Source organism: Antechinus flavipes, chromosome 2 (assembly GCF_016432865.1).
Source record: "Antechinus flavipes isolate AdamAnt ecotype Samford, QLD, Australia chromosome 2, AdamAnt_v2, whole genome shotgun sequence".
Taxonomy (NCBI): Eukaryota; Metazoa; Chordata; class Mammalia; order Dasyuromorphia; family Dasyuridae; genus Antechinus; species Antechinus flavipes.
The window spans coordinates 274,865,696-275,123,088 of record NC_067399.1 but is presented as its reverse complement, the minus strand read 5'-3'; the positions used below and the strand labels follow the sequence as shown (position 1 = coordinate 275,123,088).

The following is a 257,393-nucleotide window of genomic DNA, read 5'->3' as shown; positions in this document are numbered from 1 at the left end:
CAAGAGCACCTCACATCTCTTACTTTTTCTCTGGCTTCTGATCAACACTGTGATTTACAAAATGATTAAACATAGCTCCATAAGAGCCATGCTATTAACTTTCTGTCAGATAGGGTCCAGAAAGAGGTATATTTTTTAAATGAAGTTAATTTTTTTAACGAACAAAAATTGTTTATTTTTTCTCTCCTATTTCCACATCTCGAAAATTTTGTAACAAACATGTAGAGTCAGGCAGAACAAATTCTTTCGTTGGCCTATGTCTCATTTTTTGGACATGGCCAAGATAAAGATTTAATTTGCTTGACTATGCATATTTGTTTTTTTTTTTTTAATTCTGGGGAAAAGGGAGAGGTATGAGGAAGAAATAATTGATTTTTGCTTTTTGAAAAAATTAAATTAAAAAACTTTCTCTGAGAGAGCAGCCAAAAGTGCCTGGGTCATCTCTCTAGTATGTCCTTAGCATCACTTTTAGATGTTAATGGCTCACGGCAAGGGAGAGGGTCGTCACCTATTTCCAAATATACCCAGATACATATCTGCTAATTGCTTGTTTCCTTCCTGAAATAGTGCCAGTGCAATATTGTTTTTCTTTTGGCTCCATGTCTGACAGACAACTGGCTTTGCTGCTTATCATTGCATGAGGGACATTCCTCAAGCAACTCTAACTCCAATCCCTCCTCTTCAACTCTTATCACCTCTAGGAAGCACTGCAGTGAAATATTCAGCTGAAAAAGTTTATTCAGCACTTCCTGTGTGTTATGTACTGTGCTAGGTACTGGGAAGAGATACAGCCAATCATCAATTTTTGTAAGGAGGAGAGTAGGTAACATTCCTAGAAGATGGTACAAAAATTAAAAAAAAAAAAATGAATGTTGATACATCAAATTTATGAGAAATAAGGGATTAGGTTGCCATGACCACAGAAAACTCTAATCTTTCACTAGAGAATGCTGAAAATACTTTTTTTTGCATAATTCTTTAAAGCAAAACATTAATTCTGATAACATGCACTTTTTCTAACACAGTTACTATGAAATAATCCATAAAATTCAGTAACAAAATAAAACTGGTAACATACAAAACATTTTTTCTTGCTAGCACTTCTCTAGATATTTGTGACCTTTTTGTGCTAACATTTAAATATAAAAAATTTATTTCAAACAATATTCACTTTTCATAACACATGAAATCTACAGTACTATACATATTGTATAGCAAATAAAATTCTAAAATTGTTTAAAATCTCAATCTGATCTTCCATTACGTCAAATGGCAGCGTGAGGGTATAGTACTGCTGTAAACATCTCTACCTTGGATGCCCTCTGACAACCAGGATTTTAGGTTGCTGCTATTGGAAGACACCAAGACTTGACATTATTTCTGACATTCAGTCTTTCACAACTGTGGATGACACTGGAAATCATGAAAGAAGTACCTGCTTGAAATAATATATCCTACTAAGAAATCACCCGTCCACAAACTTGTGTGCATTGCATCTCTCATTTTTTTCTCTTATTTACATATCCATGAGTGCTCATCAGGTTTACAAAAGTAAAAATAAAGTTACTAATAAAATCATATGAATGCTTAAAGCCGAGATAAACACATGAATGTTGAAGATTGTACAAAACAATGATATTTGCTTTCATAGAATTTGCATCCTACTTAACAAGATTTATATAATCTTGTGAGATTTACCAAGAAGTAGGGAGAGACCGGGACCTTCAGAAAGACAAATACTTCCCTCCATTTCTCCCTCACCTACTTATTATTATGGATAGTTTTACCATAGATGAACATCAGAAGAGAGGGGTAAACCTTTCTCTCCCAGAAAATATAAATAGCTAGCAGGTACCTTCTCACACTAAAGTTTAACAGTTAATGTATCCCTACTCAATTAAATACTGTCTTCTCTTAATAGGATAAGGAGAACATACTCTGCAAATTTCACAAAATCTCAGAAGAGAACTCAGAAACCATATAGGACATGGTACAGAAATTACTGTGAAGTTTTGAAGCTTAGCTAGAAAGAGTATTGGTTCTGAAGTCAGAGGTGATTGTTATTGTTTAGTTGCTTTCAGTGGTGTCTGACTTATTGTGACCCCTTTTGAGGTTTTCTTGGCAAAGATATTGGAGTAGCTTGCCATTTCCTTCTCTAACTCACTTTACAGACCAGGAAACTGAGGCAAACAAGGTGAAGTGACCAGCTAGTCAGTGAGTATGTCTGAGTAATGGCTGAGATCAGATTTGAATTCAAGAAAATGAATCTTCCTGACTGTAGGACTGGCATGCTCTGCACTATGGCACCACCTAGCTGTCCTAAAGTCAAAAGAACTAACCTCAAATACCATTTATTTTACTTTTTAATTAAAAAATATTATTTTAAAAGTTTTTTTTTCCTTCTCAATAGTACTTTATTTTTCCAACTACACATAAAGATAGATTTCAACATTCATTTTACATTGCAACATTTTCTCTTTCTTTTCCTTTCATTCCTTTCCCTTCCCTTTCCCAAGCAAGCAATCTGATATAGGTTAAATATGTTCAATCCTTTTAAACATGTTTCCAATTCAAATTCCATTTCTGATACTACCAGTGTAATTTTGGCAATTAGATGGTGTAGCGAATAAAGCAATGTTTGATTCCTGCCTTAGATGCTACCTGTGTAATGCTGGACAAATCACTCAACCTTGCTCAAACTCAATTTCCTCAACAGAGAGGGGAGGAAGGTGGACCCAATGGCTTATAAAGTCCCTTCCAGCTTGATCTATGATGCTATGATGTCATTTAACCTTCCTGGATCTCAGTTTACTTTCAGTAAAATGATAGGGTTGAGTTAGAAGATTTCTGAGATCCTTTCCAATGTCTTATCTGTGAGTCTATGATTATTGTTCAATTTTGCAAATCTTTAATCTCTATATAAATTCTAGCTATCCCAATTCCATTCCATTTTTTCACCTCTTTTTTCAGTGAATGCCCTGTAATATAGGCCAGCTCAACTGGGCATTCTGGTTAAATGGACTCTTTATGTAGTGAAAATAAAATGGGCAATGTTTAAACTATCACAAGCAGCTAAACCTGAGGAAGAGATGAAAAAACACTTCCTCTGCCTTCATTGGAGAAAGGGGGAGGAAGTTACAGTTGAAGAAGCTTAGATATACTATCAGATCCACCTGATGTGTTGGTTAGTTAAGCAAAAATGCTTTCTTCCTCCTTCCCTTTCCCCATTTTTCCTTTGTTACAGAAGATGATTCTCTGAACAGAGGAATGGGGAGGTCGGGAAAGGTATATTTGGGAAATAATGGTGATATATAAAGACAAACGCTATCAATGAAAAACCCTATCTAATAGCAGATATCCCCCACTCCCAGCAAGGCTTGAAACCTCACTTTCCCCTTATTTTATCTTTTGTGCCTATTTTTTCCACAGACATCCTTTCAGGATCACATTTTGGAAGTTGGGGGGAGGGGTAAGGAAGGGGAGAAGGAGTGGATTCTCTTAGTTTATCACATCCCCTTTCCATTGTCTACTATTCCCATGGTGCTTTGTTTCTTGAGTTCTTGGGTGATCCCAGATGAATCTTTAGCTCATGGGTCACCTTCTTCCGCATTCTCCTCCTTGAGAGGTGCTTTGAATCTGAGGACCATTGCTCCAACAGCAAGAGCCAAAAGCCAAAGCCAAACAAATTTCTGAGAGTGAAGTAGAACCTGATAGAGATGTGGTCTCTAGCTGTTTATATTTTCTTAGATAAAGAGCTTAAAAGCTCTTTCAAGTTAAAACTTGAACTTGTTTTATAAAACTTTTTTTTTTGATATTGATGAAAATAATGTTGATAGTTTTATTTCAGCATCATTGGTTCCCTTTGTAATCCTCTATATTTTATTTTATGAATTTATAAACATTATTCTGGGTAGGGATCCATGAACTTCACCAGACTCACAAAGGAATGTAGACTAAAATGACTAAGAACCCCTACTTTACGTAAAAACAAAGCACAAGATGCAAAGTGACTGGGTTGTCCCTTGAAAACTTCCTGAGTCCTACAATGTCTTATGTAAACTGTTTGCTCCGTTCACTCCCCAAGGTCATTCCAGTGATTATTCAGCCCCATATTTCCCATCTCTTTGAAAGCTCAAGAAACAGAGCATACGTGAACAACAGATAATATGTGACTCCTGAGGGACTTTGCAATAGAATCACCCCTCCAGCAAGAGCAAGAAAAATGATTTTACTGGCTGAGTTCTGACGACTCATTCTACAAAGAGACTTTGTAAGTGTTTGAGTCCCACTCCTTTGGGATCAGAGATTTCCACAATTGCTGGCTCTAGTCCAGACGAGATTTCAAGGATAACCATTAGGAACATCCTTTTTTTTTGTCCTCCTTTGATTAATCACTAGAGATAAGGCTCAGGACATCCCCTCCCCTTGAATCCTTAATTAGCAAAATCGTATTGTCTGCAAACAATTTGTTAAATCATTCACTTGGACTCAATCCAGTTTCCACAATAACAAGGTTTCCAAGTGTACACAATCTATTAAGAAGCATTTATTAAGAGGCTTACTTTGTGCTAGGTATCATGGTAAGTGCTAGAAATATAAATAAAAAGAAAAAAAAACAGTATTTACTTTCAAGGAGCTCAAAGTCTAACGGGGAGTCAGTCAGTCAATATGTATTTATTAAGTTAAGCACCTACTTTGTGCCAGGAATTTTGTTAGACAATAGAGATATAAAGAAAAGACAAAAAACAATTTCTTGCTCTCAAATACTTCCCAGTCTAATGGCAGAAGTAATATGTGAATGATATCTAAATAATATAGATTACAAGATAAATTCTGAGAGGGAAGAGACTAACATCAATTAAGAACAACAACAGGCTGCTTGTAGAAGGTGAGATTTTAGCTGACACTTGAGAGAAGTCAAGGAAGTGTGGAGGTCATTGTGTGGTTCAGAAATGGTGAGGGATCACCATTTTAATAAAAAAGCTGGAGAGATCTCTAGAAGCAAAGCAAAGTTTATTATTCATTCTCGAGAGAAGGGCATCCCACCTATCGAGCAAACAATTGAAGGGAAGAAGCCCCATAGGGGTCAGGGTCAACACTTTTAGTCCCTAAAGCAAATACCCCCTCCCACCACTGACCCTCATCCTTATTGGCTGAGGATCTTACATTCTAAATGCAGGAACTACTCAAGAAATTGAATTTGACCAATAAGTACATAGTTGCCCATATTTAAACGAAACAGAGAGACACTGATGTCATAGGAGGATAACAAGAAGGGGACTTAAGTATGCCCTTAGGAGGATAGCAGGGAGGGGACTTAAGTATGCCCTTAGGAGGATAGCAGGGAGGAGACACTTTAAGTCCTTGACTTAATGCTTAAAGTCCTTCAGGCCTACTCAAACTTTGAAATAGATGAAGCCTTACTTGATTTTTACAACTGTCTTGAAAGATCTCACCTCATCTTGTTCATCATGAAGGTCAAAAGGCAGGGGATGGCCAATGAAGATGCCCCATGTGAAGCTGTCAACATTAAGAATCCTAAGCTGCCAGCCCAACAAAATGGAACAAGATGACTGATCTCTTCAGCAAAATAAACTGTAGGTCAATAGATAATTTTTGACTATGCCTTCAATTGGCACATAACCAACCAGATTTAGGGTGTAGTGTATAGAGTACTAGACTTGAAATCAGAAAGACTTAACTTCAAAAGTTCATATCTAGCTGTGTCACCCTGGGCAAATCACTTATTCTAGTTTGCCTCAGTTTCTTCATCTGTAAAATGAACTACAGAAGGAAATGACAAACCAGAATCTCTGCTAAGAAGACCTCAAATGAAGAATCAGAAAAGCCTGAACCAAAACCAGATTTAGGAACTGGTATGTAGCTTTGTAGCCTTGGCAATTGCTCCATTCAATATCTCATTTGATCATCTCACTCTGCCTGAGATGCAGAGTCTATCTTTATCAAAGGCCTTCATGATCTGGCTGTCTCCTCCTCCTCCCCCTCCCTCTCTCTGTTTTCCTCCCCCTCCTCCTCTCCCTCTTCCTCTTTCCCCTCTTCCCCCTCTACCTCCTCCTTCTTCCCCCTCCTCCTCCTTCTCCTCTCCTCTTCCTGCTCCTCCTCTTCCCCTCCCCTTCTTCCTCCTCCTCACCTTCCTCCTCCTCCTTCAAAGATTTTTATTTTCAAAACAAATGCATAGTTTTCAACATTCACCTTGCAAAACCTTGTGTTTCAAATTTTTTTCTTCCTCTCTTCCCCCATCCCCTCCCCTAGAGGGTAAGTAATCCAATAAATGTTAAACATGTGCAATTCTATACATATTTCCACAATTATCATGTTGCACAAGAAAAATCAGATCAAAAAGGAAAAAAAAAAGAATGAAAACAAAATGCAAGCAAATAACAAAAAAGTGAAAATACTATGTTATGGTCTACACTCAGTCCCCAAAGTCCTCTCTCTGGTTGCAGATGGCTCTCTCTGTCACAAGAAACATTGGAACTGGCCTGAATCACTTCGCTGTTGAAAAGAGCCACATCATTCATAATTGATCATTATACAGTTTTGTTGCTGTGTACATGTTCTTTTGGTTCTACTCACTTCACTCAGCATCAGTTTATGTAAGTCTCTCCAGGCCTTTCTGAAATCATCCTCACAGAGCAATAATATTCCATAACATTCATATACCATAACTTATTCAGCCATTCTCCAACTGATGGGCATCCACTCAGTTTCCAGTTCCTTGCCACAGCACAAAGGGCTGCCACAAACATTTTTGCACTTGTGAGTTCTTTTCCCGTCTTTATGATCTCCTTGGGATACAGGCCCAGTAGAAACCCTGCTGGATGAGTCTGCACAGTTTGACAGCCCTTTCTTTGGGCATAGTTCCATATTGCCCTCCAGAATGGTTGAATCAGTCCACAACTCCATCAACAATGTACTGTCCCTAACTTCCAATCTTCTTACCCTTTACTCCCCACACGTTCTCTTCCACCCTAGGCTCTTGGTTTGTTCCATGAACAAGATCTTTCATCTCTTGGCTCTGGGCATTCTCTTTGGTTGTCTATTCCCAAGCCTGGAAGGCTCTCTTTTCTCTGTTCTGACTATTGATGTCCCTGACTTGCTTTAAGTCCCAACTAACACTTTTCCCCAAGTCTTCTTAATTCCAGTATTTTCCCTTGGTTAATTATTTCCTATTTGCACATATTTTTTTTTTAATTTTTTATTTAATAATTACTTTATATTGACACTCTTTTCTGTTCCGATTTTTTTTCCCCTCCCTCCCTCCACCCCCTCCCCTAGATGGCAAGCAGTCCTTTATATGTTGGATATGTTGCAGTATATCCTAGATACAATATATGTTTGCAGAACCGAACAGTTCTCTTGTTGCATAGGGAGAATTGGATTCAGAAGGTATAAATAACCCGGGAAGAAAAACAAAAATGCAGATAGTTCACATTCGTTTCCCAGTGTTCTTTCTTTGGGTGTAGCTGCTTTTGTCCGTCATTTATCAATTGAAACTCAGGTCTCTTTGTCAAAGAAATCCACTTCCATCAAAATATGTCCTCATACAATATCGTTGTCGAAGTGTATAATGATCTCCTGGTTCTGCTCATTTCACTTAGCATCAGTTCATGTAGGTCTCTCCAAGCCTCTCTGTATTCATCCTGCTGGTCATTTCTTACAGAACAATAATATTCCATAACATTCATATACCACAATTTACCCAGCCATTCTCCAATTGATGGGCATCCATTCATTTTCCAGTTTCTAGCCACTACAAACAGGGCTGCTACAAACATTTTGGCACATACAGGTCCCTTTCCCTTCTTTAGTATTTCTTTGGGATATAAGCCCAATAGAAACACTGCTGGATCAAAGGGTATGCACATTTTGATAATTTTTTGGGCATAATTCCAGATTGCTCTCCAGAATGGTTGGATTCGTTCACAACTCCACCAACAATGCATTAGTGTCCCAGTTTTCCCGCATCCCCTCCAACATTCATCATTATTTTTTCCTGTCATCTTAGCCAATCTGACAGGTGTGTAGTGGTATCTCAGAGTTGTCTTAATTTGCATTTCTCTGATCAATAATGATTTGGAACACTCTTTCATATGAGTGGTAATAGTTTCAATTTCATCCTCTGAAAATTGTCTGTTCATATCCTTTGACCATTTATCAATTGGAGAATGGCTTGATTTCTTATAAATTTGAGTCAGTTCTCTATATATTTTGGAAATGAGGCCTTTATCAGAACCTTTAACTGTGAAAATGTTTTCCCAGTTTGTTGCTTCCCTTCTAATCTTGTTTGCATTAGTTTTATTGCACATATTTTTGAATGTTATCTCCCCATTAGACTGTAAGCTTCTTAAGGGCAGGGATTCTCTTTTATCTCTTTCTATATTCCTAGCACTTAGCACATATGGCACATAATAGGCACTTAAATGTTTATTGAATTGAATCTTCATTTTATAGAAAAAGTCAGCAAGAAGTGATTTCCTTAGAGTTCCATAGCTAGTGTTTGATGCATAATTCAAAATGACTCCAAGAATGACACTTCATTCATTATGAAGATTGCCTCTTCTAGTACAGTCTCAAATAAAACATTACTAATCCCAACTATAGAAGACAAAAGTTGGAAATACAGTATTCAGATGAACCAATCAACTCGATTTAGAAAAATAAAAAAGACAGAAATCTCTTCAACTATGCATTTTATTTATTTGGTCTGTATCTTAGTAGATTGCTTCTGAAAGGGGAGGGCAGTGATGTTTCCTTCTTATCAAGGGTGTTGGCTTGATTAAGTGTTTAGATTTGATCCAGAATAAATTGTGCTGGCACATTCTTTAAAAGCCTTGATCTTTCTCCAATGTCTCCCTTTTGAGTCATACCTGATCTGATTACCAGTTTTTGTGAGACTCCACTGAAGAATGGAATTATTTTAGTCCTTCAAGGAAACTCTGATCCTAGAAGTCTTATAGAAGACAAAGTGAATAGAGCAACACCTCAGTGAAAGAAGTGCAAGAAAAGGTGCTAAAATTCTCTTTACTAAACAAAGGTAGACAATATCAAAAGATGCCACATAATGAAAAAGGAGCTGAGGTTTTTAGTAACACAGGCAGGCTGTTCTTTGTCTTCTAAGTGTCTCTTTGCTATTGGGCCCACAGCCATCTTGGGGTTTTCCTCTTTTTCACACCCTCCTGTGTGGGTCTGAAACCATTAATAAAAAAAAGACTGGACAGATCTCTAGAAGCAAAGCAAAGTTTATTATACATTCTCGCAAAAATCTGGCGTCCCACCCATCAAGCAGACAATCCGAAGGGAGGAAGTAGGGGGCAGGGTCAAGGCTTTTAATCCCTAATGCAAATTCCCCCTCCCACCACTGACCCTCATCCTTATTGGCTGAGGATCTTACATTCTAAAGAAATTGAACTTGACCAATAAGTACACAGTTGCCCATATTTGGCTGAAATAGGGAGGATAACAAGAAGGGGGCTTAGAGGTATAACAGGGAGGAGACTTTAAGTATGTCCTTAGGAGGATGGCAGGGAGGAGACACTTTAAGTATGCCCTTGACTTAATGCTTAAAGTCCTTCAGGCCTACTCAAACTTTGAAATAGATGTGTTATGCCACAGTTTTCTTTAACTGTCCTGACTCAGTTTCCTTGTACAAGTTTCCCTTGTCTCAGTCTCCCTAATTACTCCCCTAAGCTGTAAATCTCCCTCTGGTCTATGAAGGCTGAGGACCAATTAGTCTAAGTTATAAATTGTTAGCCCAAGCAAGATAAACAAGAGAGTAGACCTCCTGATTATCTTCTGTCCTCAAGAATTTACAACATCCCTCTAAAATATTTCAAGATATCTCTGGGTATTCACACATCCTGTCTCTGGGTTTTTTTTTTTTTTTTTTTTTTTTTTTTGGTTTATAGCCTTTTCCAGCTGGACAGGGACTTTCCCGTGCTTCTCATCCCTTCCTTTGTTCAGAGAAAAGGTATTTAAGAAGTTGGGGTTCCTCCATTCATTTGCTGGAGTATGGCGGCTGGCAGTTGTATGCTGGACTCCTCCAGCCCTGGGACCAACATGAATTCCTTGGTCCCAGTATATCTTTATCTCTGTTTGACTGGATAATTTGAGACGAGAGTCCTGTCCAGTCAATCTTACTCTCCCATTAATAAAATATTAAAAACTCTAATCTCTCTCCTGCCTCAGTTTCTCCGGCATTACAGATGAAACCTTACTCTATTTTCATAACTGTCTTGAAAGATCTCACCTTATCTCGTTCACTCCCTTAGAATGATTTCTAAAATTAACTTCCTACAAGGCTTTTTCCACCTACCAGTCAAATACAATGATCCGCAGTGATTCTTTAATAGAAGGACCCGAATTTGAGAAACCTTCAAGGATCAAGCAAATTGTTGCTCTTGATAATTTTTAAGAAAAACTTTTGAATTCTCCATTTCTTTGGGAGAAAATTAGTTCAAAGAATCCATTTGTCCTCATTCTAATACTTGACCCCTAATCAGAATGTACAAGAGTTAGAGGGTGTTGTAGATAGAGAACTGGCTCTGAAGACAGGAAGAACTGAGTTCATATCCTATCTATGGACTCTATAATATCTTGGGCATGCAATTTCTTCCCTTTAATCAAAATAAGATATGTGTGTGGGAAAGGGGTAAGCGGAGAAACCAATTGTTAAGAGATCAAAAGGAAATCTCTAAGCCTACTTCTAGTTCCACATCTATGTTGGTATTTGAAAAAAATATTATCATCAGGGTACTTTCCCAAGTTTCCCTTTTGAGAGAAACTCTTCTTGAATCTCTCTAACCAATTCTATTTCTGTTTCTACTGTCTAGGGAATGGGGAATTTCTTGATCCAAAGAGTTGTAATTAGGGCAGGATAATAGAGACTTTGTCCCAGATGCTGACAACTGGGGTGTGGATAGTGAGTTCTTCTCTTTTGCCAGTGAGACAGAAACTGTCTTTTCTGAACTTTGAGCTTCTCTGCCAGGCCCTTTCTACCCCTCACATACTTTAGAGGGAATTAGAAGGGAAGGTGGGACCCAGGAGACAGAGAGAAGGAGAGTCTGGACCAGTGTAAGATGGAGGAAGGAATGGGTGAGAACAGGCCACTCTTTCCAACCAAAGGGTATCCTCTGTATTGTTTCCCTTCCTTCCCTTCCCCCAACCCAGTGCCCTCTATATGCCTGCTGTTTTTGTCTCAGATGAAAAAAATCCCAGTTATGCTTCTGTTCCAAATTCCTCATTCCTGGTATTCCCAGCCCTCTCTGTCTCTTTCATTGAGAGCACAGAGCACATAAAGACATTTACAATGTCTAAATTATTTTTACTACAGTGAATGATAGGGCAGCTAGGTGGTACCGTGGATAGAGTGCTGCCTGGAATTAGGAAAACTCATCTTCCTGAGTTCAAATTTTGCCTCAGATACTTCTTCACTGTGTTTAAGTCATTTCACCCTGTTTGCCTCAGTTTCCTCATTTGTAAAGGGGAACGGAGAAGGGAATGGCAAATCACTCCAGTATCTTTGCCAAGAAAACCCCAAATGAGGTCACGAAGAGTTAGATGGGGCTGAACCAACTACAACAATGGTGAATATTAAATCTCTGGCACAAACTAAATGTCTATAAGACAAATTACAGGTACACAGTTCTATTACTCCTTTTGACTTGACTTAAAATATTAACACCATCTCTTCCAAACATTTCCTACTTAACTCCCTTTAAGTCAGAGGGCATATCCATTAGCCTTAACCTCCAGTAATGAATGTCTCACCAATTTTCATCTGGTGTCAAATAGAATTACTATCCTAATCCCCGTTTCTCCTTCTCTGCCCCTCCCTCACTCGCATCTCCCCAACAGTTAGAGGATGTGGGTAACAAACATTGAAAGATCTAGGTTTAGAAGTTCAATGTATTAGCTGTAAATGTTGAAGAGAGGAGAGGGGGAACTGGATTTGATCTGCCGCTAGCATAAATTAGGGCTAAATAATAACTCCAAAAAGATTAGCAGACTTTATCATCGAGGGAAAGAGGAATCAATAGAACAGTTGAAAGGTAGAATTCCAAGGGAGATTTCATGCAACTGGAAGCCCAGAGACAAAGAGGTAAAGCATATTACAATATCTTCCAGAAGCGGGAACAAAAGACTCTGATTCAATTTAAGAAACAAGACATATATTTGTCGAGAAGAACTGGAGCAGTAATTTACAAAATATGTGCTCTTTGCCTTCCTGCAGAAGGCACTAACCAATTGAAGGTGATCTTCCTCATTGTATGAGGTGAAAAGAACAGAGAAATCTCTCTCTTCCCCTCCTCAATCTTTTTCTCCATCCTTCTCTCCTTCTTCCTCTCAGTCTCTCTCAATCCTTCTCAGTCTCTCTCAATCCTTCTCTCTCTCAATTCTCTCTCTCTCTCTCTCTCTCTCTGTCTCTCTCTCTCTGTCTCTCTTTTAATCTCTCTCTTTTTCTCAGTCTCTGTCTCTGTCTCTCTTTGACTGTCTCTGTCTCTCTCTGTTTCTATCTCTGCCTCTGTCTCTCTGTCTCTTGTTTTTCTCTCTCTCCACTTGCCCAGTGCTATTTTCAATACCTTTCTTCTTGGCAAACCATTCCAGTACCTTTGCCAAGAAAACCTCTAATGGTATTATGAAGAGTCAGACATGACTAAAAAATGAATATCATCCCTTTCCTTCAAACACAATTTCCATTACTCTGGTACCACTACCTTACCTAGATGTTTTAGGAAAGTAATTAAAAAGAAGTCACACTGAAGTGTGCATGACTTATAACCCCTTAAATTGTGTAGTAGTATATATATTTTTAAAAGATAAGGTTTGCAAACTGCAATCAATTCATAATTGTTAGAATTTTAGATAGTGAAATATAATAAGAAGCAAAATGAACTAGGGAGATTAATTAGCAAACAGACCAGTCTCTGTTTCTCTAGGGTAATGTTCACTAAGTTTCATCAGATAGATCACAAGAATGGATGGTCTTGCAATGGTAGAGGTTGGCAGTTGGAAGTACAAGGGAAGACTGGTAATGATGAAGTAGAAAAAACAGACAGCAATTATTTGAGAACAGTAAAACAATAGAAGAGTGGGGCTCTTTGAAAACCTACCCGAATGTGGCTCTCTTCAACAATGAGATGAACCAAATCAGTTCCGTTTGTTCAATAATGAATAGAACCAGCTACACCCAGCGAAAGAACTCTGGGAAATGAGTGTGAACTACCACATAACATTTTCAATCCCTCTGTTTTTGTCTGCCTGTATTTTTGATTTCCTTCACAGGTTAATTATGCATTATTTCAAAGTCTGATTCGTTTTGTGCAGCAAAATAACTGTATAGATACGTATTATATTTAACATATACTTTAACATATTTAACATGTATTGGTCAACCTGCCATCTGGGGGAAGGGGTGGGAGGAAGGAGGAGAAAAATTGGAACAAAAGGTTTTGCAATTGTCAATGCTGAAAAATTACCCATGCATATATCTTGTAAATAAAAAGCGATAATAATAATAATAATAATAATAATAATAATAATAATAATAAAAGAAAACCTCCCTGAGAGAACCAATAAAAGGTCAGCTCCTTGAGGGAATATACCATTTGCATTTCTGCTTTTGTAACTAACACCTGACATAGAAACTGGCACACTTAAATAAAGATTAAATTGGATGAATGGATCACCCTAGTCTATTCCAGATTGTTTGGTTGACTTTCAAGAGCTTTATTTTATTCTGGGTAGAAGACAGCAACATTATGCTCTTAAGGAAGCAGAGACAGGATTTAAAAGGCCTGGATTTTTATCATGGGGTCAGTTTGAGAATGTCAGGAAGGGTGAAATATTATTAGTTGTCCTTGGAGTGTGGTGTGAGGCAAAGAGAACTTCTATGAAGGGACATACACAGGAATAGAAATATATACATATCCATATGCCAATTTCATACATACATATGTTATACAAGTGTATACACACACACACACACACACACACACACCAGAGTACATATGCATGTGTGTGTGAGATGATTTATTTGGGCCCCTACTCTACTGCAATCATTGTTAATCAATTTGATAGAATCATATCAAAGTTCAATAAATAAGTTCCCAAAACTGTGAACTGCAGATTCTAAGTTCACTTGCTTAATTATAGGAAGTTAACTAAAGGCCCTCCACCCTTGTTTTGCTTTGTCATAGTGACCAAGCCCAGTGGGGCAGAGGTGATTCACCTACATGGAAAGTCCCCCAAAATATTTTTGTACTTCTGGACCAATCTCTTGTCCAGTAGGAGAGGTGATCATCTTATGACTACTTAGGTCACTGATTGTGATATCTTATACCATTTCCTCTGCCCAACCTAAGGAGAAGCCTGCTCATCTTGTGTGGAGATATTCCTTGTTTCATCCAACTTGTGATCCTGCTGACATATTATTTTGCTTATTTTAGTTTATATATCACACATCAATCAATGGAATTTTTCTGTATTTGGTATAGTTGTCCTTTAATGCCTGGACTTCAAGCCTTATAAAAATATGGTCCTTGAAGGAGGAAGCATCTCAGATTGTGGGGAAGATCTACTTCCTTTGATGGGACCAAGGACCCTTCAATAAAATGCCATTGGCTCAGAGCTCTTTCTCAGTCTCCAATTGTGGGTAGGATAATTCTAATTCCCATATGTACATACACACATAAATATATACATTTATACATACATATACATAGACTTCAAGAAGATTATAAAGACAGAGGGAGAAGTCCTACATATTCAAAAGTATACAAAAATCACAACTTTTCTAGTAACATAGAACTGGGAGGAAAGTAGGTGCCCCTCGGTTGGAAAATGTCTGAACAAATTGTGATATATAAATGCAATGGAATATTATCGTACTGTAAGAGATGACAAATTTTGTTTTTTGGTCATACAGTTATATCCAACTCTTCATGATCCCATGGGCCATAACATGCCAGGCCCTTCTATCCTCCACTTCCTTTTAAAGTCTACATTCATCTTCATTGTTTCCATGACACTATCTATCCATCTCATCCTCTGCCATCCCCTTTTCCTATTGCCTTCCATCTTTCCCAGCTTCAATCTTTTCCATTTTTTTGGAGGGGGGTTTCTCAGGTGGGCTTTCAAGGAGCCCCACCTCTTTATTGTTTTATTGTTCTCAAATGATTGCCTGTTTTTACTACTTTTTTTTTTTTTACTACTTCACCACTACCAGCTTCACCTTATACCTCCAATATTGTCAGTCTCTTATCACATTACCAAAGTATGTAAGCTTTAGCATCAATATTTAACCTTTCAGTGAAACTATCTGAAGATTCAAAGAAACAAGGGAAAACTTGTATGAATTGATACAGAAGGAAATAAGCAGACCCAGGAGAATAATCTATAAAATGCCCATAATAACATAAAAAGAATATATAATACATAGTAGTATAAAGAGAAATAACACTGAATTGATTAACACAATGAGCAATCGTTAGACAATTGTCAGTGGATACCTCCCCCTTCTTGGAAGATGTGGTGAATTGTAAGTATGGAATGGGGATTTCAGACATAGCCGATATGTTGGGTGGATTTTCTTTGTCTAGATTTCCTTCTTTACTCAGGAAAGCTAGATGGTGCAGTGGATAAAGTGCTTGGCTTGGAATCAGGAAGCTTTCTTTCTGAATTCAAATCCAGTCCTATATACTTGCTAGACTGGGCAAGTCATTTAACCCTGTTTACCTCAGTTTCCTCATCTGTAAAATGAACTGGAGAAAGAAATGAAAACCACTTCAATATTTTTGCCAAAAAAACTCTAAAAAAAGTCATGCAGAATTGGGCACAACTAAATAGCAACACAGCTTTTTTTTTTAATTACAAAGGAAATTTCTATTGAGTGGAGATTACGGTGGAGAGAAATAATGGGGAAGTTATTATTGCTGCCTTGTTCTTGAAGAGCATCAATGACATCACAAAGGTAATGTCTCGACTTGCTGGTGAATAAGATTTAAATGAGGTTAGATGAATAAAATATTTGTTTAAAAAAAAAAAAAAGAAAGAGGGAACACCTAAATTTTTTTTTTTTTTTTTTTGTATTTAGTTGGGATTTTGGAAGGCTACATACATAATTGGAAGCAGAAGCATATAGCTAAGGATGAATACAAAAGAATAATACACTTAGAATCTCTTACTAAAGGGACAAAAGGGAGATAGCTAGAGAACTGCATACCTGCTGTGTAAGTCATACTTATAGGTAGGGTGAGTATGGCCCAGATGCCAAAAAGAACTTTGTCCATACTGCAGTGTTCCTGCCAATTTTTGAGAGCCTAATAGAATAAATAATAAATAAAATTCCAGAAGGACTAAACTAAAAGTCCATTAATAAATGCCTAGTCCTTGACCCACACTTAACACCGTACACCAAGATGAGGTCAAAATGGGTTCATGACCTAGGCATAAAAAATGAGATTATAAATAGAAAAAAAAATAAAAATAAATGCCTAGTCCTCTGGAATGAAAATATTCTCTACATATTCTTAGTTGCCATGGATAGTCATGTTCTTAAACAGGAATATGGTATAGCAACATCTTGTCTGCCATCACATTATATGGCCCTTAGTCTCATTCTGTTCATAACACGGTAGGGGTGTCCTTATAGGATAGGGTAACCCCAGTAGGAGTATAAATTGGGAGATGTTGCTAATTGTCTTTCTCAGATGTGAAGGATATTCAGGAATTCTCCTTCTAATCCCATGGGAGTACAATTAGCTTTGTGCTTATGTTTATTGTATTGATGGCAAACAAATTTGTAAATAAGTCCTGGCCATTTTGTCCCACCCCAACTAGGGGTATTCCTTTTCCAAGCTTAAAGGGATATGGATCCATATCCAACAGTTAGTCTCATTGAAAGTGTGGCTGGCATTTGAGATCAAGTACTGCTGGGCTAAAGTCAATCATGGCAGGTTTCAGATGGGAGTGATTGACTTCAGCCCAGCAGAGGACACAATTGCTGATGAATCCCCTGGACCCAGTCAGGCTAAAAAGACACTCCAACATCAATCCGTGGTTCTTTACTACCTATTTATTTGACCCTGATAATTAGAATCTTGTCCCTTACCTGTACTTGATCTCAAATGCCAGGCACACATTTAATGTCTTTTTCTCCCCACCTACCCTAAAGATTGCTACAATTAGAGACAGATGCATGTGTGTGTGTGTGTAGTTATTCTATACATTTATTTATAAATTTTTTCTCTGGATGCATACAGTGTCGTTTTTCATGTGTTCTTTATTTTTAATTTTAGTATTTTTAATAATCAAACAATATTGCTGTTACTGGACACAACGTTCTCTTGGTTCTGCTCACTTTGCCCTTCATTATTTTGTGCAGGTCTTTCCAAGTCTTTCTAAGATCATTAAGCATCATTTCTTTCTTTCTTTCTTTTTTTTAAATAACTTTTTATTGACAGAACCCATGCCAGGGTAATTTTTTACAGCATTATCCCTTGTACTCACTTCTGTTCCGATTTTTCCCTCCCTCCCTCCACCCCCTCCCCCAGATGGCAAGCAGTCCTTTACATGGTAAATATGTCGCAATATATCCTAGATACAATATATGTTTGCAGAACCGAACAGTTCTCTTGTTGCACAGGGAGAATTGGATTCAGAAGGTATAAATAACCTGGGAAGAAAAACAAAAATGCAAATAGTTCACATTCATTTCCCAGTGTTCTTTCTTTGGGTGTAGCTGCTTCTGTCCATTCTTGATCAATTGAAACTGAGTTAGATCTTCTCTTTGTTGAAAAAATTCACTTCCATCAGAATACATCCTCATACAGTATCGTTGTTGAGGTATATAATGATCTCCTGGTTCTGCTCATTTCACTCAGCATCAGTTCACGTAAGTCTCGCCAGTCCTCTCTGTATTCATCCTGCTGGTCATTCCTTACAGAACAATAATATTCCATAATATTCATATACCACAGTTTACTCAACCATTCTCCAACTGAGAGCATCCATTCATTTTCCATCTTCTCCCCACTACAAACAGGGCTGCCACAAACATTTTGGCACATACAGGTCCCTTTCCCTTCTTTAGTATCTCTTTGGGATATAAGCCCAGTAGAAACACTTAAGCATCATTTCTTATAGCATAGTAGTATTCTATCACAATCATACCCTAAATCTTATTCAGCTATTCCCCAATTGATGAACATTCTTGCAATTTCTAGTTCTTTGTCACTACAAAGCTAGCTTGCTCTTGGGTATGGATAGTCAGGATTCAAACTAAATGATTTCTTTTTATAGATAGAAATAAACAACTTTCAATAAAGGCAAAAATATATTTATTGATGCATTTGATCAGGAGGAGAATGAGATTAGTCCTGCCCCAGATTTTCCCTCACTCATTACAGCATTATAAGAAGTGTACCTCTGCAAGGGTATTTCTAGACCACCATTTCCTATAGATTCATCTTGTGCTCAAATTGGTTGACTCAGACTAACTTGGCACAAGTGCAACCACTTTATATTTAATTTCAATCAGCCGATCAGCAAGTATTTATTATATATCTACTTCATTTTAGACACTGTGCTAGGTGCTGGGAAATATAAGAATATAGAATTAAACAATCTATTGGCAGGAGGAATTGGATTTATCTTGCATGATAGGCACAATAATGCATTATTGGTGGGGTTGAGAATTGATCCAGCCATTCTGGTGAACATTTGGAAATAAGCCCAGAAGACTTGAAAATTGTACATATCCTTTGATCCAGCAGTACCACTTCTAGATCTATATCCTAAAGACATTTATAAAGGGAGGAGCCAAGAAGAAGACCTATTTGTGCAAAAATATTCATAGCGACTCTTTTTGTAGTGGCTAAGAATTGGAAATCAAAGGGATGCCCACTAATTGGGGAATGGCTAAACAAGTTGTAGTATATAGTTGTAAAATAATATTATTGTGCCATAAGCAGCTAAATCACTATTGATTAGGGAAATACAAATTAAGACAACTCTGATGTACCACTGTACACTTCTCAGATTTGCTAAGATTACAGGAAAAGAAAATGATCAATTTTGGAGGGGATGTGGGAAAACTGAGACACTAATGTATTGTTGGTGGAGTTGTGAACTGATTCAACCATTCTGGAGAGCAATTTGGAACTATGTTCAAAGGGCCATTAATCTATGCATACCCTTTGATTCAGCAGTGTTTCTGTTGGGCTTTGTCCAAAAAGATACTAAAGAAGGGAAAGGGACCCACATGTGCAAAAATATTTGTGGTAGCCCTTTTTGTAGTGGCCAGAAACTGGAAACTGAGTGGATGCCCATCAATTGTGGAATAGTTGAATAAGTTCTGGTATACGAATAAAATGGAATATTATTGTTCTATAAGAAATGATGAGCAGGTTAATTTCAGAAGAGCCTTACATGAACTGATGCTAAGTGAAGTGAACATAACTAAGAGAATATTGTACACAATACAAGATTATGCAATGATCAACTGTGATGAACTCAGCTCTTTTCAACAATGAGGCAATTCAAAGCAGTTCTAAGACTTGTGATGGAAAATGCCATCTGCATCCAGAGAGAGAGAACTGTGGAGAGTGAAAATGGATCAAAGTATTGTATTTTCACCTTTTTTGATTTGTTTCCTTGAGTTTTTTCTTTATTTCTCCTGTTTTTCCTCTTTGATCTGATTTTTCTTGAACAGTGTGATGAATATGGGAATGTTTAGAAGAAATGCACATGGTTAACCTATATCAGATTTCTTGCTGTCTTGGGAATGGGGAAGAGAGGAGCAGAGGGAAAAAAACTTGGAATCCTAAGTTTTGCAAAGATGAATATTGAAAATAATTGTTTGCATGTATTTGAAGAAATAAAATACTATTAAAATTTTTAAAAAAGAAGTGATAAGCAGGATGATTTCAGAAAAACCTGGTTAAGACTAACTTGAACTGATGCAAAGAGAACAGAAACATTATTCAAGGAAGAATTGTGAATGACTTAGCTATTCTCACCAATACAATGATTCAAAACAATCCTAAAAGATGCATAATGAAGCATTTCTTGAGAAAGAACTCTTTTTTTTGGCTACAAACTGAAGCATACTATTTTATTCACTTTCTCCTATTTTTTCTTTTATTTAAGCCTTGTATAAAGTGAATAATATGGAAATGTTTTACATGATTGCGTGTATATATAAAACCTATATTTGATTGCTTATTGTCTCAGGGAAAGGGATGGGGAGGGAGTAAGAGAAGATTAAAATTGGAATTTAAAACTTAAAATATGTTTAATATGTAATTGGGAGTCAAATTATATACATATAAACATATGTAAACACATATATACACAAATTTTGATGCCTGCAGAACTCAGCAGATGTCATTCTTCAGTTATGTTATTTTTTAAAAATATGAAACTGCAAACTTAAGAGACATCATAGTATGTGGGGGAGGAAAGGGAACCCACAATCCATTAGGAATATATAGGTTCACTGGAAGGAAACAGAATTATTGGGGGCAACCATTTCTCTTTAAAATCTAACAAAATTTTCCTTTAAAATGCACAATGCATGAATGGCTAACTGTATCTGTCTAGGTGGCACTGACCTTTCTTCTTCAAGGCTCCTATTTGGGGTCCAAATAGGTCTTGAGAATAAAGAAATGAATGGGAGGAAAAATGATGTAGTAGATGGAACCAGATCTCAGTCAGCAAGACCAGGATATGTAATTAGGGGTGAAATTTTATATATATAAACATAACTGTATGTATATACACATGTGTATATTGTATGTGTACATGTTTGTATGCATATGTGTATATATGTATATGTATCTGTATATATCTCTGTCTGTCTATCTTTCTATCTCTCTATCAGTCTGACCACTTGTCCTGCAAGGTTTAGGGGGTGAAAATAAAAACAATTAGTTTATTTAGCAAAGGATCAAATTTAGGCTTGTCATCCAGAAAAACTTTCTAATAATTAGAACTATTCAATGCAAAGAGCTGCCTTGAAAGGACATGGCTTCTCATTCGAGATATTCAAATAAAAGTTGGTTTATGACTTGTAGGATGAGTCAAAGGGAGGATTCTTGAATTAAGTATGAATTAAATTGAATAACCTCTGAGATATCGTCTATTTCTGGATTCTGTGATTCTGTCCAATTCATCTCTAAATCCTAAAATGTTTGGACCTTTTCACAAAGTAATCTGAATCATATTTATGCAAAAAATGTTTTGAACATAGTACATGTTTAGGAGTCCTTAAAGGCCATATAGCCTAATTCTACTTTCCAAACAAAGAAACTAAGGCTCAGAGGAAGTTTGGTGACTTGCCCACAGTCATAAGTATTAACTCGGAGGTAATGTTCAAGCCACTACACTACTCTGCTTAATACATTTTTTTTTTAAATATGTGAAACCAATGTGCCTTTATTTTATGTGTGTTTGTATATATACATATATATTGCTTTAAAAATAATTTATGAAATAAAACATTTTGATAATATAATAAAAAAGATAATTACAAATCTATTAGATACAACTTGCTATCCCTTTTAAATATATAATACAGTTATCATGTAAATTTCTTTTCCTTTTTATCTTGCTTTCCCCCTCCTCTCTCCTTTCCCCACCCTAGCAATGACTCCCACATAAATAGACATATCTATATCTATATCTATATCTATCTATCTATCTATCAATGTGTAAAATTATTTTATACATACTTCTATTTATCAATTCTTTGTCTGGATGCAAATAGCATCTCTCTTCAAATGAATTATTTTGAATTTGTGTATTTATAATAGTCAAAATGACTTAGTTACTCAAAGTCATTCTTAAAACAATATTGTTGTTACTGAATATGATGTTCTCTTGGTTCTGCTCACTTTGCTCTTTTTTTGCTTTATACATTTTGATGAATTGACTTTATTTTCAGAAAGTGACATTTGCTGGCTTTGTTCGCTGATTATTGGGGTATATTCACACTGAACCCTGCAGCCCCCTATGTACTGATTACATTTAGATTCACAATTCCAACTGAAGCTGGGCTTAAAAGAAAAGGCAGAGTCAAGTCAACAAGCATTTAAGTCCTACTATTTATCAGGCACTGTGCTCAACACTGGGGATACAAAGGCAAAAAGTAGTTCTTGATCTTAATAAGCTTCTAGTCTAACAGAGGAACATGTAAACATCTTAGTACAAATAAGATATAACCTGGATAAGTTAGAGACAGTCTCAGAGGAAAGACACTAAGCTTAGGGAGATGGGAAAAGGCATCTAGGAGAAGGTGAACTTTAGTTGAGAATATGAAGAAAGCCAGGAAATAGAGATGAGAAGGGAGGTGTTCCAGGAGTGAGGGACAGTCGATGAAAATGTCTGGAGTTGGGAGGTGCTGTGGGGTATGGGGGACCATAAGGAGGTCAGTCTCACTGGATCTCCCAGAACATGAGGGAGAGGAAGACTAGAAAGGTAGGAAGGGACTGGGAGGCTATGAAGGGCTTTAAAAACCAAAGAATCTTATATTTGATCCTGGAGGCAATAGGATGCTACGGCTGTTGATTGATTATCTTTCTTTGGGGCCTCTTGGCATCTGGACCAGATTGGTTTCTTTTTAGCTCTGAACACAAGGGTTATTTTATTTTTCTCCTCCTCAACCCTTTTTGGTCCACCCTGTGATTTTGTTGGTATAGGAATATCTCTGTGAGAAAACTTTCTCTACCATTGTAGATCAGTCCTTTCTCTATATTTTATAATCTTGGTGAAGTTTTTTTTGGCAGAGAGTTTAAGCACCTAGCCAGAAGAGACTGTTATTGTTGTTGGGCTATTATTATTTTCCTGTATCAGCCAGCACCCAGCATGATGTCTGGCACATAGTAGGTGCTTAATAAATACTTTTTGAGGTGTTTTGTCCAAAGTCTCACAGAGAGGCTGTGTCACTGGCAGGATTTGAATCCTGATCTTACTGACTGAGGCCTGATTCCATCTATTAGGATACATTTCCTCCTATCCATTTCTCTTTTCTCAAGATATATTTGGATGATCAGCAGGATGATTTCAGAAAGGCCTGGAGAGACTTATATGAACTGATGCTGAGTGACGTGAACAGAACCAAGAGAACATTGTACACAGTAACAAAATTATATGATGATCAACTGTGATGGACTTGGCTCTTTTCAAAAATGAGGTGATTCAGCCTAATTCCAATAGACTTGTGATGGAGAGAGCCATCTGCATCCAGAGAGAGGGCTGTGGAGAGCCTTGTATTTTCACCTTTTTTGTTATTGTTTGCTTGCTTTTTGTTTTCTTTCTCATTTTTTCCCTTTTTGATTTGAGTTTATACAGCATGATAAATGTGGAAATATGCATAGAAGAATTCCAAATGTTTAATATATATTGGATTACTCACTGTCTAGGGGAAGAAGTGAGGAGAAGGGAAGGAAAAAATTTTGAAACACAAGGTTTTTCAGGGGTAAATATTGAAAAGTATCTTTTTTGAAAATAAAAAGCTATTATTTTTTTTAAAAGATCAATTTGGACCCCCAAATAGGAGCCTTGGGGAAGAAGGTCAATATCCAGCTTAGGCAGATATAGCCAGCCATTCATGCAATGTGCATTTCTCTCTCTTTTTTTTTTTATTATAGCTTTTTCTTGACAGAACCCATGCCTGGGTAATTTTTCAACATTGTCCCTTACACTCACTTTTGTTCCAACTTTTCTCTTCCCTCCCTCTACCACCTCCCCTAGATGGCAAGCAGTCTCATACATGTTAAAGTATATCTTAAATACAATATATTGTGCAGATCCATATAGTTCTCTTGTTCCACAAGAAAATTTGGATTTAAAAGATAAAAATAACTTGGGAAGAAAAATAAAAATCATGCAATGTACATTTTAAAGGAAATTTTTGTGAAATTTTGAAGGGAAATGGTTGTGCCCAATAATCTTGTTTTCTTCTGGTGTGCCCAAATGTTCCTAATGCATATAGGCTGTCTTCCCCCGCACCTCCTATGATGTCTCCTAAGTCTGTGGTTTCAAACTTTTTAAAAATAGCTTATGACTGAAGAACGGCTGCTGCTGAGCTCTGCAGGCATCAGAACTGAAACATGACCTAATGATTTCTGTCAGTGCTCCTGTCTTTGGTTGTCCTGAATTATCTGGGCCTGGAAATAGAGCTTGGGCCCATGGGACTGTATGACCAAGAAGTGTCCTAGGGTGGGGGTGGGGGAGAGACCCAACCCAGCTATCTCTCACCTTCTTTAAGGCACTAAAAGAATTAAAAGGCTCCAATGCTTTAATTGGTGAAGAGACTGAGATCCCCATTGGTTGTGATTTGTTCAGCGTCATTTAGGTAATAAGCAGCAGAAGGAATTTAAAATACAAATTGTAGTGTAGCCTTTTTCCTTCAGTCTGACTTTGGTTTCTTTCTCTCTTCTTAATAATTAATCAGATTTATCTTCAGATAGTATCTTGGTGGTGTTGTTTCTCATTCTGAGCAAAGTTCCCTGGAAGCTGTCTTTGTGTCCTTCCCAAAAGCTCTTGCACCAATGTAATTGGCTCGTTTATTATTGAGGAAGGGTAATGTGCCTGAGATTTGGTCCCGTGGACCTAGGACATTTCCCGGGTCTTCTTTATTGTCATTTCTAGAGGGGCATAACTAAGCAGTGTGGAGGCAGAGCAGGCTGAAAATGAGCCAGCAGGTTCCAGGAGACAGTCCAGACCTCGGAAATAATACATCGGCCCCCCAGGGGGCTGAAGAGGCCAGCTGGATGAGAAAGGAGTTGAGCGATTCTGAGGGCATACAGGATCTGAGACCACCTGTCTGCCCATCTTCACTTTCCCCCAGTATCCCCCAGGATTCCCAGGTAGGTCACTGCAATCTTGTACTTGGAAAATGTAATTCTTTTTTTTTTTTTTTCCCCCCACGGCATTTCTTAGAGTGCTGTGATCACTGTGAAAAGAGGAAAGAAAGCTTTCTATAAGAATTTATGTCTCCTTCTGCCTTTGTGTAGTATTTTATTTTGCAATTTTATGAGGATTATTAATTTAGATATTGAAGGGACCTAAAAGGTCCTTTAGTCCTGCCCACCCCCACCCCCTACATTTCTTCTTATACTGATTAGGAAGTAGAGCCCACATGGGTTGTGACAGCCAATATAACTCAGTAAACGAAAAACCCAGGATTCAAACCCAGCTGTTGTGACATCTAATCCAACACGATTTCCTTTGTACCCCACTATCTCCCAAGGCATTATCATGAAATAGCACATTGGTTGTTAAAACTACTATGTTGGTACCCATCAGGGATGTACTAGAATCAGTTTGAGCTGGCTGGTTGAGGTTTGTTAAATTTTCAGTGTGAAACATTTATACTTCTGAAATCAGAAAATTTATAAATTAGGATTTGATGTATTTTTTCTTAGTTGTCTAGATTAAATAAAGTGATGGAGAATATATATATATATATGTATATATAATTTATTTATTTTTTTAAAATTTATTTTTGCTGAGGCAATTGGGGCAAAGTAACTTGCCCAGGGTCACACAGCTAGGAAGTATTAAGTGTCTGAGACCAGATTTGAACTCAGGTCCTCCTGACTTCAGGGCTGGTGCTCTATCCATTGTGCTACCTAGCTGCCCTGATGGAGAATAGTAACAATGCAGATTAAACTTCAAAGTGTGGACTGTGTACATATTTGGGGGTTGGGGAGGGAAAGCTAGTTTTTAAACATTTACCAGCACATCCCTGTCTCTATCCCTCAGAAAGATACATGAGAGCAGATGCTGTGTTTTTTAAATGTTTTGCTTTTCCCTTTCTTCCCATAGCATACTGCATATAGTAGATGCTTAATAACTAATGAAAAATGATCTCATCTCCTCTTGTCTGGACTATTGTTTTTGCTATTTTGTTGTATTTAAAAATACCAAGAATAAAATGTACAAAAAATTTTAAAACAGAAATTTTCTTGATGCATTATATTTTGTTTAAAAAATCACCTATGTTTCATCTCTTTATTCTTTCCCTTCCCAGAAGATCATTCTTTATTACAAAAGGTAGTTTTAGAAACATACTTCAGCAAAACTATCTACCACATTTCAAAATTCTAACTTTATTTGTAGTGCTTCATCCCCACAATTCTGTATTCTTTCAAAGAAGAGAGGGAGGTACCTTTTCAAATCTTTTCTTTGGTACTGTTCTTTTTTCACAGCATTCATTTTTAATTCTTTTGTTGTTCTTTGCATTTACATTGTTGTGGTCACTATGTATATAATTCTTCCCATGTTTCTCTTTATTGTATTAATCATTTCTTATAGTAGACTAATATTTCATTACATTTATTTATCACAACTTATTTAGCCATATCCCATTTGATAGACATCTACTTTGTTTCCAATTCTTTAGTCCTACATAGAGGGATTTGGAAGTATCTTTTTTCTAATGCTATTAGCTTTTGTAGCCACTGGTTGTGTTTTTCTGATGTTAGCCACTACTGTTAGCATCTCAGCATCTCATTTAAAATCAATTAATTTTTATAAAGGATATATGCTTCGAAGCTAAAACAAAAACAAAAAGATAAACATTTCCTATCTAATACTCAAAACTTCAGGCGTACATTCTCTCTTTTTTTGCTGAGGCAATTGTGGTTAAGTGACTTGCCAGGGTCACACAGCTAGGAAATGTTAAGTGTCTGAGACTAGATTTGAAATCAGATCCTTCTGACTTCAGAGCTGGGACTTTATCCATTGCGTCACCTAGCTGCCCCTCATTCTCTCTTATCTTATCTTCATCTCTGGGGAGAATAGGTTCTCATTTAGCTACATTTCTATGTAATATTTATCCCACTGATTTTCAGTTGCATCATGTCAGATGAGTCCTTATCTCAGCTAATGTGAGGTAGAATCTGAAGGTCACTCCTGAAAGTAATTTCTTTTTAAAAATTTTTATTTATTTAATATTTTCCCTAGTTATATTTGAAACAATTTTTTTAACATTTGTTTTTAAGTTTTTTGAATTCTAATTTCTCTCCCTTATCCCCATCCACAATTAAGAAATCACTTGTGAAATTATGCAAAACATTTCCATAAAAGTCAAGTTGTGAGAAAAATAAACAAAAGAAAAACCTTCAAGAAAAATTAAGTTTAAAAAAGAGAGAGATAGAGAAAGAGAGAATCTTCAATTTGTATTCAGACACAATCAGTTCCTTTTCTGGGTATGGATAGAATTTTACATTATAAATCCTTCAGACTAGTTGTGGATGATTGTACAACTGAGAATAGCAAATTCATTCACTGCTGGTCATCCCAAAACATTTCTTTTCTATTCCATCTATTCTGGACAGCTTTTTTTTCATGATAAGTCCTTCAGAATTGTCTTGGATCATTATATTGTTGAGAATAGCTAAATGTATTCTAGTACATTTTACTTTGCTTGCATTCATGGAGGACTTTCCAGATTTGTTTGAGTGTATGTGTGTGGGTGTGGGTGTGTGTTTTTTTTTTTTTTTTTTTTTTTACCTGAGAGCATCCTGTTCATCATTTCCCATGGAACAATAATATTCCATCATAAACACATACCACAATCTATTGAGCCATTCTCCAATTGATGGGCATCCCCTCAATTTCTATTTTTTTGTTTTTGCCCTGAGAAGAGGGCCGCTATAAAGATTTTTTGTACATATAAGTCATTTTCCTCTTTTTTAAAAAACTCTTGGTATTTATACCAAGTAGTGGTGTTGTTAGGTCAAGAGATATCTATGAATTTATAGCCTTTAGACACAGATCATATCTTCTGATCATTTATCAATTGGGATATGGTCTTATTTTTTATAAATTTGATTCAGTTTTCTCTATGTTTGAGAAATGAGAGCTTATCAGAGAAAATTGCTTGAAATTCACAGAGCAGAGTAAACTTGAACTAATTGCAGAATGATTATGTATACCCAAGAATTTCTAAGGTATTTTTGTTACATAGCATCACTCATTTTTATGGAAGTGGGTTCTCTAGTGTCTTTCATGATAGGATATACTATAAGAGAAATACTATAGAAAATATTTGTCTTGGACATTACATATCTATATGTATACTTGACAACAATAACTTTCATTTTTGTTTTTGTATGCCCAGAGCTTGACACAAGTGCTTAATTTATGTTTATTGCTTGCTTGATCTAGATAATGTAAAAGGATTTTGTGTGTGTGCATACACAGACACACACACATAGACACATATACTGCTCAATATGTTGCTGTGGTGTTGGATTTTGTAATGGTATTTATGTATTAATAGACCTGTGCAGGGGCATAGATTTGGTAGCTGCCTGCCTGTTATGTCTTGAAGAAGTCACAAATACCTATTTATCCCAATACCTTCTCTTTTATTATCACTTCAATACTTAGAATTCCCACAAAGGGCCTTCTTTTATATTATTACATTATCCCTGAAAAGACTATTATTAAAATGCAAGTCATTTGAGTAAGCAACATGTTAATACCTTATTTTCAGGTTACCAGAGAAAGTAGTGACTGCCTAGGAAAAAATTAGAGTTTATTGCCTTGGATTATTATTGATCTTTTCTCATGTATTCCTATTGGCTTCCTGACTAGATATAAGTTCCTTAAGGCTAAACAAGGTATCTCACAGGCAGGAATGTGTATATAAGCTCCCCAAATTGTTAAATTTACAGTGTGAGAATTATACCTCAAAAATTGGAAATGTTACAAATCTGGGTTTGATTTATTATTTTGCTGATTGTCTAGATCTAAGAAAGTAATGGGAAAATGATAACAATACAGATTAAACTTAAAGGTATGTTGTGGAAGAACTTAGTGTAGTAACAGAAATATTCAGCCATATTCTCCCAACATTCCCCTCCAAAAAACTTACAAATAATGCCTCCTCAAATGGAATTCTGGAGTGGCCAAGCTCACAAAAGGTTAGAGTGAGATGTCCTTGCAGTCAAAGACAACATAGGCAATCAGAAAGAAAGATTTGTGATATGGGGAAGGAGGCTTACCTGAAGTTCATATTAGAGGAAACAGTAATAGTAGTATTAGGAGGTGGTGATAAAAGTAGCAGCAGCTTTCAAAGCTTTCAAGCCAGAGATGATAAGGGATTTAGTAGCTGGTCAGAGTTCATAGTTCCAGATCAGAACTGAGTTGTTTCTTTCTTTTTTCCTTCCTCCCTTCCTTTCTTCTTTCTTTTACTTTTAGCATCTTCTTATTTTATATGTTCAATTGTGTAATTTTTAATTTAATATTTTATTTTCCCCTATTACATGATTTTCAATATTCTTTTTAAAAATTGAGTTCCAAAAGAAAATTTTAAAAAGAAAAATAAAAAAATTGAGTTCAAATCTCTCCCTCTTTCCCCACCCTTCTCATTGAGAAGGCAAACGATTTCATATAGGTTACACATGCAAACATATTTCCCTATTATGTTGTAAAAGAAAATAGAGCAAAACAAAAACTTAAGAAAAATGAAGTAAAAAAAAGTTTGCTTCTATTTGTATTTAAATTTCATCTGGGGATGGATAGCTTTTTTCATGATAAGTCCTTTAGAATTGTCTTAGATCACTATATTATTGAGAATAGCTAAGTCATTCACAATTGATCATTTTACAATATTGCTGCTACCGTGTTCAATGTTCTCCACAACTAGTGATTAATTTCAATTTGAGGTAAATGGTTAATAGCTTCAGCATTGATTGATGATGAGCTGTTGAGAACACTATGGAAGTGTTCAACCCATCTCTCTGAGATCATGTCCTTTTCACTGATCTGTGGCACCATCAGTTATGAATAGTTGAGATGTACCATAGGCCTTTGATCCATAAATGGCTTTCAGTACATTATAAAAATGCTTTGGATGGTCATTCTCCGTATAAAAATGAATTTTATCTGCCTTCTTACTAAGCCAAGAATCCTGCATCTCTCTAAGTTTCTATTGTACTTTACTTTTGATGGAACTGAGTGCTGTCTTCTTAGATATGGATGAACTATTCTGTGGAGTTCTTGTTTTTCATTTAGCAACTTCTGAATTTCCCCATCATTGTCATCACACTAAGACAAGCACTCACCAGGGGGTCAGAAAAAGTGATACAAGGACACTCTCAAGATTTCTCTTAAGAAATTTAGAATTGGTTGTATGACATAGGAAAGACTGGAATATGATTGCCCAGCAAAGCATTCCCTTGTCAGAGAAGATTTTGTGTTCTGAACAGGCAGAATTGAATTAGCTGAGAAGAAATGCTAGATGCACAAAGTTAGAGAAGCCATCCCAAAAGTTCATAGGGACTATTTGTATCTGATCTGTGGCAGAGCATTATTGATCTGATTAGCCACAGTAGAACACACTGTAATCTGACTCTAAAAGAGTAATATCATTTTGATCTTCTTCAAGAATGAAGGACAATAATTAACCAACTGACAATGTTGTCTCAGTTCTACTCATTTCACTTTGCATCAATATATGTAAGTCTCTCCGGGTTTTTTCTGAGAGCATTTAGCTCATCATTTCTTATACCATGACAATATTCCATCACAATCATATGCCACAAATCATTCAGCCATTCCCCAGCATCCCCTCAATTTCCATTTCTTTGCCATCAGAAAAGAGTAGCTATAAATATTTGGACATGGTTCCAAATTGCTCTACATAATAATTGAATTTGTTCACAATTCTACCAACAGTACATTCATGCATTCTTGTTTCATTTGAGAAGAACTTTGAGTCAAGATGGAATGGGAACCCTGGAACGCAACTGTTTGGTACCTCCTTTGTTTATATTTTCTTCTGGGTCATAGTTCAAAGGCACTTATATTCAGTTAAGAGGGAGTAGAAATCTTGAGGGGTAGTAATATTTCACTAAATGACTTAGTATCCTAAGGAACAGTATTGTTTTTGGTCCCAAGGGAGGAGTAATATTGATAGTAATCCCAAAGGATCTGGGGATTGTTGGTGCTATGAGTATGGATATGAGTTTGGAAGATGGTGCAGTATGGCAAAAATAATGGTTGAGGCAATCAGTCATGGGATCAAAGAGTCTTTTCCTCAGTCCATAAACTTAGGTGAAATCACATCAGGAGGGACAGTTTGAGCTTGGACTCTCAGACTAGTAGGTATATGGAATAGGTGGCTGAGGGAATCTGAAGGCCTGTCTGTCCAAAAATAACAGTCATTTCTGACCCAGTCCTCTCTTAACTGGTAAAATGATCATTGTTAGAATCACTAACTAGCCAATCAAGGTGGGAGAGTATTGTCTCTAAAAGACCCCTGTTATCATGTCAAGTCATCAACAAGCATTTATTAAAGATGAGAGATATGCCCCCAAATGACAGAACCATTTCCTGACTTGAAGGAGTTCACCATATAATGGAGGAAACAACACGCAAATAACCATATACAAACTATATGCAAACAACAACATACAAATAAGATGTAGAGAAGATAAATTAGAGATAATCTCTCAGGGAAAGCATTAGCATTTAGAGACTTTAAGAAAGGCTGCTTGCAGAAATTGAGATTTTTTGACTGAGACTTGAAGGAAGAAACCAGGGAAACCAGGAATCAAAGGATCAGAGAAAAAAAATTCTGGATCTAGGGGACAGTAAGAAAAACAGCCTGTGTACCCTGTACAAGTCTCGACTTTAGTTTGTGTGGAACAATAGTGACCACAAAAACAATCAGAGACTCTAGAGGTAAGAAAAAACAAAAAGGGATTTATTATGATCTTAAGAGAAAGGTCAACTCTTAACAGACAAGGTGTGGTCAGTGAAGAAGTACAAAAGCACAAACTGCAAAATACAAGATTTATGGAGCAGAAGCACCTACCCCTCGACTTTTTCTCCCATTGGCTGGCGAGTTCTAATTTATCCAGAGACTAAATATTGATCCCAGAACACACTTTACCTCTTAGATATTTAAATGCTAATGAAAAGGTGTGTGGGGGATGGAAGACCAAAGGGAAATATTTATTTATCTAAGATAATTGAACACCTGCAGCTTTTAGCTGTAGCTCAACTTGTTTTGCAAAGTCTCAAGTCACAATTAGAACATAGATCAAGGCCACATTCTTATGAGAGATTTTCACTCAGTTTATCCCATTCAAGTTTATTAGAGAAGCTTATTGTGGCCATATTTGACAGGATGAGAGATAGAGCCAGGAATTTTCACCTGGGTAGGCGGTGTAGGTAAAGGAAAAGATTGTGTGCTGGTCATGCAGGATGTAGCCATGCTTGCCGTAGGCTACACTAGGAAGATAGAGATGGATGGGACCTTGAGTCATGATGAGCTGGAGGTTACACAGAGGATATTGCACTTTTCCCTAGTTTTGGACTTTTGGAATTGATCTGGAATTGATCTGCATATATGGAGATATTACTTCCTCCTTCCTTTCTCCTCCTACCTCTTTCTTTGAGGAAGCCCCAGAAATGACTGTTATTTTTGGACAGACAGGCCTTCAGATTCCCTCAGCCACCTATTCTATATACCTACTAGTCTGAGAGTCCAAGCTCAAACCGTCCCTCCTGCTATGATTTTACCTAAGTTTATGGACTGAGGAAAAGGCTCTTTGATCCCATGATTGATTGCCTCAACCATTATTTTTGCCACACTGCATCATCTTCCAAACTCATATCCATACTCATAGCACCAACAATCCCCAGATCCTTTGGGATTACTATCAATATTACTCCTCCCTTGGGACCAAAAACAATACTGTTCCTTAGGATACTAAGTCATTTAGTGAAATATTACTACCCCTCAAATTAAGGAACTCTTAATTTTCTTGAGATAATCCTAGAGATTACCTAGGAGGTCTCTTGCACTCTTTTTCAAGAGATTGTGGCTTCTGACCTGCAAACTATGGCTATTGTTAATATTGGCCAATGAGTTTCCTAGAAATTCATGATCTTGGTGAACTGATTGGGTCCCAAACTGCCCTTAGAGTCTATTATAATCAAGCTATGATGACTTGATTTTATGGTTCCTGGAACACAACACCATTTCTCATCTCCATGCTTTGTTTCAATAACTTCCCCAATCTGTCTCTGGTTCTCTGGCCCTTCTTGGACTTCTTTCTTCAAAACTCAATTCAAACTTCTTTCTGCCCAACACATTTCTTCCCCCTCTTTCTCCTTCCCTATATTAGTCTAATCCTTTTCAAATTACCTTCATCTGTTCTGAACATGACTTGTAGGAACCTATTAATTTACATGCTATCTCTCCTGTTAGAATGTGAACTACTTTAGGGCAGGAGTTATATTTTTGCCTTTCTTTGTCTCCTCGCTGCTTAGCACAGTGCCTGCTATAGATAGTAAATGTTTAGTGAATGATTGTTGACTACCTAACTGCCTGCATCCTGGCTGGGAAGGATTGTCATGCTCACTATCTGTGACTAAAGATTACCTGGCCTGGGTGAGCAGCATTTGTATTGCTTTCTCTGTTTCCTCATTCTTAGCTCTTCTAGGAGTCTTCATGTACCATCTCTGGAACTCCACCCTATGCTTTTCCTTTTTTTCTTTATTTTTTTTTTTGCTCTTTCTATCACCTTGAAGTCTTTCTCACTTGAGAGTTTTCCCTCCTAAAGAAGACTATTGTCTCCCTCTTTATCCACACGAAGTCTGTGTTGTTTTATTTTATTGCACTTTATAGATGTTGCTTTTTTTTTTTTTTAAACTAATTGAAGATTTGTAACAACTGTGTTAAACAAGTCTATCAACTTTTAGGCATCACTTTTTAAAAAAATATTCTCTTTATTGCAATGATCTGACACAGAACTTAGAATATCTCTGAGGTATGCCTGTAGACATTAAGGCTTATGCTCTTGCAACATCCCAGTTTCCAGGGTGTTGAAAACCAGTGAAGCAGGTGCTGACCCAAAAGTCCATTTAAAGGCTTGTGGTGAGAGGCACTAGCTGATACTCTCACAAATGAGAGAGAGCTCACTTGGAATGAGAAAGCCACAAAGGCAGCAGAAGTTTGGAGCTGTATGTCTTAGCTGGAGGTCTGTGAGGTGCTTATTAATCAGTTAGCATTTATTAGGTATTTTCTAGGTATCAGGCACTGTGCTAAGTCTAGGAAGATAAAGAAAGGCCAAAACATAGTCCTTTTCTTCAAGGCATTTACATTCTAGGAGAGGAGACAACATGAAAATCCAAGTTCATACAAGATAAATAGAGTAGATGGAAGCAAACCTGAAAGAGGAAGGCATGTGTGGATGTGCTTGTGTATCTGAGGGAGAGACAGAGAGACAAAGAAACAGAGACAGAGCTGATTTTTAAAGAATTAAGTTGAACCTTAAAGGAAGGGGATGAGATAGAGATGAGGGTGCACTTGAAACAAAAAGGAAGTTGAGAAAAAGAGTTTTGCTATAAATTTGACCTTCTCCTCCTACATCTTTTCCATCCATTCCCCAACAACAGACCCTCTGGTTCTACAACTCCTTATCTGGGATTTTCTCATGGGGATTCCTGCTCAGGACAAATGACTTCTCTATGTCTATCTCTGAGAATCTGTAAATCTCCCTAAAATTCAAAATCTTATGTCCCATTTCAATTGTCAGTACCTCAAGACAGGCAGCATAAGATAGAGTGCATAGGGATTTGGAATCAGAAGAACTGGATTCAAATCCCACCCCTGTAACTACCTATCTTATCTTGGGCAAGGCACAACTTCACTGGGACTCAGTTTCCCTATCTGTAAAATGAAGAACTTGAATTACCTGACCTCTGAACTCCCTTCCAGGTTTTGATCCATGATCATATGTGATTAATATTTTTTAAATGATGTTGTGGCATAATTGTTAGAGAGCAGACCTCAGAGTCAAGGAGATCTGTGTTCAAATTCTTCCTCTGACAAATATCAACCATGAGATTTTACCTCTCAATACCCTGGGCAATTCTCCAGAAATTTTAAATGACAAAGGAGGCATTAATCTGCATAGATAGAAAAAGTCTCTCACTAGAAGATCCTTATACTGATGAAATCATGGGTTAGTAAAAAAAAAAAAATTAAACATTATGTACAAGGCAAGTGACTAAGTATTTCTGGATGAGTGCAGGAATGCAGAAATAAGGCATGAATGAGTTAAAGAGCATATATTAAGTGCTCATTATAAATCATCATTCAGCCATTTTTCAATTGTGTCTAACTCTGTAACCCCATTTGGGGTTCTCTTGGCAGAGATGCTAGCTGGCGTGGTTTGCCATTTCCTTCCTCAGCTCATTTTATGAGATGAGGTAACTGAGGCAAAGAGAATTAAGTGACTTGTTCAGGGCCACACAACTAATAAAACCCTGAAGCCACATTTGAACTCAGATCTTCCTATCTCTATCCCTGGTGCTCTAATCTACTGCTTTGGAAAGATACTGGAATGGTTTACTATTTCCTTCTTCAGCTTATGTTATAGATGCTTAGATATGTATTATCTTCTATTAGAATATCAGATCTCTGAGAACATGAGCTCTTTTTTAAGTTTCCAATCCTTAGTACATAGCATATAACATACATTTAACAAATCCTTTCCATTCATCCATTCATATTACTATAAAATGGGGATAATAACAGTAGCTTCCTGCAGAATTGTTGCAAGAACCAAATGAGATACTTGTAAAATGAAGTATCCTGAGATTATAAACTACAGTGCCTTTTGCATAGGCTTTATTCCCTTGTCTAAAAATCTTCAATGACTCCCTATAGTAGAGTCATTTGTGACATTCAAGGTCCTCTACAATCTGGTACCAATTTATCTTTTCATATTTTCCTCATTCCACTCTCCTTAATTTCCACATTCCAACCAAACTGGATTATTCTCTACTCATCTAACATGACTTGTACTTTTGCATTTTAGCTTACACAGCTCCCAATGTCAGAAATATCATCCCTGCCTTTTGTGAATCCATACCCACCTACTTTTTTGAATTTATTCTTTTTTAAAATTTTGTTACTTATTTGTAACATTACTTTCTTTTTAAATTTTGAGTTTCAAGTTTTCTTCCTGCCTCCCACCTCTCCCATACCACTGAGGAGGCAAGCAGAATGATATCATGGCAAATCATGCAAAATATATTAGTCATATCACAAAAAAATGAGAAAACTATATTTCAGTTTGCACTCAGAATTCATCAGTTCTCTTTCTAGAGGTGGATCACACAGTTGGTAATCATTGTAACATTTCATTATGCACAATGATGTCCTGGTTCTTCTCCCTTAACTTTGCTTCAGTTCATATAGGTTTTGCCATGTTTTTTTTTTTTTTTTTCTGAAACCACCCCCCTCTTATCATTTTTATAGCACAATAGTACTTCATCACAATCATATGCCACAATTTGTTCAGCCATTCCCCAATTGATGAGAATTTTCTCAATTTCTATTTCTTTGCCACCACAAAAAGAACTACTATAAATAGTTTTGTATATATAAGACTGTTTATTTTTTCTTTAATTTTTTTTTTTTTTTTTTTTTTTTTTAGGATATAACTCCAGTAGTGGTATTTCTGTGTTTAAGGCTATGAACAGTTTTATAGATCTTTGGGCATAGTTCCATATTACTCTCCAGAAGGGTTGGACCAGTTCACAACTCTACCAATAGTTTATTAGTGTGCCTAATTTCCCTCATTCCCTCCGGCATTTTTCATTTTTGATAGGTGTGAGGTAATATTTCAGAATTATTTTAATTTGCATTTCTCTAATTAATATGATTTAGAGAATTTTTATATGACTATTGATAGCTTTGATTTCTCCTTCTGAAAACTGTCCTTATCCTTTAGCCAATTGTGAAATGGAATTTATTTTTATAAATTTGACTCAGTTCCCTATATATTTAAGAAATGAGATTTTTATTAGAGAAACTTGTTATATATTTTTATATTACTTTATATTGCATAGTACTCATTATCAAAATGTAGTTTCCCTAATTATCTCTTTTAATTAGGTCTATTTTGGCTTTTGCTTTGTCTGAAATCATAATTACTACCCCTCCTTTTTTTTTTTTACTTCAACTGAAGTAATTTTTGCTTCAGTTGAAGTAAATATTTACTTCCTCTCCAACTTTTTATTTTAACTTTCTGTCCATCTGTGTTTCAAGTGTGTCTCTTGTAAATTCATATTCTTGGATTCTAGTTTCTAATCCATTCTGCTGCCCACTCTCATTTTATGAGTGAGTCCATGATATTCATATCCCTCCCCATTATCCTTTTCTTCCTCTTTTTATCACATCACTCTTTAAAATTTATTTTGCTTTTGACACTGTCTCCCTTAATTTTACCCTTCTTTTTTTTTTTTAATCACCCCCTCCCTTTTCTCTTATCTCCTTCCCTTATTGGGTAAAATAAGTTTCTATATCCAATTGATATATACATATATATGTGTGTGCGTCTATAAACTTCCCTCTTTGAACCAATTCTAATGAGACTGAGATTCAAGCATTGTCTACCAGTCTTCATTTTCCTTCTACTATTTAAAACTCTTTCTTGCAAGCCTTTTATGTGAGAAAATTTTTCCTATTCTACCTTTCTTTTCTCCTATCTCTCAAAGAATCTCTCTCACTCCTTCATTCTACTTATTTATTTTTTTTGGTGGGGGGGATTATCCCAACATGAATAGATTCACACTCATTCCCTTTGTCTAGATAGACTCTTCTGACTGCCCTAATAATGATAAAATTTTTAGGACTTATATGTATTATATTCCAATACAGGAGTGTAAATAATTTAACATTATTGAGTCTCATGAATATTCTTTTATGTTGCCTTTTTATGTTTCTCCTGAGTCTTGCATTTGAATGTCATATTTTCTATTCAGCTCTGCTTTTTGCACCAGAAATAGTTGAAAGTATTTTATTCCATTAAATACCCATTTTTTCATCTGAAGGATTATATTGAGTTTTGCTGGTTAGATTTTTCTTGATTGTAATCCTTGCTCCTTTGTCTTTCAGAATACTATATCCCAAGCCCTTGAATTCTTTAATGTAGAAGTTGCTAAATCTTGTGTGATCCTGACTGTGACTCCCAACATTGGAATTGTTTCTTTCTGATTGCTTGCAATATTTTTGCCTTGAAGTGGGAGCTCTGGAATTTGGCTAAAACAATTCTGGGATTTTCATTTTAGTAGTTCTTTCAGTATGTGATTAGTGGAGTCTTTCAACTTATGTTTTACTCTCTGAATGGAAGATATCAGGACAGTTTTCCTTAACATTTCTTGAAATATGATATACAGACTCTTTTAAAACATTTTTTTTTATCATAGCTTTCCGGCAGTCAAATAATTTTTTAATTACTTCTGCTCAACCTAATTTCCAAGTTAGTTATTTTTTTTCTGATATCTCACATTTTCTGCTATTTTTAATTAGCTTCCACTTGCCCAATTCAAATTTTAAAGGAATTATTTGCTTCAGTAAGCTTCTGTACATCTTTCCTATTTGATCAGTTCTACTTTTTAAAAAAGTTCTTTTCTTTAGTGAATTTTTGTGGTTTTTTTTACCATTACCAATTCTGAATTTTAGGTGTTATTTTTTTCAGTGAGTTTTTTTTTTGTACCTTTTAAAAAATTCTTCATTTCAAGAAGTTCTTTTCTTTGGTGAATTTTTGTGCCTCTTTTACTATTACCAATTCTGGATTTTAAGGTGTTATTTTCTCAGTATTTTTGTACTTTTTTTTAACCAAAATATTAATTCTCTTTTCATATTTTTCTGGCATCATTCTCATTCCTTTCCCTATTTTTTCCTCTACCTTTCTTACTTCTTTCTTTAACTCTTCCTGTGTTTCAAATCAGCATTTTTCTTTGAGGCTTTGTTTGTAACTGTTTTCATGTTATTGTCTTCTGAATTTATGTGTTGGTCTTCCCTGCCATCATAGTAGCTTTTTATGATCAAGTTATTTTTCAGTTGTTTGCACATTTTCCTGATCTATTTCTTGTCTTTGAACTTTACATTAAAGTTAGGTGTTGCTCACTAGAAAGTGAATCTGTTCCAAGATTCAGATATTTTTTATGCTGCTGTTTTCAGAGCTAGGTAAGGGAAATAGGCAAGTTTTCAGTGCCTCCAAGATGGTGTGATGGGTCATTGTTCTCCTGATCTGTGATCTGGTCTTCACCTTGAAAGGGATCCTGATCACCTGCAGTTTCAAATACTAGCATTCCTCTTGTCCTTGAAACTATGATCAGAGCTGCTTGCGGGCAATAGAGTTACCAATCAGGGCCAGTTGCACCCAGTGCCAACAAAAGATTTCCTGCAATCTCTTTCCAATAAATCCGACTTCTCACCTCCTCTTACAGTCTCTAAGCTAAGCTCTGAAAGCTGCTGCAGCTACAGTTGAGGTTGGGAAGGGGGACCCCAAAAGTTTCCCAGATTAGTGTCGAGCCATCTCAAAAGAATTTGCAGGCTTGAATTCATCTCCTAGTCAAAGGGCAAAGTTTTATTGAAAGTAATGGAATGACATTACAAAGCAGACTGAATTCTAAGTGAATCCAGTAAAGAAACTGAAGCAAGGAGATACATTTATATAGCATTCATTCATAGATATGCTAATTCTATGGCTTAAGGGCTAGAGAGTCTATCACTGGCATGTTAATTCTGCAGCCCAAGGGGAGGGCGAGGAAGTAGTGACCAGATTGAGGTTTGGTCTTTGAAATTTGATTATCACTGACCAGGTCATCAGTCAGCAATGAATTGAGAAATAGTCTATTCAGAACCAGACAGATTGGGCACGGGAGTTTCCTGAGTCAGACTCCAAAACCAAATTTTAGGGTTTCATATTACATCACTACTGTTTTGCCACTTGTCAGTCCCACCACTAATGCACCAGCTCTGCTCTGGACTGGCTCCTATCTCAATATCACAGACCTCTCCTGCCTACCTCCTAAGTTGTCTTAGGACAGAAAAATGTCTCACTCTGAGTTTTTTTCTAGCTCTACTGCTCCAAAATTTTATTTGAGGAGTTATTTTTTTAAATAATTATAACTCTTTATTGACAGAACCCATGCCTAGGTAATTTTTTACAACAGTATCCCTTGCACTCACTTCTGTTCCAATTTTTCCCTTCTCTCATCAGATCCTCATACAGTATCGTTGTTGCCATGTATAATGATCTCCTGGTTCTGCTCATTTCACTTAGCATCAGTTCATGTAAGTCTCACCAAACCTCTCTGTATTCATCCTGCTGGTCATTTCTTACAGAACAATAATATTCCATAACATTCATATACCACAATTTACCCAGCCATTCTCCAATTGATGGGCATCCATTCAATTTCCAGCTTCTAGCCACTACAAACAGGGCTGCCACAAACACTTTGGCACATACAGATCCCTTTCCCTGCTTTAGTATTTGAGGAGTTATTTCAAAGTTGCTTGAAGAGGAATGTTGTTATAGTTTGGCTGGGTTTCTAGCTGTACTCCACCTTCCTCATCTGAACCCAGACCTACCTTTTAATTCCCAATTTAAATGCCACCTCCAAGTTGCCTTCCCTGACATCCATCTTTTTCCTCCTTGATTTCACAAATTCCTTAGTCCTATAAAACCTATTGGCAATTATTTTGAATCAGATATTTTAAATTCCCTACTGGACTGAAAGTTCTATGAGGACAGAGGTCCTGCCATTTAAATTTTGGATTTCTTCCAAGTTTCCAGTTTCTAAAACAACAGTATATGAGGAGTAGGAGTTTAATAAATATTTGTTGAATGAGATTAAACCTAAGTATCTAAATAAAAAGTCTATTACTAGTCTAGGTGAGAGTTAATGAAGATACCTGACTAGGGTGGTGGCTATAGGAATGCAAATACAGAATAGCTAGGGCATTATCAGTGACTATTATTGGCAGTTCTGTTTCACCACCCTATATGATTATGTCCCAAAGTAAAATCTGTCAATCCTAGTCATAGACTATCAGAGTAGGAAGAGACTTCAGAGATCATCCAGTCTAATTTCCTTATTTCAGAGATGACGAAAACTGAGATCAAGAGAGAGATTCATAGTGCTGGAGATGAAAGAAACCTAGAAGATTGGACTAGATGGCCTATAAGATTAAAGTAAGAAAGACCTGAGTTTAAATCTGTCCTCAGTTTCTTACTAGTTGTATGACTCTGGGCAAGTGACTTAACCCTGTTTGCCACAGTTACCTCATCTGTAAAATGAGTTGAAGAAGGAAATGGCAAACCACTCTAGTATCTTTGTTAAGAAAAACCTAGATGGGGTTACAAAGAGTTGGACATGACTGACAGAGGACCAAAAACAGAAATAACTGAATACTAAATTCTGCAATTCAGACATCAAATATCATAGCAACATCCTGATTAATGTGGCCAGAGGGGTCAGCTGACAGACTTGAGCTGCAACTTGGGAATGAATGGAATATTCATGAGAGAGGAGTGGACTTCAGTGGAAAGGGGTAAAGGAAATAAAAGGAACAATAGGGACAAAAATATACAGAACCTCAGAGTTGGAAGGAAACTCAGATATCATATATCAGAAGGATGAGTCCTTCTGTTTGACTAGAGCTGATTGTTACATTTTTCAATGTGAACATTTACACCTCAGAAATCTGCAAATATTACAAATCAGAATTTGATTTAGTATTTTCTTGACTGTCTAGACTTAAAGTAATGGAGAAAATATTAATTAATAATTAATTAATAATGCAGATTAATTCTACACTATTAACATTTTCTCCCTCACTGCTTTTTGGGGAGCAGATTGTTAAAACACCAGCACATCTTTATATCAAATCATGCAGTTGCAAAAATTACCTCTATAACAACAATAATAAATATTGCAATACCTTAAATATGTATTTTATAATGGATTAAATGTATATTTTACTTTATTAATATAACATAAATTCTTTCATGACAATCCCTAGAAATAGCCATTCAGACTATACTTGACGATCTTCACTGATGATGAACTCACTACCTCCCAAGGCAGTCCATTCCACTTTTTGACTATCCTAATTGTTAAGATTTTCCAAACATCAATCCTCGATTCTTTGGCTTATACCAATTCTAATTCAGCTGTCTGGGAAACAAGAAAAGTAGACCTAATTTTTTCTAATTGATAATCTTCCAAATAATTGAAGAGCTATCATATCCATTCTTAATCCTTGTCTTGTTCAGTTGTTCAGTCATGTCTGAGACTTCGATCTGTTGATTTGGAGACTTATTTTAAAATTGTTTAGAGGGGGATGTGGTTGTAGTTTGACAGGGTTGCCAGCCTGTACTCCCTCATCTTGATCTGAACCCATGCCTGTTTGGGGTTTTCTTGGCAAAAATGTTGGAGTGGTTTGTTATTTCCTTCTCCAGTGAGTTAAAGAAAAGGGAGGTCACTGTCTAGGAATGTTTGAGACTGGATTTGAATCCAGGACTTTTTCACTCCAGCATTGCCTACTCCAAGCTAAACATGTCCAGTTCCTTTAGTTTATCTCCATATGGCATAATCTCCAGTCCTTTCCCAATCTGAGATGTACCATCACAGATCTCCAAGTTACCTGATGAAGTACTCATTCTGGGAGAGCTCCCTAGTCTAGCACTGGCTTAATAATCATATGGTCATCAGGGCAAGGTTGTGGAGGTTTGGGAAGTCAAAGAGATGAGCAGTAGGAAGATGAGTTAGGAAATTCATTCAATTCAGGCCTAGGCACGTCCCTCCCTTATTCAGAAATCTTCAGCAGCTCCTTGTCATATACCAAGCAAAGTTCAACTCCTTTGTATTAAATGACTTCTTGAAAAGTAGCCATGCAACATATCTCTGATTGTTTCAAGTGGTGGATCCTTTCTTCCCGGATGGATTGTGAATTCTTTGGATTCTGGGATAATTCTACTTCTCTTGTATTCACCAAAGTACATGATACAAGCCCTTTGAAGAGTTAGACCTGGAAGGGCCCTTAGAGAGCACTGAGTCCAGCTCCCCCATTGTAGAGATGATTAAACTGAGGCATATAAAAGTTATGTGATTTGTCCAAAGTCACACAGTCTGGAAAAGAGCCAAAGCAGGATTAGGTCTCTCTGATTCCAAGGCCAGTGCTTTGTTCGTAACTGTACCTTGCTGCTGACAAACTCAGGGGAAATTAGTACATTCTTGTTTAATTTCCTAGATTTAAGGTGGGAAAAAAAGTACAGACAACTTTGTGAGAAGCATCTTGGAACAGTAGAAAACATAGAACATAAAATCAGATCATCCAGGTTCTAAATTTTTCCGAGTTTCAGTTTCCCCATCTGTAAAATAAGGGGGTTGGACTAGATCAGAGGTGGGGTATGTCTGGACCTCCGCCCATATGCGGCCCACAAAATCATTGCTAAGGCAAGCTACAGACAATGGTGAGCTGAAAGCTAACAAGGACCTCTCACGACTTGAGTTTTTTAAATTGATAATTTTGTATAGCCCACAAATAAAGTTACAAATATCCAAATATCAGAAAAAAAGTTTCCTGGATATTCAGTTCTACTTTCTCTTATGTCATTTCATTCAATGTTATTATTAGTCCTGTCCTTATATATAAAACGTCTCCAGTCCTGGGACTGTGCCTTTTGTCTCTTTTTATTGAATAATAATTGTTAGTATTTATGCAGTTCTTTAGGGTTGCAAGGTATGGTATACATATTATCATTTGATTCTTATAATAATACTGGGAAGTAGATGCTCTTATTATCTGTTTTATAGATAAGGAAACTAAACTAGATAGAGACCAGGTGACTTGCCCTGGGTCACACACTTCAGAAATATTTAAAAGTGATTTGAACTCGAGTCTTCCTGGCTTCAGCTTCAGCACTCTATCTACTGCAACAATTACCTGCTATTTCTATTACAAATTTTCTGATATCCAGTGCAGTGCTTAGCTATGGTACACACTCAGTAAATCTTGCTTGGTCAGTTTTACAGTTTCAAACACTTGAGTAAAATAAAATGTCCAGGAAAGAGAACAGTCTTGAAGTTAGGAAAAATCTGGGTTCAGGTCTTGTGTAATACATTGAGTATTTAAGCTTGGCGTGGTAAATTTCTTAATGCCACATTCCCAGGTTTGAGGGATAGAAAATCCTATCCAAAAATGACTATTCAGAGACCTCTCGAAGTAAAAAGCAGAAAAATTGCTTATTTAATTAATTCTCATGAGAATGAGCAATTCCACTGCGAGGAGGGAAAGAGAAAGAACTAAAGAAAGGGATAAGATATACAGTTTTTATAGGTTTTAGTTACAAAGGATTACATCATGAGTTGGAGAACATTAAGAGATAGGTTGTCCCCCGCTTCCCTCCTCTTCCCCCCTCCCCCCATTGGATTTATTCGTGCCAAAAACAGCAGATTCCCTAGTTCCGGGAGGAACCATACATCAGACAACTAGTTGTCTAAACATTGATAACTTGAACAGCGATAAATGTCATCATTCTAGGTTAAATACATATATCTAAAATCTAAGTACATATTGGCTACTACTCAACATACTTATGAAAGTCACAGAGACCTAGAGAAACTAAAATATAGAAGAGAAAATTAAACATTCTTGGAAGTTCTTCACTTTATCTCTACTCCACTCCACACACAGGCAACAAACCATAAATTGTTCATCTATATTAGGAGAGGAAATTTCTCGACTGGGATTTCCCTTGATTAATGAAATCACAGGTCCAGTTTAAAAAAACCACCTCTTAAAGAGTATTTATCCTTTCATCAGCATTGAATGAGTACACTTTGTGTGCAGGGTCTTGAAATGACTAGGGCACAGTAAAATACTTAATTGATCGACTAAGACAAAAAAAAAAGTTTTTTTTTTTTTTTTAAAGACTAGATCCCCAGAAAAAGTGATAAAATGAAGTAAGAGATTGCATACATAGAGTTTTTGAAGGTGAAGACTAAATCTTCCCCCATTGTACCATTTGAAATTGTTCAATTTTAGATTAATACAAACAGAATCGTAGTAAGTAATCTTGGGATCCAAGGCAAGCACCACAAAACATGTCCTTATAATGTGTAATTAAGCAAAATTTGATTGGCAGGAGAGGAGTTTCTGGGACATTGGACCCCATTGTGAGATCTCAGTACCAATGTACGGCAGGGAGAGATTTGTTGTTTTCTGAACTGGACTTGTTATTTCATTACTATAGCAAAATCTCTGGAAATTTTCCTCTTCCAGGGCAGATTAAGGAAACTGATGTGATTTCTGGTAAGGTCACATCCTCAGGGAGCTTGGAGCAGAGTTAGAGAGATCCTCACAGAGCTGTGCTTGTGGGGAGAGGGAATACCCCCTATCTGGTATCTTCCTATTTTAATTCATCATCCTTCCTAACTAAGGGGAGTTGTGTTTCTATACTCAGAAGGAAGATACCACCTATTTTAAAATTGTATAATTATTGAAAACTCTTAAGGGAAATATTTGTGTCTTCTAAATTTTGGTGCCTTAGTACAAATACCCAGTTGCCTTGATATACTTTCAGCTGATGATTTGAGTTCACTATTAAAATGCAAGTTCTCCTCCTTAGAGAAAAAAAGAGGGAGGGAGGGAGGGAGGAGGAGAGGTGAAAAAGAGGAGGAGAATGATGAGAAGAGAGAGAGAGAGAGAAAGAGAGAGAGAGAGAGAAAGAGAGAGAGAGAGAGAATGAATGAGTGTGTGTGTGTGTGTGTGTGTGTGTGTGTGTGTCTGTGTGTGTGTGTAGTAAGGACACTTTTAGTCACTCACACTTTAGCATGAATTAATTTAACCAGCTTACTTTCCTCCTGATGCTTAGCAAGACTGAAGGGGTTAGGTCTTTAGGCACATTACTAGGTCATTCCTGTGTTGTCTCCAGGATTCACACAAAGGAAGAGTCCCCAATCCTCAGTCAGCTTCTCTATCTTGTTTGCTGAGACTACAATTTCAGCCTAGATTATGGCAACACTCTGGCGTCAGTCGGGATTTTGTGTGGCCCAAATCCTCTTCTGGCAAAGCATCCGAGTGCTATTGCTGTTATCAGTTCTATCTGACACCCGAATCCTTCGCCATTGGGAAATAGCAGGTTAAGGCTGTGGAAAGCTCAGCCAGCTGTCAGTATCTGGGCCATAGGACCGACACAATAAGCATGGTAGGCAGGATGGTCCCCTAGGAGGGGGAGCACCTGAAAGTGGAGGGAGTGTGGAATGAATGAAACAAGCACGGACTAAGGGCACACTGTGTGCTGAATGCTGGGACGAGCGCTGGGAGGTGCAAATAGAAAATGAAGATGGTCCCTATTTAAAAAATGACAAGAAGAGGTCAGCTTCAGGCCTGTAGAAATGCCCAGAATCCTGTAAGACCACTGTGTGAATAAAAAAGACCCAAGAGTTGTTAGGATGTATGAAGTGTTTGCCTTGCAAAGACATCCCACTGTCATTGGTAAGGGGGTGAGATAGGCCCAAGGGTTAGAGTGGAGAGGAGATTTGCTCCCACACGGATGAGTGCAGGTAGAGATTCTGCCAGGAAGAGAAAAGGGGCAGGGGAACAGTGATAGGAAGAAGGTCAGGAGCTGATTCTGGGATAGAGAAAGGGAGAAAAGTGAAAACGTGGTCAGTCTTAGAGCCAGCTCAGAGCGGGCCCTTGAGGAACCCTTAATGGCATCTGACATGGTCTAGAGTAGGGGAAAGAGAGTGGGGTTGTAGCTCTTTTATCCTAAGAACAATTCAAACATATGACAGATATTAATTCAGCCTGGGTAATTTAGGGGTTTGTTCCCTGCATTCTGATAGAAGAACCATTTATCTAAGTCCTTGAACTGTAAGGAAAAAAAGAAATAAGCCTTCTTCCTCCTGTTCTGCCACAAAGTGGGAGGATTTGGGACTCTACCAGTGAGTGGTCCTTCTGCTTTTTCCCCCAGACTATTCATTTTTTTTTTATTTTTTAAATAGTATTTTATTTTTCCAAATACATGCAAAGATAGTTTTCAACACGTGCCTTTGCAAAACCTTGAGTTCCAAATTTTCTCCCTCTCTCCCACTCTCTTCCTTTCCCCAAACAGCAAGCAATCCAATATAGCTTAAAGATTTGTAATTCTACTAATTGGATTTCCATATTTGTCATGATGCACAGGCACACACACACAAATCAGATCAAAAAGGAAAAAAAACACAAGAAAGAAAAAAAATAAGCAAACAAACAACATAAAGATGAAAATACTATGCTTTGATCCATATTCAGACTCCATAGTTCTCTCTTTGATTGTGGATGGCACTTTCCATCACAAATCTATTGGAATTATCTTGAATCACCTCATTGTTGAAAAAAGCCAAGTTTATCACAGTTGATTATCTCATAATCTTGTTGTTACTGTGTGCAGCATTCTCTTGGTTCTGTTCATTTTGCCTAGCATCAATTCATATAAGTCTTTCCAGGCTTTTCTGAAATCAACCTACTCTTTATTTCTTATGCAACAATAATATTCCATTTCTTATAAAAATAATATTCCATTGATCTTCTGCTTTATAAAACAGAAGGATTTATTTCTTGTGGTTCAGGAGCTTATTTTTTCATACAGCCATCTGATTCCCTTCCATGTCACACACACCTCTTTCCCCTCCTCTCTGAAAATAATCTGTCCTTAATTATTGTTACCTTCTGCCAGCATTAGTTTCTATCTTCTCTGGTTTTGCACAATGAATTTGGGACATCAGAATCCTTGTTAGTTTCTGTTATCTTTATTATATCTGATAATTACACATCTTAACCACACCCATGAATCAGAAATCATTCAGAGTTTCAGAGTCTTAAAATATTATCCTCATCTTAGAGAGTCAGTGTTGCGTAAGGTATATAGAGCTCTGGAAATGAATGACAGGAAGACCTGGATCTGAATCCTAGCTAGGATCCTTACTGGCTGTTTTGGGCAAGATTTAGGGTCATAGATTTACACTAGGTGGGGATCTTAGAGTTCATCTTGTCCAGATTCCCCATTACAAGGAGAGGGAAACTGAGGCTGAGGGAAGCATTAAGGAACTTGACCACGGTCGCAGAACCAAGCTTCAAATGTTCTCATTCTAAATCTAGCTCTCTTCTTTATAATATGCTGCCTCTCTTAGCCTGTAAGTTATGTCATGAAAACAGCACCTATGTCACAAAGTTATTTTGAGCATCGAGTGAATAAATATAAATGAGAGTTATCTTGGAAATGATGCCATGGTATTCCCAATTGTCCATGTCTTGGAATGAGATTTAAACTATTTACAGTAATTTTGTGGGAGGTGTGGGCTCAAGGAAGTCAGCAATATGGAAATATCAATCAATCAATCAATCACCAAATATTTATCAAATGCTTATGTTCCTGGCACTGTGCTAGACATTGGCAATACAAAGACAAAAATGAAATAGTTCTAGCCTTCAAAGACTTTACAATCTAGCCAGGGAAGACATGATGTACATGTACAGGTTATTTCAAACAGAGGATGCATCATTTGTTAAATTGAGAATAGATACTATACTTGATTAAAACGATACATAAGATATATGGATGTTCAAGGAAGAATAGCACCTCTGGTAGGAGAGCTTGACAAGCCTTTTTCAGGGCTACTCATCCACATCTGGTGTCCATCTGGCATTCAACTCTTTATTTTTATTTGTTTGTTTATTTACTTATTTGTGTGCCATGTTCCTTTAAAAAACAAAAAAAAAAAAACATTTAATAGCTTTTTATTTTTCCAAATACATGCAAAAAAAGTTTTCAACATTCACCTTTGCAAAACCTTGTGTTCCAAAATTTTTTCCCTCCTTCCCTCTCCCCCTCCCCAAGATAACAAGCAATCCAATATAGCTTAGACGAGCAATTCTTTTAAACATATTTCCATATTTGTCATGCTGCACAAGAAAAATCACATCAAAAAGGAAAAAAGCACAAGGAAAAAAAATAAGCAAACAAACAACAAAAAAAGATGAAAATACTATGATGTGATTCACAATCAGTCTTCATAGTTCTTTCTCTGGATGCAGATGGCTCTTTCCACAACAAATCTATTGGAATTGGCATTCACTTCTTACCTGTGGCTCAAAGAAGCTATAACACACTCCAGGTTGGGGGGAGGTCCTACTCCAAGTATGTAAATACTTCCCTCAGCAAAATAGGCAGATAAGAACAATTTGTTCCAAAGGTTGTGTAGATGATTTGGAACAGGAACCAGGGAGCACATAAAGCTTAGTTGCACATTGAAGACTCCATGGTAACCCACTGCTTGCCAAGCTATCATCAATATTCTAGGCTTTTGTCTTGTCACAGGAATTCAGTGATTCCAGAAATATATGTCTTTGTATCCCCTGTCTCATTTAACTCCAAATGAAGAGTAAGTCAAGATATCATCCATGATGTCATTGGTTCTCTTTGAAAATGAAGGACAAACAAACAATAGGATAAATGGATAGCTAGGTAGTCCAGTAGAGTGCCGGGCCTGGAGTCAGGAATATTCATCTTCTTGAGATCAAATCTCGTCTCAGATACTTATTGTGTGTCCCCAGATAAGTGACTTCCCTTAACTCTGCTTGCCTCAGTTTCTTCTTCTACAAAATTATCTGGAAAAAGAAATAGTAAACTACTCCAGTATCTTTTCCAATAAAACCCCAAATGGGGTCATGAAGAGTTAGACAGAAATGAAAAGACTGAACATCCTTGGAAGGCCTCTGAGGATGGGCTGTAATGTATATGGAGAAGAGTAATAGGTAATAAATCTGGAAAGGCAGGCGAGGCCTGGATTATAAAAGGCATTACATGCCCAAAAAAGAACTTATGCTTTATTATAGAAGTAATATAAGTTCCCTGGAGTTTATTGAGAAGATAAGTAACATGGTCATCCATTGCTTTAAGAAAATAAGTTAGGCAGTTGTATAAACAGAGCTCTTGGGCACCCTTAGGAATCTCAGAATAGCAAGAACTCCCATTTGTTTATTTATTAGAGCTTTATGGTTTACAAAGCTTTTTTTTTAAAAATCAATACCTTTGGCTTTGACAACACATATTTCTGGATATATTTCTCCTTGCCCCTCTATCCTGAGAGTCTTTTCTTGAAAGAAAGAGTAAAAAGGAAAAAATAAGATCATCCAACTATATCTGCTTGAGACTAATATGCATTATTTCACACTCAAACCAATCACTTTTAATCCAACTTTTAATCACTTTTAAAACTGAGAAATCTGTTTTCTCCCACTTCTCCTAAATAACTGGTTAATTCTTCTCAGTCTCCTTTATCAGATCATCATCCATATCCCATCCACTATGATCAGGACTATGTATACCAACCCCGAACCACTCTCCTTGGGCTCTCTCAGGTCCCAGAGATTACCTCTCTGATGATGATCCCCAGAATTACATATCTAGGCTTCATTTGTTTCCTGAGCTTCAGTTTCACATCCCTGATTATGGGCTAGAATCTACACCTAGACATCCCATATACATATAAAATTTGATATGGCTAAAATAGAACTTATCTCTTCCCTTAACCCTACCTCCCATCCTCTACATGTAGCAGAAGTGAGTTCTGGGCTCACAATTGGCACTCAGACTACCAAGTCACATCCCCAAGCATGGCTAGCTACTCGTCCCTTCAGAATTGTGGAAGAACTTGCAGAATCCTTTCAACAGCACATCTATGTTGTCTTGGCTCTGGATGCAGACACCATCATGGATGCCACTTCTAGGACAGTCCAAAATCTTCTGACTTTTTCAAAGTTAGCAATCTAGCTAATGATGAGATGAGGAGATATGTTCTCACTTCACTTCCACAAGTGATTCATTCTTTTCAGGAACTTAGTCGAAACTTCTCTCCCCTCTGTTATGGCTAACCATTTGAATTCTGGGTTCCAAATTGGCTTGCCCTGTTATCCAAGAATCACAGAACTTCCTGAGTTAAAATCTGGCCTCAGACACTTACTAGCTGTGTGACCCTGGACAAGTGACTTAACTCTGGTTGCCTTTGTTTCCTCATCTGTAAAATGAGCAGAAAAAGAAAATGCCAAACCATTCCAATATTTTTGCCAAGAAAACCCCCTCAAAATGGTCATGAAGTGTGGGACATGACTGAAAAAATGACAAAACAATAAAAAGAACAACAATGGGATATGGGATTGCTGTAGAAATGCAGGGGGTATTAGAAATAGTATCTTTTTAGATAGCAGCCTAATCACAAGAAGTACTGAATACAGAAATAATCAAAACATCAATGTATTTGCTTGGATTCAAGGGATAGTTACTCAAGAAGTGTTCCTTCTGTGGTCTTAGTGAGTCTAAACATGCTTATGTCAATGATTTTAGAAAATGCTCATGTTAGTAATTTTTGTAGATTAGTGTAGGTCCCAGAATCACAGTCCAACATATTCCCTACAACACCTGACATTTGTGTGGCACTTGAAGATTTATAAAGCACTTTACATCTCCTATATCATTTGGTCTTCATAAGTCCATGAGGTAAGAGCTCTCTAGCTTAGTATACTTTAGTCTACTTCTTTAGGCATTAGTATGCTCATTTTATAAATGACAATACTGAAAGTTTGAGGCCTTGTAAGTTTGAATACATTGTTCCTGGTCCTAACAACTAATAAGTGTTAATGAGAAGATCAGAAGCCAGGTCATCTTCACTCCAGCCTAGTACTTCATCCACTACAGCAGAGGAATCAAACACTCTGTCTCCATGTCTCCTGCAACACTCTTGAATGTGACTCAAAGCTGATTGAAATATAAATGTGAAATATTTAACAAAATAATTAAAAATAAGAGATTGAAAAATTAAGTCAATACATTTCAAGGGCCACAAGGAACACATACACTGTCTATTAATTGTCCCTCACTTTCCTTTTATCACTAATTTATTTGTTTTCAGTTATACATTTCTCCTGTGACATCCTTCTCCTGTACAATGACTCACTTTTAATATATTCAAGTGTATTCATACCCACCATAAGCCTCTCCATTGTCTTTTGGGTAATTTTAAATTTTAATCCTTTGGGGGAAAAACAATAGTCAATGACATTTAACTATATGATGTATTAGGACAAATGTTGGTGTCAAAACTATGAACTTAATCTTTTTCAGGGAGTATCTTGAAGTTATTAAAAGAAATGAATGGATGCAAAAGCAAAATAAATAAATAAATAAATCATTATGCAGCCAGCCGGACTCCCTATGATTCGATGACCTTGACCCTTCTGTACTATACCATGTTGCTTCTTAAAGCATAGTACTGGCTTCCAGGTCATGTGAGCTACAAGATGGCAGACTGAACAACCTCTCAAATCTCTCCAAAACAGAAATTATAGGTAAAGCAAGTCATTAGTTTCCATGGTTTAGAATACCCCAAACTCAAAAGAAGGTTGAAAGAAAAAGCATAATAATTAAAAAGGTTAAACCAAAATTGGAGTGTGTGTGTGTGTGTGTGTGTGTGTATGTGTGTGTGTGTAAAACCATTGAACTGGAACAAAACTGGAACATCACATCTGCCTTAAACTGAACTTCATCAATACTGGTATTTCCAATGATTTGAGGCAGAGCTTTGAGAGAGATATAAGTCCTTTCATGGCGCCTGTCTCCTTTAGAACCATCTCAAATAATTTTGGCTTGATAGGCCTATGGCTATAGAGAATGGACCTCAAACCAAAAAACCTGGGTCTATACCCATCATTTGCTAAAGTGACCACAGGCAAAATCAAATAACTTCTGGAGCCTCAGTTTCCTCATCTGCCAAAAATGGAGATAATTATACTCCCTGAACCTCTCAGGGCTGTTATGAAGATCAAATGAGATAATGTGTGTGAAAGTAGAGCCAGCCATTCAATGAATGTAAGATATTACCATTGTTGTAATTAGGGAGGGCAGGAAGCTTGTTTCTTCTTTCTCTCTTGGATTCCTTAGTTCTCTTTCATGATTCAACTCAAATATACTTCTTTCCTATTTGAGATTTTTCCTGTTGTTAGAATATACCATATGTAAACAAGCTATATGTAGAAGGAGAGATAGGGAAAGAAAGAGGGTAAGAGAGAGAAAGAGACAAGGAGCAAAAAGAGAGTCAGAGAGAAAGAGAGAGATGGATAAAGAGAAAGGGGAAAAGAGATAGAGAGAGACAGAGACAGGGAAACAGAAAGAGATAGAAAGAGACAAACAAAGACAGACAAACAGACAGAGAGACAGAGTCAGAGAGAGAGCAAGAGATAGAGAGCAAGAGGGACAGGGAGAGAGAGATATCTTGTTTGTTAATACTTTTGTCTCTTTCATTAGATTTTGACCTCCTTGAGAGAAAGGCCATTCTTCATATCCTCGGTGTTTAACACAGTGCCTGTCACATAGTCAGCACTTAATAAGTGCTTGTTGACTTGATAACCTTGTCTGTGCTTGAAAATTCTGTGGATAGGCAAAGGGTGTGTTTCACCATCTATTGTGTCTGCTTATTTGAATATGTGCTGTTTCCTGCCAATAGAATATGAGCTCCTTAAAGATAGGAAATACTTCAATTTCATCTTTTTAATTTTAGAGCATAGCACAGTGCTTGGCACATAGTAAACTATCAATAAATGTTTGTTGAATAATTGAATTAAATTGTGTTGCAAATTGATTTGCATAATTAAATTGAATTGTAATCAAATTGTATTCAGAGGCCCTACTATGGTGGTCATATTTTATTTTCATTTAATAGCATTTTATTTTTTTCATTTACATGTAAAGATATTTTTCTTTTAAAAGATAGATTTCAATAGTATTTAATTTTCCAAATAGTTCTAAATATTCCAAAGATAGTTTTCAACATTCACCTTTGCAAAACCTTGTGTTCCAAATTGGTCTCCCTTTCCTCCTCTCTTTATCCTCCCCAAGACAGCAAGTAATCTGATATAGGTCAAACATATGCATTTCTTCTAAACATAATTCCATATTCATCATGCTTTGCAAAAAAAAAATCTAATCTAAAGGGAAAAGACAAAGGAAAAAATAAACAAACAAACAACAACAATGGTGAAAATACTATTCTTTGATCCACATTCAGTCTCCATGTTCTTTCTCTGAATGAGGATGGCTGTTTCTATCCTAAGTCCATTGGAATTGATCTGAATCTCCTCATTGTTGAAAAGAGCCAAGTCCATCACAGTTGATCATCACATAAATTGTTTTTGCTATGTACAATATTCTCTTGGTTTTGCTCACTTCAGTCAGCATCAGTTCATGTAAGTCTCTCCAGGTTTTTCTGAAATCCGTCTGCTCATAATTTCTTATAGAACAATAGTTTCCCATTACATTCACATTATGGTAATCACATTATATGGTAAATGGAAAAATGTGCTATATTTGGAGTCAGACCTGGGTCTAAATCTCGATTCTTACTTCAAGTTTCATCTTGAACAAGTCATTAACCTTTTTGAGACTCAGTTCCTGATCTGTAAAATGGGGTTAGAGTGAAAGGTCTCTGATTCTAAATTTAGATTACAATACTCACAGAGTAGCACAATAACCTGCTTTCCCCACATCTCCACAGTAGAGACATTCTCTACAAACTGGGCCATCAAAAACAATGGAAATAATTTAAAAAAAAAAAAAAGAACTTTGAACATCTTGAAGGTGCTAAATAAGTGTGAAAATACAAATATGTCTTCTGGAGGATAGTAATTCTTGATACCCAGCTCTGCTGGTATATATACAAAGAGTCCTCAGGAAACCAAAATGAAGAAGTGCATCGTAGATCTCAAACTGCCATTTAGTTCAGCCCAATTTATATTTAATTAACCAAGTATGTATTGATAGATTACTGCTTTTGAGATCTTTCAAGGTAGGGACTGTTTGTATCCTATTGCAGTTCTATTTTTTGTTCTCAGAGTGTCTAGTATAGTGTCATTGTCCCATTGACAAATTGATGAGACTGAAGATTCATTGATGCATGGAGTCTTAGAAAATAACTTTTATTACTCATTTCAAATTGCATGAATAGAAAATATTCCCATTTCCATCTATTTCTCTTATTAATTAATATAAACTTTTACTAGGATAAACTAAAAAAAAGTTAGTTGATAATTTTGTTCATTTTTGAATGATGGTATTGTTTTAAAACAAAATTTTATTTGATTAATTTTGTTGTAGAGTCATTTTTCAGTGGCTTCTGCCTTATCATGACTTTATTCAGGGTTTTGCCTTTGGAATGCTTTGCCATTTTCTTCTCTGGCTCATTTAACATATGAGGAAATTGAAGTAAACAGGGCTATGTGACTTGTCCAGAGTTGCCCAAATAGTAAATGTCTGATGCTGGAGTTGAACTCAGATCTTCCTAACTCCAGGATAGTGCTCTATCCACTGTGCTACTTTGTTACTTATAGAAAACCCTACAACTATGAAATCTTGACTTTGATTTAAAAAAATTAAACATATAAAGAAAGTATTGAGTTCCAGAGATTAGATAAGGTACAGAAAAACGGGATTTTAGAACTGGAAAAGCTCCAACTGGTCTAGCCCAGGGCTTCTTAAACTTTTTCTACTTGGGACCCCTTTTTTTGCCCAAGAAATTTTTATCAGACTCTCGTTATATAAGTATATAAAATATATATACAAATCAAACATTTACTGAAAATAAATCATAATTTCATGACTCCCACATTCAATTATGAAACCCCATATGAGAATGAAACCCACAGTTTAAAAAAATGTGTCTAATAGGTATTTGTTGACACTATGCTAAGTTCTGGGAATACAAAGAGAGGTAAAAAACAGTTCCTGCTTTTATGAAGCTCACAGTCTAATAGATGAGAAAACATGTAAACAACTATGTATAAGTAAGATATAGATAGAATAAATTGGAGATAAAAGAGGAAAGACACTAATTCAAGAGGTCAGGAAAGGCTTCTTGTAGAAAGTACCTGACTAAAAAAAAATCCCTTCTGCAAGGTCCCCAAGAAGTAGTCACCCAGCCTTTATATCAAGGTTTCTAGTAAGAAGGAACCCACGCTTCCTGAGGCAGCACTTTTTATTTTTGGACAGCTCCCACCATTAAGAAGCTTTTCCTCATACACCTGAAATCTGGTTCTCTGACACTGCTTTCTATCCAGAGCTCCTAGTTGTGTCTTCAGAGGTCAAGAGGAATAAATTGAATCCCTCTTTACATGATAGATGATAACTAACAGGTAACTAGGTGGCATCAAAAATGAGAGTGTCAGATGTGGAGTTAGGAAAATAATCTTAAATCCTGACTCCAACACTTATTATGACCTGTCCTTTTTCAACCTCAGTTTCTCCATCTATAAAATTGGGGTGAAGGGGTAGCTAGATGGTGCAATGGATAGAGCACCAGTCCTGAAATCAGGAGGACCTGAGTTTAAATCTAGCCTCAGACACTTAATACTGGGCAAGTCATTTAATCGCAATTGCCTCAGCAAAAATAAATAAATAATAAAATAAAATGAGGGTAAAAATATAACTTGTCTCACAGGCTTGTTGTGGGGATCAAATGGAATGATATACATAAAGCAATATATAAATGTAATCTATTATTTTTGTCCTCTCTGAGTGCTTCATTCAATTTTATTTTCAATTCTCAATTATCTCTCTTCTGCATTTTATTCTCTATAGCGCTATTTCTACCCTGTCACCACAAACATTGAGAAAGCAAGAAAACCCAAATCCACTACAATGTATATGGCCAAGTAAAACAATTTTACATATTAATGTTCTCTTTTATAAATTAATTATATATTTATATATATATATAATCCCATAATTTATTTAATTACATATTTATTACATAAATTAAATTATATATCAATTTTTCAACTGATCTTTGTCTTATGATCTTTATCTCTTTGATTGTCTTCTTGTAGATTGTTTCTAGTTCATTAGGGTCCTTAGAAAAATCCAGATATGATGGTATAACTAGGGCAGAGTAGGGTGGGACTATCATCAATTTAGTCTGAGAAATATGCTTTTCTTGAAACCACCTAAAATTGCATCAATGTCTTGGGCTGGTGATATCACAATGTTGACTCAGATAGGTACATTAGGGGAAAAAGCAAAATGTGATAAAAAGTCTATCATAAAAGGCTGGTGCTGACAAGCACTGAGAAAGGCTTCATGGAAAAGGAGTATTTGACTTGGATTTTAAGAAATACAGAGGAATTAGATCATGAGCAAGAAGGAGGACATTTCCAGGTCATTGGGAACAACAAGAGCAAAACCTTAGTAGTAGGAGAGATTAGACATATCAGGAAGAGAGATTAGAATTATGTGAAAAATGCTTGGGACAATTTTGCTATGGTTTCATTTTGTGACAGCAAGGATTGTGCCTATGTGCTTATACTAATACCAGGCTTACTCAAAAGGTCTAACATCGGTCAGCTGAATCTAGGTTGAGCTGGTTTCCCCACCTTTACTTAGTTGTAGGCTGAGTTGCTGAATTTCATGTTATACACATTTTTCATTATTCTCTTTTGTTAAGTCTTAATTTTGTGGCTTTTGAAAATGGGCGTTAATCCAAGGAAACATGCAAAAAGTTGTAGCTTTTAAAGAGTACACTTCAATAACTCTTAGAAATATTGCAATAGCTTTAGTGTAGAGAAGTCAAGAATTATTCAAGTTCATAGGGAAACAAGATCAGTCACACTAGTGCACATGAAAGTATGATCAAAAATGAAAAATGGTGCCAAGAACTGACAAACTATTGCTGTGAAATGATCTAAATACTCAGAAAACAAAGCCCTTCAGTGGTACCTGATAGCTGGAGGGTGATTATTTATTACTCTACAATACATTATAGATTTCTTGAAGTTGCAAGAACAATGAAAAGACCAATTTTTTAAAAATACACCAAACAACCTGTTGTTTTCTAGAAAAAATAATGTTTATTGCGGGCAAGATCATACAAAGATTGGAGTATTGGAGGCTGGCAAAAAGGTAATTTGTACTGATTCGATTTCACTTTTTCCATCAAAGGACATGCCAACAGCGTTGTCAGAAGTACAGATGACTCTGTAAAATCTGTGCATCTTCATTATCAGCCTGTACAACATTTATTCAAAAAAGTGAGACTTTTTTTTAACTTCCTATTGGCCTGGAAGTTCTATACCTGTTGAGAAAATTATGAATTCTAATATATTTCTGTATGCACATTTGTGTATATATACATATATACATGTATTTGTATGTATGGAACTTTAATAAATATACTGAATCAGAATTGTTCTGTGATTACAGCAATTCCCAAATGAATATGGAATGATACAATATGAGATTGTGCCATAAAAAGATTAAGAAATTTATCCAAAAGAGAAGAAAACATGCTTTAGAACATTGAAACCTCATCTGAATTAAATTTCATTAAAAACTTATGAACTGTAATTGAGACTAGATTAACAAAAATGGGGGTTTTATCAGAGGAATTCTTAACACTATTTTCCCAATCCTTAAGTCTAGGAGTCATCTGAACTCCTCACTATCTCTCAAGTATTATATCCAAGCTGTTGCCAAAGCCTGTCAATTTTGCCTTTGCAATATCTCAAATATGCTCCCTTCTCTCTTCCGACACTGCCGCCATGTTGTTACAGGCTCTCATCACTCAGACCTAGACCATAAGCCTGCTGGTAGGTCTGTCTGTCCCAAATCTCCCTCTACCCTAATTCATCCTCCTTTCAATTACTATGGTGATTTTCCTAATTAACAGGACATGGGAACATGTTAGAAACAGTGGGGAGAGAGAAGAATGAAGATAACCCCAGGATTTCAAAAATGGGAGTTTCAGTAGATGACAGAGCCATAAACCAAAACAGAGGTCAGAAAGAGGAGCAGATCTTAACAGACAAATCATAAGCTGATTTTGGACAAGTGAAGCTTGAGGTATCATTTAGTTGGAGATGTCATAGAGGTGGTTTGGAAATGCGGGTCTAAATCCCACTTGTTAGCTGTGTGATCATGGATAAGTCACTTAAGTTTTTTGGGCCTCAGTCTAGGCCCCTTTCTGGGCCCTATCTAGAAAATGGCGACAGTAATAGTAACTTCCTAATTGCAATTTGCAGGTCATTGATGACTTCTGAGAGAACAATTTTGGTAGAATGGTGAGTGTAGCAATAGAGGCAATGGGTGTAGTAGATAATGAAGTTCAGAGAGTGGAAGCCCTTTTTTCCTCCACTTCCTTCTCATCCCTTCCCCTCTCCATTTTCTTTTCTCTTCTCTGTCCCTCCTCCTCGTACCAATTTTTATTTAATGGAAATTTTTTTGATTTTTATTAGGCATTTATTTTTTCAGATTTTTCAGAAATATGCTTTTATTGACATCATCTACATTTTCTAATGATTCTTTCTCCCTTCTCTCCAAGTGAGCAATTTATAACCAAGACAAAAATAGAAGATAAAATACTTCACTAAAATTAAGAAATTTTTTTTAGTTTGAAATTATTTGTAGTATGACATACCTGAAGCCCCCACCTTTGCAAAGAAGATGAAAGGAGAAGAGTCTTCTCTACACCGTGTTGCTTCCATTCTGGTCATCATCATCATCTCCTCCCACTATCCCCTCTCTTTTCTTCTCTCACTTAGATGCCGCCTCTGAGATACCTGGATCTCATAAATAAAATTTCATCTTATCTTGCCAAGACTCAGGTATCTTTCCTCTTCCCAGTTGTCTCTATCTACATCAAGCTTCCCTCCCTTTAGTCCCTCAACTCCCACCCTCATTTCTAGTTGCTTTTTTATTTTAAATTTATTTATTTATAACTTAAAAACAAATAGAAAAAGAAAAAAGAAAGAAAAATGAAATAGAAAAATAAAAATAAAATCATTGCCATGTGCATAGCAGAACAGGGGAGGATTCAAAATATTTTTTTCCAAGAAAACATATAATAAATACTTCACACTGTGTTCAGAGCTGCCCATCTTTTCTTGTTATAGTTCTTGTGGTTTTCTTTTGTTTTCTGCTGTACCTTTTTTGCTTTTTTATTTTTTTCCTCTTTCCCTCCCCCCACCTTCCCCAAGAAGGCTTATTAATCACAGATATATTTATATATGCATATATGTATATATACACATACATATACATAAGGATATATAATCAGACATATATATATACACACACACATATATATTCATATATATCTATGTAAGACCATGTTTTTCTCCTGTGCCTCTAAAGGTAGATAACATCATCCATTATAAGTCCAAGTCTTTCCATATTTTTCTAAATCCACAAATTCACTTCCTATACTATAACAACTTCCAACCTTATACTGTCTAGTTATTTTATTTTATTTTATTTTCAATAGTATTTTATTTTTCCAAATATATGTTTTCAATTTACATTTTTATAAAATTTTTGTGTTCTAAATTTTTATCCTTCTCTCCCCACTCCCCAAGACAGCAAGCAATCTAATATAGGTTAAATACATGTTATCTTTTAAAAATATTTCCATATTTGTCATGTTATACAAGAAAAATCAGACCAAAAGGAAAAAAATTAAGAGAAAGAAAACAAAGAAAAAGGTGAAAATAGTATGCTTTGATCCACATTCATTCTCCATAGTTCTCTCTGGGACTCAAGTTGTCTAGATTTTAAATAGTCTAAAACAATACTGATTAATGTGGCTGACGTATAATATAGTTTCCCTACTTTTCTTTTTTGACTAAATCTATTTTTGCTTTAACTTTTAGAACAATGATTACTATCTCTGCTTTTTTTCTAATAAATCCTAGTCTTAATTGTTATCATTATATTTGTATCTCTTATTTCCCATCCGTTCTGATTCCTCTGCTTTACTTCTATCTGCTATTTTGCCTTACTATTGTTTAACCCATTCCCCTGCTCCAAGAATCCCTCCCTTAGCCTCTTTCTCCAACCTTTCCCTCACTCTTTATCCCATTCCCATTAATGTATACACCCTTCTATTGCCTCCCCTTATTATATTCCCTTCCTCTCTTATTTCTTTATAAATTTAGACTTATATACCTTTCCATATATATATATGTTTTCCTTTTAAATCCATTCCAGAATTTTCCTCCCCTACCTAATTCCTCTGTAAGAATTCCATTTAATTCCTCTGTTAGTTCTTCCTCTTGTACTTCATTTATATAAGACAATTACTCTTTTTATCTTTTCTTACATGGTTTGCTTTTTAGAATCACATCATACTTGGCTTTACCCCAGTCTTTCTTTCAAACTACCCAATTACTGATGACAATCTTAGATATATGGCTTACATTTCCATGTATATAAATAGCTTGTCCTTTCTGAGTCCCTTGAAATTAGTCTTGATGTTTACCTTATATTTCTTATGGATCTTATATGTCAAATTTTCTATTAAGTCCAGATCTTTTTGCAACAGAATCCTGAAAGTCTGACAAGTTTATTGAATATCCTTTTTTGTTATTCAGGATTATGCATATCATCCAATTGCTTTGTATGTGTTATGTTTCCCCTGTAGATAAATTCCTTGAGAATAGGAATTATTGAGCTTGCTCAAAGGACAGACTTTCTTGTTTGAATTTTTGGACCAATTCCTGAAATATAATAAGTGTTTGATAAATTATGCATATTATATATCTATCTGATTATCTGTCCATCCATCCATCTGTTCACCTATCCATTTCTTTCTCTCTGCCTGTCTCTCTCTCTCTCTCTGGATATCTATTTTCTATTTCTTTGTCTTTCTGTGTATGTCTGACTCTGTATCTCTCTGTCTCTATCTCTGACTCTCTCTTTGTCTATTTGTCCATCTGTCTTCCTCACTTGGGCCCAAGTAGGTCATAATAAACTCACGGCATTCCATTTTCATTGTTTTTGATTATTCTTTCCATTTACACTATTACAACATTATGCATTGTTAGCCTATTTCTGCTTCCTTCACTTTGCAATTAGTTCATATATGTATTTCCAGCCTCTTCTCTCTCTGTCATATCCATCATAGACTTATAGATTTAGAGAACTATTTCTTACAAGACGACAACACTTCTTTCCATTCATAAATCACAAACTATAGAACATTTGTTAAAGAACTTCTCTTCTGCCTTGAATAAGAACCAGCTTCCTCAATTATGGCAGGATAGAATCTTATTTTTTGGTAGAGAACTAAAGAGTCTGGAGGAAAAAAGAGAAGAGAGAAGGAGAGAAAGGAAGGGAGAAATCCAAGATAAAGAAGGGAAGGAAAGGGGAATGAGTGAAAGGAAAGGCTACTAGGGTAAGAAAGGGGAACATGAGTAGAGGAAAAAAGGGAGATACAAGATCAGGGGAGGGAATATTTTGTTTATGTAAGTATCTAAGTGAGGGAGGATTGTACAAAGTCATCAGCTTCACTTACTCCTCTGGAGTCCTCACTTTTCTAATGTCATAGTCCTCTTTGAGGACAAAAGACAAAAAATAATAACACAACCAATAATCTGTATAGGACACCTTCAGTGGGCTGAATACTAACACATATCTGCACCCAATTTTTTTTTTTTTTTTGCTGTCCCTATTTAATGAAGTCGAACTGAATGGCTAGAGCTAGGTGGGATATCACTTCAGGTAAATTTTCGTTCAGCTCCTAGTTATACCCTCCAGAAGCTGACAACATCACTTAAGTAAAGATATATACAGGGAGATATTTCTGAACAAAGAGGGAACATCCCTGTTAAACATGGAGATTGGAAGATAGAAAATGCATACATAAATAATGAATCCACTTGTTCTGTGTTTACACAGCCAGCAGCTCTGTAATTTCTCAGAGCATCTGAAGGGTATTTTTCTCTCAAATGGTATATACCAGGGGTGGAGAACCACTGGAAACTCTAGGGTAATTGGGAAGATGCCAGGAGGCAGAAACAGCTGGAGACAAGATCTCAAGATTCCCCACAATCCTTTCAATGCCCTTGTTGCCCTAACACCAGTGCTTCAATAATATTAATAAAAGGTCACTTACAAAAGCTTTGCCTAATGGTGACTCTTGAGGTAAGCATTTTCCCCCTTTGTTTTCAAGGCTCATCATGGTTAAAGAATCCACTATTTAGTTAGTAGTTATGCTCTTGGTGATGGAAGAGTTTGAAAAGAAGCCTGGCTGGGTGGAGGAGGAACCTGGCTTCTAATAGGGTAGAGAAGATGAACAGAGTTGGAGGGGAGGCCAGGGGAGGCCTTTCAGAGCTGAGGCAGCTGCTAAGGGAGGGAGACGAGGGCATATAGCAATGGGAAAAGTCGTGATGTGGAAGGGGGAACTATGGCCCAGAAGAGGCACCCAAGGAGCTGAAGAGGAAAACTCTCAGGAGTGCGGTTCCTGACATAGGTGGTGTCTTCCCACAAGGCTGTGAGTTCCTTGAGAGCAGACAGGGACTGTCTTTTGCTTTTCTTTATATCCCTGGGAGTCAGTGTGGGGGTATGAGGCATTTTAGGAGATATTTTCAGGAGAATCAGCACCCCTGGGGGGACAGCTTGCAGAATGCTTTTCAGGGCTACTCGTCCACCTTTGGTGTCTACCTTTCATCCAGTTCTCACCTGTGGCAAGGCAAGAAGCTGCTGACAAAGCCATCTTGGCAGATATGCTAAAGCAGGGTGAAGATAATCCACAGTTCTCCAACATAGTGGTGAGGAAGACCTTCCCCAGCAGATGAGAGCCATTTGCCCTGAAGGCAGCAGAAGCAGGCCCTGTGGACGCCTTCACCTGGTCAGACATTGAGATACCCTGGTCATCCTGGGCCATCCCCAGCTGTCCTGTCTTTTGCCTTACCACTGAACTGCAAAGATTTTGGAAGAGAAAGTGAGGCTGACGACTTTGCACAGCTCTGCCTCATTTAAATCTAATTCACCCATGAGTCAGGATGTCATCTGTGTTATCACTGGTACTCTTTGAGAACAGAGGACAAACAACAAGCATTTAGTACAGTGCCTGGTGCATAGCGGGTGCTTAATAAATGTTTATTGACTGACAGACACTGCTCCTCAGTTAGTTCCTGTTGGACCTATGATGAGCGGAGCCCTGGATTGGGTTACTGACATTTGTATAGTTCTTTAAACTTTGCAAAGCTTTTATATCCATAATTCTCACAACAATGCTTTGAGATAGGTACTATTATTATTCCCATTTTCCAAATGAGGAAATTGAACTGAGAGGGACTAAATAATTTGTAGAGTCACACAGCTATTAAGTGTCTAAAATAAGATTTGAACTCAGCTCTTCCTGATTCCAAGTCCAGAGCTTTATCTGTAAAACCATACTCTTTTCAACAATGAACTCATTCCTTCTTTTTTTTCTTTAACATCAATAGGAAAGCCCTTGGCATGAGTCAGGATGGGGGAATAAAGGAAAGGAAAAGGAAGGAAACAGACATTTGTATAGCGCCTACTATGTGCCAGTCATTGTGCTAAGAGGAAAGGAATAAACATGTATATAACACCTACTATGTATCAGGCTTTTTTTTTTTTTTTGACTGAGGCAATTGGGGTTAAGTGACTTTCCCAGGATCACACAGCTATAAAGTGTTAAAGGTCTGAGGCCAGATTTGAACTTAGGTCCTCCTGCCCTCAGAGCCGGAGCTCAATCCACTATACCTTCTAGCTGTCTCCCCCCCCCCCTTTTTTTTTTTTTTTTTTTTTTAGCAAATATTATCTCCTTTGACCCTTATAACAACCCTTCAAGGTATGAGTTACAGTGATTCTTATTTTACAGTTGAGGAACAGGGGGAAACAAGTTAAGTGACTTGTCCAGGGTCACACATTTACTGACCAGATTTCAATTGACGTTTTCATAACTTCATCCCCAACACTTTATCCACTGCACCACCAATTGCCTTTGTAACACAAGACAACATAGATCTTGGCACAAGATTTCAGTTTTTCAGATAAGCTTGGGAGACAGCAGGGCAAAATCCTTCAAGCAAATCCAAAGCCTGCTGTTTCCCAAGCATATCTGAAAAACTGAAATCATTACACGACTCAAAAGTGATAGCTATCTGATCTCTTACCTTCTCCCCACCTCATCTTTTTACAAGTAAAATCTAATTAAGTGAACATAAAGAAAACAACAAAGGGATAAAGGAGACAAGAGTGGATACTAGATTAAAATTTGTGCTCTCTGTAATTGGGCCATCTTGAATGAAAGGAAAGTCCCTGTGCCCAGAGCTTGGGCCACTCTTGCGGGTCTCAGAAGCTTTCTGTCAGAGAAGGCGACATGTCACTGAGAATGCCTTTCTGGTATGATCTATCTTTTCCTCTCTGGTCTTAGATATGAGAAGGCTAATAAGGCATAAGCTTCCCAGGAAAAACATAATTAACAGATCTAAGGATTTTACTGAGGTAACACAGAGGAAAGAAAAGTTCAGAATTCTAGTATGGAAGGAAGAAGAGGCAAGTCTGAGTGACAAGATACAGTTAATTCTCCTGTCTCCACTTCAATTCTCTTATTCTTACCTATTTTTCAAGCCTAGATTAGTTATCAGCTTCTTTATGGAGCCTTTTCTTGTAGTCCTAGGCTGTGCTAACAACTTCTCTTCTTTGAACAATTCCTTTTTTTTTAATAGCTTAAACTGAATAATTCAGCATTTAATTACATACCATCTTGTGTTATCCTCCACTAGTCATGTATATTAGTCTTGCCATTTCAGTTAAGCTCCTTAGACTTAAATAATTAAAAAGATATTATTTGCTCATAGTTAGGCTATACCATTTATAAAAAATTATATTACCTAAATTATTGTACTGATTGAGAGCTATATTAGTCAAATTACCAGTGAATTACTTTATTAAACTGGACCAAATGTTAGTAAAATTCATTTGGAAGAATAAAAGATCTAGAGTTTTAAGAGAAATGGAAAAGAGTACATATATATGCTATGAATTAATAATGATCTGAATTGATGCTAAATGAAGTGAGTAGAACCAAGAGAACATTGTTTATAGCAACAAGAAGATTCTGTGATGATCAGTTCGAAGGACTTGGCTCTTTTCAACAATGAGGTGATTCAAGCCAATTCCAATAGACTTGTGATGGAGAGAGCTATATGCATCTAGAGAGAGGACTGAGGATTGAATGTGGATCACAACTTTATATTTCCACCTTTTCTGTTGTTTGTTTTTTGTTTTCTTTCTCATTTCCCCCCTTTTTGATCTGATTTTTCTTGTGCAGCATGATAATTGTGGGAATATGTTTAGAAGAACTGTCTGTATTTAATCTATATTGGATTACTTGCTGTCTAGGGGAGGGAATGGAGGGAAGGGAGGGAGAAAAATTTGGAACAAAAGGTTTTGCAAGGGTAAATGTGGAAAACTATTTTTTGCATATATTTTGAAAATAAAAGGCTTTAAAAAAAAAAAAAGGAAAAAATCCACAAAAAAAGAAAAAAGAAATAATAATGATCATGCTTGGCTCCTAAAAAGAGATAAGAAAAAATACCCCTCCTAACTTTTTCACAAAATGGGGGTCTAATAGCAACTAGGTGGTGCAATGGATAGAGTACCAGCCCTGAAATCAGGAGGACTTGAGTTCAAATCTGGACTAATACACTTAACACTTTCTACCTGTATGACCCTGGGCAAGTCACTTAACCCCAATTGTCTCAGAAAAAAAAAAAAAAAAAAAGAAAGAAAAGAAAAGAAAAGAAAATGAGGGTCTATGGGTACAGGAAGCTTTTCCTACCCCTTCTTTTATGGTTTATTTTATATATCTCTATATGTTGTTTTTTTGTATTTGTTTGCTTGTCAACTCCCCCATTAGATGGTGAGGTCCTTAGGTGCAGGGAATGTCATTTTCCTTTTTGTATCTCCAACATTTAGCAGAGTGCCTGACCCTTACAAATATTTATTGCTTGATTGATGGACTAGAACATTACACATAAGGTAAACATTATGTACAATGCCAGGCTTTTCTTATATGTTGATTAGTTTTTGCTGAACTTTTTCCTCTCTTTTTTATTCTTTGTTGCAAGGGATGGCTCTGAAAGGGAAGGCAATATTGGGAAATTCAGATGATATAAAAACAAAATAAATCAATAAAATTTTATTTTAAAAAAGTAGAAATTCAGCAAGTTATGTTTCATATCTCACACTTTTTTTGTACCTCTCATGGTACCTAGCCCAGTGCTGGCCATCTAGTGCTCAGTAAGCATGCTGTTTGTCCACTGATTAATCAGTCCTTAGTTCTGTCTCTCCCATGCTCCCTGCCCTAGGTAGGAAGTACCTACCAGAGACCAAAGTGAGCATCACTTTTGGACGGCAGAATACAACATTAATTCCTATGGGAAAGGACTTCTGGGCCCCTAAGCAATTCCTGATGAACAGGTTAACTTGAAATTTGGGGGTTGGGTTGCCACAGAAATCATAGTTAATCTAGGGCCTCCTTATCTTCATGGAGTCAATTTAGCTGTGCAAGTTAATCACCATGGCAGCAAAGGCAGCAGGATTTAGAGATAACACAAAGAGCGAAGCATCCATTTCTCTTACACATAGAGAGGACTCAGTCCCTGTCCACCCTGTGGTCCATCTCTGGAGGATGAAGCTGAGAGCAGCAGCAAGGAGGCCAAGTCACAACAAGTATCACAAACCCCACCATTTCTGCTTCTTGGTATTAAGGTTTTTACTCAGCTCCAAGTTCAGAATCCGGTCTCATACTCATCAGATCATCTTCATCGAAGGGCAAGAAAAGCCGGTTGTGTTGCCCTGGGCAAAAACTCAGGCCGGAAACTCCCAGTGTTCCCAGCTGGGTGTGGGGCCCTTGTCCTGATTCCCCTCAGTGAGACAGATACGGAGATAGGGATCATCTTCTAAGTTTAGGATCTTGTATACTGGTAGAGACCCTAAATGGCACCGGAACTTCAGTGGGAAGGAAGCACCCTAAGTTTTCCCCTGTCCTTTGGGTCGGGGGGGGGAGTATTTCATCCTCTTCTCTTCTGACACCCAAATGACAGATGATGAAGCAGCCCTCCCCCTCCCCTTGTTGACAGTCCATGTAGTTGTCTCCCTCTTCCCATGACTGAATCTAGTGGTCTCCACTTCTTGCATCTGCCATGGACAATTCTTGTCTGGCTAGTGAGGAGAGTTGCTTTAGGAGAGTCAGTGCTCCTTGGGGATGCTGTGTGTATGTGTTGTGTGTGTGTGTGTATACATTTTGTACGTGTGTGTTTCTGTGTATGTGCATTTGTGTATGAGTAGACTTTGTAAGCATGCATGTTTGTGTTTATGTGTGTATAATTTGTATGTGTGCTTGTGTTGTATTGTACATTTATGTGTTTGTGTATGAGTGTATATGTGTGTGCATTTACTATTATGTGTATATATTTGTGTGTGTATAATGTATGCACGTGTATGTGTTTATACTTTGTATGTGTATTCATGTGTGTATTTATATGTGATTGTGTGTACATGTGCCCTGTTGTATGTGTGTATGCTTTGTGTGTGTTTGTGTGCATGTGTATACTTTTTGTATATATATAGGTGTGTATGTATGTATACTTTGTGTGTGCATGTAGGTGTGTATTTATGTATACTCTGTGTGTGCTTATGTGTATACTTTGTATATGTATACATTGTATATGTGTTGCGTGTATGTATACTTTGTGTGTACTTACATGTATGCTTTGTATGTGTATACATTGTATATGTGTTGTGTGTGTATGTATACTTTGTATATGTATGGATGTATACTTTGTGTGGATACTTTATGTATGGATGTATACTTTGTATGTATTTGTGTGTATGCGTGTATGTGTATGTATGCTTTGTGTGTACTTATGTGTATGATTTGTATGTGTATACATTGTATATGTGTTGTGTGCATGTATACTTTGTGTGTACTTACATGTATGCTTTGTATGTGTATACATCGTATGTGTGTTGTGTGTGTATGTATACTTTGTGTGTATACTTTGTATATATATGGATGTATACTTTGTGTGTATGTGTGCATACTTTGTGTGTTATAGATGTATACTTTGTGTGTATGTGTGCATACTTTGTATGTGTATACATAGTATGTGTGTTGTGTGTATGGATGTATACTTTGTGTGTATGTGTGCATACTTTGTGTGTGTATGGATGTATACTTTGTGTGTATGTGTACATATTTTGTATGTATGTGTGTGTGTTTGGATATATACTTTGCATGTATACTTTGTATATGTATGGATGTATACTTTGTGTGTACGTGTGTATGCTTTGTGTATATGTGTGTATACTTTGTATGTGTATACATTGTATGTGTGTTGTGTGTATGGATGTATACTTTGTGTGTATGTGTACATACTTTGTATGTGTATACATTGTATGTGTGTTGTGTGTATGGATATATAGTTTGTGTGTATGTGTGCATATTTTGTATGTATGTGTGTATGTGTGTGTATGGATATATACTTTGTGTGTATGTGTGTATACTTTGTATGTGTATACAGTGTATGTGTGTGGTGTGTGTGGATGTATACTTTGTGTGTATGTGTCCATACTTTGTATGTGTTTGTGTATGTGTGTATGTGTATGTGTAGGTTTCTTAGATCAGAGCCAGTCTCGACCTTGAGTCCTTAATTATTCTCTTGTGCGATATCATCATTATACTCCTGCAATGCACCACTTGATTGTATCCCCAGGAATCCCTGAGCCGCCAGTCCTGCCCGTTGCAGCCTCAGATGTTGCTGGGCGTCAGAGTCCCTGGCACACATACTGAATCTTTAAGGCTAAGGCATCTATTCGTAGGGATCCTTTTCTGGCCGTGGTGGTATTCTTTGGAGATTTAGGTCCTTGGCTAACTCTACATACCCTGAGCTGCTCACCTAAGCATCCAAACTTGACTCCTGGGAGGGAGCTGGGAGGGTGGGGCTATGAGTCAGTGTATAAAGCAGCTCATTCTGCCAGGACAGCCTTAGAGCAGCAGAGATGTTTCAGAACCAGCTACCAGTCTGGGTACCCCATTACCCATCAGACTCAGGTGGGGGAGCAGATGCAGTCCCTCCAGACACCTGTACCTCCGAGGTGAGGAAACCATGGACAGCATGGGGCTGGGAGACAAAAGTGGGGAGGGAGAGGTCCTGTGTGTCGTGACAATTTCATTAAGCAGCAGGGCTTGGGTTGAGAAGAGGCAGGAGCTAAGAGGGCAGGTGTTGGAGTAGAGGAACAGTAGCTGTTGACAGCCAAGGGGACTAGGGGACACCTTAGATTTGGCTTTGTTCTTAGTTAATAGGATTTTCCTTAAAGGACTTGAGATTGATATCTGGTACCAATCTTCAGACTGAAACACCTAGGGGGAAAGGGGCGTAGCTGTGAGAGATGCTAGTGGATTTGTGACTAAGATTTAAAAAGTGATATAAGATTATGTGACTAAGAATCAAAAGGATCAGATGTGAATCCAGGAGTACATTAGCTTTGCACCCAGCTCCAGGATCAAATACCTTGAAACCCATGCTGAAACCAAGCCGACATTCTGGGTGGAGAATATTTCTTAAAGAGTCAGCACTATTGCTAAGCATGGATCATTGGCCCAAAAAGCAATCAGGTATTTCCCCTAAGGAGTCATCTGATTTTTTGGTGTGCAAGTGTGTTTCTGTTGAGAATCCATTATTTATTTCTTTTCACTCTCTCACTGCAACTCACTATCTCACTCTGCCCATCATGGACATATAGTTTCATTGCTTTGTGGACAGCTCTAGCAGATTATAAAAAGACCTCATAGCCTAACCAAAAAACAAACAAACAAACAAACAAACAAACAAAAGCCTTGGTCTTGAGAATGAACACTTTTCTATTCCAGTCCTTGTCTGATAGAAGTTATGAGTCTTAAGTTCGGTCCATGAATATCTCCGAACTTTTTTTTGCCATATGTTAAATGGGTCATCTCTATGTCTTTGGAACTTTGTGAAGAGGATTCTGACTTTCGTCAAAGTAGATATATCACATTATACTTTCTGAACTCTTTACACCTAAAGTAGTGTTGAGAATTGCAAGTGCTTAGCAAATATGTTTTTTGAATATGATCCTTGGAATAAAACTCAGTGATATACTAAGAGTTTCTTAAGAGATAAATGAAGAGATTTAGATAATACTGATACCACAGTTTTGGCTTCAAGGGGTGAGAGTATGGGAAGCCCTCTGTTGAATAACTGCTTAGATCTGTAACTGGAGTGGGGAGATCAGTGCTTTGCCCCCATGAGATTCACATGGGGGAAAAGAATTCCCAGTTCTTCCCCCAGAAACTATATTTCATTCCTATAATGGTTCCAAGGATACAACAACCTTTGGCTGTTATCATTGTAGCTCTGCAGTGATGGTATCCTTCTCTCAAGGTCCTCTTTTTCCTACACTCTTCTCTAGAGTTCAATTATCTGGATAGCCCTCTTTGAGTAACTGCCTCTGTGTTTTCTATCCCAAATGAATTTTCCTCAGGCATAGTTAAAGTTAGTTATGGCTCTATGACACATACTACCATTTCTTCCATGCCCCTTGATGTCACATCCATGGGTTTGAAATGCTTAACACTTCTGGCCAAGATTCTGGGCAAAGATGATATTTTTTTGGAACACTGGAAATTCCCTTCTCTGGGGTTCCCTCCTTCACAGGAAACCCCCACCTCCAATACCAAATATTCCCTTACAGTTGCTCTGGGGTGGGGAGTATTGATGAGATGGCCACTGCCAAAATAAATCACAGGATTCTACAAGAAGGCCCAATTCTGAAAAGGGAAAGATTATAAGACTATTTAGAGAATAAGGAAATTGGGATTTATTCCAAGAATTTAGCTACCTCATTTACCCTGCTGTCAGTATCCAGGATTTGATTACTGATAAAACTAAAACTGGCTCAGATGAAAGGGTGTTTCTCCCAGATTCTGATAATGAGGTTTCTGCAAATTCTTTAAAGAAAGAATTATTGGATAAGATCAAGATATGGAGTTAGCAGATGTCTCAAAAATTAATTCTCCAACTAACTACTACAGCTTAGAGACCTAGAGCAGTCAAGTGCTTTGTCCAGTCATAAAGCATCAAGGTATGGAAGTCAGAACTAGAACCCAGATCCTCTGACAGCAAAGCCTTTCCTCCATTTTGCCATTTTCATATTTTACCATCTCTGCTGCTCAATTTGCCTACATGGCCTCTGAGGGATTCTGAGCCCCTGACGCCCTTAGCCATCTGATGACATCCTTGCACTGAGAAGCCTATATGTCTTAACCTGTTATCACAGGCTGTCCCAACAGCTGACGTGAATGTTGTAAGGATTTGGTGGTTACACCCAGCATGCTTTTGGGTGTGAGGAGAACGTGGTACCTTTGACCTGGGTTGAATCTGATCATTTCAAAAAGCCTCAGAGTAGGAGTTTCCTCCAGTGTCTGTGGAGAGATGTCTTCCTTTTCAAGGGGGAACACTGGCAGTGTGGAGGCAGGCAGTGTAACTTCAGTAATCATCAACCAGAGACAAAGGAAATTCTGAACCTCAAAGAGGGTTATTTTAGTTTCATAGGCTTAGTCTCTCAGCTGTACTCTCCCAAATGTGGTTACCCATCATACCAGAAGTGACCCAAGTTGGCAATTAATTCAAGTAAATTCATAACCAAAACTCCCATTTGTTCATTGACAGTGAAAGCTAAAGCTAAGAAATCATGTTTGTTTAGAAAAATAAGGCATATTTGTCTAGCTTTTGAGAGGAAAACCAAAATATGGTATCTATCACTCAAGCAATAATCAACAAATATTTATTAATTTCCTACTCTGAGCTAGATACTCTGATAGATGTTGGGGATAAAGAACTAAGAAGGGAACTATCTCTGCTCTCAGAACATACTATCAGGAGACATGTATATAAATAGGAAACAAGAATTTATTACAAGCCTATTAGGTTCCAGACATTGTGTTAGGTGCTTTACAAACATTTTGTCTTTTGATTTTTACAAACTTATGAGGTAGGTATTATTATTATCCCCAATGAGGCAGACAGAATTTAAGTGACTTGCTTATTCTCTTTCCTTCCTTTCACAAAGGCAGTTGTAGTAAATAGACAAGCTGTAGTAAATAGACAAGTTCTCTGGGTACCAGCAGCCAAGTCAAAGGCAAAGAAAAAACACTTTCTTGGAATGAAATCCTAGAGTTTTACCTGGAAAGTAAAGACTGCAAACTCAAAAGGAACAAAATAAAAAGACTGGGAAGATGTAAACTTAGAAAATACTTTGATCTCAAACTAAGGAGGGAGGCAGAATAGTGAAAAGAACATTGAATTTGGAGTCCAAGAACCTGGATTCAGAGGCTGAAACAGGGAGATAATTTATCCAAATCCAATATCTAGGTACCAAAGCAGGGATTTGATCTCAGGACATTCAACTGCAAATTCAGTGCTTCCCCCAATATCTACATGAGATAGGTTCTTTTGTTCAGGTAGAAGGAAAGACGAGAAAGGCTCCTCAAAAACTGTCTTCACATTTCTGATGGGTTCTTCTAGAATATGGTGGCTAGTTATGTACTGTCTTTGCTAAGGACAATACAAGAAAACATAACTGCTTCAGAAGAAGGAGGTATCTGAATTGGGCAACAAGGAGAGACTTCCTTGAGAGGAGGCTGAAGAGAAGGCTCCTTTCCAGAAGAACCTACAGAATAGAATCATAGCTATCTGTTCTGGATGTACCAAAGTCCTCACTGGAGGATAAGAGTAGCATGTTGTAGTGGCCAGGGCAGTGGCCAGGAAGAACTGAGTTCAAAACCTGCTTCAGGCATTTATTTGCTGTGCTAATCTTGAGAAAGTCAGGGTTTTTTTTGTGTGTGTGCCTCAGTTTCCTTATCTCAAAAGTGAGTGGGTTGGACTTGGTGGTATCTAGGGTTTTTCTGTGATTCTAAGATGTCACGACAAGTGGAGGCTTGAATGTTAACAAGCCACATTTCTAAGAGACAGAAGAGCTGTTAGGAGATTCTCTGAGGACTTGACTCATTTCTGAGGCTGAAATCAACCACTGCTTTGGTTTGGAATCTTCCCAATTAGATCACTAATTACAGTTTTTAAAAAGCAAGAGGGAAAGCAAAAGGTCCTCTGGGTATAAGGTTTTGCCCAAATTTCCCTGAGCTGTCCTTGTTGTTCACTCATTTTTCAGACATGTCCAACTCTTTTTTTTTTTTTTTTTACCCCATTTGGAGTTTTCTTTTTTAAAAAATTTAGTTCAATTTTTAATTTCTCCCCAATTGCATGTAAAAACAATTTTCAATATACATTTTAAAAATTGAGTTCCAAATTCTCTCCCTCCCATTTCATCCTGCTCATTGAGAAAGCAATTTTATATAGGTTATACATGTATAGTCATGCAAAACATATTTCCATATTAATCATGATGCAAACACAGTACAAACTTAAAAAAAAAACAGAAATAAAGAAAGTTTTTAAAAAGTATGCTTCAGACTGTATTCAGATTCCACCAGTTTTTTTTTTCTGGGAATGGATAGCATTTTTCATCATAAATCCTTCAGAATTATTTTGGATCATTGTATTGCTGAGAATAGCTAAGTCATTCACAGTTGATCATTTCACAATATTGCTGTTACTGTGTACAATGTTCCCCTGATTCTGTTCATTTCACTTTACATCAGTTCATTTAAGTCTTCATTTGCAGTTTTTTTTTTGCAAAATACTGGAGTAGTTTGCCATTTCCTTTTTCAGTTCATTTTTCAGATGAGGAAACTGAGGCAAACAGGATTAAGTGACTTGCTCAGGTTCACACAGTTAAGTGTCTGAGGTTAGATTTGAATTGGGGAAGATGAGTTTTTCCTAATTCCAAGCCCAGGATTCTATACACTGCACCACATAACTGCCCCTGAGCTCTCTTAGCTAGTGCATTTGTTTTCTTGTTTCTAAAACCTGGCCCTTGCCTTCCTCCTCTCGAACATGTTTGAATTAACTAGGGCAAGTCACTTTTAGCTTCAGCAGTCCTGTCTCTAAGCAATGAAATATTAAAGAGATGGTACCTCTTATCTGATCCCATTTCCCATGACCTGGCCAGGCTTCCTCAAGAGGAGAATCGGATCAGAATTTTATTGCTTTTTTTGCTGAAGATCACTGGAAAACTTTCAAAAGAGTAGAAACCACATCCTCCAATGTACATTATAAAGTAAGAGGTAGAACAGGATGAATTTCTGAGCATGAAAATAAACATTCCTGAGTTCATTTTATAAAAATGAACAGCTGATGCATTGTTGACCTTGTGGCTTCAAATACAGCATCTCAGATAACTTGTGAAGTGATTGTTGAAGCAACTATTGAGAGAAAGAGAGAGAGACAGAGACAGAGACAGAGAGACAGAGAAGAGGAGAGAAGAGAGAGAGAGAGAGAGAGAGACAGAGAGAGAGAGAGAGAGAGAGAGAGACAGAGACAGCCACACTCACAGACACAGACAGAGAGACAGAGACAGAGACAGAAAGACAGAGACAGAGAGAAAGAGAAGAGGAGAGAAGACAGAGACAGAGACAGAGACAGAGAAGAGAGAGAAGAGAGAGACAGAGACAGAGACAGAGACAGGCACACTCACAGACACAGACAGAGAGACAGAGACAGAGACAGAAAGACAGAGACAAAGACAAAGAGAAGAAGGAGCGAGAGAGAGAGAGAGAGAGAGAGAGAGAGAGAGAGAGAGAGAGAATAATTTATTGTTTCAGAATTAAGTAATCTACCTTTTCCAGAGTGAAAATTACCCCATCTTTACAGAGATGTGGGATTATGAACATGGAGTATTACACATACTGGGATTATGGATGTGGAGTATTGCATATATTGTCAGACATAGTTAATATGCTAATTGGTTTTGCTGAATTACTTTTTAAAATTCTTCTGAAAAATCTGTTATAAGGGATGATTTTTTAAAGGAAGTAGTTGAGGATAAAAGGAAAAAGCCCTGGAAATGCAGAATTAAGCAGATGAGCATCCTGGAGCTGAACCAGTCTGCTCTTCAACATGTGCTGGCTGACAAGTGTAAAAGAGGAAGCAATTTTACCATATTCACTAAGTTAACTCTCTCAAATTGATTCTAAGTCAAAGTTCTAGGAGAAAAGATCCAGTATCAGTGGTCTACTGATAAAACCCATTGTTTAGAGGTATCAAAGATTATGTGGAAAGGATTTGATATGAATGCCCTACTCTAGATCCTCGATGGAGGTTAAATAATTTCTCAGAGCAATCAACCATATTTCCATATTAATTATGTTGCAAACACAGGCCAAAACTAAAAACAAAACAAACCAAAAAAACAGAAATAAAATTTTTTTAAAAGTATGTTTCAATCTGTATTCAGACTCCACCAGTTTTTTTTTTGTTTATTTGTTTTTGTTTTTGTTTTTAAAGCCTAACCTTACAGAACAGGGACTGAACCTATTATTTCATTAATACGGATAACACTCAGGTGAGGGTTCTCCCCTCACCAAAGCAAGTTGACACATCCTCTTTAACTTATAGTCAGAGTGTTGGCCAAGATACTGAAAAGTTAAGTGACCATTTTATCCAAGGTCATGTAGACAATGGCTCTGAAGAAGCTCTATCTGAGAAACTGTTTATAAAAATTTTCCACAATTTTCTGTTCTTTCTGATCTTAGCTACATTTGTTTTATGTCCATTTTACACTTAACATTGCTCTCCATCACTTGTATATTTATAAATTGTTCTCTTATCTTAAGTCTGATATGTAATATGTTCCACATTCTTCTAATTTTCTTGTAATATTTCTCTTTATATCTAGGTCATGTATCCATTTTGACTTTATCTTTGATTTTGCTAAATGGTATAAATGGTATAAAATATTGGTCTATGTCCAGTTTCTGCCATTCTGCTTTCTAGTTTTCCCAACAGTTTCTACTAAATAATACAAGGTTGTTATATTTATTTGCTGCTGTAAATTGTATATATACTCTGTTCCATTAATCTACTTTCCTATTTCTCAGTCAGTATCAAGTACTTTTTGATAATTACTGCCTTATAGTATAGTTTAAGATCTGGTATTGTACTCTGAAGTTAATTCTGCACTGTCACTCAATTCCTAATCCAACTCTAAAGTCAACAATTGAACAAACTTTTTTAGCTTTTTTTAAAAATAGCTTTTTACTTTCTAATTATATGCAAAGATAGTTTTCAATATTCACCCTTGCAAAACCTTGTGTTCCAAATTTTTTCCCTCTCTTCCTCCCCCTCCCTCTTCTAGACAGCAAGCAATCCAATATATATTAAACATAATTGAACAAACTTTTATTAAAGGTATAATTGAGTACAAGGTAATTGGACTGTTGTCAATGTTGCTCTCACCCAATGACTGTGGTAGAGTTATGTTCTCTGTTTATTTGAAAATTTCTGCTACCTTGTCCATTATCCAAAACCCTCCTCTATCTAGTCTTCCAGATTCTTCAGTGATTCGCAAACTTTCTGGTTTCAGGATCTCTTAACACTCTTAAAAGTTAGTGAAGAAGACCCCCACCCCCAAGCTTCTTGTTTATATGGATTTTATAGTTGCTACATTCTAGAAATGAAAACATCTTAATATTATTATAAAAATAGTTTTGATCTCATGAATCCCCAGAAAGGGTGTGCTCTAGACCATACTTTGAAAATTGCTCTTTTAGATTAAGTCCACTGGCCCTCGGACCTGCATAGTTAAAGAGAGTGGGCAGAAAAGTAGAAGATGATAGCCAAGCAAAGATAGAAGGCTAGATGGTAGAGAATGAGAAGTTATTCCTTTATATGAAAATAGTATTAGAAGTCTGAGAAGTTTGAGAAGTTAAGAAAGGAGATCACATGGTCAAAGATTTCCCAAAAGAAAGATGGAACTAAGAAAAGGAAGGAAACCGGAAACTTGGATAGGACAGATTTCAGAGGGTCTGGGAAGCAGATGAGAGGGGAAACCAAAAGGAAAAGGATAGATTCTATAGAAAACTGATGATGAAATATGAGAGAAGCAAACTGAAGAAGGCTCTGAGTTCTGGACAGTGGAATTATTGGGAAAGGGTAGAATTTTGAGTAAACATGTTTCAGACACAAAGATTTCATTTTGATCATGTTGAGCTTTGTTCACTATCATCTAGGTTCACAGTGTCATAAATATTCAAGAGGTTCTTATCTCCTTGCCCCTATGATTTATGTCCCAGATTCTTAAACTGTGGTTTGCAACTCCAGTATGGGGGTCTCATAACTCAATGTGGGGGGCCACAAAATTATGATTTATTATTGGTAAATGTTTGATTTTTATACCTATTTGTATATCTATATGCCTTTTTAGATGAAAAAGGTCACAAGTGATTCTCAGACTTTTATTTTCAGGAACTTTATGCTATTAAAAATGATTGGGGATCTGTCCAAAAAGTTTTTATTTACAAGGGCTATATTTATATATATTTACCATGTCAGAAATAAAAAACTAATTTTGAATTTGTAGACCCTCTGAAAGGATTTCACAGACCCCCAGTATTCTCTAGATAACACTCTGAGAACCATCAATCCAGAACACATCAGCCTGATCGACACTATAGCCCCGTACTATACTATAAGTACTATGAATAGCACTACTATAAGGAGGTACTATTATCATCTGCAAAGATGGTATATTATTAGGAAAAACACATCCATTCCATGTCTATGAGCCGAACTAATTACAGCTTTCTTAACATTATATTTGATCTCTGCTCCTTCTACAGGATCGGTTGTCTCCCTGTTACCTGCTCTCAGTGAGAATCATTCGGATGAAAAATGTCCGTCAGGCTGATGTGTGTGAGTATCACCTCAATAGATTCTTAGCTCTTTAAGAAGTCCAGATGGTTAGACCTGGCCCAGACAGGTCCTGGCTAGAAAAAGGGTTAGGGATGCCTACTCAAATGTTGTGTCTGATCTAGATTTCAGTGACATTGAAGGTTTGTGGTTTATTACCCAACCCATAAAAAAAGAAAAATAGAAAGAAAGAGACAGAAAGAAAGAAGTTTACTGGATCTAAGAGTATGTGAAGAGGAGAAAGGTATAGTAAGACTTAAGGAGCAGCTAGATAGCATTGTGGATAGAATACCAGAGACACTTGACACTTACTAGCTGTGTCACCTTGGCAAGTCATTTCATCCTGATTGCCTCATGAAAAAAAAATTCAAAAGGTATGTGTTGGGATGGGGAGGGGTAGACCAGATTATGAAGACTTTTGAATGCCAAACAGAGGATTTTATATTTGATCATGAGGGTGATAGGGAATCTCTGGAATTTATTGAACAAGGAGGTGATATATTCAGCCTTGAGATTTAAGATGTTTAATTTGACTGCAGAATGATGGATGGATAGGAGTGAGGAGGGAGTGAGGAAAGATTTGGGGCAGGGAGATCGACTAGACTAGGGCAATAATCTAGGCATGAGGTGATAAGAGTTTGTACCAGAGTGGTAACTGTGTCAGAGGAGAATTGGGGGATATTTGAGAGTGATATTGTAAATGTGGACTTGACCACTATTTGGATATGGAAGCTAAGGGGATTCAGGATGGGGATACACATTCTGTCCTCAGTCCTGAATAAGTACTCTTCTGCCACTGGGAATCAAACTAATCAGGTGAACAACACTGAGATTTTGGTCTCAATCCTAATGGAATAATGTACAGCCATTACATTCTTACAGCTCCATATTTATTCTCTTTGGGGAAAAAGGGCCTCCTGTCACTGGCTGCCATGATATAGATCACAGTTCCCAGGGCCATCTTTCTTTTGTGGGGAAAGAAGGGGAGAGTTGACTTTAAGGATGATGTGGAGGTATCTGTGATAGAAGAGCAGAGCTGTCTTCCTCCTTTAACACCTCCCTCAACTTCTCCTTTTGTTTCATTAAGGCAGCTCAAGAGGATAAAAAGTTCCAACTCTACATTCCATACATTATCTTTGCCACTTCCTATTCTGAAGAAGAAATATCCTGTGTTAATGCTCTATGGAGAATGTGGATGTTACTATTCACAATTGATCATCTAAATCTGACTATAGGAAAGCAGCTGTTCTCCAGAGGCACCTAATAACCCAAGCTTGGTGTCCTCCCTAAGGAAAAAATAAGATCATCTCCTCTTAACAAATACTCTTTTTTTAAATTGAAGATTTTTATTTCCAAAACACATGCAATGATAATTTTTCACCACTGATCTTTGCAAAACCTTGTGTTCCAATTTTCCCTCTTCCCCCCACCCCCTCCCCTACATGGCATGTGATCCAATATATTAAGTAATCCAAAATATTCTTTAAGAATGACTGTAGCATCATTATTCTAGAATGCTAGCCTTGGAATAAGGAATACCTGGATTCAAATCCAATCTCTGACACTTCCCAGATGGGCAAGTCATTTATCTTCTCAAAATCTTAGTTTCCTCTTCTATAAAATGAAGGGATGGGAGTAGGTGACCTGTGATCTTAGGATATTAGGATCTGTGATCTTTGCAGTTCCTTGAACCTGAATTCCCACATCCAGGTTTTCCAGTGGCAGGGGGCCCTTGCTTCCAAAGAGAATGAATATGAAGTCCCAGGAATGTAAGATAAATAGTTCAAAGGCTTATACAGTAGTTCCCAGGCTGTACATTTGATTCCATTAGGACAGAGACCAAAATCTCAATGTTCTTTGTCTGATAAGTTTGATTCACAGTGGCAGAAGAATTCTTATTCAGGATGAGAAAAGAGTGTGTATCCTCATCATTAATCTCCTTATCCCCTATATTCAATCAGTGGTTAAGTCCTATCATTTCCACATTTATAACATCACTCTCAAATATCTCCCTGATCGCTTCTGACACAGTCACCACTCTGGTACAAACCCTCAGTACCTCATGCCTAGAATATTGCCTTAGCCTGGTCACTCTCCCTGCCCCAATTCTATTCCTTCTCCTTTCTGCCTCCTAAATTCCCTTTCTTCCTTTAGGGCCCAGCTAAAATTCCACTTTCTTCAAGAAGTCTTTCCAAATCTCCCTTAAGTCTGGTGCCTTCTCTTTGTTACCTATCTCTACTTTATTTTGTATATATTTTGTTTGTATATGGTCTTTGCATATTTGCACCATTTAACTGTGAGCTTTTTGAGAACAGGATCTATCTTATGTTTTTCTTTGTATTCCTAGGACTTAGAACAGTGCTTGGCGTGTAGTAGGTGCTTAAAAAATACTACTTGATATGGAATCCTCAAACCCAAGTCCTGACATATTTCTAGCCATCTCATACAAGAATCTCTAGCTTTCCCTGACTGATTTCCATGGAATTTCATGAGTCAGATGGTATTAAACCTTAGATTTTTCTACCACAGGACTATAAGTTATAATGTGACTAGTTGAGATTTGATTATTATCCCCCTTGACTCTTCAAAAAAGTTGTACTCATTGGTAAGGGACCAAGAATTATTTGATTTAAAAAATATTCTCTCAATATTCACATGATGTCCTAAATAAATACTTTTGTTTTTTAAAAAGAAATGCTTGTTGACTTAAGGGGATTTTTTTAGTACTAGTTTATTTCTCTGATTGATTTAAGGATAAGAAACAATTAGAGAAGAGTAGAACAATTATAGAAAAATGGGACATAAGAGATCATTCACATTTGACTTCATAAACAAATTATAAATGATCTAGGAATTTCAGAAAGGGAGAAATCCATTGTTTAATTTCCATTGTGATCACTTACTCCTCAAAAATTGGCAGACTATCAATTGCGACATGATTTATTGTTTTGCTGATTATCTAGACCTAAGAAAGTGATAGAGAAAAATATTAATATTGTAGATTAAACTTAAAAGTGTGTCATGGGTATATTTTCCACTTAGAGGGCCAGATATTAAATATTAATTGGCACATTAATGGAGATATTATGGTAATGAAGTTTGTCAGGGAAGAAAGGCGATTCAAGCCAGGGCTTGAAATGTGGTAGAATTTGGATTAGTGAAAAGAAGCAGGGAAGAGCATTCTGGGAGAGAACACATAATAAGCAAACTAGATAGTCAGGAATAAGCTTATCATATATAAAGGACAGTAATAAATGAGAGCTTATGCTAAGGAATTATGAGATAAGGAGGAATACTGTTGACTGGGTAAAGTAGGGATCAGATTATTGGAAAGCCTCAAAGATCAAGTGGAGAGTTTGAATTTGATCATATAGGCAACAGGTATTCATTCCATGTACATAGATAGGAGAAGTAAGCTGATGAAAGGAGTGTTTGGAAGCGATTTAAGCTGCAGTGTTCAGAATGAATTGGAAGGAGAAATTAGAGGTAAATAGTTCAAAGGCTTATACAGTAATCCAGACATGAGATGATGAAGAAAGAAGAACAGAGATGGGAGGAAGGTGGTTTTAAAAAAACAAACAAACAAACAACAACAAAAAAAAAAACACAAACCACATTGTGTCTCTGAGCTCATCCTAAGGGTGGGGTTGCCCAAACCAGTGTCAATGAAAGCTCTTATAGACAAATTACGGGTTTAACTCATCTTTCAGGGGAGAGAGGTATGAAAGGAATAGTGCTTGTGGTTAGCAGTATTAATTGAATAGTGATTTATAGGTCTGCCCCATCCCCTAAATAGCACGTGGAGAGGCAGCAGTTAATATGAGTAATGTTAAAGTTATCCATCTCTCTATTGGAAAGCAGGAAGAAGGCCATTGCTAGTTTATTTAAACTAGCCAATAGATGTCTATTAAGTTCCTACTGTGTGCCAAGCACTGGCCAAAGATTTCATCCTTCTGTCACTCAAATTTCGTAGCATCATTACTCTTTGGGTGATAGAATCATGGATTTATAGTTGAGCAACCTTAAAGGTTATCTATTCTAACTCTGGTTTTATAGACAAGAAAAATGATACCGAGATTGGTAGATGGATTTGTCCCAAAGTCACATAATTATTAAATATCAGAGTCAGGATTTGAATCCAGGTTCCTTTGGATTTCTCTCAGATTCCATGGTTCTTTCTGTTGCATCAATATGTATCTTGAGTCTTATATATCTCATGGCAGTCTGTCATCTGGATTATCTTCCTTCATTCTAATGTACTTGTGGCAGAGCCCATTTCACTGAATAGTCTACCTTTCAGATCACATTTGGCACCTCCCTTCCTGGGATTCAGGGGATGGAGACAATGTTGCTCAGAAAGGCCTAAAATATTTTTATCATCATCAAATCTGGGATATCATTTGTTGTGAGAACTCTAGATACGAAAACTCTCTTCATGGAAGTTGATAGCATAGCCTTTAAGAGTTAGATGAGGCTCAGAGCTCAGGTAATGAGCTCTGATTTGTCAGGGGTGACATAGCTAGTTAATGTCAGAGGTAGAATTTGAATCCAGGTCTCTCTTGAGGCGTTAATATGCATCCAAACTAGTGGTTATCAAACTCAAATAGAAACAGATCCCTAATGAAACATATTGATTTGGAAAACCACAAGTAAACATTATCCATATTGCATTATAATTTTTTTATTTTGTTAAATATTTCTCGATTACATTTTAATCTGATTAAAACTGTACTCAGGAGTTTTGGGGGAGTGGAGGGGATACAAGTTTGCCACCTCTGTTGTAAACCAGTAATTATTAAAGTTTAAGAGTATTTCTTACATTTTAAAAAATTATTGAGGATCCCCAAAACTTTCATTTACATGGGTTGTGTCTATCAATAATTTAGCATATTAGAGCTAATAAATTTTGAAATATATATTCATCTATTAGAGTGACAATAAAAAAACACATTGCATCTTAACATAACATTTTTTATTAATTTTTCATTTTCAAAACGTGTTCATGAATAATTTTCAACAGTCACCATTGCAAAACCTTGTGTTCCAATTTTTCCCCTCACTTCCCTCCCCGCTCCCCTAGAGGGCAACTAATCCAGTATAAGATATAACTTTTTCATGAAAAAATAATTATATTTTCTATAATAAGGATTTAGTGAGAAGAATGGCATTGGCTTACATATTTTTGTAAATTTCATTGTTTGCCTGAATAGAAGACAACTAGATTTTCATATCTGCTTTAGCTTTCAGTCTGTTATGATTTGTTGTTTTGATTGAAGTATATAAAGAAAATCCAATCTCATACAGATATTATGTGGTTGGAAAAAGAAAGAAGTATTTTAATAGGCAAATAACATTTTAGTATTCTTCTGGAGGAGAACTAGCTGGTAAAGTGGATAAAGTGCCAGGCCTGAAATCTGGAAAACTCATCTTTCTGAGTTCAAATCTGGCCTCAAACACTTATTAAAGATGTAACCCTGAATAAATCTTAACTTTATCTGCCTCAGTTTCTTCATCTGTAAAATGAGTTAGAAAAGGAAATGACCACTCCAATATCTTTGCTAAGAAAACCCTAAAATGGGATCACAGAGAGTTGAACATTTCTGAAATGAGTGATGAAAACAGTTATTATAAAAATAGTTTTGACCTTGAGGATCACCTGAAAGGGTCTTAGGGACTTCTAGGAGTACGTAGGCAACACTTTGAGAACTGCTAATCTAAACTAAATGTTTTTAGGTTAAGGTTAAAAGACCCATGAAAAGATAGCAGGGCAAGTTTATGAATTTGGATAGGAAAAAAATATATATCTTTACTTTTTCTAACCTCAGAACAAAATTTGGCTTTTCCTTCAATTACTTAAAATAAGAAAGAGTCCAAAAGCTTCACCAAATTTTCAGAAGGGTATGTGCTCTAAGTACTTTCTTAGTATTATATTTCCTTTCCTTTCATACACACATAATCTTCATGTAACATTTCTTTGTGACACTTTTACATTATTTTTCCTGAGATGCCCTGAACGTTCCCTTTAATCTAAATTTATCTAGATGAAAATGTTGTAGGTTACATCCTGCTTTCAGAGAGTTTGTAATCTATTCAGAAGAGACAGTATGGACGTATATACAAGATCAAGATAGTTATATAAGATAAGAGACAGTGATATGCAAAAATGGTTACAAGATGGTTAGATACAAAATAGATACAAGATCATTTAGTAGCTCATTATCATATTGGATAGAGCCCTGGGCCTGTAGCCAGGAAGTCATAAATTCTAATATGACCTTAGATACATACTAGCTGTTAATCTAGTCAAGTCACCTTACTCCATTCGCTTTATTATCTTTAACACTTAAATAGAAATCATAATAGCACCTACAGTCCAAGGTTGTGAAGAGCAAATGAGATAGTATTTGTAAAGCATAGCATAGTGCCTGGTACATATAAGTATTCAATAAATGCTTGCTTGCTTCTTTCCAAGAGGGAGAAAAAGCACTAATATAATATTAACATATAATAAAATACTGGGATAGGAAGTGAGGTGAGCCTGAGCTGAGCCATGAAAGATCCAAAGGATTCTAAGATGTGTAAGAGAGGAAGGCATGTGTCTCAGAAAGGGGTGCTGGCCCAAAAGTATGGAGATAGTGTTGTCTATGAGACACAGTGAGGTCACTTTAATAGAACCATCATGTGTATGAAGGGGAGTAGTGTGTAATAATGCCAGAAAGCTAAGTTCAACCTAAGTTGGGTGGGTTTTAAAATGTCAGAGGGGTTTATATTTTATTCTGGAAGATCTCAAGGACAACTCCTCATATTTCAAATGAAATCATCATTTTTCAGGGCTGGGTCAGACCCAGCAGCCACCTAGCAACTTGTTTGACTTCTTCCTGGGGAAAACCATCCTTGAGTCAAATGTAGGAGTTGCCTCTGCCTCTGAAAAACTGCTGAATCACTTCCTACCGACCCACTTCCAGGAAAGAAAGATCACCTCCATGACCTAGCCCTCGGATAGTCACCCTCTGAAAAAAAAATTTACTAATTGAGTCTGCCTTAGGATACCATCCTTTCTAAGTTGAAGTTATCCTTGTTGGCACTTCACTGCCATCTTCCATCATCTCCCTCATCATTTTCATCAATGTATATTCACAGAATTTCAGATCATAGATTTAGAGTTGGAATGGACCTCAGAGTCATCCACTGTAATTCATTTTTTCAAATGAAGGAACCTAAGCCAAAAGAGGTGAAATGATATCTTATCCAAAGTCACAATAGTAGAGTCATGATTTGAACCCTAGACTTCTGACTACAGATATGTTATTCTGTTCAGTGAAGTACAAAAAATTACATTTTTAAGGAGGGTGGGTCAGATATCAAAAGTCCACTAATAAGTGAATATGATGTTATGTGCAAAGTAATATCAAGGAGAGAAAATTATCAATTGGGCAAATGAGAAAAGGTCTCATGTAGGAGATGATGTCTATGCTGTACTTTAAAAGAAGAAGGCATATTATAGGATTGTCCAAATTGTACTACTGAGGAGTTGTAGATTCTATTTTTTCTGTTCTATTCCAATTCAGATATCTGTTAGTACCCTTTGAAAACCCACTCCCTGTGGTATTAACCAGATCCATCTTTCCTAAGATCATCCTAGACTAGGCATTCAGAGATTTCCTAAATTCTGGAATAATATAATTTAAGAACTTTTCCCTCCCTACAGAAATGCTCATGTTGAGGTTAGGTTATTTTCTTTTACCTCCAAACAAGTTTAGGGAATTTTCCAGAGTCTTATGTTTTAGTATAGAATGATTTCCATCTAGAAATGAAAATTTCTAAGTATTATATTCATCCACCCTCTTCATTAACATGTTGAAACTCTGCTATTCCAAAACTGGATTCCAATGGAGCAGAATAATCCAGGGATACATGAAGTCAAGAAATGTGGGTCAGATTGATTGCATCTGATTGGATCACATCTACTTTAATTGTGCAAGCAGTAATAGTGTTCCTATTTAAGGAAAACAACTTCCCTGTTGTAATGATTACACTGAGTTCCATCAGTGACAGATTCCTTAGATATTTTCCCTGCTGCTATTGCTGCTTCTGTTGCTGAAGCATATTGAGTTACTTTAATAGCTACTGGGGCCATCAGCCTTTTTGGAATTAACTGAATGTTGTTCTTCACTAGATAATTCAGATTTAAAACTGATTATTGAGTATAGTCAACTCTCAACACTGTGAGGTAGAACAAATCTTATTTTTGGAATACTCAATCTTCCCTCTCTTTCCCCTTTTCCCACCTCATTAGCCTCCTTTTTCTCTCCCCACCCCACTATGCTTGTCCTTTTCTCCTCCCCTATCATTCATGCAAAAGAAAATCAGGGGGAAAAAAATCTTAAAAAAATTTCACACAGGAGAGAATGTGTGTTCTTATATTCTAAGGCCTTTTCTACTCCTAACATCCCATGTTCTAAGGTCCCTTCCAATGTTCTAAGGTCCCTTCCACCTCTAATATATTGTACCCTTACTATGTTCCAACACTCTTTTACCTCTAACACACTATATCTTAACTGTCTATATTTTAAAACCCTTTCTACCCCTAAAATGTTATGTTCTAATAGTCTATATTCTAAAGTCTCTAAAATGCTATGGGACCATGTGTTGATTGATATGGTTTAATGTTTACTCCTTCAAAAAAATAAACTAAAGCTTTAACTCAAAGTAGGAAGCTATACTAAGGGCATTTCAGGCATCAGTCAATGAAGAGTTATTTTGTCAGCTGCCACTCTCAAGTTATGCATAGGTTAGAGCAATTATTATAGTTATTACTCATTGTCTCTGTGTAAAACATTCTGTATAGAGAAACATCAAATGATATGTATGGGGGTAGAGGGCTTCTAATCTAAGGAAACAATTCTAAAATCAGGCCTAGGCTAGAGAAAACAAGCTACTCACCAGTCAGGGAAAGAAGGAGGAGGAGGCTTAAGACAAGGTAGAACAAGGCCTTCCTTCAGTGGATTGAATGAGGTTAAACATGTTCTCTCTGTTTTTGAAATTGGTGTTAAAGTTTAAATTGGAATCTTGGAAAGGTTACAATCCTAGTTTTGATCCAAATGTTTTTATATCTTTCAGAGGGAAATAGCTTTTTCCTCTGATTGCTTAGTAATAATCCAATAAAAAGCATAGCTATTACAGCAAACCTTAGGATTATTCAGATCTAGGGACATACAGCAGAGCTCATCTGTAACACTGACAATGGGATTAATGCCCAGGAAGGGGTTTTACTAACTCAACCCCTTCCAGAGAAGAAACAATGGGGCTAGGCCAAATAGAATTGTGAAATGCATGGAACTGGTTTTCAATTCCTCCATCTTTATATTTGGTGTTTCCTTCTAACTTTCTGTGCTTTCAGTGTGGCATAGGAGAAGGTCTTAGAATTGGTAGACCTGGCTTTGGTTCCTGGTCCTAAAATTTCCTGGTCTTCCTAAAGTCTAAGGACAAATCATTTACGCTCTTTAAGCCTCAATTTCTTCATTTGTAAAATGGGAAGAGTACTTGCATTACCTAGCTCATAGGGTAGTGAGGAAAGTACCTTTTAACCTGAAAATGCCATAGAAAATGAACTATTATTATCATCTTTGTTTCCATGTCAATGTCCTCCCACTGGAGTGGCCTATCAGTGGCGAGGAGATCTCAAGCTTCCTACCTCTAATTCTCATTAAAACTGACCCAGGCCAGTTCCAATAATCTTGTGATGATGAGAGCCATCTACATCCAGAGAAAGGACTATGGGAACTGAAGTGTGGATCACAACATAGCATTTTCACTCTTTTTGTTGTGGCTTGCTTGAATTTTATTTTCTTTCTCATCTTTTTTTTTTTTTTTAACTTTTTGATCTGATTTTTCGTGTGCAGCAAGATAATTTTATAAATATGCATGCTTATATTGGATTTAACATAAATATTTTACCATGTTAAAACATATATTGGCTTACATGCCATCTAGGGAAGGAGTGAAGGAAAGAAGGGGGGGAATTGGAGCACAAGGTTTTTCAAGGGTCAGTGTTGAAAAATTATCCTTGCATATGTTTTGAAAAAAAAACTTCAATTAAAAAAAATCCAAAAAAAAAAAGTGACCCAGATTTCTCATTTTCTTAAGGTCTATTTTTCTACTAAATAAGTCTTGAATTAATTATATCAATTAGTTATGAGCCAGTGTGCTACCTCTCCCAAATGACAGACTGCCTTAATTTAGTAAAAAAAAAAAAATAGTGGAGGATACAAATTTTACTTCTATTCATATCCCCAAATCCATCTTCTTTTTCCCCTTCTCTGACTCCTAATCTCTCCATCTCTTTGTCTCTCCCCTCCATGTGGAGCAGTGAGTCTGACAGATTGCTTTGTAAGTCTCTGGCTCCCAACTGCCTCCCATGAGAAACCGAGAACAAGAACCATCTCCAACTGCCGCAACCCAGAATGGAATGAAACCTTCAATTTCCGGATCCAATGTCAGGTTAAGGTAAGATCCAAGTGACCTCAGCTATCTTTTTTCTACTTTTTGGTCTCCCTATTAACTTATTTGTCCCTGTTCTTCTGCCTAAGTGTTTCTTGTCCATTTCTAAATGTGCTTCTAGTACTCTTGACAGAGAAAACATTTGATATAGTAAAAAAAAGTGTGAATTTGTAGTCAGAAACTGTTGTTGTTTAGTCCTTTTTCAGTTGTGCTCAACTTTTCATATCCCCATTTAGAGTTTTCTTGACAAATATACTGGAATGCTTTGCCAACTTCAACTCATTTTACAATTGAGGAAACTGAGGTAAGCAAGGTTAAGTGACTTGTCCAAGATCACAGTTAGTAAGATCTGAGGTCAGATTTGTACTCAAGCTTTCCATCTATAAGATGAAGAGGTTAGAAGATTTCTGGGGTTCCTTCCAACTCTTTAAGTTTTGTGAGATAGTCTTGGGTAATGAACAGAATGTTAAACTCAGTCAGGAAGACCTCAGTTCAGATCTTGCCTTACATATTTACTATTTAAATGATCCCAAGCAAGTGACTTAACCTCTCTAGTCCTCAATTTCTTCATCTGTAAAATGAGGGAGTGATTTATGGGTTCTCTTCTAGCTCTAAACCATGATTCTTTTACATGACTGATAAATGAGAGACTGATGGACAAGATAGACTAGAGCTAAAAATGAGAAGGAATGAGGGGAGTCACTATTGGGGGGGTGGGTTATTATGATTCAAAAGCTATTCTGTTTCTAACACAAGGAATAAGGTCTAGATCAGGATCCATATAAACTCAAGGAATCCAACAATATATTACAGAACTTGAAGGGGAGGGTGGGAAGGAGGGAGAGAAAAAGAGAGGGGAGGAATCTCATCTCCATTTTTATTAACTTTTGGTTTCGTTTGTAATTCTATGTATTTTACTTTATTAAATTTTATTTTAAAAATATTATGATGAGAAGGAATTCATAGGCTTCACTAGACCATCAAGTGGGTTATGACACAAAAATGATTAAGAACTCTTGCTATAGATTGATGTGACTAAGGTTATTTTTTATCTCAAGGACTATAGGAAGATCATGTTGCCTTTAGAAGCCATCAAAACATCCAGAGAGGTCAAATGATTTCATTCAGCTTAGGATCTCCAGATCTACATTAAATTCATAAAGAGAGAGCCAAGATGGAATAATAAGAAAAGGCCATAAAATAAAATACTTGGGGGTCTACCTATCCAAGAACTAAATGAACACAATTACAAAACACTTCTCACACAAATAAAATAAAATGTACACAATTGGAAAAATATCAGTTGTTCGTGGGTAGGCAAAACTAATATAATAAAAATGACAATTCTGCCTAAATTAGTCTGCTTGTCCAATGCCATATCAATTAAACTGCCAAAATATTATTTTATGGAACTAGAATAATAATAACAAAAATTATCTGGAAAAACAAAAGGTCAAGAATATCAAGGGAATTAATGGAAAAAAAACACAAAGGATGGAGGCTTAGCAGTACCAAACCTAAAACTATATTATAAAGCTGCAGTAATCAAAATCATTTGATACTAGTTAAGAAATAGAATAGTGGATCAGATATACATGACACAATAATCAAGCCCTATAGCATTCTAGTATTTGATAACCCCCCAAAACCATAGCTTTTGGAATAAGAACTCAATATATGATAAAAAATTGCTGGGAAAACTGGAAAATAATATGTCAGAAACCCAACATAGACCTACCTCACACCCCATTCCAAAATAAGGTCAAAATGGATACATGATTTGGGCATAAAGGATGATGCCATAAACTAGAACAAGGGATAATTTACCTATCAGATCTTTGGAAAAGGAAGGAATTTATGACCAAAGAAAAACTAAAGAATATTATAAAAGGCAAAATGGACAACTTTGATTATAGTAAATTAAAAAGTTTTTGCACAAATAAAATCAACAAAAACAAGATTAAAAGGGAAGTACAAAGTTGGGGAAAAGTCTTTACAGATAGTATTTCTGATAAAGGTCTCATTTCTAAAATATATAAAGAACTATATCAAATGTATAAGCATAAAAGTCATTCCTAAACTGATAAGAACAATTTTCAGATGATGAAATTAAAACTATTGATAGTTATGTGAAAAAATATTCTAAATTACTATTGAATAGAGAAATGCAAATTAAAACAACTCTGAGATATCACCTCACACCTCTCATATTGGCTAAAATGACAAGAAAAGATAATGATAAATATTGGAGGGGATATGGGAAAACTGGGACACTAATACATTGTTGGTGGAGTTGTGAAATGATCCAACCATTCTGAAGTGCAATCTATAACTAAGCCCAAAGGGCTATAAACTGTATATACCCTTTGACCCAGCAGTGCCATTACTAGGTCTGTATCCCAAGGAAATCATAAGTGAAGGAAAAGGGCCCCACATATGCAAAAATGTTTGTGGCAGCTTTTTTTGTGATAGCAAAGAATTGGAAAAGGAGTGGATGCCCGTCATTTGGAAAATGGCTGAACAAGTTGTGGTACATGTAGATAATGGAATATTATTGTTCTCTAAAAAATGATGAACAAAATGATTATAGAAAGGCCTGGAAAGATTTACATGAACTGATGCTGAGCAAAACAAGCAGACCCACGAGTACATTGTACACAAAAACAGCAAGAATGTGCTATGATCAACTATGAAAGATTTGGTTCTTTTCAGTGGTTCAGTGATCCAAAGCAATCCCAATAGAATTTGAACAGAAAATGCCATTTATATCCAGAAAAATAACTAAGGAGATTGAAATCAACACATGCTATCTTCACTTCTTCTTCTAGTTTTTTTTTTCTCTGTCTTATGGTTTTTCCTTTTTGCTCTGATTTTTCTCCCCCAAAATGATTCATAGAGCAATATGTATTAAAAAAATTAATTAAACTGGAGTAGCTAGGTGGAACAGTAGATAGAGCACCAGTCCTGAAGTCAGGAGGACCTGTGTTCAAATCTGGTCTCAGACACTTAACACTTCCTAGCTGTCACTTAACCCCAAATGCCTCAGCAATGAATAAATAAATAAACTTACTACAATAAGAAAAGAAAAGGCCATATAGTCCAGCTTCTCTCTGTTTCCCTTCTCCCCATCACTATAACTCCAACAAAGGTCTAGAAAAAATGCCAGGCCAAGTCCTGATTAGGAAATACAAGGGAAAAAATCAGTCATTTCTCAGTCTAAGTTGGCAGAGGGACGTTTTAGAGGTTTTCAAACAATGGGTCCTAAGAAAACTACAATGTGGAGGCTTCCAGTGAAGGACTAAATGGGACCTGGAGCTGACCAAAGATCAAGAAGAGTTTTTAGATTCAACATAAAGGGGCTTTGACTTACTGCTGGGAATAGGAATAAACACCAGCTAGCAGTTCTGCTGAGTAAGAATTAATTGGAGACTAAATAACTTAATTCTAAGGAATGGATAGATTAAAAAAGAAATCATAGAAACAAAAAATACTTTCATTAAAGATAATAATGACAATGAGGGGCAGCTAGGTGGTGCAGTGGTTAGAGCACCAGCCCTGAAGTCAGGAGGACCTGAATTCAAATCTGATCTCAGACACCTAACATTTTCTAGTTGTGTGACCCTGGGCAAGTCACTTAATCCCAATTGCCTCTGCAAATAATAATAATAATAATAATAATGACAATGAGATAGCATGCCAATATTTTTGGTATTCAGATAAAGAATTCTCAGGGGAAAATGTATAACTCTATATGCCTTCATCAACAAAGAAGAAGGAAAAAAAAGAGATAAATGAGTTGATCACATAACTAAAAATAGAAAACCAAAAAAATTTTTAAAACCTAATTAAAAGTCAAAATACAAATTTTAAAAATTACATAAGAAATTAACAATATTGGAAATAATAAAAGATTCCATTAAGTAAAAGTGGAAGCTTAAAAAAAGAACCAACAGGTAAACCATTATTTTGATTTGTAAAAAGAGAGAAGAAAAACAGATCCCCAGAATAAAAATGAAAAAGGTACATTTACAACAAATGAAAAAATAAAGAAAATTATTATAAATTATTTTGCCCAATTACATGCCAAAAACTTGATAATTTAAATGAAATGGATGAATATTTATAAAAACTTAAGTGCTCAAATTGATAAAAACAATAAATATTTTAAGTAAGCTAATAAATGAATGAAATATCTGTTTAATTTCTAATATAGTAAATATTAATAGATATAAGCCATGTAAGCAATATCAGAAAAAGAAATTGAACAAATCATAAATGAGTTCCTGGAAGTGAGCATCAGGATTTAATGGATTTACATGTGAATTTTATCAAGTACTAAAAAATATATATATAGTCCCAATATTACACAAATTGTTTGGGGAAATAGCAAATAAAAAGGATACACTAAATTTTTTCTATAACATAGAATATAGCTTTGATATTAAATCCAGTGAGAGTCAAAGCAGAAAAAGAAAATTATAGATTAAGTGTATTCCAAGGATCTCTGAAAGTCTTTAAGAATGTTTTATGGAGTCTGTGACATCAAAGCTATTCTCAGAATGAAGCTATTTGCCTGTTTAAAAATTTGTCTTTTTTCAACTACATATCTGTGTAAGACCAGATTTTCAACTATATATCTGTGTAATTCAGCCAAAACAACATGTTCTTGCAACAGATTACATGCAATAGCAGATATAAAAATCTGTCTTTAATTAAGCCAGACATTGAAGAGATTGTCAATAAATACGTAATCCAATGCCACTCTTCTCACTAAATTTTGTTTTGTTTTGGAAAGTATAGTTATTTTCTATCTAAAAGTATATTATTTGCACTAATCTAACAATTTTTATTGTAATTCACAAATAAACAAGAGGTAAAAAGAATCACAGAAGATTAAATGGACAATTTTGATTGCATAAGATTAAAAAGATCTTGTTCTAAGAGGGTTGATTGGAAAGAAAATAGAAAATTGAGGGGGGGCAGAAATCTTTGCAGCAAGTCTGTCTACTCAGGCTTTCATTTCTAAGAAACAAAAGGAACTAATTCAAATTGATAAGAATAAGAGCTATTCTTCAAATGATATGAATATTTACTAAGTTCTAAGTTTTCTAAGGAAGAAATCTAAGTTATCAATAGTCATATAAAAATTTTCTCCAAGTCATTAATAATCAGAGAAATGCAAATTAAAGCAATTCTAAGGTTTCACCTTACATTCATTAGATGAACAAAGTTGACAAAAAGGGAAAATGATAAATGTTAAGTTGCTATAGAAAGATAGGTACTTTAAAGCACCTTTTGGTGGAGTTGTGAATTGGTCCAGGAATTCTTGAAAGCAGTTTGGAAGTATGTTCCCCAAATTTACAAACTAAGCATACCTTTGATCCACTGATATCCCTACAGGTCTTGTATTCCAAAGAGATCAAAACAAAAAGAAAGGAACCTCTGTGTACAGAAGCATTTATAGCAACTCTTTTGTGGGACCAAAGAAAGAACTGCAAAGGAGAGAATCCCCATTGACTACAGAATGACTAAATAAATTAAAGTATATGAATGTGATAAAATACTATTGAGAGAGATCTCATGTAAACCGATGAAATGAGTAGAACGAGGAGAACAAGTTATATAATACAGCAACACTGCACAGATAATTTTGAAAGACTTAAAAACTCTAATCAAAGCAGTGGCCAACCACATTTCCAGAAAATTCATGAAGCATGCTACTAATCTCCTGAGAGAGAAGTGAGGGACTCAGTGCAGACTGAGACATTTATTTTTTGGACCTGATCAATTCAGGAATTTGTTCTGACTGCATATTTGTTATGTGGGAGTTTCGGGGTTTTTTGTTTTGTTTTGTTTTGTTTTTTCCATCAGGAGAGAGAAAGGGAAGATAAGAAAAATAGATTTTTGTTAAGTGAGGAATTTAGTTCAATTTTTAAAAAAGATTCACTAAAAATCAACTAATGGGGAAGCTGATGAGGTGATCACATATCCTTGGGTTCATTTGGACTCATAATGACCAAAGGCTGGCCCAGGTCCCTGGATATTCCTTTGAAATAGGACTTAGGGTGATATCATAAGCAAATTAGGGGAGCATGGAAAAAATTACCTATCAGATCTATGGAGAGGGGGAATTTTTCTATTAAATGTCTTTATTTTTAATACACATTGTTTTATGAATCATGTTAGGAGAGAAAAAAATCAGAGTAAAAGGGAAAAACTATGAGAGAAATAAAAAAACCCAGAAAAAATAATTGAACATAGCATATGTTGATTTGCATTTAGTCTCCTTAATTCTTTTTTCTGGATGCAGATGATATTTTATATCCAAAGTCTATTGGGATTGCTTTGGATCACTGAACCACTGAGAAGAACCAAGTCTTTTATAGCTGATCATTGTACCTTCTTACTGTTATTGTGTACCATGTATTCCTGGTTCTGCTTGTTTCATTCAGCATCAGTTCATGTAAATCTTTGACAGGGGGAGTTTATGCCTAAACAGAGATAAAGAAGTTCATAGGAGATACAATGGATAATTTTGATTACACAAAATTAAAATTTTTGCACAAACAAAATTAATGTAGTCAAAATTAGAAGATAAGCAGGAAACTGAGGAGAAATTTAAAACAAATTTCTCTGATGATGATCTCTTTACTCAAATAAATAGGGAATTAAGTCAAATTTATATGAAAAAAAGCTCTTCCCCAAATCGATAAATGGTCAAAGGATATGAAGGCAGTTTTCAGGGGGAAAAAAAATCAAAGCTATCAATCACATGAAAAAAAAAACTGCTTTAAATCACTAATAATTAGAGAAATGCAAATTAAAACAACTTTGTGGTACCACTTCAGGACCATCAGATTGGCTAAGCTATCAGAAAAGGAAAATGACAAATGATGAAAGATATGTGGGACAATCGCATAGTAATGTGCTATTGATGGAACTATGAACTGATCCAACTATTCTGGAGAACTGTTTGAAATTAAGCCCAAATGGCTATAAAGCCATGTCATCCTTTGGCAGCAGTCACTACTAGATTTATATCCTTTTTTTATTTTTATTTTTAATTATAGCTTTTTATTTACAAGATATATGCATAGGTGACTTTTCAACATTGACAGTTGCAAATCCTTTTGTTCCAACTTTTTTCCTCCTTCCCCTCACTCCTTCCCCCAGATGGCAGATTGACCAATACATGTTAAATATGTTAAAGTATAAGTTAAATACAATATATGTATATATGTCCAAACAGTTAATTTGCTGTATAAAAAGGAAATAAAAAATGCAGGCAGACAAAAATAGAGGGATTGGGAATTCTATGTAGTGGTTCATAGTCATCTCCCAGAATTCTTTCTCTGGGTGTAGCTGGTTCAGTTCATTACTGCTCTACTGGAACTGATTTGGTTCATTTTCATTGTTTAAAAGGGCCACGTTCATCAGAATTGGATCATCATATAGTATTGGTATTGAAGTAGATAATGATCTCCTGGTCCTGCTCATTTCACTCAGCATCAGTTCATGTAAGTCTCTCCCGGCCTTTCTGAAATCATCCTGCTGGTCATTTCTTACAGAACAATAATATTCCATAATATTCATATACCACAATTTATTCAGCCATTCTCCAACTGATGGGCATCCACTCAGTCTACTAAGTCTATATCCTAAAGAAAGAAAAGACAAAGGAAAAGAACCCATAAATACAAAAATATTTATAGCAGCTCTTTTTTGCAATGATAAAGAATTGGAAACTGAAGAGATGCCTATGAATTGGAAAATGACTGGACAAATTATGATATGTTAATATGATGGAATACTATTGTTCTGCTAAAAAATGTTAAAGGAGATGGTTTCAGAAAGATCTAGGAAGATGTATATGAATTAATGCAAAATGAAGTGAGCAAAAACAGAAGAAAAATGATATTCATCTTCAGATAGAGAACTGATGGACTCTGTGCAGATGAAAGCAAATATTTTTCTCATAAATTTTTTTGCTTTTGGGGGAGAAAGGACCATGACTAATATGGAAATATGTTTTGCATGACTTCATATTGTGATGGATTTAAGTTGAAATAATTGAGGAAACAAAGGTTCAAGCTTCTGAGCATATCAATTTATTAACCAATATATACCAGTTACATTACAAATCAAGACCAGGATTCCTCCTCAGTTTGGAAACAGATCCTTAATACAAGGTGAGACAGATTTTTATGCATAAAAGAAAACAATAGGATATACAACAGAATATAAGATGAGGTAATCTGATTTCTAGTTGGAGAAAAGATTAGGGGCTTTCCAAATTGGGAGGAAGAAAGTAAACATGTGCAATTCCCCTAAAATCAGAAAAAGAAGTGTCTCTCTGCATTCACTTCACCCCAAGTGTTTGTATTCATCAAAAGAATTGAGAAACAATAATGGACTGAGCAGTACAGGGCCAGTTTTCAGATTAGACATATGGATTTCTTGAGATGGGTAATTGTGAGAAAACCACTTACATCAATCTTTGAATCTGACTGGGTTTCTGTTCAGCATAACTTAGATTCTTTTTTAAAAGCATCTAAGAAATAGGCAGAAGTGGTCTATCTTCCCAACCTTGCAAAGCTAGGCTCAAACAATGCAGTAAAGGTTTCTTATAATTGCCATACCTGAATACATTTTTCTTACAAGACAGAAATTGGAAACCCATAATTGGATAGAATAGGAAGTGAGATCCAGAATTGAATCACAAAGTGGAAATAACGTATTTTGCTAAATTCCCACAATTCATATATAATATATTTCTTGCCTGCTCATTGAGTTGGAGAGGTATAGAGGAAGGTAGAGAATTTGGAACTTATAATAAAAATAAGATAAAAATAAAAAGAAATAGGACAAATTTTAGATGAAGAGCTACTTAAAACGAGTGTTCATCTTAAAACATTGTATACAGTGATCTTATCAATACAGTGCTAAGAGGTTGTAAGGTAAGAGTTTCAAGACTCAACAAATTTTGTTGGGGACAAAATTTCCTAGAATCTCAATCTCTCTCTTGCCCGCTCTTGCTCTCTCTCTCAGCATCAAATCCAGTTTTCCCTACTCTGGGCCTCCTTATGAAGGGTTTGTACCTGATTATAAGGCCACAAAACCTGTTACATTCCTTCCCTGGGTGGCCATTTTCACTGACTATCCTACCCATCCTGATCCTCCCACATCCCACTATCCGCCAGAGGAAGAGATCCTTTAAAATGGGACAGGCTTAGGGTGATATAAGCAAATATCTTTGGAGCTCTGGAGACTGTATTCCCAGCCCCACCTCCTCCCAAAGTTCTGACAATGCCGACTTCCAAGATGGAAGTAGCCTCTGAGTGGGAAGTCCAAAAGCTGATGAGTAACTAGGCCTGGGGGAACTGATAAGAAGAGGGAAGAGGTATTTCCCTTTTTAATACTTTAGCTCCTTCCTATCTCTGGAGGGACTTCTGGGTCAACCACCCCACACCCACACTCATTCTCACCTGCAAATCCCTGTGTTCTTTCCTAGCAGTTGTGTGATACAGTGTAAAATTTTGGCTCTCAGCTGCAGCAACAACAGCTCCCTACAGCCTTGGTGGTCACTAGCAAGTGAAGACTCTAGGCTTTGTATAGTTTCTCATGGTTGAAAGATCCTGACCACCATGTTGGGGATGGAATGGAACCCAAAATTTGGTGGGCTGCCCTATGCCCTTTGACTGGATCCCCTTCAGCTAGAGCTAAGATTCAAATGAAGATGGCAGATATTTGGATTAGATGCAGACAAGATCACATGCTGGGTACATGCCCTCATGCAGCACATATAATCATTCCCCCCAAAAAAATGACAACTTTTTTTCATTGCTTGATTATAAAACACTGATATGTAAGAGAGGCCACTTAGAATATGATCAAATGGCTTCAGATTAAAATACCTAACAAAATGTATACTTTTTTTTCCTTGTAATAAACTGGCATAACCTTTATTTATTTTTTGCAAGGAAATTGGGGTTAAGTGACTTATCCAGGGTCACACAGCTAGTGAGTGTCACGCATCTAAGGCTGAATTTGAACTCAACTCCTCCTGACTTCAATGCCAGTTCTCTATCCACTGTGCCATCTAGCTGCCCCTTGCATAAGAAAGGAAGGAAAGAAGGAAAGAAGGAAGGAAAGAAGGAAGGAAGAAAGGAAGGAAGGAAGGAAGGAAGGAAGGAAGGAAGGAAGGAAGGAAGGAAGGAAGGAAGGAAGGAAGAAAAGAAGGAAGGAAGGAAGGAAGGAAGGAAGGAAGGAAAGAAGGAAAGAAAAAAGGAAGGAAGGAAGAAAAGAAAAAAGGAAGGAAGGAAGGAAAAAAAAGGAAGGAAGGAAGGAAGAAAAGAAAGAAAGAAAGAGACAGAGAAAAAGAAAGAAAGAAAGAAAGAAAGAAAAAAAGAAAGAAAGAAAGAAAGAAAGAAAGAAAGAAAGAAAGAAAATGAAAATCTTGCCTCTTCCACTTCTAGTGTGTCCTTGGATATGTCGGTCAACTATTCTAGACTTCAGTTTCTTTGTAAAATCATAGGATCACAGATTTGGAACTGGAAGAGACTTTAGAAGTCTTCCAATTCAAATCCACCTCCTCATTTTACAGATGAGGAAACTGAAATCCAGAGAAATTGAGTCACTTGCCCAAAGTTTCATAGGGAATTCCAAAGCCAGGAAATGAATTCAGTTTCTCTGACTCAAAAATCTCTTAAATATAGATCTAAAAGGAACCTGAGGAGCTTATATAGTTCAACCCTCTTATTTTACAGAGGAGAGAACTGAAGCCCAATGATTTTTTTTTCAAGTATTCTCAGGTATATAGTAGAATAGCATTCCAGACCCAGATGTTCTAGTTCCACACTCTCCACTCCTTCCACTGTACCATCCCATCTTTCATACTTTTCCCACTGCCCCCTCCTATGTGTAGGAGTTGGACTCTTTAGTCTTTAAAGAGTCTCCCAACTCTATTCTTCCTGGAACCAATCTCTGATCAAATTAATTTTCTCTTCCAAAAATTGAGGTAATAAAGTTCTGGGAATTGGAGGTTCTCCTTTCTTGTTATTCCTCCTCTTCTCTCTCTCCCCAGAATGTGCTTGAACTAAGTGTTTGTGATGAAGACTCACTTACTCCAGACGATCATCTCTTGACTGTCCTCTATGACCTCAGTAAACTGTGTTGCCGAAAACGGACCCATGTGAAATTTCCACTCAACCCTGAGGTGGGTAAATACCTTGGCACATTGTGGGTCCTTCATAGGAGCATTGATACAATATTGGAAGGGAATTCAAAGGTCATCTGGACCATCTCTTTCACTTTTACAGCTGAAGAAACTGAGGGCCAGAGAGGCTAAATGACTTGCCCAAATTTGCCTAGATAGGGCCTTCTATTTTAAAAGGTATAGATACCTATCCTACTTTGAACCAAATAAGCAGGAACCTCAGATAGACTAGGCAGATACAATACTGCTAAAGCACAGTCATGATTTGTACAATATGCCTAATTAATAGAGATCTAGTTAATCTCCATTCTATTGGGTTATCATTTTTGTTTTTGAAACTGGGTCCCCTATCTTGTCTAGCATGGAAGTACAGCAATCATTCATGACCCCCATGCCAGTACTAATTGGCATAGAAACTTTGATGCTAATAGGGGAAGACAAAAAAAATGAAGGGATGCTGAAAGGGAATGAGGAGGAAGGAGGGTACTCACACGAACCAATCACTATGGTGGAGGCTAAGCAAACCCAAATGAACTTGAAGTAGAGAGTAAGATAAGTAATTAAGAAAAGTAAGAAAGAAAATATGTTTTGTAACTTCTCATAATAGAAATTCCATGAAAGCACTGACCAATCATTGAGTTAGCCTCTAGATGGAATCCATGCTCAAGCGGTCTGACCAAAGCAAAGTAGAGCAGGTCAATCACTTCCCTAATCCTGGAGGCTAGACTTTTCTTAATGCAACATAACATCTCATTAGTATTTTTTCAGTTGCCATTGTGCACAGTTGACTCATATTAAGTTCTAAATATATCAAACTACTGTCTAATCTTTCCCCAACCATCTTGTACTTATGAAGGTTTTTTTTTTTTTTTTGATCCAATTGTGTTTTAGATCCTCATCCCAAGAATCTTCATTTTGGTGTAGATGAAGTTTTCTTAGAAAGGTGAACTCTTACTCAAGTTCATGAGCTTTATGACCAGATGTCCGGTTTAAATGTTGGTAGACCTGTTAAGGTCTATGACTAGTATAGAACAGTAATTGGTGGGGACATCACAGATAAAGATAAGCCTTAAGAGTATATGTAAGAAAAAGAAGACTTAAAATCACTTGATCTAGAGTTAAAATGGATGACCATGGACAAGGAACTTCTCCAGGTTTCTGAAAGGGAGAGGCCAGTCAGTAGTCTTTCTCCTTGATCATTAATTTCATAAGTTTCTCAAAAAATATTCTTGAGAATATTCTCTCCTACCATGACAGATAAACTCTCCAGAATAATAGTTAACTTGCTATCCTCCCAAGATTCTCTTCCCTTAAAAAGACACTGTGAGAGTATCCTTAGTCTCAGTGAAAGGGACTATGAAGTTGAGTTTACAAATAAATTAATCATTGAATCAGTGTGCTGATGATAGTCCTTAGGCTGACATACCAGAAACTGGTGCTGGGTGTGGGGAAGGTAATATAGCCCCTATAGAAATCGTATCCAAGAAGATCTGGGCTCTCAGGGTCCATTCAGAAGATCCACTGGCCAGAAGAGACTGGGGAAGAGGGTTAAGGAAGATGCTTCCTTAAAGTTTTTTCCACCTCTAAATCTACATGACCTCTGTGACCTCTCCAAGTTTTAATTTTCTCATTAGTAAAATAAGAACATTAGACCAGATAATTTCTAAAGTCCCTTCCAGCTTTAAATCTATGAGTTGTCTTCCTCTGATGACTTAGGCAAAGAACTTTACCTTTCTGAGATAGTTTTTTCATCCATAAAATGAAAAGATTGGATTAGGTAGTTTCTAAGCTCTAGGTCTTACAATAACCATAATCAGTGCTCTATACTTCATAGACTGCAATAACAACTCTTGTAAAGAGAGTAGAAGCACTTGGGTATCTTAAAAGCCAATAGGATCTGTCTTTGCAAGGGGTTCTATGGGACAGGAAAATATCAGGTGAATAGGGTCATAACTCAGAGATAATTTCTTTCTTTCTTTTTCTCCTGGTAGGGCATGGAAGAACTGGAAGTGGAATTTTTGCTGGAGGAGAGGCGAGTGAGCTCCCATATCATTCCAGAATCTGGGCACCTATTAGTCTATGCATAAGTACCAAAACACTGTCTTGAATATACATAGTATGTTTAATAGATATGTTGAATAAACAAATAAAGGTCTAGCAGCGTTTTAGGAATGACCCCTATCCCCTTCCTCACCACTTCATATAGCCAAGATGACAATTATCATACCTCTCTTTAGTTACTATTAACTCATTTCCTTATAATTTTTTTTTTTTGGCTGAGGCAATTGGGGTTAAGTAACTTGCCCAGAGTCACACAGCTAGCAAGTATTAAGTGTCTGAGGTCAGATTTGAACTCAAGTCCTATTTTCAGAGCCGACACTACACTATCTAGCTACCCCTCCTTAGAAAATTTTATCCTAAATTCTAGGTCAATCAAGGTAATGACATTTCCTCATAAAATAAGATAAATACACAATCTCTCAGGAATCAATTATCTCTGGGTTCCCACCCCCAGCTTATTAAATAAACTAATGTCCTCTTTTCCCATAAGTTTTTTACTCATTTCTCTTTCAATATCACATTTTCTTGTTTCATAAACTTAAATAAATATGCATTGGATAGGACACCAGATCTGGAATTAGGAAGACTTGAGTGGCCTTAGACACTTAGTAGCTGTGTGACACTGGGCTAGTCACTTAATCTCTGTTAGCCTCAGTTTCTTCAAGTGTAAAATGAGAGTCATAATGGTGAGTTCCTCCCAGAGTTGTTGTCAGGATTAAATGAGATAATTGTGAAGTGCTTAGCACGTAGTAAGCACTATATAAATATTAGCTCTTATTATAATATCAATATCATAAATTATATAGTTAATTTATGTATGTAACATTTAATCTATATAAATATATGACATATAATGTCAATGTTATACATATATAATGTTAATTGATTAACACTATGACAAACAATATATAGATATATTTAAATATTTCAACAATATATTACAATGAGAAAGATTATAGTCAGTCACCTCTATCAACTGCTGACTTTTCAACTCTCACTGTTCACCTCTCTCTGGATAATAAATTTTCTCAAGAATTTTCTTTAGGATACCTTCTCTATAGCATAAGAGTTTAACTATTTTCTCTCAGGAAATGTCAGTAGTCTTTCTCCTTGATCATTAATTTCATAAGTTTCTCAAAAAATATTCTTGAGAATATTCTCTCCTACCATGACAGATAAACTCTCCAGAATAATAGTTAACTTGCTATCCTCCCAAGATTCTCTTCCCTTAAAAAGACACTGTGAGAGTATCCTTAGTCTCAGTGAAAGGGACTATGAAGTTGAGTTTACAAATAAATTAATCATTGAATCAGTGTGCTGATGATAGTCCTTAGGCTGACATACCAGAAACTGGTGCTGGGTGTGGGGAAGGTAATATAGCCCCTATAGAAATCGTATCCAAGAAGATCTGGGCTCTCAGGGTCCATTCAGAAGATCCACTGGCCAGAAGAGACTGGGGAAGAGGGTGCTTCTTCAAGGAACAACAGCTAACTGGGGGATTTAATCTTGTTTTTCAGTCCCACTCCACCTGAAAGACTCCTCACCAATGGCGTGCTAGTGGTAACTATTCCTCCCTGAGCAATTCTAGCTGGGCAAGTTATTGCAGCCCTGAAGGGGAATGGGACTATAAGAAAGGAAACTGACCACAAATTGGATTCTATTGACCTCATTGAAAAATCACACCCACTGCTGCCTCCAAAGTGGGATTTTTATGGGACAGGTTGGAAATGTGAAGAAATGAGGTAGATAGTTGGGGAGTTGGGGATGCATATTTGAAGGGAGACCTATGATACCCTTGGCTGGTTATTTCATTGGTATTTCAGTCTTATCCCCTTTAGGGTCCTTCAGCTACCCCAAAGGAGTATAACCAAGCCCAGCCCTACTCTCATATACTTTCCCACAAAGGGAACATTCTTCCCAAGGGATGTATTGCATACCAAGCCTGTTTGCTCCTTCCAAGATAATAATCACAGAGATCTTCTGTTTCCCTAGTAATGACCTCTTTTTACCAATCCCTCACATACCACTGCTCAGATTCTCTTCCTGCCCAGATCTCCAAAAGCAGACAAAGATTTACAAGCCACAACTGTTGGTTCAGGTGTTAGAAGCAAATGTATTCAATAAACCAACATTCTAGGGCATCCCAAACAATCTGAACAGGCCCTAGGATCCTGTTGTAATTGAATCTTATCTGCCTCTGCCACCTTCTTATGAATCTCCTCCCCGTCCACCTCCCTCCCCTAATTTTTATTTGTTTGCATAGGAGCTCAGATATAAATAGCTACTCATTTCCTCCCTAGCTGAGGAAAGGCTTGTTTTCCAGGTTCCCAAGCCTTCTTCTCTAGATCTGGATAAAATCATGACCTGTGGTTCTCCTGAACCATCTCTTACCTGTTGTGGCTCTGAATTTTTACTCTGCCTTAGTCTCTGTCACACACACACACACACACACACACACACACACACACACACAATTGCTCTGTCACTTAAATCTTTTTCCCTTCTGCCAAGGCCCTTTACTACGGCCAGAAGCAGTTGGGGATAGACTATGCCATAGAGATTGTGATAAGGATTTCTTTTGTTACAGTCTAGACAAGTTTCCTGCTTAGAAGTCTATGTGAAGCATAAAAAACAGAAGAAAAATAAAAAAAGTAAGATACATTTTTTTTCCTTTGATGGGTAGGCATGGGATGGAGTGGGGAATTTCAAGCCACTTCAAGCATTAATCTATCTGAAAGGTCCAGTCAGTTCTAGCTTCCAAGGTTTCAGAAGCACTGTTAGAATTTGAAGAGGGTGGAAGAGAGAAGGAATGGGTACATGAACTGCATTCAGGATCCTCAGAATTGCCCTCATCCTAAGTAGATTTAAATTTACCCCATTGTCTCAAAGCAGTTCTAGAATGGACATTGTGCCCCAAGAGCTCACAGATTCCCTGAAAGATTCCCAGAGCTGAATCAGCAATAGCTAAAAGACTTGGGGCCAAATTTCATTTTGGGGAAGTCCATAAGGTGGCACATTGCATATATTTTCAGACTTTTAGAAATACATTGATTACTTTTGCTTTTTCCACCCTCCATATGTCATGTTTAAAAAATATATATGGTTATATGAGATGGTTCTTTAGGAGTTGAGATGGGAGAGAAATTTTGGTGATATAAAACAACAAAAGAAATCAATAAAAAATGGGGCAGCTATTTGGGACAATGGATAGAGCATCAGCCCTGAAGTCATGAAGACTTGAGTTCAAATGTGACCTCAGAAACTTAACACTTACTAGTTGTGTGATACTAGGTAAATAATTTAATCCCAATTGCCTCAGGAAAAAAAAAAGAATCCTAGGGAATCAATAAAAAATTTATAAACATTAATAAAAATATTAATCCTACTTCTGCCACTTACTATCTATTAATTTCTTTATTTGAGGGGGTTACACAAAATGTTTTATAAGATCCTTGACAACTCTAAAATCCTATGACCCTGAAGAATTTCTCTTTTCAAATCTCTAGCTCTTGGCTTCCCTATTCTCCTTGCTAATTATGAGTCATTCACATTTGTAAATAGAAACTCTTCTCTTCTTCTCTAGGTAATAGAGGCCATTGTCTGCATCATTACTTACCTAACTTTCTTCTTGTTTGTCCTTAATTCTCAAAGAGGACCCTAACAACATTAATGTGATGCTATGACATGCAAATGATTTGATTTAAGTGCATAAGTGATTAAGACTAGGTAAGAAATGAGGCAGAGAATGATCTCTTTTACTGAGTTAAAAAAAAAAAAAGCATTGAGTGGACTTTACCTCAGTCAAACTGAGACTTGTTGAAGATCTTAACTTTAAAAAGCTAAAGTCTCCCCCTGCATGCAAGACCATCTCCAGTCAACCACTGGACCCAGATGGTTCTGGAGGACAAAGTGAGGCTAGTACCTCTGCACAGCCCTCCCTTATTTAAATCCAAATCACTTGCATGTGATGATTTCATGGTCCTTTTCAAGAATTAAGGACAAACAGCAGCAGTGACAAAAACAACAATTTTTAATTTTCTTTTTAAAAGTTTATCTTGAATAAAGGCAGAGATGGCATGCCTATCAAATTTGAAAATAACACAAAGCTATAGTATTACAAGGGTGACTACTTACTGAATAAGTTGTAGCAGAGATTCTTTTTCAGGTTCAGGTTGGGGTATATAGCATGAGGTCACTTTCAAGCCTCAAATTCTTGACCTTCTGCATTCTGTTCTTAGGAAAACAACTAACTGTGACAGTGAATGAATCCTATGAAAACAGCCAGGCCATCTCACCCTGCTACAATTCCTGCAATCAATGCCCAGATCTTGCCTTCTTCCATTACACCAAATACTTCCAGCCCCAAATGCATGTGGAGGTGCCCAGGAATCGATGGATCTGTAGGGTAGGAAGCATGGGTATTTATAACCATTTGTTAAAAGTGGAAGTATCAGGCTCTACCTGGCTGCCAGACATAGTTCCATTGGGAAATGGGGGAGAATGAGTCCCTAGTCCATAGGAGTTTTAAAGAAACTCCCTTTTAAAGAAATTTCTCTCTTAGAATTCCTGCTGCTGTGGTGCCCATAAAAGAAATCGCTCTGTCTGCGTGTCCCTGGACTGTCTCCCAGATGAACAAGAGTTGATAGTACCTATGGTGAGTACTAGGAATTGGAAGAGTTATCTGGGCTCCCTAGTCAGGTTCCTTTGCTTTAGAAACAGGTGACAAGAGGCGAGGTAGAGACAGAGTAAAGGAATTAGTAGTTGGTTATCTAATGACCGGATTGTGAAGGTTGTTTGTGTATATTTACACAGGCAGAGGCAGAGATATGGACAACTTTGTTTCAGGGTGCAATGAGCATTTATCTAATAGAAAAATATAGTAATTATGTATGTGAGAGTCAAGATGGTGTCTAAGGAGTTCTTTGGTGCTATATGGGGGTTACATATGGTGGAGAAAGAGGTACTGAAAGGCTAGGTAGGAAAAGGGTAAGAAAACCATGCATAAAGGACATATTGTAAGGAATGTTGAGTGTAAAGTATGTGGAGGGTAATGATTTGAACTCATGGAGATAGTGGACAGAATTGGGGGAGGTGTCAATGAACACCGAGGAGTGAGTCTTTAATGTAGGCTATTTTGCTCTAAAATATCACAACCCTCATAAAACTCTCCCTTTCTTGTTTCTCAGAGTGAAAATTGTGATTTACACATGACAGCCAAAGATTGGTAAAGTATCTTGCATACCCTTAAAGTTCTGTCTGTCTTCCCTTCTTATTCTTCTATTGACTCCACTGTTTCCCATACCCTGGAACTGTAGTTTGTATTTTTTTTCATAAATGGCTAATATGGAAATATATTTTGCATGACTGCGCATGTATAATATATATCAAATTACTTGTCCTTTTAAAGGGTGGGGAGGGGAGAAAAGGAAAGAGAACATTTAGAACTCAAAACTTTTAAAAACAAAGTTTTTACACATAACTGGGGAAAAAATTTTTTAATAGCATTTTATTTTTCCAAATACATGCAAAGATAGTTTTCAACATTCACCTTTGCAAGACTTTGTGTTTCAAATTTTTCTTTCTCTCTTTCCTCTCCCCCCTCCAAGATAGCAAGCAATCAGATATAGGTTAAATATATACAACTCTTCTAAACACATTTCCATATTTGTCACGCTCCAAGAGAAAAATAAGTTCAAAAGGGAAAAAAAGACAGAGAAAGAAAAAAATTAAGTAAAAAACAACAATAATAAGGTGAAAATACTATGCTTTGATCCACATTCATTCTCCATAGTTCTCTCTCTGGATATGGATGGTACTTTCCATCATAAGTCTATTGGAATTGCCTCTCATTGTTACAAGAGAAAATTCCATCAAAGTTTATGATCACATAATCTTGTTATTGCTATATACAATGTTCTCCTGACTCTGCTCATTTTACTTAGCATCAATTCATGTAAGTCTTTCCTACTTTTTCCAAATGATCCTGCTCATCATTTCTTACAGAACAATAATATTCCATTATATCTATATCTATAAATCTATCTATCTATCTATATATGTATATATGTATATATCTATATCTATATATATAACTTATTCAGCCATTCCCCAACTAATGGGCAACCACTCAACATAAAAAAAAGAAAATTTAAAGAAATATTCTGGAAGCTATGGTTTGCAGAATAGTTTAAAAAAAAGGAGACCCTGGAATCAAGGAGACCAATTAAGAAGCTATCTATAGCAATAATCCAAGAGTCATCTGATCCACCTTCTCAAACCCAAAGGGGTTTCATCTAGCTCAAGGTCAAACAGGTAGAAATTCCAAAGGTAGGATTCAAATCTAGGTCCTCAGCTTTCAAATCCAGTGATCTCAAGGTCACAATTTCTTTTCCACCCAAGTTGAGGAATGGAAGAGCTGGCCACTCAAGCATGTGGAAATAATAGCTCTGATGCATCTGAGTGACAAGTATCCTCTCTCTCTCTCTCTCACAGCTCTGATGAGCTGAACGTGAGGCTGGGTTACAGTCTGTGCTCAGAGGAGCTGGAGTTCCTGCAGAAACGGAAGGTGGTTGTAGCAGAAGCCTTGAAACAGGTGTTGCAGCTGGAAGAGGATCTGCAAGATGATGAGGTCAGTTGACTTGGAAGTAAGGAGATTAAAATATGCTCTGAGCTAAGTTCTCTCTTCTTTTCTTTTTTGCTAGGCAATCAGGGTTAAGGGACTTTTCCAGGTCAAGAGCTAGTAAGTGTTAAATGTCTGAAGCTGGATTTGAACTCTCTTCCTGACTTTAGGGTCAGCATTCTATCCACTGCACCACCTAACTGCCCCAATAATAATAATAGTTAACATTTATCTTAATGATTTAGGATTTGTTATGCCTTTAATATATATTATCTCATTTGATTCTTACAGCAACCCTGTGAGATAAGTTCTATTATCCACACTTTACAGAAAAGGACACTAAGGCAGCAATATACTAAGTGACTTGCCCAAACTCACACAGTTATTAAGTGTGAAGACAGGATTTGAACTCTTATTTTTCTGATTCCAAAATCAGCACTCTATCTACTGTGGCCATTAGCTGCCAAATGATATCTGTAGCTGATAGATTGCTTTATTGAAGAAGGCAGAAGCTGGGAGGGAGGCTCTCTGAAAGAGGTAGGATTTGGGAAGAATTTCCCTCCTTGCCCTTCTCTATATTTAAGGAATATCTGGCATCTCAAACATGCCATCCCAAGGACCTTTCTGTCTCATGCCACAAAGCTGCAGATTCCACTCGATCGCTCATCTCGTTTCCCAAATTGGCTCCAAATCACTTACGGCCATTTCTGGAAAGCAAACCATCCTCAGAAATCAAAGAGCTGTAATGTAGAGTATTGTCTCTAAGCTTCTCACTTTAAAAGCCCAGATACCTATATGACCTTGGGCAAAGGATTGTACTCGTGTGGATTTTTGTTTCGTTTTGTAGTGGTGGGTGTTTTGCACTTTGATAATAAGCTCCCTTTCAGCTCTCACAATCTGTGAGTCCATGAGCCAGAGCCCTTTATCTCCAAGGAGTGGTATGAATGGCCTTTCTCCTGGACCCTTGTTTTGTCCAGACTCTCTGGAGTTCAGATTAAGCCACTAACCTTATGTCACTGCTCCATATTCTAGTGGGTTCAAAGTTAGTTTGGGTAAACTGGCACCTGAAACCCAAGACCCAATAGATATAACTTAGTAATTGCATAGCCCTGAGCAAGTCACTTAAGCTTGCTATGCCTCAGTTTCCTCTTCTGTAAAAATGAGAGAGATAGATTTGATGCCTTCTAAAGTACCTTCAGCTATAAAATCCATGGTCCTATGAGAGAGACAAAGAGAGATAGACAGAGAGACAGACAGAGATAGAGAGGGAGAGTGGGAGATGAGAGACAGAGGGGGAAGGAGAGAGAGAGAAAAGAGAGGGGAAGGAGAAAGAGAAAGAGGAGAGAATAGGAAAAGGGAGAAAGAAGAGGAGAAAGAGATAGTTGGATAGATAAAGATAGGTGGATAGATAGCAAAATTTTTCTTTTGTTTTTTGGCTAAATCTAATTGTTAGTTTCTCAGCTTTCTAAATTCTCCTCTCCTATAATCTAGTCTCCCCGTCCCCCCCAACTCTTTACTCCATCTGGTCTTGGTTCTATCCATTTTACTTTCTCTGTGTGTTAAATATCTTCTTCTCTAGCCTCCCCTTGAAGCCCTGCTGCCCAGCCTCCTCTCTAACTCTCTATCTCTCTGTGTGTTTCTTCAGGTGCCGCTGGTGGCCATCATGGCCACAGGGGGTGGCCTTAGGTCGATGACCTCCATGTATGGCCACCTTCTGGGGCTTCAGAAGCTGAACATCCTGAACTGTGCCAGCTACATCACAGGCCTTTCGGGCGCGACCTGGTGAGGACCCGGGAGTCCCTGACTGGCCCAGCACTCGGGCAAAGCCTTATGGGGTTTGGTTGAGAGGGAAGAGAGAGGAAGTCCCTTGTGTTGGCTCCCAAAGTTAAGACATCACTTGTCGTTCCCATTCTCTTCTCTTGGATCTGTGGCAGTGACTGAACTGATTTCTAATATTGATGACAAGTCATCGAACATTCGGCAAACATTAAATCCTGCTTCAGACATTGGCTTTCTGGGGAGCCTTTATTCCCCTCCCTGTGCCTCAGTTTCCTCATCTATTAAATTAGGGGGGTGACTCTATGGTCTCTAAGATCCTTTCTTATTTTAATTCTATGATCCTAGAGTCTCGTGGGTAATGCAGAGGCAGTGTGGACTAGTATAGTAGGTGGGTGCCACCCTCTGAGTCACGGTGACCCGAGTTCAAGTCACATCTCTGATACTACAGATACTGGGCAAGCGATCAGTGCCTCAGGCAGCTCTGCTGTGCAACAATCACTGACTCACATTAGCAGGAATTTCCTCGCCAGGGAGCTCTCCTTAGGTCTGACCAAACAACAGCAGCAGCTGTAACAACAACATAATATGCTATGTAAGCCCCGAAGAAAATACAAACAACAACAAAAAACACAGTAATTGTGCATCTGTGAATGAAAAGTAGAGGCACATGCACAACAGATTATAATGCAAAATGGAATGTTACAGTGTATAAGGGGATTGCAAAGCGATATGAATCAGTGTCAGGAAATCACTTTTAGATGCATTCACTGCCTCCCCCCAATTGTATCATACTGACCGAGCCCAGAAAACACAGGTGTGACCAGCTCCTTATGCTTCGATGATTACCTGCTCTTCCACCCCCATACATCTTTGTTTCACCAGTGCTTCTGTTCAGGTGCCAGGAGTGTAAGGAGGTATACCTACTACTCCCGATTGTTTACCCAGAAATCCCAATCTGCTGCTGTCCCATGCAGACAAAGCCCTACACTAGTGATCCAGGTCCTTGGTACTAAATGCACTTAGGACCATAGCTATAGAGTGGGGAGATGACAAAATTCCTGAGAGATAAAACAGTTTGTTCAAGGACACACAGGTAGTGAATGACAAAGGTGGGATATGAATTCAGATCTGCTTCAGAGCGGATGAGCTTTCCACAATACCATTCTGCTCTCCTTCCTTTCCCAGGAGTGGGTATCACTGATACAGAGGGACCAAATCCTGACCTGTATGGCACTGGACCTGAGGTCACTGCCAACAGGACTTCCTTCCTGCTTGCCCCTATTTTCCTTTTTTTTCCTGGAAGCATTTGGGATTAAATGACTTGTATAACAACTATTAAGTTTCTGAGGGCAGATTTGAAGTCCTTCTAACTCCAGGGCCAGTGCTCTATCTACTGGGCCATTTAGCTGCCCCCTGTATCTTCTCCCTATCTTAAGGATTGCAAGTATTCACTGATAAGTGAATAAGTGATAATATTATCTCTTTTTACAGTATTTGAATATTTCAATATCTTTATAATATATGAGTGACTATGAAGTAGTCTGGTAAAAATCCTTGCCAACTTGGAGAACTCCTTATAATAATGCTTGCTTTACTTTCTTTCTTTCTTTCTTCTTTCTTTCTTTCTCTCTTTCTTTCTTTCTTTCTTTCTTTCTTTCTTTCTTTCTTTTTCTTTCTTTTTTCTTTCTTTCTGTTCTCTCTCTCTCTCTCTATGTATATCTGTGTGTGTGTATATATATGTTATATAGATAGATAGATAGCTATAGATAGATATCTGATGTGTTTGAGGTTCAGCACCAAATGATGAGATTGAGGAGAACAATTGGCATCAAATATTAGGGTTTGGTCATGTGAAGAATTCACAATAACCTCTTACTTTAGCAAAAGGTAGGTTCATTCAGGAGAAGAGATCACAGACAAAATGAAGAGGTACAATAGATACCAGGAGTGGGAAATATGAAATAGATTTATGGAGCATATAATTAGATAAGAAAATGGTTTTGTTTTGTTTTTTAAACAATTAACAATGGAAAAGACAAGTTCCCTACTGGAACTCACAATTAATCAGAAGAAAAACAATACACACTATGAGGTGGAAGTTCTCCATTGACTAGCAGACTAAATCCATAGAGGAGTTTAGCACCCTAAAAGAGTTAGTTAGCTATAAAAAGGAGCATGTTACCGTGAAGCATGGTGGGGAGATGAGAGGAAAGACACCATGAGGTATGGTGGAAGGGGAAAGAGAAATATACCATGAGGCAGAACACCATGGTGGGTTAACCCAAAAGGGATTCAGCAAAAATGGCATGAGCCACAGACAAATTTATAGGGGAAATTTAACCCTGGGGGTTTGATATAACTTGGCTTTCTGATTAAATAGAGTAAAGTAGAGTTACCCACGACATACAAGTAGAGGTATGGGGGAACTGTAAGATTGAGCTGATCCCTATCAGTGCCCTTCCTTGCCTGCCTCAGGGACTAATTTTATCAATACTTCTCTGCCAACCCCTCCTAGTGACCCAGGACCTCATCATATCTATATATTTATGTATATGTATGTATATCAGTGTATTTAGACTTGTAAATCAAGTTGGATCTTAAATCTACCACTGTTTCCTATCAAGAAAGATCTGGGGACATCTCCCCACCTTGTAAAATCCTACTATGTTTAGAGCAAGCTATTAGCCACTAGCATCTTCTGACTGCAGAACAGGACAGAAAGTAGATTTGATTCAATTTAACAAATATTTCTGAAACACCTACAGTGTATGAGTGATTAAGAGAGCTAACCTGGGGCGGATTCAGGTCTTAATCCTAATACTGGCTATGTGACCCTTACTTAATTCCTTACTCATTTAATCCTTCATTAACCCCAAGCAACTCCCTAAAATTCTAAACTACAGATAAATTGTAAATCTGCATAGAAAGTTTCCATTTCAATCATTCATTCAATGGGCATTTAATAATAATAATTGTGAGCATTCATATAGAACTTTTAAGAGTTGCAAAACATTTTACAAATACATCATTTGATTTCACAATGACTCTGGGAGGTAAATTATTTTTATTCTCATTTTATATTATTATCACCATTGTATAGATGAGAAAACTGAGGTGTACAGAAGCTAAGTGACTTTTTCAAAGTCACACAGCTAGTGAGAGTCTGAGGTTGAATTTGAATTCAGGTCTTCTTAGGGTCAGGTCCCTACTACTATCCACTTTGTCTCTTTGCTGCATTTTATATGCACAGTGACAGGTGCCAGAGACAGAAATTCTACCTAGAGAGTTCCCTTTACTAGCTCTTTCCCTTGATACCTTTGTTAATCTCCCCAATTGCTAGTGCCCTCTTCCAAGGTACTTTGAATTGAGCTATTCTGCATTTATTTATATTTGCTCTCTTATTTTCTTTATATAAATTTACTTCTGTATTTGTTATCTCCTCCATTAGAATGTAAGCTTCTTGAAAGTTGGGTTTGTTTCATTCATTCAATCTGTATCCTCTGCATCAAGCTCAGGGCTTGACATATAGTAAGCACTTTAATTAATGCTTATTGATTGGTTGATTGATGTTGATAAAATCATAGATTCAGACTAAAAAAGAAAATATTCAAGGAGCTTTGCTAGGTATTGGGTTATGTATTACCTATATCCTGAACAGATACTCCTAGGGCCTAGACCTTGCTATGGCAGGATACCAGGTGAGGGTCAGGGGACAAAGGTTTTGAAATAAGATTCATTGTCTTAATGATCTCTACATGGCATGGGATATGTGATTATTTATATGTTATGTGTGTCATATATGTCATGATATTTATATTTTATAACATCTTATATATATATTACACATATACATATTTACACAAATGTGTATATGTGTATAATTCCTCAATTACAGTGCTTTCTCTCTTTTAATTATTTTCTATTTATCCTGTATATTTCTTGCTTTATACATATTTGTGTAATATTGTTTCCCCTATTAGATTGCAAGCTTCTTGAGGGCAGGGAATGTCTTTTACCTCTTTTTGTATTTCTAGCACCTAGCACAGTGCCCAGCACTGTAGATATTCCACAGGAGATATTTAATAAATATTTGTTGAATGATTGAAAAAATAGTCAGTTCCTACCTTTAAGAAGCTTACACTTTACTAAGTAAGTTTTAGGAGAAGAATAGCTGTGGATGAGCTATTTGTTCATGTTCCTTGCACAATTATATATAAGCTATACATTTATGGGAGCTCAGGTATATAAACAGAATGGAGAATCTATTCTTTTTGATAACACAGATGAGAAAGGGAGCTACAAAGAACACCAGGGAAAATCTTCCCCGTGTTAATCTTTTTTTTTTTTTTTTCTGTTGCCCATTGAAGCAGACTCACAAAATTTTAAGACAACAACAAAAACACCTTTCAGCAGCAGAGACTTTTGTTGGTCTACAGGATTAGCAAATCTCATCCCCTTGTTCTTGACAGCCCTCACCAACATATTTCTCAAGGGACTGGGCTGGGATATAATTCTCCATATGCCATGTAGGAAGCAGAAGATAGAACTTATGTATTTGGAATCAGAGGATGTGAGTTTGGATCTCTTGGGCAAATCTTTTTCTGGCCTTGTTTCCCTCATTTGTAAAAACAGAATTGGGTTAGATGGTCTCTGGTAAGCTATGAGCTAACTCCCCATCCTAAACGGTCAAACGCTCTTGTACTCTGGATGTCCTGTAATATGTAGCTGCCTCTTCCAGGACCATGTCCAACTTATACAAAGATGCTGACTGGTCCTACAAAAACCTGGAGAAGACCATCCAGGAGGCTCGAAGACATGCTGTCAAAAACAAGATCCCTTCACTTTACCCTGAACAACTCAGTTACTACCAGCAGGAGCTGAAGCAAAGGAGCCAAGAAGGCTACAGAGTCACCTTCACAGACCTGTGGGGTTTATTGATCGAGTCCTTTCTGGGGGATGAGGTAGGTTCTCTGCTCCTCTTAGGTTACTTAACTGTCTTAGATTACATGACTGTCTTCTTCTGAATGAAGCTTTTCCTGATTCTTTCAAGGAGACTGGTATCCTCTCTCTCAAGGTTCCTTAAATCTAATCACTTTGTATATATTTATACTTAATCTCTTTATAGACAGTCTATACATGCTTACATAGTAACAACAAAGAGTTATGGTTCGCAAAATACTTTTTATTATTGTTATCTCATTTGAACCTTATGAAGCATCTTGTGAAGTAGATGTCCCATTATATAGAAGAGAAAACCGAGGCTAAGCATTTAACTGCAAAGTCAGAGGGCAAGGGGGAATGTAGGTGATGGGAAAAATATGGGAGGGATTCTCTCCTACATCCCTGCCATTGCAATACAGGAGTCCCTTTCTACCCCAAATTTGGGTGATAGACTAAGGCTTTCTTTGCTAGGTCACTCTACCATTTTAAACATTTAGTTTGATGGTTTCAAACTCTCTCTCTTACACAGGTACACTCAGTGACTCATCGACCTTGTGGATGAGTTGCAAGAATGTATTTGATAATAAGTCTATCCCCCATTTGCCAAATGTTTCCTCCCCTGACCTTTTTAATCTTTTCATAGTCACCAGTAGGCTCCTATAGAAATGAGAACCGGTCAGCAACTTTGTATAAGTTGGACATAGTCTTGGAAAGAAGTATCTATATGCCTTAGGGCTATCTCCTTGCAGATTCTGGGCCACTGAGGCATATGGCCAGTCAATTCAAATTATAAATCAGATTATAACCAGATCAACCTGAATTGATAGTGTTTCCTTACCTGTTAGATCCCTATATTAATTAAACTACAGGTCCACTGCTTCTTCCTAGCCTTATCCCTAAGGAAAATATATCACCCATTCATAGTGATAAGTATTAATTCCTACATTCCCCATCATCCATTGCAGGAAAAATAATTTATTATGGTTTTAAAAGTTTGACTGTAGTAAACTAAAGGTCTTAAGTTTGAGCTGAAATATGACATTTGAAGAAAACATAACAATAGCTAACATTTATATAACACTGAAGTTTGCAAAGTACTCTTAAATAATTGACCTTATGTAAGCTTCACATCAACCTTGTGAGGCAGGTACCCTAAACATTAGTATTCTCATTATATAAATGAAGAAACTGAGTTTCAGGAAGGTTATTTATGGACATATAGCTAGGGTAGAGGTGAGATGCTTTCTCAGGTCTTCCTGACTTTGAAACTACTTATTTTACTATGCTTCCTCTTAATATGTGGGTAACATTTATATAATGCTTACTATGCACTTTATAAAGCACTGTGCACTTTACAAATTTTATCTCGTTTGATCCTCCCAACAATTCTGGGATGTAGGTGTAGTATTGTCCTCATTTTTACAGATGAGGAAACAGAAATTTTGTAATGATTACAATTTACAAAATACTTTACATATGTTTTCTCATTTGACCTTTAACAAGCACATTGTGAAGTAGGTGTCCCATTGTACAGGTGAGAAAACTAAGGCTTGAAAAAGATAAGTGAGTTACCCAGTGTCACACAGCTATTAAGTATCTTAAGGCAAGATCTAAAACATTTAACTCAATTCTCTCTCTTCCTTCTTCTCTCTCTTCTTCCTTCCCTCCCTTCCTTTCTTCCTCTCTCTCTCTCTCTCTTCCTCTCAGTCTCCCTATTCTTCTCTCCCTTTCCTTTTCCCTTCTCTCTCCTTTTTGCCCTCCTACTCTCTTTTTTCCCCTTTTCCTCCTCCCTTGCCTCTCCTCCCTCTCTCCTCTCTCTCTCTAAATTGTTCAAGATCACTCAGCTAGCAGGTATCTGAGATCAGATTTGAATTCAGATGTTCTATCCACTGCCCCACTTAATTGCCCAGTTCTTAAGAAAGAACATTTCTTTCTCTTAATGAATGACAATTTTTATTTTATTTTAAAATGAAAAATACATTCTTTAATACTTTGTCATATAGACTAACAAAAGAAATCACATTGCTCTGAAATGTCTGAAAATATACACATAAAGAACATCTCTAAGCCCACTTATTTACTTTTTTGGGTTTGTTTTGGAACAATTATGATTAAGAGATTTTTTCAGGGTCCTACAACTAGTAAATATCTGAGGCCAGGGTCTTCCTGATTCCAGGACCAGTGCTCTATCCACTGAACCACCTAGCTGCACCTTTACCACATTCCTAAATAAACGTCACTCCTTACAGAGAATAAGGGATGATATCTCACACAATAGTTTGTACCAATAGGAGGAAAGATTACAGAGAATCTGTCCTGCTTTTCTAATTTAGACTGAATCCAATTCAGGACTGGCCCCTGGAAAATGTGCAGAACCATGTATATAGTGTAAAGCAATAGGATTTTGCCTCAGGTTGCTGGATGTCTGAAGGCTGGAAGTCTGAAGCTTTCTCCCCCTGGGGATCTTCTTATAGCTCCCTACAGCCCCTGCATCCACAGCTTAATACTCTGAGGGCCTGTCCTGAAATCAGACTCCCCAGAAACTTTCAGATGATGTGATCCTGGTTTGGCTTCTTTCTCTATTCCTCAGTTTCCTCATCTGTAGGATATTGGATCTGACAGCCTTGAAAGCAGCTTTCAGCTTTGAGCCTATAATCCATAAGCAGTATCTATCTCTCCCCTATGGAGCTTCATTCCAAAGAAGATTGCTCTGATTTCCTCACCCAAGCTCCAGATGCAAACCCATCCCTTCTCCTTTAATTCCTTCTTTTCTCCAAACAGAAATACGAAGGGAAGTTGTCATGGCAAAAAGAGGCTGTGTGCCGAGGTCAGAATCCCCTCCCAATCTACCTCACTATCAATGTGAAGGATGACGTAAGCAACCAAGATTTCAGAGGTAATTCCAGCATCCTTTGGACAGTTAACAAACTTAAAATCTGGTGAAGCCAACCTGAGATTGCAGATGCGTTTCCTGCCCTTGTCCCCACATTCCTAAGAGACCCCATCACCATTTTTCTTATTTTATCAACAAATATTAAATAAAATACAACTTTCTCAGTTTTTTTATCTTAAAATAGAGAAGGGGGAAGTTTAGACTAAATTGTCTGTGTCCATTCTAGATCTATGATCCAATGAAACTTTTTTTTATATCCCCAATGCTTAAATAAATTAGTCAACTTAACATATTAATTAATTTGCTGTCCCCTGGCTCTCATGACTTCTCTGCTTTGCCAGAATCATCTCCAGCTTTGAATGACCTAGAACAGGAAGAATGCAGCTTTTATAAAAGGAAGGAATTCTGTACATATTCTCAAGGGGGCACGACTCTTCCCTTTGCAGACTCCTACCGAGAATCTGGTTTTCCATTGTCAGTCTGATTTCATTAGACTGTGGGGAGTAAACATGGGGAGTAACTTTCTCTAGGATATTCTGCTTATTGTCTTCAATGTCAGTGATATGGGAGCCACTAACAGGCAAGACAGGCTGGATCATGCTCTGTTTATTAGCAGATACTGCCCTCCCCTGTCTTATACTGGGATTGCAACATCTTCATTCTTTCCATACACTTGCAGGGGTTCTTAACCTGGGAGACCATGGTTAGATATCAGGGGGGTCTATAAACTTTCATGGGGAAAAAAATTACAGTTTTATTTTACTAACTGAAATTTATTACTTCCTTAATAATGAATGTGAGCAACAAAGTACAGTAGTATTAGTAGTACCCTTAATTTTAATAGCAACAATATTTACAATATAATAGTAACAGCATTTATGTAGCACAAAGGAAAAGGAGTGTGTGTGTGTGTGTGTGTGTGTGTGTGTGTGTGTGTGTGTGTGTTGGAGGCAATCAATGTTAAATAAATTGCCCACACAGCTAATAAGTGTCTGTGGCTGTACATGCTTTATTGTCTAGGAGCCAGGTTTTTAGACAATATTTTCACATTATCTCATTTAATCCTCACAACAATCCTGTGAGATTGGTGCTATTTTCATCCTTATCTTTGTCACTGATAAAAATCCCAGATATTTTCATATTGTAGTACAGTTGTTATAGATATCTCAATATATCTTATGCTGCCTGCTACTTTGAAATTAAAGCGTTTGTTAGGTTTTCTTGAAAAGGAAATTTATTATTTTATATTTTTAATCCTTTATTATGTTCTGCTATGCATATGGCACTAGACTTTGAGTTCATTCAGATCTATCTTTTTCTTTTCTTTACATCCCCAACAATTAGTACAGTACCTGACACATAGAAGACATTTGATAAATTTTTTTCACTGCCTGACTGATTGCATCAACCTGATGAAGCTTACAGATGCCTTCTTAGAATTGCATTTTTGAATTCATACATTTTAATTTACATTTACACTACAATTTCATTTTATTTTTTTCTTTGTTTTTCTTTTTCTTTTTTTTTTGAGGAGTTAAGTAACTTGCTCAGGGTCTCACAGTTAGTAAATGTCTGAGGCCAGACTTTATTTACATTTACAAAGGAAACCAATTATAATGAAATATGGATATCAAAATATTAAAGAAACAAATTTTTCATAAAATAATATACTTATTTTGGGGCCTGATAAAGTAGCAATTAGAATAAGATATTTTGAGATATCTGTAACAACTGTGTTCAGAGCTCTATATCTTTACTTTGCTTCCTTGTAGGTTTTTTGGTTCTCTGCTGTGCACTTTTTACTTTGTTCTTTCCCTCTCTTCTTCCCTCCCTCAAGAAGGTTACAATTAAATGTGGATATAATTACACACACATACATACATATATGCATATATAAGCATACTCATAAAATACAACTGTTACATATACACATACACATGCAAACAATATGCCATATACATGCAGACATCATATACACGACACACATGCACACACATATTAATATGCATGTACACCTGTCTACATGCACAAATGTAACACACAAGTACATACATCTAGACATTCATACACACGTGTATATGTGCATGGATCTACACACATGCATGTACATGCACATATAGGAACATAATGCAATATATACATGCACATGTGTGTATACTTTTGCATATGTATCACATATATGTACACAATTACTGCATACATATATACAGTATGCATTCATATACATCTATGTAAAACCGTACTATGCTCTAAAGGTTGATAGTATCTTCCTTCATAAGTTCAAGTCTTTCCATATTTTTCTAACTCAATCACTGTGTTTTTTTCATTGTTTTGTACACAGAATGGGTGGAGTTCACTCCCTATGAAGTGGGATTTCAGAAATATGGAGCCTTTGTGCCCACAGAAAATTTTGGCTCGGAGTTCTACATGGGACGATTGATGAAGAGGATCCCAGAGTCCCGACTGTGTTACATGCTAGGTGACTTTTTATCTTGGAATATCTGTTTGGTCAGTAAAAGGCTGAAGGTTCCCATTCTAGCCTTAGTGGAAAGACTACCTGCTGGCTGTGGAGCTGGCAGAGTCAAGTTCAGATCCCACCTCTGACTTACTATCTATGTAACCTTGGCTAATCTCTCTGGGCTTCAGTTTTTCCTCTTCTGTAAAACCAAAGTATTGGGCTGGGTGACCTATGAGATTCCTTATAGCTTTAAATCTGTGATCCTATGACCTTACTCATCCTGAATGTTTTACTGATTTTTTGGTCACATCACTAACTTGAGCTGCAGCTTCCTTATCTATAAATGAGAGGGTTTGGCTCAGGACAGCTGGGTTGCACAATGGATAGAATATTGGGCTTTTAGTTAATAACACTTGAGTTCAAATTTGATTTCAGGCACTTAGCAGGTATATGACCCTGAGCAAGTCATTTAACCCTATTTGCCTCAGTTTCCTCATCTATAAAATGATCTGAAGATGGAAATGACAAACCATTTCAGCATCTTTGCCAAGAAAATCCCAAATTAGGTCACCAAGCATTGGACATGACTGAAAAATGACTAAACTACAATAATTTGACTCAGGGATGTTCTGGAGTCAGTTCTAACCAACTCATTGATAAAATTTTGGTGTGAACATTTGCGCCTCAAAAATCAATAAATGTTACAAATCAGGACTTGGTTTGGTGATTGGGTCATTCTCTAGACTTAAGAATATAATGGAGAAAATGTTGATAGTGCTGATTAAAATTTAAAATATGTCTTGCAAATATTTTCCCCGCAGAGAATCAAATGTTAAACACTTACCTGAATACTATATTCAGGCACATTAACCCTGAGATTCCCTCTTCTAGATCTAAATCTATGATTCTGTGGTCTTGGATTTAGGTGAAAGAAATCTGAGCAGATTTTGTATTGGAATGATAGTCACTTCATAATTTTGTTCCTTCAGTAGCTCCCCCTATACATCGTAAGTGTACAATAAATCCTTGATGAATGATAAGAAGAAAGATCAAAGAATCATAGAATCATAGATTTAGAGTAAGAAATGACCTTATTTGTCATGTAATTGAATTTTCTCATTTTAGTTGCAGGGAGACCAGAAAGGTTTTATGCTGATCAGAATGTATTTATACAAGTGGGGAAATTGAGGCCCATGGAAATTAAATGGCTCTTATCCAAGGGTACACATGCAGAAAGTGGCAGAGTTTGAATCATCAGTCAGTTGCTCTTCATATGTAGAAGCCAGGCTAGTTGAAGGGGCAGGGGAGGGGGAAGGTGTCACATTCTTGCCTTATATCCCTTTTTCTTATTTGACAAGCATGAGGCAGAGATTTAGCCCTCTTCTTTCCCCTGTTCCTGCATTCTCTCTCCTCTGGAGAATTTAATGGATTAAGACAATAGCTCTGGGAGGTATTGGGGGAAAAAAAAGAAGGAAGGAAGAAAGAAAGGAAGGAAGGGAGAGAGGGAGGGGAGGAAGGAGGAAGGAGAGAGAGGAAAGATGAAGGGAGGGAGGGAAAGAAGAAAAGAAGGGAAAAAAGAGGAAAGATACATGCATTTATTAAGCATCTACTATTTGCTAGGCACTATACTAAATGCTTTACAAATATTATCTCATTAATCTTTACAACAGCTCTGTGAGGTAAGTATTTTCATTATTCCAATTTCCATTGAAGGAAACTGAAGAAGAAAGAATTTAAGTGATTTAAGGACTGGTAAGTATTTGAGGTCAGATCTGAACCACTGAAAGGACTCTGTGTTTACTAAGAAGCTCACTGTTGCCTTTTCTACCCTCAGGCCTGTGGAGCAGCATCTTCTCCCTGAACATGCTGGATGCCTGGAATCTATCCCACAATTCAGAAGAATTTTTCCACAGATGGACAAGAGAAAAAGTGCATGATATTGGTGGGTAACCGGTTGGTTTCCCTTGAAGGGGGGATTTAGATACTAACTGCATGCCTAAATTACAACATGGCTCTCTGAGAAGCTGGGGCAGCTAGGGAAGGAGGCTCCAGTTTGAGGCAAAAAGACTGAGAAGGGAAGAGTTTATACAGAGATAGTGAGGGGAATGACTCCATAGGAATGAAGGATGATTATTTTGAAGTGAGGGGACGGGGAAAGAGGGATGAGACCAACAAGTGTGGTATGGAAAAGCTCGGCTTTTCTGTACTTTAGCAGTAGAAAGAACATTGAATTTGGAGTCAGAATACCCAGGTTTGAATTCCAGCTTCACTTATTCATTCCTTCAACAAGCATTTATTGAGCATCTACTATATATCAGGGACTTGAGATACAAAGGAAAAACAGTCCCTGCTCACAAGAAGCTTACATTTTAGTGAAGTGGATGGCAATAACCTAGATGCAGATAACTCAAAATAAAATAGAGCTAGATTAAATACAAAGTCTTTCTTGGGGAGGGCACTAGTAACTTGGGGAGGCTTCATGGAGAAGGAGGCATTTGTGCTAAGCCATTTAAGAATTCTGGGGAATCTCAGAGAGAGAAATGAAGAGGGAATGTGAGAAACCGGCTGCCAGGACATTAGACTAGGAAAATAGATATAGATACAGAAATGCTAAATTTTAGCAAAACATTTGGTAAAGCAATTTTGCTATTTTAGGGAAAAGATGAAGAGATATGGGTTACACACTAGTATGATTAGATAGTTTTGGAACTGGTTTAATGGACAGATTCAAACAATTACTATTAAGGGTTTGGTGTCAGTTTGGAAATATGTCTCCATTAGAAAACTCCATGTATCCATCCTCAGCCCTGGATTTAACATTGACATTTAACAATGACTTGGATAAAGGTCTAGATGACATGCTTATGGAATTTCCAGGTACACAAAACCAGGTAAGATAAGGATGCTATATCACTTACTGAATGACTATCAAGATCCAGACAGGATCTATGCAGCCTAGGTCTAAATCTAATGAGATGGAATTGAATAGGGATACATATCAAGTTTGCACTTAGATTCAAAAAAATCTACTCTGCAAGTAAAGATACAAGAGGGAAAAGGTGAGTGGTATGGTGAGATGATTTGCATGGAAAAAAATCTGGGGATTTTAGTGAGCAAGAAGCTCTCTATGAGTCAACACTGTGAGACAGCAGCCAAAATAACTAATGTTTCTATGTTAAGAAAGACATTTTATGAGGAATCAGGAGGTGATGGTCTTCCTGTATTGTAACCTAATTAAACCACATCTGAAGTCTTATAATCAGTTCTGAGCACTACATTTTAGAAAAAGCTTAATGGAATATTTATGCAGCCAGCTCATTCTGGCCAGACAATTGTTAAATCAATATGAGCAATTATATCTGGAAAATTAACAGAAAAACAAATCCAGACTTGATTTATTGTTGCTGATTGCTTAGACTTAAGAAAGTGATAAGGGAAAATGCTAATGCTGATTAAACATAAAGTATGTCTTGAGTTTTCAGAGTCATTAAACTTTTACCAGCATTCTTCTGGGAATAACTCTAGAAAGTACCCAAAGAAAAGTAAGCAGTATGGCAAAGACCTTTAAGCTAAAGATAAACTGAAGAAACTTAATATGTTAATTTCACTTGTGGAAGTGAAGGTTCAGTAAAATGAAAATTCAATTTATTTAGCATTTTTCCTCAGTTACATTCAAAACAATTTTTTTTTACAATTGTTTTTAAGATTTTTGAGTCTAGGTTCTCTTCATTATCTCCACCCACAATTGAGAAACCATATGTGAAGTTATATAAAACATTTCCATAAAAGTTAAGTTGTGAAAGAAAACATAGATCTCCTACCCTAATGAAAATAAAATCCCTCTAGAAAAAAATAAGTTAAAAATAAAAAGAGAGAGAGAGAATGCTTCGATCTGTATCAGTTCCTTCTTTGGGTATGGATAGGATTTTTCATCATAAGTCCTTCAGAGTAGTTGTGAATGATTACCCTACTGAGAATAGCAAAGTTATAAAATGAAAATATTAAAGAATAAAAAGAACCTATTTATTTACATGTTGTTTTTCCTATTAGAATGTGAGGTCCTTGTTGGTATCCAGGGCTTAGCACCATAACCAGCATAGAATAAACACTTTAAAATGTTTGTTGATGGATTGATTGATAGGGAAAAGAAATAAAGGTTTAAGGGAACCTGATAACTATCATAAATGTATTGTAGAGGAAATTTACTTGTATTTCTTGGTCCCAGATTACAAAAGTAGGAGCAAAAGATGAAATCTGCAAAAAGGCAGGTGTAGGTTTGATATAATGTGAAAACCTACTAATAATTGGGACCATCCTAAATGGAATGGGCTGCCTTTGATACAGTGGCTTCTCCCTCCTTGGATCTCTTCAAGCTCCACTTACTAGGTACCTAAGGGAATCATTTGGAAATTGTGAAGGGCTCCTGAGATCTCTTCTGACTAAAATTCTGTAATCCTGTGGCCTGCGAATCTGAGATAGAATGTCACATAGGGAGAATAGCAAATAAATCATTTGTCTGATCCTATTTAGGAGAATAGTGTTTCTTAAGCCACCTGGAAGCCATATTATGATGAGCATTCCATACAAACTCTGCTGCTTACTGTTTGTGTGACTTCAGGCTAGTCACATAATTTTTATGACCCTCATTTTCCTCAACTGCAAGATAAGATAATACCTTCATTGCTAGCTCATGGGATTATTGGAAGGCAAAAGAACTTTGTGAAATATTTATAAAGAAGTGCTTAGTATTCTTCTTTTGCTGAATTCTCACTCTTACCTCTGGGTTTTTGAAGGCTTTTCAAGGGGAGCACAAGAGGTTCTACTACCCTGGATAGATGTTGAGGAGGGGAGGATGAGTCTTGAATGACTATATTTCTGTTTGAATACCTACCCAGCTAGGTGGAAAGAGGCTCATTAAAACATATTTGACAGTCAGGATCATAAGACCTAAAACATATTTGACAATCAGGATCATAAGACCTAGATTTAGAGCTGGAAAGAACTAGAAAGATCATCTAATATAACTCCCATTTTACATATGAGGAAACTGAGACCCAGAGAAGTTAAATGACTTGTCCAAGATCACACAGCTGATAAAGAGCTGAGGCAGGATCTGAACCAAGATCCATTGATTCCAAATCCAAACCATGTTGTCTCCTCCACCCCATTCTTTTTTTTTTCAGATACCAAAACTCATGAAAACTGATTATCTGATTTCATAGATGCTTGAACTTAAATGTATAACAAGCAATTGAAGGAACTAGAGATGATTATTTGGGAGAATAAAAGACTCAGGGGAAAGTAAAAATTATCTTCAAATATTTGAAAGCCTGTCTCAGATAGAAAGAAACTACACTGATATTTTTTTTTTTGACTCTCAAATGGAAGACCCAGAATTTATGCATGAAAGTTACAAAAGGATAAATGTCAGGAAAACAAAATGACTACCTAGACCTGTTTAGAAATGGAATAGACTGTTTTGAGGGACTGTGAAGCCTTCAAGCAGAGACCAAATGATCATTTATGATAAATGAGAGTAGAGATTGTTTCATTCTTCATTGTTTTATCCCCATTACCTAGCACAGGGTCTGGCACATAGTAGGGGATTAACAAGTGCTTTTTGATTATTGACGATTATAGTAAGGATTCCTTTTCAGGATTAGATGGCCATTGAGGTTCTTTCCTGTACTAAATTCTGTGATTTTGTCACATAGCTGGAGTGACACTCCCAATAGATAACTTGTTCTATTATCTCCTGATCCTACCCATAGGCCAGCCTCAGCAGGGACTTTGGTTTGATGTAGTACTTTTCCAGATGAAGGGAAGGGGAGGAGCAGGGAAAAGGGACATTCCAAAGGAGTTTTGCCAAAGGAAAGAGTGGGGTAGGTTTGTGGCATAAACAAGACAGAAGTCAGCAGCCAAGGGCACAAGTTTGTGGTATAGTAAGGAAAATCCAAAATCACTAGGCTTCCTGATTGAGAAGCCGAATGGGTTTGAGGAAATAATAGCCAAAGAGGAGGCTAGGTTGAAAACAGGAGCACAGTTTGGTGGGAGCTGAGGAGGAAATGGAAGGTGAAGTCCAAGGTCCTGAAATTCTGTGGTTAATAATTGTTGATCAATAGGCATTTATTAAGCATCCACAGTATTTCGGGAAGGGGCATTGAACTAGATGAAGAAAATGCCAATACTCTATATTTGCCATTTTCCCCTTCTCTGTCCTCTTCATCTTGACTGTATCATTCACTTCCTCCAATTTCTGAATAACCTGTACCTGAAAAACACTGGCTGGCATTATCTTACGTGCACCTAAAGGAATGCATGAACCTCTCTCTCTCTCTCTCTCTCTCTCTCTCTCTCTCTCTTCTCTTTATCTCCCTTGCCCAATTGTGATCCCTTATTCTTTTCCTTGTACTATGTCTCTATCCCTAATACTGTTTTGTTGCCTTGGGTTCTTTCTACGTCAAATCTGGGGTGTAGAATGTAAGCTACTTGAATGAAAAGACAGCTTTTTGTCAATCAATAATAATAACACTTAATGGTTTGCAAAGCACTTTACAATTATCTCACAACAAATCTCCTTATCTCTGCCTCTTAAGATTCTTTTTTGTCAGTGATAAATTCGATAACTGTAATGAAGTGTTTTTCCCCATTCCCCAAATTTCCTTGTATTTATTATATATGTTGTTGTTTAGTCATTCAGTCACATTCAACTCTTTCTGACCCCATCTGGACTTTTCTTGACAAAATTCTCCAACTCATTTTAAAATTAGAAACGGAAACAAACAGGGTCAAGTGACTTGTGCAGGGCCACAGTTAATAAGTGTCTCAGGCTAGATTTGAACTCAAGAATATGAATCTTCCTAACTCCAGTCTCAACACTCTATAGACTGCACCATTTATCTGCCCAGTATATTTGTGTACATGTGCAAACACACATGTGTGTATGTACATCCATGCATGTATATATCTTTATACATACTATTAAAGTATTTTTGCCAAGCAACAACAATCCTGAAAAGGAAGAGCTATTATTGTCCCCATTTTTACAATTGAGGAACTATCGACAGACAGAGATTAAATGACTTGCCCCAAATCACATAGCCAGTAAGTAGCTAAGGCAGGATTTGAATTCAGATCTTCCTGATTCCAGGTCCAGTACTGTATCACTCTGCCACCTAATCAATAAGCCAACCAACAAGAATTTATTAAGTAGCAGAACTTATCATAGTGCCTGGAACTTAATAGACAAATGATAAATATTTATTGAATTGTTGACCTATTATTAAGTATTTTTATTGTGTACCTATTGCCAGGCATTGGGGATACAAATATATATGTATATATAATTTCGAATATATACACACATTTATTTACATATATATTACATTTACATATTTATGTGTATTCTTCTTGATAGAATGAAAGCTCCCTGAGGGTAAGGATTGTCTTATTTTTTTCTTTATCTCTCCAATGCCTGGCAATAGGTACATTGTAAAAATACATAAATTGTATATATTTGGGGGAGTGGAGGTTTGTGTGTGTAAATATAGAGGGAGAAGGAGAGGGAGAGGCAGAGAGAGACAGAGAGAAAAAAAGGGAGGAGAGAGAGAGAGAGAGAGAGAGAGAGAGAGAGAGATGGGGGGGGAAGTAGAAGGGGAAAGAGATAGAAAGGGGGGAAGGAAAATGAGATGTAATTTGGGTACTTGAGTTTAGCAATCATAAAAACTTAGAATACCAAGAAACAGAGATGAAGAGATGATGCATTTAGGGATAGGGGAAATAGATTGTATAAAGGTGTAATGAAAGAGATGAAATGTCAGCTATGAGAGATAGAAAGGTCATTTTTACTGGAATGAGGACACAGTGAAAGGCAATCATGTATAATAAGTCTGGAAAAGTAAGCTGGAGCAAGACCATGAAGGCTTTCATATTTACAAGAAAAGCACTCCTCAGCCTTGGAACTCCAACCCTCTCAGGTACTGGATAATAGCATTGTCAAACAATATCATTAGGTTCCAACTCATTATGTGGAGAAATTTTAGTTTCCTCACCCTGCTCCTTCTCCTCTCTTTTTGTCCAGAGGATGAACCTTTATTACCTGAAATCCCCAAGTGTGAGGCTAACGTCCTGGAGACAACAGTGGTGACTCCTGCCACGAAGCTTTCTAACACGCTGCGGGACATCCTCACCTACCGAGCCTTTGTGTCTCAGTTCAACAACTTCCTCCGGGGCCTGCAGCTTCACACAGACTACCTGCAAGAGAGCCAGTTCTCTACCTGGAAAGGTGAGTTTGATTCCAGGACATTTCCATTTTTATTTTATTTTGTCTGGGTTGTAAAATTTCCCTCTTTGCCCCTCAGCTCAGCACTATCAAGAACAGTGATGGGCCCCAAAGCAAGCAATCAAAAAGCCAATGAATCAACAAGTGTTTATAAAATCCCTACTATGTGCTAGGCAGAGAAAAAGAGAGGCACACAGAGAGACAGAAACAGACACAGACACAGATAGACAGACAGAGGAAACAAAGAACCCCTGTTTTCTATGTCCTTACATTCCTGGTATAATGGAAAGCTCTACAGTCAGACCCCACCTCTGACAGTTATTACCTGTGTGACTTCGGTCAAGTGAGAAGAAAAGGGGAAATCAGTATTTATATAGCACCCACTATGTGCTGAGCACTATGCTAAGCACTTTTTATGAAATTTTATCTCAGTTGATCTTTATGACAACCTTCTAGGTAGTGCTATTATTATTTTCTTTTTACAGCTGAGGAAATTAAGGTAAATAGTGGTTAAGTGACTTCCCCAGGCTCATACAGTCAACAAATATCTGAAGTTGTATTTGAATTCAGTGCTTACTGAGTCCAGGCTCGGTGTTCTATTCACTTCAAATCCAGCTATGTCTATCAATTACTTACTGTGTGATTTTGGTTAAGGTCACTTCATTTCCTTGGCCATCAATTTCCTCATCTGTATAAAAAAAAAATAAAAAATAAAAAATAAATTGAAGTCTGAATTCTCTGTTAATTCTAGATCTCTGATCTTTGAGAGTGTGTACCTATGAGCACAAAACAGCAATAACTAAATTGTCCATACTCCCCTCATTTCTTCATCCTGTCTTCCATCAAGACAGATTAAAATCTCACCTTCTGCAAGAGTCCCTTCCCTGCTTGTTCTCCCCACCCACTCTCAAACCCAGGGTCCTCCCTCTGAGATTATCTACTATTTACCCTATATGTACAGTGTATTCACACTTTCATTACTTCATTATTTACACACTATCTGTCTTCCATTAGAATTTAAGTTCCTTGAAGACAAGGATCATGTTTTTGCTTTCTTAGTATCCTGGTGCTTTAATACTGCCTTTGACACATAATAGGCATTTGAAAAATACTTATTGTTCAGAGTCTTCATTCTGAAATATGTTTATTTAGGGTATAGATATGGGAAAGACTTCAAATCTTAAGAATAGTAAGAGAATTCATACTGGAAAGAAACTCTTTGTATGTAATGAATGTGGGAATACTTTTAAGGCCAAGGCAAAGTTTTGTTGCACAAAAGCAAATTCCTACTTTTGAGAAACGCTTTGAATAGATTTTATTTGGAAAAGCTATAAACTACAGATAACACCTTGTGGGATCTTGAATAATTCTTACTGGTCAAAATAACTGCAGTGTAATCCTTAAATGGAATAAATATAGTTTGCCCTCCTCATAAAAAATATACTTCTTGTTGATGATACAGAGGAATACCAAGGCTTTGTTATGACAATATTTTAAAAAGTAATTAATTTTAAATTTTATTCTGAACACAAATAGAATGGGCATGTATGTGTTTGTGTATGTATATATGCCTATGTGAGTGTTTATATATATATGTGTGTGTGTGTGTGTATGTATATATGCAAATATATACATATATTATATATGGGTGTGTGTATATATTAGTAAAAGAAGATTGTCCATGAAAATGCACATCTCTATGAGGTAGAGCTTGATTTTTTTTCAAAGTATATAAGACCAACCTGCCTGTATTATTTTCTTTCTAAACTTCCTTTGGTTCTTTTTTTTCCATTAAAGAAAGAAAGAAATCCTCAAAGATTTTTCATTCTTTCCTTCCTTTCTCTCATTCCTTTCCTTTATCCTTTCTCTCTTTTTTTTCTTACCTCTTCCTTTTCTGTTTTCTGTTCTCTTTCTTTTCTTCTTTCTTCCTTTCTTTACTTCTTTCCTTCCTTCCTACTTTCTTTCTTTCCTTTCCCTTGCCCTCCCATTGAAAAAAGAAAAAAAAAAGTTTTTGTATACAACTTCTCATTTTCACCAAGTTCTTATTTTGTTGCACTTTAATGGGTTTATGAGTCTCTCCCAATAATTTAAATCAGCAAATATTTATTGAACTAGAACATACAGTGACAGGTTTAGCCCTGAGCCAAAGCAGCTCTGTAAATTTGTTAGGGCTGTGTTGGGCCCTTCCCTTTCATTGAGATCTAATGAGATGATATAACTGGCTTTCTCTGCCTATATTAACGAGATCAACTAAAATCCCTAAGAGAATATGCTCTTTCAATGATCCCCGACAGAAAAGGATCTCAACTCATTTAGAGATGACATTCCACATTGGTGGATTGGATGGCAGGAATAGAAAATAATGTACAAGAGACAGCTGGGTTTCCCCTGCTGTTGCAGTGGGCCTTTTGCAAAAGAGACTAGTGGCTGAGAAGGACCAGACAGAACAACCAGTCCCCATTCAGTACCCCCTAGCTATTCCCTGTTGCTAAAGGAGTATATTAATAACTGAAAGGGCTTGGCTTTCAGACACAGTGCTGGACTGCTTCCCAAACCGACTGACGCAGTCTGAGAATCATCTCTGCCTACTGGATACAGCATTCTTCATCAACTCCAGTTACCCACCCCTCCTAAGACCTGAGAGGAGAGCTGATATCATTATACATCTCAATTATTGTGCAGGTTCCCAGATAAAGGCAAGTGATGGGAAATAATAAAAAATTGCAATGAGGAGATGAAGTGAATAGAGGGCTAATTTTTTAAAATAACTTTTTATTGATAGAACGCATGCCAGGGTAATTTTTTACAGCATTATCCCTTGCATTCACTTCTGTTCTGATTTTTCCCCTCCCTCCCTCCACCCCTTCTCCCAGATGGCAAGCAGTCCTTTACATGTTGAATGGGTTACAGTATATCCTAGAAACAATATATGTGTGCAGAACCGAACAGTTTTCTTGTTGCACAGGGAGAATTGCATTCAGAAGGTATAAATAATCCGGGAAGAAAAACAAAAATGCAAGCAGTTTATATTCATTTCCTAGTGTTCTTTCTCTGGGTGTAGCTGCTTCTGTCCATCTTTGATCAATTAATGCTCTCTTTATCGAAGAGATCCACTTCCATCAGAATACATCCTCAAACAGTATCGTTGTTGAGGTATATAATGATCTTCTGGTTCTGCTCATTTCACTTAGCATCAGTTCATGTAAGTCTCGCCAGTCTAGAGGGCTAATTTGGATTCACAGGTCTTTAATTCAAGTTCTGGTTCTTTCTTGGGCAAGAAAACATAATCAAAAATAAACTTCCATTTAAATATAATTTCTTTTAAATTTTGAGAATTTTCCAGTACCTGAAATAGCCCATGTCTTAGAAGAGGAGAAATGTCATGGTGTGTGAGCAAGTTACTTACATTCCTTTATCCTCAGTTTCCTAATCTGTAAAATGAAGAACTAATTATAAGAGATAACCCAAGTCTCTCTCAATTTTAGATCTTTGATTCTAGGAATAAAAACTCACTCCCCTTTTGTGTTTTAAGATTTCCAAAGCTCTTTCCTCACAATCCTGTGAGAAAAGTACTGCATGTGCTGTGGAATGAATACTGATTCTAGAGGTGGAGGCCACTAAACTAAAATCTGTACCCTGATACTGAGCTTGCCACTGTGGGACCTTGGACAAATCACTTAAATCCTTGTATCTCTTGTTTTCTCACTTGTCAATTAAGTAAAAGCATTGGACTATATGACTTTCCAGGTAGAAGGTTATTTATGATCCACTATATCCCCATTTTATAGCTGAGGAGGTAGATAGATTAGTGGATATAGCATGGGGCCTGGAAACAAGAAGACCTGAGTTCAAATGTGACCTCAGACACTAGCTAGCTATATAGGCAAGTCATTGTATCTGCCTTAATCCACTGGAGAAGGAAATAGCAAACCACTCCAGTAATCTTGCCAAGCTTTACATGGGGTCACAAAGGATTATATACAACTGAACTATAACAACATAGATAAGAAAAGTCTGATTTTAAGAGATGAAGGGACTTGGCAAATGGTCTCTTAAGTAGGAAATATCAGGGCTGGAACTTGAACTCCAAAACATAAAATAACAAATTTAGAGCTAGTAGGAACCTCAGAGATTGTCATATACTCCAACACCTTGTTTTTAAAATGAGGAAAAAGAGGCCCAGAGAGGTTGAATAAATGACTCAAGCATTTGACTCCAAGTCCAGAAGAGAAGGTACTCTATTTTTATGCTTTAATCAGGTCAGCTTAAAACAAATTCTACTTATACAGATTCACACTAAATCTTTGTCTGAGCCAAGAGTTTTGGATTTTTTCCTAAGGTTGATTCACTGGAGCATGTAATTTCCTTCCATTTTTTTCTTTTTCTTTCTTTCTTTCTTTTTTTTTTTTTGGCCACTTGGGAGAACACATGAGTTCAGAGTTGGGAGGACATAATGGTCTCTCGAACCCTAGATGGAGAGAGGCAGAAGAGTTGTTGTTTTCCATGAATAACATGAGCTCAGCCTCCCAATGACTAAAGAGGCATCCAGCTGGCAATCACATTCATCTAAACATCTGGACTAGAGTTTTAATCAACTCCATTAGGAGACTCTTACCCTAGACACTGATTTGAGCTTGTTGCATTTGGAAAGTCTTCCCTAGCTTGTGACAAAGAAAAAAATTATTAAGAAAAAATAGATCTCAATTCTAAAGCTTTATACCCTCTAAAGGCATTAGTGTCTTCATTTTTAAAAAAGAGGAGAGAAGTTTACATAAAATTATCCTCAAAAAGTATGTTAGAGGTTTTATATTTTGATTCTTACTTTTTATTTATTTAACCAATATTTATGAATTCCTAGTGCTAGGTAATAGTAAAGATACCAAGATGAATAAGACACAGTCTCTAATCTCAAGAATCATAGAGTCATGGAGCGAGAGCTGGAAGGGACCTCAGAGGTTATGCAGTCCAATCCCTTCATTTTACCAAAGAGCAAAGTGAAACTCAGAAAATTTATGTAATTCATACAAGAAGTGAACCTCAGAAGTGAGATTTGAATCTAGGTCCTCTAAATCACTACCCGATATTCTTTCTAATAGAGATCAATAAGTGCTTATTAACAAATTGGTAAAGTGACAATCCATTTTTTGTATGTAAGGCAATTAGGGAAAAGCAACTTGCTCAGGGATTCATACCTCATAGTATTAAGTGTCTGAGGCTAGATTTGAATTCAGGGCTGGTGCTCTATCCATTGCACCATTTACCTGCCCCTAAATTGATAATTGATTAATTTTTTAATAGTTGATATGGTTATGGTGCTTTGTAAAACATTTTATATACATTATCAAATTTATCAGATTTAATCCTCACACTTCCCATGAGCTCATACTACAGATGTCATGATTCTCATTATTATTGAAAAGGAAACTGTTGTAAGGAAGAGAAAATCTAAATGCAGGAGAAATACAAAGGGCTACAAAGCTCTAATAATAATTCCTTTTTTTAATAGTGCTTTTTGGAAAGCTTCATTGAAAATGTTTTCATTCAAATTTCCTGGGGAAGGAGTATTTCAATTTACTCTTCTTTATTCTGAAAATAATTTAAAGTGACCAAAATCATTTGGGGGAACTATGTTTGTTCTACCTTGGAAAACATGAAATTGGATGCAATAGAGGTGTTGGGCATTTCTTGTAGTAAAATCCTGTAAGCCCAATTAAATAAAAAGTACTTATTCAGTGATAACTATATAGGCACAGTGTTAGGTGCTAGAATTACAAAGATAAAAGTGAAATGAGACCCTGCCCTCAAATTCTTAGCTAGTATTTAGATATACTTTAAAGGTTTACATGAGGAAACTGAGACTGAGAAACATTAATGACTTGTGCAGGAGCACACAGCTAGTATCTGCAGATAGATTGAATGAAGGTCTTCCTGATTGGTTTGAGTTCTATGCTCTGTGCCACTGAGCTATCACTCAACTGCCTCAGTTTCCTCAATTGTAAAATTGAGATAACATCTACCTCACAGACTTAAGAAGATCAGATGATATAATATTTGTAAAGCACTTAATACCATGTCAGATACATAACAAGTGTTTAATAAATTCTTTTTACTTTCCCTTTCTTTGTCCCTCACTCAAGGAGCTTATAGTCAGTCCTGCCAGGGGAAATAACATACAAAGGATAAGAAAGAAGGATTGTACTGGTGATTTTATTAATAGAAGGAACTCTTCCTTCACCAATGCAGGCTGGCATTTTCTAAGCAATTTTTGGTGTTAGGATTTTGCCTATATCCTCTCTCTCTTTCTCTCTACATATGTATATGCATGTGTATAATAGTCTATATATAGAATATAATATTGCCATATTAAGTGACTCGCCTGAGGTTACATAACTATTCTGTGTCAGAGACAGGACTTTGAACCCATGTATTTCTGACTTCAAGACCAGACCTCTATTCATTATATCATGCATCCTAAAACATATGTATATAGAAGGATAGAAAAGAGATACAAGATAACTGGAGGAGGAGGGAAAAGAAGGCATTATTACCCTGTGAGGAAGACCAAGAAAGGCTTCCTGTAGGAGAGGTGGCACTTGAGCTGAACCTTGAAAGAAACTAGAGATTTGGGGCAGCTAGGTAGTGCAATTGTGAGAGCACTGGCTCTGATGTCAGAATGACCTAAGTTCAAATCTAGCTTCGAACATTTGCTATTTGTATGATCCAGGACAAGTCACTAATTGCTTCCAAAAAATAAACAAACAAAAATAATCTGCCACCATCACCAAAAAAAGAAAGGTTATATATTTGTTTGTTCAGGGTTTTGTGGTTGTTTTTGGCAAAGCAGTGGAGGGGTAGAGTTAAGGGATTTGCACAGGGTCACATAGCTAGATCCCAGATCATACAGCTAGGAAAATGGGGATTCTAAGAAGCAAAATCATGTGAGTAATAAATCTCTATCTAGGAAAGCCCAATCTCTTTTAGAGTTTTCCTGGAATACTAATGCATTGTTGATAGAGTTATGAAATGATCCAATCATTCTGGACATTAGTTGGTACTATGCCCAAAGGGGTATAAAACTGTAGATATCCTTTGATCCAGCAGTATCTGTATTTTATCTGTATGCCAAAGAGATTATAAAAAAATGAAAAGGACCCACATGTGCAAAACTGTTTGTAGCCATCCTTTTTGCAGTGGCCAGGAACAACTGGAGAATGACTGAATAAATTATGGCATATGAATATAATGGAATGTTATTGTTCTATAAGAAATGATGAGTGGGCTGATAAGAGAAAAGCCTGGAAAGATAGACATGAACTGATACTAAGTGAAGAGAGCAGAACCAAGAGAACATTGTACACAACAATAAGATTATGTGATGATCAACTGTGATGGACTTTGCTCTTTTCAACAATGAGATGATTTAGATCATTTGCAATGGTCTTGTGATAGAGAGCCATCTGCATCCAGAGAGAGGACTATGGGGATTGAATGTGAATCAAAGTATAGTATTTTCACCTTTTGTTGCTGTTGTTTGTTTGCTTATTTTCTTTTTTTCTTTCTCTAGTTTTTTTTTTTCCTTTTGATCTTATTTTTCTTGTGCAGCATGACAAATATGGAAGTATGTTTAGAAGAAATGCACATGTTAAATCTTTGTCAGACTGCTTGTTTCCTGGGGAGTGGGAGGAGAGGGAGAAAAATTTGGATTAAAAGGTTTGCAAAGGTAAATGTTGTAAACTATCTTTTTATGTATTTGGAAAAATGAAACATTTAAATAAAAAATAAAAGAATTTTAAAAGATTTTTTAAAAAGACTCACATCGGAGCAGCGAGGTGGTGCAGTGGGTAGAGCACCAACCCTGAAGTTAGGAGGACCTGAGTTTAAATTTGACCTCAGACACATAACACTTCCTAGCTGTGTGACCTTGGGCAAGTCACTTAGCCCCAAATGCCTCAGCAAAAAGAAAAAAAAAAGACTCATGTTTTCTCCTGTGATATTTTTCCAGCCCCTAAAACAGACCTGTGAATACTGCAAAGTACAGAATATCCCATTTCCTGCATATAATGTGAAAGAAGAAAGTGAAGATGATCTAAAGGAGTGTTACTTGTTGGCACCTGATGAAGATGCCCCAGATGCCCCAGTAGTGCTTTTCTTTCCACTCATCAACCGCTCTTTCCAAAAGTATAAAGCCCCAGGTAATTTTCTCTCCCTTTTAGAATCATCCCAGGATTGGTCCCAAGGACACTGATGACTTTTTGAATGAGAATTCTAGAAACAGGAAGTCCTTTCATGGGGGCTACAAGAACCTCTAAGCTCGCCTAGATCTTTGATTAGAAAAAAGAAGGGACTCTGCTGGCTGTAAAAGTTCCATAGCAGAAGGTTTAACCAGGGTAGACCTAACCTATTGCCCCAAGCTGTTAAGATGTAGGGGCCATTCATAACATTTGATCAGTAGCACAGAGTTAAGAAATGACCAGCAGGATGGTTTCAGGGAGGCCTGGAGAGATTTGCATGAACTAATGGCTAAGTTAAATGAGCAGAACCAGGAGATCATTATACATAGCAACAAGATTATATGATGATCAATTCTGATGGATGTGGCTCTTTTCAACATTGAGATGATTCAGATCAGTCTCAATGATCTTGTAGTGAAGAGAGCCATCTACACTTAGAGAGAGGACTGTGGGAATTGAGTGTGGTTTACAACATAGCATTTTCATTCTTTTTGTTGTTGTTTGCTTGGATTTTATTTTCTTTCTCATTTTTTTCCCTGCTTGATTTGATTTTTCTTGTGCAGCAAGATAATTTTTTTAATTAAAGCTTTTTATTTGCAAAATATGTGCATGGATAATTTTTCAACATTGATCCTTATAAAACTTTCTGTTCCAAAATTTCCCCTTCTTCCCCCCACCCCCTCCTTTAGATGGCAGGTAGTCTAATATATGTTAAATATGTTAAAATATATGTTAAATCCAATATATGTATACGTAGTTATACAGTTATCTTGCTGCACAAGAAAAATTGGAGCAAGAAGGAAAAAAAATCTGAGAATGAAAACAAAATGTAAGCAAACAACAAAAAAAAAGAGTGAAAATACTATGTTGTGATCCACACTCAGTTCCCACAATCCTTTCTCTGGGTTTTGATGGCTCTCTTTATCACTGAACAATTGGAACTGGTTTGCAACATCTCACTGATGAAGAGAGCCATGACCATCAGGACTGATCATTGTATAGTCTTGTTGTCGCCATATACAATGATCTGGTTCTGCTCATTTCACTTAGCATCAATTCATGTAAATCTCTCCAGACCTCTCTGAAATCATCTGCAGCAAAATACTTGTATAAATATGTATGCATATTTGGGATTTAACATATATATTTTACCATGTTAAACATATGTTGGATTGCTTGCCATGTAGGGGAGGAGATAGGGATAGAAGAGGGAAAATTGGAACACAAAGGTTTTGCAATGTTAAAAATTATCCATGCATATGTTTTGAAAATAAGAGGCTTTAGTAAAAACAAAACAAACAAAAACAACTGAGCTTAGTACTTAATTAGAAAGAATAACTAGCTAAAACAGGAATCTTGTCAATTAACTTAGTGAATTTAATTTCTAAAATAAAATAAGAAGTTTGGGACTTCCTCCTACACTCAATTATAGTCACACTCCAGGTAAGATCCCCCTTAGCCTGGCAAGTTCTCCCCACCAAAAGCACTGATTTGTCTTCAAGCTGCTACTGTATCACCTTTTCCAAGAATGGTTATTAATTTTGCTACACTTGTAAGGATGAACAGAGAGCCAAGAAATCCTGAATCCCAATTCTGCCTCAGATTTACTAATCTATATGACTGTACATAACTCATTTAATTTTTCTCTGCTTGTGTTAAAGTGGGGTTAACAACTGAATCTACCTTCTAGGGTTATTGTGACTTCAAATGAGTTAGCATATATAAAATGCTTTGTAAACATTTAGTATATTATTAGTATAGCCCTACTCAGAACATGCTGGTCTCTGGTAAGATGATAAAGCCATCTAATTCGTACCTCTTCAGCCTTACTGGTCTATGCCCAGTGAGAGCAACAGCCAAGAGCACAACCAGTGCAGGATCTCATCTTCTCTGGAACTTAGTCTTAAAAGATTGCCTAGAGCATTGAGAAAGCAAATTATTGTCCAAGAGAGACAACCAATATTTTTCAGAATGGGATTTAAAAGAAGTGTTCCTGGCTTTGGGTTAAGCTTTCTGTCGACCATACTTAGCATGCACATATAGGGTAACAAAGAAGCCTGTGATCAGGGAGAACCCCAAGAATGACATCAGCTGGGACATTTCAAGAGCCTATAAGGGAAACAGGTCAGACTGCAGGAAAGATCAGACTATAGTCCAAGAAATGTTATAAACCAAACCTTTTCCTTGATTGGGTTTTTCCTTATTTGGAAGGATTGTTTCCAAATGTTCCTCCATCATTCAAATGTTCCCAATCCCTAGGAGGGATATAGGTTAATGGTCAGCAGAATTTTGAGAGGGGTTTGAGTCTCTCTTTGTTCTTCTCTTAGGTGTGGAGCGGAGCCCTGATGAAATGGAAGATGGAAATGTTGATATCTATGGCCATAATACTCCCTATGCCACCAAGGAGGTAACATATACAGAGTCTGCTTTTGACCGAATGGTGAACCTCTCTGAATACAACATCCTGAATAATGCAGACATGATCCTTCAGGGATTACGCCTAGCTGTGGAAAGGAAGAAGCAGTTCAAAAATATGTGCTCATCGTAAACATGGTGACCCTCATGGAGAGCGGTTCTGTTTCTTCCACCATTATATCAGAGTCCAGTGCCAACTGATTGGTTCGATAGGGGATGTCTTTTCCAGCTGAGAGAAGGACACACTCAACCTGACTTGGACGTGGACCTGCTACATGTACTAAGGAGAGGGAGAGATGAGAGGGAAGGGGAAAAGCCGAAATCACAACTGAGAGGGACGTTGGGCTTTTATACCCAAGATGAAACCATTGACATATTCTTAATTTGAAAAAGAAAAAAGAAAAAGAAAAAAAAAACCCTCTTCCGGAATAACTCAAATGAAGAGAGCACCATTGCCACAGGCTCAGGTATGCCATCATCTGAGAAGACTAAGAATTTGTGACAGGGAAAAAATCCAGAACCAGAGCTTATTTTAATGGAGAGGGAAACTTGATATAGTAGAAAAAGAAGGGGGGAAAAGTATTTGTAATCAGAAGACCTTAGCTGAAATCCTAGTTTTGTCACTTAATATTTGTATGCCTGTGAGCAATTCATTTCATCTCTCTAGTTATAGGATAAGAAGAACTAACTGAAAAGATCATTCTTCTCTATAAAGTGCATATTATGACTTCAGCCTCTTCTCTCTCATCTGCTCAAGGAAAAGGGGGATGTGATCTGTAAAGCAGTTTTAGATTTCTCCAGGAAAAAAAAATTAAATTTATATTACTATGATCATTTTTATTGGTCAAGGTAATGATGCTGTATAGACAACAAAGCCATTTTGACATCTTCAATGACATAGCCAAGCAGGTGACCACATTTTAGTTTACTGCTCAGAATTAGAATGGACTCTTGATTACACGAAATACTATTTCATCAAATAAGCAGAGCTCCCAGCAAATACTAGGCAAAGTTCAAGACATGTTTAGATTGCTGATGTTAGGGAATAGCACTGCTCAGGGATATAGTTTAGAAACTATGATAAAGCCCCCCAAGAACAGTTTGGACAAGCCTGTAAGCTATGAGAGTCCTGCAGTAGAGAATTCTGAGCCATGTTCATGGAATGCCATTGACTTCACAGAATAGGTGTTCTCAGGACCCAGAAGCCAAGGTCAACTGAAAGTATCCTCTTGGAGTATTTGACTTTGGGTCCTTTTCCAACTCTACCTCTCTCCTTGCCATTCACAATCAGGTCATGATTACTATTATTTATCATGTAAGCATAATCTATTTAAATTATTGAAGTGAGCCAAATTACAGGGCCTGTGTATGTTGAAGGTGAAAACAACAGGATCCTTAATTACCTTGAAGCTCAGATAATGAGATTTATATACATACTGTATTACATGAAAGTATCAATTCTTTGGTGGACTTCAATATTGAATTAAACTGATGGTTTAATCAGTGTATTTGATTATTCTGCTCTCATTGTCTGATTAACATAAATATTAGTCACATCCTCAACACTATACCTTTACTATTACTACAATTACTATTACTACAATAACTACAATAACTAATTGATCTTTGTCTTTTCCTCTGCTCCTAGCCCAGCATATCCTGGTTTTAGAATTCTCGTGAGTTTGCTTGTCATCTCTATGTATGATTCTCAGATCTATATAATAATAATTAACATTTATTTAGTACTTTAAAATTTGCATATCTCTTTTACACATTTTATCTTATTTGATCCTCACAACAATCCTATGAGTTAGATGCTGCTAATATTGTTCATCTTTCTGGAAGGGGACCAAAGGGTGATTCACCTGCAAATGAATTGGATTTGAATGAGGCAGTTGTTGTGCAAAGTCAGCAGCCTCACTCCAACTTTGGAGTCCAATAGCAAGACAAAGGTCAAGATTGCTGGTAATGGCCCAGGATGCAGCAGTGGGTGACCTTGACCTTTCTAAATTCTGGTCTTTCCAAGGTGTCTGAGGCCACACTCATTTAATGACTAAAGGGTAGAAAAGAATTGGGACAAAAGGTGGCTCAATTTACTACCTAAAAGATCTCTGTCTGAGAAGGGAAGACCCGCAGAGTTTGGGGTCAGAACAATAACAACAACAAAAAAGATTGCTATTTGCACTCATTTTAATCCATCAGAACCTAAGCCACAGAGGTTTGGGTTGGAACTATTTTTGGCCATTCAATGAAATCCAGAATGATTTGGGTTTAAAAGCATAGTCAAATGACTTCATTTAAAACACAATGGGCTTTTTAAAAGCCTGTTTTTCTGAGCTACATTTTTTCTTTATGCTTGTATTTTTATAGTATTTATTAAAATACATGCAAAATAGTTTTCAAAATTTACCCTTACAAAACCTTGTGTTCCAAATTTTTCCTCCTCCCTACCTCCCTTCTTTCCCTTCTTCTAGACAACAAATAAGCCAAGGTAGGTTAAACATATGCAATTCTTGTAAAACATGTTTCCATGTTTATGATATTGCACAAGAAAAATCAAATCAAAAGGTGGAAAAATGAGAAAGAAAAAAACAGCAACAAAAAAGGTGAAAATACTATATTGTGATCTACATTCAGTCCTCATAGTCCTCTCTCTGGATGCAGATGACTTTCTTCATCACAAGTCTATTGGAATTAGCCTGAATCACCTCATTGTTAAAAAGTACCAGGTCCATTACAGTTGATCATCATATAATCATCTTGTTGCTGTGTTCTCTTGGTTCTATTCACTTTACTTAGCATCAGTTCATGTAAGTCTGTCTAAGCCTTTTTGAAATTATCCTACTGATCATTTCTTATAGAACAATATTCTATAACATTCATATTCCATAACTTATTCAGCCATTCCCCAACTGATGGGCATCTGTTGAGGTTGGGAAAGGGGAATCCCAAAAGTTTGGGGTCACAGACTGGTATCACAAAGGATGTCAGAAGAATTTGCAGGCTTAAACCCATTTTCTTGTCAAGGGGCAAAGTGTAATGTTCCCTTCTCTAAATTATATTGTTCTCTGAGAGCAGGTTTCTTGGGGAGCTTCTGGAGGCAGTCTTAGTTTCAGTTCAGTGTAATAATCACCTCAAATGCAGCCAGGAGTTAAAGTCCAGGTCTTTATTGTCTCTTCCAAAATAGCCTGCTTAGCTTTCTTAGAGGCCTATCTCTCTGCTTGGTTCCAAGAGCTCCTGTTGCTAGTCCTTTGCCTCTTCCAGCTTCAGCCTCTCTTCTTCCAAATGTCTCCAGCTAGGAAAAAGGTGAAAGTTGGAATGAATCTGTCTTGCCTCCTCTAGTGGGCTCCTTCTCTAGTGGGGTCCTCCTCTAATTGACTCCTCTTCCAAGAGTGGGTTCTCTGTGACTTGTGAATCTCCTGGACTTGTGAATCTCTCGAAATCTCTAGTGGGCTTGTGAGAGCTCCTCCTTAAATATGCTCTCTTAAAGGTGTGAACTCTAAAGGTGAGAGGTGTGAATTCTCCCAAAGGTATGAACTCCAAAGGTGTGAACCAAGTACATATCAACTCCAATGACTTAGCATCTTGTTTCAAGTTCTGGTCCATAACAGCAAAGTTTTATTGTAATTGTAATGCCAATTGTAGCAGGCTAAGTTCCAGAAGATATTAGCAGAAAGCCAGAAGCAAGAAGATAAATTTATAGAAAAAAGAGAGACCAGGAGCTTCATTTTACTTATTTGCTAATTTTATGGCTTACAAATAGGCTTGAAGGGTGATTTTATTCACTATTGTCTCAGGAACTCGGTTATTACTGACCAACAGATTATCTATCTGACAGTAATGTTTGTAGGACTATTCTAAGACCAGAAGACTTTGAAATCATTGACATAGTGTTAGAATGAGCACTCTTAGGTAAGAAGGCTTCAGGATTTATATCTTCCCTAAAATCCAAGGGAAGAAATATTATTACATTTCTAGGCCAGAGAACTTTTACATTCATTGATAGACAGATCATCAGAACAATCGCACTGATCAGAGGGCCTTAGGATTACTAATATATCTTCCCTAAAATCCAAGGGAAGAAATATTATGTTCCTCTACAATTATTTATGGATTGTTAGAACAAGATCACTCCTAGGTAAGGGGGCCTCAAAAGCATTGTGGTCTCCCCTAGAAGTCATACGGAAGAAGGGATCTCAAAACTCTAAAACTCCTTGAAGGAGAAAATCTTCAACTCTGCCTCAGTGAGGGACTCCACCTGAGGTAAACAAGACCAACAGTTTCATTCTGTTATCTAGGTAGGGTTGGTTCAGTCCTGAGCAAAAGTATTCCAACCCTATTGAATTAAAAAAACTCATTCAATTCTATTCAAATTCCAGCTCAAGCTGAAACCCAGTTTGTAGATGAGCCAACTTGGGACTCCACCCACTAGCCCCCTTCAGCTGGTAGCCAAAGCTTCTATTATAAAAGAGTCAAACTAAAATCCTCTCTTGGCAGAGGTTCTAAACATGCCATGCTATGTCATGCTAGGCTATGCCACGCCATGCCAAGGAAACCTCTCCCACTGGAATAATATTTTTTTCCAGTGCTACACTCTCTTTATCCTCACCTATTTTCCTAACGAGACTTTATGCCTCTCTGTCAGGATTTCTAATCTTACTTCCAATCCCCATAATAAACCTCTTTTATCAATCTAGATTTTGGGGTTTGTAAATTCCTTTACAGAGAATCTCTGTGCAGCTAGAAGGGAGACCCCAAAACTCCTTACCCTTGTACTGAATCCAAAGGGGGTGCAAGGCCTGTCAGATTGGCTAAGATGACAGGAAAAAATAATGATGAATGTTGGAGGGGATGCGGGAAAACTGGGACACTGATGCATTATTGGTGGAGTTGTGAACGAATCCAACCATTCTGGAGAGCAATCTGAAATTATGCCCAAAAGGTTACTGTGCACGCCCTTTGATCCAGCAGTGTTTCTTCTGGGCTTATATCCCAAAGAAATACTAAAGGAGAGAAAGGGACCTGTATGTGCCAAAATGTTTGTGGCAGCCCTCTTTGTAGTGCAAGAAAATGAAAACTGAATAGATGCCCATCAATTGGAGAATGGCTGGGTAAATTGTGGTATATGAATGTTATGGAATATTATTGTTCTGTAAAAAATGATCAGCAGGATGAATACAGAGAGGCTTGGAGAGACCTACATGAACTGATGCTAAGTGAAATGAGCAGAACCAGGAGATCATTATACACTTCGACAACGATATTGTATGAGGATGTATTCTGATGGAAGTGGATTTCTTTGACAAAGAGACCTAACTAGTTTCAATTGATAAATGATGGACAGAAGCAGCTACATCCAAAGAAAGAACACTGGGAAATGAATGTGAACTATTTGCATTTTTGTTTTTCTTCCCAGGTTATTTTTACCTTCTGAATCCAATTCTCCCTGTGCAACAAGAGAACTGTTCGGTTCTGCAAACATATATTGTATCTAGGATATACTGCAATATACTGCAACATATTTAACATATATAGGACTGCTTGACATCTAGGGGAAGGGGTGGAGGGAGGGAAGGGAAAAATCGGAACAGAAGCAAGTACAAGGGATAATGTTGTAAAAAAATTACCCTGGCATGGATTCTGTCAATAAAAAGTTATTATAAAATTAAAAAACAAAAACAAAAACAAAAAAACCCAAAGGGGGTGCAAGGGAGCCAAACCTGTCTATTCTCTGAACCCCAAATCTGCCACTAGACCTTATCATTTAACTCCCTGACCACCAGAAACCTAATCTCATTTTGGTTCCCTAAATCTAGACCTCATCATTTGGTTCCCTACTAAAAGGAGCCCCCAAACTTAAACCTCATCATATTTTTGGTTCCCATACCAGGAGCCCTGAAAACTACACTTCACCTCATCAAGACCACATCACATCCATTCAGTTTCCATTTCCTTGCCACAACAAAAAGGGCTGCTACAAACATTTTTGTACATGTGACTTTTTTTCTCTTTTCTATGATTTCTTTGGGATACAGACCCAGTAGAAACACTGTTGGATCAAAGGGTATGCATAGTTTGATAGCCCTTTGGGCATAGTTCCAAATTACAGTGCCATATTTTTGAAAAATAAATATGAAAATTGCTTTTTTTTTTAAAGAAGAAACTATTATTATCTCCATTTTACAGATAAGAAAACTGAGTCAGACAGTGGTTTATTTTCTTGCCTACTTGCACAGTGTCAGAAACAGTCTTAGAACTTGAGTTTTCCTGATTTCAAGTCTAGCATCCTGTACCAACTAACTGTGTAACCCGGCACAAGTCATTTAACACATATTTACATCAGTTCCTTATCTAAAATGGGGAGACACTGGGGAAGGAAACAGCAAACCATTCCAGTATCTCTGCCAAGAAAACCCCATTGTATCACTAAGAATTGGATATGGCTCAACAATTTCCCATGCCTGGAATATGTCCTTCCCATTTCTTAGAATTCCTTGTTTCATTCCAGATTCATCCCAGGTACCACTTTCCACATGTGCCTCACAAGTGCTAGTATTCTTGTTGAGGTTGGGAAGGGAAACCCCAAAGTCCCAGATTGGTGTCCTGAGGTGTCTGAAAAGAATTTGAAGGCTTGAACCCATTTCCTAATCAAGAGGCAAAGTTTTATTGAAAGTAATGGTATGCCATTACAAAGTGGACTGAATTCTAAGGGAATGCAGTAAAGAAACAGTGGATAGAGCACCAGCCCTGAAATCAGGAGGATCTGAGTTCAAATGTGACCTCAAACACTTAGCATTTCCTTGTCACTTAACCCCAATTGTCCCAGAAAAAAAAAAAAAGGAAAAGAAAACAGAAGCAAAGGAGATACTCTTACACAGTTTTCAATCATAGATATGCTAATTTAATGGCTTATAGTAGGAAGGAATGCTACCCTTTACCCGCTTCCTCCCCCAAGGAGTGGTTCCCAGTTGATCAGATTATTACTGACAAGATTACCAGTCAGCAATGAATTGGAGTGGTCTTATTCACTATTGTCTCAGGAGTTTGATCTGTGGGAGTTTCCTGAGGCCAGAAGCTATTTGGCTAAGGAGTGGACAAAATCAGATAGACTAGGTGTGCCAGTTTCCTGAGGAAGATTCCAAAGCCAGAGACCCAGGACCACTAACCCATTAGAACAGAAGCTCCTTCCCACCCCCACCCCACAAAATCATATTACATCACTTTCACCACCAAAAAAACTACATATATATATATACCTATACCCACCAAATCTATCTATCTTTCCATCTATTTCTTTATATGGGACAATGACTACCAGAATCAAAAGTTCAGAGTCTGAGTCAGAGATCAGAAAAGGTCTTTTATTCTTTCTCATGAGAAAAGGCACAACTCTCACTTCATCATTGACAGTCAGGAAGTGCAGTGTGCAGAAGTGTGCAGTCCTCCTTTGCTCTAATTCTAACCTCATCCATAATCCTCTGTTTTGGCTAGCTCACAATCTTCTTGCTAGTACTAACTAATGGATGCAAAGCAGTATCAATCCTTCATTAGCCTAATTATTCATAACTAATCTATAACCTATTAGTACATTACATTTTACAAGATGTCATTATGTATTTTCTTTCACCAAATTAGAAAGCATCCAATCAAAAGGGGCTAGTATGATTCCCCTTTAACATTATTTCATCATGAGTTGTGAAGCTGAGCCTGTGTAGAGATAAGAGTGTAGCAATGAAGAAATTACACTAAAGGTCATTTCTTATATTCCATCTATCTATCATCTCCCTATTTTTTAGATGCTTATATTTAATGAAGAAAGAAAATACGTAAAAGAGAGATAAAAAGTTGGGGATGAGGGTGGGGAAGGTACCAGGTATAGGAAATATATATGTGTTTATTTATGCATGTACTTATGTAAACATGCACATATGGTTTCATGAATATATATATTTGTATTTGTGTACATACACGTGTACATGTACAATAGCCATTTCCCAATAAATAAAGGGTCAAAGCATATGAACAGGCACTTTTCAAAAAAAAAAAAGAAATTCAAGGCATCAACAATCACCTGGAAAAATGCTCTAGATGACTAATAATTGGAGAACCACTATTAAAGCAATGTTTACATTGTACTTCATATTTATGAGGGCAAGGATGGCAAAAGAGCAAAATGACAAATACTGGTAGTGCTGTGGAAAAGTAGATATACTTTCCAGACATTCTGGAAAGGAATTTGGAATTATGCATAGCAAGTCACCAAACTATGCATAATCTTTGATTATGTATACCAAAAAAATCAAAGGAGTGGGGAAATCTGTAAAAATACAACAGCTCTTTGCATTGTAGTCCTAAACTGCAAATCAGGATGGCAATGTGAGAAATGGATGGGCATTTTGGTTTCCAGCTATGAAAATCAAATTGAAAAAAATGAAGCTTAAATTAGAAAACTGAAATCCATAAGGAAATCAAGGGTGGAAGTCGTCTTCCCCCAAAAGAATGTAAGCTCCATGGGGACAGGAACTGACTTTTGTAATCAGGAACGGTGGCCTGAGATTTGAAAAGAATCTTTTGTCCTCTGCCCTTAGCCTTCCTTTGTTAGCTCATCCCTTCTAGAATGGAAACTCTTTTGGAAGCTCCAGGGACTGGTTATGTGGTAAAGGATGAAGATTCATGTAATTTCTATAACATCCAATTAATGAGGAATCAGGGGAAAAACTTGTGCTTCAGCGTAGGAAATAAAATGTTGCTTTTGGAATTTCAAAGGCATCTCACCTAGACATCCATTCTTGCAAGAATGTAAAATAAACCTTTCCTGCATTCATCAGTGAGTCTGTGGAATTCTTAGTAAAATATTTTGTTTCTTACAAATGGGGGCTCTTCTAGGATCCAGACATTATGAGTTTGGGGTGGTTCCTGTCAAAAAACGAAGAGACACGTTCTGTTGATTTTAATGACCTCACTCTGTTTGGACTCCCTGACTCATAGATTGTCCAAGATTCTAGGACCACAATGATAAGTAAGGTCATTGATAAATCAAGGAATCAGGAAGGAAACTAGAGTAGGTTCTGCAGCAACCAGGCAACTCTGTGCACAGACCAAAAGTAAGAATGTGGACTATCTAGTATTGCCTTTGGTGGCTGGATGGCTTGAGGTATCAGACAGGTTAGTAAGATGGGCAATTTAATGGCACCAAGGAGTGGGAACTCCTGGAATATACCTTTTATATAATCTTGGAACAGAGGGCATGTCAGAAAATCTAGAGTTGAGTAAATATTAGTGATCTGGGATGACTGGAATATGGAGATATCACACTGGAGTGCAGGAAAGATCTGCACAAGACAATGTATTTATAAGAAACTCTAGGGGAGAAGTAAAGATGTAAGTCTCTGGAAGAGAAAAGGTTCTTTTCTAGGAAGTAGGGAAGGAACAACTCTGTACTAGACAGAAAGAAAATGAATTTAAAAGCAGTTTGTGTTTGTGTGTATGTGTTTTGTCTTCTATGTTTCAGTTAGCTGAATTACAAAAGGAAAAAATGTGGCCATTTTAGGATTTAAAAGTGCTTGGGATGCATCTTAATGCAAAGTAAACTCAATTTTTCTTAAGCTTTCAAGCTTCTCTCTCTAGAGGAGACTGGAAATGACCAGATCCACTGAGTGTGGACTTTTTCCATTCCAGCATCTTCAAAGAATGGTAGGCTCCTCCAAAACCCCATGCTCTGGAGTCTGCCTCATTTTTCTCTAGATGGGTCCCTATGTTCCTTATCCCCTCAGAGCCCCAAAACTCTTCTCAGTGGATTCTGGACTCTGTGAAAGGGGTGTAATCTTGTCTCCACATGGCTTGGAAAAATCTAGGGAAATCTACTTTTCACTTTAAAATCTTTCCCCCTTTCCAATACAGCAATTCACATAGAGAAGAGGACAAAATTTAGGAGGGGAAGATAGGAAATATTGCCATTTTGCTCCCAGGAGGCTTTGTTTTCATCTGAGTGCACAAATACTTTACTGCTATTTCAAAGATTTTGGACAATCTAGAAGAATGAAGTTTTTGAGTGGAAAGAGGAATTTTCTCCCAAAAATGTGACTTAAATTACTGTGTGTTTAAATTTAGATGGTATATGATAGAATTATTTTCAACTAATGCATTTGAAAATAAGATTTTAGAAATGTGTGTGCATTAATATTGAAATATTACTACAAGAAGTTTAAATCTCTAATTTGATTTTAAGTTTTAAAATAAGGTTATTAAAACAAAATTCTCTGGTAACTTATCTAAAGAGGTCACATATTTGTATCTCCTAATTGGATGAAATATGTTGCTTTCTAAATTGTATATTGGGAAATCTGTAAAAATTATTGAAGGAGGAGGGAAACTGTTCCCTTCACTGAAAACTATGTTCTCTTTAAGATTATCACTCTGAAACTGTGTTCCCTTTTGATTTGTGATCCCTTTTGGAGTCTTCCCCTAGATAAGTTATCTTTTGGGATGCCAGACCCTTTGATTCAATTAGAAATCTTGGTCAAAAAGCATCCCCTTGAAGTGTTGTTAATTCTAACAGGAGATCTGGGCCGGATATTCAATCTAGGCCCGTGAATCTTGGCTTCCTTTTCAATCTGAAGTCTCAAGACTCCTTTAAAGGGTAGTTTCTAAACTCACTCCTTGCAGTAGGTCCAAAGCAGCTTGCTAGGACCCTGCCTATTGAGAAGGCATTCTCTTCTCAGTGTCAGCCTTCATTTCCCTGATAGGACTTTGCCACTAAAGAAATCATTCTCTTAGCAGAGCTGGCTTCCTGTCCAACAATAAGCTTTCATTTTTGCCAATTAATAATTTGGGTTTCATGAATTCTTTCATGAAAAACCTGTGTCCTGATCATAAGGGGATTTTAACAACTCTCTGACTGCCACTAACCTCATCGTTATGAACTATACTTTAAAATTTTGTCAGCTCTCCTGGCTATATATATATATATATATAAGTTTTATGAAATTTGGTCCAAAGTTATTTAGAAATTACCTATATTATGAATTTAAAGTTTAAAAAAAAGGTTGTTTTAAAAACAAGAGATAAGAAAGAATGATTTGCAAAAGCAGTTGATAGTTTGAATGGAACATCCAGTTAGAATCTCACAAGCTAAAATATTGATTTTTAAAGTAACCTTTTTTTCAATTGGTGTGTATGTTAAAATTGGAAAATTGACTGTAAATTACATGAGATTCCTATCTATTTTTGTGATAGGCTATGTTATATCTATTTGACTATCATTATTTTTTTAAATAATTTTTTATTGATAGAACCCATGCCAGAGTAATTTTTTACAGCATTATCCCTTGCATTCATTTCTGTTCCAATTTTTCCCCTCCCTCCCTCCAACCCTTCCCCCCAGATGGCAAGAGTCCTTTACATGTTGAATGGGTTGCAGTATATCCTGGATACAATATATGTGTGCAGAACCAAACAGTTTTCTTGTTGCACAGGGAGAATTGAATTCAGAAGGTATAAATAACCCGGGAGGAAAAACATAAATGCAAGCAGTTTATATTCATTTCCAGTGTTCTTTCTCTGGGTGTAGCTGCTTCTGTCCATCTTTGATCAATTAAGGCTCTCTTTATCAAAGAGGTCCACTTCCATCAGAATACATCCTCAAACAGTATCATTGTTGAGGTATATAATGATCTCTTGGTTCTGCTCATTTCACTCAGCATCAGTTCATGTAAGTCTCGCCAGTCCTCTCTGTATTCATCCTGCTGGTCGTTCCTTACAGAACAATAATATTCCATAACGTTCATATACCACAATTTACTCAACCATTCTCCAATTGATGGACATCCTTTCATTTTCCAGCTTCTAGCCACTACAAACAGGGCTGCCACAAACATTTTGGCACATACAGGTCCCTTTCCTTTCTTTAGTCTCTCTTTGGGGTATAAGCCCAGTAGAAACACTGCTGGATCAAAGGGTATGCACAGATTGATAACTTTTTGAGCATAGTTCCAAATTGCTCTCCAGAATGGCTGGATGTGTTCACAATTCCACCAACAATGTATCAGTGTCCCTGTTTTCCCACATCCTCTCCAACATTCCCCATTATCTTTCCCTGTCATGCTAGCCAATCTGACAGGTGTGTAGTGGTACCTCAGAGTTGTCTTAATTTGCATTTCTCTGATTAATAATGATTTGGAGCATATTTTCATATGTCTATAAATAGTTTCAATTTCTTCGTCTGAGAATTGTCTGTTCATATCCTTTGACCATTTATCAATTGGAGAATGGTTTGATTTCTTATAGATTAGGGTCAGTTCTCTATATATTTTGGAAATGAGGCCTTTATCAGAACCTTTGATTGTAAAAATGTTTTCCCAGTTTATTGTTTCCCTTCTAATCTTGTTTGCATTTGTTTTGTTTGTACAAAAACTTTTCAATTTTGACTATCATTATTGATGTAATAGAACTGTGTCCCCTGATCTTTGTGGAGGGTGGGCTACCTAGCCTGAGTAAATTCCTAAAAATGATCCCCACCCTCCTACCTGGTTCTCACAGGAATCAACCACTTCCAATTAATCTGGGAATCACTTTAGTCTGAGAAACAATCAGCACCTTATTGATTTGAAAATTAGCCCTTAATCACTCATAGAAGGCTAATTAAAAGGTGACTCTGTACCCAAACCTTTGCTAATTCCTATTTGGAACTAGCCCATGGGGTAACTTCTCAGTGTGAAAATAAACTCTCTTTTTTTTTTTTGGTCAAAAATCTCATCTGCAGATCAGGACTATGAATTCTTTTGCAAAAACCCGGGGACTCTATTGCTGTTAGGGCATCTCTCACCCCTCATCTCTCACCTCTCAACATTATGAAAATTGTGAGATTGCTAATTAAATTATTTGGGATTATTGTCATAATATTGAAACCTAAATTGATAACTATTATTGATAGGGATTAGGATGTTGGACACAGAGGAACAAATGTTGGCACAAAAAGAAACAGAATGTTGGACACAGATACAAAGAGGAGTGGGATGTTGGGCTGGCACCAAATAATGTAATTTGAAGACCCAAAAGTGATGTGGTTATGTTGAGGTATGAGAAATGAGGAGTGAGAGACACCCTAACAGCGGTTTTGTAGAAGAATTTGCAATCCCAATCTCCAGGCAAGGTTTTTGCAAAAAAAAAAAAAAAGTGTTTATTTTACACTGAGAAGTTCCCTCAGTGGGCTCTTCCAGATAGGGAAGGTTTGGGTTTCACATTATATATATTTGTCAAATTATAGAATTGTAGAGGCTTGAGTAGTCATAGACATGTAGGTACAATTGTGTCCTAATAGAGAAAGAGCATTTTTATGCCCAATTTGGAATAATGTTTGATTTGCTACAAGGGTTAGACATTTAGAAAATGCAGATTAAAGAGTAAGTCGGTTATACATATAATAGGTATAGCTCTCTTAGGAAGATTTGAAATCAAGTTAACGATTTAAGACAAGTGATAGACACCAATACCTGAATAGAATTGGTAAAGTACCCTGTAAAGGGTCTGAACAAAAAGCAATTTCTATATCTGTGCTACAGGTTGTTCCATGTCCAGATGGTACCATTCCCTTTGGATATGGAAAAACAGGGGGAAAAAGTCCTCCTGTTCCCAAAATAGCATTCCTGGGGATAATTGCAGTGCTTTATTCTATCTTTCCCTTCTGTAAGGGAATAAACCAGGCTATAGTAGACTCTTAGCTACTTATCAATTATCAATGATTATCAATCAGCTAGCCTCTCACGGGAAGGTGAGAGATTCCAAAATCTAGGGATTATAGTGGCATGTACTGAGAGTAGCTCTGGCAATTTCTCAGGGATAACCAAAACAAAGCAAACTTTGGGTGGTATTGTAGAGTAGCACTCTCAAACCTGCTTTGCCTGGGAACTTTGCCTGGGAACTGAGTGGGCCCCTGTGCACTCCTGTCACCTTGGCGTTCTATGAAGAAAGACTGAATCAGGAAGAATTTAGTCAAGGATAGTAACTGATGAATTCAAGGCTAGAAATCTAGCTCGGGATTTAGATCATTCCTATGCTGGTGAGTAAATATTATTAAAGTTACATCAGAGAAGCAGTGAAGAGAATAGGAGAATAGTTAGATGCCATTAACAGAATGGCATGGGAAAATAGAATGACTCTAGAAAGGTTATTGGCAGGAAGAGGAGAAACATATGTTACAATTGGAAATAGTTTCACTTCTAGTACAGCCCTATCAAAAAAATTAGGAGAAAATTCAGGGATTAATTATCCATTCTGTGTAAGGAGATCTCTGCAGGGGTTAATAGACTTTTGTGAAGTGGAATATAAAAAGTATTAACCAAATTTGAGGAGTTAGAAAAGGTTGTGGAAACCAAATTATTAAAAAAGAAAAAATGGAGGAAATTGTGAGAAGTGGATGGGCATTTTGGTTTCCACGGTTATGAAAATCAAATTGGAGAAATGAAACTGAAATTAGAAAACTGAAACCCACAAGGAAATCAAAGAATAATCAAGGGTGGAGATCATCTCCCCCAAAAGAATGTAAGCTCCTTCTGCAACATCCAATTAATGAGGAATCAGGGGAGGGACTTGTGCTTCAGGATAGGAAATAAAATGCTGCCTTTGGAGTTTCAAAAGTGTGTCTACTCACCTACACACCCATTCTTGCAAGAATGTAAAATAAATCTTTCCTGCATTCATCAGTGAATCTGTGGAGTTCTTGGTAAGATATTTTGTTTCTTACAGTATTCTTCAACTGGTGAAAGGCTAAATACTGTAGTACATGAATATGATGAAATATTATTATGCCATAAGAAATAATGAAATGGACAATTTCAGAGTCATCTGGGAAGATTTGCAAACTGATACAGAGAAAAATGAGTAGAACGATATATATAATGATAACATTTCTTTTGTGAAGAGGCCAAAGCCCACTTGCCTTTATTCTTCACCTGGTCCTGTTTTTTCCTGACTTTCTCTTTACTTTAAAACTATTCTCCATTTACTTCTGGGTCATCCTGAAATATCCCTCTGTATCTGGGACCTCCTAGCTGTGGAACAGCCTACCATGCATATGTCCCACTCATCAAGGAATTGCCCTTCTCAAGGACTTTTCCCACTGGTGAATTATTCTTGGATCTTGCATTTTGTGGAGAGGCTTTTTGGGCAGGCTTCGTATGGCTTCTAGCTCTTTTTATGACTTTCTCTGGACTTTAAAATCACATCCCACACCGGGTACCAATTCCCCCCCCCCTCTTTTTTTGCTTCCTTTTGTATGTTTTCTTTTCCCATTAGAACATAAGCTCCTTAAGGGCAGGAAAAGATTTTTTTTTTTTTTTTTGTATTTGCTTCCCTAGAACTTAGCATAGTGTCTAACAAATAGTAAGCAGTTCACATTTCTTATCTCCTTCCTTCCTCTATATTGGAGAAAAACAACTGAAATACTGATTAATGCCATGACAAAATGTAAGTCCAAAAAAACGATGATGAAACAGGACACTCACCTCCTAACAGATGATGAATTTAAAATGAAGAGACATACATTTTTAGACATTACTAGTGTGAGGATTTGTTTTGTGAGACTATGTAGGTATGTATTGGGGCAATTTTTTTCAATTAAAAGCACTCAATTTGGGGTGATGAGAGTAGACAGATTAATTTTTTAAATCTTATTATCTGAAAAACAAAATAAGCTATTTTAATAGATAATTAATAATTTATAATATAATATAATAATTAATAGATAATAGATAATGATGTGTTTGAGTTATAGTTGATATGTTGATATAGGCATAATCAAATGTTGGGGATAATAAATTCACAATGGTCATTCTCTTTGGCAAAAGGGATATTTATTTAGGAGAAGAGCTCACAGACAAAATGAAGAGGTAAAATAGGCACCAGGAAAGGTAAATATGAAATAGATTTGGAAGAGCATATAGTTAGCAAGGGAAAAGGTTTTAACAGTTAACAATATAGACAAGTTCCCTGGTGGAACTCACAATTAACCAGGAGAAAATGAATACTCCATGAGGCGAGAATATACTATTAAATGGCAGGTTAAATCTATAGAAGAGTTCAGCAATCTAAAAGAGTTAAGGAAAGGTATGAAACATGACGGAAGGATGGGGTGAGAGGGAAAACACCATGAAGCATAGGGAAGGAGTAAGGAAAAAGACATCAGGAGACAAAATTTCACCATGGTGGGCTGTTGGAATCCTTACTAACTGCTAACTAATTAGAGTTGATCTAATCTTACAAGAAGATGTTTTGGGCAGAACCTGAAACAAGGAGGACTATATGACCTCACGGTGTCACTGAGATGGGACAATGTGGAAGCCAAGAGTATATCATAGCAATGAATAAGTATACCTGTTGAAAAGAAAGAAAAGGCAGAGCAACAAATAAAAGGAAATTGTATTCTGGATCTCATTCTCACTAACAGAGAGAAGCTGATTTCTAGGGTGGAAATGAGGAGAGCCTTGAGAGTAACTAACCACTATCTTTTACTTTTTATAATTAAAAAAAAGGAAGAAATCCTGACAGAATCTTATATGTATTCCAGATTGAGGGAAAGTATATTTCAGAGAGTCCAAAGGAGAAAGTAGTTCATAGTCTAAAATGCTATGGCCAAGAAGAGATGCATATAATAAAATATTATTGCATTGAATGTGAAGAATTTGAAGAAAAAAAGTAGAATGAAATAAGCAGAATCAAGGAAGATATATATATATATATATAACTACAACAATCAAAATGGAAAAAAAACAATAAAAATGACATTGCATGTTGTATAATAATAATAATAAGTAAGGTTGGACCCAGAAGAGAAATGAAAAACGAACATTCCAACCTTTACTAGAGACAGGAGGGACTGGAAATGCAATGTCACATATGTTATCAGACATAGTTGATATGAGCTTTTTATTGTGCTAAATTCTTTTTTCCTTTGGGATTTTTTTGTTACAAGGTGTGGCTTTCTGGGCATGGAAGAAAAAAAAAAAGATGTCTTCTGATAGAAAAATAAAAAAGAACCATTGACCAAGGAAAGAGATAATAAGTAGAAATAATTCTCTTATTTAAATACTTAAAAGAAAATATGTCTTATAACAGAAGCTTTAGAAAGAGTAATCACTCTTTAGACATTTATATGTCTAAACACAAGATTCAGCCACCAGCAATGAGTAAAAAACATATTAATTATCACTTTTAGCCAGCTTATATTTCTTCATAGAACTGATGGAAGAGATACAGAGCATGATCCATGTTGAAAAGGAAAATTCCTTATGAATGGTGAAGTCCTCTGAATTTTCCTGTTTGTGGATGATATTTAACTAATTGCATCAAACCTCAAGGAACTGGAAGCAATCTGTAATCAAAGAAAAGAGGTTTATTTTCCCAACCACAAATGAAAAATGAAATCAATAAAGATTATTGCCCAGACTTCAACATTCATCTGGATGGATGCCCAAAGAATTTGTCCAGAAGTGTATATATCTGAGGTAGACAAGAATATATATTTGGACAATTAGAAAAAAAAATTGAAGTTGAAAAGGTCTTCATAGCCAAGATATGTAACCTTTTCCATATCTCTGACAGAAGAATTATGACTTAACCTTATTCCTTTCAGTTTCTAATATCTAGTATGGAAGTGATCCTTACTTCACACAAATATTTGGCATAATACACTTGTACAAATGGGAGATTTCATTTTATCTGTATGATAAAATTTTGACTGAAATTTTTCTCTTATACCCAAATGTTAGAGTTCAAATGTTGGAGTTTGTTCTTCTCAGAGCGCAGCCGGTTTAGAGGCTTGGAGCCCTTCGGATGTCTCCAAATCCAAAGGTTCTGTCCTTCAGCCTCTGCATCTGCTTTCTTCTGCCTCCAACCAAGACAGAGATGGAAGGTCTCTCTTATCTCCCTCTGGGGAGCCCAGCCACCAACTTGCCGCGGAGAGAGGGCTTCTGGCGTCCAGCCACCAACTTGCCGCAGAGAGAGGGCTTCTGGCGTAGCTCCCCTGGAATCCGTCAAAAGTGTTCTCTGCACCAGAGTCGTTCCTCTCGAGTCCAGCGTGATCAGCCAGCCAAGAGGAAAAAGTGTATTCTGGAATGGCTGTCTCGCCTTATATGTGAACCTTCTGAGAGAATGGGATTATGGGTTTTCTCCCATAGTGCTCTCTGGCCCAAAGAGCTTTAAGGTGTGGACTCCCTTGAGTAAAGGTGGGAACACAAGCCTTGTCTTGATTAGTTCTACTTAGTACCTTGTTTCAGGTTCTGGCCAAAACAACTTCTTGTAAGATTAGATCAACTCTAATTACTTAGCAGTTAGTAAGGATTCCAACATCTCCCCCTTTCTTTTGTTTTAAAACATAGGGGGTTTCTGAGGGGGTACACATAAATCCATCAATATGGGCCAGAACTTTGTAACAGATATACATGGTATACATAAATCCATCAATATGGGAGGCATTATACATAATTTACATGAGCACATAGCAATATAACACAGGCTAGTAGTAATGTAACAAATAACAAGAATCAATCTGAAAATTTACACATGTCCATAAGTCCTAGAAACAGTCCAATAGGATTCCATTGTCCATTAGTTCATGTGCCAGGAATCTAATAATTCTTGTGAGCACAATCAGCAACAGAACCACCCGATATTTCTTGGGTCTTCTCCTTTGTTTCAAGGGTCTGCTCCATCTTTCTGCGATGGACAAGGCGAATGCGGCTCGTAGGCACCCATCTGATTCCTTCTCCACCTGTAGAGATGCAAGCAAATCCTCTCCCCCAAGCAGTTAGCCTATCTGGTCCCTTCCATTCACCACTTTCTGGGTCTCTCCACATCACCTGGCGATTATCTAAAGATAGTGGAGCTGCTCGCACTGGACACTGCTCTTTTGGTGGGTTATAAAACCTGTCTGCTGGAGCCAGTGCATCTTTATCAAAGATTAAAAAATTAATGGTATAGAGAACTAAATTTAGAAGTTCTCTAGGGTTACCCGTGGCTCCCCCTTTCTTTTGTTTTTGGAGGAGTGTCTTAATGTCTCTGTTTCTTCTTTCTACTATTGCTTGACCTTGAGGATTGAAGGGTATGCCAGTAGTGTGTAAAATCTTATACTGTGCACAAAAGTGTTCAAAATGTTTGGAGGTATATGCCGGTCCATTATCTGTTTTTATTTCTTGTGGCACACCCATAATTGCGAATGCTTGAATGGGGAATTCAGTGACCACTCGGGCTGTCTCTTTTGCTGCTGGTATGGCAAAAGTGAATCCTGAAAAGGTGTCTACCACAATGTGGATAAAAGACAGACGACCAAAAGATTTATAATGAGTCACATCCATTTGCCAGATTTCATTGGGTCTCAAACCACGAGAATTCTTCCCTGGAGGCAGTGTAGGAGCTTGGAAGGGAAGGCAAGCTGTACAGCTTTTCACTATGCTCCTAGCTTCTTCTTTTGTAATCCCAAACTGTAAACGCAAAGCTCGAGCAGCCTTATGGTATTTAGAATGGGATTCCTGGGCCTCTTGAAATAAAGGCGTACTGGCCAACATAGTTAAAAGGCTATCTGCCTTTGAATTTCCATCAAAAATAGGACCTGGAAGTCCACTATGTGAATGGACATGCAGGATATAAATCTTTCCTGGACGCTTTCTCACTTGCTCTTGAAGTTCCTTAAAGAGCTGATATATATTAGAAGCTGCAAATTTTATTTGGGCTGTGGCAATTCTTTGTACCACACCTACTGAATAGGCTGAATCAGATATTATATTTATGTCGCCTGGGTAATAAGTGAGAGCTAGCATGATCGCATATAATTCGTTCTGCTGAGTGGACTGAAAAGGAGTTCTGACTACTCTTTTTACGGTTAGATCATGAGAGTATACATCACAAATATTTTGTTTGGCTGCGTCTGTAAAAATGGTTGGTCCTTCAAGAGGAACCTTAGAAACCTTCTCCTCAAAAATCCATTGCCAATTATGCAGTAGTCTGGTTATCTTTAATGGAGATCCATGTGCAAAATTTGGAGCCATGGCCAATAAAATCTGCCACTCTGGGATGGTTTCACAGCATACATTAATTTGTGCATTTGTATAGAAGGTATATATCTTGTCAGGTCTTGTCCCAGATAATTGTACTGCTCGCTTAATGGCCTTTAATAGAATTCTAGCCACAAGCACTGGGTAAGGCATAAGGCTTTGTTCTGGTTGTGCTGGGAGGTTCACCCACTCTATCACATTGTCTCCTTGATGAAGGACTGCTGTGGGTGCTTCTTTCGTAGCAAAAACCGATATTTCCAAGGGTTTTTGAGTTACTCTCTCAACTACATTGGATAAAGCCAGTTCAACTTCTCTCAAGGTCTCTTGAGCTTCTTTTGTAAGCCGGCGTGGTGAATTTAAAGCAGTGTCTCCCCTTAAAATGTCATATAGGGGTTGCAATTGATTGGTAGTTAAACCTAATACTGGACGCATCCATTGGATATCTCCTATTAATTTTTGAAAATCATTTAAGGTGTTCAACCTCTCTGTTCTTAAAGACAGTTTTTGTAGAGTAAGTGCCTTAGGATATATTTCATATCCTAAATATTGAAAAGGAGCATGCCTTTGAATTTTTTCTGTAGCGATATGAAGTTTGTAGTATCTTAGTGTTTCTATGGTTTTTTGTAGACATGCTTCTAGAATTTGTTCCTCAGGTGCACATCCCAATCTATCATCCATATAATGTAATAGCATAACTTTTGGAAATGCTTTTCTTATTGGAGCAAGAGCAGCAGCAACATACATTTGATACATAGTGGGGCTGTTCTGCCCAAAACATCTTCTTGTAAGATTAGATCAACTCTAATTAGTTAGCAGTTAGTAAGGATTCCAACATCTCCCCCTTTCTTTTGTTTTAAAACATAGGGGGTTTCTGAGGGGGTACACATAAATCCATCAATATGGGCCAGAACTTTGTAACAGATATACATGGTATACATAAATCCATCAATATGGGAGGCATTATACATAATTTACATAAGTACATAGCAATATAACACAGGCTAGTAGTAATGTAACAACATGAATCAACCTAAAAATTTACACATGTCCATAAGTCCTAGAAACAGTCCAATAGGATTCCATTGTCCATTAGTTCATGTGCCAGGAATCCAATAGTTCCTGTAAGCCCTGAAGTACTGCAAAAGTCTCATCAACAATTTTTCATCTCAGGGAACCCAATGATTCTTGCTGGTTTTTCAAGAAGTAAAACAGTTTCATCTTGTGTTAGGAAATCCAATGATTCCTGAAGCTTTTAAAAGTCTTTTTAACAGTTTCATAGTCAGCCATCTGATTCTTTCTCCATCTGTGGAAATATAAGCAGATCCTCTTCCCCAAGCAGTTAATCTAATTCCCTTCTATTTACCAAATTTGGGATTTCTCCTCATCATCTGGTAATTACATTGGAGTCGTTTGCATTGGATATTGTCTTGTTGTCTTAAAAGGCCTGTATTCTTCCCAACTGTAATCCTGATTGCTTTTCTGTTGGTTGATGACATCAGAATCCTGAATTTCTAAAGTCTCTCTGGGTGTAACCTCAGCTGCTATCATGCCCCACCTGTCCTTTGATTGATACTTTAGAGCTGGGCCCTGCCTCTCATTCCTCTGGGTCAATATACATTTAGAGGCCCAGTGAAAGCCTCGTTACATTTTGGACATGGGGTTTTGGGTTTTCTCTCACCCTGTCTTCTCACTCTATCTCCATATCTACAATGAGCTCTCAAATGTCCAATTTTTCCGCACTGAAAACATCGACAAGTTTCTCTAGAATTCCTCTGCCAAGAAGGACCTTGTCTTTCCATGTTCATCATAGTCTGGGCATAATAAGCATTTTTGCCCACTGTGGCACAGCGTCTTATGATTTCTTCTAAAGGAGCATCTTTGTCTAGCCCCCATATAATTCTTTTGCAAACCTCATTGGCATTTTCCTTAGCCAAATGTTTAGTCATTATTTCTGTTGCTGCATTGTCTCCAATGGTTCTTATTACAGCTGTTTGTAAACGTCCCACAAAATCTGCAAAAGGTTCATTGGGACCTTGCTCTATTTTTGTGAAAGCATTATTTCCATCTTTCTGTCCAGGGAGAGAATTCCAAGCTTTTATTGCAGCCTTAGAAATTTGCTCATACACTGTTATGGGATAATAAATCTGTTCTGAACTCTCTGCATACTGACCTTCTCCAGTTAGTTGGTCAAAAGCAACTTGTACAATAGCTCCTGTTTGCCTATTGCGTTGGGCTTGAATCCTACATAATTCATGAAACTCCGAAAGCCACAATAAATTTTGTTCCAGTCATTCGGGGTTAGGATTTCATAAGACAAATTATCTAGTAACATCTTCATATAAGATGATGTAGCCCCATAAAGAGTGCAACCCTTTTTCAAATCTTTAATTTTTCCCAAATTAAAAGGAGTGTATTTTCTCTCTTTTTGACCTGAGGAGTTGAGCTCTTCAATCACAGGATATGCATTTATAAAATCAGATATATCTTCTCCTTCATTTTTTGCTTTAATTAATGCTTTTTCTAATCTTGTCAAATTCTGCTTTACAGGAGAAGCTGACTGTGTTTCTGTCTCTCTCCCTCCCCCTTGTTCCACCCATGAAGGGTTAATTGCGGGGGGAGGGTCATGAGATGTGGAATCACCTAATTCCTCTTGCTGTGAAGTATCATGCTCAGAATTGTAATTAACTCCATTCTCATCTGATTCATCCTCCTTTTCACCTAGTAAAGTTGGCACTTCTTCCTCCTGTACTTTCCTTTTCATCATTCTATCACTTAAATAACTTCTTATAGCCAATTGTATTACATTATATGTATTAATTATTGAGTTAGGCCCATTTTTATCATAGAATTGACAAAGATCCTCTCCAACCAATTTCCATTCATTTAGATCTAATTCCTTATCAAGAGAGAAACAAGGACATATGTCCTTTACAGTTTGTAAAAGTTCAGTGATTTGCTGTAAACTTATAATTAAACCTTGGCTTTCCATAATTTTGACAATGCTCTCTAAACATTTTCCTTGAACAGAAACAGAAGGCTGTTTTCTAAATATCTGTCCCATCTTAGATGAAATTCTACTTTAACTCTTTTAGCAAAATTTCTTTATTGCACTCACCCTAATTTCTGGGTTGAAGAGTCTTTTCCACTGGTTCAGGATCAGAGGCTTTTCCACTTGAATCAGGATCGGAGCTTTTCCACTGAAATCCACTGAGGGGTCTGTTTGTCCCACGTTCAGGGCGCCAAAATGTGGTGAGCTTTTTCTTCTCAGAACACAGCCAGGTGATGAAAGTTCAGATCTTTTATTATCTCCAGTATAGCCCGGTTAGCTTAGAGGCCTATCTCTCTGCTTGGTTCCAAGAGCTCTCTCCAAATGTCTTTAAATCCAAAGGTCTGGTCCTTCAGCCTCTGCCTCTACTTTCTTCAGCCTCCAGCCAGCTCCAGTCTTCATGTCATTCCGGTGAAATCTCGACTTGTAGCGTCTTTCTCTGAAGAAGTCTCCGACTGGCCCATTGGCCTATTTATGCTCCTTCCAGAGAGAGGGATTATGGGTAGTTCTACTTAGTACCTTGTTTCAGGTTCTGGCCAAAACAACTTCTTGTAAGATTAGATCAACTCTAATTACTTAGCAGTTAGTAAGGATTCCAACAGTGGGCAAACTCAAAAGGGGTTGAGCAAAGATGGTATGGGTCATAGGCAGATTTATAGTGAAAAATTTATAGTGAAAAACCTTGGGAGTTTGACATAACTTGTCTTTCTGATTAGATACAATAAGGTGGGGTTACCCAAGACCTGAATGGGATTGTAAGGCTGAACTGATACCCATTAGTGCCCTTCCATTGTTGCCTCAATATTTATCAATATTTTAGGTTTTCTTTTCCAACCTTACCTAGTAATCCAGGACCTCAACAGATAATATTTCCCCCCATTACATATCAAAACAATTTTTAACATTTGGGTTTTTTTTTTAAGTTTTGAGTTTCAAGTTCTATCCCTCCCTCTTTTACTCTTTCCTTCTCTGCCGCCTCCTTGAGATGATAACCAATCAGATATAGGTAATACATATGGAATCATATAAAACATTTCCATATTAGTCAAATAACAAACTTTTAAAATCACTATCTAATGAAATAAGAGCATTTGAAAAACTTCACCATAAATAGAGAACCAAATCAGTTCCAATGGAGCAGTAATGAACTGAACCAGCTACACCCAGCGAAAGAACTCTGGGAGATGACTAAGAACCATTACATTGAATTCCCAATCCCTATATTTTTGCCGGCCTTCATTTTTTATTTCCTTCACAGTCTAATTGTACACTATTCAGAGTCTGATTCTTTTTGTGCAGCAAAATAATGGTTTGGACATGTATACTTATTTTGTATTTAATTTATACTAATATATATTTATATATCATATATATACACATATGTGTATATGTATACACATATGTGTATATATATGATATATATATATATATATATATATATATATATATATATACACAATTATATATATTTAACATGTATTGGTCATCCTGCCATCTAGGGGAGGGGGTGGGGGGAAGGAGGGGAAAAATTGGAACAAAAGGTTTGGCAATTGTCAAAGCTGTAAAATTACCCATGCATATAACTTGTAAATAAAAAGCTATTAAAAATTTTTTAAAAAGAAACTATAGGTTTCAACCAAAAAAAAAAAAAAAGAAGAAGAAAATAAAAACTTAAATGAAAAAAAGATAATAGATATTCAGAGAATTGAAGATGAGGAGAGTGCATTTCAGACTAAGAAAATTTCATGATGAAACCAGATGAAACATCTGGTATTTTTGGGATAAAAATCAGTGACATCAAATGAGATATTTTATGTAGAGTGCTTTGCCAACCCTACTACACACACATACATATCATGTCTTTGAATGTAGGGATCATGAAATCATACACACGTACACACCCACACACAGGGTTGGTGTTTATTATTATTTTTTATTAGAAGTCTGTGAGATCAAATGGGCTATTATATGCAAACTGCAAAGGTATATATAATATCTATATTTATACATGATTGGGGTTTTGTTTTTTATTAGAAAAGAGTCAATCCAATTTGTCAATGTAAAAGGATATAATGAAGACCAATTTTCTATTACAGATGTCCTAGGGAGAAGAAATTAAATGACAATGAGAGAATTTAAATATAAATAACAGTCTTTCAACTAGTTCCCTAGCATTAGCACCTCTTCTGTGCCGAAGCGCTGGAGATGAAAGGAAAGATGAAAGATTGTTCCTGATCTTAACTTAAAACACCCACACGTGTACATCTTGCATTAATCGAGAGCCGGCTTTGTGCGTGCGTGCGTACACAAACCATACACACAGACACAGCGTCTCGTCGTTGTTATAAGACGAATGTTGTACATGGGCCCCTGTGGGAAGATCTGAACTATTTCTGAGATTGTGAGAATCAAATGAATTAATACACCTAGAGTGGTTTTAACAGCTACGTAAGAGCGAGCCTACACACCCTTTGACTCGTCCGGAAGCAAATGCCATTCGGCCGAGAGGAAGAGTCAAGTCCTAGCTAGAGCCCGGTCCCGGAGCCACTCGGAGAGCGGGATACCCGGCTCCGTCATTAATAATTCATGAGGAAGCGTCTCCCTATAGGCTAGCGTCCTGGAAAACACCCAACCAGGAAGGATCCCAAGGGGAGCCTCCTGAACAGAGAAGGTGAATCGTGACGTAGCGCAGGACGATTGGTCAGAGCCTCGAGGGGCGGGGACCGGGCTTGGGGCGGTGGCAGCGAGCTGGCGCCCCGTGGCTCATTCGCTCGGTCTCGGCTAGGGCTACGTAGTTCTGTGCGGCGGGGCTGGGGTCTAGAGCAGAGCCGGGGCGGGGCCGGGACTGAATCGCGCGGGCAGCAGCAGGATGTTCAGCTGGATGGGGCGACAGGGGGGCGGGCGAGACCGGCCCGGCGGGGCGGACGCGGTGCAGACCGTGACTGGCGGCCTGCGCTCGCTCTACCTGCGCAAGGTGCTGCCGCTGGAGGAGGCGTACCGCTTCCATGAGTTCCATTCGCCGGCGCTGGAGGACGCTGACTTCGACAACAAGCCCATGGTGCTGCTGGTGGGCCAGTACAGCACGGGCAAGACCACCTTCATCCGGTAACTGACCTCCGCCCTGCTGTGCCCCTGCCTGACTCTAATCCTTGGTGGCTTTTGACACTCACTTGTCCCTAAAGTGTGCCCCCACCCTCGGATTTCAAGTCTATGCAGTTCGGCTGATTAATTCCTGGATCATTTCTCGTGTCCTACCTTAGCCCCACCTCCCCGGGGATCCTTTAATGCCTTCTCCCTTATTCCAACCCTCTCCCTCTAATCCTGCACTGTTTTCTCACTCTTTCAGGAGTTTCTTAACCTTTTTTCCCTGTCTCCGACCCTTTGGCAGCCTACTCTATAGAACTAAATGCCCAAAACAAAATGAAAAGATTACAAAGGGAAATCAATTATGGTGAAATACAATTACTTATCTATTTATATCGAAATCGCTCATCTACACACACAAGTTCATAAACCTTAGATCTCCTGTCTTATCCGAAATCCTTCGCTCTCCTGTCTGTCTACACCACCCAGGACTCCTCTTTCCTTCCTCCTTTCCTTTACATGCTCCCTACCCAGAACCTGTTCTAAATTTAGTGTCAGCATCCCCCCAACTCTTAGTGCTTTCAACTTAAGGTGCACTCAGTACTCATCTCAACAGTCCCAAGGAAGATGATCATCACCTGCTTACGAATCACCAGACCAGGAAAAAAAAAAAAAAAAAAAAGTCCTGGTAGCTGCTGCCTTCTATTCCCATGGTGCTTCTGCGGCCCTGTTCCCAGGGTCCTCAGTGGCCAGGTGCCGGAAAGGTGCTTCTGGCTGTCCTCTCAGAATTGAATAGAAGGGATTGGACAGAATAGAAACAGCTCCGTGATTTAGTGCAAAAAGGACAAGGGACACTCAAGATAGGTTTAGGCAGCATAGTGGCTTTAGAGCTATTTGGTATGTTGATATAAAGGTGGGAAGAAGGGGAGTAGATTAGGAGGTCTTGTCCCTATTGGACATAGAATTTGGGATTTTAGAATTTAGGGCTGGAAGGAGCTTCAGAGATTATATATAAGCCTCCACTTCCATTTTACAACTACTCACTCAAATAGTGATGGAGGCAGAATTTGAACTCAGATCCGACTAAATCTTTGTATGTCTCTGACAAGGCAGATTACTACCATCACATTCTGTAGTAACATAGTTCCCTTAAACTCATTTGATCTCTGTAACTACAATTAATAATAATAATAAGAGCAACTGACACTTCATGTGGAATGTTAAAGTTTACAAAATGTATATACAATATCTCATTTGACCATCTTCACTTGTGACTTGTCTATGATTACACAGCTAGTATGGGTCCATCCTTTCTACGTATCCAACTCTATACATTAAGTCATGCTTCAAGATTTGTACTATGTATTATTTCCATTTTATAGTAGTGAAAACTCAGACCTAGAGAGGATTTATCTAGTGCCACACAACTAGTTAAGAATCAACAAGTCTAGGACTCTAGTTCCTTTTCCATTCACTTTTCAGGGACAATCCTGAGTTTAGGACAAGGTAGAATAACTAATAGCTTTTCTCCCTGTTGTGGTAAATGGCTTTCTATCATTGCTGGTTTCCATTTCCTTAGGTGGGAAGTTTCCTTTTCATCCCTGACAACTGAAAACAAATAATGCTTATACTGTTGCTAAAAGCAAGCAGTTACATGGACTCTCTTATTTAAATCAATAATTGCCTTTAAGGAAACTTCAGATGTTTATAGCTTGTCATGCAAAATAATTTTCCTTAAAATGTTATTTGATTTTTGAGGCAATTATTTTATTATAAAAATGAATACGGCAACAAAACTTGCTTCTTAAAATCTTGAACAAATCTTAAAAAGATTTGTTTTCTTTTCCTCATAAGAGTTTGTCTTGAAACATAATTATTGGCTCTCTATAATCTGGTCCCAGTTTTCCTAGGGCAAACAAAAAAAAAAAAAAAAGGCTTAGAAACCACTTTATAAGTGATACAAAGTCTATAGAGATTTGAGAAAGTTGTATCCATATTTGGCTACATTTCATCTCTATTAGAGGGTGACCTCTTTTTCTCTGTCCAACTAACCTGAATAGTTCCTACAAATGTAGGAAAATGTAGTTATTATAGGAAATTTGTGTTCTGATTGCAAATATGTGTGTTTATGTGCGGGTAGATATTCATATACATCCGTATATACAGTATTTTTCATTTGGAGTAAACCACTGTGGTATAGGGAACTCTTGATAAGGAGCACTATTACTGCAGGTCAGTACTTGATAGGTTGAGATTTACTAAAGCACTAAGAAGTAAAGTGACTTATCTAGGGTGTTGAAATTATTAGCAAAGGCAGGACTTCAGCTCAGGTCTTCCTAACTAGAAGGCTAGCTGTCTCTCTACTACTCCTCACTTCCTTTCCATAAGAATACCCACTACCCACGTCACTGTGTTGTTGTTAGGAAAGTGCTTTGTAAGTCTTGAAAGACTGTATTAGTGTCTTGATGCTTGTGACATAAACAATATACATTAATGAAACTAGAATTCAAAAGACATGTTCTAAGAAATACATCAATGACTTGAAGGGGATCCAGAGATTAGCCAAGATGGTAAAGATCCTGGAGATCTTCATGCCATATATGCTTAGAAGCATCTAGATTGGAACACCAAAAATTTAGTCAGAAAGACCTCAGACACTTATTAGCTATGAGATTGTGGACAGGTCATTTAACTTCTCTCAACCTGTTTCTTTATCTTCAAAATGGGGTTAATAAGAGCACTTGCCTCCCAGGGTTGTCTGGTTTAAGATACAGAAACTCCTTGTAAATGCTATATAAGCAAACATATTAATAAATTGTTACTAATTACAAGGATCAATTGAAGGAACTAGGGATATTTAGCCAGGAGAAAGCAGGACTATGATAAAGGTGGAGCAGACAGAGGGGAGCGGAACTGTGGAGATATGGTAAAATAGTTCCTTAGTTTAACTTCTTAAAGAACTTCCACATGGGAAGAAGGATTAGCCCTGTTCTTCTTGGCCCAGAGGGCAGAACCAAAGGCAGTATGTAGAAGCTACAGAGAAACGGGGTTCTGTTCCACACAAGGTAAAACTTTCTAACTATTGGCTCCCAGAATGGAATAGACTACTTCTTGAGGTGACAAGAGTCTCCTTGTTACAAGTTTCAAACAAAAGCTGGATCCTTCAGTGGAGTGATTTTTGTTCAGCTATGGATTGAATTAGATAGCCCCTAATGACTTTTTCAATTCTGAAATTTTCTGGAAAGAGAATTTTTGTTGTTCCATTAAGCTTTGTAAGAGGAGATGATGAGTAATGTATGTGATTTTTTTGAAGGGGGAATATCAGAGTTACTGATAAATCCACTTTTTAGATTACATATATTCTCTACCAGAAATTTCGGACTGAAAAGTAGCAATTAAATTTTACATTTGAGAACTCATTTACATAGAGCATCTTTCAAATTCACAAGTAATAAATCTGTATGATAAATAAAGTACCAAGTTGAGTGATGGGAATTCGATGACATCTATAGATAAAAGGCAAATGGAAGTACATAGTATATAATTATAGTACCCCATATATTACTTGTTCAGAGAAGCTGGTGTAGTTATACCAGTTTGTTTTTGTCATTATGACTTGTATGTGCTCTTATTAGTCATTTATTATACACTAACCTGAAGCTTTACAAACTTTAAGATGACACACAGCATTCTTGTTACAGTCCAAGTAAGAAATAAGAAATGAACTAGAAAAGCCCTTAAAAAAAAAAAAAGTGATGAATGAATTTCAGTGGAAATACAGCTAGTTGAAATGTTGATGTGTCATCATTTTGGGGATATCCTTCCTGCTTTTCTCTTTGTCATTTGAAGGGAAACAATTTTCATTACCAGTTTAAATTTTCAGTCACATTTGACTCTGTGATCCCATTTGGGGTTTTCTTGACAAAGATACTGGAGTGGTTTGCTATTTCCTTCAATTCATTTTACAGATGAAGAAACTGAGGCAAACAAGAGTGACTTGCCCAATGTCACACAGATAGTAAGTGTCTGAGACCAGATTTGAACTCAGAATGATGAGTCTGGACAAGTCTGGACTTTTTCCTTCACTGTACAATCAGGTGCTATTTAATAGCATCTATCTCCTAGGGTTGTTGTGAGGATCAAATGAGATAATATTTTTAAAGTACTTAATGTCGGGCATGTAGTAGGTACTTAATTAATACTTGTTCCCAATCCCAATCTAAATAACCTTGTCTTTAGGCAAGATAAGCTCAAGTAGCTGGAGTAGTAAACTTGATGGAAGAAGTTTTGTTAGGTGAGGGAAGACCTGAGTTTGGTTTGAAATTGGAAAAGAATTAGAAGAAAAAGAGGCTTAATTCTTTGGAGAAAAGGCATAAAAATAATTGAGAGCTCAGTAGAATCAGAAGTGTGATCACTGGTTTTGGAGTCGAGACATGTTTTAATCCTTTATTTGTCACTCAGTTGCATGACCTTAGAAAATCATTTAATTTCTCCATGCCTTGTTTTCCCATTTATAAAATAAAGATGTTTGGCTAGACATCTTTGTGCTCTAAGCAATTCTCTAAGATGTAACTTAAAAAGAAAGCACAGACTTGCATTGATATAAGAAGTTTCCTCACTTGGGAACTCCCTGCACCAAAGAAATCACAGATTGAGATCCTTTCCCCGTTTCACAGATGAGAAAATGAATGTTTACTATTAGATTACCAAAGAAGACAAAAGAGGAAGATGATAGATAAATTGAAGGAGCTGTGAAAAAAAACAGGGATTCTAAGGTACTTTTGATGGAACTGTGAATTGGTCCATTCTAGAAAATAATTTATAACTATGCCCAGAAAGTTACCAGACTGTGCATACCCTTTGGCCAAGCTATTCTACTTCTAGACTCCAAAGAAATCAAAGAAGAAGTAAAAGAAAAAAATATAGTAGCTCTTTTCATGGTAGCCCAAAGCTAGAAAGTGAGAGACTCTCCTATTGGGGAATGATTTTCAAATATAATGGAATATTATTGCACCTTGGGAAATGATGGAATGGGACAGTCAAGGGAATATAGAAAGATCTTCTCTTAAATGGATAAAGGACAAAGCAAACAAGACTGGGAATTTATACAGTGATAATAATGTTATAAAGAAAAGCAACTTTGAAAAACTTTAGAAGACTGATCAATGCATTGATAAAAACCACATGGTCAAAAGAATGTAATTGAAGTATGCCTTTCATCTTCCAGCAGAGACGTGAGAAACCTAAAATGCATGGAGAGACTATATGTTTTCAGACTGATGTTGTCTGATCACTTGTACAGAGTTTTTTCTAGAGTTTTTTTTTAAGTTTTAAATTTCTTTTAGCATTTATTTATTTGTTTTAGATTACACAAACATATTAATTTTTTACATATTTCCATATGAGTCATCTTGGGAGTAAAAATCTGAACAAAAGGGAAAACACCTCTCCCCGCCCCATACACACACAGAAAAACTAGAAGAAAAACTTCAATCTGCATTCATTCTCTATAGATCTTTCTCAGAATGCAGATGGCATTTTTCATATTTATTGGAATTGCCTTGGATCACTCAGTTGCCAAGAAGAGAAGTCAAGTCTATCATTCTTGATCATCATAGAGTTTTGTTGTTGCTGTGTACAATGCTTCATTCAAAATCAGTTCATGTAAATCTTTCCAGTCTTTTCTGAAATCAGCCTGTTCATAATTTTTTACAGAACAAAAATATCCCATTACTTTCATATGTCACAACTTATTCAGCCATTCCCCAATTGATGACCATCCATTCATTTTCTAATTCTTTGCAGTGGAGAATTTTAAACATGAAATTGACTTAAAATTTATTTAAATTAGCATTCTTTATGGTAACATCTCACCTGACTTAACTAAAGGGAAAAAGAACAAGGAAAAAAATTATGTAGCAAACTTCTTTTTTTCTTTTTTTATAAAATTTCTATTTTTTATAAAAATAACTTTTTATTTTTCAAAATGCATGCAAAGATAGTTTTCAACATTCACCATTGCTAAACCTTGTGTTCCAAAATTTTTTCCTTCTCTCTCCTTCCCCCCTTCCCTAAACCACAATCTAATATAGATTAACATGTGTAATTCTTCTAAACATATTTTCACATTTATCATGTTGCATAAGAAAAATCAGATCAAAAAAGAAAAAAAATAGAAAAAACAAGCAAGCAAGCAAAAATGGTGAAAATACTATGTTGTGATCCTCATTCAGTCCCTGTAGTCCTCTCTCTGGATGCATATGGCTTTCTCTATCACAAGTCTATTGATATTGGCCTGAATCACCTCATTGTTAAAAAGAACCCAAGTCCAACATAGTTGATCAAGACATAATCTTGTAGTTGCTGTGTACAATGTTCTCTTAGCTCTACTCACTTCACTTAGCATCAGTGCATGTGAATTTCTCCAGTCTTTTCTAAAAGCAGTTTGTTCGTAATTTTTTATGAAGGGCAGGAGTACTCCTCTGTGCTTAGCATATGAAGCACTTTTTGTTGAACTGAATTAACAGAAATAGGGAAGTCAAGGATGAAAGGTTATGTTTGATTTTGACATGTTCAGTTTGAGTTGACATTAAGACATCAAGATGGAAAATGCCACTGAGCCACTAGAAATTCAAGATGAAATTCAGGACAGGGATCAGGGCAGGAGTCATCAACAGAGTTGGTCACATATGAAAACTTGCATGAAAATGTTCAATAGATTTTCAAATTGGAACATTTGTTGGCTACCTGAAGATTCAAAGAGGAAGGATGGTATGTGTTAAAAGTAAGATTCTTCTAACAAAATTAAGTAGCCCATAATCCTGGCATACAAATGTTACATTTGGAGCCATCTGTGTACCTCCTGTGGCTATAGCCCAGTGCTATTTGAAGGCGGTCACACACACAAACAGGAAGGCTTTTTCAAGGTTAAGACACTTTTTGGTTCCTTAAATTAAATTTCTTTGTGACTGTTCTTGGACTTGGTTAGCAAGTACTATATGAAAAACAACTGAGTGGTTAGGTCAACAAATGTCTCCTCTGCCCTCCCCCATAATGATATAGGAATTCATGAATTCTTGATGTTTTCTACTCTAAGCTTAATTAAACTAATAACATTAGTATTCTCCATGTAAGCTAAAGGTTTCTATATTAGTAATTTCAAATTTTATTTTAAAAAAATTTAAAACAAAACTCAATCACAATCCCTCCTCCCCCATATAACTGCCTGGTCTAGGATTTCTATCATTGAGCTTTTCAAGCAATATAACAATATTCCAGTGAAGCTTGCTTATGAAATTTGGATTAATACAGACTAACCTTGTTTAAATGTCAAGATATAGTTTAAAATTTCAGGGTTCAGTACTGTAATGGCTTTTTTAAGGCTTTTATTTTATTTTGTGACTCTCGTTTGGGGTATTTTTTTTTTTCATGCCACAGACATGTCCCATCACCTCTTCTGATTCAAGGAGTACTTACCTTGTCATAAAGAAAAAACTTTGAAGTAAAACCAACTTCCACAGAGACTATATGTAATGGCTTTTCTTGTTAGAATTACTTTGTTATATCAACATCTCAAGACCTTCTCCCTTACCAGCTCCACATGTTTTTAATGACCAAGTCACCTATTGATTTTTGAAGTAAACTACATATAAGAAACTGTAATGAATCCTGGAAATTATTTTGACAAAGATTGTGAGAAAGTTTATCTTTTCACCATCTATTAAAAAAACCCAGAATTCACTAAGCAAATTAATAATATAAACACAACAAAACATGATTTTAAATTTAAAAGGGAGCTTAGAAATTATAGCATTCAATTGTATAGTCACTTAAGAAAAGCTTGATTAATTTTTTTAAAAAGACAAAATAAGGTAACCTAAGGCACCAATCAGTTGCAGTGGGACTGTTTCCAGTTCCAACTTTGAGCTGCTTTTATTGCACTGGAGTGAGACAATTTACAGATGTGGGGATAAGGCAATTCTGATTGATAGACCTTTTAATGAGCGGGTGAGATTAGTGTCTTCTTAGTTCTTCCTCATTACAACATCATTGGGAGATAGACTTAATTGACTTTTATAGAGTCATTTTGCTGGGGCAATATTTTTATTTCTTTTCAGTTCAGCATACATTAATTAAGTGCCCACTATATTGAAGGGAGGGGAAGTTAAGTGTTTTAGTGGATAAAATGCTAGGACTAGAGTTAGGAAAACTCATCTTCCTGAATTCAAATCTGACTTCAGACACTTATTAGCTATGTGATGTTGAGGCAAATCGCTTTACCCCATTTGCCTCAGTTTCCTTATTTGTAAAGTGATCTAGAGAAGAAAATGACAAACGACTCCAGTATCTTTGCCAAGAAAAGTCTAAATGGTTCCACAAAGAGTTAGATACAACTGAAAAACAGCTCCATGAGAAATGTGGAAGGAACTGTGCTATGCACTCAAAATGATATAACTGCCAATCCTAAAGAGCTTACTATCTAATAGGGTAGGTATGGCATGTACAGAAATAGACATGGTACATGGTAGACTGTAATAAGAGCCAAAGAGAGATCCAGAGAGTGTATTCTAGGAAATTTTGATGTGGGAGAGATCACTTTCACTTGGGGAAGAGAGAGAGAGAGATTTCTTGCAGGATGATACCTGAACTAGTTATTGAAGAAAGAATTTCAGTAGGCTACAGTGAACAGTAAGTTCATTCCAGGCATGGGGGATAATTTGCACAAATACATGAAAGCAGGAAAGGACAGTCTGAGATAAAGCTAATATTCTAGTTTGGCTAATGGACAGAGCACATAAAGACAGAGAATGTTTTGGTGTTTTTTAATTTCTGTAACCAAAGGGCTTGACACATATCCATTGCTTAATAAATGTCATGTTGAATTTAATTAAATTGAAACTAGAATGAAAGGGTAGTTTGGAGCCAGAAGGTACCTTGAGATAGAGGGCCCCAAGGAAGTTATATTTTATCCTAGAGACAATTGGGAGTCACTGGAGGTTTTGTACATTTCATGCCATTTTCCCTTTGGTGGCACTCATTTCCATGTATACAATCTATGTATTACTTACAAACAATGCATCTATTTATTAAAGAAGTTCTGGGAGGATTTGTTAGAATTTTGGCTGTTCCTGCTACTTTGTGTACTCAAAAATCATTGTATCTCATTTTTAAAAAATTCTATAATTTTCTAATTCATATTTTCCACTCTTCTAGACTGATTCCCTATTCTCATACTCCAATTATTCCAAGTTTATTAAACTTGAATTTAGGTTAGTGTTTCTGAAAACCATTTGATGATACAGTGAGTCCCCAGCATACAAGTCCATCTGGTCTTAGGTGAGATACAATAGCATTTCTACCTCATTGACACTAAACTGGGTGACTGAAAAGATTAGAAGTAGAAGCTTGGGTAGTAATCTTGATCTCAGACAAAGTCAAAGCTAAAATTGATTTGATCAAAATAGGAAAATTACACTATATGTCAGTCATATTAACCAGTATTGTTTTAGACTATTTAAAAAAAACTAGGCAATATGAAGTTGGAATATTGCTGTTTTGTAGAAAATAATGATTTGGTAGAATTAGAAAAATATGGAAAGACTTGGATTTATGAAGGAAGATATTATCCACTTTCAGAGAAACAGAGGCCAAACAAGTATAGTGTGGTCTTATGTAGGGAGACATATCTATGTATATATGATTATTGAATGATATGACATGAATACATGAATGCATGTATATATACATGTATGACTATAGACATCTATGTACATGTATGTGTATGTATAGATATATGTATACATACACACATGTGTGCTTTAAATAGCCTTTGGGAGAAGGAGAAAAAAAAAGAGGAAACAAAGAAAAGATGGACAGCTCTAAACATAATGTGTAGTATTTATTATATAGTCTTTCTTGAAATGGAAATTCATTACTTTATATTTTGAATTCTCTCATGTTTTGTTGTGCACATGACAATTTTTATCTTCCTATTTTGTATTTAAGTTTAAATAAATAAATGTTTTTAAGAGGGTGAATAAGTGAAATTACATAATTTCCTTCCTTAGAGATCTTTAAATAAAATCAGCAGTTTTCTGAGCACCAACCCAGTATAAGTCTGCCTGGAACTTGTAGTGATGGAGTTGTTTTAGTCATATCCAACTCCTTGTGACCTCCATTTAGAATTTTCTTCACAAAGATACTGGAGTGGTTTGCCATTTCCTTCTCCAGTTCATTTTACAGATGAGGAAACTGAGTCAAACAAGGATTAAGTGACTTGCCCAGGATCACACACCTTTAATAATAAAAAATAAGATTTGAATTTAGGAAGAGGAGTGTTCTTGATTCCAAGCCCAGCACACTATCCATTGTACACCTAGCGCTTGTACTGCATGATTTAAGACTCCTTCTAAATAATCTGAGTGATCCTAGTCCACTGTCCTCTGTGATAACAGTGTCATTTTCTTCCAGATGTGCCCAGATACATCTAGAATTTCTCAGCATTTAGATTGAACTGTAATTGAGGCTTTGTGAAGGCAGGAAGGAATGGTGTGTTGGGGTTTTAAGTTTCTTTGGGGTTTTAAATTTCATTCCACTGTTTTATCCCACAGACATTCCAAGAGGTTTTCTCTCCCTCTGTTCTTTATTTGTGAAGGAAGAAAGTGAGTCAGAAAGTAAGAGAGAGCAAAATAAGTCTTGAAGGTTTTTCTTTCCCTCCTAATCCTGAGACCTGTGTATATGTAAATACAGATATACATATTCACATATACAAGTGTGTCCCAAAAGTCTTAGTGCAGCTTTAAGCTGCTAAAGCACTAAGACTTATGAGACACTGTACTTTGGGGGGAGAGGGGACGGAGATATCAACCTAAATGGAATAGGTACATCTTTTTGTAACGTTTTTAAAATTTTTGCAGCCTACTGATTTTCAAATATACTTCTTACTTCCTCTCCCTTCCCTAGCAAAACTTCTCTTGTAAGAAAGATTACCAAAAAAGGGGGGAAAAATTAGTTCAGCAAAATAAACCAACACATCAGCTGTATCTGACAGTCTGTGCAATAGTCCACAAGAATGGGTAAGTCTTGGCTTGTTAACCAATACAACAGTGGTTTTACAGAGACCAAATCCCTTCAGTAGGAATCTAGCATGAGGCTTGCTTTGGCTAACATAATATGATGGAAAGACCATTCGTTGTACTTACAATCCAAGGAGAGGAATGAGGATTCCCAACTTCATTACTTAAAATTTGAATGACCTTGAGCAAATCACTCAAATTCTGAGTCTCCACGTCTAATCTACAAAATGGAGATAGTAATCATTGGACTACTTACCTCATAAGATGGTTATGAGAAATTTCATGGTCAGCTGTAAATAAATAGAGACTGAATCTGTGGCTACATTGGCATAGAGGATCCAAAGATGAGAAACTCTACTAATGCAATTTTTTAAATTGCTATTTATTTTAATGCAATTTATATTTTTATTTTTATGCAGTTTCTAATTTGAAAGAGTTAAATGATTACTATCCTGAGAGGTTAAGTTGCTCAGTCATTCAGCCAATATATGTCAGAGGCAGGTCTCTGACTCAAAGTCAACTTTCTGTCCATTATATGATGCTACCTTTCTAAAAACTGTAAAGTAATATGTAAATATGAATTACTGTTATTGTCATCAATTATTGTTATTGAACAGAGTGGTCTGTGACATCTTGTCTGAACCTTTCCCCATCCCTTCCTGCTTAATTTTTTATGGAAGTGTCTTTTACTGCTACCACTGCCTCCTGGGATACTGCGACAAATTAAGAAATATGTAAGTGGGCCATAAATGGAAAAAAAGTTAGGATGCCCTGATATACTTCATTGTCAATAGTAAAAAAAAAAAAAAAAAAAGAGTAAAATTCCCAGAATGAATTTCACTTTCTGTTTATGCCTAATGTACCAATGGAAGTACCTACTAACAAGGCACATCATGCTAGAAAATAACATGCTCTCAGAAGTAGTTCTATGAGAAGTTTGACTGTCCCTATCTGGGTGCTAGATACCAATAAAACAGAGTTTTTAAATTTTAATGCTTTTTCTTTAGCAAGATGGTAAAATAGTAGACATTTTCCTTTCTTGGACAGTTGTTTCTGGATCTTCCTATTTGTAAAGTGGTCAGATCCTGGGCTTTACTTTACTTTACTTTCACTTTACCCTGTCTGACTGAGTTTCTTCATTTGTAAAATGAGACAGAGAAGAAAATGACAAATGGGTCACAAATGGACAGGACTGAAATGGCCAAACAACAACTAACAATAAAAAATGGTCAGAATTATAACCAGGATAGGATGAACAGATTCTGTCCTGTCCTCTCCCACCCAGAGAATCAACATTCAGGGTGTACTTCCATAGTTCTCCTGTGAGTCTTTCACAAGGAGCCTGCCCCATAGTCTTTTATCTCTCTCACTCTTCGCATTCCCCTTGTCTTCAGGAGGATTCCTGGTTCTCTTAATTACGGCAAACTATCCTCTGAATGCTCCATCCTTTAAAATGAATTTGCTTCATCTACCAGAATCCTTAATTCCAGGAAATCTTTTAGGCCTTTTATTCTGCCACAAGTTCATCTTTTTTTTTTCTTTTCTTTCTCCCCCTTCTTTTTCTCTATTAGGTACTTACTGGAGCAGGATTTTCCAGGTATGAGGATCGGTCCAGAGCCCACAACAGATTCTTTTATTGCTGTAATGTATGGAGAAACTGAAGGTAGCACCCCTGGAAATGCTTTAGTTGTGGACCCCAAAAAACCATTCCGAAAACTTAGTCGCTTTGGAAACGCATTCCTTAACCGGTAAGAAAGATTCTATTATATGTGTCTTGTTATGTTTGTCTTAAGGAAGATTCTTTTCTTCTGAATTGCAACCAGCTGCATATAAAATGCTAAAGTTTGGCTTAGTCAGTAAAGGAATATACATAATTGCATTTGAGAAATCAGGATTAACATAAAAATGTTCATGTGAAAAGAAAAGCAAGTCACCTTTTTTTTCTCAATAGTATTTTATTTTCTCAAATATATGTAAAGATAGTTTTCAAAGGATAGTTTTTAACATTCATTTTTGTAAAACTTTGTGTTCCAAATTTTTCTTCTTCTTTCCCTTACCTCCCCTTTCCTCCAGACAGCAAGCAATCTGATAGAGATTAAATATGTGCTATTCTTTTAAGTGTATTTCCATATTTGTCATGTAAATCAGACCAAGAGGGAAAAAAATCCACAAGAAAGAAAACTGAGAAATACTATGCTTTGGTCCACATTCAGTTTCCATAGTTCATTCTGGATATGATTGGCATTTTCTATCCCAAGTCTATTTGAATTGCCTTGAATCACCGCATTGTTGAGAAGAACCAAGTCTATCACAGTTAATCATCACATAATCTTGTTTCTGTGTACAATGTTTTCCTGGTTCTGCTCAGTTTACTCAGCATCAGTTTATGTAGATTTTGCCAGACTTTTCTGAAATCAGCCTATTCATCATTTCTTATAGAACAATAATAACAAATGAGCTTTTAGTTGACTCCAAGTTTAATATGAGCCCACAGTTAGTACCAGCTGCTAACCCCATCTTGCCCTCTTCAAAACAAAACTAAATACTTTAATGCAATATTAGGCCACATTAATAAGAGAATTATTAGAAGCAGAGCATTAATATTCCAGAAACTAATCATTTTGTTGTATTCTTTACTGGTCAGATCACATCTGGAATATCACATTCCATTATGGCTGCTACATTTTAAGAACTATGTGTGGTGAGAAAAGGTTGCCAGAAAATTGAAAGTTTATATTGTGAATATTTCAAGCAATTGGAGATGTTTAAACTGGCTTAAGAGAGAACCTAAGGAACAGTACAATACCTTAATATCTTAAATACTTGAAGAATTGACTGTTACCTGGAAGAGAGATTAGATTTAGTTTGTGTAGCCACAGATCTTCCAGTAGTTGGAAGTTAGCAGGAGACAGATATATCCTCTCTAAGAAAGACCTTTCTAATCAGAATTATCCAAAAATGGAAATGTGCTGCCTTGCTGAGGAATGAGCCCTTAGTCTTTTGCAGGTGATGTCTGTTCTCAGAAGAATGTTGTAGAATAGATCCTTGCACTTGTATTGATTCCTCTCCAAAGATTTGTGAGATCTTAATGATCTCTGAGTTGAGTTGTTCACTATCTGATTTTCCTTGCTCTTCCTCCCCCTAACAATACCATTTTTTTGGTTTAATATATAAAATAAGTTTAGAACAACAAAAAAGGAATTTTGCTATTTATTAGCAAATCACAATATTCTTTGAGAAAGATGTATGGGATAAGTGGCTAAAAAGAATTTTTGATTATCTGAGTTCATCATATATTTTTGTATTATCACTATGAGAGTCAGTGTGGCCTAGTGAACAGAGAACTATTCTTAATCTGGATTCAAGTCCCACTGCTGACACATATGGGCTATATAACCCTGGGCAAATTACTTAACCACTCAATGCTATAGATAACTTAAAAAGACAAAGCTTGTTATCCTTTTCTCTGCCCCTTCTCAGAATAATGTCTCTAAAAATTGAGGAAGGGAAATGCTAATTTTCATTTTGAGATTAGTGAAAGTAAAAATATTATATTTTCCCCATCCAAATTTATGCAATGCTTGAAATTTATCCACAGACTATTGCTTTAAGTCTATAAATCTTGGAGAAAATATTTTGATCTGCATTTTGTAGGAATTTCTTTACCTGGAAATTCTCTGTACCAGTCATTTATATTGCAAGCTCCTTAAGGGCAGAGACCATTTTTTGAAGTTCATGATATCCCCACTTAATACAGTGCTTGGCATATAGTAGGTATTTAATAGATCCTTATTAATGGACTGACTTAACAGTGATATCCCAGGTCCAGTCCATGTCCTTAAGCTCCTTATTATTACGGATGAAGAAAAGGCTGACAGCAGATTTTTGGGGAAAACAAAGAAACTAATAATGTTTCTTTTCTTTCTTTTTTTTTTTTTTTTAACTTTGACATGCCACTCCTTCTTCCCCTTTCTGCCTCCTTTTTTATTCATAATCTTCTCCTGTACCACATCTCATTCTCTGCCCTCACATTTCCTTTTTATTTTTCTCCCCAGCTTCCTCTTCTTCCCTGCTTTGAGAATAGACAGAGCAAGGAAAATGTGCTCTAGAGTAGTATCTACTCAGGAATGGGGGAGTAATTAGTCTAGAAGCATTTAATAAGTGCCTACCAGGAAATTATTGGAAAAAGGCACTAGATTTAAGAAGAAAGGGAAAGACTTTCTGTAGAAGCTAAGGTTTTAAATGGGACTTGAAAGAAGCAAGGGAGAAATTAGTATGGCAGAAACTAGGCATTGACCCACACTTAACACTGTACACCAAGATAAGGTTAAAATGGGTTCATGACCTAGGCATAAAGAATGAGATTATAAATAAATTAGAAGAACATAGGATAGTTTACCTCTCAGACCTGTGGGAGAGGAAGGAATTTATGACCAAAGAAGAACTAGAGATCGTTATTGATCACAAAATAGAAAATTTTGATTATATCAAATTGAAAAGTTTTTGTACAAACAAAACTAATGCAAACAAGATTAGAAGGGAAGTAATAAACTGGGAAAACATTTTTACCGTCAAAGGTTCTGATAAAGGCCTCATTTCCAAAATATATAGAGAACTGACTCTAATTTGTAAGAAATCAAGCCATTCTCCAATTGATAAATGGTCAAAGGAGATGAACAGACAATTCTCCAATAAAGAAATTGAAACTATTTCTAGCCATATGAAAAGACGCTCATTGTTGGTGGAATTGTGAATACATCCAGCCATTCTGGAGAACGATTTGGAACTATGCTCAAAAAGTTATCAAATTGTGCATATCCTTTGATCCAGCAATGTTACTACTGGGCTTATACCCCAAAGAGATTTTAAAGAAGGGAAAGGGACCTGTATGTGCAAGAATGTTTGTGGCAGCCCTCTTTGTAGTGGCCAGAAACTGGAAACTGAGTGGATGCATCTGAGACCAAATTTGAATTTAGGCTCTCCTTACTCCAGACAATATACTACTAGCTGCCCTAGAGAAATATGAGATGTTATAATTGGTGGTAGGGATGGATGGATCAAGTGAAGATTTTTAAAAACAATTTATGAACCTAAATTATACTCAGCTAATCTTATAATTACTATTTAAGTCCAAGTAGTTAAAAATATTTGTTCTTTTAAGTGTGTAAATCTTAGCAATCTTGTTGATGTAATTAATTTGCCTAGTAAATTATTTTTAATTGATAAAGGGAAAGTAAACAAGCCCACTTTCTAATAGCTTCCAGTCTAGTTTTTCTTACCAATATTTGTTACTTGAATAGCTTCCTTTTGCAGGACTAGGAGATCGGGAAGGAATAGAATTGCTTATGTATGAAACTTTTGGCTTGTTGCAGATTCATTTTCCCAGAAATGATTTGTTTGAAAATTAGTTTCTTTTTCTTAGGAATATATCAGTATCATTAGGATTAGAGAAAGGAAGTAGGTAGTGCCATTTTGGGTGAGGTTTAGTCCAAAATTTAAAACTTGTAAATATAACGTAAAGATAGCTTGAACTTTAGAATGTTTCCAATCCTACTCCACCCCTTTTTACATTAGGAGGAAATGAAAAGTTAGTTGCATCACTAACAATATACAAAAGAGGAAGTTAGGTCATTCATTTAACTAGCCATTCAAGCAATGGTTCTCCATTTCCTAAGATGATAGTTCTCAAACATTTACACTACTAGAGCTCTGTAAATAACCAAATCTCAGCTAAACCAGCAACAAAATCTTTAAAAGGGATTTTTTATAGTGCTTACAGTTAATGGTACCAAATAAAACAAGAGTAATTTGATTTTTTTTCCTACCAAACTGATTTTATTTCAAATCAGACATTATTGCAGACAACTTAGTGAGAGAGATGTTATTTGTTGTCACTTCACAAAGTTTATTATGAAAGTCAAGTAAGATGAAGATATGAAATCTTCTTGGAAACTTCTATGCTAATAAGTATTATTTTAGCTCAAAGCAATCAGCGGAAGAAGAAAAGTAAGTCAAATACAAGACCTACAGGTGATTTTGTTACATTTGATTATTTCTAAGAGAAAGGGGGAAAGGTAAAGAAAAAAAGAGTAGGAAAGAAATGAAAAATGGGAGAAGGAATTTACTAATTTGCATGTTTAGAGTGCCCAAGAAGAAAAATATGTAACATGAAGGAAAATCTTGGAAGGATCAGGTATCTCATAAACCCTACTGATACCTGAACTTGGAAAATGTGGGTTGTGTGGGGTGAACACACACAAACACAAAATTTAATGTAGAAGTATCTTAAACAAAGATATAAAGAAATAGGCAAGGCATAGGAAAAAAGAATTTAAGTTGAAAGTCAAGCAAAATATGTTAGTTTCAGAGTGTGGATGATAACTGGTGAATTAAAAAGAGGAAGAAAGTATAAGAAACAAAGGTCTGGGTCTGGGCTTGGTCATGAAAGAAGGGTAGAGGAGAAGGAAGAGACTGGTTCAATTCTACATTTCTGTGTTGATCAAGTTCCTTTTTCCTCTTTCTATTCTTTGCAAATACCATGGTAATGAGAAAAGAGAGGGAGAAGTATAAAAGAATCATCATAACTGCAAATGGCCTAAATTTACTTACAAAATGAATATAGAAAGTAGAAATCATAAAAAAATTTAATATACTTAATTTGATATTTTATTATGTCAAATGGCATAATATTGAATACTAGAGAAAGCAATAACCAAATTCCAGGTAGAAATAGATAGCTAAATTATAATAGTTATATCTTTCAGAACTAAACAAATCTAACCAAAAAGATAAATGTGAAAAGAAGTTAAGGAATTGAAAAGAATTTTTAAAAATGTAGATATCTATAAATATTGGGCTGTTATTAATTGGAATCATAAAATAAGTATTTCTTTACTGTGTATGTTAACTTTTCAAATGTGGAAAAACAAATATTAAATATATTCTTTACTGTTGTTGTTAAGCCATTTTTTAGTCATGTCCAACTCTTCATAATATCATTTGTGGCTTTCTTGGTAAAGATTCTGGAATAGTTTGCCATTTTCTTCTCTAGTTCATTTTATAGATGAGGAAACTGAGGCAATTTTTAAACTATTAAATTAAGTTGTCAGTTAATCTGATACAAAACAGAGAAAACCAATTTGTTAATATAAAAAAGGGGGGAAAAAAGAATTTGCAGTAAGTAAAGGAGTATATAAAGGAAATCATTAGAAACTATTTTGCCCAATTATATACCAACTGAATTGATAAATGAAATAGATTGATATTTTCACAAATATAAAATGCCTAGATTAGTAGAACAAGAAGCAAATAATCTTGTATGACCCAATCTCAGAAAAAGAAATTGAACAAACCATGAGGGAAAAAGGAAGAGGGAAGAAGGGGAAGAAGGAAGATGGAGCCCCGAACTAGATGTATTTACAAGCAAATTCTATCAATCAGAGAACGATTCCAATATCACATAAATTATTTGTAAAACTAGAAAAAAGAGAGGACATACAAAATTCCTTCTATAAAGCAAATATGGTACAGATATTTAAATGAGACTTAAAGTAGAGCAAACATATCCAAGACATAGCTCACAGCACTCCTGAGTATGACCAGAATTAGATTAAAATGTAACTGGGAAATATTTAACAAAAGGAATTAAAATACATTAAACATAGATAATATTCTCTTTTAAAACTAAGTCATTATATGGCATATAGAGATCCCCATGGATGGATTTGTTGCCCCTGTTTTCTATTTGAATTTGACATTACTGAAGTAGAGGAAGAAAACTGTAGACCAAAACTATCTCTAATGAATATTGATGCAAAAATGTTGCATAAAATGTTAGCAAAGAAGCTACAAAGTTATATTTCAAAGTTTATATACTATGACAAATTTGAATTTATATCCAGAATGCAAGGTTGTTTTTGTGTTAGGAAAAATATAAATATAATAGACTATATTTATAACAAAATTCATAATTACTGCAATAAATGAAGGATAAGCTTTTGACGAAAAAGCTTTGTAATAAATGAGCTATTTGTTACTTTAGAAAGTAGTATCTCTAAAACCAAGAACTCAAATTATCATTCAAGAGCAGAATAAGAATATTTATTATTATCATTTTTATTTAATATATTTTAGAAATACTAGCTATAGCAATAAGGTATAAAAAGAAGAAGAAATTGAGGAAATAAATGCATACCAAGAATAAGAATTATCACTTCTTATAAATGACAATGGTTTAGGAAATAAATGCATACCAAAAATAAGCATTATCACTTCTTATAAATGACAATGGTTTACCAAGAGAACAATATTCAGCCAAAAATTAATTGAAGCAATAACTTCAGTAAAATAGCAGACTATAAAATAAATCCACAAAAATCATGACTTCAAAGGATTAATGGTGAAGCATTCTTCCCATTCCCTTGGTAGAGAGACAGTGGCCTAGAGCAGTGGTATCAACTCAAACAGAAATGGGGGTCATTAGTCTGTACATAAGGGTCCCTGAAAGCCATGTATTGATTTACTTTTAAGATGCAATATTATCTGTGTTTTATTATATTTTTGTTTATTTTGTTAAAGACTTCCCAATTATACTTTAATATGGTTCAGCAGCATTAGGGAATATAGGATCTGTGGAAAGACTGTTTGATACCTCTAGTTCATTAGAGGTTCAAAGAGTTTTCATACACAACCAATATATGATTTGTTTTGCTTGATTGTACTTACTTGTTACAAGGGTGTTATTTGTGTGTGTGTGTGTGTTGGGGTGCGGGAATGGGAAGAGCTATGGGAGAAAGGGTAGGGTATGGATAGTGGTAATGAAAAAAGAAAAACGAAGGAGGATCAGTAAAGGATTTATTTTTAAATACCTAAAGAGTAGAAGAAAGTTCTTAAGGAAACACAAACAGCAGTATTAGAATTGAGAGAGAGAGAAAGAGAAAATGTGTAATATCTGTAATAGAAATTCATGTTCTTTTATAAGTTTCTTTTTCTGTTTTTGGTGAAAAGAAATTTTACACCTCTTAATATATAGCAAATTCATAATAAAAAAGAGATTTTAAAGTAAATACATGTAACTCAATAAATTCAACTTAACAGATATTTGTTAAATACTTCCTGTGTTCAAGATATATGCTACTAAATAGTGGTTGTTTTAAAAGGAATCATAGCTCATGATAAAGTTCTGGACTTTGAGTCAGAAGACCCAGGTCCAAATTCTAACATTAACAATAGCTGTGTGACCCTCGGCTAATTATATAAGGTCCCAGAAGACCTTTTGAATATGTATCTCTGGCACTTTACACATGGTAGATGCTTAATAATTGCTTGTTAAATGATTGGTATTTATATTCTTTTAGCAAGACTGTATATCAGAGAACATTAGGCAAAGCTGAACTGTCGCAGATAAATTTGTGGGCATCCATTTGGGGAGCATATTCTGGTTAGCTCAAATACATAATAAAACCTTCTTTTTAGACTTTTCTGATTCCTCAGAGAAAATGCCATTCACGAGTGGGGTAAAAAGGAGAAATTAAGTAACTAGAATACTATTTTAATTTCAATCTCATCCTTTTGAGCATCCTTTGTTGATAAATGGTCATTACAGTTACTTCTTACTTCAGGCAACAAGCAGCCATCTCAGGGGACAGATTATTATTATCCTTCTTATCATTGTCACTGTAGCTTCTGTATTATCCCAAGAGAAATCTGTGGCATCGCACTCAGATCATAATGGTTCTGAACTAATCTAGAAAGTGCCAAGTATTCAGCAAACTATAAAACAGATACACATACACATATATGCATATATATGTGCATGCACTCATATCTACCTATATACACACATGCATACATGTGTATATTTTCTAAAGGAAACAGGGCAGATCTTTGTCGTGCATTTCTGAGAAACAAGTACAAGGCTTGTGAGAATTCAATACTTCTGCAGCAAAGGAAATTTAATAGCTTCAGAAAAGAATCATGGTAATATGGGTAAAATGTTTCTATTTTCTGCATTGAAATCTTACCACAGTGCCCTACACTTGCTTTCTTTTTTTTTTTTTTTTAATTAAAGTTTTTTATTTACAAAGCATATGCATGGGTAATTTTTCCAACACTGACTCTTGCAAAACCTTTTGTTCCAAATTTTCCCCTCCTTCCCTCAATCCTCTCTCCTAGCTGGCAAGTAGTACAATACATGTTAAATGTGTTACAATACATGTATACATATTTATACAGTTATCTTATTGCACAAGAAAAACAAGATCTATAGAAAAAGAAAAAGAAAAACCGAGAAAGAAAACAAAATGCAAGCAAATGACAACAGAGTGAGTGAGAGTGCTTTGTTGTGTTCTGCACTCTGTTCCCACAGTTCTCTCTCTGGGTGTAGATGGCTCTCTTCCTCACTGCACAGTGGAACTGGTTTGAGTCATCTCAATGTTGAAAAGAATCATGTCCATCAAAATTGATCTTCATATAATCTTGTTGCCATGTGTAATGCTCTCCTGGTTCTGCTCACTTCACTTAGCATCAGTTCATGTAAGTCTCTCCCAGGCCTCCCTGAAATCATCCTGCTGGTCATTTCTTACGGAACAATAACATTCCATAACATTCATATACCACAATTTATTCAACCATTCTCCAATTGATGGGCAACCACTCAGTTTCCAGTTTCTTGCCACTACAAAGAGGGCTGCCACAAACATTTTTGTATATGTGGGTCCCTTTCCCTCCTTTAAGATCTCTTTAGAATATAATATTATCCCAGTAGTAATACTGCTGGATCAAAGGGTATGGACAGTTTGATAACTTTTTGAGTATAGTTCCAAATACTTTCCAGAATGGTGGGATTCATTCACAACTTCATCAACAATGTATCAGTGTTCCAGTTTTCCCACATCCCCTCCAGCATTTGTCATAGTCTTTTCCTGTCATCTTAGCCAATCTGACAGGTGCCTACACTTGCTTTCTAATGGAATTCAGCATCAGGCTAGTTTGTCTTGGATTCTATTCAGCAGCTTTAGTTACTGAGATTTGGAAGGATGTAATCAAAAGACACTATGCTCTAATGTGAACTTTTAAGGTATAGTGACATAACAACTTTTTCCTTTTGTAGTTTTGTCTTCTTTATGTTATTGAAATTTTTTGAAGTTTTTTCTTTCTCACTCTCCCCTTCCTTTTTTGAGTGTAATAGTTTAGTACTTTTTCGTTCATTAGCTAAGACATCTTTTTGGAGGTGGTGGGGAGGGGAGGATAATTTAGTATATATATTTTCCTGAAGTTTCATCCTTCAGTTGTGAACTCCTTGAACTTTCACAAATGAAGAAATCTTTATTAAGCACTAAATGATTAACAAAAGCACCATATTGTCTACATTGTTCTTTTGTGTTTCCAGTTTTAGGATTGTGCATGTTATGTAAATTTAAAATGCTGAAATATTTCAAAAACAAAACCAACAGCAATAATTAAAATAGCTTAACATCACATGGAAAAAATTTCAGCATTTGGTGTTGGCCTACTTAGCAATGCTAGTTAAAAAAATGATATTCAAATTCTTTACAATATCTTTGACTTCATCTCTGATATTGCTTCCTCTTTCATTGATAGAAATCACAAACACTTTATCTGCTATCTCAATAGAAGCTGTTTCTAAATTGCTGTTGGCCAGCCTCCTCAATGACAGCCTCTCTGAGTTTAGCTGACTCATACCTCAGGTAATAGGTACACAGTTTGTCACTAAGCCTGTGCCAGAGGCATTTTTTCCCTTTGAATACATCTTCACACCACAAAAACACTGTTGCTTTAGGACTTTAGAAGAAGAATAATGCAAAAAAAAAAAAAAGATTTTACCATTGCCTTTCTCCCCACCTCCACCACCATTTTTTAATTTTTATTTTTTTTTTTTTTTTGCTGCCCTTGAGAGTTTGCATAGTCTGTAGGGTAGAATCAGACACCTAGGTTCATAACTTTGCCATTTATTGTGGAACTTGAAGCACATCAATTTATCTTTCTCAACCTTTTCCTTCTCTGTAAAGTGGGGATATTTTCTGCTTCCTCTCCAAATATTCATTTATATACAGGGTTGTCCTAAGGACCAAATAATAATAATAGCTAGCATTTATATAGCATTTTAAGGCTTACATTTTACAAATATCTCTTTACAAATACTTCACAATATTATTATTCTTATTTTTACAGTTGAGGAAACTGAGGTAGACAGCAATTAAGCAACTTGACATAGCTAATTAGATTTGAAATCAGATCTTCCAGTCTCCAGGTCCAACATTCTATCCACTGCACCATCTGACTTGCATGGGAGAGTACTTTGTGAACTATAAAGAGTTCTATGTAAGTTGATATTGTCAATAAACTTTCCTTAGAATGGGGAAATGTGTCATAAAAGCCAGACTATGCATTAAACCACTCCTTTTATCTATTTGAACAAAAAAAAAATTTTTTTTAACCTTGTGCAATTACAATAGACTTGTATTGGAAAGTGCCTTCTACATCTATAGAGAGAGAACTATGGAGACTGAATGTGGATCAAAGCATAGTATTTTCACCTTTTTGTTGTTGTTTGCTTTTTTTCTTTCTCATTTTTTTTCAGTTTTGATCTCATTTTTCTCATATAGCATGACAAATATGGAAATATGTTTAGAAGAATTGCACATGTTTAATAATATTAAATTGCTTGCAGTCTTGGGGAGAGGAAAGGAGGGAGAGAGAGAGAAAAATTTGGAACACAAGGTTTTGCAAAGTGAATGTTGAAAACTATTTGGAAAATGTGTGTATCTGGAAAAATAAAATACTATTTAAAAATAAAAATATTTCAGCCTTGTGAAAAGAGTTTACATCTTAACAATTCTTTAAAGTTATCCCTAAAGTGATTCTGTTTTCTTTCCTTCTTTCCTTTCTTCATTCTTCAAAAATTTTTTGGAGTTCCAAATTCTCTCTCTCCTTCCATCCATTCCCTATTGTTTGAGAAGGCAAGTATGAAGTCATGTAAAACATTATTTCCATATTAGACATGTTGTAAACGTAAATAGATAAGCAAGAAATATAAAAAAAGTTTTAAAAGTTTGCTTCAGTTTGTACTAAATTCATCAGATCTTTCTCTGGAAGTAGACAGCATTTTTCACTTTGTATCTTTTGGAATTTTCTTGTATCACTATATTGATCAGAGTAGTTAAGTCTTTAACATTTGATCGGCTTTGTAATATTGCTGTTATTGTGTACAATGATGTGGTTCTGCTCACTTCACTTTGAAACTTGAGCTTCATTTAAATCTTCTTGGGTTTTTCTGAAATTATTCATATTGTCATTTCTTATAGCACAATAGTATTCCATCACAATCTTTTATCTCAATTTGTTCAACCATTCCCCAATTGATGAGCTTACCCTCAATTTTCAATTCTTTGTCACCACAAAAAGAACTGCTTTAAATATTTTTGTACACATAGGTTTTTTTCCCTTTAAAAAAAAATCTCTTTATGATACAGATTTAGTAGTACTGTTGAATTGCAGGGTATGCACAGGTTTATAGCCCTTTGGACATAGTTCCAAGTTGTTCTCCCGATTGATTGATTCATTTCATAAGTCTACTAAGAATGCATTAGTGTCCCAATTTTCCCACGTCCTCTGGAACACTTATCATTTTCCTTTTCTGTTGTATTAGCCAATCTGATAGGTGAAGTGGTATCTCAGTTGTTTTAATTTGCATTTCTCTACTCAGTAGTGATTTAGAATCACTTTTCCAAGTGACTATAGATAGCTATGGTTTCTTCTAAAACTGCCTGTTTGTGTCTTTTGATCTTTTAGTCAGTGGGGAATGGGTTTTATTTTAATAAGTTTAGCTGAGTTTCATATATATTTGAGAAATGAGATATTTGTTAGGGAAACTTGGTATAAAATTTTCCCACCAGTTTTTTTGTTTTCTTTTTAATTTTGGCTGCAGTGATTTTGTTTGTGCAGTAAATTTTAATTTTATGTAATCAGAATTATCCATTTTACTTCCATGATCTTTTTCATTTCTTTTTTACTACAAACTCTTCCTGTAGATCTCATAGGAAAATTTTTCATGCTCCCCTAATTTGTTTGTGATATCATCCTTTATCCTAAATCATTTTGACCTTATTTTGGTATATGATGTGAGATGTTGGTCTGAAGGCTTCCCCTTGATCTTTTTGTCCTGGGAGGGAACCCCAAGCTTTTATTGCAGCCTTAGAAATTTGCACATACACTGGTATGGGATAATAAATCTGTTCTGAATTCTCTGTATACTGACCTTCACCAACTAGTTGGTCAAAAGCAATTTGTACAATAGCTCCTGTTTGCCTATTGAGTTGGGCTTGACTCCTACATAATTCATGAAACTCTGAAAGCCACAACAAATTTTGTCCAGGTCCTAAACATGTCCTAGCTATGGATTTCCCATCGTTCGGGGTTAAGATTTCATAAGACAAATTATCTAGTAACATCTTCACATAAGATGATGTAATGCCATAAAGATTGCAACCCTTTTTCAAATCTTTAATTTTTTCCAAATTAAAAGGAGTGTATCTTCTCCCTTTTTGACCGGAAGAGTCAAGTTCTTCAATCACAGGATATGCATTTATAAAATCAGATATATCTTCTCCTTCATTTTTTGCCTTAATTAATGCCTTTTCTAATCTTGTCACAGGTTCCTTAATAGGTGGTTCTGATTGCATTACTGCCTCTCCCCCCTTCCTTCTCCCTCCACCCATGAAAGGTTAATTGAAGGAGGAGGGTCATGAGATGTGGAATGATCTAATTTCTCCTGCTTGTGAAGTATCACACTCAAAATTGTACTTAACTCCCTTCTTATCTGATTCTTCCTCCTTTTCACTTAGTTTAGTTGACACTTCCCCCTCCTGCTTTTTCTTCTTTTTCCTTATTCTAATACTTACATAATTTCCTAAAGCTAGTTGTATTAAATTATATGTATTAAATATGTCTTTAAAAATTGAGTCAGGTCCATCTTTATTGCAGAATTGACAAAGATCCTCTCCTAATTTCCACTCCATTGAGTTTGGATTAGAATTGTAGTATTCACCTAGTTGCTCTCCTACTAATTTCCACTCGTCTAGATCCAATTCTTTTTCCATAGAGAACCAAGGAGATGTGTACTTTATAGTTTCTAAAAGTTCAGTGATCTGCTCCAAAATTATAATCAAACCTTGGCTTTTCATAACTTTGACAATGCTCTCTAAACATTTTCCTTGAACAGAAACAAAATGCTGTTTTCTAAGCATCTGTCCCATCTTAGCTGAAATTCTACTTTAATTCTTTAACAAAATTTCTTTGTTGTATTCACCCTAATTTCTGGGTTGAGGAGACTTTTCCACTGCATCAGGATCAGAGGCTTTTCCACTGAAATGAGAGTCCTATCAGCCCCATGTTGGGCACCAAAAAATTAGAAGGAAAGGAATGTGGTGTTCTCTTCTTTTTTATAATATATAATCGTTCTCTGTGAGCAGGTTTCTTGGGGAGGTTTTCTGGAGGCAGCCTTAGTTTCAGTTCCAAGTAAGAATCACTTCAAATATAGCCAGCTGATAAAATCCAAATGTTTATTTTCTCCTTCCAAGTCTTAAATCTCTTTCCTTGGGCCTGATTAGCTTTCTCAGAGCTCTCTCCCTCCTTGGTTCCAAGAGCTCTTGACTTTGACTGCAGTCTCTAGCTTGTCAGTCTCCTTAATTGAACTCACTTGAGCTTTCTTTGGTTCTGAGAGCTCTCGTTGCTAATCTTTTGCCTCTAGCAGCTTCTGCTTCTAGCTCAACTCCGACTCTTGGCAATCTTCCAAACTGACTAAATTCACTGACTCAGCTCCTTTTTATGCTCTCTCAAAGGTTGACTCCTCCTCTGAGAGTGGGATTATGGGAGGTGTGAATTCACATTTACAAAGCTAACTTTGTGTATCTCCCACACATGTGAACACTTGTGAATCTTTCAAACTTGTGAACCAATGTGTACTTAAATTCATTAGTGAGCTAGAGGATTTGCTAAGTACCATGCTAAATTAGGCAAATGATTTATCACTTTGTAAGGATTCTAACATTGGTCTATGCCTAGTTTTTTCCAAATGGCTTTCCAGTTTCCCCAACAATTTTTGTTAAATATTGAGTTGTTGCCCAAAAAGTTTACCAAACACTAGATTACTGTGGTCTTTTATTACTGTGTATTGTATACCTGATTTATTCCAGTGATCCATTGCTTTGTTTCTTACTCAGTACCAGATTGTTTGATTGTTACTTCTTTGTAATATAATTTAAAATCTGGTGCTGTTAGATTACCTTCCTTCACCTTTTTTCATCTCATATCTTTTGATATTCTTGACCTTTTGTTTTTCCAGATGAATTGTTATTATTTTTGTTGGCTTATAATTGGGTAAAATAATTCCTAATAATTGCTTTGATTTTATCTTTATTGGTAGTACATTAACTTTTCAATTTTTGATGCTGATAATTTGGTTTTTTTTTTAATTAAATTACCCAATGGCTTATTTTTTAATATAAAACCAGCTCCTAGTTTTATTTATTAGTTTAATAGCTTTTTTTATTTTCAACTTTGTTAATTTTTCCTTTAATTTTTCAGAATTTTCATTTTAGTGTTTAAGATTTTAAATTTATTCTTTTTTTTTAAAATTGCATACTCAATTCATTCGTCTCTCTCTTTCTTATTTCTTGATGTATGCATTAAGAGATATATATTTTCCTCTGAACAGTGCTTTGGCTTCATCCCATAAATTTTTGTATGTTGTCTTATTGTTATCTTTAATGAAATTATTGATTGTTTTTATGAATTGTTCTTTGACTCATTCTTTAAGATTAAGTTATTTAGTTTACAATAAATTTTTGATCTAGGCTTCTGTGGCCCATTATTGAGTGTAATTTTTTTTTTTGTGTTGTGGTCTTAAAAGGATGCATTTATTATTTCTGTCTTTCTGTGTTTGTGGGGTTTTTATGCCCTAAAACATGATCAATTTTTGTGAAGGTATTGGAGGGCAGTTTTTAATAGGAAATTATTTAGGTACTTTCGTACCTTAACGAAAGCCATTGTATGATGTAGGAACCAGACTGCTTGGTGCCTTCTGATTTGACACAAAGGGGTAAGGTTAGATACACCTATGAGGTACTCCCATGATTTCTTATTCTTTGCCATTAGAAGATTTTTGCAGGGGGGTCATATCAGTCCTTTTTCTTTTTCTTTGGTAGTTTGCTATTAGTAGTGGAATTGTGTACAAAGAGTACACACAGTTTAGTAGCTTTGGGGTCATAGTTACAAATTGTTTTCTATAATGATTAAAACAATTCCATCAACAGTGTATTTATTTACATATTTTTCCACAGTCTTCCCAACATTTGTCATTTTATTTTTTTAAATCATTGTTAGAAAAATATGAGGTGGAATCTCATAGTAATTTTTTAAAATATTATTTATTAAAGCTTTTTATTTTTGAAACATATGCATAGATAATTTTCAATATTCACCCTTGAAAAACCTTGTGTTATAATTTTCCCCTCCCTTCTTCCTTCCCTCACTCCTAGATAGCAAGTTGTAATATTCTCTCTAAAATGTAATCTTCTCTTTTGGGGGTTTTCTTGGGGTCTCTAGAAGCAGCTCAGTAATCACCACACAAGTACAGCCATGGGTTAAAATCCAAATTCTTTATTGTCTCTTTCTAAGTTTTGTCTCCTTTCCTGCGGCCCAGTTAGCTTTCTTATAGTCTAGATCCTTTATTATCTCCTTCCTGGGACTGGGCAGCTTTTTGGAGAACCTTTCAGTGTGGCGTTGGTTCCGAGAGCTTGAGCTCTCGCCTGCCTTCTCTGGCTTCTAAATCTCCCCCAGCTTCCAAGGGTTTGTACTTCAGCCTCTAGCCACAACAAAGGTGGAAGATGGAATGAATCTGTCTTGCCTCTGAGAGCTCCTAGTGCGCTTGTCCTTTCTGGCCCTGAGAGCTTCTCCTTTTATGCCCCACACCCAATATAAACCAATCATTATATCACTAGGAAAACATTATTTGTTGTAGGGTTAAATCAGTGCTAAACTAGATTTAACCACTGTCCCCTCAATTCCATTTAGTACCTTGTTTCAAGTTCTGGCTCATAACATCTCCTTGTAGGATTAAATCAATCATACTGAAGCATGCTAAATTAGATAACTATGGTCTCTTATCAATTCCACTGACTTATACCTTGTAAGAATCCTTGTTTCAAGGTCAAGAGTTTTGGCCCATAACAACAAGTAATCTAATATTTGTTAAAAATGTGCAATTCTTCTATATATATTTCCACAATTTTGCTGCATAAGAAAAATCAGACCAAAAAGGGAAAAAAAAATGAAAAAGAAAACAAAATGCAAGCAAACAACAACAAAAGAAGTGAAAATACCATGTTGTGACCCCTACTCAGTCCCCGTAGTCCTCTTTGGGTGCAGATGGCTCTCTCTATCACAAGACCATTGAAACTGCCCTGAATCACCCCAAGAATAGTTATAATTTACTTTTTTCTAATTATTAGTGATTTGGAGCACTTTTTTCATTATCTTTTTGATAACTTAGATTTTTTTACATTGATCTCGTATAAAACAACTAATCATGTCCATGGACCATTTATCAATTTGGGAATGATTCTTATTCTTACATAATTGAATCAATTCCTTCTGTATTTCAGAAATGAGATTTTCGTATAAAAAATTTGTTGAAAAGATTCTTCCCATCTAATTTTCCCTTCTGATTTTTACTGTTTTAGTTTTATTTATGGAGAAAGAAAATGTAAATGTTATATAATTAAAATTGTCCATATTTTTAAATTATTATTTTTCACCAAAGCTTTTTATTTTCAAAACCTATGCAAGGTTAATTTTTCAACATTGACTCTTGCAAAACCTTGTGTTCTAATTTTTCCTCCTCTTCCCCTCATCCCTTCTCCTAGAAGGCAAGTAATCCTTGTTAATGTTAACCATGGTAAAAGTATATGTAAATCCAATATAGGCATATATATTTATACAATTATCTTGCTGCACAAGAAAAATCAGATCAAAAAGGAAAAGATGAGAAAAATTAAAATTCAAGCAAATGACAAAAGAAGTGAAAATGCTATGTTGTGATCCACACTCAGTTTCCACAGTTCTCTCTTTGGGTGAAGATGGCTCTCTTCATCACAAGATAATTGGAATTGTCCTGAATCATCTCATTGTTGAAAAGAATCACGTCCATCAGAATTGATCATCATATAATCTTGCTGTTGCTGTTATGTTCTGCTCATTTCACTTAGCATCGGTTCATGTAAGTCTGTCCAGGACTCTCTGAAATCATCCCTGCTGATCATTTCTTACAGAACAATAATATTCCATAACATTCATATACCATAACTTATTCAGCCATTCTCCATTATCCTCCTTTAAGATCTCTGGGATATAAGCCCAGCCATTTTTTTTCTTTTGTGATTCTCTATATTCTTTTATTGTGAACTCTTTCTCCATCTGTAAACATTTCTTTCTTGTTACTCAAATGTGTTTAATATGTAATCTTTCATTTCTAAGTCATGTATATTCATTGATATCTTATCTTCTAAATCTAATTTCTGCCAGCTTGCTTTCCAGTCTTCTCAGCTTTTGTCAAGTAGCAAATTCTTATCCCAGTAGCTGGGGTTTAATCAAACAATACACAACTAGGTTTGCTGGCTTTTACATAATCTTCTAATTTTTTCCATTGATTTATCTTGCTTTTTAAAAACCATTAAGCAATTCATTTTAATAAGTATTTTGTAAGATAGTTTGAGATCTGGAATTCCTAGGCAAGGGTTAAGTTCTCAGAACAGTCTGTGTCTCTTTTCAAGGATTTTTATCTGAGGGTTTGGGTTTCTTTTCAGGCTGATTTTATCAGTGTTCCATAACTGTTCTTTTTCATCTCATTTCAACAACCCTAAAATGTCCATAGAATACAGGGCTGGGGAGTACCTTTAGCACAAAGAAACATTCAAAGTGGAAGAGAGGGTATGTGGAAAAATGATTGTGATGTTGGGGGAAAAAAAATCTTCACTAAAAATTTAAAATAAAATTGTCTTAGATATTAACTAAAATTAGTTTGATTAAGTGGCATTGAACCTACAACCAGCCCTTGCATACTCCTCCCCTTTTCTTTTTCCTGATAGCGCCCTTTGTCTGTGTAAATTGTCACTGTTGCATCACCCTGAGAGTAGTTCCAGCACTGTAATGTAACTTTGTTCAGCAGGCATTGAATGTATAGTCTCCATTTACATATTTTTTAACTTCATCCAGAAGCTTGAAGAGATTCTGGAAATTCAGAAAAATTGTAATGTGGTATGGGCTTCATGAAGCTCATCAATATCGCTGTGACACTAGCTCTTATAGAATCCATTTGTGCTATTTTTCCAACAAAGGGGGAAATATTTCAGTGAAAAATAAGATTTTATTAGAGACTGACTTGTTGACTGGCAACGTCTCATTCCCTCAGGTACATTCCAGTGTTTTATCCTACCCCCACATCTAATGTTTTTGTCAGCTAAGGAATGAATCTCAAGGTGTTGTACATTTAACAAGTGGGTTAGCAAAGGATATTTTTAGTAATCCATGTTTATTTTGTTCTAGCAAAGTCTTCTTTGTTCAGTACTTATGTTTATTAAACAGACTTTTTAAAAAAGTCAAAATGAGCAAGTTTTCTTAATTGGACTTGACTTTTTGTTTTAACTTTTGTGACTTTCAAAAACCTTGATATCCATTCCAGTGGGAATTGAATTTTAAATTTGTTTTTAGGAGATCTGTGTTATATTCTCCAAACTACCCACCATTTAGCTTCTCCCATCTTGAATTTTTTCCAACTGGAGAAATAGATGTAATCCTTTATGAGAGGCAGCATGGTGTGATGGAAAGCACACTGATTTTAGTTAAGCTCAGGGTTTGAATCTCTGTATTGTGATTTACTACTTGTGTTGTTGTCTTTGTGTGTATATCACATCACCTTTCCTGGCCCCAATTTCCTTATCTTCGAAATGAGACCATTGGACTAACTTTTTTTTTTTTTTTTTTTTTTACTAAAGGGCACTTTCTGCTGTCAATGGGACCCCATGATCCCTTTTATATCCTTATAGAGATGACTTTAAGAGAAATGAAGGAATAAATCTGAAACCCTTTGAGATCCATGTGAGAAAGTTATTTTTTGCTAACATTTATATCTCATGCCAAGCCGCCTATTCATTCCTGCATAAATTATATTATGCAATGACTTTGCTTAGCCATACATGTTCTGGTAGAGTTTGATGCAATCATTCTTCCTCTCACATTCTGGGCATATTTACCTTCTGAGTAATGGCCACTAATTCCACAGAATGGAAAAAAACTGAGTCTTAAGCAAGTTTTTATCATTTCTGCCCACTGGCATATACAGCAGCTAGTTGAAATACAAAGAAAAGAAAGGTTATTAATAATTCTTCAGTATTTGTATGTACATCATGTCCTGAGTAGAATAAACAGAGAGTGAAGTCAAAAGTTTATGATAACAAGAGAGAGTTCAAAGCAAGATTTTCCTGAGAAACAAGTAACTTTTCTAACTCTTCTCTTTATGTTCTGACAAGTTTTTGTTTTGTTCTGTTTTTTTGGTGTGGGTCTATAATTTTAGTGTTGTCGAGAACTCCCCTTCCACATGTATACATCTGGACCTGTTCTGCATCTCATAGTTTGAGAGAGTTGCCAAGGGCAATAAAAATTCTAGTAATTTACCAAGACTTTCAGCCGGTGTGTCAGAGCTGAGACTTGAACCCAGTCATCCAGGGACCCTAGCCAAAAAGCCATTCTTTCTTTCATACATTACTAATCATATTGTATTAGCATACCATAATTGTAATTTTAAATTATTATTATATTCTTACATTGATAAGTATTTTCAGTTTATGAAAAGATTTATAAATGTCACTTGGCCCTTTTTGGTGTGACTATCTTAGTCTCAGAAACGAAATTTACCCCTTCCTTATCTCACTAGAATCATGGGGCTTAGTGAAGCCTGGGATGTAGAGACTTCCTGCATTTGTATATAGAAATGATTTAGGCAGTTTCAGATCTAGTAACTACAAAAGCCTGGACCTGACCTTGTCATTCATGAGAATATTTAAGGTTCTAAAAGGGACTTCATAATTGTGAAGCATGGGATTGTTATCACTGAATTCTCCGATTTTCTTCTGTGAACTTTTGCCAGTGTGGAGTCAGTTGCCATCATTTTTTTTTTTTTCCATTTGCATTGTTCTTATTTGTTGGCCTTGTGAGTACAAGGGACCTCCCCATTAATAAATTAATATTTGGCCAGAGCTCACTATGATCAAAGTAGAACTATGATGGCTTTGAATTATGTAGTAAAAAGTGATGGTGATTGTTCATCCATGGAGTGTGTGCTAGTTAAAAAAAACTGGCAAAGAGGTACAGTGGTTAAAGCCTAGGTTCTGCAGTCAGGAAGTCTTGAGTTCAAATCTAGTTTCAGATACTTTTTAAGTGACCCTGAACAAGTCACTTAATCTCTGCCTCAGTTTCCTCAGTTATAAAATGGGAAAATAATAGCACCTACCTTCCAGGATTGTTATGAAAATTATATGAGATAATATTCATAAAGCGCTTAGCACTTAGAACATAGTAAGTGATTAATAAATACTTGTTTCCTTCCTTCTGATTGATTTTTAGTTTTATTCATTGTTCATATTGTATATAGTGTTCTCTTGATTCTGCTTTCTTCACTCTTCATCATTTCGTAGTCATCTTATATTTTTCTGAATTCTATATATTCAGCATTTTTATAGCACAACAGTATTCTCTTACATTTATCCAGCCTTTTTACCCAGTCAATAGGAGACTCATTTTGTTTCCACATTTTTGCTACCACAAAGTACTGCTATAAATATTTTGTTATATATAGAACTTTTTTTTCTGTCATTGACCTTTCTATTACTAGAACTGCCCAGTCAACAATTTAGTGCCTTTTTTCTAATAAATCAAATTCTTTCCCAGGACAATTGGATCACTTTATAGATTCACAACAGTGTATTAATGTGCCTATCTTCCATACACACTCCAACACTTATAGTTTCCATTTTTTAAATCATCTTTAGAGATTTGATCTCACTTCTTTGTTTTACAGATGTGGAAACCTTGGCCCAGAATAACTAAGTGACTCACACAAATGGTTAGTTGGCATCATTCAGATATTATTTTAATTCCATTATTGATACATTTTCTCTATAGGTTCATGTGTTCCCAGTTACCTAACCAAGTTCTAAAGAGCATAAGCATCATTGACAGCCCTGGAATTCTTTCTGGAGAGAAACAACGTATCAGCAGAGGTAAATTGATTTATTATTACAATCATTCAATTATTTTTTACTATATTGTTAAATATTTTTATGTATGTCTTTCTCTCTTTATAAGATAAAGCCAGAGGAGTATGAGTGCTTACTGAATTCTTTCCTCAATCCATAGATATAGCCACTATCAAACTAATGCTTGCAAAGCTTGGTAGGAAGCCTTAAGACTGAAACTAATAAGGAAATCACAGACTAATCATAAAGATTCAGAGTTAATAATGACCTCTGGAGTTGCATAAAATGATGCACTTCAAACAGCTCTGACCTCAAATAAATCTAATGCACCTAAAATACATGACCACTTGCTTGTTTTTTGTATTAATTGCTCACTAGCTTTGGTCTACACAGTAGAAAGCAAGCTGATGTAAAAGCAAAGTTTCCTTTTCTTTCTTCACAGGCCGAAATATTACTTGTAGAACTACTACATCACAGGAAGGCAAAGGAACCTCTCTGAATTTTTTGCTTTAGAGTCCCAAATTGTAACCTTAGGAATTCTGTTTTTATTCCTAGAGAATTTTAATAATGGGGCTCAATAGTATCTCTGAGTTGTATTGCACAATTCTACCTATAATCCTTTCCGGTCCCTGGAATTCCTTAAATGATGGAGTACTATTTAGTCTGAGAAAAGTAAATATAATTCTTAGGATTCGGGAAGTCTCAGTACAGAAATTCCAGTTGGCTAGCACTAAAGGTGTCATGAAAAACTTTTTAGTTATTTAAAGCAATTTCTAAGAAATCATTTTTTAAAAAAAGACAGATATGAAGGGTCAGTCCCTTTATTTTTAAGGAAATGGAATTTCTAAAGATGTATTTTCTATTTACTTTGAAATAAACAGACTAGAAATGATACCATTGTCTCAATCATACAGTTCTTAAAATTTTGGGTCTTGGGACCTATTTACATTCTCAAATTATTGAAGTTCCCCATCCCAAAGATCTTTTCTTTTATATAGGTTCTATCTGTTGATACTTACTATATTAGAAATGAAAAATCTTAGTATTATTATTTTTTCAATGTTTAAACATTGTTATTTAAAATTTTGAGTTACAAATTTTATCCCTTCCTCTCTCGCATCCTCTACACTTCCTGAAATGGCAATTGATCAGATATAGATTATACATGTGCAACCATGCAAAACATTTCCATATGAGTCATTTTGTTCAAGAAGACTTGAATAAAAGAAAAAAAAAAGAAAGTGAAGAAATAGCATTCTTCAATCTTTATTTAAACAATATCCACCACTTCTCTGGAATAGATAGCATTTTTCATCAAGAGTCCTTTGAGATTGTCTCAGATCATTGTATTGTTGAGAGTAGCTAAGTCATTCATAGTTCTTCATTAAATAATATTGCTGTTATGGTGTATAATATTCTTCTGAATTTTTGTTGATTTTACTATGTATCAGTTCAAGTTTTCTGAAATTATTTTGCTTGACCTTTCTTACAACACAATAATATTCCATTACAATCATATAACACAGTTTGTTTAGTCATTCCCCAAATGATGATTATTCCTTTAAATTCCAATTCTTAGCTACCACAGAAATAACTACTATAAATATTTTTGTACAAGTAGGTCCTTATCCTCTTTTTTGGATATCTTTGGAATAGAGACCTAGTAGAGATATTTTAGCATTATTATTATGATAATAGTTTTAACCTTGTGTACTCCCTGAAATGATCTTGGGAATGTCGAAGGGTCCCTGGAACATACTTTGAGAACCATTGGCCTAAATAAAATTATAACCCAGAGCTGAGTTTTGGGACATGGCCAGCAGAGGAATTAATTTTGCTCAATTACGTGTGTGTGTGTGTGTGTGTGTGTGTGTGTGTGTGTGTGTATGTGTGTTTGATTGAAAAAGAAAACAACAATCAATTAACTAGAATCCAGAGCGCTTTTAGGACCTGGACATTTTCCTTTTCACTTCACCAAGGCAATTAACTGTCTTAAGATAATCAAAACATCTGTATTAGAAATATAGGATTGACAGGATAAAGGAGGTGCACAGAGAGAAAGAAGGCAAGGAAGAAAAAAAGTACAAAGTAAATACACCAGAGCTAAGCATCTCTTTCTGCTGGCATTTCAGAAATGCTGCCTTGGCTTTTCTGTTAGTCTCACTCCCACAGAACACATGGCAGTTCTTTGTACAACACTTCTGCCTGTAAGTCCCTCTGTGGTTTCCACATTGGAGAAAACAATGCCTTTGCTTGAATTATGAAATCAGTGAACTGGAAGAGATCTTTTCCATGCCATTCAGATCAGGCTCTAGGAATAATTGTACTGTCCCAATATAGTTTCGTCAATCCTTGTCTAATCTTTGCTGAGTTCTTTTTAAACACACAAATTTATCACGCTGTCAGTGAGTCTTTGGCTCTGGTCTCACTGTATAGAATATTAGAATTTTAGAGCAGGAAAGAAGGAAGGAAAAAATATTTATTAAGGGATTCCTATGTCCCTGGTACTATGTTCAATGCTGGTGATACAAGCAAAAAGAAAGATAATCTCTGTCCTCAAGTAGCTAATGTTATAATGGAGAAAGACAACACATTAAAGGGAGTTGAAAAGAGAAGGACTGAGCAGAGCAGGGATGGGTAGCCAGTGGGAAGGAGGAGCCAGATAAAGGGATATTCCAGGATGAGCAGTTGCTGGGATTGTAAGCTGTTTCTGGGCAAGAAAGTTCCAAGTGCTGAGAGAAGTTCCAGGATGAACCAACAATAGAGAAAACATGATTTTGAAGTCCAGAAAGTCAGGGGACTATTGTGTTATGGAACAGTGCAAGGAGGGTAGATTTGAGTAGACTAGAGATTCTATGACAATGGTCAGAACATATTGGAAGAATAGATCTTCAATTTTGTTTCAGTTTTAATCTACCAATTTCTTTTTATCCAAATCCAGCTTCTTGTTATCCATAGTTTCCTTGGCCTACATTGATTTTTTTTTCTGTTCTGTTGCTTCTCTTTCTATTTTAAGTAGTCAGTGATTGTGTGAGTGTACAGATGGCAGGTGCACCTATGAGCAATGGTTGGTGGGTTGTGTTTTTTTTACATATGTATTCCTTATAATATTCTTTAAAGAAAAAAGGGGCCCAATTTTTTAGTATGCTTTGAAATGAGAGACACTTTTGTAATAACCTGACTCACATCCTGTGCTTATTATAGCATTGTGCAGTAGGGTAACATAAAACTTTGGTGTTCTAGAAGTAGATGGCAGCAAAGATTATAACAATAGACCTATTACATTACAGTATTGCTTAGTGCAAAAAAAGGACTTAAAAGAGATCCATCTAGGAAAAGAATATGTTTAGAATTTATCATTCTAAAATATATTTTATCAAAATATAGGCATTTTCAACTACAATTTCACACAAAGAAAATATACTTTGTGTCTTTCATTTTAAGATACCAAGAATACTGTTTCTTTTTATGTCTCTCTTCCCTCTTTCTCTCTCTTGAGTCTCTGTCTCTGAGTGTATTTCCCTCTGTCTCCATATGTTTGCCTGCCTTTTTCTTTATTTTTATATATTAGGCCTTGCTTTCCATCATCACCACCAATCCTAGCACCTGTAAACTAACTAAGAATCAACAGAATAAATTGGGAATAGCTAGAAGCTTTAATTCTATAAGCAGAAAGATACAGAGAAGTCATCCCTCTTTGGCTTTAATTGCAGCATAAGCAAATCTCTATTCCTCTGTAATGCAATGTCACTTCAGCAGTATTTATTCCTGGGGAGACCAAAAAAAAAAAAAAAAGAGTCAGCTGGGAAGGGGAAGTATTTTTCTTTCAGCTATCTTCTTCTCCATTACCTTTGACTCTTTCCCCTGTGAGTTGCAAGAGTGGTGAAAATCTGAAGTGAATGAGGAGTATATTTTCATCTTTTAAAAATTTTAGTCAATGTATGATTTCTTTTTAGTTAAATCCTATTTTTTTTTTACTAATCACGAGTTCCATGATCTATACTCATTCATTCTCTCTCTCTATGTCTCTCTCATCTCTCTGTCTCTCTCTCTCTCTCTTTGTCTGTGTCTGTCTCTCTCTCTCTCTCTCTCTCTCTCATTATTTCAAATCTCCAGTGTCTTTTTTTGAGGAGAGAGAGTGTTTGAGAATTATAATGGGCAGGTTGAATGTTTTATATTTTTTGTTTCTGTTCAAGGGACTTTTTTGAATAGTAAGTATTTTCTGTATTAGGATGAAATAAAGGCTTCCCTATATGGCATATTGAGATGCCTTCATTGAGATCCTGTAATTCACATTTGAAGAAACTTAGATATGAACTATACCTAAGTTTTCTTCAAGAGTTTTCCATGGAATTAGGAGGCGTCAAAGAGGAATAATGATCCCTTGGGGGTTGCTGTGGAGATCAGGCCAGGATCAGATCTGGTCTGTGTAAACCCAAATTCCTTATAGGGCAAGGACCACAAGTGATACTAGCTTCTTTCAAAGCCCAGCAGAAACTTCCCTCTAGGATTATTGCCTCCCTTATCCTCTGCCAAAAATTAACTTGTATTTTCTTTGTATCTACTTATATGTATATGTATTGTTTTCTCTCAAATAGAATGTAAACTTCTTGAGAAACCTGAACTGTCTTATTTTTCTCTTTGAATAGTGCCTGGTACATAGTAGGTCCCTAGTAAATGTATGTTAATTGAGTGAACTGTTTGACCTTTCTTCAGCATGTCAGTGCCTCTTGTAGATTTAGAGGCTTTGTCTGAGAGGATATGGTCAAATATGATCTTTAATGAATCTTTAATGGTATCTGACAACATAAAAAATACTATTTGTTGAATATTGAGCTAATGAGAATCTATTTCCAGATTGAATGGTATGTTCCAACCTAGACTTTCTCTGTGGACAATATTACCATCTATAAAAAATGTTAAGTGACTGCTTCTATATGTTAATATGGCATTAAAACTTTGAATCAGGAAGGGTTCAAGTCCTATCTTGGATTCATACTGGTTATCAGATACTGGGCCTACTGCTTAATCTCTCATAGTCTGAGGGATCTCTGAGATTATAATTTGTACCACAGTCTACCTAAGTAACATTGGGGGACAAAATGTAGAACTTGAAGTCAGAAAACCTTAAGTTTCAATTCTGCCCCAGATACTTACTACTACTTTAATACTAACCATGAGCTATTATCCACAAAGGTAGAGGGAGTAGCCTTAACAAGAAGTCTTGACACTTATGAAGTATCTAAAAATACCATTATTAAAGATAAAAGCAAATTTGCATACTAGTGAGATGGATGTGCTTGTTTATTTTTACATAGAGAATTAAATCTTGGCAGAATTTGATGTTTTACTGTTGCCATTTTTCTTGTGGCCCCCACTTTCAGTTATGCAACCTCATATGGGATTGTGACCCATAGTTCAAGACATGTTGATGTAAAGCACTTTGCAAATCTTAAAGCTTTTATTATTTTAATATTAATGCTAACCATTAGCTATAATCTGCATGGGCAGAAGGAGTATCCTTATCTGGAATTTCTGAAATTTATGAAGTCTCAAGTTTGAAAAATAACAGCAACAAAAATCATGCTCTCAAAATTCTACTTCAATGCTACCTTGGGTTCTAGAATGCAATAGGAGTGAAGCACATGCTTTTTTAATAGGTCCTTCCACACTTGGAGAAGCTTTGATTGTGGATCCAGCAAATTAAATAAATCAATATATTGGATGTCTCTTGTCTGAGGATCAGCCTAGCTACATTCAGATGGTCATGACAGCAGGGTGATGATCTTATTTAGCCAAAGGAATCCAGTGAAAAGTATCTGTATGGAGTGTGGGCAAATAAAGGAAATCGGAGATCAGAGAAGTCTGGAAGATAGTGGCTTTAGTGATGTGCTAAAGTTAATGGGTAATGAATAAGCAGAAGCATAATTAGATTGATAGCAGAGAAAAATGAGTTCTACAGAACCAGGGAATCAGAACTTCCTTAGATAATGGATTTGAAGTGCTCTCCTGCTTGAAGAGGTATTTATTAAGCCCCTAACATATATAGGTACCATCCCAGGTGCTTTACAAATATTTCAAGTAAAAGAGATTATAATTAGGGAATTAAACTGCTTATTTGGTGATTGCTGGAGCTTAAGGAAAGTTCCATCTTAGTCTAAGGGTAGCATGATAATTTAGAGAGTGTACATATCTTAGATAACATCTGCTTGGTTGGGTATAGATTAGTGACTATAAAGGAGGCATCCAAAATGGATATAGTATCTATGATATATATTATAATATATAGAAATAGGCATGGTTCTCCTGAATCTCTTTTCTATGCCTTCAGTTGCCTACTTGTGCTATAAAGAACTTGTACCAATATATATGTACCCATATACTCATATAGTAAAGTAGATCTTGTTGTCTGAAAGGCTGAACTTGATTGCTGTCAGTGAATTACTAGAGATGGTACAAGTCCTAAGCAAGATCGTGAATTAAGGGAAGTGTCTATACAGACCCAATCTTCTCTTTCTGTTCCTCTGCTGTGAAGTTCTCTGGCCTTTGTTGTCCTGTTCTTTGTCCTTTAAGTCCTAGTCCCAGCAAAATGTGCCAGAAAGGAAAGTATTGCCAGTCATTTAGTTATATTTTAGTGTCATTCTCAATATATAATTTCATTTAAACTCTTATCCCTGATTTTAGTGTTGTTTTAATTAAAAATATCAAAGAACCTCATATCTTCAAACTCATTATATATGTATATGTATTAACACACATTAATATCTATTCACACGTATAGGCCCATATGTATATGGGTGTGTGTGCATGTATGGATTGGGTGTTGCCTTTTGTTCTTGAAGAGGACCAAAATGACATCACTTAGAGTTTACAGTGGGTCTGACTGGCTGATTAGACCAGTGTGAGCTCAGAATGTTCTACCTCACGCCAGACAAATTTAGTCCATATGAACATTTGGGGTGGCTTCGCTAACTGTGTGTGTCTCACTCTGCTTTGGTCACAGAGCACAGCCCTTCTCTGATGAGGGCACGTCGGGCTGGGTGGGCCTGTGCCAGTGACTCCCATGTCATATGTTCAATTCTAAAGCTCTCAAGAGAGACCTTGAGTGACCTTGCATCACTTTTTCTGACACCCTGTGAGTCTTTGCCTGTGTGATTTCTCCCATTAAACAGTCTTTTTGGCAAGTGTACATTTGGCATTCAAACAATGTGGCCAGGCCTACAGAGTTGTACTCTCTGCAGTAGAGCTGGAATGCTTCGAGAAAAGGCCTCAGGGTCTGTCTTATCCTGCCAGGTGATCTTCAGAATCTTCCTGAGACATTCAGATGGAAGAGATTCAGTTTGCTGGCGTGGCACTGGTACGCTATCTAGGTTTCACAGGCACACAACAATGAGGTCAGTACAATGGCTCTGTAGACCTTCAGTTTGGTGTGTACATACACACACACACACACACACACACGGGAGTAGAGGAAAAACCTTCCTAGCATTGAAATCATACCATGCAACTTCTAGGAAATAGGAGAATGCTTCTACCTTCCAGGAAGGGCCCTTAAACGTATGAAGTATTTCCCCAAAGAGTATTTCATAGAATAGAAGCTCCTTGAGGCAGAGATTCATTTTCATCTTTGTAGCACTTAATAAATACTTATTAGTTGATTGAGTCAGTAGTGCCTAAAAAGACACATTTCAGTTATAGTGGCTGATTCACATTCTCTCCTTAGTAATCTTGTCTAACAACTTGGTTAGACACGTGCTTTCTTTTTAAACTGTTCCTTCTTGGAGGTGGTGAGTCTGGCCATATAACTGAAAAAGATTCTGTAAAACCTGGGGCACATCTAATCATGAAGATTTTTGTTGGTAGTACTAAAGAAAATAGCAGAAAAATATAATTTAAAGGACTACTTTGAAAATAGAGTAAGATTGAACCACAGAAGTTATGAAAGATTGGCATATTGGAAATGAAAGAATTTGCTTTTGTACCTTTTAATGGTCAGGATATAGTTGGCAAAATTATTATTCAGAAATATACTTGGTAAAATTAATGCAAGAAAAGATCCTTTCAAAGCAAGAGATGCAGGCTGCTAGTTCAGAAAATGGTCTTGGAAATGGCTCAGGAAACTTTGTGGGTCATGAAGGAAATACTGAAGGTGTAGAAAACACTTTGGACATGGTGACAGCAAAGGCAGTTATGGAGGTAGAGGTGGTGGATATAATGGATTTCATGGAGATGGTGACAACTTTAGAAATAGTCTTGGCTAAGTAGGTAGAGAGGGGTTATTATGGTAGTGGTGGTGGTGGACCAGGATACAGAAACCAAGGTGGTGAATATAAGACTGGTGGTGATAATGGTAGAGGGAAGATAAGATGATCACAATGAAGGAGGAAATTTTGGTGTAGTAACTATGATAGCACTGGGAATGATAATGATTTTCAAAATTGTACTGAGCAACATTAAAATTATGTACCCATGGAAAAAGGAAGTTTTGATGGAATGAGTTCATACATTCTTAGGGTGGTTATGGTAACCACCAATCAGAAGCTCTTAGCAGAAGAGAAGGAGTTAACAAGAAATCTGCAGGTTACTTTGAGATAGTTGTGAAGTCATGTACTCAAATATATTAAAGGAGTTGTAAAAATCAGCCGCAGAAGGAATGAAAATCCATAGTGAGAAAAGTTACTTCAGTTTAAGTAGGAAATCATTCTTGTTCAGAACTGTCATAGCTATAGTTTGCATGAAATGTAACTATTGATTAATGCCAGGTAGCATCAGTTAAGTGCACATTCATGAAGTTTTAAACATGTTTAGTTTGTTTTTTTCTTCCTTTTTGTAATATTAGTTGTATTGTCCTGTAAATTGTGGCAGTGGTACTAGGAATATAAAATTAAGGAATGTTTCTTTTTTCCCCAAAATAAATAAATACATTATTTTCTCCTGTTATATTTAAAGCTTCTTTCCTCCTTCTGTTCTAGGTAGAGATGGAAAACAGTCAGGATTATTGTCCTTTAAATAACTGGAGAAAGAAGCTGAAAATTAAAATATTTTCTCAATTATTTTTCTTTTCTAGACTGAGTACTTATGTGATACAGGAAAAAGATTAATGTTCTTATTTGTTGGCAGTATTTATACTGTTATATTTGTTGTAAAACATGGTACAGGACATCTCAATATGAGATGACCTCTACTCTTTAAAATGTCTCTTAATACTCTCCTCCCATGAATCAAATCTTAGAGTTGGTATCAAGTAATTAACAGTGTACCCTCTTAAATATGAATTTAAAATCTTTCTCAGATTCTGCTATTCTCCAATTCAGCAAGCAGTTATGAAATGTTTACTGTATGCCTATCACTGGCTACAAGGATAAAAACATAACAATCTTCCCTAAAGGAGTTTATGATTTACAGGAGAAATATATACATGAATTAGGTATGTGCATAAAATACATACACATACACATACACATATACCCATAAGATAAATACAATGTAATTTCAGGAAAGTCTATATTTATGACTTTTTATGGCTGCCTAAAAAATGGTCCAAATAAATAGAGTATCCTTTCAGGCAGTTTTCAAGATCAACCAAGCCATGTCTTTAGGAGTTTTATAAGCAAAAAAGGTCCAGGTAATTGGTGTGGAAGTATTTTAAATTACTCCTTCATTTGGTTGCCTGTGATTCTTTCTTCCCATCTTGGGCAGCCTTCAACTCAAGAATTTTCTTAGTCTCTTTATGATTATCAGCAGGTCCTCAGGAATAGAAGAAAAATACACAACTACATTTTTTTTTGTTTAGTTATTAATCTATGACTTCATTGGTTACTTCCTGTTTGCAACATTCCATAAATAAAGACTGGGATTTTTTTTTGTCTTTCTTAAACTTCTAGTAAGAGGGACATAAATATCCAAATATGCAATAATAGCAAAAAGTTACAGTTTACAAAGTATTTTTCATTTAGCAGTTGTGAGGTAAGCAGTGACTTAAGTGGCCTGCTCCTGTTACAAAGCTAGTAATCTGAACCAAGATGGGAATCATTGATTTCTGACTTACAATTTAAGTCTTTTTCCACTATAGCCTTACCAAGAAGTTTTTATAGTATCAATAATGTTGTCCAAATTGTCAGATAGAAGTCTAACATCCTGTAGAACTTGATTTCTCTCTTATGATAGATGCATTTCCATGAAAGAGGTCAGTGAGTGAAATTTGGAACATTTAATGTTCTCTCTCTATCTCTGTCTCTCTTGTCTCTCTCCTTTTCATCTTCTTTCTCTTGCTCCCCTTTTATCTAAAAGATAATTTTATTAAGGAAAGGAAGTGGTGAATCAGATGGAAGTTTGTATCTTTAAATGGGATTGTAAGAAAATACAGTGTCCATCCTAATTTTCTTTTCCTGGGTATTTTGGTTTGATGCTAATTCTGTACACTCTTAGTATCAACTTGCATAATAACACTGTCTGCCATAATGCAAAACCTCTGAGGGCTTAGTTTTTAATATATCATAACATCATAGATTTAGGGCATCATAGATTTAGAGCTCTTGGGGTCATCCAATCCAGCCCTATTTTACAAATGACGAAATGTCATTTAGGTCATAAAAGGAAGAATCAAGATTTGCACCCAAGTCTTTTGCCTGCAATCCAGCCCTCTTTATTTTGTGCTACACTCCCTAGCATGTGCTTAGAATTTTCCTTAGACAACTGTCCTATGTTTTCTCTGTGGCTCTTGTTATAATGCTAGTGTCTTTGTTAAGATGTTTGAAAAGAGGAACATCTGAAAAATTAAGATGATCTTTTCAGAACCTAAGAAGCAAATGCAATAGATAAGGTCTTGGACAAGACTAGTCTTGTGTTCATGCTTTCCCTTAAATTACCAAAAATGGCAACCTTACATTAAACATTGAATTATTATTAAAGAAAGAAATATCAAATAATAAATATTATTATTAAACTTTTTTTGATGTATCACAGGGTCATTAATTTTGAGCTTATGGGAATTTAGAGGTCATGTAATCCAAGACCCTCACTTTATAAATGAGAAAACTGAGATCCATAGAGGTTAAGTAGCTAAAGTCACACCAGTAGTAAGTGGCAAATCCAGGATTTGAAGCCTGGTTTTCTGATTCCAATTCCATGCCCTTTCTAGTATCCCTGTGGTTTTCAAAGGGAATTGTAGATTTAGTGTTAGAAAAGTCCTAGATCAGTTGGAGAATAGCTGAATAAGTTGTGGTATATGAATGTTAAGGAATATTATTGTTTTATAAGAAATGACCAGCAGGATGATTTCAGAAAGGGCTGAAGAGACTTGATGCTAAGTGAAATGAGCAGAACCAGAAGATTATTGTACACGACAACATCAATGTTATATGATTTAGAACACAAGATTTTGTAAAGATCAGTGTTGAAAATTATTCATGTGTATATTTTGAAAATAAAAAGCTTTAATTAAAAAAAAAGAAATGAAAAGTCCTTAGAGGTCAACTGATCTTAACCCTGCACTTTATAAAAGAAGAAACTTTGGCCCCATGAAGTGACTTATCCATAGTCATATGGAGCATAAATGGCAGAGCTGGCATTTAGCCCCTGGTCCTGACTCCAAAAAATATCATTGTTTTGCAGCCTTCAACTGACTGACAATAATTGTAACATAACAATACCTTTTAGTGCTCTAAGATTTCTTTGACACTGAAAATTGAAGCAACGCTAAGTCTCTTCATAATATTTTAAGTAATTATAAAGAAAATTCTTGTATGAGATTGGGCAAGTCACTTAACACCGCGTATCCCAGATAATTCTCTCTGAGGATAAGTTGCAAAAGAATTATTAATCTACATTAGTAAAGGGCTTTATCTTACTGGGAGTTCCCTGCATGAGCAAATATCGTATGAGATTTGAACATTTTCCTCAGAAAAGGCAGACTTTGGTGTTAGGAGAGACAGCAAATAGAAAGAAAGAGGCAGGGTCCTATGCACATCAAAGACAGATGCAGCATAGACATGAGCCCAATGCATAAGGAAGGTCAAGCTAGAGAGTCTGTCCTTTGAAATGAGATTCAGTGACGATAGCACGTGCCCTCAATAGAGACAGTTACAAGAGTGTGACGTAGACGTGCTGGCGTTACGCAGCTGATCCCTGCTACTCAGGGTGGCTGAGCCTGCCAGATCCTTGAGGTCAGAGGTGCTAGCTACAGTTGGGCTTCAGACGTTCTGATAACTATAATAAGTCCAGCACAAACCCCAGCCCTGCAAATGGAGGGCCACCTCAAGGAGGGAGACCTGGGCCGAGCTGGAAAAGCTGCACACGTTCAAGCTTCCCTACTGATCAGTGTCCCATGAATGGCTGCAATGCTTTCAGCCTGTGTGAGACCCAGTCTCCCAAAAAAAATGCGATACCAGTGTTCTGCCCTCATGCAGGAAATCCTGGTTTCCTTTTGTTCCGGAAAGATTGCTGACAAACAATTCATGATGCTTCTCCAGCTGGTACCAAAGGAAATCCTAAATCACAAAAGTTGTCGTTTCTGTCCTTAAGGTGATCTCTTTCCTCACTGAGGTCCAAAGTGGCAGATAGCAGCTACCTGCTATCCATTTTGAGTATCATTTAACATTTTAAATGTATGATTTTTCATGGCATCAGACTTTACTTAAACTAAGAGAAGTGGTAAGCTATAGATGCTAGCATACTTGCCTTAGAGTCAGGAAAAATTTGATTCAAATCTTTTCTCTGGCTCTAGTAATTATTTGACCACAGGCAACTCATGTACCATCTCTGAGATTCATCATCTTTGAAACAGGGAATTCCTTTAGCACTTATCTTCCAGGGTTGTTGGGAAGCACAGATGAGATCATGTGATACAATTTTGCTATGTCAGTGTCCATTTTTATTATTAACTTGAAAATAATAAAAAAAAAAAACCCAGAACTTTTATAAATTAGTAAATCCTTTAGGAGGGTGCCATAGTGGATAAAGCGCCCAACTTAAGAGACTGAATTGAGTTTGAATCCTGCCTTAGATCTTAAAAGTTGGATGATTCTGAATGAGTAACAATCTCTCTCATCTGCAAAATGGGGGTTGCACCTGACAGGGATATGCTGAATCAAATCAAAATAAGTAATGTATGCCAGATGCTTTTGGAAAACATTTTGCAAACCTTAAAATACTACATAATTTTGGTGATTATTGCTATTGCTATTATTTCCATTCTAGGAGAGTTTGTTATCCAATTAAAAAATCTGTCTGCTCTTTAACAATTCTTTGTGCTAAAGTAATAAAAACAAGAATAAATAAAATACAGTTCCTGACCTCAAAGAATTTACATTCTTTTTTAGGTTAACTTTTTTTTAAGTACTCACTATGAGCACAAGACATTTCTAAATATTTTGATATTGATGTATTGGGAGAAGAGGAAGATTTTTTTTTTTTGTCCTTATGAAGCTTATATTCTAGAACAGACTGATAAACCCTTGTACTCCTACATCATCAGTACAATAAATTGAGCAACCAATCAGATGCATGTAACAGCAACGGTTCATTCATTAGTGAACCTTGGAGACCAAGTTGTTCTAAGTTAAATTTTTGAGTATTTGATGCTTATAAAACTTTCAGGCATTAAAATGCCTTGTACACAAAGCCAGAATGGGGGTGAGGATCTAGATACTTTGCTTCAGAGTCCTGAATTTAGAGGGCTGCTGATATAGCCCTGCACTTTAGAAATGACAGATTTTATTATGTAGTTAATGAGATTAATTGGTAAAAATAGGAAATTTCCTCAGGCTGGTCCATGCCTCTCTTCTCCTTTGTGTTAATCATTTTTGTTGTAAATATTTCTAAAATCCATTTTTTTTTTTTTTGCTTTTTTTAAATAAGAAATTTGGAAGTAACTAAGGGTTGCCATGTATCATAATGTAATTTTCTGCTTTTAGGCTTTCTGTCCCTTTTTAAATATCAAGCCTAAACTAGGTTTCCTCACTGAGGTCCAAAGTGGCAGATACAGCTACCTGCTATCCATTTTGAGTATCATTTAACATTTTAAATGCATGATTTTTCATGGCATCAGACTTTACTTAAACTAAGAGAAGTGGTAAGCTATAGATGCTAGCATACTTGCCTTAGAGTCAGGAAAAATTTGATTCAAATCTTTTCTCTGGCTCTAGTAATTATTTGACCACAGGCAACTCATGTACCATCTCTGAGATTCATCATCTTTGAAACAGAGGGAATTCCTTTAGCACTTATCTTCCAGGGTTGTTGGGAAGCACAGATGAGATCATGTGATACAATTTTGCTATGTCAGTGTCCATTTTTATTATTAACTTGAAAATAATAATAAAAAAAAAAACCCAGAACTTTTATAAATTAGTAAATCCTTTAGGAGGGTGCCATAGTGGATAAAGCGCCCAACTTAGAGACTGAATTGAGTTTGAATCCTGCCTTAGATCTTAAAAGTTGGATGATTCTGAATGAGTAACAATCTCTCTCATCTGCAGCTAGGTGGTGCATTGTACAGAACACCAGCCCTGGAGTCAGGAGGTGCTGAATTCAAATGTGACCTCAGATACTATTAGTTGTATAACCCTGGGCAAGTCACTCAATCTCAATCGCCTCCAAAAAAAATTAATAAACTAGGGTGGTGGCTCTGAGAATTTCTTGGATGGGATTGCTGTGAAAGCTAGTTAAGAGGTGGAATGAAGAAAGAAACTAATAATGGAGTCAGAGATCATGAGGAATTTTAAAGCATGGCTGACTAAGAGTAACATTAGCAAAAATGGGAAAGTCATAAAGAAAAATGGGTTTTTGGGGAAAGATGACAGGTTCAGCTCAAATTTCTGGTTGTTTGAATTGCCCTCAGGGTGTCCAGGATGGAGGAAACCTACTGTAAGTGGTTTGGAATTTAGGTCAAGATTGTAGAAGAAAGATTAGAACCAGTTAACCATCTAAAAGGCTTAGTATGGAAACTCGTGAAAGTCCCTGGGCTTCTGCTATCATGATGTCTCCTTCCCTCTCTCTTTCTCTAGCTCTCTTCCTTCCTCTCTCTGTCACCCTCTCTCTCCCTTTTTTTCTTCCCTCCCTCCTTTTTCTCCCTATCCTCTCCCCCTCTCCCTCCTTCCCCTCTCCCTACTTTCCTTTTTTCTTTCCCTTCTTCTCTTCTACCATTTCTCTTTTATATTTATGTGTGCATGTATACACACAAAACAGGAAGAAGAATCATTAAAGCAGAGAAGGCATAGCACTGAAGTGGGAAGACAGAAACAAAGCAAAGATATATCAACAAGGGGATAGACAATATCAGATTCAAGAAAGAAGCTGAGGAAAATATGGATTGAGAAAAGATGATGAAGATTTGGAAATTGTCAGTTTTTTTAGATGACAGTTTCAATAGGGTTGTGGGAATGGAAACTATAGACATTAAGGATGTTGGATTGTGAAGCAGTATTAGAAGTATAAGGGAAAAAAGAAACAGACAGGAATGTAAAAAGGTAGCAAGGTCAAGGAAAAGTTTTTCTAAGATAAGGAGAGATCTAAGCATTTCTTAGAGAAAGGGGAAGGAACCAACTAACTAGAAGAAATTGAAGATAAAAAATAGGAGAGTTGATAATTGATGGAGAAGTTTAAAGAGAGGGGACTCAAGGACAATGTTGGAGAGCATGTCTTTGCCAAAAAGAAAGGACATTTCTTCCTTTGAAATAGGATGAAAAGCTTTTTTTGTTACTTACTTGTTTTTTGTTTTCTCTCCCTTTTTTTTTCCTTTTTGATCTGGTTTTTCTTGTGCACCATGATAAGTGTGGAAATATGTATAGAAGAATTACACATGTTTACCATATATTGGCTTACTTGCTGTGTAAGGGAGAGAGTTGGGGGAAGGGAAGGAGAAAAAAAATTGAAACACAGGGTTTTGTAGAAGTGAATGTTGAAAACTGCATATATTTTGAAAATAAAAAGTTTAAAAATAGGATGAAAGAATGCATATTAAAAAGAATATTGCTGGTCCATCCCAAGTTTGGATAATTTGTTACTTTCCATGCTGGTAGTCGGATGATTCTGGAGAACACAGTTGTTGACACACTGAAAAATTAATTTAGAGGACAAATGAGTAAAGTAGAAAAGGAGAAATTGGGTTGAACTTCAGATAATGTTTGAAATTGAAGACAGCTTAGAAATAAGTTGGAATTCAGTAGGCTTCAAGAGAGGGCAATTTCAACTTGAAACTGATGGGGAAAGACAGAAAAGAATGTTGCTTTTCCAGCAAGCCAAAGGGAACTCAAGGAAAAGTTCCCATTTGGGCTGTAGAATAGAAGTAGGAGGATAAGTGAGTCTGACCATGATGAATTTGTTAGTTAGTCAACAAGCAGTAAGCATTTCTATGTGCCACATTCTGTACTAAGTTTTGTAGATACAAAGGCAGGCAAAAACATGACCTCAGCCCTCAAGGAGCTCATATTCCAAGGGATGTAATGTCGTACAAATAACTAAGTACATATGATATATAACAAGTAAATGGTTATCTCCAAACAAAGTTGCTACTTAAAAGTCACAAACTAAGGAGTAAAAGGTTATGCTCAATGAGTAGCAAGAAACTAAGTATAGTTGAGTAATAGAGTACAAGGAGAGGAATAAAATTTAGGAAGACCAAAAAGGTAAGAGGTTATGTTGTGAAAAGCTTTCAATAACAGGTTTTTATATTTAATCCAGGAGGTTATGGATTAAACAGTCACTGTTTTCTTGATATAACAAAAATTAAATAAAAAAAAAAAAGAAAGAAATTACTCAATTGTTTTAGCAATTTTTTTTTTTTTTTTTACTTTTTTAGACCATGAAAGTCAATTAATTGGGCTCATCTCAGGCAGCATACCTGATGACAGATGTCATCAGCCATTGGAGAGAGCCATTGGAGATTACAGAGTCAGTCATTTTCCAGATATTTTTCAGTCAAGTCTGACTCTTTGTGACCCTTTTTGGGGTTTTCTTGGTAAAGATACTGGAACGGTTTGCCATTTCCTTCTCCAGGTCATTTGGCAGATGAGGTAACTGAGGCAAACAGGGTTAAGTAATTTGCTCAGGATCACAGAGCCATGACTAAGTAGTAAATGGCTGAAATCAGATTTGAACTAATGAAAATGACTCTTCCAGATTTCAAGCCCACCACTCTGTCCATCACGTCACCTAATTGTTCAATAGCTGTCTGATCTATCAGACTTTTAGTTACAAAAATCACTTTGGCAGATAAATGGGGAATGGATTAAAGTGGGGAAAGAAATGAGGCAGGGAGACCAACCAAAAGATTATTTGTTCCAGGCAGGAGATGATGAGGGCTTGTATCAGGATAGTGATAGATGTGTGAGTGGAGAGAAGACAACATAAGAAATGTTGTAAAGGTGAAAATGTCAAAACTTGGTGACAGATTGAATAAGTGGTGTGAGAGAAAAGTTCAGGATGATTTTGAGGAGCTGAGCCTGGACGAGTAGGAGGATGGCAATGTCCTTGATAATAATAACCAACTTTGGAAGAGGAAAGGGTTTGGGGTAAGATGATGAGTTCTGTTTTAGACATGTCAAATTTATTCTCTGGGATGTCTAGTTCAAGATGTCTAAGAGAAAGCAGTGATGTTTGACTAAAGCTCAGGAAAGATATATAGATCTGAGAATCATATGCATAGAGATTATCATTGAACCTGTTTGGAACTGATGTTATGTATCACTGAGAGTAAGTCAGATGACCTGGTTTCAAATTCCAGCTCTATCATTTACCTAATTGTACGGCTTTAGTCATATTTCCTCACCTTTGGGCCTGGGTTTTCCACTGTATAAAATAAAAGGAGTGGAACTACCCATTAAAGAGCCTTCTACCTTAAAATCTATGACCCCGAGACTCCAAAGGCCAAGGAGCAACCTTCTAGCCCAAAGGTGATTGCATATTAGTGTTTGAAATCTGTGCCTAGGCAACTAAATGACATAAGACTCAGCATTTTTATGCTGAGCCATGTGAAAAAGTCCAGACCATGAATTTCAAGGAGAGATGTTAAAAAGAGAAATTTCTTTCCCTTTATTTTTAATTTAAATTTTAGGGATATGTTTTGATTACTTTCATTTATCATTATAACACTGCCTCTTCCCAGACAGCTGTTACAACATGTTTTTTTTTAAAGAGAGGAAAAAAAATTTTTAGCAATACTGACCCATACCTTAACTAAGTTCAACAAAATGTTTGGTGTTAAACACTTATCATCCCTCACCACTAGAAAGGGAAGAGGGAAGTTCATTCCTTTCTTATTTCCAGGTAGTGGATAGATACTCAAGACCAACTAGTTTTAAGATTATGTTAAAAACTGTTATAAAAGGACCATCAGAAGCATATAATCTAACCCATATCTCAAAAATCCCTTCTAAACAAATAGTCCATCCAGCTTTTATTTGTAGAGGTGAATCTTCTGTCACTTAGGAACTGTGTGACAATCATTATCCTCCATGGGCCTCAGTTTCCTCATCTGTAAAATTAGGGGAGATGGACCAAATGGCCTTTGAAATTCCTTCCAGCCCTACATCTATCATTCCATGACTTCTAGTGAGGAAGAATCCACATCTTCTAAACCCAACTTTGGGATGGTCATCTTTTCCCAATATTCACTGTAAATGAAAATAACTGTGTGTAAGAAAGACAGACCAAGAAGAGAAAGACAAACTGACAGACCACTGGAAGAGAAGGAAGAGAAAGAAAGGTTCAGGGAGGAAGAAGAGAGAAGACTGTAGTTAGGAACTATTTTGATTTTAGCTATTGTCCAAAATAATTTAAAATGCTTATATACAATAACTCACATTTACAGCTTTTAACGTTTGTGAAGTCTTTTTAGATTTGCAAAGCACAATTCCATGAGGCAAATATTATTGTTCTCATGTTACTCAGTGAGAAAGCTGAGGTTCTGAGAAGTTGATATGAGTTCCTTTCAAATAGGTATTGTTTCATTATTTATATTTATAGCTATAACACTTAGCACATTATAAGTGGTTACTAATGCTTGTTAGTGACTAGCCATGATCACTCAGCTGTTCTAAGTGTATTAGATAGGATTCAGACCTAGATCGCATATCTTCTAAATCCAGTATGTTCTATAAGTTATATCAAGTTGCCTCTTGTTTAAAAGGAGCAATAGGATAGGACAGTAAGGAAGTTAGAAATTATTTCAAAAATTAGACCCCTAATTTATCTCAGTCTTGGCTTGACTCTCTTTTTCACATTTGGAACTCAGTGACCTGAAGAGCATTGTCTTTCTGCCCTTCTGAACCAAACACAAGATGACAAGATGTATTGTTGTTTTCCAGGGGTTTGAAGGGTTGCTTGGCCATGTGGCACTTGGGTGGAGTCTGGAAATTGTTGGCAACTCGCCTAGAAAAATTTGAGAAATTCAGTTTGCCAGACTTACTCTATCTGATTAAGATATTACATTGCATGTAAAATTCTTGTCTGTGGTATACAAAACCCCCTAAGAGAGGTGAAGAATGGATATTGTTCCCATTTATATGACACTAGATTCCTGACTAGATATGACTAGATTCCAAACTTGTTAAAAGGTAAGGTTGCAAATAACTAGTAATGTCTTTCAGTAGAAAGTTGAATGGAATTTCATCAAAAAATTAAATTAAGGTAACTAATATTCTCCTAGGATATGAAAGGTCTGTTCTCTCCCTCCTCCTTATACTATACCCATCCAGTTTGGCCAAGAATGACTACATTTGGCTTCAAAAGATCAACTATGTGTAAGATAGGGTGGGGGTAGTACTGAGCAGATAAGAGATAAAGTACATTCAATTCAATGCAGCAGCTTTTATAGGATCCTAGCCTTAACTTTGGATGGCAACTTGAAGTCATTAATCCAACCCCCTCATTTTGCTCACTTTCCCAGCAAGGTACAGTGATTCATTCAATTAGTAAAAAGCACCCCTGGGATTCAAACTCTGTTTCTCCTAAATTTACTCTATTTTTGCATTGACTGCATATTAGGCACTGTGCTAGGTGCTGAGGAAAACTAAAACCAAAAACCAAGATATCCTTTTCCTCAAGAAGCCGAGCTTCTCTTGAGAGAATACAGAGCACAAAGGTCAATAATTACACACAATTCAGGGTGGAAAGGAGGCAGCTCAAAGTTAGGAAACCACATTCTGCTAACAGAGCAGCGACATACAAAAAAGAAAACCTAATCATTTAATAACATTTTTCTCATCCCAGTTAATCATTTGTCAGAGACTTTAAAGTACTTTGAGCTGAAATGTTCTTTACAATGAGAGATTGGCACTGTAAGTGATCGGTGTCTGAGCTGTTCAATTTAGTCATTCAAGAAGAACATAAGCCAAATTCTGTTCACTGAGCATTTAGCCTTTTGCTCCAGGAGTTATAGATTCTTTATTAGTGACATTTCTAGAGCCATTCTAGGTCTGTGTAGTAAAAAGGGCAATGGACTGGGAGTCAGGCTGAAAACTTGCTTTTGTATTCTGACTCTGACATTTACAATTGAGACATCAGGTCAAGCTACTTGATTTTGCTGAGAATTATTTTCCTCATCTATAAAATGGGTCTAATTATATTCATGTACTCTACGTTGCTGAGTGATAAGGAAGAAAGTGATTTATAAAACCTTAAAGCACTATAAAAAAGGTACTATGCAACATTACTATCTTCTCTGCTCTCAGTTCTTTTGCAATACTTTCTGTGTGCTATTTTTTCTTATTTTATTAATGAGAAATAGGATAATATTAAACTCAAAGTATCCTTTTTATCAGGTCATAGAACCAGAAAGCCAGTCATGAGTCTGGAAGAAAATTTCTTTTTTTTTTTTTTTTTTTTTTTTTTTTTTTGCTTTTTTTGCTGAGGCAACTGGAGTTAAGTGGCTTACCCAGGGTCACAGAGGAAGTGTTAAGTGTCTAAGGTCAGATTTCAACTCAGGTCTTCCCGACTTCAGGGCTCTGTCCACTGCACCACCTGGCTGTCCTGACAATTTAATTTCAAGCATTGTCTTTTGATGCGTGGTGACTTGCCTGGGCCCAGTCTCTTAACCTCTAAGTGACAAATTCCCTAATATTATAAATTACAGAGTCATTATTGACATGAATTTTTAGGAATTCCTTATGTCAGAATCACAATGAAATCATAAGTCCAGGCCAAAACAAGTCAACAAAACAGAATATTTTGGTGGGCTAAACCATAAAGCAAAAACCCCTTTTCATTTTTAGTCCCCTTATCTATAAAATTAAAATGTAATGATATTTTCAGTTGCTTGTATTTATATTCCCATCCATTTTTGGACCTGAGAGGGACATCAGGAGGTCATCACATTCATTTGCCAGGACATTATTTATATAACATCCTCATGAGGTAGGGAGGGACAGGTTATGATGATGAATTTGTTTATTTTATGAGGACATAAATACAGAAAAACAAAATTATAGTGTCTTAGATCAAATCCCAAAGAGATGACAGGAGACGGGATAAAATTAACATGAACACTATCCTCTCCAGGGTCAACTCTTTGTTTGTGGATTCCATAGGATGCCTCTTCATCATTGGTAAAATATGGTAGGCTGCTTTCAAAACAAGAGCTTCATGGTAGCCAATATTGAAATTTATCAGAGGAACAGTGCATTTAAAATTTTTTGAAAACTTTCCATTTAATTCAGCAAGTTACTTATTAAATGTTTACTATATGTCAGATACTGCTCTAAGGTCCTCTTCATTAATGAGTGTGGTGGAGAGGAGCCATGAACATAGGGGAAAAAAAAAAAATCAAGAAAATAATTTCAAGTGAGCAGGTAGGTAGTACAGTAGATAAAGTGCCTGGTCTGGAGTCAAGAAGACCTGAGTTCAAAATGGGCCTCAGAGCTGTTGGACTCTGGCAATTCACTAAATTCTGTTTGCCTCAGTTTTCTCATCTGTAAAATGGGTGAAAAAGAAAATGACAGATCACTCCAATATCTTTGCCAAATGGGGTTGTGAAGAATCAGCCATAGCTAAAACAATTGAATAACAATTTGAGATGGGGAGAATAAAGATAAGGAAAGAAATCCAACACCTTGGGGGTTAGGGTGAGGACAGGGAGATCAGGAAAGGTTTCATGTGGGGCTTGGGAATCTTGAAAGGAGCTATGAATTCCAAGAGGGAGAGAGCATCATAAACATGCTTTCTTCACATTCAGATTAAAAAAATAATAAACTTTAGCACAAATATGAAAGCACACAAATTTCCTCTCTAAACATCCCTTACTTGGGAGTTAGTTACACTCAAGGGTGTGCTGGAGTCAGCTTCTAATTATTAAATATTGTGTGAAATCCACACCTCAGAAATGCAATTGACTTATTGCTTTGTTGAGTGTCTAGAAAGTGATTTAGAAAAATGTTAATGATGCAGATTACATTTAAAGGATAGTTTTCTTTCCCACAAATCAGTTGTTAATCATTTTACCAGCACGTCATTTTATAGTCTTTGTCATGTAGCTTCCACTAGGATTCCAGAATTAGTTAGACCTAGGATCTGGACTCTATACTTGTACAAGCATTCAGAGAGAATTCAAGAGATTCAAAAGAATCATAGACTTGGAAGAACTTCAAAAATCATCTAGTGCAATCTGAACCTGAATAGCAATCAATCACCTCTGCAACATCTTTCTTCTCAAATAAGGAGATTATACACTTAGATCTCTAAGCTCTCTTTGCACTTTAAATCTGTAGTCATTCAGCTTTAGTTTGAAGATTTCCAGATATAGAGAATTCATCTCCTGATGATATCCTATTCCATTTTTGTATGAAGTAATAGAGTTCCAGTAAAATGTAAACTCCTTGGGGACAGAAATTAAGTATTTTTTTTTTTAATCTTCATATGCTTAAGGCATAGCTCAGCATCTTATACATAGTAGATTCTAATAAATGTTTAAGTGAAATGTCTCTTTATGCTCGGAAATCATTCCCCTTATGTTGAGCCAAATCTTCCTGTATTTCTACTTTTCATTATTCCTGTGTGCCATTTGGGGACAGATTAGTAGTACAATTCCAGTTCTTCTTCACATGGTAGTCATTCTAATACTTTTATATTTCCAATGCTTAGCATAGTGCTTGGTACATAGTAGGCATTTAATAAATGCTTCTTGGTTAACTGATTTGAGAATAACTTTAATGTCTTCTTTAGGCTTTCTCCAAGCTAAACAACCCCAATGCTTTCCATTATTAAATAGAATTTAGCAAACCTTAAAGTTTACTATATAAATGTAAATTCTTCATCATCCTTATAGAGCATAATTATAAGGCTTCTAGTAATGCTGGTTGTCCTTTCCTGGACACCTTCCAAGTTATCAGTGTTTTTCATAAAATGTGGTGTCCCGAATTGAACACAGAATGCCAGAAATGGCCTGACCAAGATAAAGTACATCAGGATTATCACCTCCCTCATTCTGAATACCACAGTTCTATTAATAATGCCTAAGATTACATTAGCTTTTTTTAGCCTGCATGTCACACTGTTAACTCACATGAGTTTGCAGTTCTTTAAAACCCCTGTTTTTTTTTCACATTCAGTTCAACATTTATTAACCACCATCTAAGTACAGAGTACATATAATGTCTACACATGTTTTCTATCATGTTGTATTTGAATGGTTAATTTTTTTTTAATTCAAGCATAGGACTTTATGTACATTTACCCCTTAAATTTCATCTTTGAATTCTGGCCTATTGAGATTTTATTCTGCCATTAAAATTGGGAGAAGCTTTCTTTCTCAGTTTCCTGCCATCTACAAATTTTGTAAGTACGTTATACCTGCCTTCATCCTAGAAGCAAGAACAAGGCCAAGGCCACAAGAGACCTTCCTCCGAATTGACACTGAACTTCAACTAATTTGACTCTTTGGATCCTGTCATTCAAGGTCTGAATCATAGGCTCCTAGATTATAGCATTAAGTAATTTGCCCAAGGTTACCCCTGTAGTAAGTGGCAGAGCTGGGATTTAAAGTCAGGTCCTCTATAAGGGCAGTACTCTCTACTATATCAAGTTGAATTCAACTAATTGTACATGTCTCCCCAGCTTGTCTCAATAATGTCATAAGTTTGTTTTTTGAATTTTTAAGAACCCCTCAAAAGACTTATTTTACTATTGTGTACAATACTAAAGTGAGCACATTTTGAAACTTCCAGTGTTCCTCCTCCATGTCTTAGAATCCCTGACTTCCTTTTAATGCTCAGTTCAGGTTTCACTTCCTTTCTTTCTCTACTTACCCACTCCAGTTGCTAGTGCCTCCTCTCAAAGATGTACTCTGTTATTTACCTTTTAGGTACTGATTTATATCTTTTGCTTCTCTTATATCTCTTATATGCTCTTATATCTTAAGCTCCTTGAGAACAGGGTTTTTTTTTTTCAGTTTTCTTCATTTCCCAATGATTATTATTTAGTATAGTGCCTGAAATAAAGTGAGTATTTAAGAAATGTTTGTTAATTAATTGAGTAATAATAATAATATGAATACATGAATATGTGTATCTAGTCACACATATCAGTAAAGGGATATAAAAGTATGTTTATGTGTATATATGTAATGTGCATATATATATATATATATCTGTATGTAGACATACATGTATACACACATTTATGCACATGCCTTATATAAGTCCATCTATCTGATTCTCATATTTATATCTATTTATATTTATATCTATTAGGATAAAATCACTATTATTATCTTCATTTTGTAGATATGGAAACTGAGACACATTGAAATTTAATACCCAAGATCATATGACTAATGAGTGTTTGAGGTCAGATTTAAATCAGTTTTCTTGATTATTCATTATGCCAAGGATGAAGATTCAGTTCATGGTTAAAGAGGAGTGTGAGAAGAAGGTGGGGAAGAGAGGAATGTAAGAGAAGAAAATCTGTTCTACTTGATTTCAAAGGCAAATAATTAGTAAGCAGTGACTTCTGTGTGATTGGATGGAAAACTCAGAATGGATCAGACTTGTCAGTCAGGTATGGGTGGGTTCCTCAGATAGTGCCTCAGATAGCCTTCAGAGCTTCTCAGAATAATTCAGTAAGGGTTTTCTTGAGAAGTGATCCTTATGGGGATGAATGCAATGACCTCTGCATGAGATGAGTTTGGAACCCAGACTCTCTTTAAGTATTCTTAGCTGAAAAAGAGAATTATGGGCAATGTTATTGAATGAAAATGTTAATCCAGTGACGTAAAGCTTAACTCTAACCTCCTTACAGAAAGGGTTACTTTTCTCTTTCCTGATTTTAATATTTAATTTTTTCCAAGTACATGTAAAAACAGTTTTAACATTTTTTTCAAATGTTGAATTCCAAAATCTCTCCCTTTCCCTCCTTCCTTTATTGAGAAGGCAAGCAATTTGTCACAAGGTATGTGTGTGTAATTATGCAAAACACATTTCCATGTAAGTCATTCTGTAAAAGAAAAAAGACCAAAAAAAACTAAGAAAAGTAAAGAAAAAGAAACTTCAATTTGTATTTAGGTTTCATCAGTCTTTTCTCTGGAAATGTACAAAATCTTTCATCATAAGTCCTTCAGAATTATCTTTGATCAGCTGAGATAGCTAAGTTATTCATAGTAAATTATTATACAGTATTGCTATTACTGTGTACAGTGTTCTCCTGGTTCTGCTCATTTAACTTTGCATCAGTTCATGTAAATCTTACCATGTTTTTCTGAGAGTATCCTTTTCACCTTTTCTTATAGCACAATAGTATTCCATTGCAATCATATACAATAACTTGTTGACGAACCTCCCACAATTTCTAATTCTTTGCCTTGATTAAAAAGAGCTGTTATAAATATTTTTGTACATATAGGTCCTTTTCCCTTATCTTGGTTTTTAATCTCTTTGAGATAGATCTAGGAGTGGTATTGCTTGATTAAAGGGTTTGCATGATTATTGGCCTTTAGTCATAATTCCAAATTGCTATCCAGAATCACTCTACAACTTCACCAACAATGCATTAGTGTTTTAATTTTCTCTCCTTTGGTAATTTTAAATATAAACAGATTTCAGTTCCTAATTTCATGCGTAACCTTGTGGTAGAGATTTTTTGCAACCTCAGAACTGACTTGTTTATTTTGCAAGTTTTAATAGCACTCACATCTCTCTCTCTTTTTAAAGGGCAATACTATTCCTTTATTTTTAAAGAAAGATTTTTTTTTAATTAGGTTATACATGTATGTTCATTATTTACATATGAGTCAGATTGGGAGAGAAAAATCAGAACAAAAAGGAAAAGCCATAGGAAAGGGGGAAAAAATGAAAGTAGTATGCATTGATCCATATTCAGTCTCCATAGATCTCTCTCTGGATGTGGATGGCATTTTCTATTCAAAGTTTATTGGGATTGCCTTGGATGACTGAATTGATGAGAAGAATGAAGTCCATCCTATTTGGTCATCACACAATCTTGTTGTTCTGTGTACAATGTTTTCTTGGTTCTGCAATAATAATATTCCATTACTTTCACATAACATAACTTATTCAGATATTCCTCAATTGATGGGCATCTACTCATTTTCCAATTCCTTGCTACTACAAAAAGAGCTGCTACAAACATTTTTGTATAAGTGGATCCTTTTTCCTCTTTTGTGATCTCTTTGGCATACAGACCCAGTAATGGCAGTGCTGAGTCAAAGGGTATACACAGTTTTATTGCCGTTTGGGCATAAGAACTCACACCTCTTAAGAATATATTTCAACCTCTAATTTAGGATTTGGGAGAGCAACTGATTAAAAATAGAATTTATAAAAAATATAGTTTACCCTGCCCAAAAGTCATGTCTGAACCTATTTATCTCAGGGTCAGAGCCAGAAGGGAGCTGTCTAACTTGAATAAGAATCCCTTCCATTGGATACTAAATGTAAATCCACACGTATTATGTTCACTTTTATTCCCTTCTGTTTTTTTCTCTCTCATGGTTTTTTCCTTTTATTCTGATTTTTTTTCTCCTAACATCTTAAGGAAATGTGTTTTTTAAAAAATGAGTGTGCATGTATAACTAAATAAAAACAAAAAAAATTTTAAAGAATACCCTTTATGATGTGTCAAATAGTGGCCAAGAAATGTTTGTGCAAAGACTTTCTGTGAGAGAAACTCATTACCTTCCTTAGCATCTTATCCACTCTTGGATTACTATAAATTTTAAGAAGTCTTCATTTACATAAAGTTTAAATCTTCATCTTCCCCCTATTCCTACCTTCTGTAACCAAGCAGAAATCAAGCCATTTGGGATGAGAAGAGGCCTTGGAAATCTTTCAGATAGGCTTTGAGTAAGATGCCCCAAAAATTGTTTAGGAGATACCTACTCCAGATAACCTGGAGAGTCTGATGAAAAATAGCCTATCAGATCTAAAACTCCAGTAGAGTGGGAAGGCTTGAGAATAAAGGAAAGGAAGCAGGAAAAGGAAGTTTAATGAATATACAACAGAAGCCTGGCCACCTGATGCTTGGAACCAGCTGTCAGTAGAAGATTACTTGATTTCAAAGGCAAAGAGTTTGTACAAATAGAGCAGGAACCTTGCATCACATGCACTCAGTGAGAACCAAGACAAGAAAGGATTGCAGATTTAGAACTAGAAAGAACCTCAGAGACCACCTAGTCACAGAATTTCAGAGAGTAAAGGCATCATCTAGTACACCCCCAACCTCTTCCCCTCCCTCCAAATCCCTTCATTTTACAAATGAAAGAACTGAAGCTCAGAGAGGTGGAGTTAACCAAGATTACACAGGAAGGAAGTAACAGAATCCAACTCTTAATGAATGCCCATTAATGGGGGAATGGCTAAAAAAGTTATGGTATAAGAATGTAATGGAATACTATTGTTGTGTAAGAAATGATGAGCAGGCTGATTTCAGAAGAGTCTGAAAAGACTTTCATGAACTGATGCTGAGTGAAGTGATCATTGTACACAGCAACAAGAAGATTATGTGTGATTAACTGTGGTGGACTTGGCTTTTTTCTCTTTTTTTTTTATTTTAATTTTTTAATTTTTTTAAACTTTTTGTTGACAGAACCCATGCCAGGGTAATTTTTTACAACATTATCCCTTGCACTCATTTCTGTTCCGATTTTTCCCCTTCTTCCCTCTACCCCTTCCCCCAGATGGCAAGCAGTCCTTTATATGTTAAATAGGTTATAGTATATCCTAGATACAATATGTGTGTGCAGAACTGAACAGTTTTCTTGTTGCACAGGGAGAATTGGATTTAGAAGGTATAAATAACCCGGGAAGAAAAACAAAAATGCAAGCAGTTTATATTCATTTCCCAGTGTCCTTTCTTTGGGTGTAGCTGCTTCTGTCCATCCTTGATCAATTGAAACTGAATTAGCTCTCTTTATCGAAGAGATCCACTTCCATCAGAATACATCCTCATACAGTATCGTTGTTGAGGTATATAATGATCTCCTGGTTCTGCTCATTTCACTTAGCATCAGTTCATGTAAGTCTCGGGACTTGGCTTTTTTCAACAGTGAAGTGATTCAAGGCAATTCCAATAGACTTGTGATAGAAAGAGCCATCAGCATCCAGAAAGAGCTATGGAGTCTGAATGTGTATCAAAGCATAGTATTTTCACCATTTTTGTTGTTGTTGTTTTTTTTTTTTAATTTCTCATGTTTTTTCCCCTTTTGATCTGATTTTTCTTGCACAGCATGATGAATATAGAAATATGTTTTGAAGAATTGCACATGTTTAACCTATATCAGATTATCAGTCTTGGGGAGAGGGTAGTAAGGAAGAGAGGAAGAAAAATTTAGAACACAAAGTCTTTTTTTTTCTCTGAGGCATTTGGGGTTAAGTAATTTGCCTAGGGTCACACAGCTAGGAAGTGTTAAGTGTCTGAGGTCACATTTGAACTCCGATCCTCCTGACTTCAGGGCTGGTGCACTATCTACTATACCACCTAGCTGCCCCCACAAAGTCTTATAAAAATGAATATTGGAAACTATCTTTACATGTATATGGAAAAATAGAATACTATTAAATTTTTAAAAAAGAACCTCAAATCCTGATTCTGTTGAACTTGTCTTCTTAGCCCTGATCCTTGGAATCTTTCTGGCTAAATCTCTGACACTCTGGTCTAGTCCAAGTTTATTTTATTTTCATTAGCTCCCTCTTTAGTCTATGAAAGAAGAAAGTTCTTTTCTTTTGGGGCCTTAAAGTATTTCTTATAATTTTTTTTCTTCTAACTGAATATTGACTTCATTTCCCTCTAAATTTATTATGTATCCCCTTGGACTTTACTCCAATAATCTTGCTTTAACTTCCTTTTCTTGTATATTAGATTTTGGAGCATTCTTAGTGTCTGTTCCTCTAACCATTTGGAAGAACTCATTCTGGATTCTCTTCATCTTTGCCTCTGTCCTTATTTTCTGAATCTAGGAAGCATGAAAAGTTAGGCAAATTTAGGCTTGAAGTAATGAAAAATTTGTTAATAATTAGATCCAAAAGTGGAATGGGCTGTCCCTGGTGGGGAAGAAAGTAAGTATCCCTTTACCAGAAGTCTTCAGGAAAAGTCTGAATGATCCTTCAGTGGTATATCACATAGTAAAGATCCAAAGTTGTTTTTCAGTGTGTTGTGTTTACGTATGGATTGTGCTTGATGGTTAGTTTCTGTTGTCTCTTCCAATTCTGGGTTTCCTAAACATATTTCAGAATGTCAGAGCCAGAAGGAGGAGGAGGAATCTGGAAGCCCAGAAAAGGAAAATGAATTACTCAAGTAATACAATTACTAGGTGTCAAAGCTGTGAGTTGAATGTCACACTTGTCATCCTGCTTTATCTTCAACTCTTCCATTCTGGACCAACTTATCCTGGCTACTCTCCACCAACTCCAACCAAATAGAAATCAGTTATGATACTTTACAAAGTCAAGAAGAGGCTATTTGCCCATGATCCTCCCTCCCATTCTCTCTTTTCACTGTCTCCCCTCTTCTAACTTTCTTGTCTTTTTCTGCCAATGCAGGGGAGGGGCTGGTATTTGTTTGTATATTCTCCTTTGTACCCCACCCCAATCCCAAATCCTTCATTGTATGGGCAAGAGATCAGCCACTTGGCCAAGCTTGGAGTGGAAAGCTTGCTTAGGAATTCATAAAACAGGTCTTCCATTCATCTTCCCTCCAAACATTTAAAAATACTAAATTAACAGAGATCTGATTATTTAGAAATTAACAAAAAGAAACTCTCATTTTCCCTCAAGGTTCTAGAACTAAACTATATGCTGTATATGACTCTTTCCTCTAATCCTGGCTCACAACAGCTGTAGATTCATGCTGTTGTTGAACAGGTGAAAGAATGGCTAAACCTACACAATTCTTTTATAATATGAAGTGTCTTATTTTGGGTATCCTTAAACCTAAAAACTTTAAAATCTTCTGCTTGAGGGAATAACATCAAGAGGTTAAAAAGCATCGGGTAGGACTATCTTTGTCAGCATCTGTCCTGCTTTATTGATCTTAAATAAGCCTACACCTTTCAACTCTTCTCCCCTATCTCTGTGTCAATTACTGTGATGACCTGATTAGGACAAGGATCTATTGGACACAAACTTAAAGTAGACTCTAGGGCAATGCTCCCTGCTCTCTCTGAGACTACCATTATCTCCTGCCTAAGCTATTCCTGTCTCCGCTAAGCTATCTCTCCCAGATTTCTGGCCAGCCTAGGACTCACTAACGATAGACTTAAGCTTACTACTTAGTCTAAGGCTGAAGTCATTAAGTCATCTGACATTACTCAGAGTAGAAGAAAATGGGGTGGTGGATTGGGGGAACTGAGGAATGGGTCTGTGATTTTTGTGTCCTGGCTCATGTGACTATCAGTCCTAAAGTCTGTTGTAAAGCCAGCATCTTATTTTAAACAAATGGAATTGGAAACTTGGCTCTGGGAAAAAAATTAAACACAACTTTGTTTTTGTAAATTAGTTTGATGAAGTCCGCTTGACAGAAGAGTCTGTCTTAAATTAATTGTTTGGTTAGAAATAGTCCATCAGCTTTGCTTCCGTAAGGTCTCCACCCTATTTACCTGTGCCAAGTAACAACTAATCTAAATCCAGATCCCATTTCCCGATAGCGTCTTTCTCTCCTGAGTCCAAGATTTAAGTCCACAATATAGGAGACTGTGGCAGGAAGCATGGGTTGGGTGGACGAGCCCCTTCCTTCCTGCCTCCACCCTCAGTTCTCAGAATTATTTCTGTGCCAAGATCCAAATTCCCAAGTAGCATATCCTCTCCTTCCCTGGTCCCCAGGATGTAGTGTTTGTATCTTGGTGCAAAGTTTCTGGGCCTCTAAAACATTGACTGTTTGGCATTTACATACTGTATAGTATTTGTAAATACTGAGTGCAATAAATCAATGATTTTTATCCTTATTTTATCCCCAGACTGATTAAAGTTCGATTTGTTCTCTTTACAGAACTGAAACCTCCCCTAATTCAATCATTTAAAATGATGTAAGAGTTTTACTGTTCTCAAATAGGGAGCACCATCACCTAGTCTTGTTTTGTTTTATTTTTTAATCTTTTATCTTTTATCCAGTTTTATCCAGTCCCCCGTAGAAGAATGCCTGTCATTGGCTCCTGGCTTAGCGCCCACTAACTGACTTTTCCACAATCTGATCTCTAAGGGTTCATTCCCAATCCCTTATGAAGGCCCCATCATTACAGAGGTCAGAATGAAGGACACTTAGCAAAGTGTCTGCTCATGAGGCCTCTAAAAATAGTTAGGTTTAGAGGGTAGTGGTTGTGAGGAGTTCATAAGCCTGGCTTCAGCCAAGGAGGAAGGGCACTCCAACTAAATGTGACTGTCAGTAGAGAAACTGACTGCACTTACAACTTGAGCCCATAAATGCATTTCTACTTCCATGCTTTTTTGATTCATTTGTAGAGATGTGTGCCTTAAAACAGGCTCAGCACGACTAAGTTTCATAGAACTGTGTCACTTTAACAATCCCAAGAATTCATGGGATGCACAACAAAAATTAATTTGAAATTGTATTTGAATTAATACATTAAGCTCTAAGAAGAGGTACAGCTACACAAACAAGTTGTGTTTCAAAAATTTGTTTAAGTTTTCAGTCCAGGCCATAAAACCTTTACAACCTTTAATGATGGGGCTCAATTGTAGTATTCTTGGGAACCTAGCCATTTATAATATTGTTTCTATGGGGAAATTCATTCCTCCATCCATACAAGAAAGTAACCTGTAGTAAGTACTATGAACATGGTACCTGTTGGATGTTATCAGTTGTCCTGAAGCCCTGGTGGCCTGGGCCTGAAATCACAAAGGCCTTGGCACAAATTTCATTTCTATAAGGCTAAAATGAGATCACATAGAGAGCACTTTGCAGCTTTTTGAAAAAGGCTCCTTAAATTTTAAGTTTGTTAATGTAGTAGCCTCAGGGCAACTAGCTGGTGCATTGGATGGAGTGCTGGGCCTAGAGTCAAGAAGAATTGAGTTCAAATCCAGCCTCAAACATCTCTTAGCTATATAACCCTGGACAAGTCACTTAATGTAAATGCCTCAGTTTCTCCAACCTCTCAGGATTTCTGTGAGAATCAAATGAGATATTTTTTAAAGTACTTAGCATAGTTTCTGGTACATAGGAGGCTTTCTTGCTTGCTTGCGTCCTCCCTCTTTCCATTCCTTCCTTTCCTCCTTCTGCCCTTTCTTCTGTTCTTTTCTTCCCTCCCTTCTTTTTTCTTTTCCCTCCATTCCTTCCCTCTCCCTCCCTTCTCTTCTCTCTGTTCCTCCCTACCTCTCTTCTTTCCTTCCTTCTTCTCTTCTTCCTTTTCTTTTTCTCTTCCTCCCTCTCTCCCTCTCTTCCTTCCTTTTATGTTTTTTTACCTTCTAAGGTTCTTGCAGAAGCCAAACTTAGGCTACAACTCAGTCTCTATGCATAAGACTCCTTGAATACACTCTTTTCTGTAGGTTTTTGTGATACTACCTTTGCCTCCTTGGATTCTTTTGCTGCTTTATCTCCCATATCATTCCCCCATGCCCAATTTTGGGCAGGTCCTATCCTAGGCCTTTCTCCTCTCTGTGTCTCTCTCCCCCTCTTTATTTTCCCAAATCTTCCCCTCTTTCAAATTTCTTTATTTCTCTCAAAGGCACCCCCATAATTCCAGTCTCTCAGGTTTATAACTGTGACATTATCCTTTTCTCTTCACTTTTCCACTCTCTTCATATCCAATCAGTTGCAAACCGTATCGTTTCTCCTGACACATACTCTCTTGCATTTGACATCTTCTCTCTAGTCACATGGTTCCTGCTACAGTAAAAGCCCTTATGACCTCTTTCCTAAACCATTGCATCAGTATCCTAATTGTCTCTCCATTCTACACAGTACTGTCAAATTTTTCCAAAGCAGAGAGATCTGACCATGTGATTTTTCTGGTCAGTCAAATCCAGTGGTTTCCTATTGCCTCAGAAATAAAAAGTAAATTCCCCTATTTTGCCTTTAAAACTTCACAATCTAGCCTAACCTTCATTTCCAGTCTCAATGGACATTACTCTTTTTCCAGTACTTTGAGATCCAACCCAACTGTTCTTCATTCTGTCCCTCACATACAATAAGCTAGGTGGCAAAGTGGATGGTACGCTGGACCTGCATATTTAGCTTCATTTACTTATCTGTGACCCTGAGCAAATCATTTAACCTCTGTCTGCCTAAGTTTGCTCAGCTGTAAAATCTGGGTAATAATAGCACCTACTTGGCAGAATTGTAAGGATCAAATGAGTGAATAGTTGTAAAATGCTTAGTGAGTGCTGTATAAGTATTAGCTATTATTATTGATCTCTATGTTTTTGCTTTGGCCAGCTCCCATCCCTGGAATGTATTCCCTTCTTTCTTCTGTCTCATAAAATCCCTCTTTTCCATTAAGATGCAGCTGAAGCATCATCTCCTGTATGAAGCCCTTCCTGATGCCCTTCACCACTAGTATCTACCCAACTTCCTTGTATTTAACAGTTTTGTATATATTTTTATTTATTAACTTTGTCCACTGCATGTATATTATATATGCTTGTGATCTCTCCCCCATTAAGGTCTTTCCAAGTAGATGCTGTTTCATTCTTTATACTTGTATCCCCAACTCCTGGCTCTTACATGGCAGTACTATAGGAATAAATGCTTAATAAGCATTTGTTAATTGATTGACTTTAAGAATTGGATCTCAGATGAATTTGAAAATCTAGCCTTCTCATTTTACAAAGGAGACTGGTTTGGGGTGGTAGATGTGGTTTTAAAATGTGACTGTTTTTTACAATGCAATCTATAGTTTTGATTAGTTATTATCTGTGTCTGGTTTGCTCACCATACTAATGACAGGTTTTGAGGTTCCTAGAAAATTAGCTCTTCTTTCTGCTTGGGTTATAGCGAGTACTTCAGCTTATACCAACCCCAAATGATGGGAGGTTTTAAACTGTCTTTCAAGAGATAGGTAACTATTTTCTCTAATTTTGCCTTATTGATTATTATGGAAACCAGGTAAAAGAAATCTCTCTGTAAATTCATTACATATATTGTAAGTAGGATTCTAATCTGCATGCCTACTCAGTGGGAATCTGGTATATCATCGTGGTGTGCAAACAACAGTTCATTCATTCATGACTAAGTATAAAACATCTTAGGAGCTGGTGCTGCCTGGTGTAGAAATAGGTGTCAAATGACAGTGGTACTTACTGTTAACTTGGGAGATTGCATGTTCTAGGCTATTGAATTTAAAAATAAGAATTTAAATTCTGAGTTAAAATTTTGGTATATCACAGTGCATTGCCTACCCCCAACACCCCTTCCTCACTTCCCTACTTTAAATTTTTCTCAGTTCTAAATTGGGACTAGTTAGCCATGAAAATGAACTTGGCTCTTGTGTTAAAAGGCCCCATAAGGTTCCGGTAAACTAAAGAAGGTCTTATGGGAAGATCATTCAGGTCTGCAGAGTAACTTAAGTCTCTTCTGTAAAATTAGGGAACTATTAGAAGGCTCCTTTCAGCTCAAATATTCTGATTCCAATGCTAATCAGGCATAAAGGAAATGGATCGTAGTTTTCCTTTTTATTTTATATAGATTGGGTTTTCATAAGAACAGGTATCTCAAAAATTTATTGTGTCTGCTGTGTGCTAAGCAATGAGGATACACAGACAAAAAAGAAATAGTCCCTGCCATCAAGCAGTTGTTGAGAGGAATAAAGAACATGTTCTTATTAAGTAAATATAAAATACTAAATAAATACAAGATAATTCTGGGGTCAGAAGAGGCACTATATAATTTGAGATTGGCATTTACCTGCCCCGTAATTTAGAGAACATCAGAAAGGAACAAGAAGAGATTGATAGTGGGAAGGACAGGGGGAGATATTGGTATGTATTGTTAAAGCTAATGCAAATTGAAATTTTACAAAGCTAATGCTTTGAAAATAATTTGGAAATCTAAAGACAGCATTTCACAGACATAATTAAGAACACAGTATATCAAGAGTCTTGAATGTCAAAAGGATAATCTTCTACCTTCCTAAAACTGTATAAACTCACATGATCAAAAGAACAAGTTTCTCCTTTTGTTATAATTGCTGATCACAACAGCTCAGATGAGAAATCTCCTGTTCGTGTCTCTGGTGCTTTTTACCTTTGGTGTCATTTCCTTCTCTCAGGGCTGCCACTTCACATCCTACCACTTTGGCATTTGGCTCAGAATCTGTGCCTAATGAGTTCTTCAGAGAACCAAGACATTGATAGTGCTGAGAACATTTGACTCATGATCTGTCATTTGGCAAAACCTATGGTTTTTTTTTAAATCACTTTTAAAAGTTCTAGATAAAATAATTCTTTTTAATTTGAATTTCTTCATATGTAAAGTCTCCCAGATTACCCAGCAAGAACTTAACTGTTACAATGCCCATTCTAGGTCACTTCACTTTCAATGATTCTAAAATGGTATAAGACATCGCCTCCTTTTGATCTGGACTTCTACTTTTCCCTTGTCAAAGGCTAAAATGAGAAAATGTCTTTGGGAAGAAAATACCTGAATTTTCTTATGCTTAGGCTTTAAGTACTCTGTTTTAAAAAGTGTTCTTCAAACCTCTACACTGACACATTTTTCCTTACATTTCTTTTTCTCTCTCTCTCTCTCTCTCTCTCTCTCTCTCTTTTTTTAAAGGCTATGACTTCTGCCAGGTCCTACAGTGGTTTGCTGAGCGGGTTGACAGAATCATCCTTCTCTTCGATGCTCATAAACTTGATATCTCTGATGAATTCTCAGAAGCCATCAAAGCCTTCCGGGGCCAGGATGATAAGATCCGTGTTGTGTTGAACAAAGCTGACCAAGTGGACACTCAGCAGCTTATGAGAGTCTATGGTGCCCTCATGTGGTCTCTGGGGAAGGTGATCAACACTCCAGAAGTGCTTCGAGTCTATATCGGCTCTTTTTGGGCTCAGCCCCTTCAGAATACTGACAACCGAAGACTCTTTGAGGTGGAAGCCCAGGATCTCTTCAAAGACATCCAGAGCCTTCCTCAAAAGGCAGCTGTGCGCAAACTCAACGACCTCATCAAGAGAGCAAGACTGGCCAAGGTAACACAAAAGATAGTCTTTGCAATTAGCCTTTTCTCCTCTGAATTGTTTCTTTTCTCCAAAACAGGAAGGCTCTCTCCCAAAATAGAGAAGATGAGAAATCATTGCATGGAGATTTTGAACAAAATTCTGATGACCACTTGAAATCAGGAAGATCTTGTAGATGTACGAAAGTGGGTCCCTTTGGGTAGTTGTTGTGGATGTGCTGACCAAGAAAGAATACCGAGATGGTCACCATTTAATCATGATCAAAGAATACTGTCCCATAGAGTGAAAATTTAGGGGAAAATAAACAAACAGATTGTGCCCCTTGTTGGAAATTATTACATCTTATAGGCTTAGAACTGTCTCAAGCATTCTGGAGATAATTCAAGGCTTTCCCCACTAAGGCCACCGAAGAAAAATAAATTGGGTAAGCCATGTTGCATCCTTTGAAGGTTTCAATAACTTTCAAACGTATTATTTAACATTCATGATAGGAGCCAATTTAGTATAGTGAAGGAAGCCCAGAAAAAGGATATAGAAGACCTAGGATCTAATACTGGTTTTGTCAGTAGTTAGCTGTGTAATATAATAATAATTATAATACTTAGCATTTATACAGCTCTTTAAGATTTGCAGAGTTCTGAGAAAATACTCTTTTCATTTTTCCTTAAAACAATTCTGGGAAGTAAGAGTAATTGCTATTCTATTTTACAGTTGAAGAAGCTCAAGTAAGCAGAAGTGTCTGAGACCAGATTTAAAATTTGATCTTTCTGATTCTAAGTCCAACGTTGAATCCTCTTTGTTGAACCTGTTTCTTTTTATATTATATGTAAATTAAATATATAATATGCAAAATATAAATATATAATTTAATATACTGCAAACTTATAAATATAACAAACACACACTTACATAATATTAATTATCTATCCAATGGAAAGCTATAAAGTACTGTGCAAGCATTAGAGTCTGGTACCCATAAGCTGATAGGATTTAGAGCTGATGATGGGAGGTGGGGAGGGCACTTTACCATATAACATTGTTTTGTTTTTTATTTAATTTTTAATTTGTGGACTAAAATAGTTTCAATGTACACAACTTGCTATTCCTTTCCAATATACAACAAAATATCAAGTAAATTTGTTTTTAAATTTTTTCTTCCCCACTCCCCTGATGTATGTATGGCTACTATTAGGTAAAAATAGGGGGGGGGGGGGGTGTACATATATATGTGCAGCCACACACACCCATATACATATGTGTATATATGTGTGTATGTTAAATTATTCCATACCTACTTCTATTTATCAGTTCTTTCTCTGGATTCAATAGTATCTTTCTTCATGTATTTTTTATATTTAATTTGGGTATTTATAATAGAATAACTTATTTGCTTAAAGCCATTTTAAAAACAATATTGCTATAACTATATACACTGTTCTCATGGTTCTCATTTCATTCTTCATTATTTTATGCAAGTCTATCCACATTTTCTAAGATCATCAAGCTTATCATTTTGTATATATAGCTTATCATTTCTTATATATAGTATTCCATCATGATCATAACACAACTTGTTCATTCATTCCCCAACTGATGAATATATTTGCAATTTCTAGTTCTTTTCCACCACAAAGAGAGCTGCTATTAACATTTTAAGACATATAAGTTCTTTTTCTTTTTCTCCTATCATCTTTGGAAATAGATCAATTAGTAGTATTGCTGGGTCAGAGGGTAAAGATAACTTAATAACTCTTTAGGTATAATTCTAGATTACTTTCCAAAACGGTTCATTCATTTTACAATTCTACCAACAATGAATTAGTGTCCCAATTTTCCCATAATCTCTTTAGTATTTGTCACTTTCCCCTTCTATCATTTTAGCCAATTTAGTAGGTATGAAATGATATCTCAAGTTTGTTTTAATTTGCATTTTTCTAATCAATAATTATTTAAACTATTTTATATGACTATAAATTTTTTTAATTTTTTTTATTGGAAAATTGCCTGTTCATATTCTTTGATCATTTATCAATTAGAGAATAGTTCAGATTCTTTTTTAAAACAGTATTTTATTTTTCTGATTACATGTAATAATAGTTTTCAACATTCATTTTTGTGAGATTTTTGAGTTCCAATTTTTTTTCCTCCCTCCTTTACCTCCTCCCTCCCCAAGACAGCAAACAACTTGATATTGTTTATATGTGTACAATCATTTTTAGGATATTTTCATATAATTCAGATTGTGAAAAATAATTCAGAACAAAAGGGGAAAATGAGGGGGGAAAGCAAACAAACAATAAAGGGTGAAAATAGTCTACTTTGATCCATATTTCAGTCTCCATAGTTTTCTTGTGTTGGCATTTTCTATCTCAAGTCTATTGGAATTATCATGGATCCACTGTGTTGTTGATGATAGCTAAGTCTGTCAAGATTGATCATCATGTAGTCTTGCTATTATTGTGTACGATGTTCTCCTGGTTCTGCTCATTTCACTCAGAGGGAGTTTGGATACTCATCAACTGGAGAATGACTGAATAAGTTATTATATGTGAATACATTATTTAGTCACTTACCAGTTGATGAGCATCCACTCAATTTCCATTTCCTTGTCACCATAGAAAGTGGAACATTTTTGCACACAGTATCAAGTTATTTGCTGTCTTGGGGAGGGAGGAGGTAAAGGAGGGAGGAAAAAAAATTGGAACTCAAAAATCTCACAAAAATGAATGTTTCATTCTCTTGATATTCTTAACTTTTTGGAATTTTGCTATTATTTTTTCCACCTCTATAAAATAATTTTTTGGCAGTTGAAATGGTATGGCACAGAATGAATAGATTTCTTTAGGTAGAATTAAAATAACATTGATCATTATAGATTTGACAAAATTCTTTATATAGTTTAAATATGAAACCTTTATCAGATAAATTGTTTAAATTTTCCCCCAATTTTTTGCTTTCCTTCTAATCTTGGCTACATTCATTTTATTTATATAAAACCTTTTTTAATTTAATATAATCAAAATTATCTTATCTAGTTTATACTCAATTTCTCCCTCTGTCTCTTGTTTATTCATAGATTATTCAACTATCCTTAAGTCTGATGAGTAATATGTTCCATGTTCTAAATTTCTCATAAAATCTTTTTTTATGTCTAGGTCATATATGTATATCTTGGTAAATGGTATGAGATATTATGCCCAGATTCTCCCAGACTTCTTTCCAGTTTTCCCAACAATTTTTTACCAAATAATGAATTATTATCCCAGGAACCAGGGATTGGAGTTGTACTTCTTTTCGGTTTTACAAATAGGGAACTGAGATAAAAATCAGCTCAGCTCGGCAAACACATAATCAGCATCTACCCACTTTCATGTAAAAAATTTTTCTGAGTGCCAGGGAGACAAAGATTAACATGAAACTGCCTTTTAGGAGCTCATCTTCTCCTGGAAAGATATACACAAATGAATGTTGAACACAAAAAATTGAGAAGCAAAATAACTGAAAAATTCATTGGATCCTAACACCAGAGCTGGAAAGGTGCAGCAGAGATTATCTATCCAACACTTTACAGATTAAAAAAACTGAGTCCCTGTTAGGTTAAATAATTTGCCCAAGTTCTTTTGGTAATAAGTGGCAGAAACAGGATTTGAATCAAGGTTTCCTTCACTGAAAACCCAGCCCTCTTTCATTTGTACCATGATGTTCCCCAAGTTCTCAGTGACTCAGTAATTTTTCCTGAAATATTAAGTCCTCTGTCTGAACTGGAGCAGAGAACTTGTTGGGGGAACCCAGATAAGGGCCAATCTCTGCTACAAACTTCTGTGTTCTCCTTCTATAAATACCAAAGTCCCTTGTTTTGCTGGAGGGAGGAGGCCTTCCTGAAAAAGATCCAGACATTTATAGGAAGAATGTTTATATTTCTTTTCCTTAAGGACAGTGTCTACTCTGTTCTGTTATTATAACATAAAAACACTTGCACCACAAATAAAGAGTGGAGATTAATAACAAAGTACCCAGGAAGATGATGGGATAGTTGTAGGGGGAAGAAGAGGAGTGGGTAGTAACAAGGGTCACAAAAAGGTTCTTTCCTTTGGAGAAAAGTTTATAAGAAGTAAGGGTCTCAAGTGAATTATACAACCTTTGGAATGTGACTGATGACAGAACATTTTAGGTTAGAATTAGAAGGGGCCTTCACCATCATCCAGTCCAGTCATCTCATTTTAAAAGTGAATAAAGTGAGGCTGGAGACATTGAGGGATTTGCCCAAGTTCATATAAACATTAAGTGTCAGAATTGGAATTTTAAATTCAAATTCTTGGATGCCAAATCCAGTGTGCATTCCATTACACCAAAATGACTCTCTTTACACATATTACCTATAATGTGATATTCTAGTTGAAGAAACTTTCCTTTCCGTAAAAGTATGAACTACCTGAATTATTCTCCTTCAATTAGTTATGTTTTATAGAAACTTACTTCTTTTGGCAGGGAGAGGAGGGGGGGAGATTGATAGATTAGTCTTTATATTTCTCTTGACTCAGTTCCTCTGTTTCATATATACACTTCAAAACATTAAACAAGAGGCTCTTCCCAAACATTTACCTGTATATACCTTATAGATAAAGCCTCCAAGATAGCACTATGATCAATTCCTTGTTTTCTTTATTAATCATGCATTTCATGTATCCCATAAAATTCTTTATTCCTTCAGAATACAAACTGTTTCAATAAAATTTATTTTTAAAGAAAGGAGAGGAAGGCACAGAAGGATAATATTCAGAAACTAAGAGTCCCAGGGTCTGAGTTATAGAGTACACAGCTGTTCATGGGTCAGTAACTGAAGCAAATGCCTCATAATCAGTCAAGATTCATCATATATCCAAAAATAATTCACAGTCATACTAATTCACTTTTCTCTGTATTTCATAAAGCACTTTCATCACAGAAACTTGATGAAGCTATATAGATACTCATAGGACAAAAACAAGATTCTGAGGATTAAAGAGCATGTCCTTGACTGAGGCTAGTTGAGTGTGCAAGGTTTAAATCCAAGGCCAGAGCTCTCTCTAATATGCTAAGTGCCTTGTCTGTCTTGTCTTGAAATTCATGATTACAGTTTTACTGTTTTAAAAACAGTTTAAAGTTAATTTATTATTAAATTAAATTTAATTTTGTTTAAAGTTTAAATTTTGTTTAAGGTTGTTCTGGGAAAGGGTGAAACAAGTGTTTGCTAATTATGTTTTCATGCATCCTGGTGTTAAATTAAAACCATGAAAATTTAGAGATAGCCTTATGATATGAATGAATGAATGTGAAAAATATATGCCAACTAAATTGCCAATGCTTTGTTGACATCTTTCTTTAAAACTCTTGTGTTTCAAAATTAAGGAAAACCCCTTAGTAGTGTCTGTTTGGGAATCATAGATTTTTAGAACTGAAAGGAATCACCTAGTCCAATTCTCTTATTTTATGGAGAAACTGAGGTCAGTGAGGTAAAATGATTTGTCTAAGACCACTCAGGAAAATCTTAAAATCTGATACCTTTTCTACTATATAGTTTCCTAAGGACATTTTGCATTCCCAACTAAGCTCTTTTTGTGATTTGAGAAGGCGTCTTGCTTTCCCACAGCTCGTGTTCAAATGAGACAAGTCACTTAAAGGTGCCATTTTTATCCATAGATAATCATGATTACTGGTTTAATTCTTTCAAAAACAATTTAAAGTTGTTCTGGGAAAGGATAATAGAAATGTTTAAGGGGTGTGTATGTATGTAACTCTTAATAAATTTCTCTTGAATTCTAATCAAAATCAGACTAAATTCAGGAACTTACTAATTAGACATGAATAATGTTTTGGCAGGGAAGTGAGGCAGAAGCTGCAGTGGGTGAGTCGTTTTCATTGTCTGACCCCTTGTGCCTTTTTTTTTTTTTTTTTTAACACCTTTCAATAGAATAGGAAGAGTTCCAACCCAATTGTTTATGGATTTATGCACAGCAAGAATGAGTCAACATGGGAGGAAGGAAAAGCAGAAAAGAAATAAGAAAAAGATGGGCTGGTTATTTTAGAAGTTTTATACAATTACACTTAGTCTTCAAGGCCTTTCCATTTTAGTAATATCTGGGAGTATAAATCTGGCATTAAGCCAGACTCATTCAGCTGTGGTAGTTACTTCCTGGTTTTAAATTCAACAATTTGAGTAACTACATGACCCTTTCACACATAGCTTTGGGTTCTTCTTTCAGCCTAATATCTTCAGGGAATTTTTAAAAACATAGACTAATAACATGTATGTAAATATGCATGTATGTAAAAAGTGCATTGTATTTGTGTATGTGTATTAAGGCCCATGGAAACCAGCACATTTTCAGAGAGGCAGCTTTCAAATGGCCAGTAGATCTTACTCAAGCTTGGGCCATGTTGTGGCAGGAAAACCCCCACTTGGGGTCTTCCCCATATGAACGTGTCATTAATGTTTTTAAAGAAAAAAAGAAAGAGTTAGTAGGAAATTAGTAGTGACTGGTTTAAAAAACCACGTGAAGTCATCTGCAGCTGCAGTGTGAACATAGCAAGTATGAGAATGAGAGTTGGAAGGGATTTCTGACACTGGACTGAACGTCCATTTGTGTTGATTTTCTGTATCTTGCTCTGGCTTCTCTGAGTTCTAAGGAATGTCCTGTGTCTATTCCCCTGGGCTGGGCTTTGTCAGTTTGATGCCCACAAAAGGCAAGTAGCTCAGGAATCCAGGCCCTGAGAGGGAAGTCAGCCAGTACTAAGATAAATGCCCTCACACGGAAGGTACAGCTAATTGCTGCCTGCCTGAAAATTCCTAATGAAGCCATTCCCTTTTCCCTAAGGATGTGTCTACTTCAGAGGTCACACCCTCCCACACAATGGAGACCAATCAAGATATTTCAAGGTCAGCTCAGGGGACCAAAATATGCCAAGTTTTGCCCCAGTGGACCCCCTTGCTTTAGAACCTAATCCTCCTACCTCCCCATTATTAACAACACACTGAAGTCATGCTTTTCTGATTTCTAAGAACATATTCCTTTCTATAAGAGTGTGTCTTTTAAGTCATTGTTATTGATTTGTGACTTGCCCATTTTTGGTCTAACTTTTAATCATCTGGTTTGAATATTCAGGCCTGTGATCTGATAGAATTTAAGCTTTTTGAGAGCAGGGACTCTTCCCTCCTTCCTTCTCTCCCTTTTTTCCTTCCCTCCTTTCCTTCCTTTTTTCCTTCCCTCCTTCCTTCCTTTTTTCCTTCCCTCCCTTCCTTTCTTCTTTCTTCCTTCCTACCTTCTCTTCCTTCCTTCTTTCCTTCTCTTTCTTCCTTTTTTCCTTCTTCCTTCCTTCCTTCTTTTTTGCCTTCATTCCTTATTCTTTCCTTTCTTCCTTTCCTCCTTCCATCTTTCCTTCCTTTCTTTCGTCTTATTCCTCATGTTTACCATAGTTCCTAGGACATTTGTTATATTTGTTCTGTCATTTTAGCCATGCCCAACTCATCATAACCCCATTTGGGATTTTTTTGGCACAGATACTAGATTGCTTTCCCATTTCCTTCTTTAGCATGTGATATACATTCCTTTTTTAAAAATTTAAATTTTATTTTATATTTGGACAATCTGACTTAAGTGACTTGCCCAGGGTCTCATAGCTAATAAGTGTCTGAGGGCAAATTTGAACTCAGGTCCTCCTTACTCCAGGACTGGTACCATCTAGCTGCTCCATACATTCTACCTTCTTTTCTATCATTTCTCCCACTTCTACTAAATTATATACTATGCATAGCAACAAAGTTTCTAATATTCCACTAGTCCTTTATTCATGTCTAGAAAGCACTGAAATAAAGAGATTCTAAACCTGATTTTGGAATATCTAAAGGCATCTTCAATAGCTCAAGGAGTGTTGAAATTCTCCCCACCCCCCAAAAAAAGGTTAGGACAAATTTGCATTATTTCACTTTCTTTTTTTAAATAACCTTTTTTTTTTAAAAAAAAAAAGAAAGAGGAAGTGTTACCATATCAATCAGTCATGTATGGGAACAAATATAAGAAGGTTCTGAATGACTACTTAAAATACTCTTAATAAACATCACTTCCTGTGATATAGATACAACTCTAATTGAATCATCTAATAAAGCAATCAGTTAGCACTTACTAGCCATCTGCTATATGCCATTGTATCATAGATTTAGCACTGAATCACAGACTGAGAGGGACTTTGAAATCCTCTAATCCAATTCTCATTTAACAGATGAGAAGACTATTGCCCAGAAAATTTAAGTGACTAGATAAAGTCACACAGATAATTAATGTCAGGATTTAGACTTGAATTTTCAGGTCTTTCAGCTCCTAATCCTTTCAGAGTCACTTGGTCTCAGTCAACATCACCTTTTTTGTTATTGCTGTTTGTTTGTTTTTTTCTTTCTCATATTTTCCCTTTTGATCTGATTTTTCTTGTGCAGCATGATAAACGTAAAAATATGTTTCGAAGAATTGCACGTGTTTAACCTATATTAGATTACTTGCTTGTCTAGGAGGCAGGGGGAGGAAAAGGAGGAAAAAAAATTTGGAACAAGGTTTTGCAAAGGTGAATGTTGAAAATTATCTTTGCACATATTATGAAAAATAAAAAGCTATTATTATATATGTAAAAAAAAGACTTAACCTGTGGTGAAATTTGATACCTTCATTTCCCCTGCATTTTATTTTAGGATTAAGATTCTTCTCCCCCTCCCCCTGACCCTGCCTTTTCCTCATTATTTTGTGCAACTTTCTATGCAGTAGACTTTTGACTTTAAAATTACTTAAATGATATTTAATGATTCATCTTTAGAATCTTCCACTGTGTCTTTCAGCAGTATTTTGAAAAATAATTTGGATGGGAGCAAGTACTATCAAAACTATATTCTTAAGGTAGAAAAACTTTGCTAAGGTAAAACAGTGGTTGTCAAGTACTAACAAGATTTTTTATTTTTTAATTTGGTTTTCCATTGTTGGTTCCATTGTTGATATATGGTTCAGACATGTCAAGTGGCTAAAATAAATTCACCAAGCTGTATGCTCAAAGGATGGGTCGAAGCCAGCATTCACTCAATTAGAAGTTCACCATGTGAAAAACAAAAACAAAAGCAAAAACAAAACTTACTGTCTATGGTTTCTCTTTGTATCTCTGCCCTTGAAGAACACAATTTTTATATGGTGGTTTTATTTAGCTGTTAAGTTAATGTGTCAAGGAAGTACATACATCTACACAATGGTCATGGCCAATGATGAGACCTGTGGAAGTATGTGTTTACTTCCTTTATTAAATTTCATTGTCCTAGTCTGAGTCCATTTTTCTTCAATGGGACTGCCCATAAGCTACTTTTATTGTCTTTCTCTATAATTGCTACCCTGATTGGTGTACAGTATTTGCTTGGCTTGTATAATATATTACTTATTATAGAGTTCAAGATGCCAGTTATACAAATACCTTTGACCTGGGACATTTCTGAATGTGCCCTGACAATGGACATTTATAGAAAACCAAAAGTGTCAGGGAAAGGTTCTACTTCTTCCATAGCTATTTATAGTGCAAATCATAGTGCAAAAAACCTCCATTACTATTTTGCTACGGTGCATAAACTGCATTCAGAGAGATGATTACAGATAAGGTCTGGTTACTCCCTTTGTACAGGTTAGCCATCCCTTTGGTAGTTTGGTTAACCAGTAGGATTTTGATAGTTGGTTTACCATTATTTCAGCCTCTTGCATTGCTAAGTAAGCTTTTTGTTGCTTAGCAACCATAAGAATAAATCCCACAAAAGAGCTTTTGTGTCGAAGACTCACATTCATCCCTTAATTCATGTTCAGGAGTGTTATCACATTCCTCAATTCAATTATTTCCCTATATTCTGCTCACAGGATTTTCCCCAATGCTGCTCTGTGCATGTCCTGTATCCCCTAGTGCTTAGCAGAATGCCTGGCACATATTGAACCTTAATGCTTGTTTATTAAGTAATGGGAATGGTATTGAAGTGATGTAAAGAAAGCATCAGTCAGAAAAAGAACAAAAGTCTTGGTATCTATCAGTGAGATTGGATAACAGATTTGTAGGGTACTCACTTAGCATGGTTCCCTTAGTAGCATTCAGCAAGATATGAGCAAGAATAGAGAAAGTTGTTAACTCCAATAATAAACCCCTTTGGACAGGTTTCAAGGTGTGTGGACCTGCTTTAAGCTAAATTTTACTTTCAAATTGGTAGTACAATGGCACACTTCTTCATGAATGAATGAAAAAGCATTTTAAATATTTACCATGTGCAAAACACTATACTAAATATTAGGAATACAAATAGAAAAGCACAGCTGCCCCTAATCTCTCTGAGCTCAGTTTCTAATGGGGGAGGCAGCCCATACAAGAGGTAACTACAGTAAGTCATATGCAAAGGGCTCATGTGTAGCCCTTAGGCTGCAGCAGCAGAGTAGATGATAATACATCATCTTAAATGTTTTTGCTAATAAAACCACATCATTTTCCAATGTGGCCATTTGACAGTGCCAAGGAGCTTATGGCAACAACTTTCTATTTTGAGTCTTTAATAGCTATGGCTATTTAGGAGACTGACTAAAGTAACTGCTGAGAGAAAATAGGAAAGGAGTAGATGTGATGGATCTTCTTCCTTCCTGAAAGTAATTCAGCAGTTGGGTTTAGAAAAGGATGAGCTTCCCAGAGGACAGTAGGTCAAGGGATTCAAGAGTTGAGGCATATAAAGTTTTCTAGGAAGCGATCTGGAGGGGATTAAATAAGTAACAAATTCTGCACATTGCTTTCAAATTGTCCTGCTTGTCTTTTTTTTTCCTGTTGTATTCTGTACATTTAAAAAAAATTGCAATAGATTTCTTTTGTTTTCAGCATCACTATTGTTAATCTCCTTTCCCTGAACTCCTTCCCTTCCAATGGAAAAAATAAAACAAGAGAAAGAAAGGCTCATAAAACAAATAAGCAAAATCAAGCAAAATTAATCCACACAGTGACCATGTGTCTTCTGGACCAACTGCTGAATTACTTTTAGGGAGGAAGTTTTATTCTGTTGTATTCTGTACACATCACATCCAGTGATGGGGAGTTTTCTACTTTGCAATGAAGCCTTTTCTTGTATTTCAATAAGAAACTCCTTCAGACAAGCTTTGGCGTGATTCTATGTCGGTAATGTAGTACACTCTGTGTCAATAATATAGTATACTCCCTAAACACCTTGCTACTAAGAGAGAACAGGAAAGGACCAAATATTGTAGGGTTTGTTCCCCAGCTCACTTCCTTATCTTGAGCTTTTGTTTTTGCCTGGACAAGACTGAAGACTAAAGGAGATTTAAAACAAACAAACCAAAAAAAAAAAAAAAAACACACACACACACAGGTGGAGTCTTAGAGTATAAAAGGGGTCAGAGGGATCTCATTGGGAAACAGTCTCTTTAGCAGTCATGTAGTTTGAAAAATGGAAGGGTATCATTTAAACTCTATAGACTGTTTGTTGTCTTCCCCATTAGATTGTGAGCTTCTTGTTTATTTTTCTCAATAGTATTTTATTTTTCCAAATACATAGATAGTTTTTAACATTCATTTTTTTAAGACTTTGTATTCTAAATTTTTCTCCCTTCCTCTTTTGCCTCTCTCCTTCCCAAAGAACAATCTGATATAGGTTAAATATGCGCATTCCTTTTAAACATATTTCCATATGTATCATTTCTTGCATTTTGTACAAGAAAAATGAGACCAAAAGGGAAAATATCACAAGAAAGAAAAGCAAGCAAACAAAGGTAAAAATACCGTGCTTCAATCCACATTCAGTCTCCATAATTCTCTGGATGCAGATGGCATTTTCCATCCCAAGTCTATTGGAATTGTATTGAATCATCCATTGCTGAGCTAAGTCTATCATAATTGATCATCACATCTTATTGTGTACAACGTTCTTTTGATTCTGCTCATTATCATCATCAATTCATGTAAATCTTTGTAAACTTTTCTGAAATCATCTTGCTGATTGTTTCTCATAGAACAGTAATATTTCATAACATTTATATACCATAATTTACTCAGTCATTCTCCAATTGATGGACATCCACTCTGTTTTAGTTCTCTGCCACTACAAAAAAAAGCTGCTACAGATATTTTGCATATGTGGGTCTTTTTCCCTCTTTAATGATCTCTTTGGGACACAGACCAAGTAGAGACACTGTAGGATTAAAGAGTATGCACAGTTTGATAGCCCTTTGGACATAGTTCCAAATTGCTCTCCAGAATGGTTGGATCATTTCAGATTGTGAGCTTCTTGAGGCAAGGACTAGTTATTTCCTCTGTCTTTATCCCCAATGCTTAGCATGGTGCCTAGCACATATCAGGAGCTTCATAAATGTTTATTGATAGATTGTTTGACTGGAGACTTTCAGTGAAGAAACAGGGTTAGGGAATAGAGATGGATTTGTCTTTATTTTATTCATCTCCTCTGATCCAAAGTCCAAGATTTTCAGGATCCTCTCCTCAATTGCTTCACATCTCCCCTTACTCTTAGCCTTTTAGAATTCTTATGATGTTTCTAACAGCTATCATTTCAAATCTTCTTTAATAAAGTGAATTATTATATTTCATCAGGATTTACTAATCAATATGTAAGTAAGTTTTATAATCTTAAGATTGATTTTATTTGAGGTATAAGCTAGAAGAAATGACAGAGAATCGTCACTGAAAAACAGTTTTTAGTTTTCAGTTAGAAATATTGTGCTTCAGATAAACCTTTGGCTATGAAACTGCCATTTCACAAAGCTAAAAACCAGTTTTTAAGCAGATCCTCTATAAAAGAGAGGTCCAAAATAAGTAACATTAGTTTGTAATAATTTATAGAAAGCAGAGAAAGACTTTGGGCTCAAGGTCTGGGTTTAAATCCTGTTTCTCCCCATAGGGGATGTGTGACCATGGGCAAATCATTTAATTTCTCTCAGAGTCACAGGTAATCATTTTAGCATCTCTCTAGGACTGTAAGCTTGCAGGTAAGCTGCCAGTCTGCTTTGATGATGGGAGTTCTTTACATCATTAAAATCACAGTTCTCTTCTTCCCTCTCCACCACAAAAGAATGATAATTTCTAATCTCCCTAATGGAAAAAGAGAATAAAAAATAATTATAAGCTCAATGAAACTCAGTTTCCTTCTTTTCATTTCAGGTACATGCTTATATCATCAGCTACCTAAAGAAGGAGATGCCAGCAGTATTTGGAAAGGAGAATAAGAAGAGAGAACTTATCAGTAGGTTACCAGAAATCTATCTCCAACTACAGCGAGAGTACCAGATTTCGGCAGGCGATTTCCCTGAGGTCAAATTGATGCAGGTATTGTAGGGGCAAAGGGACCAATCTGTTTCTGGTGGTTTTTTGTTACTGTGCATGAGATCCATATGCCTTGGACCAAGAAAAGCATGATGAACTAAGTACCTCTTTAGCTTTGCAAATAAGGCAGAAACTCACTAATTCTTTAAATCACCTATCCAGATTAAAAAAAAAAAAAAAAAACAACTCGCCTCCCTTTAGGCAGTGCAGAAGCAGCAAAAATAAACGAGCTTTCTGAATTGTGCACACTGTGACTATGTGCCAAGCTATAGAGAAGGCAGGTGGGCAGCCCTCTTGGGTTCTGTCAAAGGGCCTTGTCTTGACTTTGAACTGGTGCCTTGCTGGGGTTCCCCCTCAAGGAAGGGACTCTCTCTCCAGCCCTCCCGGCTCCTGAATCCTGGTGATTGGCTTCCAGACTCCCAGATCAAGATGCTGAATCACAGCGCATACAGCCATGTAACCAGCTGCGTGACTCACACACCGTGGGTGACTGCTTGTTTGTCGGGTGCTCGGAGGCTGTGTGACAAATAACCCAGCAGGGCATTCGGCTTACCCGGCTGCCAGTCACCCTCGACCTACCGGGATCAGCGGGTGTGTCTCAACATAATGAGGAAGCCACAACTGTTCTAGACAAACTCGATGAAGCAGGATTACAGTTGATCTTCATAATCACCCTTGTGTGTTGGATGGTATAAGCCGTGTCATTCCAATTTTCCAGAGAGGAAATTGAGTCAAGTAACTTGCTTAACCAGCTAGGTAGGAAGCACAGAGGCTAGATAGAGCACCAGGGCTGGGGTCAAAGACCCAAGTTCAAATTCTGCCTCAAACACTTAGTAGGTATTTGATGCTTGTCAAGTTATTTACCTCTCAGGACTTCAGCTATAGGATCACCAATAGAACCAGAGGGGATCTTAGCAACCCTCTAGTCCAGCCCCTTTATCTTACGTGACTTGCCCAAGCTCACATCAACAGTGTCAGAGGTAGGATTGGAACTCAAGACCTGTAACTCTGAAGGCTTGTTCTCTATGGAGGGAGGGAGCCGGACTCAGGGACCTCTACGGTCCCTGCAGATGTAGGTCTTTGATCCTCTCATCTTCCATTTCAGTAACACTCTAGAGTTCACAGAGTCCTTTCCTCACAACAGGAGAGCAGAGATTATCAGTGAGATAAATAATGCCATTTTTCAGATGGAGGGACTGGCTCAGGTCGGTTAAGCAGCTTCCCCATGCTCGCAGAACCAGCGTCTGAATTGTGACATGTTCCACACAAGGGAGACACCGGGACCAGATACTGAGGGGCCGCAGAGCGAGAAGCCCCCCGGGGACGCCAAGCACCTCAATAAAGCCAGTGTGGGACCGAGGCTCCCTGCTGCGGGAGTGCGCCCACCCGGCCCCTCCCGGGGCTCCCTGCGGGAGTGTGCCCGCCCGTCCCGTCCCAGGGCTCCCTGCGGGAGTGCGCCCGGCCCCTGCTGCGGGAGTGTGCCCTGCCTCTATCGGGGCTCCCTGTGGGAATGCGCCCTGCGGGAGTGCGCCCGGGCCCTGCCAGGGCTCCCTGCCCTCAACAGAAGGCCTGACCTCCAGGAGCAAAGCACCGGCAGAAAACAAATCAATAAAATGAAAAGGTTTTATTGTGTCCTCACCTAGCACAGGCACAACCAAACCCTTCCTCGTAACAACAGAAAGCAGTTAACTCAGTCAAGAGACTGTGTCTCCCACACTCCTTTGCACTAAGAGGGTTGAAGTGTATTTTATTATCTGTGCTACAGAGCCAAGGTGGCAGGGATATCTCTGCAGTTACCATGTCGGGCACCAGGGGGCGCCATAGTGCACAGGCAAGAAGCCTTATCTTCCCTACTCCAAGTCTGGCCCCAGACACTTGCCGGTTGTGTGGCCCTGGACCAGTCACTTCTCCCTGATTGCCTCGGTTTCCTCATCTGTAAAATGGGTTGGAGAAGGGAATGACCAGCCATTCTGTCTCTGAAAACAACTGAACACATATACACATCATGTCATCCCATTTTCTGTTCTCTTGTTTCAGGCTGCATCAGTCCCCAGCAGTGTTCCCAAGGCTCTAGGAGTCATTCTTGGAGTAACCATTTCTTACAGTACCGTGGTATTGATCACATTCACCCACCACAATGTGTTTAGTCATCCTCCCGCTCACGGGCCCCTGTTTTGTTTCTAGAGGGTTTTTTGGCCACTACAAAAAGTGTCGCTGTGCCTTTTTGGGATACATGTGGCCCTTCTTTGTGGTGTTTGTGACAGGGACAGTGCCGCCGATCCTGGATTCAAGAATGTGAGAGCTTTTTGTTCAGAGACCTTCCACAGGCCTTGCAACCTGACTTTGTTGTTGTCCGGTCATTTTCGTTGTGACACCATTTGGGGTTTCCCATTTCTTTCTCCAGTTCCTTTTCTGGAGAAGGAAACTGAGGCAAATGGGGTAAGGTGACTCATCCCAAGTCACACAGCCAGTAAGTGTCTGAAGCTGGATTTGAATTTGGGAAGACAAGTCTCTGTGCACTGTAGCACCACCTAGCTGCCTGAAACCCTGACCCCTTCCACCTTTTGTCATTGCCAGTTTGACAGGAGTGAGATGAAACCTCAGAGCTGTTTTGGTTGCATTTCTTTCCTTAGAGAATAGAAGCATTTTCATATAATTTTGGCTAACTCAACATTTCTTCTTATTAGACTCTTTGGGAGAATGTTCTGTTTACTAGGACCAGGCTGGGCATGAAAAAATCTTGGAAAGATTCCGGTTTTTCCCAGTGCTGAGTCAGGGCAGAAGAGAAGAAGGAAGGCTTGACCTCTCTTACTAGAGAGGGAGGGAGGAGAGTGCCCTGAGGAGATCGGAGGAAAAATCCATATCCCCATGTTCCCTGTATTAAGAATTTTCATGAGAATGATACCTTACATTGTGTAGTATTTTTACAGTATCAAACATAGAATCTTAGATTTATGACTAAAAGGAAGCTTAGAGGTCCTTGAGCCCAAATCCTTCATCTACTGTGGAAAACCTGAGCCACATAAAAAAGTTATGTGAGTCGTCCCAAGTTACACAATCAGGAAGCTATAGAGGGCTTTTTTGTTTGGGATGAATGGGTTGGGGGTGGGAGGGCTTTTTAAATACATCCTTTTATTAAAATGAGATTCTCCCTTCTTTCTCCTCTATAACAAAGGATAACTAACATTGATCAACAGCAGTTTTCAGAAAAGCTTAGGAGAGAGAAATGATATCTAAGGATTGAACTTTTATTATTTTTTATCCCATTTTTATCAATATCTTTTATTTTTGTATCATCTTCATTTCTAAACATATTCCTCCCCTTGTTCTCCACCCAGTAAGTCATCCATTGTGAGGAGGTTGTGGGAAGGAGAAGAAGGAAGAAGAAAAGAAGGAAGAAAAAAGGAAAAGGAAGTAGAAGAAGAATGAAAAAAGAGATAGAAGAGGAAAGAGAAAAAGGGAAATGAAGTGAGGAAAAGGAGGAAAAAAGAAAGGACATAGAAGTGAAAGAAGTGGGAAAAGGAAAAAGGAAAAGAAACTAGAAAAAGGATAAAAGAAAAGAAAAGGAAATAAAAAGGAAGAGAGGAGGAAGAAGTTGTTATAATTGCTGAGTACAGTACCCACATTCTGACTTTGGAAAGAAGAGAAGGAGAACAGTTTGAGTTTGAGTATCTCAAACTGAGAAACAGAAAGGTGAAATGACCTGTCTGTCCCAAGTCCCAAAGCACAAAGTTGAACCCCTTCCTCAGAGTACCAATTCAAGGCTCTTGCCTCCAGTAGCCTAAGGCTCATATAATGGCTGAATTTGTGGCAAATCGGACTCTGTTTTTCAAGCCTCTGCTAGTTTTACTGCAGGGATGTGTCAGTCCTGCAGAATGCAGGAAAATATATGACTAATACACTGTGCTAATGACTAGAGATTTGACCTTGAATCACTTAGAAGAGCTTTGAAAAGCAAGCTGATGTACCCATTTCAGCAGCAGGGGGCAGAAGAACTGCATCTTTTGATCTCGATGTTAAGGACCTCAGATTTGAAAGCTTCCCACCCCATGCTGCCTCCTTAAACCCACCACCACCCTCCCCCGAAGGGTTGAAAATATATCTTTCTTCATTTCTCTGCAGAAGTACATTTCTGGAGGACTATGGGTGTGGAAAATTACATATATTGTCAGACCCAGGAAATTGCATATATTTGTCAGATCTTATAATGCGTTGCTTTTGCTCAAATACTTTTTTCCCCTTGTTCTTTTTTAGTCTTTGTTACAAGGGGTGGATGATTGGAGGGGCAAAGATATATTTGGAAATGAAAGGGATTTTAAAAAGAATAATTTTTTTTAATGCTGCCTTAACTAGGTATTTTGTAGGATTCAGGATTTCAGAACTGAAAGGAACTTTAGAGCTCTAATCTGGCCCAGCATTCTCATTTTACAGATGGTAAACTGAGGCCCGAAGAGCCCCAAGGACATTGATAGTTCACAGATTCATATAGGAACCTGCCTTCTTACCCTAAGATTATGGTGAGACACACTGTCCCAACTTACCCAGTCATAGTTACATGGGATTTATCTTCCCTCTAGATTAGGAAATGACAGATGACAGAGTTTTAAGTTAAGAAAAAAAGTTGACTTTTGCTTCTCAGGGAGATCATTTTTCTAAAACATCTACCACTTTACCACTTAGGAAATCCAGTAGCTCCCCATTATCTCAAAGATGAATGATAAACCCTTCGTTTGCCATTTGAAGGCATCATAACCTGATTCTACACCCACCCCTCCTACCCCCAGTCTGGTCTTATTTGTCAGTAATCCAATCCACGCAATTTACAATCTGGCCAAAATGGCTTCATTGCTGTTCCTCACACATGACACCATATCTCTTAACTCCATGTCTTTGCATATCCCTGCCTGTCAAGTTCTCCTGTACCACCAAAACCTCTTAGAATGTCTAGTTTTCTTCAAAGTGAGGAAAAGGAGGAAAAAAGAAAGGACACAGAAGTGGAAGAAATGGGGGGGAAAGGGAAAAGAAATTCAGGCCTTATTTAAGGACCTTCTCTATCCTTATAATTAGCAATGAGTCCCCCTTACAAAGATTGCATTTTGAATATGGGTATATGTGTATTTGTGATGTTTTCCCATAATAAATTGGAAGCTACTTGAGGGCAGGGACTGGTCTTTTTTTTGACATAGTATTCCTACTACCTGGAGTGGTATCCTCTATCAATACTTGCATGATTGGTGGGCCATTGGCTCATAGATTTGAACAGGTATTAGATAGTATTGTTTGAGGCACATCTGGTTGGGGTTTTTTTTTCATTTTTTGTTCTCCATGCTTTGTTTTTTAAATAGTATCTTTATTTTTCCACATACATGCTAAGATAGTTTTCAACATTCATTTTTGCAAAACCTTGTGTTCCAAATTTTTCTTCCTCCCCCTCTCCCCAAGAAAGCAAGCAATCCGCTATAGGTTAAATATGTGCAGTCCTTTAAAACATATTTCCATATTCATCATGCTCTGTAGGAAAAATTAGATCAAAAAGGGAAAAAAAACACGAGTAAACAAACAACAAACAAAAAAGGTGAAAATACTATGCTTTGATCTGTGTTTAGTTTCCATAATTCTCTCTCTGGATGTGTATGGCACTTTCCATTGCAAGTCTTTTGGAATTGTGAGGCACATCTTAAAATAGGAAAGGAATTCTGTGACGTGGAGGTGAGGAAGGAAGGAATTCCAGGCATGAATGTCAGCCAATGCAAAGGCATGGAGATGTGAGAAATAGTGACAACTAGTTTAAATGGGTCACAGAGTGCTGGAGGACCTATACTGTCCAAGGTTTATAAAGGGCTTAAAAGCTAAACAGACAAGTTTGGGTTGTATTCTAAAGCAACAGGGAGCCCTGGAGTTGTTTGAGAAAGGGAATGAGATAGATTTGCACTGAAGGAAAATCACTTTGGCAGCAGTGTTGGAAATGCGCTGTAGGCAAGGAGAGTAACATGCATAAGTGGTGATGACTCCCTGAGCTGAGGCAGGAGCTGTGTGCATGGAGATGAGGGCTTTGATTTGAGAGATTTTTATGGAGGTCAGAAAATTTGCAAGTCGATTGCTTGTGTGGCTTGAGAGTGCCCAATTCAGGATTGCATTGAGGTTCCAAACCTGGGAGACTAGGAAAAGGATGCTCAGCATTAGTTGGAAAAGGATGGATTGGGGGGAGGGAAGGATGACGAGTTCTATTTGTATGCTTCCTGTGGGACATCTAGTTTGAAATATTCAGAAGGTAGTTGGTGGGGAAGTAAAGCTCAAGGGAGACACAAGGGCTGCAGCTAGAGCTGTGAGTCCTCTACATGGAAATAATCATTCAAAAGGATGGGAACTGCTAGGGTACAGGGGCTGTGCTGAGCTTGCGTGTGAAGACCCCAGCAGTGGAGTAGTTGGGATTCATTTCCCATCTGCTCTCCACCACCGGAACTGTAGACACTTCTTGCCTCTAGCTGACATTTCCCCCTGCCAGCTGGCCACATATTTGCCCTCACCATATGTGTTTCCTCCCTCCCGCTCCCCCCACCTGTCTGTCTGGTCCCCCATGTGAAGGGATTCCTTTGTGTCTTCTTAGCATCTCTGGGAGAAAGGGCTCGAGTGCAGTTTCTAAGAGATGGGGTAGGTGTGTGTTTCCGCCCCAGAGGAATCTTAACTTGTTGATCACCGAAGTCCTGGCATTTTTGTGTAGGCTCTCCTCCTCCTCCTCCTCCTCTTCAGTTTGCTTCTTGATTAATGAAATGTCATGGCAAGCTTGTTTGTCTTTTTCAAGTCTGCTTGACCGTCTGGCATTGTCGGCCAAAGGGACTGACCTACAGCTTCAGTGTTTTAGAAATGGGACAGAATAAATGTCCTCAGCGAAATGTAATCCCTTATGTA

The 257,393-nt window shown here is 36.6% G+C and overlaps 2 protein-coding genes across 4 annotated transcripts in view; both read left to right on the top strand.

Moving 5' to 3' along the window:
• The first annotated feature begins 24,216 nt into the window (after window positions 1-24,216).
• Window positions 24,217-141,481, top strand: PLA2G4E (phospholipase A2 group IVE). Of its 3 annotated transcripts, none has more exons than XM_051977135.1 (20): window positions 24,217-24,890; window positions 78,511-78,583; window positions 88,950-89,086; window positions 100,164-100,295; window positions 102,287-102,327; window positions 103,874-103,916; window positions 104,944-105,007; window positions 106,595-106,761; window positions 106,918-107,010; window positions 107,543-107,580; window positions 108,849-108,984; window positions 110,621-110,757; window positions 115,493-115,715; window positions 118,477-118,591; window positions 120,930-121,067; window positions 122,881-122,988; window positions 129,127-129,330; window positions 131,857-132,023; window positions 137,330-137,519; window positions 139,886-141,481. In XM_051977135.1, exons 1-20 carry the CDS (start codon window positions 24,714-24,716, stop codon window positions 140,104-140,106), a joined length of 2,604 nt encoding a protein of 867 aa, XP_051833095.1. In that variant the 5' UTR covers window positions 24,217-24,713; the 3' UTR covers window positions 140,107-141,481. The 3 variants fall into 3 exon arrangements, with proteins under 3 accessions (XP_051833095.1, XP_051833097.1, XP_051833096.1); XM_051977137.1 differs by lacking the exon at window positions 24,217-24,890 and adding an exon at window positions 40,959-41,048; XM_051977136.1 differs by lacking the exon at window positions 24,217-24,890 and adding an exon at window positions 69,756-69,851.
• A 24,434-nt stretch (window positions 141,482-165,915) lies between these two features.
• EHD4 (EH domain containing 4) overlaps window positions 165,916-257,393 on the top strand; it is a 98,034-nt gene continuing 6,556 nt past the window's right edge. The window contains exons 1-5 of the mRNA XM_051977134.1: window positions 165,916-166,166; window positions 178,792-178,968; window positions 200,477-200,574; window positions 236,716-237,128; window positions 250,323-250,487. Coding sequence (XP_051833094.1) covers window positions 165,931-166,166; window positions 178,792-178,968; window positions 200,477-200,574; window positions 236,716-237,128; window positions 250,323-250,487 — 1,089 coding nt within the window. The 5' untranslated portion in view covers window positions 165,916-165,930. The remainder of the gene's footprint in view (window positions 166,167-178,791; window positions 178,969-200,476; window positions 200,575-236,715; window positions 237,129-250,322; window positions 250,488-257,393) is intronic.

Bases quoted from the DNA above. Each gene is read 5' to 3' on its own strand.
- PLA2G4E (XM_051977135.1), top strand. From the start codon at position 24,714: ATGAGCCAGCAGGTTCCAGGAGACAGTCCAGACCTCGGAAATAATACA. The intron at 107,581-108,848 runs GTAAAGTATCTT...TCTCTCTCACAG, and splicing joins CACATGACAGCCAAAGATTG to CTCTGATGAGCTGAACGTGA. The intron at 121,068-122,880 runs GTGACTTTTTAT...TTCTACCCTCAG, and splicing joins CCGACTGTGTTACATGCTAG to GCCTGTGGAGCAGCATCTTC.